This window comes from Penicillium chrysogenum (genome assembly GCF_028827035.1).
Source record: "Penicillium chrysogenum strain IBT 35668 chromosome Unknown utg000002l_segment0_segment0, whole genome shotgun sequence".
NCBI lineage: Eukaryota > Fungi > Ascomycota > Eurotiomycetes > Eurotiales > Aspergillaceae > Penicillium > Penicillium chrysogenum.
The window spans coordinates 50,660-319,622 of NW_026622750.1; the positions used below are offsets into that span (position 1 = coordinate 50,660).

The 268,963-nt window shown below is 48.7% G+C and overlaps 100 protein-coding genes across 100 annotated transcripts in view; 56 read left to right on the plus strand and 44 right to left on the minus strand.

Moving 5' to 3' along the window:
* Nucleotides 1-6,922: 6,922 nt before the first annotated feature.
* On the plus strand, nt 6,923-7,126 carry N7489_003658 (uncharacterized protein; the record flags this gene model as incomplete). The annotated part of the gene is made up of 1 exon (XM_056709410.1): nt 6,923-7,126. The coding sequence occupies one exon, from the start codon at nt 6,923-6,925 to the stop codon at nt 7,124-7,126; it is 204 nt and encodes a 67-aa protein (XP_056567831.1).
* Nucleotides 7,127-9,052: 1,926 nt separating this feature from the next.
* On the minus strand, nt 9,053-9,319 carry N7489_003659 (uncharacterized protein; the record flags this gene model as incomplete). Its single annotated transcript, XM_056709411.1, has 1 exon — nt 9,053-9,319. One exon carries the CDS (start codon nt 9,317-9,319, stop codon nt 9,053-9,055), a length of 267 nt encoding a protein of 88 aa, XP_056567832.1.
* A 5,169-nt stretch (nt 9,320-14,488) lies between these two features.
* N7489_003660 (uncharacterized protein) lies at nt 14,489-14,958 on the plus strand (the record flags this gene model as incomplete). The annotated part of the gene is made up of 2 exons (XM_056709412.1): nt 14,489-14,577; nt 14,619-14,958. 2 exons carry the CDS (start codon nt 14,489-14,491, stop codon nt 14,956-14,958), a joined length of 429 nt encoding a protein of 142 aa, XP_056567833.1.
* Nucleotides 14,959-16,857: 1,899 nt separating this feature from the next.
* Nucleotides 16,858-18,620, plus strand: N7489_003661 (cytochrome P450; the record flags this gene model as incomplete). Its single annotated transcript, XM_056709413.1, has 5 exons — nt 16,858-17,073; nt 17,134-17,353; nt 17,411-17,479; nt 17,534-18,136; nt 18,187-18,620. 5 exons carry the CDS (start codon nt 16,858-16,860, stop codon nt 18,618-18,620), a joined length of 1,542 nt encoding a protein of 513 aa, XP_056567834.1.
* Nucleotides 18,621-19,208: 588 nt separating this feature from the next.
* On the minus strand, nt 19,209-20,752 carry N7489_003662 (aromatic ring-hydroxylating oxygenase subunit alpha; the record flags this gene model as incomplete). Its single annotated transcript, XM_056709414.1, has 2 exons — nt 19,209-19,617; nt 19,674-20,752. 2 exons carry the CDS (start codon nt 20,750-20,752, stop codon nt 19,209-19,211), a joined length of 1,488 nt encoding a protein of 495 aa, XP_056567835.1.
* A 1,010-nt stretch (nt 20,753-21,762) lies between these two features.
* N7489_003663 (fungal specific transcription factor domain-containing protein) lies at nt 21,763-23,620 on the plus strand (the record flags this gene model as incomplete). The annotated part of the gene is made up of 3 exons (XM_056709415.1): nt 21,763-22,667; nt 22,718-23,365; nt 23,422-23,620. 3 exons carry the CDS (start codon nt 21,763-21,765, stop codon nt 23,618-23,620), a joined length of 1,752 nt encoding a protein of 583 aa, XP_056567836.1.
* Nucleotides 23,621-23,699: 79 nt separating this feature from the next.
* Nucleotides 23,700-25,188, minus strand: N7489_003664 (uncharacterized protein; the record flags this gene model as incomplete). The annotated part of the gene is made up of 3 exons (XM_056709416.1): nt 23,700-24,032; nt 24,088-24,951; nt 25,009-25,188. 3 exons carry the CDS (start codon nt 25,186-25,188, stop codon nt 23,700-23,702), a joined length of 1,377 nt encoding a protein of 458 aa, XP_056567837.1.
* Nucleotides 25,189-25,513: 325 nt separating this feature from the next.
* Nucleotides 25,514-26,593, plus strand: N7489_003665 (uncharacterized protein; the record flags this gene model as incomplete). Its single annotated transcript, XM_056709417.1, has 1 exon — nt 25,514-26,593. One exon carries the CDS (start codon nt 25,514-25,516, stop codon nt 26,591-26,593), a length of 1,080 nt encoding a protein of 359 aa, XP_056567838.1.
* A 502-nt stretch (nt 26,594-27,095) lies between these two features.
* On the plus strand, nt 27,096-28,954 carry N7489_003666 (sugar porter family MFS transporter; the record flags this gene model as incomplete). Its single annotated transcript, XM_056709418.1, has 6 exons — nt 27,096-27,169; nt 27,223-27,349; nt 27,407-28,215; nt 28,283-28,379; nt 28,426-28,642; nt 28,698-28,954. 6 exons carry the CDS (start codon nt 27,096-27,098, stop codon nt 28,952-28,954), a joined length of 1,581 nt encoding a protein of 526 aa, XP_056567839.1.
* A 1,593-nt stretch (nt 28,955-30,547) lies between these two features.
* Nucleotides 30,548-31,834, plus strand: N7489_003667 (putative solid-state culture specific protein; the record flags this gene model as incomplete). Its single annotated transcript, XM_056709419.1, has 1 exon — nt 30,548-31,834. One exon carries the CDS (start codon nt 30,548-30,550, stop codon nt 31,832-31,834), a length of 1,287 nt encoding a protein of 428 aa, XP_056567840.1.
* A 599-nt stretch (nt 31,835-32,433) lies between these two features.
* Nucleotides 32,434-34,108, minus strand: N7489_003668 (NAD(P)/FAD-dependent oxidoreductase; the record flags this gene model as incomplete). The annotated part of the gene is made up of 7 exons (XM_056709420.1): nt 32,434-32,515; nt 32,569-32,642; nt 32,708-33,601; nt 33,668-33,715; nt 33,771-33,815; nt 33,866-33,997; nt 34,019-34,108. 7 exons carry the CDS (start codon nt 34,106-34,108, stop codon nt 32,434-32,436), a joined length of 1,365 nt encoding a protein of 454 aa, XP_056567841.1.
* A 366-nt stretch (nt 34,109-34,474) lies between these two features.
* On the minus strand, nt 34,475-35,566 carry N7489_003669 (sialidase family protein; the record flags this gene model as incomplete). The annotated part of the gene is made up of 1 exon (XM_056709421.1): nt 34,475-35,566. One exon carries the CDS (start codon nt 35,564-35,566, stop codon nt 34,475-34,477), a length of 1,092 nt encoding a protein of 363 aa, XP_056567842.1.
* Nucleotides 35,567-36,661: 1,095 nt separating this feature from the next.
* Nucleotides 36,662-37,711, minus strand: N7489_003670 (uncharacterized protein; the record flags this gene model as incomplete). The annotated part of the gene is made up of 1 exon (XM_056709422.1): nt 36,662-37,711. The coding sequence occupies one exon, from the start codon at nt 37,709-37,711 to the stop codon at nt 36,662-36,664; it is 1,050 nt and encodes a 349-aa protein (XP_056567843.1).
* Nucleotides 37,712-38,162: 451 nt separating this feature from the next.
* Nucleotides 38,163-39,497, minus strand: N7489_003671 (NADH:flavin oxidoreductase/NADH oxidase family protein; the record flags this gene model as incomplete). The annotated part of the gene is made up of 1 exon (XM_056709423.1): nt 38,163-39,497. The coding sequence occupies one exon, from the start codon at nt 39,495-39,497 to the stop codon at nt 38,163-38,165; it is 1,335 nt and encodes a 444-aa protein (XP_056567844.1).
* A 1,057-nt stretch (nt 39,498-40,554) lies between these two features.
* Nucleotides 40,555-42,815, plus strand: N7489_003672 (fungal specific transcription factor domain-containing protein; the record flags this gene model as incomplete). The annotated part of the gene is made up of 7 exons (XM_056709424.1): nt 40,555-40,622; nt 40,671-41,444; nt 41,497-41,563; nt 41,622-41,811; nt 41,864-42,044; nt 42,105-42,263; nt 42,314-42,815. The coding sequence occupies 7 exons, from the start codon at nt 40,555-40,557 to the stop codon at nt 42,813-42,815; spliced, it is 1,941 nt and encodes a 646-aa protein (XP_056567845.1).
* Nucleotides 42,816-43,148: 333 nt separating this feature from the next.
* Nucleotides 43,149-44,426, minus strand: N7489_003673 (CaiB/BaiF CoA transferase family protein; the record flags this gene model as incomplete). The annotated part of the gene is made up of 1 exon (XM_056709425.1): nt 43,149-44,426. One exon carries the CDS (start codon nt 44,424-44,426, stop codon nt 43,149-43,151), a length of 1,278 nt encoding a protein of 425 aa, XP_056567846.1.
* A 587-nt stretch (nt 44,427-45,013) lies between these two features.
* N7489_003674 (fungal specific transcription factor domain-containing protein) lies at nt 45,014-47,632 on the minus strand (the record flags this gene model as incomplete). The annotated part of the gene is made up of 5 exons (XM_056709426.1): nt 45,014-46,010; nt 46,103-46,291; nt 46,353-46,978; nt 47,040-47,120; nt 47,171-47,632. 5 exons carry the CDS (start codon nt 47,630-47,632, stop codon nt 45,014-45,016), a joined length of 2,355 nt encoding a protein of 784 aa, XP_056567847.1.
* A 1,713-nt stretch (nt 47,633-49,345) lies between these two features.
* N7489_003675 (DUF3716 domain-containing protein) lies at nt 49,346-50,645 on the plus strand (the record flags this gene model as incomplete). The annotated part of the gene is given in 3 exon segments (XM_056709427.1): nt 49,346-49,469; nt 49,529-50,118; nt 50,133-50,645. 3 exon segments carry the CDS (start codon nt 49,346-49,348, stop codon nt 50,643-50,645), a joined length of 1,227 nt encoding a protein of 408 aa, XP_056567848.1.
* A 746-nt stretch (nt 50,646-51,391) lies between these two features.
* On the plus strand, nt 51,392-52,600 carry N7489_003676 (uncharacterized protein; the record flags this gene model as incomplete). The annotated part of the gene is made up of 1 exon (XM_056709428.1): nt 51,392-52,600. The coding sequence occupies one exon, from the start codon at nt 51,392-51,394 to the stop codon at nt 52,598-52,600; it is 1,209 nt and encodes a 402-aa protein (XP_056567849.1).
* Nucleotides 52,601-54,156: 1,556 nt separating this feature from the next.
* On the plus strand, nt 54,157-54,582 carry N7489_003677 (DUF2406 domain-containing protein; the record flags this gene model as incomplete). The annotated part of the gene is made up of 3 exons (XM_056709429.1): nt 54,157-54,274; nt 54,333-54,416; nt 54,473-54,582. The coding sequence occupies 3 exons, from the start codon at nt 54,157-54,159 to the stop codon at nt 54,580-54,582; spliced, it is 312 nt and encodes a 103-aa protein (XP_056567850.1).
* A 1,506-nt stretch (nt 54,583-56,088) lies between these two features.
* Nucleotides 56,089-57,887, plus strand: N7489_003678 (glycoside hydrolase family 72 protein; the record flags this gene model as incomplete). Its single annotated transcript, XM_056709430.1, has 5 exons — nt 56,089-56,163; nt 56,223-56,260; nt 56,310-56,335; nt 56,384-57,127; nt 57,181-57,887. 5 exons carry the CDS (start codon nt 56,089-56,091, stop codon nt 57,885-57,887), a joined length of 1,590 nt encoding a protein of 529 aa, XP_056567851.1.
* A 1,947-nt stretch (nt 57,888-59,834) lies between these two features.
* Nucleotides 59,835-60,973, plus strand: N7489_003679 (alpha/beta hydrolase; the record flags this gene model as incomplete). The annotated part of the gene is made up of 2 exons (XM_056709431.1): nt 59,835-60,554; nt 60,614-60,973. The coding sequence occupies 2 exons, from the start codon at nt 59,835-59,837 to the stop codon at nt 60,971-60,973; spliced, it is 1,080 nt and encodes a 359-aa protein (XP_056567852.1).
* A 536-nt stretch (nt 60,974-61,509) lies between these two features.
* On the minus strand, nt 61,510-62,658 carry N7489_003680 (CorA family magnesium transporter; the record flags this gene model as incomplete). The annotated part of the gene is made up of 1 exon (XM_056709432.1): nt 61,510-62,658. The coding sequence occupies one exon, from the start codon at nt 62,656-62,658 to the stop codon at nt 61,510-61,512; it is 1,149 nt and encodes a 382-aa protein (XP_056567853.1).
* Nucleotides 62,659-63,604: 946 nt separating this feature from the next.
* On the minus strand, nt 63,605-64,540 carry N7489_003681 (uncharacterized protein; the record flags this gene model as incomplete). Its single annotated transcript, XM_056709433.1, has 3 exons — nt 63,605-63,733; nt 63,907-64,207; nt 64,464-64,540. The coding sequence occupies 3 exons, from the start codon at nt 64,538-64,540 to the stop codon at nt 63,605-63,607; spliced, it is 507 nt and encodes a 168-aa protein (XP_056567854.1).
* Nucleotides 64,541-64,808: 268 nt separating this feature from the next.
* Nucleotides 64,809-66,532, minus strand: N7489_003682 (FAD-binding oxidoreductase; the record flags this gene model as incomplete). Its single annotated transcript, XM_056709434.1, has 4 exons — nt 64,809-65,086; nt 65,148-65,681; nt 65,734-65,886; nt 65,944-66,532. The coding sequence occupies 4 exons, from the start codon at nt 66,530-66,532 to the stop codon at nt 64,809-64,811; spliced, it is 1,554 nt and encodes a 517-aa protein (XP_056567855.1).
* Nucleotides 66,533-66,877: 345 nt separating this feature from the next.
* Nucleotides 66,878-67,711, plus strand: N7489_003683 (uncharacterized protein; the record flags this gene model as incomplete). The annotated part of the gene is made up of 2 exons (XM_056709435.1): nt 66,878-67,431; nt 67,489-67,711. 2 exons carry the CDS (start codon nt 66,878-66,880, stop codon nt 67,709-67,711), a joined length of 777 nt encoding a protein of 258 aa, XP_056567856.1.
* A 208-nt stretch (nt 67,712-67,919) lies between these two features.
* Nucleotides 67,920-68,755, minus strand: N7489_003684 (cupin domain-containing protein; the record flags this gene model as incomplete). The annotated part of the gene is made up of 2 exons (XM_056709436.1): nt 67,920-68,207; nt 68,306-68,755. 2 exons carry the CDS (start codon nt 68,753-68,755, stop codon nt 67,920-67,922), a joined length of 738 nt encoding a protein of 245 aa, XP_056567857.1.
* A 458-nt stretch (nt 68,756-69,213) lies between these two features.
* N7489_003685 (uncharacterized protein) lies at nt 69,214-70,272 on the plus strand (the record flags this gene model as incomplete). The annotated part of the gene is made up of 2 exons (XM_056709437.1): nt 69,214-70,094; nt 70,161-70,272. The coding sequence occupies 2 exons, from the start codon at nt 69,214-69,216 to the stop codon at nt 70,270-70,272; spliced, it is 993 nt and encodes a 330-aa protein (XP_056567858.1).
* A 179-nt stretch (nt 70,273-70,451) lies between these two features.
* Nucleotides 70,452-71,747, minus strand: N7489_003686 (wax synthase family protein; the record flags this gene model as incomplete). The annotated part of the gene is made up of 1 exon (XM_056709438.1): nt 70,452-71,747. The coding sequence occupies one exon, from the start codon at nt 71,745-71,747 to the stop codon at nt 70,452-70,454; it is 1,296 nt and encodes a 431-aa protein (XP_056567859.1).
* Nucleotides 71,748-71,954: 207 nt separating this feature from the next.
* On the plus strand, nt 71,955-73,798 carry N7489_003687 (cytochrome P450; the record flags this gene model as incomplete). The annotated part of the gene is made up of 6 exons (XM_056709439.1): nt 71,955-72,103; nt 72,156-72,568; nt 72,636-72,844; nt 72,904-73,224; nt 73,307-73,587; nt 73,639-73,798. 6 exons carry the CDS (start codon nt 71,955-71,957, stop codon nt 73,796-73,798), a joined length of 1,533 nt encoding a protein of 510 aa, XP_056567860.1.
* A 197-nt stretch (nt 73,799-73,995) lies between these two features.
* N7489_003688 (type I polyketide synthase) lies at nt 73,996-79,348 on the minus strand (the record flags this gene model as incomplete). Its single annotated transcript, XM_056709440.1, has 2 exons — nt 73,996-75,026; nt 75,052-79,348. The coding sequence occupies 2 exons, from the start codon at nt 79,346-79,348 to the stop codon at nt 73,996-73,998; spliced, it is 5,328 nt and encodes a 1,775-aa protein (XP_056567861.1).
* A 464-nt stretch (nt 79,349-79,812) lies between these two features.
* N7489_003689 (4-hydroxybenzoate octaprenyltransferase) lies at nt 79,813-80,825 on the plus strand (the record flags this gene model as incomplete). Its single annotated transcript, XM_056709441.1, has 2 exons — nt 79,813-80,042; nt 80,096-80,825. The coding sequence occupies 2 exons, from the start codon at nt 79,813-79,815 to the stop codon at nt 80,823-80,825; spliced, it is 960 nt and encodes a 319-aa protein (XP_056567862.1).
* Nucleotides 80,826-81,106: 281 nt separating this feature from the next.
* On the plus strand, nt 81,107-82,176 carry N7489_003690 (amidohydrolase family protein; the record flags this gene model as incomplete). The annotated part of the gene is made up of 2 exons (XM_056709442.1): nt 81,107-81,158; nt 81,209-82,176. 2 exons carry the CDS (start codon nt 81,107-81,109, stop codon nt 82,174-82,176), a joined length of 1,020 nt encoding a protein of 339 aa, XP_056567863.1.
* A 404-nt stretch (nt 82,177-82,580) lies between these two features.
* N7489_003691 (cytochrome P450) lies at nt 82,581-84,308 on the plus strand (the record flags this gene model as incomplete). Its single annotated transcript, XM_056709443.1, has 3 exons — nt 82,581-82,683; nt 82,745-82,808; nt 82,862-84,308. 3 exons carry the CDS (start codon nt 82,581-82,583, stop codon nt 84,306-84,308), a joined length of 1,614 nt encoding a protein of 537 aa, XP_056567864.1.
* A 491-nt stretch (nt 84,309-84,799) lies between these two features.
* On the minus strand, nt 84,800-87,618 carry N7489_003692 (Transcription factor; the record flags this gene model as incomplete). Its single annotated transcript, XM_056709444.1, has 4 exons — nt 84,800-85,583; nt 85,743-86,737; nt 86,815-86,931; nt 87,031-87,618. The coding sequence occupies 4 exons, from the start codon at nt 87,616-87,618 to the stop codon at nt 84,800-84,802; spliced, it is 2,484 nt and encodes an 827-aa protein (XP_056567865.1).
* A 1,984-nt stretch (nt 87,619-89,602) lies between these two features.
* Nucleotides 89,603-90,550, plus strand: N7489_003693 (homocysteine S-methyltransferase family protein; the record flags this gene model as incomplete). The annotated part of the gene is made up of 1 exon (XM_056709445.1): nt 89,603-90,550. One exon carries the CDS (start codon nt 89,603-89,605, stop codon nt 90,548-90,550), a length of 948 nt encoding a protein of 315 aa, XP_056567866.1.
* Nucleotides 90,551-91,759: 1,209 nt separating this feature from the next.
* Nucleotides 91,760-92,563, minus strand: N7489_003694 (uncharacterized protein; the record flags this gene model as incomplete). The annotated part of the gene is made up of 1 exon (XM_056709446.1): nt 91,760-92,563. The coding sequence occupies one exon, from the start codon at nt 92,561-92,563 to the stop codon at nt 91,760-91,762; it is 804 nt and encodes a 267-aa protein (XP_056567867.1).
* Nucleotides 92,564-93,907: 1,344 nt separating this feature from the next.
* N7489_003695 (NAD(P)-dependent alcohol dehydrogenase) lies at nt 93,908-95,056 on the minus strand (the record flags this gene model as incomplete). Its single annotated transcript, XM_056709447.1, has 3 exons — nt 93,908-94,528; nt 94,581-94,814; nt 94,880-95,056. The coding sequence occupies 3 exons, from the start codon at nt 95,054-95,056 to the stop codon at nt 93,908-93,910; spliced, it is 1,032 nt and encodes a 343-aa protein (XP_056567868.1).
* Nucleotides 95,057-97,666: 2,610 nt separating this feature from the next.
* N7489_003696 (ferritin-like domain-containing protein) lies at nt 97,667-99,032 on the plus strand (the record flags this gene model as incomplete). The annotated part of the gene is made up of 5 exons (XM_056709448.1): nt 97,667-97,751; nt 97,807-97,992; nt 98,049-98,126; nt 98,190-98,707; nt 98,799-99,032. 5 exons carry the CDS (start codon nt 97,667-97,669, stop codon nt 99,030-99,032), a joined length of 1,101 nt encoding a protein of 366 aa, XP_056567869.1.
* A 935-nt stretch (nt 99,033-99,967) lies between these two features.
* Nucleotides 99,968-100,757, minus strand: N7489_003697 (uncharacterized protein; the record flags this gene model as incomplete). The annotated part of the gene is made up of 3 exons (XM_056709449.1): nt 99,968-100,373; nt 100,446-100,579; nt 100,638-100,757. The coding sequence occupies 3 exons, from the start codon at nt 100,755-100,757 to the stop codon at nt 99,968-99,970; spliced, it is 660 nt and encodes a 219-aa protein (XP_056567870.1).
* A 680-nt stretch (nt 100,758-101,437) lies between these two features.
* N7489_003698 (uncharacterized protein) lies at nt 101,438-103,184 on the minus strand (the record flags this gene model as incomplete). The annotated part of the gene is made up of 6 exons (XM_056709450.1): nt 101,438-101,708; nt 101,759-101,911; nt 101,966-102,362; nt 102,434-102,604; nt 102,653-102,990; nt 103,054-103,184. 6 exons carry the CDS (start codon nt 103,182-103,184, stop codon nt 101,438-101,440), a joined length of 1,461 nt encoding a protein of 486 aa, XP_056567871.1.
* A 523-nt stretch (nt 103,185-103,707) lies between these two features.
* N7489_003699 (sulfatase family protein) lies at nt 103,708-105,656 on the minus strand (the record flags this gene model as incomplete). The annotated part of the gene is made up of 4 exons (XM_056709451.1): nt 103,708-104,058; nt 104,108-104,229; nt 104,290-104,776; nt 104,850-105,656. The coding sequence occupies 4 exons, from the start codon at nt 105,654-105,656 to the stop codon at nt 103,708-103,710; spliced, it is 1,767 nt and encodes a 588-aa protein (XP_056567872.1).
* Nucleotides 105,657-106,420: 764 nt separating this feature from the next.
* On the plus strand, nt 106,421-106,982 carry N7489_003700 (uncharacterized protein; the record flags this gene model as incomplete). The annotated part of the gene is made up of 3 exons (XM_056709452.1): nt 106,421-106,656; nt 106,699-106,735; nt 106,797-106,982. Coding segments are annotated over 3 exons (459 nt in total), but the record flags the coding sequence as incomplete, so codon positions are not given.
* A 785-nt stretch (nt 106,983-107,767) lies between these two features.
* N7489_003701 (uncharacterized protein) lies at nt 107,768-109,229 on the plus strand (the record flags this gene model as incomplete). Its single annotated transcript, XM_056709453.1, has 4 exons — nt 107,768-107,831; nt 107,890-108,582; nt 108,693-108,909; nt 108,968-109,229. The coding sequence occupies 4 exons, from the start codon at nt 107,768-107,770 to the stop codon at nt 109,227-109,229; spliced, it is 1,236 nt and encodes a 411-aa protein (XP_056567874.1).
* A 705-nt stretch (nt 109,230-109,934) lies between these two features.
* N7489_003702 (uncharacterized protein) lies at nt 109,935-110,950 on the plus strand (the record flags this gene model as incomplete). The annotated part of the gene is made up of 4 exons (XM_056709454.1): nt 109,935-110,154; nt 110,203-110,535; nt 110,592-110,701; nt 110,750-110,950. 4 exons carry the CDS (start codon nt 109,935-109,937, stop codon nt 110,948-110,950), a joined length of 864 nt encoding a protein of 287 aa, XP_056567875.1.
* Nucleotides 110,951-111,361: 411 nt separating this feature from the next.
* N7489_003703 (uncharacterized protein) lies at nt 111,362-112,346 on the minus strand (the record flags this gene model as incomplete). The annotated part of the gene is made up of 4 exons (XM_056709455.1): nt 111,362-111,553; nt 111,606-111,715; nt 111,783-112,106; nt 112,160-112,346. 4 exons carry the CDS (start codon nt 112,344-112,346, stop codon nt 111,362-111,364), a joined length of 813 nt encoding a protein of 270 aa, XP_056567876.1.
* A 476-nt stretch (nt 112,347-112,822) lies between these two features.
* N7489_003704 (uncharacterized protein) lies at nt 112,823-113,818 on the plus strand (the record flags this gene model as incomplete). The annotated part of the gene is made up of 4 exons (XM_056709456.1): nt 112,823-113,028; nt 113,112-113,252; nt 113,321-113,588; nt 113,648-113,818. The coding sequence occupies 4 exons, from the start codon at nt 112,823-112,825 to the stop codon at nt 113,816-113,818; spliced, it is 786 nt and encodes a 261-aa protein (XP_056567877.1).
* Nucleotides 113,819-114,348: 530 nt separating this feature from the next.
* N7489_003705 (uncharacterized protein) lies at nt 114,349-115,114 on the plus strand (the record flags this gene model as incomplete). Its single annotated transcript, XM_056709457.1, has 2 exons — nt 114,349-114,776; nt 114,838-115,114. 2 exons carry the CDS (start codon nt 114,349-114,351, stop codon nt 115,112-115,114), a joined length of 705 nt encoding a protein of 234 aa, XP_056567878.1.
* Nucleotides 115,115-115,856: 742 nt separating this feature from the next.
* N7489_003706 (uncharacterized protein) lies at nt 115,857-116,087 on the plus strand (the record flags this gene model as incomplete). Its single annotated transcript, XM_056709458.1, has 1 exon — nt 115,857-116,087. The coding sequence occupies one exon, from the start codon at nt 115,857-115,859 to the stop codon at nt 116,085-116,087; it is 231 nt and encodes a 76-aa protein (XP_056567879.1).
* Nucleotides 116,088-116,655: 568 nt separating this feature from the next.
* On the minus strand, nt 116,656-118,574 carry N7489_003707 (uncharacterized protein; the record flags this gene model as incomplete). Its single annotated transcript, XM_056709459.1, has 7 exons — nt 116,656-116,723; nt 116,775-116,880; nt 116,930-117,755; nt 117,806-118,024; nt 118,076-118,158; nt 118,212-118,348; nt 118,397-118,574. The coding sequence occupies 7 exons, from the start codon at nt 118,572-118,574 to the stop codon at nt 116,656-116,658; spliced, it is 1,617 nt and encodes a 538-aa protein (XP_056567880.1).
* Nucleotides 118,575-118,939: 365 nt separating this feature from the next.
* N7489_003708 (putative glucan 1,4-alpha-glucosidase) lies at nt 118,940-121,138 on the minus strand (the record flags this gene model as incomplete). The annotated part of the gene is given in 6 exon segments (XM_056709460.1): nt 118,940-119,401; nt 119,416-119,580; nt 119,633-120,270; nt 120,318-120,414; nt 120,461-120,747; nt 120,799-121,138. Coding segments are annotated over 6 exon segments (1,989 nt in total), but the record flags the coding sequence as incomplete, so codon positions are not given.
* A 980-nt stretch (nt 121,139-122,118) lies between these two features.
* Nucleotides 122,119-124,401, plus strand: N7489_003709 (putative alpha-amylase; the record flags this gene model as incomplete). Its single annotated transcript, XM_056709461.1, has 9 exons — nt 122,119-122,289; nt 122,344-122,382; nt 122,433-122,548; nt 122,600-122,708; nt 122,757-122,985; nt 123,030-123,192; nt 123,241-123,387; nt 123,442-123,682; nt 123,733-124,401. The coding sequence occupies 9 exons, from the start codon at nt 122,119-122,121 to the stop codon at nt 124,399-124,401; spliced, it is 1,884 nt and encodes a 627-aa protein (XP_056567882.1).
* A 225-nt stretch (nt 124,402-124,626) lies between these two features.
* N7489_003710 (putative extracellular lipase) lies at nt 124,627-126,330 on the minus strand (the record flags this gene model as incomplete). The annotated part of the gene is made up of 1 exon (XM_056709462.1): nt 124,627-126,330. The coding sequence occupies one exon, from the start codon at nt 126,328-126,330 to the stop codon at nt 124,627-124,629; it is 1,704 nt and encodes a 567-aa protein (XP_056567883.1).
* Nucleotides 126,331-130,936: 4,606 nt separating this feature from the next.
* On the plus strand, nt 130,937-133,003 carry N7489_003711 (uncharacterized protein; the record flags this gene model as incomplete). The annotated part of the gene is made up of 5 exons (XM_056709463.1): nt 130,937-131,231; nt 131,286-131,420; nt 131,477-132,068; nt 132,121-132,275; nt 132,327-133,003. The coding sequence occupies 5 exons, from the start codon at nt 130,937-130,939 to the stop codon at nt 133,001-133,003; spliced, it is 1,854 nt and encodes a 617-aa protein (XP_056567884.1).
* Nucleotides 133,004-133,565: 562 nt separating this feature from the next.
* Nucleotides 133,566-134,332, plus strand: N7489_003712 (uncharacterized protein; the record flags this gene model as incomplete). Its single annotated transcript, XM_056709464.1, has 2 exons — nt 133,566-133,581; nt 133,974-134,332. The coding sequence occupies 2 exons, from the start codon at nt 133,566-133,568 to the stop codon at nt 134,330-134,332; spliced, it is 375 nt and encodes a 124-aa protein (XP_056567885.1).
* Nucleotides 134,333-135,713: 1,381 nt separating this feature from the next.
* N7489_003713 (uncharacterized protein) lies at nt 135,714-136,247 on the plus strand (the record flags this gene model as incomplete). Its single annotated transcript, XM_056709465.1, has 1 exon — nt 135,714-136,247. The coding sequence occupies one exon, from the start codon at nt 135,714-135,716 to the stop codon at nt 136,245-136,247; it is 534 nt and encodes a 177-aa protein (XP_056567886.1).
* Nucleotides 136,248-136,614: 367 nt separating this feature from the next.
* Nucleotides 136,615-137,001, plus strand: N7489_003714 (uncharacterized protein; the record flags this gene model as incomplete). Its single annotated transcript, XM_056709466.1, has 1 exon — nt 136,615-137,001. One exon carries the CDS (start codon nt 136,615-136,617, stop codon nt 136,999-137,001), a length of 387 nt encoding a protein of 128 aa, XP_056567887.1.
* Nucleotides 137,002-139,035: 2,034 nt separating this feature from the next.
* On the plus strand, nt 139,036-140,074 carry N7489_003715 (lipase family protein; the record flags this gene model as incomplete). Its single annotated transcript, XM_056709467.1, has 3 exons — nt 139,036-139,123; nt 139,177-139,670; nt 139,733-140,074. The coding sequence occupies 3 exons, from the start codon at nt 139,036-139,038 to the stop codon at nt 140,072-140,074; spliced, it is 924 nt and encodes a 307-aa protein (XP_056567888.1).
* A 171-nt stretch (nt 140,075-140,245) lies between these two features.
* On the minus strand, nt 140,246-141,748 carry N7489_003716 (flavin-containing monooxygenase; the record flags this gene model as incomplete). The annotated part of the gene is made up of 1 exon (XM_056709468.1): nt 140,246-141,748. One exon carries the CDS (start codon nt 141,746-141,748, stop codon nt 140,246-140,248), a length of 1,503 nt encoding a protein of 500 aa, XP_056567889.1.
* Nucleotides 141,749-142,350: 602 nt separating this feature from the next.
* On the plus strand, nt 142,351-143,503 carry N7489_003717 (lipase/thioesterase family protein; the record flags this gene model as incomplete). Its single annotated transcript, XM_056709469.1, has 2 exons — nt 142,351-142,714; nt 142,779-143,503. The coding sequence occupies 2 exons, from the start codon at nt 142,351-142,353 to the stop codon at nt 143,501-143,503; spliced, it is 1,089 nt and encodes a 362-aa protein (XP_056567890.1).
* Nucleotides 143,504-143,793: 290 nt separating this feature from the next.
* Nucleotides 143,794-144,853, minus strand: N7489_003718 (uncharacterized protein; the record flags this gene model as incomplete). Its single annotated transcript, XM_056709470.1, has 2 exons — nt 143,794-144,079; nt 144,135-144,853. 2 exons carry the CDS (start codon nt 144,851-144,853, stop codon nt 143,794-143,796), a joined length of 1,005 nt encoding a protein of 334 aa, XP_056567891.1.
* A 672-nt stretch (nt 144,854-145,525) lies between these two features.
* Nucleotides 145,526-147,358, plus strand: N7489_003719 (cytochrome P450; the record flags this gene model as incomplete). The annotated part of the gene is made up of 4 exons (XM_056709471.1): nt 145,526-145,729; nt 145,781-146,220; nt 146,282-146,666; nt 146,744-147,358. The coding sequence occupies 4 exons, from the start codon at nt 145,526-145,528 to the stop codon at nt 147,356-147,358; spliced, it is 1,644 nt and encodes a 547-aa protein (XP_056567892.1).
* A 367-nt stretch (nt 147,359-147,725) lies between these two features.
* Nucleotides 147,726-149,363, minus strand: N7489_003720 (uncharacterized protein; the record flags this gene model as incomplete). The annotated part of the gene is made up of 3 exons (XM_056709472.1): nt 147,726-148,526; nt 148,589-149,083; nt 149,151-149,363. The coding sequence occupies 3 exons, from the start codon at nt 149,361-149,363 to the stop codon at nt 147,726-147,728; spliced, it is 1,509 nt and encodes a 502-aa protein (XP_056567893.1).
* A 753-nt stretch (nt 149,364-150,116) lies between these two features.
* Nucleotides 150,117-151,637, minus strand: pgxB (uncharacterized protein; the record flags this gene model as incomplete). The annotated part of the gene is made up of 6 exons (XM_056709473.1): nt 150,117-150,500; nt 150,553-150,798; nt 150,852-151,025; nt 151,081-151,248; nt 151,297-151,413; nt 151,479-151,637. 6 exons carry the CDS (start codon nt 151,635-151,637, stop codon nt 150,117-150,119), a joined length of 1,248 nt encoding a protein of 415 aa, XP_056567894.1.
* A 900-nt stretch (nt 151,638-152,537) lies between these two features.
* On the minus strand, nt 152,538-153,191 carry N7489_003722 (MAPEG family protein; the record flags this gene model as incomplete). Its single annotated transcript, XM_056709474.1, has 3 exons — nt 152,538-152,737; nt 152,834-153,123; nt 153,187-153,191. 3 exons carry the CDS (start codon nt 153,189-153,191, stop codon nt 152,538-152,540), a joined length of 495 nt encoding a protein of 164 aa, XP_056567895.1.
* Nucleotides 153,192-155,515: 2,324 nt separating this feature from the next.
* On the plus strand, nt 155,516-157,075 carry N7489_003723 (uncharacterized protein; the record flags this gene model as incomplete). The annotated part of the gene is made up of 4 exons (XM_056709475.1): nt 155,516-155,697; nt 155,752-155,779; nt 155,829-156,455; nt 156,533-157,075. The coding sequence occupies 4 exons, from the start codon at nt 155,516-155,518 to the stop codon at nt 157,073-157,075; spliced, it is 1,380 nt and encodes a 459-aa protein (XP_056567896.1).
* An 890-nt stretch (nt 157,076-157,965) lies between these two features.
* On the minus strand, nt 157,966-159,051 carry N7489_003724 (uncharacterized protein; the record flags this gene model as incomplete). Its single annotated transcript, XM_056709476.1, has 1 exon — nt 157,966-159,051. The coding sequence occupies one exon, from the start codon at nt 159,049-159,051 to the stop codon at nt 157,966-157,968; it is 1,086 nt and encodes a 361-aa protein (XP_056567897.1).
* A 746-nt stretch (nt 159,052-159,797) lies between these two features.
* On the minus strand, nt 159,798-161,047 carry N7489_003725 (uncharacterized protein; the record flags this gene model as incomplete). The annotated part of the gene is made up of 2 exons (XM_056709477.1): nt 160,775-161,047; nt 159,798-160,723 (listed from the first exon to the last, which is right to left on the minus strand). Exons 1-2 carry the CDS (start codon nt 161,010-161,012, stop codon nt 159,798-159,800), a joined length of 1,164 nt encoding a protein of 387 aa, XP_056567898.1. The 5' UTR covers nt 161,013-161,047.
* A 22,738-nt stretch (nt 161,048-183,785) lies between these two features.
* On the minus strand, nt 183,786-186,351 carry N7489_003726 (uncharacterized protein; the record flags this gene model as incomplete). The annotated part of the gene is made up of 4 exons (XM_056709478.1): nt 183,786-183,887; nt 183,939-184,031; nt 184,086-185,705; nt 185,755-186,351. The coding sequence occupies 4 exons, from the start codon at nt 186,349-186,351 to the stop codon at nt 183,786-183,788; spliced, it is 2,412 nt and encodes an 803-aa protein (XP_056567899.1).
* A 734-nt stretch (nt 186,352-187,085) lies between these two features.
* Nucleotides 187,086-191,747, minus strand: N7489_003727 (putative ABC multidrug transporter; the record flags this gene model as incomplete). The annotated part of the gene is made up of 7 exons (XM_056709479.1): nt 187,086-187,229; nt 187,289-187,631; nt 187,702-188,477; nt 188,526-189,004; nt 189,056-189,872; nt 189,924-191,246; nt 191,331-191,747. The coding sequence occupies 7 exons, from the start codon at nt 191,745-191,747 to the stop codon at nt 187,086-187,088; spliced, it is 4,299 nt and encodes a 1,432-aa protein (XP_056567900.1).
* Nucleotides 191,748-192,889: 1,142 nt separating this feature from the next.
* N7489_003728 (uncharacterized protein) lies at nt 192,890-193,309 on the plus strand (the record flags this gene model as incomplete). The annotated part of the gene is made up of 1 exon (XM_056709480.1): nt 192,890-193,309. The coding sequence occupies one exon, from the start codon at nt 192,890-192,892 to the stop codon at nt 193,307-193,309; it is 420 nt and encodes a 139-aa protein (XP_056567901.1).
* A 202-nt stretch (nt 193,310-193,511) lies between these two features.
* Nucleotides 193,512-194,781, minus strand: N7489_003729 (uncharacterized protein; the record flags this gene model as incomplete). The annotated part of the gene is made up of 3 exons (XM_056709481.1): nt 193,512-193,550; nt 193,604-194,244; nt 194,313-194,781. The coding sequence occupies 3 exons, from the start codon at nt 194,779-194,781 to the stop codon at nt 193,512-193,514; spliced, it is 1,149 nt and encodes a 382-aa protein (XP_056567902.1).
* A 1,612-nt stretch (nt 194,782-196,393) lies between these two features.
* Nucleotides 196,394-198,126, minus strand: N7489_003730 (uncharacterized protein; the record flags this gene model as incomplete). The annotated part of the gene is made up of 8 exons (XM_056709482.1): nt 196,394-196,835; nt 196,892-196,959; nt 197,014-197,228; nt 197,284-197,392; nt 197,440-197,710; nt 197,762-197,934; nt 197,993-198,018; nt 198,087-198,126. The coding sequence occupies 8 exons, from the start codon at nt 198,124-198,126 to the stop codon at nt 196,394-196,396; spliced, it is 1,344 nt and encodes a 447-aa protein (XP_056567903.1).
* A 902-nt stretch (nt 198,127-199,028) lies between these two features.
* Nucleotides 199,029-200,001, minus strand: N7489_003731 (putative O-methyltransferase; the record flags this gene model as incomplete). The annotated part of the gene is made up of 2 exons (XM_056709483.1): nt 199,029-199,815; nt 199,892-200,001. 2 exons carry the CDS (start codon nt 199,999-200,001, stop codon nt 199,029-199,031), a joined length of 897 nt encoding a protein of 298 aa, XP_056567904.1.
* A 1,162-nt stretch (nt 200,002-201,163) lies between these two features.
* Nucleotides 201,164-203,064, plus strand: N7489_003732 (putative MFS transporter; the record flags this gene model as incomplete). Its single annotated transcript, XM_056709484.1, has 9 exons — nt 201,164-201,363; nt 201,432-201,581; nt 201,644-201,813; nt 201,867-201,891; nt 201,943-202,238; nt 202,296-202,331; nt 202,381-202,485; nt 202,536-202,749; nt 202,809-203,064. 9 exons carry the CDS (start codon nt 201,164-201,166, stop codon nt 203,062-203,064), a joined length of 1,452 nt encoding a protein of 483 aa, XP_056567905.1.
* A 743-nt stretch (nt 203,065-203,807) lies between these two features.
* N7489_003733 (PAN domain-containing protein) lies at nt 203,808-205,205 on the plus strand (the record flags this gene model as incomplete). The annotated part of the gene is made up of 1 exon (XM_056709485.1): nt 203,808-205,205. The coding sequence occupies one exon, from the start codon at nt 203,808-203,810 to the stop codon at nt 205,203-205,205; it is 1,398 nt and encodes a 465-aa protein (XP_056567906.1).
* A 2,166-nt stretch (nt 205,206-207,371) lies between these two features.
* N7489_003734 (T6SS phospholipase effector Tle1-like catalytic domain-containing protein) lies at nt 207,372-208,979 on the plus strand (the record flags this gene model as incomplete). The annotated part of the gene is made up of 3 exons (XM_056709486.1): nt 207,372-207,489; nt 207,541-207,555; nt 207,604-208,979. The coding sequence occupies 3 exons, from the start codon at nt 207,372-207,374 to the stop codon at nt 208,977-208,979; spliced, it is 1,509 nt and encodes a 502-aa protein (XP_056567907.1).
* Nucleotides 208,980-209,524: 545 nt separating this feature from the next.
* N7489_003735 (uncharacterized protein) lies at nt 209,525-210,030 on the minus strand (the record flags this gene model as incomplete). Its single annotated transcript, XM_056709487.1, has 2 exons — nt 209,525-209,768; nt 209,837-210,030. The coding sequence occupies 2 exons, from the start codon at nt 210,028-210,030 to the stop codon at nt 209,525-209,527; spliced, it is 438 nt and encodes a 145-aa protein (XP_056567908.1).
* A 443-nt stretch (nt 210,031-210,473) lies between these two features.
* Nucleotides 210,474-212,777, plus strand: N7489_003736 (uncharacterized protein; the record flags this gene model as incomplete). Its single annotated transcript, XM_056709488.1, has 3 exons — nt 210,474-210,806; nt 210,858-211,079; nt 211,134-212,777. The coding sequence occupies 3 exons, from the start codon at nt 210,474-210,476 to the stop codon at nt 212,775-212,777; spliced, it is 2,199 nt and encodes a 732-aa protein (XP_056567909.1).
* A 1,581-nt stretch (nt 212,778-214,358) lies between these two features.
* Nucleotides 214,359-216,393, plus strand: N7489_003737 (uncharacterized protein; the record flags this gene model as incomplete). Its single annotated transcript, XM_056709489.1, has 5 exons — nt 214,359-214,576; nt 214,650-215,263; nt 215,330-215,579; nt 215,644-215,766; nt 215,832-216,393. 5 exons carry the CDS (start codon nt 214,359-214,361, stop codon nt 216,391-216,393), a joined length of 1,767 nt encoding a protein of 588 aa, XP_056567910.1.
* A 551-nt stretch (nt 216,394-216,944) lies between these two features.
* On the minus strand, nt 216,945-219,531 carry N7489_003738 (putative C6 transcription factor; the record flags this gene model as incomplete). The annotated part of the gene is made up of 3 exons (XM_056709490.1): nt 216,945-218,629; nt 218,683-219,385; nt 219,457-219,531. 3 exons carry the CDS (start codon nt 219,529-219,531, stop codon nt 216,945-216,947), a joined length of 2,463 nt encoding a protein of 820 aa, XP_056567911.1.
* Nucleotides 219,532-220,450: 919 nt separating this feature from the next.
* N7489_003739 (DUF500 and UBA/TS-N domain protein) lies at nt 220,451-221,524 on the minus strand (the record flags this gene model as incomplete). Its single annotated transcript, XM_056709491.1, has 1 exon — nt 220,451-221,524. One exon carries the CDS (start codon nt 221,522-221,524, stop codon nt 220,451-220,453), a length of 1,074 nt encoding a protein of 357 aa, XP_056567912.1.
* A 366-nt stretch (nt 221,525-221,890) lies between these two features.
* On the plus strand, nt 221,891-222,424 carry N7489_003740 (uncharacterized protein; the record flags this gene model as incomplete). Its single annotated transcript, XM_056709492.1, has 1 exon — nt 221,891-222,424. The coding sequence occupies one exon, from the start codon at nt 221,891-221,893 to the stop codon at nt 222,422-222,424; it is 534 nt and encodes a 177-aa protein (XP_056567913.1).
* Nucleotides 222,425-223,533: 1,109 nt separating this feature from the next.
* Nucleotides 223,534-226,110, plus strand: N7489_003741 (repressor protein; the record flags this gene model as incomplete). Its single annotated transcript, XM_056709493.1, has 2 exons — nt 223,534-225,765; nt 225,838-226,110. The coding sequence occupies 2 exons, from the start codon at nt 223,534-223,536 to the stop codon at nt 226,108-226,110; spliced, it is 2,505 nt and encodes an 834-aa protein (XP_056567914.1).
* Nucleotides 226,111-226,404: 294 nt separating this feature from the next.
* Nucleotides 226,405-227,291, plus strand: N7489_003742 (uncharacterized protein; the record flags this gene model as incomplete). The annotated part of the gene is made up of 2 exons (XM_056709494.1): nt 226,405-226,499; nt 226,556-227,291. 2 exons carry the CDS (start codon nt 226,405-226,407, stop codon nt 227,289-227,291), a joined length of 831 nt encoding a protein of 276 aa, XP_056567915.1.
* A 578-nt stretch (nt 227,292-227,869) lies between these two features.
* N7489_003743 (ditrans,polycis-polyprenyl diphosphate synthase) lies at nt 227,870-228,999 on the minus strand (the record flags this gene model as incomplete). Its single annotated transcript, XM_056709495.1, has 2 exons — nt 227,870-228,438; nt 228,495-228,999. 2 exons carry the CDS (start codon nt 228,997-228,999, stop codon nt 227,870-227,872), a joined length of 1,074 nt encoding a protein of 357 aa, XP_056567916.1.
* Nucleotides 229,000-229,389: 390 nt separating this feature from the next.
* Nucleotides 229,390-232,078, plus strand: N7489_003744 (exocyst subunit SEC10; the record flags this gene model as incomplete). Its single annotated transcript, XM_056709496.1, has 2 exons — nt 229,390-231,546; nt 231,599-232,078. The coding sequence occupies 2 exons, from the start codon at nt 229,390-229,392 to the stop codon at nt 232,076-232,078; spliced, it is 2,637 nt and encodes an 878-aa protein (XP_056567917.1).
* Nucleotides 232,079-235,980: 3,902 nt separating this feature from the next.
* N7489_003745 (uncharacterized protein) lies at nt 235,981-238,232 on the plus strand (the record flags this gene model as incomplete). The annotated part of the gene is made up of 4 exons (XM_056709497.1): nt 235,981-236,292; nt 236,330-236,712; nt 236,765-237,683; nt 237,744-238,232. The coding sequence occupies 4 exons, from the start codon at nt 235,981-235,983 to the stop codon at nt 238,230-238,232; spliced, it is 2,103 nt and encodes a 700-aa protein (XP_056567918.1).
* Nucleotides 238,233-240,057: 1,825 nt separating this feature from the next.
* On the plus strand, nt 240,058-241,923 carry N7489_003746 (uncharacterized protein; the record flags this gene model as incomplete). The annotated part of the gene is made up of 2 exons (XM_056709498.1): nt 240,058-240,102; nt 240,508-241,923. The coding sequence occupies 2 exons, from the start codon at nt 240,058-240,060 to the stop codon at nt 241,921-241,923; spliced, it is 1,461 nt and encodes a 486-aa protein (XP_056567919.1).
* Nucleotides 241,924-242,579: 656 nt separating this feature from the next.
* N7489_003747 (vacuolar protein sorting/targeting protein 10) lies at nt 242,580-247,107 on the plus strand (the record flags this gene model as incomplete). The annotated part of the gene is made up of 2 exons (XM_056709499.1): nt 242,580-246,424; nt 246,483-247,107. The coding sequence occupies 2 exons, from the start codon at nt 242,580-242,582 to the stop codon at nt 247,105-247,107; spliced, it is 4,470 nt and encodes a 1,489-aa protein (XP_056567920.1).
* Nucleotides 247,108-247,466: 359 nt separating this feature from the next.
* N7489_003748 (cytidine deaminase) lies at nt 247,467-248,256 on the minus strand (the record flags this gene model as incomplete). Its single annotated transcript, XM_056709500.1, has 5 exons — nt 247,467-247,505; nt 247,586-247,667; nt 247,745-247,830; nt 247,951-248,084; nt 248,181-248,256. 5 exons carry the CDS (start codon nt 248,254-248,256, stop codon nt 247,467-247,469), a joined length of 417 nt encoding a protein of 138 aa, XP_056567921.1.
* Nucleotides 248,257-248,810: 554 nt separating this feature from the next.
* N7489_003749 (uncharacterized protein) lies at nt 248,811-250,821 on the plus strand (the record flags this gene model as incomplete). Its single annotated transcript, XM_056709501.1, has 4 exons — nt 248,811-248,865; nt 248,918-249,565; nt 249,904-250,109; nt 250,171-250,821. 4 exons carry the CDS (start codon nt 248,811-248,813, stop codon nt 250,819-250,821), a joined length of 1,560 nt encoding a protein of 519 aa, XP_056567922.1.
* Nucleotides 250,822-250,940: 119 nt separating this feature from the next.
* amcA (putative mitochondrial ornithine carrier protein AmcA/Ort1) lies at nt 250,941-254,620 on the minus strand (the record flags this gene model as incomplete). Its single annotated transcript, XM_056709502.1, has 4 exons — nt 250,941-252,416; nt 252,473-252,652; nt 253,638-254,465; nt 254,522-254,620. 4 exons carry the CDS (start codon nt 254,618-254,620, stop codon nt 250,941-250,943), a joined length of 2,583 nt encoding a protein of 860 aa, XP_056567923.1.
* A 472-nt stretch (nt 254,621-255,092) lies between these two features.
* Nucleotides 255,093-255,688, plus strand: N7489_003751 (CGR1 family protein; the record flags this gene model as incomplete). Its single annotated transcript, XM_056709503.1, has 3 exons — nt 255,093-255,147; nt 255,232-255,377; nt 255,548-255,688. 3 exons carry the CDS (start codon nt 255,093-255,095, stop codon nt 255,686-255,688), a joined length of 342 nt encoding a protein of 113 aa, XP_056567924.1.
* Nucleotides 255,689-256,108: 420 nt separating this feature from the next.
* N7489_003752 (uncharacterized protein) lies at nt 256,109-257,549 on the plus strand (the record flags this gene model as incomplete). Its single annotated transcript, XM_056709504.1, has 2 exons — nt 256,109-256,749; nt 256,820-257,549. 2 exons carry the CDS (start codon nt 256,109-256,111, stop codon nt 257,547-257,549), a joined length of 1,371 nt encoding a protein of 456 aa, XP_056567925.1.
* Nucleotides 257,550-257,715: 166 nt separating this feature from the next.
* Nucleotides 257,716-258,696, minus strand: tma22 (putative RNA binding protein Tma22; the record flags this gene model as incomplete). Its single annotated transcript, XM_056709505.1, has 3 exons — nt 257,716-258,140; nt 258,244-258,331; nt 258,553-258,696. 3 exons carry the CDS (start codon nt 258,694-258,696, stop codon nt 257,716-257,718), a joined length of 657 nt encoding a protein of 218 aa, XP_056567926.1.
* Nucleotides 258,697-261,214: 2,518 nt separating this feature from the next.
* Nucleotides 261,215-262,858, plus strand: N7489_003754 (protein phosphatase regulator REG1; the record flags this gene model as incomplete). The annotated part of the gene is made up of 2 exons (XM_056709506.1): nt 261,215-261,804; nt 261,871-262,858. 2 exons carry the CDS (start codon nt 261,215-261,217, stop codon nt 262,856-262,858), a joined length of 1,578 nt encoding a protein of 525 aa, XP_056567927.1.
* Nucleotides 262,859-263,447: 589 nt separating this feature from the next.
* On the plus strand, nt 263,448-265,715 carry N7489_003755 (ELMO/CED-12 family protein; the record flags this gene model as incomplete). Its single annotated transcript, XM_056709507.1, has 3 exons — nt 263,448-263,714; nt 263,806-265,180; nt 265,261-265,715. 3 exons carry the CDS (start codon nt 263,448-263,450, stop codon nt 265,713-265,715), a joined length of 2,097 nt encoding a protein of 698 aa, XP_056567928.1.
* Nucleotides 265,716-266,040: 325 nt separating this feature from the next.
* N7489_003756 (uncharacterized protein) lies at nt 266,041-268,613 on the plus strand (the record flags this gene model as incomplete). The annotated part of the gene is made up of 3 exons (XM_056709508.1): nt 266,041-266,772; nt 266,839-267,433; nt 267,529-268,613. The coding sequence occupies 3 exons, from the start codon at nt 266,041-266,043 to the stop codon at nt 268,611-268,613; spliced, it is 2,412 nt and encodes an 803-aa protein (XP_056567929.1).
* A 237-nt stretch (nt 268,614-268,850) lies between these two features.
* Nucleotides 268,851-268,963, plus strand: part of N7489_003757 (uncharacterized protein) — a gene marked incomplete at both ends in the record, with an annotated part of 1,485 nt that continues 1,372 nt past the window's right edge. The window contains one exon of the mRNA XM_056709509.1: nt 268,851-268,963. This exon is cut by the window's right edge and continues 145 nt beyond it. Coding sequence (XP_056567930.1) covers nt 268,851-268,963 — 113 coding nt within the window.

Consider the following 268,963-nt stretch of genomic DNA (forward strand, 5'->3'; position numbering starts at 1 on the left):
TCCTAGCTTCTTTAATAAGAAGTAGATTTTTACTTTCCTTTATAAAAGAAAGTATCTTATAAAGATATATACTAAAAATAGTAAAATACTATAAGTAGTATATCTTTATAATAAATCTTAGCTTCTTTAAAAAGAAGTAGATTATTCTTTTTCCTTAATAGGAAAAGTGTTAGGTGGATCACGTGACATCACGTGATGCCACCACCGGTTAGATAGTCCCAGACAGCCTCTCACCTTCAGTCTCTTCTTTTCCCCTCTCCGTCCATTTCAATACATACGATACTTTCTCCATTGATTAGCATCGTAGCATTTCCATGAGGTTATGAGCACCTTACTTGTCAGCTGGACCACTGACAACTCGTTCTTTTGAAGCTTTACCTGACCTGTCGTCGATCTCGGCCCGCACCGCAGTTTGTCTCCACTTTTGTGCGGAGAAAACTCTGCACGGCCGACCATTCGACCAATCAGCATCCAGGAAGCCTTCGACCCCGCCGGATAAAGCTCCGTCAAGCTTTACACTTTCACGCCGGATTTAAAAGCTCCGTTAAGCCTTTTATATTAGGAATTCGACAGTATGGCTAATATCGACAGCGGCAATAAGGGGGACACCAACCCTCATCCCCTTGATGTGACAGCTGACCCTTTAAATCCCATCCCCATTCCTCGCATCCCCGCACCCCGCACATCGATTCCGTCCGTTAACAACCCGATTCGCTTCACCAATGACGACGATAACAGCGATAACGAAGACAAGAAACCCTCTCATCAGGGACATGGTCTCCCTGAAATTGCTATAATAAAACTGCAGAAGGTGAAGGCGCTTGAGCACAACGACGCCGACCCCCGTGTATAGAGACAGGCTATTGTTTATCAGCTGATCCCTTATGCGCTAGAGTGGCTGCTTAACAGCGATATTCCGAGACCAGATAAATCAAACCCCGTATATGAGAGATGGAAGTATTGGTCCCGCTTAGTAGCAAGCTGGATATACGGCTAGATCGACACTATTCTACAAAGTAAGATCCGCAACCTGTTGAAAACACCGAAGTATGCGGATAAGATGTATGATAAGCTTATGACAATAACTTAAGGGAGTGATATGCTTCAGACAGTATTTCTGGAGATGCGTAAATTCGATAAGATAAAGAGATCGGATTATAACTCGGCAAGCGAGTATATCGAGGAGTATCAGAAGCAGTATCATGTGCTTGCTAGATTTAAGGCAGCTCCTCACCCTACACACGCTCTGTCACAGGTTCTTGCTAACCTCGAATTAGAAGTCAAGAAGGTTCACTTTATCACGGAGGAAGCTAGCAAAGTTAAGCCGAAGAAGATGACGCTCGAGAAGGTAGAAGAATACTAGAAGGCACTATAGGCAGCAGCAGTCATGGAAGGCGTTTCAAATGCAGCTTCTAATACTAGCCATGGTGGCCGAGGTGGTGGTGGAAACCGAGGTGGTCGTGGAGGAAACCGAGGTGGCCAAAGCGGTCACAACACCGGCAACGATAGCACCTAGCCCGCCAAAGACCCCAATGCTATTAACAGCACTACAAAGAAGAAGAAGAAAGGTCTCCGGAAGCAGCCTGCTGACGACAAAGACATTCATGACTACGCTCGCGAGATGCGCAACAGCACCACCCAGAAGGACGACAGTAACATGTGCTCTTTCTGCGGATTTAGACGGCATACTGCAAAGAGATGCGCTTATCTCAGCGAGACCCCCCCCATCTTCATAGGAGCCGTCCGGTAATCTCTGGGCCTATTCAAAGGCAATCCAGAGAGCTTAGCGCCAGCAGGAAGGACAAAGCAACATGGTTATTACTACCGCAAGCTCGGTGGATAGGACCAATGACTGGTTGCTAGACACTGGTTCCAGCAAGACTCTCACATATGATCTGGAAGACTTCCACACTTACTAGATAGATCATCCTAACCTCGCTTACGTGTACAAAGACTACTCCGGTAAGAGAGTGGTTACACTAGGTCATAGAGAGATCATTATATACGCAGCTCTGCCAAATGGCAAGACTCACTCCTTCATGACAACTAGATACTACAGTCCCGGAGGACATAGGAAGCTCTTTAGTATATAGAAGCTTCTAGAAGAACAAGACATTTCTTACGACACACGCACCAGGCATCTGACAGACGACAAGGGAGACATTGTGGGATACACAGATATGACTTCTGGCGTCCCATACCTTATCAGTCCTAAAGATAAAGATCTAAACGAAGTCCTATCTGACTCTGATTCAGACTCTGATTCAGATAAAGATATTAATACTATAAATAAGGTGACAGCTTACGAAGTGCACCGACGTCTCGGTCATACCGGAAAAGCTTATATTGCTTCTACGTTACAATATGTAGAGTAGCTAGGTGACGATAAATAGTACGGTATAGAGCATTTTGACTGTGACGCCTATTTTTGTGGTAAATCGAAACAAAAGATATCTCGGGAACCCCAAGCTAGAGTGCAAGACGCAGCATAGAAATTCCACGTCGACACCCAGCCAATTAAACCTATAGGAACAAATAGGGAGAATTACTAGCTGCCAGTTGTTGACGATACTACCCATCTGATCGAGGGAATCATACTAAAGAATAAGAGCGATACTTTTCATAAGCTCACTACCTTCTATAAGAAGATCAAGCTACTTACTAGCAGATACCCTAGCATCTAGAGGATATATGGCGGTACTAAATTCAAGGAGTTTATCAAATGGGGTGAAGCGAAGGGAATGACTTTCGAAATCACACCTCTGTACATAGCAGAGCCAAGCGGTACCGTGGAACGTTTCGGCGGATATATCAATAATATACAGAGGACTATAATCATTAATACCGGTATATCAGAGGACATATAGCCATACGCAATAGAAACTACCATTTATATATACAACAGACTAGTTAATCCAAAGACCAAGGTCTCTCCGCTCACGCACTGGCGTGAAGAGCTGGAAATTAAGAATCCTGAACCCTCTCTCAAGCACCTTCGACCCTAGGGGTCCACCGCTTACGTGCACATTCCAAAGGCAAAGCGCGTGTAGGCAAGGAAAGCGGCTCCTAGAGCTTAGAAAGGAAAGCTAGTGGGATATGAGGGGGATAGAGGTCATATTTACAAAGTATAGAACCCTACCACGAAGAAGGTGACGTCTTCTCGTGATATCGGCTTCCCATAGCCAGGTGATAAGGATGACAGTGATATGGGACCAATGCCAGCTCAACCCCGTCCTGATCCTAAAGGACCAACGGATGACAGTGATGATACTATCGGCTTTATACCAATTTCGCTCACAAATGACGAGGAAGACTCTGCACCTGGGCAGTAACAGCAGATTGTACGTGCACAGCCCGTGCAGCCAGTACAGACGCCAGCTCAGCAGAGATTTATACAGACGCCTATCACACCGTCTACAATTCACCTTCCTACCATTCATGGAAGCGTCTCCACCATGCCAGAGACACCGCGTGAGAAACCGCAGTAAAAGGCTATTACCGCACCCCCCGTGCGTCAGCGCAAGCTTTTTCAAACCCGTCTACCCATTGTACAGGAAGAGCCTGTCATGTCTGGAGCAAGATTGGATTTTGCCAAAGCGCTAGAGCAAACGGTTCAGCAGGAAGCTTCACAGCAAGCTACCTCAATCCATCAGAGAAGGACTGATTTCGGAGAGAGGCTACACGCATTTTCAGCCCAAATTTCTCAGTTAACCGAGGGTATGAAGAAGGTTCATAAAGAAGCTGACAGAATTGAGAAATCTACAATTGCCGAGCAGAGCTCTGAGACAGCTACATCAGAGAGAACTACACCTTCCCCGGAGAGATAGAGAGCGGATTATCAATACCCTTTCTCTTCTCCGCAGTAAGCTCCTTAGCAGTCTGTCTCTACACAGCAAGCCAGTGTGTCACCGCGTCGTGAGATTATATAGGCTATAGAGATAGCATAGGATGCACTTTCCAGCAATGAAAACACGCCTATCATAGCGAGATTAGAGATATCACCAAGTCGTGAGATCATCTCAATTGAATCCTCGCCTGACCCAATTACATAAGACCCTACTACGCCGGTTCCCCCCCCTCCCCGACAATCGAGACGAGCGAATATCGGAATACCCCCGAGCGATACTATGACCCGAAGCAGAAGCTACTCGCCGTTAAGCATAAGAAGCGAGACCGAGACGCACAGCGAGCTACCACGAGAGTAAAAGCGAAGGACTTAGGCGGTAATAACTTGATAGAGGGAGGTGGAAAGGGGTCTGCGGGACCTAGAAGTACGGGATATGGTGCTACCGCAGCTACTATATTAGCGGAAAAGGTTGATATCAATAAGCCATTCCTTCATGATAGAAGGCTATTACATACAAAGGACGTTGATTTACCATCTACCTATAAGCAAGCCTAGAAAAGCCCTTTTTGGACTTAATAGGAAGATACTATGTAAAAACAGCTTGATGATCTAGTAGCAAAGGGGATATGGAGCTTGATCCTTAAACCGCCGAAAGCCAAAATTCTACCCGGATAGTAGAGATTTACTATGAAAACTAACACACGTGACAAGGTGTACGGCTTTAAGGCACGTTGGGTGGTATACGGCAACTTCTAGGAGAAGGATAGTGGAGAGACGTACGCCCCCGTTGTGGCGGAATGCATGATCAAGATAGTGTTTACTCTTATCGCTGTCTATAGTCTCAAATGGAGATAAGTGGACTTCACCGTAGCGTATCTAAATGCTTCATGTGAAGACGCAGAGACTGTCTATATAAGACAGCCTACCGGCTTCGAGCACGCTGATGCTGCCGGTGATAAGAACCAATGGGTGTGCACGCTGAACCAGGCGCTTTTCGGACTGAGGGACTTAGCTTACCTTTAGAATAAAGAGATAGATAGTAAGCTACGCCAGATTGGTTTTCATCCGCTTGAAGATGACCCCTATGTCTATATAAAAGGTAAAGGTATGAATTTGACTATTATGATGATCTATGTGGATGACTTCATTATTGCCGCACCGTAGGATGAAGACATATAGCAAGTTGTCGATGCACTTCGCCAGTTCTATGATATAAAAGATCTTGGTGAACCGAAGTAGTATTTGAACTACGCTTTGTATAGAGACTATGCTAAAAGGACTATCATAATATCCCAAATAGCCTATGTCTAAAAGGTTCTCCGCACTACCAATGTGTCTAGATGGAAAGACACTCCGCTGCTAGCTGTATAGAGAGAGACCCTAGCTGACGCTATAAACGTTCTCGATGACGAAGCTTTTGACTAGTATCAGTCCATTGTTGGCATGCTAAACTGGTTAGCTGTTAAGACGAGACCTAATATCCGTTTTGCTATGACCCGCCTTCAATATAGACTAGCAAAACCAACGTTTTCTGACTACGAAGTAATGCTACATATTGTCAAGTATCTCCGTAGTCACCTAGACCTCGCTATCGTCCTTAGTAGGACTGACGAACTCCGTTTCCACGCGCATACTGATGCGTCCTATGCTGATTGGGAAGATAGTAAGTCCACCGAGGGTTCGGTATGGTATCTGGCTGGTTCACCTATTATGTGGGCTACCAAGAAACAGACTATCACGGCGAATTCAACCACTGTTGCTAAGTGGTGCGCTCTTGATCAACCATACAGGGATGCCATGTGGCTAAAGAAAGTCGCTGATTCATTCTAACTTCCGCTCTGTTGTCCTGAAGTCTATACGGATAACATCAATTCACAACTTCTTCTCTCTAAGAAGGGAGGAAAGTCAGCAAATCGATGGCTGACACTTCGTTATTTCTTCGTTAAAGACGCAGTTGCATAAGGTCATGTTGACATTAAACGTGTTGATACCAAGAATAATGCAGCTGACGGCTTCACGAAAGCTCTGGGCAAAGAGCAATTTGAGACCTTTACTAACCTGCTTGGTATGGTCTAAATTTACAACTATGACAACATGGAGTTTTTTGATATCGCACGCATGAGATGGGTTTTGCATAGAGATGCAGTCAGGTCTATGAGGGGGATGTTGGGTGGATCACGTGACATCACGTGATGCCACCACCGGTTAGATAGTCCCAGACAGCCTCTCACCTTCAGTCTCTTCTTTTCCCCTCTCCGTCCATTTCAATACATACGATACTTTCTCCATTGATTAGCATCGTAGCATTTCCATGAAAAAGTATATACTATATTAAGATATAGTATATCTTATAAATTAGGCCTCCTATATAGGAAGTCTAATTTAGTATTTCCTTAATAGGAAATACTATCGTTACTTCTTTAATAAGAAGTATATACTATATTAAAATATAGTATTAAGATATATACTAGATATAGTATAATACTATAAATAGTATATATTATTTCCTTAATAGGAAATAACTTCGATACTTCTTTATTAAAGAAGTATACTATATATACTATACCATAGTATATATAGTAAATAGGTATATACTATATATAGTATAATACTATAATAGTATATCCTTTAATAATACTATATACTAATAATAGTATATAGTATATTAGCTTTTATATATACTACTTATAGTAATACTATAGTAGTATATAATAAGCTTCGATACTTCCTTAATAGGAAGTATATATATACTATACTATACCATAGTATAGTATAATCCTTTTAAGTATTACTATATACTAATAGTAGTATATAGTAATAGATATAGGGGATTGTTAACTTGACCCCCCCCATGGATAAATTGACCCCCCTGCCTGAAAAGGCAGGCATCTACACTACCGCCTTCCTAATTGGGTGCGACCCTGGATTCTGCCATACTTTTCTGCCAGTGCAGAGTTTTCTGCCATATAATTCTGCCACCACCATGGGAATTCCGGTTTATATAGTAAAAAAACATGCATTTTGATCAGAAAAAATTGCACATTCTCATTGAATTACGCATTTGTTTACACATACATGTTAAATGAGCTTCTTAACCAGGTCCCCGCGCGCGCCGTCCCCGTCCTCGACCCCGTCCTCGGCCTGCACTACCAGTTTCACCCTCCGCTGTCACAGTTGCTCCGCGTCCCCGTCCGCGTCCCCGTCCCCGCGGCCTTCCTCGTCCTCGTCCTCGTCCTCGTCCTCGGCTCTCCTCCTATGAAGAAGGATCTCGGTGTATAGAACGATCTTGGGTTAGCGGATCTGGTGAGGATGGAATAACCTGAGTGCTTTGCTGGGTGCTTCCTGCCTGGGTGCTTCCTGCCTGGGTGCTTCTTGCCTGGGTGCTTCCTGCCTGGGTGCTTGGAAGGTTCCTAGCACCTCGGGGGCGCCCGCGTCGACGTACTGGAAGGGGATCCTGTACTAGAAGTAAGGGATCGATAGGTAGAGCATTGTCAATACTGTATAAGTGCCAATGCTAGTGATACAACTCTGGTTCGAGGCATCGTTCTTCGTCTTCGTACTGCTTTAGTAAATGGATATATGGAAAACCAGCTGTTTCCCTGGAATTGTAAGTGCAAATTGGTGGAATAGCTCGTTTGTTATCCGCTGGAGGTAGATACCGTGCGTAAAGATCCTTTATAAGTTAAATTGCCCGTAATGAGATCCGGGTATAAAGGAGTCTGTAAAGCCGTAGGATGCGTGTTGGTCGACGAGTCTTCTGCTCTTCAATACCATGCTAGATATTAGCAAATTGGTAGTTCGACGTCCGGGTAAAATGGGTTAACATAGTGAGTAAATCGTTGTTCGAAACCTAGAGACCGTGCTTTAGAAGCTAATGCGCGCTCTCTATACGGGATGTAGCGATCTTATTGAGGTGGAGATACTGTGAGGTATAGTAATAAAGAAACTTCTCTAGGCAGTCATCTATCTATTCTTCTTATATGTAGTCTAGTAAAGGGGTAAATAGGGGATCTGCGTATCGTTCTTTGAAATTAGTCCATTCCCGGTCCTTTTCTTCGATTATAAGAGCATATATAACACGGTTCCACCGGCGTAGCATCTTCTTCTATCCCTTATCGGCTTTTACACGGTCTTCCTAGGCTTCGGTAGGAGTAAGGCGTGTACGGGGGTCCACTCCGAGAGCTTCTCGTTGCTCTCGACGTGCTTACGTAACTTAATCAGCGAGAAGGGGGCGCGCTTTTTTCAATATATTCATATTGATATGCCAAATATAAAGCATATTCTTTGTCTCTAGGAAAACAGTCTTAATAGTATTTATTAACGCTTTCTCTTTATCGGTAAGGATCGTACGTGGGGGTATAAGGCCAAGAGATTTATATACTTCAGTAAGATAGCTAAGCATTACCTAGTAATTCTAATAACGTATTAGTATCAGGTGTAGGTGTATTAGGATCATTAGGTGTATACTTACCTCGTAAGAATCGTCCTTCTCGTCTCGTATAAAGCAAAACCCGATATAGAATATCGACCCGGTTATAGCAAATCCCACGATATCAAGCAATAGGAGACTATATCGGTTGGTTTTATACGTGTAGTCTATAGAGATCACCTAAGGATTTATCTAAAGCATTGTAATGCTTATCTTATACATATAAAATAAGCCAGATATATAAGAGTCATCTAGTTCATACTTAAAGATCCAGTTACTATCCTTAGGAAGTTCTATTAACAACGCCTAAAGGGGCGTACGGCCAGCTAGGTATTCATCGCTTAGCTTCCGACGAGTGTTATAGATGTCCCGGGGAATAAGGATGGTATCTAGATTAGCTTCACGTAGCTTAGTCACGATCTGCTTTGTTATATAGCCTTGACGAAGCCTATTCTCTATATTGTCCCTCTTATTATTAAGATCAAGAGCCCGTTAGATAGGGTGAGTCGACGCTGGTAAGGGTGGATGGTTATGCACCGGGTTCTCGATGGTAAGATACTAAAGGTCTGTTAACAAATTCAACCTTAATGTCATCTTAAAAGGGCATCCAAGCCGAAGTGTACTACGCTGGCGTTTCTGGGGTCTAGGCTCATCCGTATTGGTCTCGGGTTCCCGCCCACGGTCGTAAATTAGCGGGACAGTCTTTTTCACACCCTTCTTAGTGAATTTCGAACGGATACTCGTAACCGTATAGCCATACGGCCGCGTAAAGGTATTTACCGCCTCTCTCCCTTCTTCATGGGTGCGGAATTGCTGGTCAAGGGGGGAATCGGAAATGTGAAGGTTTCGCTCGGTGTCTTAGTGCTTAGCAGATTGCTTGGCAGATTGCTTGGCAGCGTAGGTATGGTAGGATTGGTGCTTAGCAGCGCGGGTATAGTGGGATTGGTGCTTAGCAGCGCAGGCGGGGACTCGGGGACGATCTCACAGTCCGAAACAGGGTCCGCATCGGACGAATCAAGGTATGCCAGGCCTAAAGAGGCCATTTTGGTTGCTGGAATGACAAAAATAGGATGGAAATGATGAAAAAAAAAGGATTAAAACGGATGATTTAGTGTAAATACAGATGAAAAAATGAGTTGGGAGAAGGCAGGTTAATGTGTGTAAACCAGAATTGCATTATCAGATTATTTGCTACTCGAGTCCTACAACATACATGAGACTAAAGTGACTTGATTTTACTACATGTTTATATACAAATTGCAGGTATCTGGTATCGTCCAATAGTGTTAGGGGGAGTTTGACACGAAGGCGGTGTAAAATTTCGAAGGCGGTGAGGAGGTCGGTAGGCAGGTGTAGGTGTCGAGGTAAAAGCGGTACCCAATTAGGAAGGCGGTAGTGTAGATGCCTGCCTTTTCAGGCAGGGGGGCGGTCAATTTATCCATGGGGGGGTCAAGTTAACAATCCCCTAGATATATATAGTATATAAATATACTATATATAGTAATATACTATAGTATAGTATATCGGAGATAATCCGGATATATATCGGAGATAGTTTATCCTTCGGATAAAACTCGGAGAAAATTCGGAGTATCGAACTTTCCTAAATAGGAAATAGGTAGCACTCCGGGCTCATAACCTATCGGCAAATTTAGTAGATAGTATATTATAGTCCTAGTATAGACTATAATAGCTTAGGGGAAGGAAGGAAGGTCTCTATTTAGACTAGTTATCTATTTCTATACTTATACGATTTACTACTATCTTAGTAGTTATACTGTGATCCCACAACATGTATTAAAATATATGTTGTGGGGCGCCTATATATATATACCACTGCAACAAGTCAGTTCTCATGAACTGACTTTGTTATGACCTTTTGGTCTAATGGGTAAACGTGCGGAGCAGTGGCTGCCGGATCTCAATACTAGACTTAGGATCTCTCTATATAGTCTTTTAACTAAGTCTAAACTAGAATTCTAAATTATATTTATCTAAATTATACTTATAATCTATATCTAGATCCTTAGCTTCTAAAATCCTTTAGATAGTTAGAGCCGTTCCCTCCTTAGCCTCTCTTAGATCTAGAGATTAATCGTCTATAATTCGGTTTTAAATTAGGATTATTAATTCCTCTCTTATAATTACTCACTTAAAGTTAGGAATCCTAGAAAGCCCGTCTATAGGATTTATCTTTCTAAGCCTATACTTTATAATAAAGTTAAAAGGCGTAAGAAATATATACTAACGCGCCTATCGGCTATTAAGCTTTTACTATATTATAAATATACGTAGATTAGTATAATCTAATAGTATTTTAATAGGATACTTACTACTATCTAAATAGTGTCTCTAATATTAGAAGGAATAAACGATAGCGAATAGCTCTTAATCTAGTATTATATAGTTAAGTTCGGGCCCTAAGAACTTTTAGGACTAAAAAGCGATAGGATACTAACGCCCTTCTTTATTAGGTTAGGAAAGTACTCTTTTTTATTCCTTAGTTTAATATATCTATTTCTAATCTAATATATTTCTTTAGATTAAAATAGTATAATAGGGACGCTAACTAGAAAGCCCCTTTTAGGTTCTAAAACGCTACCGATTCGGTCTTATTTAGAATTATTTAACCTAGCTTTTTCCTATTTTTACTCCCTTTTATTATAGATATAAGCGGTAAGGAAATCTAAGAATATCCTTTAATAAATCGATAGTAGAAATTATAAAATCCTAGAAAAACCTAGACGTTATAATAGCTTTTTAGCTCTTACTATTCCTAGATTATATAGACGCGGCTTTAGTCTATCTTTACTCCTAAACTATCTATAATAAACCTTAGGAATTTAACCTCCTTTTAATAGAATATACACTTCGAAGGCTTTATATATAGCTCTACCTTCTATAGCCTTTCGAAAATCTAGCGAAGCGCTATCGAATAGGACTCGCGATCTTTAATAAAAATTAGGATATTATCTAGATATACTATATAAATAACGTTAACTAGCCCTACTAGCGCTATATAGATATAACTCTAGAAAGTAGCTAGTATATTAGATAGTCTAAATAGTATAACTATATATTCGAAATAGCTATATTAGATTTAGAAGGCTATCTTCTATTTATTACTTTCTTATAGTTAAATCCGGTAGTAAGCGTCTTTAATATTAACCTTACTAAAATATTTTACTCTAGAAAGTCGGTTAAGGATTTCCGATATAAGAGATAAAGGGTAGCGATTCTTAACTAAAATATAGTTAAGTCCCTAGTAATCTATATATAAGTATAGTCCTCTATCTTTCTTTAGGATAAATAGGATTAGCGCTCCCGCTAGACTTTTCGATAGTCTAATCCGTCCCTTTTTAATATTATCTATAAGATAAGCCTATAGTTCTTTAAGCTCTATTTATAAAAGGGGGTAAATCGGACTATAAGGTAGAGTTTTACCTTCTTTAAGTTTAATAGTATAGTTAGAAGCTTTTATTCTTAGTAGTATACCCGCTTTCTTATAGTTAAATATATCTTAGTACTCCTTTAATTCGGGCTAAATTCGATCTTAATCTTTCGCTAGTATATTAGTATCTTTATTAGATAGCTATATCTCTTCTAGTATTTTAATTAAAGCGTAAATAATAGCTATATTCTTAGATTACTTTATAAATTTATAAGGTTTCTAAAGTTTAAATCCTTTAACTCTAAACTACTATTTATCGATACTAGATTATAGGATAATATCGAATTTATTAATAAAGGTTCTTAATAAAAAGATAGGGCTTCCTTCTAGCCTTAAGTCTCTATCGATACTAATATAAGGTCGTTTTACTATCTTTTCGGTACTTTAAGAGTCTCTTATTATAAATAGTACCTAAAATATACTATAGGTATAGAGTCTATCTAAAGCGATACCTTTTAGCGTTAAGGATAAGAAAGGTATAGCTAATAATTTATTTTTAATAGTAAATTCCTTACTAACTATATTATATTCCGCACTAATATCTAGATCTATATATATTTTATAACTATCTCCTAAAGTAATCGGTATATAAAGGTATACTATAGTCCTAATTAGCGGGTATTAAACTAGAGTATCGGGAATTAATCTAGCTCCTCTACTTTTCCCTACTATCTAGTCTAATTTACTCTTAATACTTAGACTAAGGTTCCTCTTTATAGGCACTCGTTTATCTAGTAATTCTTATCTTAATAAATAAAATAGGTACCTTCTAATACCGAAGCGGTACCGTTTCCTTTCTTAGTAGTCTAAGAGTTTATATTAGAATTTATTAAGTTTTATAATCTTCTATCGGATTTATATCCTTTAGCTCTATCTCTAAATTAGCTTCTTCTATAAGGCTATCCTCTTCCGCGACCCTTTAATATTTCGGTATAAGAATAATTCGGTACCGAACTATAATAGTTTCCCTATTTACGCTTATTATATCGCTAGAGTAAGTAGTCTTTCTTTTTCTAATATATAAAGTAGATATAGTAAAAGGTAGATACTAGTTTAATATCTCGTCTTAGTTTATAGGAAGTAATCTATTACTATTTATAATTATAATATCTTAGAGGGGCTTCTATAACTTTATAAAAAGTGTCTAGGCCCTTTACTCTTTAGTCTATTTTAGTAGGTAATTCTCTAGCGATTTAAGGTAGTTTTCGAAATTCTAAGGGTCTTAGTAAGGCCTTATTATCGCTTCTTAGAATAGGATAAAGATATTAGTAATAATATTATATAAATTTCGAAATAATATTTTCGTCTATTCTTAGAAGGCCTTTTAGTTCGATATATCTTTAGGGTATTTTCGTTTATAAATCGCCTACTTACCTTTATATATAGTATAGAGGAAGTTAGTAGCTATAAGGACTTTTTAGATTCCTAAGATATACTTCTTTAGGGCTCCTTTAAAGAGTATATTAAGGTCGTTTAACTAGTCTTCTCTCTATTTAATACTAAAGTTCTCTTTAAACTTACTAATATCCCGCTTAATCTCTCCCTTCTAGCTTTACTCGCTCTCTATAAAAGAACCGCGATCGTTTTAGGGCCGTTTCGATAGTCCTATTAGTTCTTAGAGCTTTTTCTTATTTTCCGTAACTAGTTTTTAGGCTATAAGAATTCGTTATTATAAAGCCACTTTTACTTTATACTCTATAGCCTAAAGCTCGAGTCTTCGGATCGTTTCGTTAATAAGCTAGTAGTTTTCCTTAAGTGGTTTATCGCTTAGCTTAGGTAAGTTTCTTTAGGTTTAAGTCTCCCTTAGTTCCTCGCCTAGGGTAGACGTCGGTGATTCGCTACTAATCCGACTTAGATACTTAAGCGCTTTAGTATTATTCTATAAGCCGCTATAGGTAATTAGGGGAGCTATTATATCTTAGGTAGTTAAAGAAGAAGAGTTAGAATTATAAAGATATATAGTTATTAGGTATAAGGCCTATTAACCGGGTAAGATATAAATGGCGGGGAGAGGAATGAAAGTGTATTATCTCTATATATCAAGACTAACTCTTATTAGAAATCAGGGGGCCCGGGGGGCCCTAGGATTAAAGGAAAAATCCCAGTGCGCTAAGAAGCAGGGGTGATCATATGACGAACCCCGCACGTCTCGATTCCGATACATATTGCATGCACTCTGTCAGTTTCCTGTTTCATGACTGAAAGGACCTTTATCCTTTACATTCCCGGAAGTCTGGTGCTACGCTACAGCACGAATGGAGAAGAAGGATGCAAAAGATGGAAAGAAGTGATACTGGAAGTGATGAATTTGATACTGGTGCTCGATGTGATACTGGTGATGAATTTGATACTAGGAAATAGTGATTTGTTATGGGGGGGCGAGGAGAGTGTTTGTCGGTGGATGTCTAGCCTGAGGGGTGTTGGAGCCTGGGTCATGTGACCTGGCTGGCTGCCTGTTTGTTCAGGCTAGTCATGCCTGTTGTTTGTCTCCAGCTCTCTCTCTGTCTGTCTTCCTCTCTTCCTTCTTCCTCCCCTAGTCATCTGTCAGATAGCGAATACAGTCTTTCTCTGTCCCTGTTCTCGTTGCCGCCATCAGAAAAGAAGAAGAGAGAGGGGGAAGCTATCTCATGAGGAAGTCCTGGGAAGCGGGGGATCACGTGATAAGCACGTGACCACACCAACAGAAGGGAAATTACATGAGCCCATGGGCCGAGGCCAATACCATGAACCCGAGTTCATTGGCCCGGACGGTACACACATCATGGAAGGATACTCGACGGACGTCATTACAGATATGACTCTCCATTTCATTAAACGTCGAGACCAGTCCAAGCCGCGTCATGTGCCACCGTAAGACGCCGCATCGAAGCTGGGAATACCAGGAGAGACAGGGATCTGTATCAAGATCCAATCAAGCTGCCTGACACGTTTTCGGATGACTACGAAGATCGCGCGAGGGCTGCCGCAATCGCTAAAATGCGAGTTTCGGAAGACCTGTCTTACAAAGACCTTGGTCTAGCACAGCCTGATGGTGATCGGAGAAAAGTCGGGGTGAAGATGGCGGGTGGTATGCGGAAGGTTCCCTCGCCCCCCACGGACGATGAAGTTCGAATGATGACACTCACTGGCAACGAGGATGGCACCTCTTCCGCTTTGAGTCCAAAAAGGAACTGGCTGAGTTCGAGTTCCACCGTTACGTGCAACGGATCTCCGTACCGTTCAGAGCATTGACGACAATGTTGGCCGAATCTTCGAACTGCTCGATTCGGATCGGAGTTGGCAAATAACGATTGTCATCTATACATCGGATCAGAGATTCTTTCTTGGAGAACATGGATGGTTTGACAAGCGCTTCATTTACGAAGAGACTTTTCGAATGCCGTTGATGATTCGATACCCCAAAGAGATCAAGGCTGGCAGTGTTTGCAGTGACATTGTCTGAAACGTAGATTTCGCGCCCACATTCTTGGGTTTCGCCGGCGTCACCACGCCGACGTACATGCAGGGTCGAACGTTCCGGTTGATTTTGGGGGGCAATTGCCCCGCTGAATGAGATCAGCTGGCTTATCACAGGTACTGGATGCGTGATGATACAGAACACGAAGCGTACGCACACTACGAAGTGCGCAATCATCGGTACAAGTTGATCTACTGGTACAATGACGATTTGCTCGTCGGTGGAGCGCTGCCAGGAGGCGAGGATTGTCGTGAGTGGGAGTTGTTTGACTGTCAGAAGGACCGCTCGAGTTGTTCAATTGTTATGTGGATCCGAAGTATGGGGAAGTCGTGATCGAAATGACGAGATTATTGGAGAGGAAGATGATGGAGATCGGGGACGAAGCGGCCCATGAGAGATTTGCCGGTCAATAGATTACCACCTGTTGGCCTTTACTATACCTTGGAATCCCTTCGACGGAGATCTTTGTCTGCTAGGCCAGGTGTTCTCCAAAACCTTGCTCGCCTTCTTCTGCTTATCTCTTATTCTAGCGGCTTCCTTTAGGCCAATCCGTGTTCGAAATACTACCATGTCCAATTTTACTACTTCGCTCTCCTTCAATCTACAATCACCAACCTATAAAACTCTTAATTCAACATCAGCACGCGTCTCATGCTCTCTCTTCTCCAGCTTTGGATCCAACATAGTTGACGCCTTCCTGGGTTTTGCACGCCCAGGCATTAAAATGTTGAACGGTCCGTATATCTCACATGGAACCAGATACATCAGTTGATACGCGTCAAGGGTTCCTTCCAATCATTGCTATGCAGATTCAAGAACCGCCGAATATTACCGGTCGCCCAGGTGCTTCATGCAGCATTGCCACTGATGCTACGTTGTACAGAGTACGCTCGACATGCATCACCCTCCGCTATTTACGTCGGTGTGTCTGACTATCGATATTGTTCTGTGTTCTACACGGCTCATTTGCGTACGATATTCACACGGAAGAGCCCAATCCCGAATTTATGCACTGGACTCAGCTGAGCCGCTGATCAACATAGTCCAGTCAGCTAGCCACCGACTTATACACACCACTTGCACAACAAATATAAGGGAGCGGTGTGGGCTAAGAGTATTTCACCTACCAAGTTATGCATCTCCAACGCCCCACATTCCAAATCCACCGTGCCGTTACATTTCTACCATAGCATGCGTACGCAGAGTGAAGCTCCTGGAACAGCCGCAGGCGGAAAGCCACCCGTCACGGAACCATCTCAATCCTGCAGAAGGAACAGCCTTACATGGACATTTTTTTTCTAGAGAACGCTACACAGTGCAAGGTCTCAGAGGAGAGAGACTTGATGGCTTCTTGCTATCATCTCATCGATCCCTCTCTCAGCGCCCGGCGACACTGAGGTGTTAGTGCCGACTAACTCGCAATTGCCCTTGCATGAGCGCGACACGTAGATCTCTTTTTCATATTTTTTATGTTCTTATACATCACGGTATACCGTGGGTCGGAAAACGTTTGGCTTATGTGAATTGTGTCTATTATTTAACCATTCCCCAGTATTCGACAACACCCCCATTCTTTGTTGGTTCTTGCTGATTTCCTGTATACTTCCGTATATTGCGAATGGTACCCTTCATCTGGAGTTCAACAGTAACTACAGTACCTACTTGAGCTCATCATGTTGGGGTATGCGCTCAATGGCTCGCTTCCTGGGGATGTGGTAGTTGCGGTCGGTGTTATTCTCCTTGCTGGCTATGTGCTGCAGTTCGCTTTTGCAGTTGGGTCCAAATTGCCATTGATCAACCAAAACTCCATTTTGGATTTTGGAAGCATGAAGTCTCGTCGTTCCTATGTCACTGGTGCGGCGGATCTGATCAAGTCCGGGTTTGCTAAGGTATCTCCATTCATCACCCATCGGAATTGATACACAGGACTGACATCAGAATTGAAATAGTCTGCTAAGGGGTTCCGACTAGTCACAGACAATGGATGCCAGGTTGTACTCCCACCGAGATATCTCAATGAGATTCGAAATCATCCCGACATGAGCCGTGACAAGGCATCCGCCAAGGAGTTACATTCCCATCTTCCTGGTTTCGAGCCTTTTCGTGAAGGATCAAAAGATGAGCGAATCATGCACGATGTCGTGCTGACGAAACTGACACGCAAACTGGGTAATTGCTCACAAGAGAACATCTGAAAGACAAGGACTAACCGAATGTCTACAACAGGGCGTGTCACGGAGGATCTCTCAAAGGAGACTGCCGAGGTGGTTCGAAAATACTGGACTGATGAGAAGGGTGAGTTGAATCGGAAGTTTGTGTTGTCAAAATGAAACACTAACATCAAGACAGAATGGCACGCCTTATCTCTTCGATCTACCATCACTCCGATGCTGGCCCGAATGTCCTCTAGGGTATTCTTGGGTGAACTCCTGTGTCGAGACCCCAGCTGGCTCCATATCACCATCAACTATGCCGTCCATGTGATTCGTGCGACCGACGAATTGCGACAATGGCCAAAGATGCTGCGACCTTTCGTGAATCGGGTGCTCCCTTCGTGCCGAATGATTCGGTCGGATATGAAGCAGGCCCTTGGGCTGATCACACCAATCCTGAACAAGAGGAGGGCTGACAGAGAAGCTGCCGTCAAGGCAGGAACACCCCCAACGCAATACAATGATGCTATTGACTGGATGGAGGATGTTGCCAAAGGTCGCCCATACAACCCAGCCATCTCACAGCTTCTGCTTTCCATGGCTGCTATTCATACCTCGGCGGACATGCTGACACAGATTCTGTTCGACATCGCTGCCCAGCCGGATCTGGTCAAGGCTTTGCGAGAGGAGATAATAACCGTGACGCGCGAGAATGGTTGGAATAAGATCTCATTGTACAAGTTGGTGCTCATGGACAGTACAATCAAGGAAAGCCAACGACTGAAGCCCGTCGCAATCAGTAAGATTCACCGTACATTTCCCTTGCGTTCAGATATTGACTGAGTACAGCGCCAATGCGCCGTCTCACCACCGCCGATGTTGAGTTATCAGACGGAGTCTTCATCCCCAAAGACATGGTCTCCGCGAATAGCATGTGGGACGAGAAGAACTACGAAAACCCAGAAAAGTTCGATGGCTATCGTTTCCTCAAAATGCGTGATGTTCCCGGACAACAGACTGCTGCTCAACTGGTTGCGCCTTCTCCAATTCACTTAGGCTGGGGCTTCGGGCAGCATGCCTGCCCGGGAAGATTCTTTGCTGCCAACGAAATGAAAATTGCTCTGTGCCAAATCCTTCTCAAATATGACATCAAGCTTGATGAGACACGTCTACCACAAGTCAGGCGATTCGGAGTATCTATGACTGCTGATTCGACCGCAAATCTGCTCATTCGAAGACGACAAGAGGAAGTGTCCCCGGAAGAGTTAGGATGTCAAGTTTAATTTGAATTTCAACCGGCAATGCTGCTACACATTGCGGTACAGGAAGAAGCGAAGATAACAACTGTGATAAGTTTCCAAGAGAACTGTTATGTCACATGAGGGATGAGAGAAAGGTATAATGCATAGGTAGAAATCAGAAATCAAATTGCTTGTGTCTGGCAGTATCAACCCGACTCCATCCCTATCAAAAGACGTGATTGGACCCCAATATGGCTACGGAATACTGATGCAAGAATCCAACATGTTATCCATCCATCTTACGTAGCCTAGTGACGCAGTTGGCGTTGATCGGCGCTAGTGTCATTGTCATCTAACGCCCTTGCATTATTGCAGATACAACTGTAGATCTATCTCCCACCGTCCATCAAGGGCAGCATGGGACCGGATGTAATGGTCCCGTTTGTACTCCGTACTTTGTTGCTTCATGCAATAACTGCAAATCGCCAACTTCCCTACTCCTAAATTGTGTGAAAGCTTTCAAGGTATATCCCGGGTCCACACACATGTATGTATGTGGACATCGTGCATGGAAGAAAAGACGACTCTCCAAAATCCAAACTGCATTGGATCGGTCCAATTTCTCCTAAACTACCATTCAAGATCACCGTATTTCCCACTACATGTTAGTTCCGCACAAAAATTAATATCCTCGGCAGTGGCTGAGCCCGGGGAGCTCTGGCGAGCTGGCCAGAGTTCCATGTTCTGGCGCTTTTCCTCGTCTCGATGGTTCCTGAGAAGGCCCCTCACGGTGTTTTGGAAGAATAAAGGAGCGCTCTCAAGGTCTGGATGGAGTTGCCCATTGACAAATACTCCAGCATCTAGGTTCTTTTGAGCTGCATTGCAAAGATGTTTGTCTTCGTTTAAAACACGCTTGAAAAATGAATCAATGTACTCGAAGTCTTCATCAGATGCTTCCTTATTCCGATAGACCTCATATTCCATGGAGCAAGTCCCCACCGAAGTTGGAACGCATCGCATCAGATAGAAAAAGTGCGGTCTACAGTCAAAGGCGTTAGTTCGCACTGTTATGCTTCGGTATGAAGGGGAACCCACGAGACTGTCATGCAAGCATTGGGGAAATAATACGTGCTGGCATTTTTGATGTCATCTTTCACTTTGTCTTGCTTCGGACGGGAGAAATGCTGGATGTGTCCAGCTTTCGAGACGGTGTAGTAGTATGACAGGTCGGCCAGCTTTGCCACGTCCGGGTGAGCCACAGAGCAATGATAACATTCATTGTAGTTGTCTGCCAAGGTTTTCCAGTTGTAATTCCCATTCATGTGCCATGTGTGGTCGAACATATACCGGCCGAAATCAAATTCCCTGAATCTTTCTTGTGTGTCGACACCTTGGAAATCGTCTTCCCAAGGGATTGGTGTTCGGGAGGAGTCGAGATTAACCCAGACAAAACCTAGTGCGTCAACATGAATATGAACTGGGAATAGGCTCTGTTCCTCTTTCTTGAATCCTGGCACGTCGTCAAATTTGGGCGCTTTGGTCAATTTTCCATCGAGCCCATATGACCATCCGTGATACTTGCAAGAAACGACCGGGGAATTGCCCTGATCTTGGGAGACAAGGGGAAATGCACGATGCCGGCATATGTTGTGGAAGCCGCTCAAGTTCCCCTGGCGGTTTAGGCAAAGCACAAATGAAAATCCAGTCATCTCAAAGCGATAGAAGTCTCCTGGCTTTTCGAAACGCAATTTGTGAGTAATCAAAATCCATTTCTTCGAGAAGATAGCCCTCCTCTCTAACTCATATATCTCTGGCGAACGGTACCAAGAAGCCGGGAGAGCTTTGACGGGTTCTGCTGGGGCCTTTGGTGCTCCGTAGTCATCTGGTTTGTAACCAAACAGCGATGAGATTGTTGAAGTCATGGCAGGAGGTCCTTGCAGGATATTCCACGAGCGATGCGAGAGTTGGAGTTTCCATTCCGGCCCATCTTTGACAAGACGTTCTTTTATTTTAGCAATCCTGAATGTATGGTGTCCTATCACGCGCCCGCGACCATCGAGCTTAAATGCGATGACGGAGCCATGAGACGTGCTCCTCGAGCGAAGGGAACCAACGGCGAATACACCAGAAGTCCCGCAGTGTAACAAACCCCGCAGTTCACGATGCTGTTCCATTGCGGTCTTTTCGATTGGGGGGGGTTTAATGTCAAGTCATTGCTCATCCAGAATGTACAGATGACTCCATGTGAGTGGAGGGTCTGGTGCTAAACCACCCTCTTAGGTGACCTAACTTTGATGTTTTGACCTGTCATTTTCCAAGGTCCTGATTGACTTTCGCCACCTCGGAAGTATCTCGCAAACTCTCATGGTAATGGACGTTTGGCAATGGCCTTGGGCTCCAATTTCCGAGCCATTCCGATGTCAGGTGACCTCCAGGGATTCTCGACTCGAATCGTAACGGACCATCTGTTTATCCGGTCCCGGACAGTTGAACCTCCCAGAGGGGTAATCACTTCTCCCTTACACGAGTGCTTTCCAGGTTATAACTCTGGTGAATGCTTCGTTTCTCGCATTAAACTCGGGCGGATCATCCCCGTTATGTGCAAGATAGTCAAAGATATGCCAATAGTCTAAAGCAATGTTGGTACCCGGGTAAAATGAGCTATCTGTATGGAGATGGAGATATATATCTGTCCCATAACAAAAATTCTACAAAGATACTCTCGCGTACCACTCCAAACAGGACCAATGTCCACAGAAAAAGATGTGAAGCAAAATCCTAGAATACAAGCATCACGAGGTGAGGTATCTCAGCTGTCTACATGTACTCCAAGGGCCAGCCTCGGGATGCCGGGAATTGCCCAGGTGGTGATGAGTCAGTTTCTCCGACTTCCAACCTTGGAAGGTTTCCCTTGACCTGCTCATTGCCCGTGATTGTTTCACAAACAGAGATTTACGTTCTGGCTTCATGCATCGATGTCCAAAAATAATCAAGAGACGTGATTGAAACATGAGTTTCAACAGAAAGCGAGCAGCCCTGGCCTGTACCTTTTGTCGCAGTCGGTAAGTGACCTTTCCCCACTCCGATGTCTCATGCCAGTCCTAAGGGAAACTCAGGAAACGGAAATGTGATGCCCAGAAGCCATCATGTGCCCACTGCAGAGAGCTAGAGGTGGAATGTCACTATGATGATTTACCCTCCCAGAGGTCTGTGTTGGTTCACTATCCAGGGCGAATGTCCTCTCACAGGGGTAGATAGGATCGACACATCCGGTGGCACTCGAGAAATCCTCAGCCGCTTGCATGACATCGAGACAATTCTCAAGGCTCAGTCGGATCAGATCTCAAACGTTGCCAAGTCCCATATCGGTGCTTTTGCCGTCCCCGAGGCCTCGCCATCCGGACTCACAACTGCTCCCCCAAGAGAGCTTCCGAATGCTACCATGCCCTCGCCCTGGTTATTCTCCGGATTAAACATGCAACCAGATTTGCCAGAGCTACCCCCGTTGACGATTCCGGTCAAACACAAAACATCGTCTAGTTACCTCCTGAGCTTACCCCCAGTCAAATCCCTCATCGGGGAGTATCCGACCGATTTGTTTTTCCTGTTAGAGTCACGAGCTCACCTTCCCCCAGAGCTGTCATTTGAGAAATGGCCAGTGCCAAAGCCATCGGTCGAAATCGAAAGTGATGTTGCCACTAACCTGGTATCTATCTTCTTCGCGTCAGCTCATCATGACCATCCAATCTTGGACCCAGGCAAGTTCGAAGATATCTTCCGCCGGTTTCTGGAGAATGGGCCCGACTCGAGTACTGCATCGGCTTTATGCATGGTTGTCCTAGCACTTGGTGCCGTGGCTGCTTCGCCACTAGATGCTCATACATTCCTCCATTCACCTCCGGGCATGCAATACATGCAGCACGCCATGCCAACCCTCCTCAGCCAGTCGGCATGGTCACTCTCATGTAGCCTCATGCTACCACAGGCGCTTGTTCTTGCTAGTGTGTATTTCGCATATATCGTCCGCCCCCTGCAAAGCTGGCGGCTCGTCTACTCTGCCACGACAATAATCCAGCTCAAACTTTCGGGGTAAGGCCTCTGACAGCTCCAAGGAGAGCGCAGTTCTGACAATAGCGCAGGATTGACACTCAGCAGAAGGAATCTTGGTGGCGAGAGAGCCTGATCCGCCTGTTTTGGTCCTGCTTTTTGATTGAGTGCGATCGCCTCGCCGAGCTGGAACTCCCCCGAAGTGGTCTGCAACAACTGACCGACGAAATCAGTCTTCCGGAGTGCACTAACCTTGGGACGATGCAATCAACCTGCTATCTCGCAGAGATATCTATTCGAAGATTACTGAATCGCGTCCATAATTCCCTCTACCCGAACAAAAAGCATGGTTTGGCGCTATCATCCACCACATTCGCAACACCAGAGGAGTTTGCCATGGATGACATATCGGCCCTAAGTGCAGTTTGCGACGAGTTACGCTCACAACTCGAGTTATGGCATTCTTCCATACCAGACATCTTTCGTCCAGAGCTCAACTTCGAAGCTTCCATGCAGGAATCGAATGATCGCCAGGCAATACTACGGATTCGGTATTTTGCAACGCGTCATATAATATACAGGCCATTTGTTCTTTTTATTGTGACCCATGATGTCACCTCCATATCCCATGATATTATTGAGAAAGCTGGTATTTGCCTCGAGAGCTGCCGATGCTACATCCACAGCACGGCGAGGATCCTCAAAACCCCGAGTCAATACACGTGGACATTCTCGTTATCGTACGTGAGATGGACCGAAGCATTGCCGACGAGTGCTGACAAGGCAAATCTTACAGATCACTCGGTGCCATTGTGATTCTAACGCTTGCTTCACTGAATCCCGCTTTGCAACATCTAGTGACCGATATTGACGCATTGCAGAGCCTGGCTTTGAACAATATTCGACCCTGGGCTTTCTCTAGTCTTGAGGCTGTTATAACGATACTTGAAGACGTCCAGAAAAAGCAAAGGCTTTTCACGCGTATGAATTGCTGACAAGTCATAAGCTTGTGCAATGAGCCCGTAAGGGCTAACTTCCCAGGATCGACACGATCGATGCGCTGGACATGTCTATTTACAACTCTCCCCCAGTGGGCTGAGCAATGATTTCAAGTCCAATATCACTCTTCCAGAAGCTTCCTGATGGATACGTATACTTCTCCAATGCCGTGTGAGTATAGCCAGTTGAATATCCTGGATCGAGTGGTGTGACATAGTGCGCATTCTCAATCTTGGAAGGATGGCGTAGGTTTTCCCGGTGACTGTCCGCATTCTCGAGCATTGATTTGCGTCCGCTGATAGCGATGTAATCGATTGTGCTCAAGTGAGATGTCAACTCGGTGAGGCCCATTGCACCATTATGAGGCACACATGGTACATTGAATTTCAGCGCCATGAGCATGACGGCCTGGCTAGCTAGTCAGAACGAATGGTCAAGAAAGGAAATGATAGACTACACTCACAAGACATTCATTGACGCTGCCAAGTCGTACGGCATCGATTTGACACACATCGGTCGCTTCTGCTTGCAACAGCTGTTTGAAAGTGACGCGATTCTGTGCTGCCTCGCCTGTTGCGACGCCGACACCGTACGGTTTCAGAGCCCTGCGAATAGTTGCATGTCCCAAAACATCGTCCGGGTTGGTTGGCTCTTCAATAAACACCGGCTTGAACTCCACCAGCCGTTTCATGTATTCGATTGCCTGGGGAACACTCCAGACTTGATTGGCATCGATCATGATCTGGTGTCCTTGATCATACCCCAGAACCTCTCTCACTGCGGCCAGACGTTCCCGATCAGCTTCAACATTGGTTCCAACCTTGAACTTGAACGTGGTATACCCTGCCGCGATCGTCTCTTGGAGTACCTCTCGCATACGGTCTCCAGAGAAGGCCAGCCATCCGGGAGAAGTGGTGTATGCGGGAACCGCTCGATTTTCGAGCGCCTCTTGTAGGCGGGTCTCTTTGTCCTTTTGTGTTTTCTTGAGAATTTCAACGCTCTCCTCGGGTGTGATAACGTCCGTGATGTACCGAAAGTCGATACATCTCACGACTTCCTCCGGGTCCATGTCACACACAATCTTCCAGACCGGTTTGCCCAGGATTTTGCCCCAGAGATCCCAAACAGCATTCAATACTCCCGCGACAGCCAAATGAGTGACACTCTTTTCAGGGCCGATCCAGCGGTACTGCGAGTCAGATACCATGTACCTCCAGGTCTTGCCCATGTCACGAGTCAGTTCATGCATGGATTTGCCCACGACACGTCGGGCAAATATGTCGAGAGCCATGCAGATCAGTTCGCTGCCTCGACCGTTGCTAAATGCCTATGGTGAAATCGTATCAGCACGGAAATTCCACCAAGAAGTGGATCTCAGACTTACAATGCCCTCTCCGATTAGAGTTCCTTGGTTTGTTTTCAGCCGGATGTAAGGATGTGAGCCGTTGGTGCCTACATGCATAGCATCCGAGCCTACACCGTCTAGGCTCGTGGGGAATCGCAGGTCAATGACTTCGAAAGAAGTGACTGTGATATCTTGCACGTGGACTGGGGCAGCACTCATTATGGAATATATCTGAAAACAGTATCAAAGGAACGAAAACACGGATGGAAAAGAAATGGGGACATGGCTCCCACTATTTCTATTCCCCAGCCATGCAAGACCACAAAGAAGATAACAGCACATCATTGCAGTCACCATCTCGACAAGGCGCGTCTCTTCGCAATGAAAGCCGACTGCGGGGATTTCCCGGTGGAGCTGCCGCCTCCCCCCGTGGATGATCATTGGCCAGTGAGACTGACAACATATAGCCCTGGAGGTTCCAATTATTTATCCCTACCCTCTTGGCTTCTTCCAGTCGGTTCTTCATTTGGTTTCAACAGAAAAAATGGTCAAATTTATACTTGTCACGGGTGCGACCGGCTTCATCGGCGCCCATATCGTCGACGTGTTGCTCGCTCGTGGAATACGAGTGCGCGGCGCGACGCGGTCACTGGAGAAAGGCGATTCTATGATCAAGGCTCGTCCACAGCACTCAGGGAGACTGGAGTTTGTTCAAATCGATGACTTTGAAAGGCCCGGTGGCTTAGTGGAAGCCGTTCAAGGAGTGGATGGAGTGATCCATACGGCCAGTGTAAGCTATAGTGTCTTTGATTCTCGCTTGCTTCCAGTGACTAAAGACTCGTTCGCACAGCCCTTCACATACAACACAAGGAACAATGAGCGCGAGCTTGTCCGTCCCGCAATAAATGGTGTTCGAGCAGTTCTGGAAGCGGCCAGCACTAATCCGAAAATACGGCGCATCGTCATTACTTCTTCCTTCGCTTCCGTCCTTGATGCGAATCGCAAGGGCCCTCTATATTTCACTTACACTGGTGATGATTGGAACCCTCTGACCTATGAGGAGTCCGTGGACCCGGCCACGAATGCCATCATTGCGTACCGCGGGTCGAAGAAATTCGCTGAACTGGAGGCTTGGAAATATGTGCAGGAACACAGCCCGAAATTCGATATTGTCGCCCTGTGCCCTCCTATGACATTTGGACCGGTTGTGCATCCCGTTTCTCATGTGGACAAACTCAATGAGTCGAATTTGATGTTGTGGAAGATCGCTAATGGAGAAAACCCTCTACCTGTTGCACGAGTGCCGTTCTGGATTGATGTTCGCGACCTTGCCATCGCACATGTCGAGTCACTACTCCGGAACGAGGTGGGTGGGAAACGATACGTTCCGTCGTCCCCAGAGCGATTTTCCTATGGCCTGGCTGCAAAGATCATAGCGGAAGAGTTCCCTGATCTAAAGACCAAAGTCACACAAGAGGACCAAGTTATTGACGAGAGCTGTGGGTTGGATGGTCAAACTGCTGCAATGGAACTGGGATATACGTATCATTTATTTCATGATACTGTGAGGGATCTGGTATCTCAGACAATCTCGCTGAGCGAAAGATCACCCAGCTGCCGATGAAGTCGGATGTTACTTAGCGAAATAAATCAGATTCTTCAAGTGTTGGTGTCTTGAGTAGTATGTCTTGTATTCTTTATGCCTGGTGCAGAATAAACAACCGGTTCGAGGATATACTGTTGATATTCATCAGTTTCGACTTCTAGCATAGAGAATAAGGTTGTTCGTTCAGAAATGGACTTTGTTAACAGCAGTTCAACCTTTTGCCAAGATGGAGGTGGTGATCCTCCCATGCCGCTTCCCCCGTCTTACCCCATGGGGAATGCCGTTTTCCCTACTCCGTACTCCACATTTGGGACATCGTCAGGTCTCCTTTCTCCTCTTTGATTACCTCGGGTTGAATTCTACTTTTATGTGGCAACCCGTGACAGGTTCCCCCCTCCACCCAAGTCTTGGATAGCATGGCAAAGGATCCCTAGAGGAGCAAGGGGTATTTAATGAACGAAATCCACAACCCTCAGACGTGGCCCTACATGATTCCAATTCAAGCATATAAATCGATATAATGGGTCGCTTGAATCTCTCAAATCGGCTCAGTGGGAGATGGCTGATCAGTGTCATCACTGTCGCAAATGCTTGGTGAGTCTTTCAAATCTTACACAGGGAACGACGCTAATTAAAGCACGACTCAGCTCGATGGCATGGTTCGGCTATGATCAAGGTGTCTTCTCAGGAGTCTTAATCTCAGCCGACTTCAAGAAACACTTCCCCCAGACGAAAGAGTCAAACATCTCCGGCATTACGTCGAGTTGTTTCTCTGTGAGCTCATCTCCCCACTATACTGCGACTAGATGTCATTTTAATGTCGAGATCTAGCTCGGAGCCTTTTTCGGCGCTATCTTTGCATTCACCCTCGGCGACAGACTTGGCCGAAAGAAGACAATTACTCTCGGCTTGGTGTGCAACACCATTGGTGCAGTTCTCCAGATTGTCTCATGGCATTTGCCGCAGTTGATCGTTGGCCGTATTATCAATGGCTTTGGTATGGGGCTGACTTCATCAACGTGCCCGGTTTATCAAGCCGAGTGCTCCAAACCACGAGTTCGTGGAAAGCTCGTGGTAGTCGGTTCTCTCTCCAACACGGCAGCCTTTTGTCTATCCAACTGGATGAACTATGGTCTATTTTTTCAAGGCGAGGCCCTACAGTGGAGGTTCCCTTTAGGATTTCAACTCATATTCCCATGCATCGTGGTTGGTGCACTGATATTTGTTCCCGAGTCCCCGAGATGGCTTCTTCTCCAAGATCGACACGAGGAGGCGCTCGCGGTGATCGCAAGACTGGAGGGTAGAAGGAAGGATGTTCACGATCCAGATGTGACTGCTCAATTCTTATCTATCCGGTCAGCCCTCGAGGTTGAGCGTCAAAGTCAGGTACCGATGGCGGATGTCTTGATGTGCCGCGACAAGACACAAAACCTCCGGCGGTTGCTCTTGTCCTGTGGTACTCAGTTCATGCAGCAATTCAGCGGCGTGAATGCGCTTGGGTATTATCTTCCGACTCTCTTGCAGGAAAGTGTTGGACTCGCAGAAGAGGAGAGTCGCTTGCTCACTGCTGTCAATGGCACAACGTATCTATTCTCCGCATTTTGTTGTCTGGCAATTATTGATCGCTTTGGACGTCGCAAGTAAGTGAGACTCAAGAGACTTTTCAATCCCTTTTCCGAGCAAACATGTACTGACATTATCTTGGAGGCTAATGCTCTATGGCTCGGTAACTATGGGGGCATGTTATCTTATTGCTGCAATGTGCCTTAAAACTGGCGAGGGCGATCCTTCACGAAAACAACAGGTAGGTGATTCCTGGGGTTCATTTGTTCGATGACTAATTGAAGTAGATGGGACGAGTGACAACTGCCATGTTCTTTTTGTATTACTTCTTCTATGGAACAAGTTTTGCCAAAGTCCCGTGGGTTTACAACTCCGAGGTGAACTCTCTGGGCTGGCGCACTCGAGGTGCTGCCGCAGCCACAGCAACAAATTGGATGGGCGGATTTATCGTGACGCAGTTCACTAGTGTTGGTGTCAATACCTTACACTGGAGGTTCTATCTGAGTGAGTCTACATGGGATCTTTTTTTCAATGCTGGAATCTGACTTTGCATGCCTAGTCTTCGCTGTTATTGCCTGGTCCTTTTTTCCTATAATCTTCTGCCTCTATCCGGAAACTTCACGACGTACCTTGGAGGACATGGACGAGATTTTCATCCGACATCCCTCGCCGATTGTGTGTGGCAAGCAAGAGCTGACCCAACGTAAGCGGCCACAGACATTTGTCGACGCAGAAAGGGATCGTATTATGGAGAACAAAGAATTTGGAAAAGAAACGGCCAAAGGGGGAACGACAGCGCACTACGAGCACGTATAATGAAAATAGATGAAATGGAGCTACATCAACTCATCTGACTTACCGCATACGAGACCGAGTTGCATTGTCAAGGTAGGCTCCAGGGCTCTTTTGTAAAGTGTGCAGCTCATCTATCATTCCCAGTTTACGAACGGATTCCATCTTTTAGTTCATACACCGTCTTTGAACCTGACCGACCCTCAGCCTTTGAAAACCCTAATTCCAGTCTAATAGACTACGCACACCCCCATAGTCATAGTATAGGGCCACGAAGGTCGGCATAGCTCTAATTCTAGTTTCCTTGGAAGTTTCTGTTCCTCGTCAAGATTCGCCTTGTAGAATTCCAAAGAGCTCGGAGTTCCTTTTCGAATTTCCAAAAATAGGCGTTATCACTTCAGGATACCTGCACCAAGGTGGCCGAAAATCAATGATAACAGTTTTCCCGCTAAGGATAACTTCATTGAACTTCCTGAACTTGAGACAGTCCTATACGTCTTCAAATCTAGGCAGTTAAAACTTTTATGTACCCGCTGAAACCGTGACACCCATCGTGGAAAGTAAAAGAAGCTCGGTGAGCGTCGTGAGAGCGGAGGCATAATGCTGTGATGCACTAATATGTTCTTAGCTGCATGAGAGCTAACAAATCAGCGGATTAAATACTCGCGACAAGGTAACGGAAGAATGGAAGGAAGGTGCTGTAAGCCGGTGGTTATGCCCATTGAATGTGTCTGATAGCCAACTAGAGCACGTGAATCTGCACCTGAGGTCGATCTTCCATATCACTAGGGAAGCCTTTGGGGCACGCAAAAGAGCGGTATGAGGATTTTCAGCACTGCCTGGCTTGGGGGAAGTGGCAGTGACACCCGCTAGGTATTTCCTGTTCGGTTTGCTTAAATGGAAAATTGCAAGTGGTTTGCCTTTCGACCTCCAGTACCAACTCCCAAATTATGCGAGATTATGTCACTATGTGACAGCCTATAGAAATCTGCATTAGGAACGGCAAGTGCATCAGCCTGCGTGAAGGTGAACGAAAGCTACGTATATCCAGCTCAGCCACCGAGAGAGCGGATAACCTCCGCACTTTCTATCCCGTATTACACTGTCTAGCGAGAATATAGTCGGCGGGAGGCCTGGATATCCGAGCTAAATGGATTCTTCCTATTTAGTGAATTAACTAAAGGCAAATTCCCCGACTTTCGACCAGGAGTATAGCCATCCTATTATTCCCATGTTTGAACTTTGGTGCAGATGTATATAAACACGGTGGAACGGGGGTTATGTACAAGTTATGACGCAGTTATGCCGGTCTGACCGATAGTTCAACTCAGGTGAACAACTACATTAATGCATAGATGTGGTACTATGCCCCAGTGGCTGGCTGAATGACCAATCCACAATTGAGGATCGGACTTCATTGGTGTATCTGACGCATCATTGAGTTATGCAGCAAAGTAACTGTCAAATTGGACATAGATGTCGAATTTCTATTGAAACTATGAATCAGTGATCGACAAGTTCCTCGTTCCGACCGCTTCTTTCAACGTCAAAAGGTCGAGTCAAACATTCTTCATAAATACACCCTATACGTCTATTGTCTCCAGTCACATCGTTATCATGGTTGTCGAGTTGGACACTACCCTCGCGGAATTGTATGCAAACAATGGCCTTCCAGGGCCGATTGTCGTGGACCTCTATCGAACTTACACCCATATTGATCTTCATGACAACTTCCCACGGGAAAGAATGTTTGTCGAGGATGAGGATCCATCTACATACTGTTCCGAAGAAGAAGACCTACCTCGTTTCAAAAAATGGGCCTTGAATTCCAGAACAATCAGGCACTTGCCCATGGTGGGCCCCGCGGACGTGATTCTCTATCTGCCTTACAATTCAAGGGACAATATCGACCGAGCGTTGGACCAATTTCCAAAGCACCAGCGTCCGATGGTCAAATATGTTGATTTGGATAGTCCATGTATGGCAAAGGACCGGAGGATGGCGATAAAAGATAAAAAATTGGTTTATTGGCGGCCTAAATCTTGGACGGTGGGCGAGGACTGCTCAGTACCACCCGAACTCTCATACATGTTGAATGATAAGCGATTCCTCATTCACCCAGAGATCCCCACCCCATCACTGGAGATGGTTTCATTGCTACACGAAGATCAGCGAGATTACTTGGTCAAGCTTCAACTGCCTTTTGTGGTTAAATTCTGCCGGTGCAGCTCGGGTCAAGGCACATATATCGCGACTACCGAGGAAGAAAGGCGGCAAATGCTGGAAGCCGTCCGCCGATATCGTGAGAGGGGAGGAGTAGATATCCAGGTATCTGAGTTCGTTGGCTCCAGAAAACCACACTACGGGGTGAACTTCTTCGTTGGTCGCGACGAAAGTCTGCAACCATGTTTTCTGGGTGCCACGGAGCAGGTTGTCGCCAAGAATGGCGTCTGGGTTGGTGGGGTCATCGATTACCAGGCACAAGGGGACCTCGAGAGACGTCTACGGAACACGATCGCTGTTGTGGCACGCACATTGCAACAGTACTCATACGTGGGCTGGATTGGCATCGATGTTATCTTTGACAGTGATGACCGGCCTTTGGTGGTGGATCTGAATGCTCGTATAGCTGCAGGAATTGGAATTGTCCTTTTCTCGAAGCACTTTATGTCCATGGGGCTTCCTTTTGCTGGGATGGAAACGGTATCATTTACTGGACCAGCTTCAGGAATCTACGCTGCGCTATCTGCGAGTATCGAGTCTGGAAAGGTGATTGTCACTCTGTCAGCGGAAGTCACAGATACCGAGTCTGTTGCCTCGGTGGTCTTCGGCGGTCGTACCCGAGATGATTTGAATGCAGTGGCAGATTGGATTCGGGACGTGCTGCGAACTTGCCTCAACTAAAATGGATGCCAGTCAGGTGAAAATATTAGATTCAATCATCTCGAGTTGCTAGCTGTGTCGACTACAGTTCTCATTACACTATTGTGCCATTGCAATTATTGGCAAAAGTGCATTCTTAGAAAAGGGTTGGAGATTTTGATGACCGAAACTATTTACATACATACATATGTATATAGCTGTTACAGTATAGTTCGGAGAGGAACCCCAGGATTGACCAGACAATGACTATGTACGGCAGTGTCCATAGGTATAACCGCCAGTACGCCATTGGAATAGTTAGACATTCACGTACGACGGGCGGAACCTGCATCGGCCGAAATGTAAATGTTACTTTGTTGGAGATGACCAAGTTCCTGCCTCAGATAGTACGTTGCATGTCAGTTTAATAGTTTGGAAAAAGGTCAATGTTTCCCGATGTACTCGATAAAAGTGTAGATCACAGACCATTTACTGCTGGGATTCTTCACTTTCAGTGATCGTGTCGTGCTACGGTCTGGGCGACGATGACTCGAGCCTCCGTATCAAGGTGAAGGAATTCTAAATTGCCCGATGAAGATGGCGACGTGCTCTCTAAATTAATTCTCTCATTCCTAAACGGGTTACAGGTGGTATTGACGAGGATTATCAACCGAGATACCTAGCCTTTCCCACATAGCTTCCACATTCATATCCTCTCGGCCACTGGGGAAGATGTTAGCTTCTGATGGTATCATGCAAGAAGGAAAGGAACTCACTCATCCTTTGGGTTGATCCAAGGCTCTGTCTGACCCTCTGCGGTATTGGGATTGCGGAAAATCACATTGTGTTTCTGAAAAAAGAACAGTTAGCCCAGTCGTGTCTCGGGGGATCTCCACAAAGGCCTGATTGACTTACCATGCCGAGTGTCAAGTGAATGGCGCCAGGTCCTTTAGCAAACGTATCTTCAGCGGCACGGCCTTCAATCAACGCCTGTATGTTCTTCGCAACAACCGCTGCCTGTGCTGAACCTGGCCGAGCCGCCTTTTGGGCACCGGTGTCTGCAATATCACCCACAGCAAACAGGTTCGAATACTGCTCATCCAAGAACTGCATAGTGGGTCTAACGCGAATAAATCCATTATCGGGATTGACGACCGACTCGGCATCCGGGCGAGAAGACTTCAAGTCAGCCACCAATTGGTTATTTGGGGTTTGACCGGTGGCCAAGATGACGAATTGTGTGGACTCGGTGGTGCCGTTTGTGAGCTGAACATCAAAGGTGCTGCCATCGTTGGGGAAACCATTCGGTGGAATGGTGACTCGAGAACCAGTGATGAGTCTGATTCCCAGCTCATCGAATCGCCTCTTAATAAGGTCATGGAGTCCAGAGTGGAAGTTTGGCATCACCCGCGGCCTGGATTGAACCACGGTGACTTCCTTCTCTGGATAATATTCTTTCAAATCGGCCGCCATTTGGACACCGACCGCACCACCGCCGACAATCAAAATTGACTGAGATCTCTTAACTCCGGCTTGATGTTTTTGCAGATATTCGACTGATGATGCCTTATCATCATCGTCCATGGCCGCAGGCTTGGATAGACGGGTGCCGGTCGCAACAACAACATAGTCAAAGGGAACATCTTTTGAGCCCTGCCATTCGCGGTCCAGCTCAATGTGGGTGGGCTTGACCGACAAAACGCGAGCCTGGACTACTCCATGGGAGGAGGGATTGGGCGACGCATTGAATATCCCACTGTACGGAATAAACGCTTTGTGTTCCTGACCCGGAACAATTGCAAACCGAGGCTATGGACCATGTTAACTCTGGAGGTTTACTGCAATGCACGTCCACTGGTACTGAGGTCAACTTACAAAAGTGAAAAGATGGTGGAAGTGGCTATGAGGCTCAGTCAAGAGAACCTGCACAAAGGCATTAGCTTCATCTTTCAAAAGGTAGACCTAAATGGTTACTTACCCGATGTGTTGAAGGCACAATGCGTGCGAGCTCCTGAGCTGTCGTCTGTACTGACATTAGTACATTGTCTGTGTTGGGCAGCAGAGTGAACTCACACGTCCTACGAACGAGCCGCCAACGACAATGATATTCCGAAGCGAGGTTGCCATTTTCAAAGATGAAGTCTGAGGGGAAACTCCAAGGTTACCCAGAAGGACCTTTTTATAAATAGCAGCCCTTTTCGTAATCTATCAGATTATCAGATTAACTCCGGTCAATTTCCCCATTCGGCTAATCCCGAACCACCGGAGTAGTTTATAGCCGCCAAAAAACCGAACGCCACCTCCAAGTCCCGGCATCCGATGTGGAACACGCAAAATGGTCTGGGGGAAGATGTAAGTTGGAGCCGGTTCTCGGATGATGACTGCCGGGCGCGGTGCAGAGAAATTGACCAATAAGAGAGAACTCATCTACATATTATTGTGGACTGGACTACAAGGAGGCCTTTTGATAAGAGAAGGCATAATTGGTATGATATGATTCAACTATCCATGCCCTGGGAACATAATATCCATTCGAAATTTCGGAAAGAACACGGAGATCGTCCATCGAAGCATCATGTGAGGGGAAACCCACTTGGGGAAGATACAATATGACGAAGACCCTGGAACCAGTCTCAAGACTTTCGCCAGGTAGAGAATGCCTGTACCTGCGAGTTCAAATGTTTACGCAGGGTGCCAGGTGATGGTCTTCGTAAGCGGTCCACCCCGATCATAAGTGGCTAGCACGTTGTGGTGATCCAATGCCATAATTCCAGGCCAGAAGCTGGAGGCTGGGGATACAAGGGTTGGAGAGCTCCATTGAACGCGCCCTTCGACTGGTGGGCCAGCGAATACGACCTTGATCGAGGCATTCTTTACCCATTCCACGCGGTTGGAGTCTTCGTCGGTCATGAATATCGTAGCCATGGATCCATCCGCAAAAGAAGCAATCTGGGGAGAGCCTGCATTATGACCCTGTCGTGGGCGGTAAACTTCATGGCGCCAACCCCAGGTCGCGCCGTCATCGTAGGATAGAAGCGCTTCAACACTGAACGGTCCGTATCGGGTGGTCTCGAATACCATGAGAAGAGCCTCGCGACCGTTATCAAAAGTTGGTGCAATGCCGCACATTCCATCGCGAAGTGGATCTTGGTCACCATGCAGACAGGTCGGCTGAGTCCAGGTACTCCCTTGATCCCGCGAGATGACTAGCATGGTACATTGGTTGTTATGCGCGAATTCCTGCGAGAAATAAAGCTGCACTTCGCCCTGGCGTCCAACACGCATGAAGGGTTCCCAAATGCCCAAAGGAGGGCGCTTCTCGGCTGCCTGCGAAGCATACTGCCAGACCCGGCCTCCATCCGTAGACCGGCAGACAGTGATGCGGAAGTGCGTGGGGCCATTCGGACCCGTGTCGTGATTGCGGAAAGCCGCCAGTATTGTTCCCGGAGCCACCTCACACAAAAACATGTTATCCACGTCGCCAGCAGCGCGGGTTACCTCGGAGAAGTCTTCGAACGTGCGGCCGTTATCGGTGCTTTTTGCGACGCGGAGTGAGCGTTGTCCATCGGGGAATCGGGTAAAGGACGAGAGGATAGTGCCGTCGGAGAGCCTGCAGAGACGAGGGTATGTGCCATTGTTGGGAGGTGAAGATAATCCGCGTTCATCGTTGCTCAGGGCTGGTCGGCCCGGAAGTCGGACGGAGGAGCTCTGGTGATGGATATGATCGTTGAGACCTAAGGTATTGAGTATCTTTTGGCCAAAGTGTCCAGGCATTTTGATGTTGGAGATTCGACTGTGTGACAGAATTGAAAGTTGTGCAAGGCTGCAACCTTCTCTGTTAAATCCGTGGGGAGACATCGGGGTATATGACGTCATTCCAAGACCCCATCCTGCTTACTTAATTGTTATATCTGCCTCAGGCGTCAATACTCATCTCGACACGTGACAGGACATGTCAGTGGTCTGTTCATGTTTCCGAAGATGCTGGCTCACACCATCCCTGGAACTAAGCTTTTGGGCAGACGGGCCAATATTCTTTACGAACTCATTTTCCTTCCCTCTCGACCATCTGCAATCGAAATGTCTCCAAATCCGAAACCTAACGTATTGGTAACATATTCGCGGAAAAGGGATCTCAGATAGACGATAGCTAGGAAGCTGACGCTCATGTCCGAATGGAAAGTACAGTGAGTGAGTAGTCAATCATCCACCGATACTTCGGACAGGCATGTTTGCCACTTCTCCCAATTATGGAGGTGGATTCAACAATCTATGCAGGACTGGGAAGACATAGACATCACCATCCTAAGCGGATTCGCTCAACTGGGACCTCCTACAGATCATTGGTCGCATCGTCTTTCACCTTACGACTATGACGCTACATTTATATGCTCGATGGTCCGTACTGGCCTCTCTCAAAAGTTCTTCCATGTAGTTTGGCGCTTAAAGCCGAGGCCACTCCCATCCAGTGGTAGCCGGTCATAGCCAGCTACTTTGGCCTCTATCGAATTGGCCGAGACCGCGGACTGAGTCTTGCAAGAATCCACCATATTGGGTGCCCAGAGGAGCTACCACTTGACGAGGACACTATCTCACTTTCGAACGTTTACAGACGCAAAGCCGGTACCCTCGTGTGAGGAACTGCCTACTTCGTTCACGTAACATGTGATATGAAAGATGGCGACTGGATGTCGAGTCGTCACGGAGAGAGGTAATTGAGTTCAAGGTTAAAGTGCTTGATCAAATTATAAGACAAGCTATTCACGAAATCCAGCCCTCCCAAAGAAAAGAAAAATCGTTCATCATCAGCTTCGAATGTCCAGAATGGTTGTTGCGACATGTTCCCAAAATCATCAAGTCTCCCCTCTATTACTCAAACGATACCTTGACAATCTTTGCGGGCTCGATGAATGAGCCCAAAACAGGCGCAATTTGACCACCGTTGGTGCCAACATAGAGTATTTGCCGGTCTTTGCTCAATCGAACTGAGCTTGGACCTGCCAGCTGGGTAGATACTTGACCGCCTGTAACGAGTGAGATCTGGCCCGAAGGTGTGAGGCGCACAACCGAGTTCTGAGGAGCCGTCGGAATATACGCAACGCCATCCTCGGTCATCTCGACGTTATCTGGTAGGAACCCACTGGCAATAACCTCGAAATCTCCGACAGGGTTGGCCTCCTTGTCCACCTTGACCCTGCAATACACCATTTGTGTCGTGCCGGTATAGTAAACATAGTCACCAAGTACTGTCAGGGCATTGACACCCAGAGGAAGACCCTGCCCCTTCGCCGGAGCCATTGTAGTATCATTCAGCGCGACAGAATAGTCTCCTGTCTTGGTATCGACCTTCCATATCACCCCCTTGGGGCTATCGGCAATGAGAACCAAATTCGAACCCCGCGACAGAGTGGCCATGCCATTCAAGGCCCCAGCATCTGGCATTGCGACGATCTCCGAAGCCGTTGGTGATCCCAGCGCACGCGCATTCTCCTCAGAATCGCTCTTGGTGAAATCCAACTTCTGGACCGAGAACGAGGCTGGACCTGGCTGGAAGGTTTTGGCAGAGAAATTGCCCACAACAACTGCGAAGACGTCGTCGTCGATTTCACTGATTCCGAAGCAGCTGGTGACGTTCGGGAAGGAGTAGGCAAGGGTCGCGTTTCCGGTTGTGGTGTCGAAAAGCCAAACTTCGGGGGTATCCAGACGCGTCAAAAGAAGGTTGCCGTCTGATCGGATGACCATATTGTCGATCCATGAGCCATTGTTGGGAAATTGGAAGAGGGTCTCGACCTTCACATTGGGCCTCTCGTTGCGGTAGGGGGTTGCCGATAACTTTGCAGTGTGTTCGAAGAAAGGCCAGGAAGCTAGAGCCACTGGAAGGATAGCTAGGCCGCTGAGCAAGGTGCTGTGGAAGTGCATCCTGTGGGCAATTATTGGATGGTGAAATAAACAACAGTGAGGGATGTCCTGATCAGCTATATGCTATTGCAACACGAGCGCCAATAGGCCAAGGACTTGCACATGCACGGCAACTACACCTCTTATTATTATTATCACTCTGATAATGCGAGAAGACCGTGTTCGACATTCCTCGGCGGAAATGTTTCTGTTGTCCGAGTTCACCCCTACATTCCTGCGCAGCCATGAATTGTCCAGATGCAGGGATTAACAATGAGGCACAGACAGATAGATGAGTGAATGTATGCTTAATGTTCTCGGCCGTCTGGTTGACACTCCAGTGTAATCGTGGTCATAACTACGCGGTGGGTCAAAAGATACGTCGATATCAATATGTTTCAAATATAGAATGAAACGTAACTAGACATATATTCGTGACTCTCGACATCCTCTACTTCCCTTGACATTGCTTTCACAGATGGCTCTGGAATGGTTGACCCTTGGGAAGCTGAGCATAACCGTACATGTTCATTGCAGCCCCGTCTTTCTGCATCTGCTGCGCCCATTCTCCAAGACTTTTCATGAAAACTTCCATATTGGCATCACAGCTCAGATCAATCGGTTCTTCGTCTTGTGCGATCTGCAACATTTGTGCGCCAGCAGCAGGGCTTGTTTTGAAAAAGTCCTGGGGATCGATCTTCTGCTGGATTGCACCTTTCACACTCCCGGAGAGCAGCTCCCTTGGCAAGCGAGGCTCCTGGGTAATGGTGCGGCCAAGACCAACGCCATCAACTGTTTTCAGAGCCTGGACCATTCCAGACGCTGTGCAAAATCCTCCAGTCACATAGCTGCGGGTGCGCTTGAGAGCAGGAGTGATGAGGTCTGCGAATTCCAGGAAGAATGATTCCCGTTTCTGCGAAGACTCCCGCTTGTGCTGGAAGGCACCGGCTTCATATGTTCCGCCAGACAACTCAACAAAGTCAAAGTTGGTCTGGTCGAGGATCTCACACAGTTCCTTTGACTCCTCGGGGGTAAATCCATGTTCTTGGAATTCCACCGAGTTAATCTTAATTCCAATGATAAAGCCGGGATCCGACACTGCTTGGCGAATAGCCTGGGCGATTTCGACAATAATCCGGGCACGGTTGGCCAGGCTCCCACCGTATTTATCTGTCCTCTTGTTCGTCGTCTGGGACAGGAATTGCGCGAGGAGATAACCATGGGCGGAATGCAGCTGAATACCGTCGTACCCAGCCTTTTGCAGGTAGACGGCTACATGCACAAAGCGGCGGATAATATCCTGAATCTCCTCCTCGGTAGCTGCGTGGGGTTTTCCAAATGCGCCGAATTTCTCCATGACCAGCTGGACATCGCTAGCAGAAACCGGGTTTGGTTGCAGCTTCTCAAACGTCTGACGACCGGGATGGCTAACCTGACCAACGATCAAACTTCCGTGCTTCTTGGCAGCCGTGGCCAATTGTTTGAATGCTTCAAATCTTTCACCGCTGAGTGGGTTCTCGAGATCAATGATCATGTTTCCCGGAGACTCGAGCTGGTCATATGCAATCATAATGTTGCCGGTGAGGATAAGTCCAAATTGACCCTCTCCCCAGCGACGGTAAAGATTGATGAGATTCTGGCTGGGAATACCTCGAGCTGAAAGATCCGCCGGAGACCAGGAGGCCATTCGTTCTGTCAGAGCGGCCTTCAAAAAACGATTCGAAGCTTTGCGCTGACTGAATTCGAACTGCAAAGGGGCACCAAGAGGCGATACGTCGACATTTTCGCTGGGAAACCTGGGAGACATAGTGAAAAAGGGTAATATATACTAAAGATGTGTGTGTTCTGGGAGATAAGTTCACATTCAATTGAGGCACATGGCTTCTTTTATCTGCTAGACCTTCAATCTTGGTCACTGATCCAGTTCCACCCAGTCCCACCGTGGATCGGCAGTCTCTTCGGCCAAAAGTCTATGGAGGGAATGAAGTCCGAGAGTGATCCACTTCATGATATACCTATATTGTAAGCGTCCTGTTGACTGTCCAAGGTTGAAAGGGTTGGGATATCCCGGAATACCCTCTAGACGCTTGGTATTGAGCATATATGCATATCTTGATTTAAACGTGAATTCACGGGGAGTTAACTGCCCGGAAACCATTTCGTGCTTTTTTTTCTTTCTTTTTTTTTTCTTCATTCCAAGTTCTTCTAGTGGATTTGTAATCAGATATATTCCCCCCGGGCCCTAATGTTGGCGTGGCATCTCATTGGCCTGTTCTGTCCAAAATAAGGTCCTTATATGCATAAACTGCCTACATAACTATATGCATCTATATAGTGTGAGTATCTTGTACTCGGTCAAATTCTTGTACCACGGGCTTCAACAGTTACGATCTTTTCTATGGCTCAAGGATTTCTCTTGATTTCTCTTCTACCTCTTCCCTTGATATCTTTGTCCTGATGAGTCTCAAGGGGAGGTAGTCATCGGCAGCATCCGGTATTGTGCACGTCATGCTCAATGCGACGACCTCACAATCTCACGTTGTGACATCAAAGTAATAAAAGAGGATTATTGTGATTATTGGCTTCAACTATTCCAAGTGATAAAGTACAAAATAAGGAAATCAGCTACCATGATGAATACCACGATCGTCGGCAAAACACCGAGTCCATATAACCGAAGAAGCCGAGCCCCACCTTTTCCAGGACAGAAGAATGGCCTCTTGGATATTCAAATATTGTCTGGATTGAAACAGCCGATTCTTCTGTTATCTATGGAAACTGAAAGTACAGATCGGCCACGCACGCGGGCAAAGAAAGCATGCCTGTCATGTAACTCGCGTCGCGTGCGGTGCAACGTGTTAGAGATGCAGCCCTGCCAAAACTGCGTGTCGTGGAATCTCACATGTGAAGTAGGGGTTTCTCGCCGTGGAAAGTAAGCATATCATGGAGAACTGCTCGGATTTATACTCATTCGAGGCAGATATCCCCGCCGAAAGAAAAAGGGATCGGCTCGAACATCCACAACGCCGATTAACACGGCGAATGCGTCGGATTCCCGAGTCATACAGGGACAATTTCCATTACCCGGGCAGACCTCTCAGTACCCGCCGACTCGTCCCGTGACAACGGAGGATGCGATCCATAAAACCGTGTTCCTCGGCGAGTCAAGTCCTCTCACCTGCGTTGTGGACGAAGGGCGACGATCCCCAGACAAGGGGTACGCGTGCAGTATCCAAAAAGGCCGACTTCACTACTCCATTTCTGAGATTAGTGGCGCAACGGAAAGTAGCCAGGATTCACTGGGTCCCCGTCACAAGTTGATACATGAGCGTCTTACCCGTGAAGGGGCCCTTGTATTCCCGTCGCCTGCTGTCTGCGATACGTTACTTCAAGCTTATTTTGACTGGCTCCATCCATGTTTTCCAATTCTCGATCGGGCAGATCTGCAATGTGACTACCAAGATAGCACACTATCACCATTACTCTTTCAGTCAATGCTCTTCATTGGAGTGAGTCTGTGCTCGGATGCGGTTTTGATCACCACGGGGTTTGATAATCGCTACCAAGCGAAAGAAGTCTTTTATCAAAGAGCGAAGGATATCTATGACTCAGGTTGGGAGACCGATACGGTTATAAAGTTGCAATCATTATTTCTCCTAAGCTTTTGGCGTGGAGGCCCAACCGAGGAGCGCGATGTTCGATTCTGGCTTGGAGCTGCCATCAGCCTGGCCCAGAAAAAGGGCATGCATGTCATGTACGCCGTGTGCCTCTTCCTATTGAGTCCGAATATACGCTAACATGCATAGGTCAAAATTGTCCTTCCTCAATACCAAAGACCAAAAGCTCTGGAAGAGAATCTGGTGGGCTTTATATGTACGCGTCTCGTTTCTTAATATTTGCTTATGCGACCCTAAGGTTAACATTGCATCAGGTTCGCGATCAACAAACATCCGCAGCTTTGGGGCTGCCACCTCGAATACGTGATGAAGACTGCCAAGTCGCTGATCTTGAAGCAGCAGACTTTGAGGAAAGCAAGCCTATGGGACCTCCGGAAATATTCCGCACACCACCAGAAGTCCACATTCCCTACGTGATTGGAATGGCTCAACTAGCCAGATTATGTACGATACCTTGGAATAACAGAGTTGCATTTGCTGACAGCTTTATCTCCAGTGCGAGAAATAGTTTGCAGCCAGTATCTACCTGGTCGATCCAAGTTGGACAATGAAGCTAGACCAATGCTCCGCCAACGTTTAATTGATTGGGAGTCACGCCTCCCGAAAGAAATGCAATTCCAAATGCCCATGAGCAGGGAGGCCATGTTCCTAGTTGGCATGCTTCATATGGCCTATAAGTATGTAGTGCCGCGCTAGTACTATTAACCGAAGAGCCCTTTCGGCTAACATCCATACAGCAACTTGTACATTCTCCTGTACCGACCCCTTTTCTTACAACCTCCAGGCCAATCGGCGAATCCAGAAGGAAACGTCGCCCTGGATGCAGCAACACGAAGCACCCGCATTCTAGAGGACATGCTCTCAGAAAATCTGGTCCAACATGGATCAGTTCACTTGTCGGTTCTTCCCACGATCCCTAACGAGACTAAGACTAACACCAAAGCAGAATCACCCACACTTTCTCGGCTTTATGTATACACACCATTCATTTCGGACGCGTCACAGACACAGCCCGCAAGTTGGCAGAACACAGGGCGAAGTTATGCCTATTAGGCTTGAAGGAACTGCAGAAATCATGGGACTTGGAGAACTGGGTCCTGGATCTTTTCTTCCGGTGCTTGGATGATCGTACTGCTCGCGATCTCCGACTAGCCGATCCTGCCCTGCCATCGTCAACACCACAAACAGGGGGTCGGAATGTTGAAATCACACCTGCGTCTCCTGCCAGTGGTCCATATAGACCCCCTTCTCCTAACGCAGGTGACAATCTCTTGGGAACTACCAACCCAATGCCTCACCATAACCCCGGGGAGGAGGCCGCAATTAATATGGACTGGTATGAGCTGTTCAACGTGGAGGGCGATGATGTTATGGGCCTTGCTGGCTCATTATCAAACCCAGACTATCTGAACCCGCAGAACCTCGAGTTTCTGTATCGATTTCTATAGTGATCCAAATTCGGCCACAGTACTAATTTCGATATCCAACTGCGTATTGAACATGTAGATCTGTAGAATTGCTGCCGAAAATGACTCCTTTGGTGATACCGGTGTCCCTGGGAAATGTTGGCGTCTTTGAAACAGAATATGTGATTTTACCTCACAGCAAATGACCAGGTTCCAATTTAGTCTGCACATACTGGCCCTGGCCTTGAGACACTGTTTTAAACGAGCGAACGCAGACAGGTGACATTCGCGCTCAGGGAGGATATGGGGTAAACAGGAACATTAAATGATCTTGTGTGAATTCTTGGGCTCTTATAATATTGACTGTACATGGGATCAATTTGATAAACCCAGCTCCGCAAAAATGGCCTCATTGTGCTCTCCGACCCGTGGAACTGAACCCATCTGAGCGCCATGTCCATCTCTTCCCTCTGAATTGGTTGATCCAGGAGGCAAAAGAGCCGGAATAGCCCCTACAGGGGTTTGAACCTTGGTCCATCGATCTCGTGCCTGAAGCTGAGCATGGCCCCATACATCTTTCATGTCATTGACAGTAGCGTTGGCGATAGATGCTTCGTCCAACCGAGCAATTGTTTCAGTTGTCGTAAACTTCGAGAATGCATCGTGAATAATGGACTTGAGCTCATCCCGATTTTGAGTTCGTTGTGAGTTGCTGGAAAATCTAGGGTCGGTGGCCAGATCTGGTTGTGAGAGGACGCCGTTGCAGAAACTGACCCATTCGCGCTCATTTTGAATGCCCAACATAACCGACTGGCCATCACCAGCTTCGAACGGTCCATAAGGGTAGATGGCTGCATGCGAGGCACCTGCTGGGACTGGACCCGGGGCATTGTCGAATGCATAGTACATGGGGAAGCCCATCCATTCCACCATGCTTTCCAGCATAGAGATGTCAATATGACAACCTTGTCCATCTTTACCACGCTGCAGTAGTGCCGAGAGAATATTGCTGTAGGCGTACATCCCCGCAGCAATATCAGCGATAGAGATACCAACCTTTACCGGCTCTTTTCCAGTGCCCGTGACGGAGAGCATTCCAGCCTCACTTTGAATAAGAAGGTCGTAGGCCTTCTTGTCGCGATATGGACCGTCTTGCCCATATCCAGATATATCGCACACTATAAGACCAGGGTGTTCCCCTTTCAATGCCTCGTGAGAAAGGCCCAGTCGCGCACTGGCTCCTGGGGCCAAGTTCTGAACGAGAACGTCGGCCTTTTCAAGGAGCTTCATCAGGACGGCATGGTCCTTTTCGTGTTTGAGGTCCAGAGCCAAACTCTCCTTAGAACGGTTCGTCCATACGAAATGTGATGCTAGACCACCAACTCGCGTGTCATAGTGTCGTGCAAAGTCTCCAACACCTGGCCGTTCGACCTTGATGACTCGAGCTCCAAGATCGGCAAGCTGTCGCGTGCAAAAGGGCGCAGCAATAGCTTGCTCGAGACTGACCACAGTAACCCCAGCGAGAGGCAGAGGCCTGTTTTTAGCAGCTGGTGTGCTGGAGTAAAGACGCCATGTGAGATGTGATCGTCTTGCAGGTTGAACTGCGCCCGACAGGGCATGGGGCCGGGAGGCAAGTGAGGATAATAATCTCATTCTGGTGTGAGCATTGGAACCTGCCGATATTGTAGAATTGGACTTCAGAGACAGCTAGCTGCGTTATATGTATGGAATATTGCTCTGAAGGGTTGAGTTCCTGAATCCCCAAACACTCGGGGGAGAGACCTCGGCCGAAACACCGATCTACATTGAGCGCATGCCAAGCCCGACGAGTCGGCTATATGCCCAGGTGGACATGGTGTATGAGATCCAGGTGCGAGGAACTGCTGTCGGAAAAGCTAGTGAAGATGGAGAAAGACTGTGTTGCATTCCGAAATCTACGGAGAGAGAGAAGAAGAAAGAGAGAGGAAGTTAGTTAACTAAGTTATCTGGTCCTGTGATTCATGGCCTCAGAGACCAGGCACCCATTGGTGTTTGTTGGATGCCAGATTTGACAGGCAAACAAATTTATGCCTTAGGCACCATATGGGACACCCTTTGTTTATGATATGAGTCCCACAGCTTTCCTGATATGAATTCGCTAGAATAATTGTAGACCGTTGCTGCGAGTACTTGGTTGACTTCCTTTTCGGTATATCCATGCCATTATTTAGCTAAAGTCTGCCCTATCTAACAGCCCAGTTTTATTCGAATGCTTCGTAAAAGAAAGAGTCAAAAAGTGTCGAGTCAATAGCTTCAACCGGTAGGGGTAAAGTGGTACCATAGTCAAAAGCTGCTTGCTCAAACCGGCACTCGGCCTGCATGTGACCGATAAGTTCCAATGGAATACTCACGGCACAAGCGCCTGTCGTGTTGTCTGATACACGTTCGCAGTCGCCAAAGTCCATGAAATCTAGGTTCGGTGCGGTACTTTCACAAGTCGTTTGCCCCGCTACCCCGTTGATGTATTGCAGTTGTTCATCTGTCACCAAAGAAGGCGTTGTGGAATAGGGAAATGCATCTGGTGACGAGTAGTGGTTGATTTGGGCCGTTTTCGGGGTGAAGCTCTTCTCGGGCTGGCTCTCGATAGTGGTGGTTTCCAAAACATCTCGCTCTTCAACAGATGCACGCACGCTTGTGGGGTAGCTCTCTCGCTGCACTTGGTTCATTTGGCTCAAAAGTGAGGTTGTGGAGTCAGATGAAGGTATATCAGATGTCCAGGGAAGTCGAGCAATAGGAAGGTCGCGAACAATTTCAGGAAGACCACTCGCGGATGGCAGTCTCCCAATTTCTAAGCTGTAGTCCACGCAAGCCGATATCAAAAGATATGCCCTCGGGCACCGAATGAACGCGTCTTGCCAGCTCGTTGAGCGGTTCGGTTTAGGCGACATTGATTCATCGGAAGCCCTCTCCTGACGCTGGGTGCGGACTAAAGAGTCTTGTCTCGCCACGCCATCCAATGAAAGTAGTGGAGCTGTTTTCTCTCCCAAGAAGAGGTTTTGTGTCGTCATATAGGCAAGCTGCAAGATATGGTTGGTCCCGACGGCGACGAAATCAGTGACATCGTAGAGTGTCTCCGAGTGACGGATGATTTGACTCAACGAGTTCAAACGTCGTTGTCTTACCTCTATCTCCTGTCGAGAAGGGGATAGCTTGAGGTCTATAGCTGCCAGTACGAGTGGCATGCCGACGTATCCAAGCCTGCAGTTCATATTAGCAAAATAGTTTGTCCGGCAGGGAAAAAACAACAATAGGCCACCTGCGACAGAATGAGACATGAAAGGAGTACTAACACACTTAACGGAAGACTATTAGCATATCCATTCACGCTGAAGTATTCCATCACGAGACTTAACCCGTCAACTCCGTCCCTTAGGTCATTGCTAATCTCCCGAACCAGATTGTTATACATGTCTTCCGCGTAGAACAAGTTTTCTTCTACAACAAATGCCGCATATTGCGCCAGATCCACTCGCGCTGCGCTAGAAGTACACAGCCACTAGATTAGTTTTGAAGATAAAGGGGTGCAAAGGCCTCACGAACTAGTAATACATATACGTCATATAAGTCAACACTGCAACTGCGTTAGTGCCTTCTGACGTCGACGTCGTATTTGGTGAGATTAGAGGCTGCATCGGCAGTTTCCACTCGTCAAGTGATTTTTTGATGGTTTTTATTCTCGACAAGAGGCCCTGGAATTCAATCATAGATAGTAATCTTCTTGGGATCTTTCGATGGGTGAAGACTAGAGACACCAGATCTGTGAGTAGCACCGCTAGCTCACATTGACCTTGAAGGGCGCCGAATAGGCGCCTCTTGGTGTTATAGTCGTAGACTCGAGATTGATACAACTCTTCACCGAAATCCTCTATACTCAGCCAGTCACTCCATCTATAAAAGCTGGAGGTCACCTGAGGACGGCGGCGTAGGCCAATGCATAGGCTTCGGTCACGAAGAAGGATAGACCACCAAAGTCGTTTCTTGAGCGAGATAGCCACATCTTCCACCAGTAAAGATGGTTGAGCGTCGATAAGTATAGCGTGCTCGATGGCCCTTGTGACCCACAAACTTCCAGCCTGGGGGTCTTCCGCAGAGATATAGTGCGTAAGTAAAACCGCGCCTTGGGCGTTTGCATGAGGCAGCTTTTCGGTCCTCAACTCGAATAATAGCTACACTTCGCGATCAATACCCGTTTACGGTAGAGGTAACACTGAAACTGGGGATGCTTACCTTAGCTCTGTGGTACAATTGTTTCCGCGCATCCCTCCTATCATTAAATCCACATTGACGCAATGTTTCCAAAGACATAAACTAGTATGATTTAGTCTGAATGCGGTAGTCACCGGAGGGACGGCATTTACCGGACAGCTCGCGAAGATCAATGACTGTAAGACAAGGAGAGACATTTTAGCACCAGTAGGTTGGTTGTTTCGATAAATGCGCCAGAACTTAGCCTCGTCCAAGACAGGCACTAAAGGATGAATGCGCTTGAAGTACTGTCGAGCAAACTCGTCGATTGCGTCAGAAGCTGGCAAACTCAAACAGCCCTTGGATGCGAGAAATGCTACATCTTCAGAAGGGAGCGACAGCAGTTGTTGCGAATCGACAAAGGCGTATTCGGTATACGGGACATTAGGGGATTGTGGTGAGCTTGTGCTGCGATCATCCAAGCTGAGACCATGGGCGCGAAGCTGCGAAGTAAGAGCTGGATGATTGGGTGACTGATGCTGATCATTGGATTTTCGGCCAGTGGTCACGTCTGACCCTGAGCTTTGATGCGTGGGAAGCGGGTTTGCCGAGCTTGAGGTCCTAATAGAGGTCATTAAGTGGGTGCGTGAGAGCAATCCTTTCTGCAGTCTCACTGTTTAAAATTCTTAGCCCGAAGAACACATTCACTTCGACCGTCTTGTCGACACCGGGTACATGGAGAACCGAGGATTGACGCATCGCAGCGCACTTTGCGATGATGGCACCAGGAGCAAGCCGTTGATGCTCTTGTTGTGCGTCGCAACATTTTGTGATAGACAGTTTGTTTTGGTGTCGGAGTTTGGAGGAGAGAGGATGGGGTATAACAGCGCGGGGTTGAGGAGAAATCCTTCGCGACTCAGGATCTGGGGAATGATCAGCGGACCACACCAATCTCGAACCGTTCGAAGAAGCCGACTAGCTGAAAAGCTATGTGACATTATTTTATGCCCATAACTACCACAATCACAAGCGTCTACTGGATATTCTAGCTCCATCGGCTCTAAAAGCCCAAATATACCCCAAACCTCCACCATTCAGATAGGCAACTCTGACCTTTAGACCTTGACCATTTAGACCACCTCGACATGTCATTCCTAATACGATGATCATTGATGAAGCACGTCCTTACCCCGCATGAGCACATGCTTACCCGAAATTGACTGAGTGCAAATTACATGTCTACATGTTGCAAGACTCTTTTCCATGGACCCAACGGATATAGTATAACATACCAAAATGATTATAATCTATGGAATTGCACAACGGTCCTAGGGGGAAACCAAAAGGAAAACGACCTAATTTCCAGCTAGCCCTATACTTCGCCAATGCGTACCTCCACCCAATTGGGCTGTCATCATTCCGCCTCGTGTTTCTTCAATCGTTTCCGCATGTCCTTCAAGTAATACCGCATAGGATAAGTGCGGACGACTTTGGGTAGGAAAGGGTAGTTAGTCAAGCAATGCCTTATTTCTTATTGTGTGCGAGAGTTCAAGGCGAGATATATGCGGACTACGAAACGATGGTACCGAATACCGAACGTGCCAGGATTGATCGCCATTCTACCTAGTTATCGATCACTGTCTTCCACCGTTCGCACTGGGTTGAAGCAATGAGCCTGCCCGGACTTGTGTCGGAAGTGGTATGCCTAGTCTCCTTTAGGTGCGTAGTCCTTTAAGCTCTATAGACAGCTATATTGTTGAGGCTACAAAACTAGAAACTGGGAAAGTCAGGAAGAAGAGACTGATAATCAATATATCAAAAGAAGGCTCTTTATAAAGTCTGAACTAACAAAGAAATGGCAAACTAAACTAGCAAAGGCTCAATATGCACACAGAGGTCATCGGATCTATGTCTCTAACATATATGATCCATGTGAATATATAGACCAAACCCCATCCGCAATATCTGGTTTTCTACACGATGCAAGTCGCTTGATCCTGAAAAATTGCTAGATGGCCGATGAGCACTTCAGCTTCATTGGGCACGGCTTGTATTTGCACACCAATCGGCAATAATACGCAGAGAGTTCAAAAATGCTTCCTAATTAGATTTGTCAGTTATATTGAGCCCTTTTTTCTCAAAAAGCTATGTTTGCCCAGGTGCACAAAACGAAGAGCATACTGCTAGGCAATCTGCTTGTCAGACACTTCCTCAAATATAAAAACGTGATATTTCCCCACTTCCTCTTTTTCCCCAACCAGCAACCTTCTTCAATTCAACTTCGCGAGCCCCTTCTGCCACTTCACGGTGCTAAACTCATGCTGACATTCAAATCCTTCATAGCATCAATGCAAGATCCTGTCCCTGCAGCCCCCTCTCTACGTGCACCCTCTGCTGTACCTGAGGATCCTTCGGCTGACATCGAATGTATCGATTTATCGGGTGAGGACGCAACCAATCAAGATCCCGGCAGTGAGTTCACCTGTCGCTTTATAATAGGTCAGCCGCGTACTAATTTGCTGGTTCCATAGCTTCCACTGGTCTGAGGTTCGTCGATGCAAAGGGCAACGATGTAACCAACAGCATGCCTGCCGGAGTCACCCAGACCGGGCAGTTGATCCTGGACGGTGTCGAAAGAACAGGACAAGCCGCCGAAATGGCCGAAGCGATAAAGGCAAACGGTGGCTTCCTCGACTGGTCGACGACCGCCGATGGTGCCTTCATTCTTCGAAGCGTTGTCAGCGAAAAGAAGCAGCTGGCCGCGTTGGGCCAAACCCTTGGTCACAACATTCCTGGTGTTGTTTGTGATGGCTGCGCTGACGGCAGTGCCTTCTTGACGTGCCGAGTGGCCGCCTTTCGCGATAGACAGGGAGTGGGCCATATTGTACTCAAGGGATCTTGCATGAATTGTCAGTTCAAGAAGCAGGCTCCAGTCTGTTCCATTCGAACCAGCCAGCCTCCCTCGGCACTGGACCTATTCCGGTCTTATGAGCCCAATTTTCAGTGGGGTCCCACCTCTGCTGGCTCTGCTGCCCTATCTACTTCTCCTGCCCCTCCTACATCTCCTACATCTCCTACATCTCCTACCTCTCCCGCCCCTTCCGCCCCTCTTGGCCCTTCTGTCCGTTTTACGAGACAGCAACCTGGTCGTCACGGATCGCAATCTTCTATGAGCGTTGCAAAGCGCCCACGTTTACCTTCCCCTTCTCTTTCAGGAAGCGGGACGCCTACTCTTCGTCAGAAGTCGAATACTGGGAGTACAGTACATGTTACTCCTCGCTCCCCCTGGCTGGGGGTGGTCCGCAACCATCCACCCCAGCGCCTATCGTGAAGTCCAACCAGACGCAGCGCGAGGAGGCGTGCCCCCAAATTCACGAGATATTATCACAGGCGTCGCCGGATGGCCCGCACAGGTACAACTCCGTTCTCAGTCGTGAGTTGTATGAGGCAAGTCTGGAAGCCAGGGTTACTGCTGAATGTAGACTCAGGCGCCAGATTGCTCAGGCAAACATCGACGTAGAGCACATGAACCGTGATTTGGATGCTCTCGTAAAAGACCGACTCCGAATGGATGGTTATGTGTCTCAAGGTGCTGATCAGGATCCTTGCTGGTTGGGGCTCGGCTCTTCTTCTGCTCCTGGGGAATAGGTACTTTTCATTGTTGATGGGTCGGGTCCCTGTAACCGACTGTGGTGTTCCTCTCCTGACGTTCTTTTCTCTCTTCCTCTTCGAGTAGCTCCATTTCAGAATGTTCTTCCATGGATTGATTTATTCCGTTGACCTCAGAATCCAAAATCATATAGTAATGAGCTATCCTTGTCTGCAATTCCGAATCATTCAAATAGGAAGAATTCCGTGCTTTGTGAGTCTGGATGAAATATTTATGTAAGATTTTGGGGTGGAACATATCTTCCGTGAAGATCTCCTAATAAACAAAGTAGATCAGGATGGAATGTTCAGGACAACACACCAATGTCCTGCGGCTTCTCTTCAATCTCCTTTTGCCAAGCTCCGATTCTGCCAAGGACGAACGCGATGCGGGGATTTCGAAATTCGTGACCCCTGAAAGACCTCGTATTCTCGCCATGTGTCTTCTTTCGCAACATCACACAGAAAAGAAGTACTGATGGTGGGTGTTCCACGCAGTAAAGGCTGCTTGGCATGTCTCCAGCGGCGCGTTAAAGTACCGAAACCCCCTATCTTTTGTTTTTCTTTTTTTTTCAGGATAACACTCTAATACAGGGTAGTGCGACGAAACTCAGCCACGATGTCAGGCCTGCGAGAGAAGAGCGAACCCATGTCCTGGCTACACAAGGACCCGGAAGTTCTACCATTTCTCCGCGAACAGTCCACTGCCTTGGAGATCGACATCTACCCCGGCACGATCTTCAAGAATGGCGCTGGTCACTGCCAAGGAAGCCAATGAAGCGCAATACCCCACGACACCCCGCGCATCTATGGATGAGGCTCTAATGCCAGGATTGGTTTCCAAGTCACTGGACCGACAATGCAGGAAGGGATTTTGTGATTTCGTGGATGCGGTATTTCCGAACATTTATTACACTTACAGCACCCGGGTGGAACTTCCTTGGTTCGAGATCGCTCAGTACGACCGAGGCGCAGGGATTGCAATGCAATGGGCGTTTCGCAGCCTGGGGACCCTGCAGATAGGCAGAGTAAATGGTGATCAACGGCAGATTCTTGCCAGCCAGGAAATGTACGGCCGTGGACTGCGTTATCTAGTTCAGGCTGTAAAGAACCCTGCTACTGTTGGCACGGAAGACACCCTCGGAGCCGCAATCCTGCTAGGAATTTATGAAGCGATGAATGAGACTGGACAGAACTCATGGCTGCTGCATTCACGCGGAATCTCACATCTACTGCGTCTTAGGGGGGCGAAGAGTCATGCGAGTGGGTATGGCCGTACCCTGCTGTTATCCTTTCGAGGACTTTTAGTTTACGAGGCCTTCACTCGCGGGGAGGCATGTTTCCTGGAAAGCGAGGAGTGGAGGTCAACTCTTCCAGAGACCCTGGAAGACGAGGAACGGCGCGGCACAAGCTGTGGCCTGGGTCAGCTCATGGACTATGCATTCAACGAGATAGCTCAGTGCCCTGGGTTCCTTGCCAAGACCAAATCCCTAGTGGCCTCCTCGCGAACCACAGATGCGGAGAGAGAGGATTTAATAAGTGCAATCAACAGCAGCCGAGAGGTCCTGAGCGACGTGGAAATCCAAATAATGGCTGGGGTTAAAGCTGATCATGAAGGAAATAAGAAAGAGTCTCAGGCTTTCTTTGGATTGATTCCCCCTTCCATCAAAGACGCATCGGTGAAATTCACACTTGAAGGGGTTCATTCAGGGATCGCACTTCTCCGGCAGTTGTCAGTTGTGCTAATGTCCGATCGGAATCGACAAAAAGCAGTAACACCGTGGTTAAAAGTCGATCCTTGTAAGAATGAGTGGAAGCTCATTAAGAACGCTGGAGAAATTGCCCAGGCCCAAAAAGATAATCGACTGCACCCAACAGGTCCACAGCAACAGGGCAGCGCGACGATCTGGCATGACCGGATCGCCTTAGCAATGGGGATGCCAGAAATGGTTTGACCAAATCCACGCTCAGGATAGTCTGTTTAGCTGGCCTTGGTCCGAGCTGAGTTTGTGTGCCTGTAAGCCATAGCCGGAGTTTGTTTCGTCCATCACACGCATTTGCTCTTGGATCATGACTGAACCCCTGTACCCAAGTGTTGGTTACTCAAGTGGCGTTGCGAGGCCGAAGCACCGCATCTGTCGATCCTTTGTTCGTTTGACTCGCAAATGATCAAATTTATCCCGAAAGATCGAACGACTGAACGCGACCGTACTGACCTGAGAGACGGGGCTGGGCAGTCACGGGGATGCGGTCATGTGCGGCCATGAACCCTACGTAGCAACCACATCCCAGATCATGACGGGAAATGACATTATCCCAGTCCACATGGGGAGGCCGGGGTCCACTTTTGCGAAGGAATCTGAAGTGAGAAGAAAAAGAAAGTTCGACGTTGGGAATGCTGGTGTTTCAAATCCGGCGATCACCGGAATAAGAGCTGTGATAGTTATGGCAGTGAGGTAATGCAGTGTACTTTTGTGCATTGAACAGCCATATTATTTTCATTTGCCCCACTGGATCGGACTTGATTCTCCAATTATATTAATTGCGTTGCCTGGTCTCCTTGTGTCTTACTCAATCGCCGTCTGGGTAGACCATACGGTATTCGGCGTAAACTTAAAAGAACCATAGTTAACTATTGATAATGTTGTTTGAGGCAATTGATTTATCTCCATTTCATGCCCTTCATGTTGTGCAAGTCACCATAACGAGTATATGGCCCCTGAAACATTCTTTGAGACGGAATGTTAGCTAACACTGCCCTACAAAACCATGTGAAGTCCAGATTTGCACGGATCACTCGTAGGGTGTGATCGATTGTTCCTGGAGGAGGAATGCTGGGGCGCTCCTGTCACATTTTCGAAACCGGCGATCATCTCCACCAGGGGAGGCAAGTCGTCATATAATGGTACCTACATATGTACAATATACATGTGATGGATGCTTCCACCTTGGCAACGCACGTCTTCCAAGTGTATGACTGCTCGAAGACGCAATGCGACACGGGTACCTGGGAATCCTTGCGGGTGCCTGGAGCATCCCAAGATTCCAGCCACCGGTGCTTGCGTGGCCCCTGAAGTGCTCGTCCAGTCAGAGTGGCCACAACGAATGCTAAGCATTCTGCTGGACATCAACAGAAGCGTGGTTGACCATTGGGAGTGCTCCGGATGGCCCATCAACGTCATACGAAATTAGATTGTCGCGACGAGTCGCCTACGGTTGCCGATCAGGATCGGCCCAATCATCATCTCAACCGATCCACAGGTGTCGCCATGGCTTGCGTGATGTCGATTTTTTTTGATGTTTCGAGAAAGGCCGTCTATTCTTAGTCCAAAAAATCCGAACGTCACAAAAATGACAAGACCATGGGATATATATAGGATCGGATTCGCCTCCCGGTTAGGTACCACATTGTTAGACATACCATTACTAGGCTCACCACACTACTTTGATATACTTTGTACAACATTTTCAACCCAATTTCAATCAATACTCGTTTCATACGTCCCTAATAATGCCGTCCTCATTGTCCTCTAGCGAGCACTCTGGCTCGGTCGAGTCGAACCACAGCCCCAGCAATTCTCTTCAAACCAAAGCCGACCCCAACATGGCCCTCCATGAACAAGAACCCAGTATGTATCCCTGACGAACGGTCCTTTCTTATCTAGGACACCCACTGACAACAAGTAGCCGCCGTGAATCTCCAGCCGGGATCTCGGGATACATTCTCACTCCGAAGTATCCAGCACAGGGACCGGGAAGGAAAGGTCATCAGTGAGTCACCGGTTAACATTATTTTTGATGGGAACCGCATGCTAACCTAGCGATAGCCGACCCCGATCTCTCCAACCCAACACGCAGCCGATTCGAGCGCCCGTTAGACACTATCCGATCGTTTGATGCAGCCATCGACGCACATCGCAAACAGCAACGGATGTGAACGGACAACCAAGGCCAAACGGGTATACCAGAACGAAACGAAGGAACGCTTTTTAATGCCAATTTCAATTCGGACACGGGATGTTGATGTATAATTATCGTTTTATAATGGGAGTCACATGGGAGATATCAAAATTCGATCGTATTGTCTGAGTCATGTCATTTTTTATCAAGACAGCGTAGCATTTTTAGATGGTGATTGGCGAAGATCGTAGGGATTCTATCCGTGTATATGCCATTGCCATTAAACCAAGCAAGTACCTCACCAAAGCTATTTAAGGTAGTTTTAAGGTATGGGTGCCATGGTGCCATGGGGTCCCCACAAGATCCATGTCCAAAGTACCTCGAAAGAATCCCAAGTAAAATCTTTCTAGTAATTTTGGCACGCCCCAATCCACGAAAGTGCACCCAACTCTCAAGCGTAGTTTGACATTGTGGAGTTATATAGAACGGAGTTGTGGTGAGGCCTACATAAAAGTACAGATATGCCGAGATGAGCGTTGAACCGGAGAACAACCGACCTGATCTACATGTAGATCTTTTCTAAACTGAACTGGCCCGAACTATACAACATATAAAATATAATCATGAAGATACTGTATATTAGTAGTTATTTCCCATATTCGTAGAGAGCGCACTGATAAACCATTGCCGCAGTCACGCAAATGAGAGAAATACTGCACAGCCTCTCGGTGGATCACATCACCATGGAGAGAAATTATCTCCGTAATTCCAAGACCTTGGCGCACTTTCTTTAGCTGTCTTCTCAGACAAAGCAATGCCACATGAAATTACCGAGTAAAATTAGATCTGAAGGGGGAAAGAAAAAAAGAGAAGAGAGGAAAAATCGGAAAAAGAAAAAGCCACGTGCTCCCAAGAAGCCCCACCCCAGGAGATTTTCCACTTTCCCTTCACTTCGACGACTTTGGGCATTGACTCTGAGTCTATATTGTATGGCTGTAGATGGTCTACTGTGAAGGGGAAAGCCGCCGAACTGCAGGCATACAGGATACGGAGTACGTTGTCGGTCTTTGCAGATCGACGCAGAGGATGCCAAAGCCGAATCCACTTTAGTGCGTGGAGTTCGTCTCTTATTATTCGCTCGGACGACATGCACCGATTGGTTTTAGAGCCCTAATGATCCTTTTTTTGAAGAGATTATATCCGGGCAAAAATAACATGGCGCCAGTCTAAACCTATTGAACAATGGCTTCCAAGCATTTGACCCATCTTGGCCTTGTTAGCTCGGCTATACGCGTCCGTTTTGTGGTTTCAGAGGCCAAATAGAAATTGGACTAGTATCTGGCACTATTGATCTTACTATTAATGGATATGAAGCCAAGAAAACCCCCCATCTTGGACCTTAATTCCCCCGTTTCGCCGTTCACTCGTTTGAACCTCTTGATTCTCTCTCTCTCTCTCTCTATCTTCTTGAATCCAATTATCCCAACTATATACACTCGCTATAAATCTTTGCGGTATCAGATCTGCAAGCCATTTCTTCACCATGAAGTTCTCCTTGGTAGCACTGGCAACCCTGGCTGGGGTTGCTGTTGCTGATTTGGATCCCATCGTCATCAAGGTACTGTCTCTATAGGTGCATAGTAATGGTGGCGTATTCGGTACTAAGACTGTGTATAGGGTTCCAAGTTCTTCTATTCTAGCAATGACACTCAATTGTAAGTGAAGGTGTCGATATCTCTTGAATTTGATAACTGACAAGAACAGCTTCATGCGTGGAATCGCCTATCAACGTAGGTTGTCTATGCCATCACTTCGACATCTCGACTAATCCTTTGCAGAGGAAAGTACGACCAGCAGTGGCTACATTGACCCTCTCGCCGATCCCACCGCTTGTGCGCGTGATGTTCCCATGCTGGCGAAGCTGCGCACCAACGTTATCCGTACCTATGCCATCAACGCCTCTGCTGACCACTCGGAGTGTATGAAGCTCTTGGCGGACGCGGGTATTTACGTGATCTCTGATCTGTCCCAACCCAAGCTATCGATTGATCGAAGCGATCCTACGTGGGAAACCGATCTTTTTGCCCGATACACCAGTGTTGTTGATGAGCTGGCCCAGTACAACAACACCATTGGTTTCTTCGCTGGAAATGAGGTTGCCAACAGCGTCAATACTTCTGACTCCAGCGCTTTCGTCAAGGCCGCCGTTCGTGATACCAAGAAGTACATCAAGGACAAGGGCTACCGCCCTATGGGTGTTGGATATGCTACCGCCGATGTGGCAGACATCCGTGCGGACATGGCTGATTATTTCAACTGCGGAGAGGCCGACGAGTCTATTGACTTCTGGGGCTACAACATCTACTCGTGGTGCGGTGAATCGACCTACGCGAAATCGGGATACAAGGATCGCACCGAAGAGTTCGCCAACTACTCCGTCCCTGTCTTCTTCGCCGAGTACGGTTGCAACGAGGTCACGCCCCGCGAGTTCACCGATGTGAAGGCCCTTTATGGTGAACCTATGGCTGATGTCTGGTCCGGTGGTATCGTGTACATGTACTTCCAGGAGGCCAACAACTACGGTAAGAGAATCCTTTCCCTGCACATGTGTGAAGGTAACTGATCAGACTTGCAGGTCTGGTTTCTGTCGTCGATAGCACCAGTGTCAGCACTTTGGCCGACTTCAAGTACTATTCCAGCCAGATCGCCAGCGTCAACCCCACTGGTGTCAAGAAGGCCTCCTACACTCCCACCAACACTGCCCTGCGGAGCTGCCCTACTGTCGGATCCTCGTGGTCCGCCGAACCTTCCCCTCTGCCCCCTGTCGCCGACATCCAGTTGTGCGACTGCATGTACGATGCCTCCGCCTGCGTTGTGGCCGATTCCCTCTCCTCGACGAAGTACTCCAAGCTGTTCAGCACTGTCTGCGGTTACACCGACTGCAGCGGACTGACCGCCAATGCCACCACCGGCGAGTATGGTGCTTACAGCATGTGCTCGACCAAGCAGCAACTTGCCTTTGCTCTGAACAAGTACTACGTTGAGCAGAACCGTGCTGCCGATGCTTGTAGCTTCGCCGGGTCTGCAACCGTCAAGTCGGTGACCAAGGCCACTGGCACTTGCGCTACACAGATGAAGGAGGCTGGCACTGCTGGAACCGGAACTATTACCACTGAGAACACTGGCATCGCGGGCTCTGGCTCTGCTTCCTCGACGGGCTCGTCGACCACATCTAGCAGCGGCGCTATCAGCATGCACTCCAGCTCTTCGTTCGGCTCTTTCCAGGTGGCTGCCTACATCGCCACCGCACTCCTGGCGGGTGTTGGAATGATCGCCCTGTAGTTGAGTTGATCTTGGTTCGTGATTTTCTTCGCATTTAGACTGCGCGTCTCTTTTTCCTTCTTATCTCGACATTTTTGAACATAACTCTCGGGGCAACACATGATCGATATAAAGAGTAGACATCCTTACCCGCACCTTTCCTTGATTCAATGTCATTGCCTATGAAAGAAGTTGCCATCTTGTTGAATTACTCACATTGTCAAGACCGAATTTGATTTGTATACCATTTTCTCATGGCCTTTCTTTTTTTAGCGATTGACGTCGTTCCATATTCGTGTCCCCAAACATTCATTTCATGTTATGAATCGTGTTACCAGCGATCATCCGTCTCCAGCCCAGCATGGAAAAGTACACTACCGAATCCTTTTGATGATGGCAATAGCAACAGGTTCTCTTTCTTTTATTTTCGTATTCCCTGTTTAGCGAGTCAATGCAACGTATTGATCTACACATTGTGTCTTTCCATACAGGATTAATGCATGTTTTGTGCAGATGTGAGGAAATTCATCGGGCTCCAAAGGTGATCGAGATATATAGTTGCAGTAATTATTTATGTGCTGGAAGGGAATTATCCCTGCATCCATACCATGATATATCCAGCTGAACTCAGATCGAATTCAACGGAACCTCATCCTCAGAGCTATCGTGGGACACAACCAGCTGCACTTGATTCTTGTTACGTGGTTCATCGGACGGTCGTAGAGCGGAATCCTAGAACCCATAGCCTCTAGAATGGTTATTATTTGCCGTGCGTGTCTTTTGCATACCAGCCTGGTTCGAGAATTTGGATGAAATAATCACGAACAACGGACGCAGGGTTGACATGCAGGCGGAGATGATACCCGTTGAGGATTCGACGATACACCAGTTGCAGGATTTCCCGAGTGTCTAGGCAATGTCCGCCGTGCGAACTTGAAAAGGGTAGTGAAGCGATAGATGCTGGTGAAGATAACGCTGTGCGAAAGAGTCCAGTCAGTCCACTGTCGCAAACCAGTGATGTGTAGGAAAAGGGTATACGAACAACTACCGAACAGAAAAATGCCTATCACGGACAGATGGTACGTGAGGTAGCGTACAATCTCCACACCACTCGCACCGGTAGGGACAGAATGAGAATGTCGGTGACAACGTTAGGTACTGCATTCCCGATGAACGAGGCTTTGAGATGATGCAGGTGCCGGGAATGCGCGTGTCCCAGGCTCGGGCAATCGGAGTACATTGGGAGATGCTCACGAGGCCAATGGCCATGTGCCAGGCAATGGGGATCCCGCCTAGGGCCATGGAGACCATACAAATCTCTCTCGTGGGGAAGATGCGGCAGTACATGAGCAGGATAGGCACCTTGGTGACCGCTATTGTGGCAACGTAGACGCACTAGTACACCGCCAGGAGCTACAAGAACACTGGCGGACCCAACCTCATGTATAGTCGCAATCCAACCTTTGCAATCATTATGTGATTTTCCACCGGCAGGGTCTAAGAATGTACGCCCATGCCGTAATTCGTTACTATTGACGATTAGCATCCGAATCAAGATCCTCCCAGGGCACTGTATCGTACAGGCAAGGCCCAATCCCTGTGTTTCACTATTGCAACTAGTACTACTCCGTCACCGCAATAAGAAAAAGGAAAAGTGACTTGGATGGTAAAATAAGCTGCTGTTCGCTTTGGGCAAGTGGGGATGTTGTTTATCTGGTATATGATTACAATATTTAGAAGTATAAGCTGCATTCTGATAGCTTGATATGGAGAGAGGCTCTATTTGGTAGGTCATACCGGGGACTCCGGATGTTCTTCATCTGAGGCATACGATGATGTCAATCTCCCACGGCAAAATAGAAACAAGACAATAACACGTGGAACAGGATAATCAGCAAAGGGAAAAACAACAACCTTCTTTGAACATCGCAGCGGGCGACGTTCGCGTGGAATCTGATACAAATGCCAATGGGGGCTCCTTTGGTGCAATATCAGGCCGGCCTCATGGAGGTGCTAGTGACATCCGGGAGCCTATCGCAAGGCGAGGCCCAGCCGCGCTCCACCGTTGGCGCCAGATGGGTGGAATCCTTCGGGAAGAACTGGAAGAATCGATCAAAAGAGCCAATCACTCCACGCACTGACGGATTGTGGGCCCTGCCTCGTGAAAAGGAGAGGTTGGTCATTTCCCCAACGTTTGCTGATTTCCCGTTGAATGTCGATGTACGGAGTATTCGTATCCCACTTGAACTCAAACAACTGCCCGGTAACTCTAACTCCATGTCTGTGAACCCCGTATTTGTGTTTGTGCCAGGCGCGTGGCACACGGCAGACTCGTTTGACGTCGTGCGGGATCTGATGCACAACCGTGGACTTGCAACCGAAGCTATCTCCACCCCATCTGTGGGCGCATTCCCTCCAGATAAGGGGCTACACGCCGATATCGAACATACTCATGCCGTCCTCAAGGAGATGGTAGAAGCCGGATGCCAGATCGTGTTGGTGAACCATTCCTATGGTGGGATGGTCGGCGCTGGCGCTGTCAAGGGCTTGGGGTACACGGAGCGGCGCAAAGCCGGTCTTCCCGGCGGTGTAATCATGGTAGTGTGGATGGCCGCATTTGTGACGCCCAAGGGCAAGACGTTAATGGACATGCTTGGCGGAAAACACGCCCCCTGGATGGTCATCAATGTGAGTGGTTCATCCTCGTTTGGTTTCCTCCTTTTGTACGCAACTGATGGACCATGTAGAGCCCGGATGACGGATACTGCTGGTCCTCTGACCAAGAGACAATATTCTATAACGATATGTCTCCTGAAGCGCAGCAGGAGGCCATTTCCAAATTGAAGCCGCACACGTATAGGTCGTTCAACGAACCGGCCACGCATGAACCTTGGCGTGAAATGCCTAGCATGTATATGTTCTTTGACAAGGACGGAGCTATCTCGTTGGCTGTGCAAGAGAACTTTGCTCAGACCTTGGGCAACCCAGTGACTTACCATGTCGATGCATCTCACTCCGCATTCTTGAGTGTGCCAGAAAAGGTGATTGAGGGGTTGGAGATTGCGTTGAAGGAGGGCCGACAGCAGAGTGGGATTGCTGTGAATTAAGGTGGATAATGAATTATAACATCCAGTCATGTATTTATACACGAGATTGGCGTTTGAAAGATTCTGAGACCATCAGACAGGTATATGAGCTGCCATTGACCTGAGCATCAGCCAGAGTTAAGATGAGTGTTTTGCGGTCTTTGACTCACCTGGCTGTTTGTACCAGGGCTCTTGTAAGTGTTCGTTGCCGAGGCATGGTTGCAGTTCGAGTTTATCGAAGTAGAAGTTTTGATGAATAGTGTGAGAGGTGAGGAGATGAAGGAGAGGAGGAGAAAGAGGAGGAGAAAGAGGAGGAGGAACAGGTAGAGGAAGAGGAAGGACGGGACTTTTGTAGAGAGCAAATGCGGAGGATCTCAAGTTTCCATAAAGGCCTCTAGGTAATAGCGGTAATAACGATGGAGCTCTCTGTTCATCTGACATAAAGACTTCACCACCACTTGTACCTTGAAGGGGATCTCAAGGTGCATCCAGACGACTTTTTCAATTTTGATTGTTATTTTATCTTTGACCCTTTCTGATAACCATGCCAGCAAGCTTTAGAACCGCAATTTCCGGAACTTGTCGAGTTTCCACAGGCCATACTTCGCGATGGTGACCGTTCCCATCACGCACACTGCAACAAGGACCACAAATGCGGAAGTACTCTCTTCAAAGAAGTTCGCCACGTTCATCCCAAACAGCCCGGCCACGAAAGTTGGCACGGCGAATCCCAACATACAGATCTCCAGTTGAGCCTCGAAAACCATGATCTGATTTCGTCGCACATCCAAAACCGAGTGAATGGTCTCTACTGTGCGCTCCAAGTCACCCAGTAAAGCATTGGCAGACTCCGCGATCGCGTCTGCGTTCTTGTAATATGCCTCGAGGAGATATTCCACTTCTAGGTGATCCTCTACCTCATGCGGTCGACCTGCCTGCCGATCCGTCAAGAACATGGTCGCCATGTCTTCATCATTTTCAAGGATTTCCCGTAGCGCCGAGCGGAACTGGCTGGCACGCTGCTGGATGGCCACAAGCCTTTTCCGGTGATCCTGCAAGTCGCGGAGAACAGCGTAAACGACATCTTCCCTCGTTGAATCCTGCAAGCTGTCCTGGACTTCTCGGCGGATGAGAACATGCTCGGCTTCAAGAGTTGCGATAACAGAGGCAAGCGCTGCATCCACCACCCGTAGCTCAAAAGGGAGTTTTGCTAAGAGACCAGAGCCAGAACCGGGATGGAGCCTTCTCTGGAGGTCCGTCATGAAGACATCCTGCACCTTCACGTGGCAGTCCTCGATCGGGAGGAGGAACAGAAGCACTCCATGTGCGCGGACCAGGAGCCGTAAAGTGAACATGCTGATAAAGATGACCGATGGACGCACCAACAAATGCGGAATTCCCTCCGAGACAAGATCCACGTTGCGCAAATCGCGGCCATCTAACCCCCACTCTTTAGCGAGCCCATCCCTAGTTCCTCGAATGTCTGATTCTTTGACAGAGCCATCCAGACCCAAGACCATGCAGCGTAACTCCGTTGCATCATTTATGCGGCTTTTCGACAGAGCAAGAGACAAGTTGAACACATTTTGATTGAAGGAAGCTTCTTTTTTCATGTCAGGCTCCTGTATGACATGATGTGATTTATTGGGGAGGGTGACGATTCCCCGTCTGCCGCAGCTGGGGATGCTCTGCATGGGCTGTGTCATGCGGAGAGTACCGGAAAGGCGATGGAATTGGTGCTGTGCATTTGTACATATTGACAGTCTCCCTCTCGGCAAGGATAAAGTGATCTTGATAGTACGTGGATACATGATATGTATCCTTGTGCAAGGATGAACTGTTCAGGTGAGTGGGGGGGGAGCTGGACACTTGTGCACTGGATGTGGCTTGACTGCGGCTATGATTGTGGCTTCTATACTCCGTCGAAAAGTGACGCACATATTTTCCATGGCCTCACTGAAACTTGCACCTGTCTTTTTATCTGAAGGAACAAGTTACTGGGGGTACCAACTTGCAAGTCGGGCTTCCTCAATATGCGGATCAAGCTTGATGGCACTCTTTACTTAATGTGGAGATAGATAACACACCCCGATAGGTGCTATGGATGGGAGGATGTAAGGAAATTCAATTTGCCTTCAAATCTAGGGTCTGCTATACGATTCAAGGCCCGGTTATATCCACTTACGGGCCGCTCACGGCACGGAGTTCTTGAACAACACCTTTTCTGCGATCAGATACGCAGAGAAGGCCTTCCTTCCAGGTTGGTCCCTGTCGATGGCTGCAAACCCAGCGAAGCATTCTCTCAGAGGGGGATCGGTGGCGTCTTCGCTTATGGGCATCGACAAACGGAAGCAGAAATCATCTTCTCTCTTTATGAAAGCTGTGGACTTGTATGTGGAGAGAAAATAGTAACGCAGTTTGAATCTCCTCATGTAAGCGACAGCTTGGCCTATGGTATTGTTAAACATATTCTGTCTGGAAGCATGCCGGGGCAATGCAGTTCATCACGACCAGTACCAGGAGAAATTCTAGCACCGGTTCGCATAACAGGACCCCAAGAGTTTCCATTCAAGAGAAGCTGCACTTCAACGGTGAGCGACTGTCGGCAAACGGTCCCATTTAAGGGAACGGATGGTCTCCAGTGGGCGTAGGTTAGGGTGAGGCCAAGAGCGCGGCACTCATCTCGGAAGATTTCCAGGAGAGCCAGACCCCCGTATCGGCCAGCACGTTATCAATCCCGATGAAGTCGATTGCCCCGATTAGCCGCACAAAGAGGCTGAACTACACAAGGTTAATTAGCTGGGAGCGAAGCGAGATAGAAACGAAGAAAGGCTAGCCGTATGGTGATGGTACTCATTTCAATGCGGTTGATAGTCTAGCGGGGACCGTAGCCATTTTCACCTTGAACGAAAGGTTAGTAGCTCTATCTCGCATATCAGACCACGGTCACATACGTCTTCAATCCATACTCTGCCGTGCCCGAGCTCGGCTCGCCATTCAGAAATCTGCGTAGATATGGCCATCTCTTTCAAATCACAACGCGGAAAGGGCCCCAGCTTCAGTTCTCCCGCAAACCACACGGTAACCTTATCTGGGTCCACATCAAGGTGGCCGCTACGGTATGCATTGAGCACAGCGTGGTAGTTCACCCACTCTTCCTCGTCGACATCATCGCCATCACGATACATGTACTTGAGAAACTGTATTTTCCATAGTACATCCGGACGTAGGTCTTGGGGCTCCGCCGGATCGAATCTATATCGTGTTAGAGAATGAAACCTCCTAGAATAGATCAGGCTTCCATACGGGCGGGTTGGTGGCATATTTTCGAGGGCCCACTGTATGCCTTCACGGCAACTTTCCACGTTTACGCCTTGGTCGATCTGCTACTCAAACTGCCGGATTACCTCGGCCCGTCGACTACTAGATGGTTAGTTTTATAAATGTAAAATCGGAGACTGTTCCGTACCCCGGATAATCGATTCGATAAATGGCTTTTTCAACTTCATACCGTGGGTAGCGCTCAAGCATCTCGTCGATGGTGAGACGAGGGGGACCGTTCGTGGGTTCTTCGGTAGCTTTCTCCATATTGGAACCTGTGGTTGGTCGCAAGAACCAAAGGCAAACACAAGCTGAAAAAGAGAAGAGAGCACTGGGAGAGAAAGGTGAAAGAGAGGCGAGAGAGAGACGAGGGAGAGGCGAGGGAGAGGCGAGGGAGAGGTGAGGGAGAGGTGAGAGAGTATTAAAACTGGATTGATAGATTCTGGAGAGGAAAGGAGGAGAAGAAGAGGAAGAGGACCTGATTGACGACTACAAGTAACGTGACTTCGATTCATATATACAATGACGTGGTGTTTTACAACTCCTCCGAAACAAAGTATGCCTGATCCTGGAGCTTCTGCATGACTCTCTTAGGGTCATACCTTTTCGCGACCGTGTCAATATACTTGATATTCTTTTCTCCAAACGACTGCAGCGGCTTCTGCTTGGCACCCGCGTCATTGACGAAGATATAGGGGAGGAAAAGATCCTCCGACTTTGCGCTGGAGATGAGGTTGGCCAGCAATGAGTCTACAGCACCTGCCACCTCTGATTGGCTGAGTGTAGCTGGGAATTGAGCGAAGATATTCGCCCCTGTACGAGACCTTGGTTAGATACGTTTCCCGGATGGAGATGAGTAAAAGCGGATACATACAGATTTGAGGCGTGGCCTCCAAACCCAATAGGTTCCCTCCATTCTGCGACTTTCCTTGGGTGACGAGGTTCGGAATGACACCCTGAGGCACATAAGAGAGTACCGCGCCCGACGGGAGAGAGGCAGCGGCCTCGAGATAGGTTGAGTAAGTGTCCTGCAGGAAAGTGGACCCGGTCACTTTAAATGAAAAGGTACCGCTGTACGAGACACCCTCGGATGTCAGTCCGGTGGAGCCAATGGTGAGGAGAAGCTCAGTGAGCGAGCCGTTCGTCGGTGGGTATATGGTGGAGGCCACGGGTATGTCGGAGAATGAATCAAAGTCGGTAGGTGCAGATACATGACCGAGATACCCATAGAAGACCAAAGTGTAACTGGGGTTGACCTGGATCTCCACATTGCTGTTGATGTCGGCGTCCAAAAGATACGTCGCATAGGCCGCAAGCACGGCCGGTGTGTTGGCAGCGGTGTACGTTTTTATCTCATAGTAGATATCGACGCCGGGATTAGTCGTGAGGTCATATTCAGTCACGATACCTGCTCCCGTTAGGTGGCTGAGAGGTAATTTGGTAGACAATAGCAGTCTCACCGAAGTTGTTCAGACCTCCCTTCAGGCCTTTGTATAGATCGGCATGCTCAGTTGGGGTGGCATCGACAATAGTTCCATTGGGTAGGACCACCTGAAATCGGGTGACACTGTCAATGGCTAAGCCGTGGGTGTTGTAGAAGGTGCTGAGACCGCCTGAGTCTGTCAATGTCTTGGTTCACCTGGAATTCCCACAATGGATTTTTCACTCACCACCAAGAATGTATCCACCAACACCCACAACCGCTTCGCGACCGCCCAAGGCCGTGAGATTATACGGCTGGAGGTACTTGTATACAGACTCCCATCTATTACCAGGTCCGACAGTGACAGTTCCGCGATCAGCGCTTAAGGAAAGGCGATCCAACTTCTCCAGAGCGATCAACACCCCGTCACTACCGATTGAACTGAATCCCGGGTTGGTATTGTGTCCACCGGAGCGAATGGCAAATTTCGTCCGCAGAATACTGAGGATCTGCAACAGACGCGAGACCTCTTGGGCAGATTCAGGCGTCACGATGCAAGAGGCATTCAATCGGCAATTCTCCGACCAGGCTTCGTCGATCAAAACGTTGTAATAGGGCGACGTCACTGTGAATGTTTCGTTTTTCGAGAAGACCCGATTCAAGAGACTACAGGTGTAGCCGGCATTTCCGATGAGAACGTTGCCAGATGGAGGAGAAACGCCCAGCGACCTGAGAGCAGCGGCGGCAGCAACAGAGGATCCAGTTGGGATGGAGGCCGCAGTGGCTGTGGTCAGCACACCCATAAGGATCCCTACTATGGAGGTCATCTTGGCCATGTTGAGGGATGTGAGTTGATGGTAGTTGGTGCGCGTTGCCAGCCCTTTATGGATCTACGGCCTGCGATCTCGGGCGGGACATCGCATGAATCGTATGATTTCAACCTGATGGCAAGGCAGACAGGTATTTTCCCCTTCCTTCATTTTCTCACACCAGAGTTGAAGGATAGAACGGTCGATGTTGTCGTGCCTGACTAGCGATGCGGCTCTCGGACTACCGATCTGGCTCGGCCGACGGATCAGGATACCTCTCGCTTTATATGAGAGCAATGATGTATGGAGAGCCAGATACTGACAGCACCAAATTATCTCTTTCACCCTTCGCCATTCAGAAACCTGAGTAAAATGGGCTTCTTCGCGCTCGAGGAGTGGGCAGCCGCCAATCGTGACTATGAGAATACCCGGGCGCCCTACTGGCATGTGAAGTCTGTACCCGATGGCTTCACTGCCATATCAGGAATACTCTGGTCCATCTCGTATACCTTAATGGCCAAAAAGGCTTTTAAAGATCGTTCCTACGCAATGCCTCTCCATTGTCTCTGCTTGAACATTACCTGGGAAGCAGTCTACGGGTTTGTCTACGGCCCAGGGCTGTTAAACCAGGTTGTGTTCGCTCAATGGATGATCGTCGACGTGGTCCTCTTCTACGCAATTCTTCGATCGGCCCCGTATGTCTGGAAGCAGTCCCCATTAGTGGCGCAGCATCTCGCGGGTATAATCGTGGTCGGATGTGTGATCTGCCTGTGGCTGCACTTGGCGATCGCGGCCACATTTATCCCGAGCATTGGGCGACAGGTCGTGTTCATGACGGCATGGCCTATGCAGGTCCTTATCAATTTCAGTTCGATTGCGCAGCTACTCTCGCGCGGAAATACCCTTGGTCACTCTTGGGGAATTTGGTGAGTGGATAGACCTCTGGTAAAGTCATCTTGATCTGGCGCTGACACTGTGGGAAGGTGGACAAGAATGTTGGGTACTATCGCCGCTGCATGTTGCTTCTTCTGGCGTATACACTATTGGCCAGAGCGATTCGGATATGCGTGGACCCCTTATGGGCAGTTTTTGCTGCTGGGTAGTATCGGGTCTGACATGGTGTATGCTGTGGTCTACATCTATGTTCAGAGAATCGAGAAGCAGCTGGACACCCTGGTCAGCACCAAGGCGCAGAAGGCTCGTTGATATGGGTACACGGCATTCTTCGCATAGGATGGTGATGGTGAGAACATCATCTACGCGCAGAAATTGAGATAAGTACAAGTATGGAGATATCCATCTGTCCAATAGCCATGTATTCCTGTGTATACATTCTAGTCAATCTGTGGAGGAGTGTCTGTCTATCTAGCTAGATATGTAAATATATACAGGGTCCTGCTCCAAAAATATCTGTCTACACTGACTTCCCCCCTTTGGCCGATGCCTCCTGCTCCAACTGACCACGAAACCTTTCCCGTGCTCTTTCCTGTGCCTGTGGATCCGCGAATCTACGTTGAAACCAGCTCTGCTGCATTGTCTCACAGGCTGCCTCCCAGTCGGTTGTCCACTCAGGATAAAAAGGCGCATAGCCTAGCAGCCCGCCTATCCACCGGCCCACCACAATCCCGAGAAACAGGCCGACCCAGGAGCGGAAGGGGACCCACCACGGCGGGGATAGATACGTGCCTCCGGCATCAAACATCTATACCTGGTTAGTTAATCTTGGGATAAATTTATAGGAAACTACTTTGCTCACCGAAAGCACCTGTATGAAGTCCAACTTCTCCCCCGCTGAAAAACATCCTCTTGATACCCATACCAATTCTCAAAGAACGGTTGGTCCATAACCGTGGCACCCTGCTGTTCCGCAGCAGGATCACTGGCACTCACGACAAATTCGACCTCATTCATCTCCGTTCCCGGGGTTCCATAAATGACATGATGGGTAAAAGGAGGCACTGCCAGTTCACCATCACTCGCGGTCCGGTGAATGGCACGTCCATTGAAATCGATAGTAAGGTTCCCGCGAAGAACGCGGAAGAACTCCCACTGGGAGGGGTGAAAATGTGTGGGGGGTTTTTGGCCGGTGGCGATCAGCTTGGCATAGATGCCGCGACTTGGCCTCATGATACCGTGAAACAGGAACAAGCGGTCCGGGGGCCGGGGTAGATTACGGACCGAAATGGCTCCATCAAATTTTGTCAGCGGGTCTTGACCGGCTGTGAAGGTACGAGGTTTGCAGGGAGCCATTTCTAGCTAGGACTGGAAGTAGACCGGAGAGAGGAGGGAACGAAATGGATGAATTGCTTACTTTACATACTCGATGTTCATTCTCGTCTCCCGATTATCTCCCAGAATAACATACCAGAATTCCATCCCGTCTGGGTGTCATTGGAGATAGACGTCTTTGGCCGTGTTGCCGTGTTCATTCGGGCGAGGTCGTCTCGGTCTTCGTCCCTTGGAACTTCCCTTTTAGGGCTGGCGTCGGCCGAATGCTGAGTCACCCTGTCAAGGTGGAATGCGCCGTTTGTCAGCTCCGCTGAACAATCCAACAAAGGATCTCCATGGCCGATAGCAGGGTTGTGGTAGGAAAAAAGATATTGAGTATGACTACCCCGATGTCTCTTCTTCTTCTCTTCAATCATCAATTGTGCTCTTCCCGTTGGTGGCCTCAATTCTCGCATCTCAGCCCCTGATTCAACTCCATCATGGTCAACATCATCCAGCCGAAAGTCGATCCCCTACCTACGGGCATTGACCTGACGGGTAAAACTGTCGTCATTACCGGTGCCAGCGCCGGAATGGGTCTGGAAGCCACCAAACAGCTCCTGCGACTGCGCGCCTCGACCGTGATTCTTGCTGTGCGCAATGTCGCCAAGGGCGAGGCCTGCGCAACTTCCCTCCGCCAGGACCGTCGCATTCAAACTCACAATCCCAACCCAACCATCAAGGTCATGGCACTTGATGTGGATGATTATCACAGTGTACAACGGTTCACGAAGCAGCTCCGCGAAGAGATTCCGGTGGTCCATATCCTCATTCTCAATGCGGGTATCGGTCTGCTCAAGCTGGAACGCAGCGCAAGCGGCCATGACCGAACTACTCAAGTCAATTACTACTCCAATGTTTTGCTGATCGCCGAGCTCCTGCCGTATCTCCAAGCAGGCGCGGAGAAGACCGGCTTTCCGGCTCGCATTAGCTGGGTTGGAAGTCGCGCACACGAGGTCACCAGCTTGGAGAAGAAAGCTCCTATCAAGCCCGGTGAAGGTGTTCTTGCGCATATGGACAAAGAAGAAGCATTTTTCCCATTCCAGCGCTATGGGGATTCGAAGCTACTTTGCGTGATGTTCATGTACAGTCTGGCGCCGCGACTGGATCCCAAGAAAGTCATCATCAACATGATGTGTCCGGGCATGGTGAACACCAACATGAGCGATGTTCTCCCCATGCACCTGCGCTTGATTGTGAATGTTGTCAAGTCATTTCGCGCCAGGCCTGTTGAGGTGGGTGGCTGGATCATCCTGAATAGTGCGCTGGTGGTAGGCCCTGAGTCTCATGGCAAGTTCTTGAATGACAAAACCATTTCTGAGTAAGTGATACGCCTTTTCCGTAGAAAGTGGTCTATTGCAAACAGCTAACACGTTTCCCCCTATAGTAAATCGGCGTTCATCAAATCACCGGCTGGGCAGGAGATTCAGAAGAAACTGTGGGAGGAGACAATTGCCGAGATCGGCACATTGACCCCCCTTCCTGCCGAGTTCAAGTAGAGCACCCGGAGGGTGTTCTTCGTGTTCCTGTGTTATCAATGTGTACCCCAATCCATGTGGAAGCCACCGAGGCTTCCTTAATCTAGCGCAAATCAATCCTAACTAATTCAAAGCTATATATGGAAGGAATATCTCATCTACTGTCTTCCACGCTTCTCGTAGCAGCTTCGTAATAATCCTCACCAAATCAGCTCCCAGGCCGTCGCCACAAAATTGCCCGGCACCGCTGCAGCAGACAGCCGAACCAGTTCCAACGCAGCAAACAAGTCCCCCCTCTCATCTTCAATCCCCATCGCCAGAGCTACCGGCACTCCTTTCAGCTGCACGCGACTCCAGACATACCAAGATAACGTGATTGCATATCCCATCCATCTCCGCATCACCCCAGGCTGTGTTCCCCGATCGTCAATACCCAATACCCAACAACCGAAATCCTCGGCTATGATTGCCATCCCCTGTAACGTGAAATACTTCATCTCCCCGCCGTCCGACAAAGGCAGGCCAAGCGCTCGTGTCACTTGGTAGGTTCCGCACGCATGGATTAACCCTGAGATGACAAAACTCATCATGAGGAGTGAGTACCGTCTCGCTAGTCTAACAGACGTTTGTTTAGACGTCGTCACACTGTCCGGCAACAAGCTGATGAGATATGCGCCAGGCGCACCAGCCTGTCGTCGCAGCTGCTGGTGCCAAGTGTACCCCCAGAATCGGCGAATGCTGTATGCTTCGCGAACACTACCGAAATTGGGTGGCCAGGAGGCAATATCCTGCCACGAGCGAGGGCCGACTTGGAGGCCGACACAGAGAGCCGAGAGCGGGAGCATTAAAATAGCGAAATGGCTGTATATTGTGATGGCAAAGCCGCACACAATCAGGGCGTAGATGTGCAAATTACCCGGAAGCGAGGGGCTGGCGTTTGGGTTTGACGAGACGACCTGACAGGTTACGTTGACGAGATGTAGACCCGCGTACATAGCAGTCCATCTGAGGAGCTGGGCTGCAGCGAACTGAAATCTGGTGGTTGACACCGGGGATTTGGGAATGCCGGCGACGCGCCAGTTCCAGCCGATACCGCGGGTGACGCTGAAGAGTTCCAGGGCCCAGAAAAGGCGCTTAGGCGCCGAAAGCCGGACTGTATCCTCAGGAGATTGGGAGTCGATGATGCGGTGGAATGTTCTCTCCGGGACGGTCGTGTACAATCGGTCAAAGTAGCGCGCTAGCAGATTGCCCATAAGAACACCCGACGTGTAGAGGACGGCCCGGTCTGATACTGGGGGTGGCTGGACAAGGAATGCCTGTACTGCGCAAGTAATTTGGAGAAGAAGCAGTCCGTAACGAAGTAAAGTTCCATGAGGGGCCTGTGGGACGCAGACAGCGAGGACGAAGGCTAGAGCTGTATAGTGTCCGCTGTCGAGGGAGAACGGCTTCGATTCCAACGTCGTGGGTTTCCACGAGGAAGCATCCGTTTCAGCCATGGCAAGAGGATATCGGAGGAGAAGAGGGCATCTTCTATCCGGTCTTGGTCGTACCTATGTGGCTTTTCTATCTCGGCATGGTCGGTCATCCGGGCTGCGTGGTATTCGGCCGATCGCGATATAAGCAACGCAGTTAAATATAACATGACAGGAAACAGGAAATAGATATGACCAAAGTGTGGTATTCTTTCTGGTCAGTACAAACCAATGACTTTGCTTTCTGTGCTTCCTGTGAGCCTCTGGCTCATTGCGGCGGGCACCTTTGCTGTCTACCATGCCATTCGTGCTGTCTACCTGATCTTCTTCAGTCCACTGGCCGTTTTCCCAGGCTCACCATGGGCGGCTTTGGGGGAATAGTGAGTATTTCTATGTTTCTTCTGATTCTACTTCGCTAACCACATACTGCAGTTGGGAGGCTTATTGGAATATCGGTCTTAAACACGGCCGTAAAGGCCAGACGCTGTTCAAGCTCGAGGAGATGCATAAGCGACTAGGACCCGCACTGCGCATGGGTCCCAATGAGGTGCATATATATGATCCAGCCTTCTACCATGAGCTATACCGACCGGGTAGTCGGTACTACAAAGACCCATCGATGCACAAGGTCCTGGGAGCGCCGTCAAGCACGCTGGCCGAGAGTGATCCGGTGCGGCACAAGCAGCGAAAGGCGCCACTAGAGCCACTGTTTTCCAAGAAGAACATCCTCAGCTTGGAGCCAATGCTAATGGAGCATGTTGATCACTGCTCGCAACGATTTGATGAGCTTTTTGCCCAGGGAAAACCTGTCTCAATGGAGTGGGCTCTGAAGTCTCTAGCGATGGGTATGTACCTTCTTGCACTATGTCCTACTTCGTTCCATCACGTCTGTGATCTGATAGAATGATCCAGATATGGTCTCTCAGTTTGCATTCGGCCAATCCCTCAATGCACTCGCCGATCCGGAGTTCAAGTCGCTCCCTGTGCGCGTCTTCCAGCAATACCTGCCCAGCCTACATGTCATCAAGGCTTTCCCCTTTGTGAGACTGCTCAATTCACTCCCCCTGTGGATTGCGAAACGGATCTCACATTCTGTTGAGATGGGGCACGAGCTGGAGCAGGTGAGCTGGACCTATATATTTGCCCAGCGTAACAACATGTACTGACTCATCCTATCCAGTTCGCCACTCGTCGCATCGATGAGTATATGGCCGAGGCCGCAGCGGGCAAGACCCCTACCTTTCCAACTCTCATGGAGCGTTTGCTCATTCCGATTCCCGAGAAGGGCTACGCAGTCCCCGACAAGCAGGGCCTCCGTGATGAGCTTCTTACCGTGATCTCCGCAGGGGACGATACCACCGGGATCGCCAACACAGTCACCCTTTTCAATATCTTCAATAACCGTGAAATCCATGATCGCCTCCTAGCGGAGTTGAAAACTGTCATGCCAACGCCTGATTCCCATGTCTCGTATCCTCGGCTCGAGGCACTGCCATATCTGGTTCGTCGTTCCTACCTTCCTCTCTCTGAAGTGAGCACATCATGTCAAGCACAATATCTGACATTGATGTAATCCAAAACAGACCGCAGTGATCAAAGAAGGCCTTAGATACTCCTCTCCTGCGGCCTCCCGCACTCCCCGTCTCGTTCCGCCAGGTGGCGTCCGCCTTCCGGACGGCCGATTCATCCCTGCGGGGACCCGGGTGGGGATGGCAATCTACCATATCCACTACAACGAGACGCTGTTCGAAAATCCCCGCGTGTTTGATCCAGAGCGTTGGCTGCAGGGACCGGAGGTAACTGCAGAGAGAGCCAAGTTCCTGGTGCCATTTTCGCGAGGGAGTCGGTCTTGTCTGGGGATCAAGTATGTGCTCGCCTTTGAGAAAGATATTTTACTAACAGATGTGTAATGTAGTCTGGCGTATATGGAGATGTATATGGCCATTGCCTATATTGTGCGACGATTCGACTTGGACCTCGTAGGGACAACCGAGGAAGACATGAAATGGGATGATATGGTCGTACCCCAGTTTCATGGAGAGTTTATGGCATTGACAAAGCGGCGGGAGGATTAGCTGTTCGAGAAGTTTCCTGTAAGGTGTGTTTCTGTTGATAGAGGTATTATTTCCTACGGCTGTAGACATGCTTGGTGTACACGTCTTCATGAATCCACCTGTCTTTAGATATACTTGATGAAACATACTAATCGATGGTTCGATCATGCAAGAAAATAAATACAATATATCATATATTCGACTGTACAATTTCCGATCTATTTATCCAACACCTGGCAGAAGTGCTCTACCAGATGATGCACTGTAGGGTATTTCCACACCAACGTTGGTCCAACACTCACCGTCAGCGTCTGCTGTAGGCTCATGCGGAAATTCACCGTCATGACAGAGTCCATGCCCATTTCCGGCAATGCCACTGTCTCGTCTACCTCATCCTCGGGGATAGATAATGTCGTCGAGACACACTTTTTCACAACGATACGCAAATACTCCGCCAATTCTTTGCCACTCAATTTCTTCCTCTGCTCTCCATTCTCCCCATTGCCTTCATCGACAGCTCTCTCTTTCCTTGGTGCGATATCCATTAGGATCGCATGTGGCAGCGGCTCCCCAGATTCAAGCGGTCGAGCACGAAGTACGACACCATGGTCAGCACCCTCAGTGCCAGAGATAGAACTCCAAGCCAGGAAAGCTTCGTCAGGAGTCACATCCGTAATTCCACGAGCATACAGTTCCGCCTCCAGGGCTCCATTGGAACTAGCCCCCATACCCATGCCACGCCAAGACGTCCAAAGGAGGGAGATGGCATTATCCCCCTCCTTTCTGCGTGATCGTGCCAAAGCGTCCAAAAATGAATTCCCACTCGCGTACGACGCCTGACCTGGGAACCCTAGGAGCTGGCCGCAAGAAGAGAAGAGGACGAAGAAGTCTAGGTCAGGCGAGCTGGGAGGGAAGACGGTATGCAGTGCCAAGGCACCTGCAATCTTTGGTGCGAGGACGGCTTCAAAGGAATCTGGGGTGATCTGCTCGATGAGTTGGTCACGGAGGATGCCAGCGGCGTGAACTACGCCGGCGACGGGTGGGAGGCTGAGTGTGGTGAGGGCCGAACGAAGGTTGGTCACCGCGGATGGGTGGGAAATGTCGATGGCTACGGGGTGGATAGTGGCGCCAAGGCGTTCAAGAGACAGGATATTATCGATGATGGACCGGGTCCCGGGTTCATGCGAGGCGGTCCAGGTGGAGCGCGGCGGTAGAGAGCGACGAGAGAGCAGTAGGATGCGTCTGGCACCTTGAGTGACCATCCATTGGGCCACAGAGAGTCCGAGAGAGCCGAGTCCGCCGGTGATTAGGTAAGTGGATGCCGGAGAAAACGTGAGAGTGGGGGGGTCCAATGGTCGAGTGGGGCGGGGCGGAGCGGAGCGGGCGGAGACGAGCAGTGCGCGGAACCCCATCCTCGATCTTGATGACATCAGCGTTACGCACGTAGCGCATTGCCATGAGCGGGAAAACTGAGGGGTCTTCGAGGTCGATGAGACTACCCCAGATGTCGGGGTGTTCAGTGTGCAGAATCCGACCGAGGCCTGTGAGGGCACTGTGGCCTAGATTGCATTCAGACGTGAGGACGAAGAGGCGCATGGTGGGCTTATCCGAGAACGATAGGATAACCTGGGCTGCTGTCACAAGGTCATTGCAGCTCCTGGTCGCGGTGTCAAATATCTGATCGGTGACTTGAGGGAGGTAAACGACCGCCATAGACAAATGGGTTGTCAACGGCAAGTCGGAGGCACGCTCATGGATAGAGGTGGAGATGCCTCTTCCCTTAAGCAGTCTCTGGTATGTTTCCAGGTGAGTCTTGGTGGCATCCGCTGTCAGGAACGCAATGTGAGCGAATTCCAGCGGCTCCTCGGCCAGCGCCGCGGGCGGCCAGCTGATTTGGTGTACTAGGCCAGAGGTAGTTTTGCGTGACAGCGACTCGCCCTCAACACCGGCGAATGCCATACCCTGGATCTCCATCAGCACTGTGCCCTCCTCGCTGCTAATGATCACATCGGCTACGTCGACAGAGGATTGTGCCTTAGTGCAGTGGATGTACACGACTTTCGGAGTGGCCACGTCAACGGCCACGACACGACGGACGGCTGTGGGCATACGGAGTCGGGGCTCAGAGTGCCAGAGGGTTGACGCGATGGAAGTTGCAGCGTCCATGACAGACGTCAAAAGATCGTCCATGCCGGGCAGGCTGTCTGGATTGGCGTCTACCCTGGCCAGCATCTCATTCTCGCTGGCCACGTGGTGAGCTACCCGCCATGGGAATCCCATGGCAGACACGCCCACAGAGGCAAGGTAGTCCACCGAGAAACTATCTGACTGCTTCTGTGGCAGTCTTTTTCTGATTTCCGCTATGTCGATATGGCTGATGGATGGTGTTGCATCAGCTCCCACAGTCGCCGTGGTATTGACAAGCCACGAGTTGTCCTCATTGCTTGTCGACTCCTCCAGACGAGATGTGATAGTGATGTTACGTGTGTTATGCCGGACCTGAATCTCTCGGGCCGGAGACACCACTACAGGAACCTGGAGCGACACTTCCTCCACACTCCTCGGGGACAGCGCACGCAGGAATGTGCGCAAGAGAACCGCAGCAGGCACAATCTCTGACCCATGCAGTGGGTGACGGCCGGGGAAAGGTCGGTTGTCTTCTTCAAGACGGGTCTGGTAAAGTACCTCGTCCGTTCCCCACAGAGCGGTCCGAGTACCGAGCAGGTCATTGGCGGGAGGCTTGTGGGTTGATGCCAGTTGTGCAGCCGTCATCCCACTCACAGCGCGATAGAATGACTGGTGATGCCAAATGGTACCCGGTACTGATGAACTCCATGGCGCAGTCGGGTCAAGGTCTGTGGATTTCACAGCGCAGCCGAAGCAATGCAGGCGGCCCACAGCGGCCAAGATGCTCTTTAGTGCTGGCTGCTTGCGCACCATAGTGGGTGTCGCGATGAAACGGTCCTTCGTCTGCTCGCTGATAGTTTCAGCAATCGAGTGCGTTATGATGGGATGACTCGCCACCTCCACAAATGCGCGGAATCCATCGTCCACGAGCGCCGCCATTGTTGACTGCAATAAGACCGGTTGGACCATATTCATCACCCAGTATTCCGCATCGCGCAATACTTCTGACCGTGGATCTGATAGCGAAGTCGAATAGAGAGCCCGATGCGGCACTTGAGGATGGAGCTCGTTCTTCAGCGCTCCGCGGAGGGGACCAGCCAGCTTCTCCAGCAGTGGTGTATGGAAGGGTACATCTGTGGCCACAGCACGCACATCAACACCTTCCTCACGCCATTGCTCAGTTAATCTCTGGACCGCGTCAACAGTGCCGGATACCACACACGCGGTCGGCGACGCCTCAATTGCGACGGACGCGCCGGGGTGCGTGGCAATACTGGCACGGGCCTCCGATGCCGACAGCCGAACCAGGGCCATGGCACCTTCTCCCATGAACTCGCGGTAAAGACGCGCTCGTCGACATACTACCAAGGCTGCTTCATGCCAGGTCAGAGCCCCAGAGACGACTGCCGCAGCGGCCTCGCCCAAGGAATGGCCCACGACAGCGGTTGGAGGACCGGACTCCGCCTCGAGCACGGCGGCAATGCCCAGATGCATGAGGTATGTCATCGCCTGGATAACATCGGTACGATCCGGACAACCGGCGTGCAGGGTTTCAATCGCGGAAAATCCTAACTCGGCTTGAATGATTGGTTCCAGGTTTCGCACCACTTCTCCGAAGGCCGGGCTAGAATGGAATAATTCGCGACCCATGTCGGGCCACTGCGCACCATGGCCTGAAAACACCCAAACCGCGCCCTTCCCGGCCTCTGATCCGATCCGGTCACTGATCGCCCACCGACTTGGCACATCTTTGGCCAGATCATCGAGGGTAGCGATGGCGTTTGCGACGGAATCAGCGACAATGGCGTGACGGAAGCGATGATGCATGCGGCGTTGTGATAGCGTGGAGGCGACTGTCGCCAGGGATACTGCTCCATCCACATCGCGCAGCCACTGGTTTAGACCAGCAGCTGTTGCGGAGATTCGGTTTGCTTGAGGCACGGACAACAGAAGGAGGACCGGCACAGCACCCTTGTCCGGGATTTGGGCCAGTCGCTCGGCAAACAAGGATTGTCCTGCAAATGCTTCGACGATCGCATGTGACACTGTGCCGCTGTATCCGTACGATGCTATAGCTGCCCGTAACGGTCGTGATATGGTGCCACGGGGTAGCGTCACCAGCTCGTGGGCCGGGCGCAGTAAGTTCTCCTTCCATGCGATTTTGCTATTCAACGTCTGCAGATTCGCCTGTGGAGGCACCTCCCCATGGCGAAGCACGAGTACCGCCTTGATAAGACCCATCACACCAGCACCAGCTTCCAGATGGCCGATGTTCGGTTTGATGGAACCAATATAGCACGGGTCAGATGGATGCCGTCCAGATCCCACACCGTATACCTCAGCTAGGGCATTCATTTCTGTGGGATCGCCCAGTGATGTGGAGGTGGCATGGGCCTCGATATAACTGATGGAGTCAGACGTCACTTTTGCCTCTTTCAGCGCCTTTTGGGCAACGAGAAGCTGTGCCTGCGCATTGGGGGCCATGATCCCAAGTGTCTTGCCGTCTGAGGCCACGGCACTGCCCTTGAGTACGGCTAGCACTTGGTCACCGTCCGCCAAGGCCTTATCCAGACGCTTTAAGATGACCACACCCGCTCCTTCGCCTCTACCGTACCCGTTAGCGGAGTCATCGAAGGAACGGCACTTTCCATCCGCGGAGATAGCCCCAGCTTCGTCCAGCACCCGGGTCAAACCTGGTCCCAGGAGTGCGTTGACACCACCTGCGATAGCTAGGTCAGTCTCGCCAGCACGGATAGCCTGACGGGCATGGTGTACAGCGACCAGGGATGATGCACACGCCGCATCCAGTGCAACGCTAGGACCCATCAAATCCAGCAGATAGGATATACGGCTGGGAATGCCGCAGTAGGCTGTGCCCACGCCCATATGGGCACCGACATTGGGAAGGTCTTCCAAGACCAGTTTGGCATAGTCATCGGAGTTGACACCCATGTATACGGACGTGTTTGAACCCGCAAGACGGGAAGGAGAGATTCCAGCATCTTCCAAGGCCTCCCAGGCAACTTCGAGGGCAATTCGCTGCTGGGGATCCATCTGCTCCGCCTCGCGTGGAGAGACGGCGAAGAATGCAGCATCGAACTGGTCGATCTCATTGAGGAAGTAGCCCTTGGCGGTGGTTTCAGCCAATACGGCCGCATTACGAGGATGGCGCTGTCGATAGGGATCCCAACGCCAGGAGGGCATATCCCCTGAAGCGTCACCTTTCTCAAGGAGGAATTGCCACAGTGCGGAGGGGGAATTCACGTCCCCCGGGACGCGACATGCCATGCCGATTATAGCAACGTCGTCGTGGGTATCATTTCGGAGTAGGTCCTCATGCATTTCAGGGTCCCCGGAGCTGGTTGCTGGAGTTGTTGTGCCTTTGCTATCGTTGGAGCCATTGGCGGGGGTGAGAACCTCTGTGCTGCTCGTTGAAGTAATCATTATGATGTGTAATGTAGACTCTATCACGAAGGATAATTAAACAAGTTTGAAGATTTTAATCCCTCGCGCAGTGAATCCGAACAAATAGAGCTCGCTCTCTATATATTAAGGTGTCGATTCTACGACCTCGCGATTTCGATACTTCGATACTTCGCCTGACAACGATAGAAGTCTATTTCAGTTTCCCATCCAATTCACTGGGCCACTATCGGCCGGTCTGATTCTCTAGCGATATAGCATAGACTCGGATGGTCAGCGATCGGCCGAGATGGAATTTCTCTGCCCTAACGCGAGGCCTGACACGACTCGGCCCAACAAGACCGACCCCGAGAGCCGTGGCTGATACAGGGAGGTATGCATTGAAATGTAATCCTTTTACAGGGACTCTTTTCATCTTAATCTATCTTCTATAAGGATCTTTCGATTTACTGCTTTCATCGAGCACTCCGAATAGCATCATCAATATGACTGTCTCTATTACCCCCAAACCCCAGCGCAATGTGGCTCGCGGTGTGTGGGAACTCGCCCGGTTACACACCCGTGAAGCCTGGCTATGCTGGTATCCCGCCATCTGGGGGGCATGTGTGGCCGCGGGCATGCGAGATGTGTCGCTGGAACTCGCACCATTCCTTCGTTTACTCTTCGGCATCTGGGCCAGCGTGACAGCTACACATTGTGCATTCTGTACATTCAAGTAAGTGCGGAAGATAAATGAGTATGTATATCTCCGACTGAAGTGTGCATTAGCGATATCTGTGACCAAAAGCTCGACAAACATGTCGAGCGATGCAAAGTTCGCCCTCTACCATCTGGGATGATCAGCACGTCTGAGGCCGTCGTGGCCTTTATCTGCTGGTTGCCTGTCACACTCGCCATTACTTGGGGAACGCTCGGCCCGGCCGTCACGGCCGGCTTCATTCCTGTATGGGTGCTGAGCACCATCTACCCATTCATGAAGCGCATTATGCCATTCCCCCAAGTCGTTCTAGGGGCGATCATCGGTGGCGCGGTGTTCCCCGGATGGGTGGGAATTACTGGAGATCTGAAGGATCTGGATCAGGCACTCCCTCTATTCTTCGCTACAGCCTCATGGGTTGTCTACTTTGACGTCTTCTATGCGACGCAGGATCGTCCAGATGACGAAAAGATTGGGGTAAAATCACTCGCCGTGCTGTTGGGGAAGAACGTCCAGATCCTACTGGCTGTGCTAGGGGCCCTACAGGTATTGCTATTTGCTGTCACCGCACTGCGGGCAGATATGTCGCTCATTTTCTGGGTGCTGGGACTCGGTGTGTGGATGGTGAACGTGCCGTGGCATATCCTGTCGTTGGATCTAAAAGATCGACACTCAGGAGGCCGGATTTTCAAGTCGAACATCAAGCTGGGATTGTATCTGACGGGTGTCTCTTTGCTGGAACTGTTTGTGGTGCGGGTATATGATATTTCCCTGGCCAATATGAAGATGGAGCTGCATTAGAGGATGGAGCTCCAGACCAGGAGAGTATAAAATTGAGCCCCAGAGTGTGAAGTGCTAGTCACACTTGCCAGATAGGTATTCTGCGCTAAACTGTCTAGCCTTGCTCTACCTGTATGTCCTCCGGCCGAGTATGATCGGTCCTGTTCTTACTCGGCCGCCTGGATGCATTGTTTATACCTTATGACCTTATGATCAATATATATGTTACCAGTGATTCCCATTCATTCGCCTATAAAAATACACAAACTTCCAGTAGTAGACTCATCTATCTACTCATCACCATGAACCGCATCGACGTGCACCACCACTTCATCCCCCCTGCCTATGTCAAGGGTATGTTGATACCTGACTTCTCTCCAGAAAAATAATTAATTAAGGAGTAGCTTTCAACTCGACTCCTGGTGACCCCTCCGGCTGGCACCTCCCCAAATGGACCCCCGAGTCGACCCTCTCCCTCATGGCCTCCCACTCCACCCGTACGGCCATTCTATCCCTAACTGCACCGGGCACCTCTATCTTGTGCAATTTCCCAGTGGAATCAGCCAACCTCGCCCGGCAAATCAACCTCTATGGCTCCCAACTTCACCAGGAAAGCCCCACTCGGTTCGGTTTCTTCGCCAGTCTCCCACATCTCACACCTGAAACCATCCCCTCGGCTATCGAGGAACTCGCCTATGCTCTGGACACCCTCCAGGCGGACGGTATTACTCTCTATACTCGGTATAGTGGAACTGGATACCTCGGTCATGCGGCCTTTGCACCGCTCTGGGAGGAACTCAACCGCCGTAAAGCAGTAGTCTTCATTCATCCGACAAACACGGCTGCGGACGCACAGAACAAGCCGGAGATGGTCAATTTAAAACTGCCACAGCCAATCATTGATTATCCACATGAGACATGTCGAACGGCGGTCGATCTGATCACCTCAGGGACGATCTCGAAGAACCCCGATGTGAAGATTATTCTGTCCCACGGAGGCGGTACACTGCCTATTCTCGCTACTCGCGCGGCGAACCTACTTTATGATGCGGGTCTGACCGATATAACCCCAGAGGTGTTCCTGGAGCAGGCCAGGAGCTTTTATCTCGACCTCGCCCTTTCCGGGAACAGGGGGAATTTGGAGTTACTGGTGGGCAACAATGGGTTTGCAAAGCCAGGTCATGTGCTATATGGCAGTGACTTCCCATATGCGCCCGTGGAGACAATCAACAAGTACGTTGGGATGATGGAGGAGTTCTTTGCCCAAGGAGGGGATAAAGAGGAGGAGGTCGCCCGGGGTGCAGCGGTGGAGTTATTCCCGCGATTCCGGATTGAGGATAACAAGGAGATGATTCCTCAGAATGGGCTATAGGTTAGATACGTATATACGGAGGTATGCAGAGAGAAATGAATCATCATTCCAGGATGCTATACGAGAAAAGACCCATACGAGTTCGGGGCTAGGGCTAGCTAATTGGATCCCAAGAGTAAGGCGGCGCAAAGTCACACTTGTAGAATCCATCGATATTCCCTGCAAAGTATAACCAGCTTGCTAGTGTATCATCTCGGTCAATTCAGTCAGTCTCTTATTCGGACATCCGAGTATACTACGTCGGCCGACTTGATGTCCTGTAGTGGTTGTATCAAACTCCCAAAGTATTTATTCTCGTATTCCTGCCATCTCTATACATCAGTATAGTGTCGCTTCACAGACCTTTGGCCTTATCCTATCTGAAAAATCTCCATGGGTTAGATTGGAAGTGCTGAGCAACTACCATGGCACTCTTGTATATATCCACCGTGGCAGCGCTAGCCCTAGTGTTACTCTTCCTCCGAGCTGTCTTGAATAGTTGGAGAATACAGCGCAAACTACCTCCCGGTACTTATTCAATTCATCTCTCTATTCCTGTCCAAGAAAATACCAAGTTAACGAATTCCAGGTCCACCTGGCCTGCCTCTCATTGGCAACATCCACCAGATCCCCGCAGTACGCGCGCATCAAAAGTTGGTCTCTCCTCATGTACCCAATTAACTACAACTCCATCTAACATCAACAGATTCACCGAATGGGCCAAAGTATATGGCGGTCTCTACAGCTTCCGAATTGGTCCAGCCACCGCTGCCGTCATCACCGATCGGGGTCTGGTCAAGGAACTGCTCGACAAACGCAGCGCCCTATACAGCTCACGCCCAGTATCCTACGTGGGACAGAATCTCATAACCGGCGGCGACCATCTCCTCGTTATGGATAACAATGAAATGTGGCGGCTATTCCGCAAGACAGTGCACCAGCACTTCAAGGCGAGTATGTGTGAGAAGGAGCACGTCAAGCTTCTCGAAGCCGAGCACACGCAGATGATGCGCGATTTCCTCCTGTATCCAGAGAAACATATGCTGCATACGAAGCGCACCACAAACAGTATCATCATGAGTCTGTTGTACGGGATTCGTACCCCGTCGTGGGATACACCACATATGCAAGAGTTATACGAGATCATGGAGCAATGGTCCAAGGTCATGGAGACGGGCGCCACACCACCCGTCGATATCTTCCCGTGGCTGAAATGGATCCCACAGCGATGGCTGGGAAACTGGGTTGATCGGTCGGTAGAGGTGGGCAGCGGCATGAAAGCATTGTATGGGTCCTTCCGGCGACGGGCAATCGAGGCCCGGCGACAGGCTGAGCAGAGCTCGCAAAGTAGAGCTCGGACCTTCATTGATCACGTCCTGGACCTACAGGAGAAGGCAAGCCTCACTGACAATCAAGTGGACTTCCTGGGTGGCGTCATGATGGAGGGTGGGTCGGATACCGGGTCCACGATGCTCCTGGTAATGATCCAGGCGCTGGTGCAGCATCCGGAAGTACAGGAGCGGGCGCGCGCCGAGCTCGATGCCGTCTGTGGCGAAGATCGATCGCCGACATGGGCAGATTTTAGCCGTTTGCCGTACATCAACATGGTCGTCAAAGAGACGATGCGCTGGCGGCCAGTGACGCCACTATCGTTTCCGCACGCGCTCAACCAAGACGACTGGGTGAATGGGTATCTCCTACCGAAGGGGACGACAGTGTTTCTGAATGTATGGGGCCTCCATCACGACGAAAGCGTATTCCCCAATCCCGAGCGGTTCGACCCGAGTCACTACGAAGGCCGACATAATCTGGCTTCGGACTACGCCGCCTCGCCGGACTACATGCAGCGGGACCACTTCATCTACGGGGCTGGACGACGACTGTGCCCGGGTATCCATCTGTCGGAGCGCAGCATGTTCATCGGAGCAGCCAAGCTCCTATGGGGTTTCCAGTTCGAGTCGGAAATGGACGAGTCCGGAAGGCCGGTCGCAATCGACACCGACCCGATCACTGGATACACCGAGGGATTCCTTGTGTGTCCGCGGGCGTACAAATGTAAAGTCTCCCCTCGTTCCGCTGCGAGGGCCGAGACGATTATGCGCGAGTTTGCCCAGGCCGAGTCCGAGGTCCTTTGTCAGTATGCGACGCCATAAGCTGCGAGGCCGAGAGGGCGAGTCCGAGGACTGCTGTGATAAGGCAGACTATGGATTATTCGGCCGATGCTGGGATATATAATATACTTTGGCTCACATCGATACGGAGGGTGGACCGTGTAAGCGATGGGGTGCATACTACACGTTTCCGAATGATGCAAATTCATGCGATGTGATTGGAAGCTGGCTGCGAGGAAATGGCCGTATCGGGATTGCGTATATGCACATGTATGCAGGTAAGATCTCGCTAAATGTCCGCAGAGGTCCGTGTTGGTGCAGTAGCGTAGTCCGTAACAGGAGCATGTCGGATCTTGCAATGCAGGCTCGTGAGGGGTGCCATGGAGTCACTGATATTTTGGAATCAGGTCAAATTGTGTAATTAATGAAGAAGCCGCTGTAGCCGTGTAAAAATTGCTCATATACTCTATACATTTATTTTTGCTTACGATAGGGACAACAAAAGCAAAAAGAAGAGCATAGAAAATAGCCTGTTACACTGGAAAATCGAGTCCGTCGGGAAGGCCACGGCGACCAGTCGCGGTACTTTGTGAGCCTAACCCTGTGATTACAGCATGATCAGGCGTCATATTATCAGGACGTGCGAGGAGATTGTCGGATTCCAGAATCAATGACGAGGACCAGGCCTCAAGATCCGAAATCGTAGCAAGGAAATCCATATCCAAGCCTGAGTCACTCCCGGCCACAAAGACGCTGTTCGGTGGGATTGGTTTGTTACCAGCAGCAACTGGAGGAGCCCCGGTGGTTATGGGAGGCGTCTCGCAATTGTGGTGGGTGCGAGTGGTAGACGATACATCAGAAGAAGGCTGGTCAGACGTCGCGCGCAAGTTGGACGCCTTGGTAGCAAGGTGAGACATAGAAAATCGGGCCTGACACTCGATTAGGTCTAGTGGCGGAGCCTTGTCTTCAGGTCCGAGAGACGAGTCGAGCCGTTCGTGAAGGTCAACGAGAACCTGAATGGCCAATGGCATTGGCATTTTGCCCCCACTGGAATCAGTACCATCAAGGCTAGTCCTTGTCGAGGAAGGTCCTGGAGCTTGATACTGGGCGACGCAGTGATGTATAACCTCATCAACACAATATCGGGCCAGCGTGGTCTCTCCAGAGTGCTGGAAGTAATGGAGGTACATTAGGGTGATGAATACGCATTGGAGAGGCCCATAGTGGCTGCAGCAGAACCACGCGTATGGGGAGAAAGCAGGGGCCTGATACAGCTGCAGGTAAATACGCAAGTAATTCACGCAGAGCTGCGCCATACTGGATGGTCAAATCGCGTGTTAATAAGTCTTCCATGGGAGTATGATGGACCAATGTAAATGGATAATCATTTAAGCTTGACAGGATTCGCTGTGCGGAGAGCGGGAGATGCACCATAGCATGCGGGATAGGGATGAAATGTAGAGAAATGATCCATACCTGGTCCATGACTTGCGCGATTGCGGGTTCGCACTGTCCGGGGGTGGAAGAAATGGTTTCTGCAATAAGATAGCCATTTCTGATTTCAGCAATGTTAGCATGATTCGCGTCCATGCTGCAAAGACGGTTGGCTGGCTTGAATCGTCCTTGTACAACAAGGGCTGGGTGGACGGAGACGCATTCGCCAGGCGGGATGGTATGTATCCCATTTCGGGGATCCCCTGTGTTGGAACGCGTGCGATAAGCGAGTCAATCTTCTGCAGAAGCTCCTTGGCATCTGTGATCAGCTCGCCAAATCCATGCTGGCTTGGACCATGCGCACTCTGCAGGTGCGCCACGGTCCTCGCCTGTAAGCGAGCAGCCTGGAAGCGCCCGATAGCATATAGCATGGCTACCGACTGTCTGTTAGTCACCAGTTCGTTGGGTGGGGAAATTCCAGCGGGGATATCGCTCGGCTCTGCATTGTCAGTGCCAACCATGCCCACCGCATCCAAGGCCTCGTTCCCGCAACAGGGGGTTAGCCCCGTGGAGATGCTCGACTGCACATCAAGCCAAATAATGTGCCACCAGACCCGGCGCCGCATTTCCCGATCAACGGAACTCAGCGCAGATCCTACCCCCTCCCGATGCAACCCCATAGTCTGGGCAATGCGCACCGTGGTGCTCACGTTAACCAGGCTACGCATGGGCTCGAACGGCCGATCCAGAAACGGTCCCGTCAGCAAATTCGAAACCAGCGTATTTAAAGTTGGATGTTCCTGATATTGACATAGAGAAAGACTCGTTGTATATGCCGACTTGAGATGGCTCACTGTCGTCTCCTTCTGTAGACCCTGCAGGTTGGTGTTCACCCAGCTGGCTGCCGGCGCGGCAGATGCGCCACAGTATAGGACTGCAAAGAGCAGGCATATCAAGGTTGGGTCATCGCGGAGTTTATCCGAAGGTAAAGAATTCTCGCTATTCCGACACCATTCCCAAAACTCGTCGTAGTCTGCCTGCAGGGAAGGCGGATGTAGGAGGGGAACAAGTGGCCATACGGCAAGGAAAAAGTCTCGAGCAGGGTATCACTAACGGGTTTGGTCGGCAGCGACCGCAGGAGATTGAACATCCCCATCGAGGAAATATGTGGAAGGGGGAGATCGGGGTGGGCATGACGGTTTTCGTCGAAGAAATCATCGCTCAGACTTTCCTACAGGATGAGCAATTGAGGTCAGTCGCGGTCCCGCCGAGCGACACATCCCGTCGCAGATTGCATTTCCGTCCTCTTTGTTCCACGAGCCAGACTCACCTTCCCAGCAACGAACCCCCAGAAAGTCTGACCAACGTATCGCACGCGACCACCTCGTCGTATACTCAAATAATCGCGGCAGGGAGGCTCACTCGGGGCCCGGAATAATCTTGTTGATGGCGCAGGGGAGGGATCGCGGGTAGTTGTCGAGCTACCATTAATTTGAGGAGCATTCGCATCGCGATAACTTGGGAGTTGTATAGCCTCTTCCCATGAAGGGACTGTTGGGTATGGCTCTTGTCGTTGCGGCGATGGACTGGCATTGGCGGATACTTGAGGACGAGAAGGAGGCCTAGACGGCTTATCGGGGTATGGGGCATTGGTGTCTCGGCCCCAATGCGGCCAAGAGAGGTCTGGACGGGCATCCGATGTAGAGTCCCTGGAGTCTTTGTCCTGCGGTGATACTGGTCGTAAACGGCCGGTGGACTCGTCACGGACCATGGCCCGGTAGACACAATTCTCTTTCATGCGCACACAGTTGGCACATTCTGGCTGTTCGCGACCGCAGCGAACCTTGCGTCGTCGGCAGACGATGCAACTGAGCGATAACCGGGGTTTCTTGATTTGGCGGGGCTCGGATAAAGGCATGTTTCATAAAGGGAGTAGATGAATGTTCCACTCCTCCTCTGAGGGGAGGTGGGTTTTTATCGTGACCATATTGGGAGTTCGCATGCAGAGAAGAGGACAAGTGCAGGGTTGGGATAGCAGGGCGTTTAGCCCCCAATTACCTCCCGGGCGAGATAACCGACTGACCAATCATTTCACCATTCCACCAGTCCTGAACGATGTTTGAGAAGTTGGTGTTGGAGGAATAGAATAATTAATTAATCAAATGAATTTACTCTCTGTGTAATAGGCAGGAAAGATTCGGGGCCATGTCATCTTCGTGTTATAGCTCATCATAGTACATCTGTAGTGCTTACCTCGGGTATACTTCAAAACATACTAGTATAAGCCCCCCCGTATCGTGAAAAATCCAGGTTCAGCTGTTTCTAAGCGCAGAGCCAAGAGATCTGTGAGGTTTATAGCTTGATATTAGAGATGAAAAGCCCCAAACTGCTAAGGGAGGACAGAATACGGAGTATATCTGAATCCCTTGGCCTTCAACTGCTGTATTGTTCACACCACGAAACGGATGGCGTCTGGACAGGTTGGGGCCGTATTAAATTAATATTAAATTAGTACGAACGATCGCGAATGATGCAATATGATGGATTCCTCATTTCCACGGAGTAATACGAGGGACTTTGCTGACAAGGTCTCATTTTAGCCCTTCGCTCTCTTAGACTGGACTATAAAAATAGACTGGTCCGCGGAAATTCGGTCAAGGACTTGAGTCAATATCACAGAAGGGTAAACAGAAAGACGGACAACCTTTACGAATACCTTCAAGTTAGGCATTATCTAGGTCTAAAACAACTTACAGGATAAAATGCAAAACCATGATTATCGGACTCCCACATCTAGGCGTCTCGGGGTGAGATACAAGATAAGCATTGCCATGAGAACCTTGGAAGAGCTGAATGTGGGAGCTGGTTATAACGCCTTCCAAAAGCGAATACCGAAGAAAGCCAGCTGCAAAATGGCCGAGGTGGCTAGCCAATCCGTGGGCTGATGAAGAACAGTCGTCTCTGATTAAGTTTGGTACGGCCTCTTAAGGCTACATTACCCTGTGTATCAGGGCTGTAATCTTGGCCTAGAAGCTTGATCGAGAGTCTTAATGTGGTGGGGAGGGGGTCTGTGGACGGCTTAGCTCAGACTCGGAGATACTCGGTTCACATATCTATTTCCGTCGACATCTGGCGGATCAGTAAAAGTCCCACCTCCAGAAGAAGCTTGGCCACTTATAGTTCGGTTGGTTAATGTTGGCTTCCTGGACACGGGCAGATGGCCGATTGGTCCTTTTCCACCATTGAAGACTTATTGGCATATCCCTTCATCTCTCACATTCCTTGTCTGCTTCTCATGAGCAATATCACCATAATATACTGCTCAAGACCCTTCTTCGGGTGTTCAATGCATTCGGTGAGATTTATGATTTCAGCGATCCGTGGAAAGACACGGCCCGAGCCGTTTCCCCCGCATTTCTCGAATTCAACCGATAGGTAATATCATATCTTTTGATCTTCACGCCTTTGCGACGTCAATGTTCAGACAGAGAAGTAAACATCTGAAGCGGAGACCAACTCAGAGACACCTGACGTTTCTGTCAACATCGCGACTAGTCCGCAATAGGGCAGGGACGCTTGTAACTTCCGGAACGCTACAGTGGACCACCGCCGATCACAGAGGTCCTGTTGAAACGCTCCACCGCACCCAACCTCAGCCTTGCAATTAACATCTAAAGGCACCCTTCAACTTCATAGGATATCTACTGGGCTTACAACGTGGGGATTTGTCAAGAAATCAAGGATCAACAGGGAGACTTGGGTGGTAGTCTTCTGACTGTTTGCCACTAGTGTGGAGTTCACCCCCCGGGGCCCTAATGCCCCGGCAGCCTCGTTCAATACATATTTATATCCGTGGATATGTCGCCATCCATCGCGAACATTTGCAATAACCAGTCTAGAAAATGGCCTCGCAATCGAAGCTCCCCCAGTTGACTTCCTCCAACCTTTTCGTCACCGAAGGCGGAATCGAAACAACTCTCATCTACAGAAACAATCTCGATCTCCCTAGCTTCTCCACTCTCCCACTTCTCAATACGGAAGATGGTAGACAGACTATCTCGTCCATCTACCAAGAATATGTGAATATTGCCCTCGCCCACTCAACCGGCGTCGTCCTCGAAACTCGAACGTGGCGCGGCTCCCCTTTATGGTCTTCCGAAATTGGACTCTCCATCCCACAGATCCTGGACCTGAACCGCACAGCAGTCAAGATCCTCCATGACATTCGGAACAAGACTCCATCTACTTCTGTGGTCATTAGTGGGGCCCTTGGACCTCTTCAAGATGCCTACCAGGATTCCACGGGCACGGTCTCCTTCGGTCAGGCACGGGAATATTATGGTCCCCAGATTCACGCTTTCGCTGAAGAAGGCGTGGACATGTTATGTATCATGACTGTAACAAATCTCGATGAGGCCACTGCGGCAGTCAGTCTAGCGCGGGAGTATAATCTCCCTATTCACGTCTCATTTAGCGTCGAGACAGACGGACAGCTACGAGGGGGAAGAACACTCGAGAGTGCCATTCGAGCAGTCGACCGTCTAACAGAGAATTATACAACGTACTTTGGGGTGAATTGTGCCCATCCGCGTTATATTATAAAAGCGGTACGAGGTATGCATACAGATGTGAGGTCGAGGATCGGGTCGATTAGAGGGAATTCAAGTCTTAAGAGTCACGACGAGCTTGATAACTCTCTGGTTCTAGATCGGGGCGATATTTCGGTTTGGGTTCGAGAGTTCAATGAGCTTTTGAATATGTTGCCGGGACTGAAAGTGGTAGGGGGTTGCTGTGGCACGGATGAAGAGCATATTGATGCTATTGCGAGCAGGATTAATTCTGTTGGGTAAACGGCCGTGCGCACTTCATCATTGTGCTTTTGTATTTATTTCGGTATTTATTTCTGTTCATATTCTGTCAAATTCGGGAACTTTGATGCGCATGTTGTAGCTTCTTCAAGTCAAGACTAGGTCGCTAGTAAGTGACGTCTCAGCAGCAACACCTTGCAGGTTTGGTTATATATTTTCGAAGATGGAAGCCCTCACTTATAAACCTTTTCTACCATGGAATGGCATGTCTCATGGACTTTACTAGGCCACATTTCCTTTGCCATATATTCCTTTGCCATATGATTGACCCCTGGTTACCAATCCTACCCCTTACGAGTATATATTCCCCCAGAAAGGAAAGAGTGTAAATGGAAGACACACGAAGGGAGACGACTATGAAACAATCCAATCGACCCGATATGGTAATCCTGACGGCACAAAAGCGACGGGGCGCTCACCATCTATCTACGCAATGTTTTGGAGGGGCTTGCAGGCAACACACTATTCAAATGAATGATATCGGGCTATGCTGTCGAACTTGCACTCTCTATATGTACCACATCTTTAAAGTGACAGTCTATCTTAGCATGAGAGAACACCGGCTATACCTAGAATGTTTCTCATGATGACCTGATTATGACCGAAATGTTTATAAATCCCGAATTCGTTTCTCGTCGGTGCACAATATTGGCGGTTTATTTTATCCCACAACGTGAAAGGAGTGTTGTCATTCAAGTGTCTCGCACCCCAGCCACCTAAGGCTTGCCATGTTTTGGACTCTGGTTGAGCATGTGGGGTGACTAGACTGATATGCTAAGTTACTTATCTCACAAGAAGAGGGCTTGTTGGAGACTCGGTGTATATGCCTACCCATGAAGACCTTTCCGGGATGTGTTGAACCTGAGGTGATGAGCGGGTGAACGTGACAGAAAATGTGTTTCGAAGAGGTGAGCAAATTAGAAGGAATTGACATAGGATGATCGAATGTGATTCCCAGTAGGATCTCAGGGATACGGTCTACCAGGAGGAAACAATCCAGATCCCGATGTTAAGAAGGACGCAATTGAACTCGCCTCCTTGTCAAATATTGAGCTGACGGATTAATTCTCCACAGCAAAGTCATCGTCGGCAAAGCCTTGAGCACACCTATATTGAGTGGTGGTAGCTATGTCGAGTTTGCTTGTGTAGATTGCAGAAAGGTTCGAAGCAAAGCTGAATCGAAGATATATCTTAACGGCGGCGGCGCGGAGCCTTCACTTTATCCAGCTTGGCCAGAATTCCCGCCGCACCTGCAGCCCCATATCCACCTTCCCTCCAGCAGGTCTCAATGATATCCCGGGCCCAGAGTCGCTTGCTCAGGGCAGGGAGCATATCCCGCGATGGAAAGCTGGCGACAGAGTTGTCACTGCCACCGTTGTCATATAGACTGATGCCTGTGGTTCTCCCAGTCGCAATATCGTAGAACACGAGGCCCAGCTGGCAAAGATCTGTCCAGATAGAGCAGTTGTAGGCATCCACCGCGTCCGCCATGACAGTGTCCATAGGCATGAGGCTCGATGCACCGAGGTCACAAATTGCAACATTCAACGAGCCGTCCATCAGTATGTTGCGACTAAGAATATCACCGTGGATGACACGATGTTGATGAAGGTTGTGGAGACCGATGGCAAGCTGGCGAAACCACCGCTTCTGGAGCTGGATGCTGGGTCGCGCTCGGTGCTGCAGCCACTTTAAAAGCGTACCTCCGGGCATGTATCTCATCTCGATGGTATCTCCGCGAAGTCCAAGACATTGGATGATGCCTTGCACCGGGGTATTAAAGTCGGGCTGAATGCGCCGCCAGACTTCCTGCTCTCGTCGGATGATGCCGCGGTTCTCCTCCGCTTGCTCCAATGTGTAATGCCTGTACACAATTGCCATTTTGATTGCCATATCTTCCCGGTGGACCACAAGTGCTGCATCGCCACTCGCAACGATTGTATCAACCTGGATGTAATTCCCGTCATCGTCGACGGGGCAATATTCAGCATCCATGTTGGGTAGAGGAATAAGTAAGTGCGGTTGAGTGCTGTTGATTAACCTTTTCGACAGGAATACAGAATCCCCAGCAACAGTTCTTCTTTTGCTGAGGACGTGCAAGCTGGCACATGGAGTGGTTAGCTTGAATAGACCGGTCGGAGGGAGATCCCATACCTGAAGAGATGGTGTGTTTGTGTTCGAGAAGACGGACACAGTTTGAAGACAGGCTCTTTCACGGCTGTGGACTATGCTCTCTGAAAAGATTAGAAGCGATGTGCTGACCGAACAGGAGTTTGGCGGTGTTAGATTGGTTAGATTGGGATCATGAGTTCCCAGAGATAGTTGAAGGAAATGTACGTGATATAAAGTCTGGAGACCTCCGAAGGCTGTTTGGTTGCAACTGGAAAACAAGCGTCTTTCTGACGGTTTGAGGGGATAGTGACAAAGAAAGGGAGGTGGATGAAAGAGTGATGGATGAAAGGAAGATCAATGAGAGTGAGACGGATGCCTTCGACAAGACGAAGTCCAAGTCATTTTCCCTTCATCACCGCCTGGAACCTCCATGTCCTCCTCTTTTCCCTTCTCTTGGATCAGATGTCCAACACTGAATACCTTCCCTTCTGAGCCATAGTTGAAGATCAGTTGATAAATCATGCTTCAATTCCACGTTGGACCGAGGTCGAGCATGATGTCGTTCTCCCCTGGCAACATACCGGACGGTATATAATGCACGGGAGAACGGTGTTGGGCCGTCATAACACAAACTCTCAAAATGGAACTTTGGTTTGGAGACTTTCGCGATATCATATTATTCCAATGTCTTTTCTTTTACATGACCTTCGAAGCAGTAGATGGTGTGAGAATGCCGGAACCCATCGCAATGTGATCAACAGTATTCAAGTTGAACCATGCTCATTTGATTCCAAGGTTGTCTAGAGACTCAGTTAGTCAAAAAGTAATACATATTTCGTTTAGCACGAGTGCCTAGCTACAACCTGTAACCAGTATCTATACCCAGTAGTTGTATGCCCTTGGTGGACAGTGTGACCAGGGCTTCATCGAGAATATTAGGGACGACGTAAGAGAGCTTAATCTCAGCAACTGATTCCGAAAAGAGTGAGATATGAAGCAAAAGTAAATTGGTAATCAAACAGATCAAACAGATTGGTAAGCGATGACATCGCTGATGAATGAGGCCCCGGGGACCCTGGCGGCAAACGGACACTTATAAACACGGTAAGAATATGTATGCATATACAAATCATTGATTTGGTTCTCTAATTTCTTTCTAAATTCAACTGCTTCTAACATCGCCTCAAACGCCCACACATATTCATCACTCATTCATAATTGACCGACTTACTGCTCATTCGTGAGAACATAGCGGTAACGGGCATCACCCTTATCCATATCCACAATGGCCTGGTTGGCATCCTTCATTGGGCGCTCCTGGATCCAAGGCTTGACACCCTTAGCAGCAGCCAGTTCCAACATCTCCCGGATCTCATCGGGGCTACCAATCAACGAGCCACCAAGCTTGAGACCCTTGATGATGAGCACGAACGCCGGGATCTCAAGAGCACCATCCTCGGGGGCACCGAGCTGAATGAAAGTACCGTGAACACGCAGAAGACCACAGTACTGGACAATAGGCATCTTGGACGAAGAGGCAGTGGAGATGATCAAGTCGAGAGAGCTAGCGTGGCGGGTAGCCCAGTCCTCGTCCTCACCGGTAGCGATGAAGTCATCCGCACCAAGCTTGAGTGCATCCTCCTTCTTGTCAGACTTGCGGGAGATGGCGACGACGCGATCCGCACCGAGCGCCTTGGCGAACAAGATAGCAAAGTGACCAAGACCACCGACGCCAACAATACCGACAGTCTTTCCGGGGCCACAGCCATTCCGCTTGAGAGGCGAGTAGGTAGTAATACCACCGCAGAGCATAGGCGCGGCATCGGCAGAGGAGATAGCATCCGGGATCTTAATCACGAAGTGCGAAGGAGAGCGGTTGTATGTGGAGTAACCACCGTACGACTTGCCCCCCGTTGGCATAGGTACCGTTGTATGTGCCGACCATCTTACTGCAGTGTTGTTCCAGACCAGACGCGCAGGATTCACAGTCGCCATCCTTGTTCTCACACGAGCCGCTCTGCGCGCCGACACCGACACGATCACCGACCTTGATATCTCCCTTGACCTGGGTGCCGACGCGGACAGCGATTCCGACAACCTCGTGGCCGACGCAGCAAGGGTAGTTGGTGGGGCCCTGTGGAAGACCGGTATTAGCAACGTGATTCAATGCCGAACATGTCCAAGAGGGATGCGCCATACCCATCCACTGCGCAGGGTGTGCAAATCCGAGCCACAGATACCACAGTGAGTGACCTTGATATCGACATCGGTCTCCTCCCATGGCTTAGGCTCGAATTCCTGCCAGACCATCTTGCCCTGGGCGGCTTCGGGGCCGAGGCCTACCCATCCTTCGAACTTGTAATCGGTAGAAGACATAATAAAGATGTATAAAATAGTATTATTTTGTGATTTAATGGATTGAACTGATATGATCGACGAGCCATTCCTGCAGGGTCCCCCATTCCTTTAAACCACCCACGCGGAGAGATCGAGCTCCGTCTCGGAGGGCTCTTCGAATCTCTGTGGCGACGTGATCATCGTGAAGAAAAAGGCCCACTTGACCCGTGGAGTGGATTGTCATCAAGTGGGTTGTCATCTCGGCCTTAATTGTTATATCCGGCGAAGGAATTCCATTTGGAGGCGAATATATTGCAAACCACCAGCAAAAATCGGTGATAAAACGGTAAGCAATAGCGGTGATATCACATACATGTTTTCAAGAAGTAACTATGACTTGGATATCTACTTACCCTGGGGATTTAAGATGGTTAGTGCTTACTTGCTGCATCGGAGTTAAAGGAATGCCAAGCCCGTGGTTTATGCCGGCTTATGCCCGACAGGGGAAAGGCGGTTCCAGAAAGTTATGGAAACGGCTCTGATTGGACAAGAAACAAACTTTGATGGGGCATCTCCATAACTGTTTGTTATTATTCATCAATCTTATCAACCGAGCAGTTTTCTATTCATATCATGCTTCTTAATTCAAAGACGAAGAAAAAGACCTCAGGAAACACCTCGTTCGGAGTTGATAGATGCTCGGTGAACCGGTATATCAATTCTCTTCTAGGGCGAAGACATCCATTCGTCAATAGACCCTTGCCTTCTGTCCAATGTATCCAAATGTCTACTTGGAGACTACGAGTTTATACATTATAACAGTTGGAATATTGATGGGTTTCGGTTTCCTCAAGGAAGAAAACAGCCGGACCGGGTGGATGATCTGAGTCAGGTTGAAGAATTTCTTGAAAGGACATGGTGGAGGCTGAGAGAAGATGAAGAGAATAGAATGTGACACTGGGGGAATGTATCAGGAGGAAGAAGCTTGCCCAGCTGGTCAGGTGGAACAAGCTTATTAGTGAACCTTGGGAGGCTTGCGGATAGCTCCCGATTAGGCTTAGTATGTTTGCATATGAGTTCAATCAATTTTAGAGATGGTATGTTGACGTCCTCGGTCTTTCAAGGCACCAAGCACACAAAACCAAACTTAAAAATGTAATCTTCGTTTACAACCTGAACGAAACCTTGACGCAGGTCACCTATTGCGCGGGCCGCACTAAATTCATAGGCGTCTTAACAGGCGTTCGCATGGTACTGTATCTTGATACGCAAATTATAAAGCTCTACAAGAATTGGATGAAGTTCCCTACCTAGGAATTTGTCGTGGGCCCTTGCAGATTGTCTGTAGGTCGCCTAGCACTGGTTCCTGGAGGATCTGCTGAGTGGCTTCCACTTTCCCTCTCAACCTGCACAGCATGCATTCTCAATGGAGTCATCACTCCTACGAGGTCTCTCTTTGATTTCGAGAATATCGAACATGGTCAACAGTCTCGACAGGTGTTCTCCGCGAGAATCATCACCCTTTCGGCAGCTTATGGCGTAGGCCTCGATACAACGTCGCTCACAATAGTTCTGTCGTTATAGTAGAGCCACGAACATGAGGCCTAGTCCTCTGGTCAGCAATCATGGTAAACTAACCGAATGTATCGGCTATACATCCCTAGCCTGTCCATTCTGAATGACTTTGCCAGACTAGGCAGCTATCTTCTATTTATTTGCGTATGCGAACCTCCACAAACAATGTACTAGCTGCGCCTCGTTTAGCCCAGACGGTCTTGGTATAAAGTCGAATAATCTTGTGGCAAAGCCATATGCAATCCATATGTCATTAGAAGTAATATTGAGAGTACTGAGTGGTGTTGAAGTCAGTAACATTCGCTCGCATTAAAACACATATAATGACGTGTATGCTAAATGCCGTCATTTGTCGTGCTTCTAGCATAACTCCTCAATGCCCAAGAACGGGCACTTTCATGCGCAAATAGTTACCCCGGCATAGTTAGCTTCCCTCCGGGTTCATGTTGAGGCTTGGCTTGATTTCGCTCTCGCATTCGTTTTCGTTATCTGTCCCGGTCTCGCTGTTCCCCCTACCGTTCCTCCCTACAGTCTCGCTTTCGCTCTCGCTCACGACCAGAACCCAGCACCATTACTGCAGCTAAAAGTCCGAGAACTTAATAAAGTTCTCCGCCATGCAAAGCTAGGCCATTTGTATCCCTTGGCATGACCAACCTGGGAATAGTTCTCTAGCTAGGCAGGCTTGATCCCCACGGGTCCCTGCAGATGATATCGCGTGGAGGTCGGGTCTTCCTCTCTTCTCCATTAAAGTTATTGTTGACATCCATCCAACTCTTCCGTTAACCCTTCCTGTCTCGATCAGGTATTCTCTACGGCCGATCTTAGAACTTGCCCCCAAGAACGGTAACTATATCGCGTACAAACCTACAAAAGAAGGAAAATGATGACTAGTCTCTGTTTAGCCAGGCAATTTTAATACCCGAATCCAAAATAAGCGTTCATGCATCAGGTTACCTATTTCCTGACAGAATAACTATAAAAGGCATGTCCCTGTCACTGGAAAGTAGATTTGCCATCATTGTTTAAAAACAAAAAAGACTTCCAATCTAAAATCAAAGCTCTACTACTCCGATAATGAAGTTGACCAACATTGCCCTCACCAGTGCTGCCATCGGTCTTGCCAACGCCGGCCTTGTCTCAAAGCGCGCTGTCAGCGACGGTACACAACTTCCAAAGCAATTGATTGTTCTTGCTCTAACGTTTGTCTTCGATAGCCGATATCCTTAACTATGCTCTTACTCTTGAGCATCTCGAGGCCTCTTTCTATGAGGAGGGTCTTAAGAACTTCACCCAGGAGGATTTCGTCAAGGCTGGCATGAAGGATCCTTTCTATGCCAACCTAAAGGAAGTTGCTTCCGATGAGAAGGAACACGTGGATTTCCTGACCTCCGCGCTCAAGGGCATGTCCCTGTCATTCAAACTGCGGAATAAAGAACAATATTCTGACTTTTTTCAGCTGCCGGCGCCTCTCCCGTTGCCCGCTGCACCTACAACTTCCCATCTGCCGACGTCAACGGCTTCCTGGCCCTCGCCAGTGTCCTTGAGGGGTAAGGAATCGTCCAACCCCACCAACAATTCTCACTATTAACCTCTCTAGGTGTCGGAGTCAGCGCCTACCTCGGAGCCGCAGCCTCTATCATGAGCGAGAACTACCTGACAGCGGCTGGCAGCATCCTCACCACAGAAGCCCGACACAGCGCGTACCTGCGCGCCGCGGTCGGCGAAGTCCCCTTCGCCCAGGCCTTCGACAACCCTCTCGGGCTCAACGAAGTATACACCGTTGCATCCCCCTTTATCGCCTCCTGTCCCTCCAGCAACGGTGCACTGCCAGTGAAGGCCTTCCCCGCACTCACGATGAGTTCGATGGACGCCGTCATGACAGGCTCGGAGGTGCAACTGGTAGCCGGTAGCGGGTTCGACACAAGCGTTAGCGGTATTCACGCCGCCTTTATTACCGTCACCGGCCCAGTCTGGACTCCCCTCAAGTCTATGGGTGGTGGAAAGTTCACCGTCACTATCCCCGAGGGCATTTCCGGGCAGAGCTACGTCGTCCTGACCCAGGGCAACAAGCAGGCGACTGATGACAATATTGTTGCTGGTCCTGCTATCGTCGAGGTAAATTAGATAATTTTTTTGCGTTTCATTCTTTTTGTTGGGTGCTTCTTCGCCCCTTTTTTCACAGGGCTGATGCTGCTTGTATTGATAGGTTGGAAAGAAGACTGCTATGGGTACCCCGAGCGGTATCGCTGCTATCGGTATGGGTGACAAGAAGAACATAACTATGCCTACTAAGTCTACGGCCGGCTCCTGGAGTCGCTCTTCTGCTACCGCGTCTGCTTCTGCTTCTGCTTCTCCTATTTATACTGGCGCTGCTCAGAAAATGTCTGGTAACATAGCTTGTGTGGTTGCTGGACTTTGTGCTGCTGCGGCTCTTCTTTAAATAGGGTGCGGTTGACTTGTTGAATTTCTAGAAAGATCATTTGGGCGGTGATGTCGATGGTTTGGCTATAGGGTCTATTCTAATAACATTTGTCAAATTTAAACAACTCAAGTGCCTGGCTTAATCCAATAAGGAACGCTCATCCCTACTAAGCCGAATATTGCTACTGTCTTTCCGGCCTGCATATTGAGGGTATTCAGAATGGCTCCTGCCGCAGTCTGTAGTCCGTATCCTAGTGGCGGAAACAAAGCAAGATCGGTGTCAGATCGCACTTTGACCAGACTTGATCTGTGTACAACTGTTTGACGTGCTAAAGAACTTTGCCCAAAAAATCGGCTGAATAGGGCTCTTTTGTAAGTACGCCCGCGGGGCTGTGGTGTTGTTATCCGCAATGAGAGCGAACCAATTATAGAAGTAACAGAAGTTACCTTTTGCATAAGTAATCTTGGAGTTGGCAGAAAAAGAATATGTTGGAATTAGTTCAAATATATTACCAACGTTTAATTGCGCCTTATTCGACTTGGAGGCGCATATACACAAAGTACCTAAACCTACTAGCTTTTCTACATTACTTATACATATCACGAGGTTATTCGTGTCTGCACTATTTATAGTGCTGTAGCACTCCCGCCGTAGCACTGCAGTACCGAACCAAGGGCCTAGTGCTGTGACAGCACCGGTGCTGCGGGACTTGTCAAGGCCTAGTGTACATATTTCGAGATCCCACATTGTGTGACATAAATACGAGGTACATATTCGATTGCTAAGAATATAGATTCGGATTAGGTTGATAAGACCCAAATTAAAGAAAAAGTATCACGCTTCGTATATTGCATAGGATACATGTGGAAGTACATATTTCTTGTCAAGTGAGAGGCTTCAACCGAGCCACGTCTATACACCTCCAATCTCATTCCAAACCAACGTCCAGATGATCAAAGCGCGGCAAGAGCCAATGCAGCTGCAACACCACCGGCAGCCCAGCGCGCGTTTCCAGTAATCATAGGCATAGCAGCGTTACCAGATTCAGTCTGGCTGGTGGCAGCAGCACTGCTGCTATCGGAGGACTCGATAGTGCTAGCACCACCGGTAGTTGAAGCGGAGGTTGTCAAAGTAGCGCCGCCAGTCGAGGCAGCGGTAGAAGCCGATACGGAGGCACCAGTAGTGGGGGCAGCCTTCTCCGTTCCAGTTCCGGTGATAGTGACAGGCATCAAAGCGCCACCACCGGGGATTTCAGTGAGGGCGACGGCGGAGGCGAAGGTGGTGGTTAGGCCTTCCTCGTCGAGGCTTACCGCGCAGGTCACGCTTACGGAATCATAATTGCAGTTCTCGGCGATAGACCTGTTTCAGGAAATGATCAGCTATGACTTGTGGGGGGAGACGTGGATTCCTTGTAGGGCTGGATATACTCACATACGTCCCGTGCTGTATGCCATGCTGACGGTTGAAGAGCCTTGGGCCACGGTTATGCCATTAGAGGGAAGGCCGCATTCGGTGGAGTCAACGCCAGCAGCACACTTGATAAGATATTTGGTCATAGAATCGGTCTGGGATAATATTGGTTAGGTTGTTGTGGTAGATTGATAGAGGGATGGTTGTGCTTACAGTGCCAATGACCTTGCCCTCAAGCGGCTGCTCATCGATGCCAATTAGGAAAAGAGAGACTGTCTCGGCAGCGATAGCGGCAGTGGCACCAGCCAAAAGGGCGAAAGATTGGATACGCATATTGTATTGATTTAAAGAATGTCGGGGTATATAGTCAAACGAGCGACAGGAATGGAAATAGTGAAAAGAGGGATAAAAGATGGATAAGAGGCCCAGATGGAGCGGCCAGCGCCTTCATATACAAGAATTTATTTTCAGGGTCTGGGCAGTTTTGGGCCAGAGTGCAGTCCAAAGCCATTTCGGATAATTGCATGCATCGCGTGGAAACGGAAGCATCCTATTGGCCTTTTCTTCCAAGGTTTGTATTTTGAAGGACTAAGCGATACTCTCTAGCCTGTTTAGGCGCTAGCGTGGTGCTAGTGTCACCCAAAGTTATACCGCTATACCTAATTAGGCCATTTGAACCCCTTAGTGGCTGCCAAAATAACTCTTTTGCCCCTAAAAAGTTCGGATCGATCAAACTTCCCGGTTTTCGACCAATTTTACATCGCAGGATAAGGTTTCTGGGGGATCTGGATTTTGTTCTTTTGGCCATATTTGACTTACCTAGGTATGTACTGATGGGGCTATGTTCCGGTAGTATTGTAGTATCTGTCTGAAAGTAGCTCGAAGGAATTACTACCGGACATTCTGCTGGGCAGACAACCGTTTTGCATCGAATAATATCTTCCTTCTTGCATGGAATCAAAATCAGAGATTAATAATTGCAGGCGTTGAAACTCGAAGCCCTCGGAATCTTATTAAGGTTTCGCCTCTGCAGTATCCGAAGAAACAGCCTTTTGTCGGCGGAAATAATACTGAACACAAAGAACGAAAGTGAGGATCCACGAGGCACCAGCTATCGAGCAGATTGCAGTGAGACCATGTAAGTACTTTGGGGCATCGGAAGTGCGGAAAATCTGCGACCCAGCGATACCAGCACAGTTAGCAGCCATGACCACCAACGCCATGGCAACACTTCGTTCCTGGGGTGTTCGGCAGTAGAATGACAACCAGCCGACATTCAAGATACTAATATCTGGTCAGAGCGGATTATAGACATGGGAGGGCAGAGAACTTACTGCATGCTGCAGTACGAGATGTTAGCGACGGCAATGACGCCGTACCGGTGCCATTGGGAATCGTGAGGGTTACTCGTTCGAAGACAAGCGTACGAAACCACATTCCAAGTGATAGCCAGGAGCACAAAGGGTCCGCGGTGTCTCGTTTTGTCTCTGTCAATGGTTAGAATCCGGTTCACTAAGATGATGGTCATAGCAAGTACTCACGCAGCAAAAGACAGACCAATCAGCCAGATCATACTACAGTATACAGGAACAGAAGCCAATGCATTTTCCCTGACGGCACCGAAGCCCAGCGATTTGATCATGCTGGGAGTGTATTGGGTTAGACCCGAGAAGCCAGACATGGCCACCAAGGTCACAAAAACGTGTTGCAGGATGCGTGGCTGCTTGATGGTCTGCCAAATATCAGAGCCGGAAATCTGGATATGCCCTTTGGCCTTGAGGGGGTCATCTAGCAGAACGCGGTTGCGGATGATGTGCGACTCGCGCTCGGTGAAGTAACTCCAGCGCCCGAAAGCGATCAATGGACGCCCGTCTCCAGCCGATGGAGGCACAAGGAGAGTGAAAACGATTGCAATGAAGAGGGTTATCAAGCCCTCGACTAGAGTGTCCATTAGACGAGCTCGGGTTGGCAGGATCTATAGTTCCGATATAGTTCCGATCTGCACTTACCCAGGAAGATCCATCTCCATCCCTCCATACCATGGGTGCCGTTCAGCTGCAGAAGACCAGCTGATATCAAGCTGGATGTAGCCGATGCAAACATCTGCCCATAAAAGAAAAGACTGGTGCGAAGACTAGTCTCATCCTTCTTATACCAGGTGGAAAGGTAGTATAGAGCGCCTGCGGGTTGTCAGTTGGTTATCCAAGCGCAAATAGCAATTTCCATACCAGGAATAAACCCGCCCTCGCAGAATCCTAGCAGAACTCTCGTAACCAGGTACCCAGGATATGACTGAACAAAGGCCTGGAAGGTAGCAACCAAGCCCCAGGCGAACAACTGCCCCGACAACCAGACCCGGGGTCCAATTCGCTGCATAATAATATTCGATGGGATTTCAGAGAGAACAATGCCCGCTGACAGCAGCTGTGATCCGATATTAATTTGATTTGTTGTGATATTGAGGTCTTTAGTGATGGTCGATGTTAAGACGGCGCTAATATTCCCGCGATCCATCTGCAAGGCGAAAAAGGCGACTGCTAGAATAGGGATGAGGATAAAGTCGACCCTGGCAGGAGCTTATTAGCAGGATGCATATAGTCGATGTGTAATAACCGTAAACTACACGTACTTCCTCCGAACGGCCGATTCTTCCACATCCCAGTCTTTGACGATATGGTCAAGCTCACTCTCACTCGGAGGTGAGTCGTTGACCTGCTCGCCTATTTTGTGTTTCTCATCGAAGATGTCTTGGTCCGCCATATTGCGAATTGGGGAAGCTTGCCAAAAAGATAAATGAACAAATGAACAAAACAGCCAGTATGTCGTATATGGGGGCGATCAACTTCTAGATTGGCGAATGTATAGGAACTCCCCCGGCGGGTTGGTTACTACTCTTATAGAAAAGAGGAAGCAGCTAAGATAAAGGATTGCGTAGGTCAATTAACTAGAAATGGGCTAAAAAAAACAACTAAAATGCGTGCCAATGCGACTTTTTGATGTCGCGACACGGGGAGATATGGCGCAATCACTATCTGAGGGGATTTTCCGAGGGCGCATTTGGCTATTGGCCTTGGGATATGGAGACGATGTTTTGATTTCTATTTGATGGGAGCTCTCCTTCTTGACTTTGGTTAATCCGGAAGTCTATGGCGTTGATTCGGATGCTCATACTTGCCGTCAACATTCAACCCCTCGTAGTAAATACTACACCTAAATTCTGAAATAGTCCTCAAAGGTATTCAATTTAGATCAATATTTAAATCCCTAGAGTAATTAAATTTCATTACACCCACACATCCCAAGACACGCCGTGTCGACTGGTCAACGGCACCTGTGCACCCTCCGCTTCCAAGATGTATCCCGAATCACACCAGTCAAACGAGACCTGAGGCTGTGCGCCATAGAAACTATCATACTCCTTGTTCAAAGCATGTTGGAGAGTACTAACTGGGTCTACCGGTTGGAGGACATCCCAAGGCTGGATGCAAGTCACACCCTGGCAAGACTTCAGGACCATCAAAAGAGCATCAAGTCGGTTGATGGCCTGGTTCAAGCTGCGACCGAGAATACGGGTCTCATTGATACCTGCATGGGAGGTGGTCGGGTACAGATTATTCAGCTGGTACGGATCAGTCTGCAAAGGTCAGTCGTTGTGATGAAGAATCAAGGTACTATTTACTGACCAACAGATCATACAGTTCGTGCTCGTTATTACACCAGACAGAGTAGTACAGATCGTAGCCCTCTCCAAGTAAACGGACAGATTTGTAGGTGTTGTTCGGGATCATGGTTGAGCCTCCGGGGCCTGTCAGGGGATTAGTATCGCATCTTTCACAGAGACCATGAAAATATTGCCTGGACTTACCAATGCCGCTATAAGCACCTTCCACGACAGCAGACCCCCAATACTCCACCGTAACATGTTCATGGCGCTCCCCCTCAAACTCTGGCGTCACAGGAATGGCCGTACCATCGAAATCATCCCTCGCTGGAATACCCGCAAGGTGGAACAATGTCGGCGCTAAATCGACATGAGTAGTCACTGCATCCTGCACATATCCCTTGGTAACGCCAGGTCCACGAATGAACAAGGGAACGCGAATATCCTCCTCAAACCCACAGGTCTTCCCGGGCGGCAGTCTATGTTGACCAATATGAAATCCATTATCCGAGGTATAGATAATATAAGTATTCTCCAATTGGCCACTCTCCTCTAGTCGGGTAACAAGCCCATCAACCAATTCATCAACACCCTGCAAGGCGCGCAGACGCGAGCGATAAAAGTGATCATGATAGTCGACAACCGATTGGTTCTGCAGGGGGAGATCGTGAACCCAGCTGACTCCACTTGGCTGCGCAACAAAAATAAGATCAGTCAGAATTGCCGAACGCGAACACGTTATATCAAATCAAAGCCTCGCTCACCTGGTCCGAATTGAAATTGGCCGTGCGGGGTATCCTCACATCCTGGAACAGATGTTCGTGTCGTTCGAGGGGGATCGGCGCGGACATGTAAAAGTTCTCCGATGTAATATTGCCCGGATCGACATTCGAATGTGGTGCGACAGGAGACACGGCCAGGAAGAAGGGCCTCTCGCCAGCTAATGCATCATCGAGGAAACCCAGTGCTTTTCCCGTGATCACGTCGATGGTATGTTCACCCTCGTGGCTGAAAGGTGGTTCATGGTTCCGCTGGTAAGTCGAATTCCGATAAGAATAAGTATATGGATCGAGAAGGAAATCAGATGCATTGAATCCATTGATGTGTGGGCTGTGGTAGTTGTCCACCGTATGTGCGTTGAACATTTTTCCCGTGTAATATGTATCATACCCCGCCCCTTGCAGCCAAAGCGGGAGGAAATGATCGTTGAAGCCGCGCTCGACGAATTTGGGATATCCACCGTAGGGCGGATGGACATCGGTCACATTTGTGTTATGTGCCTGGCGACCGGTCCATAGACTCACGCGTGATGGACAGCATAGGGCTGTTGTGACAAAATGGTTGCGGAAGAAGGTGCCCTGGTCGCGGATGTGCTTTGTGATTAGGGGAGTATATGATATGGAGTCGAGTTGGAGGTCTTGGTCATCGGTTATTATGAAGAGAATATTTGGTTTGGGTGGTTCTGCTTCGCTATGTTTTAATACGGATTGAAGGGCTGATTGCATGGATTGGAGATTGAGGGCAATAACGCCTTCGGCGATGAGGCCGACCAGGGCAGTGTTTAATTTCATGAGGTGAAGGGGAGAGGGATGAAGGTAAGAGTCTATAACTACGTACTCCCTCGCACTCCCTAGTGCGTAGTTATATAAATCCAATGTGGAGAGTGGAAATGTGGAGCGGATGATGCCATCCATGACCCTGATGGCGGGAGATGAAGTTGTACACTTCTACTGAACATAGATATTATACAACATAGATATTATAGGTATCATATTATAGATGTTATAGATACTATAGACAATCTAATGTTAATGCAGTACAACGGAGAATTAATTCTCACTCTTTCGTATACCTCTACAGAGTAGATGCAAGAGAAAGAAGTATAAAAGTGGATTGCGTGCTTTACGGCGACGAGCACAACTTATCTTTCACTAACTATTTATCCGGAATAGATGAAATACACACATATATTAAATATAAATAGCTCTGAAGCACAGGGAGTTGCCGATATATGCCAGATCTGCAACCCATGATTAGCTCCCCATCTACTTCTTCACGTACATATATATCGAACATATATATCGAACTCACTCGAGATTTTTGAGATGGGGATTTTATCAAAGCTTGAAGTCATCAAAAAGGATATAAAAAAAGATAGTTCTAGGACGTAATGCTGAACAGTTGACCACATCACTTTGATCCCCAAAATTTGCGGGACAAACTTGTTCGTCCCAAATCCCAAATCCCATCCTACCTATCTCTCCATTCACCTCCATCTCCCGCATTTCGAACAATATTGGAAGCGGTCCGGATTTTTTTAAACGTTGAACAAGCTCCAATAACACCCACCTCTTCCCCGCCCCCCAAGATAAAGGATGTTGTGGTCAATATCCTGAATACGTTGGAGGTGATCGACCACGCAAATCTCACAGAATCTGAGATTCTAGACCTAGGAGTCTCCGCTGAGGGTTTCGACCCGAGCAACGAAGATCCCGAGACCCCATGGCTTTTCATGCCGATTTCTAAGGAGGACATCAAACCCGGAAGATCTCGGCCTCTGAGGCCAACTCGGTGAGAGCCCGCCTGTACGAGAGGTGTTCTAATGACGTATAGTTTCGAAGAGTTCGCTGGCGGCAATGAGGGATTCCTTGTCTCTACGAGTGGATAATGTCGAGGCGTTCATACCCCAGGCTGGAGAACTTGTTTGTTAGAAGAATGGTGGGATGGTGAAGACCTCGCTGGACCTTCCGTCCGTCTCATCATCTGCACAGAGGGGAACGGTAAGGAAGGCAGTCTACTACAACATACAGAGTGAGCTCGGATCAACCGCTCAGGTCGTCGCGTTCCGCCGAACTCAGCCGGGGTTCGAGACCTATCGTTTATTCCTAGTGAGATAAACTATATCACCCAGTACTCCCTATCCTAACAATCTCTTTCTATATAGGTACTCTTACTCTCTCTCTTCTGGCCTCGACATGGGCGGATCATCCAAGCCTGTTACGACCGGCCCAATGATAATCTCGAACTTCGGATTTCTCGAGTTTTCTGCTTTGCCATCAAAGGTGATGCGGCATTTGATACGTACCTTCGATTCACAGCCAGCTATCCACCTGAGATAGCAAATCCTCACTTTGGCACATCTCTTTACGATAGGGAAGCACTCGTACATGATGCTCTCCCTATTAGACCGAAATCTAATTTGAATAGTCTTTTTTGAGCCTTCTGTGGGAAGTCTTTTAATATTTCATCTTCGACTTCTCAATTATAAACTACAACAATACAAGGCTACACTACGATCAATGGTATATGTTATATATTTGCATAGTCAGGTGACAACCTCGGCGGCTCCCAAAAGGGAAACCCCCAAACCTCCTCCCCACCGGGCCACTCTCGGACCCTTTGCGACCTGTTGGCCTCATCTCCCGACACGTTCGCCAAGACCTCGGGCGCAGTTCACCCCCTCCACCCCACCAGCCCTACCCCAATCAAATCTCCCAGGGCCCGATATTATGGGTTATTCCTTGTGCACTATTGGATTGGCTGGGCTAGTGCACCTGGGCAGTCTGGGCAGTCTGGGGCGTCCATATTTTTCTTTCCAGGGGGTGAAGTTCATTTCTACATATGGAAGTGCCCCAGCCGTTTTGAACTGTGATCTACGGTTTCCGGGTCTAATATCACCAATATGCTCGGGCTCTCCCGTGCATCGCTGATTGCACCACTGCTAACCGTATGGATATGCTGCTCAAGTGAGTAAAGTGTCTGTTTGGTTGTGGTGAACTCAGTGCCTGGAACTTACCTTGCCAGATGCCTTCGCTGCCAATTGCAGCTCAACCTGGATCAAGTCCGTGGCTGATGCTGATAAACTTCGTCAGAACTGTCGAATCGTCTACGGACACGTCGGAATCGGTCCATTTGCTGACAATGGCACGGTCCATATCAACCTCGACGGTGTTGAAATGATTGCAGGCACCCTCGGGGAATCTCCTCTTATGCAGAGTGACGATGTCACCCAACCCTATTACACGCTCTCCAGTTCATCTTTGGAGGTAGTCGATGCAGTCGAAATTGGATACTACGGAACCAAAGTGGTCAACCTCTCGCTTCCGAGTCTCAAATCCGCGAGGGACTACTTTGAGGTAGGGAAACGGGCCTACAATCTGACCTACCTTGATATCTCGAGTCTGAACTTTGCGCCAAGCATTACGCTTAGCCCCCCGAATCTCACGACTCTCCACCACACAGGGTTGCGCAATGTGACAGCCATGAGTATTGACGCGATGAAAATCGACTCGCTCGATAGCTTGACTGATAATCAACTCAACATGAGTCAGGTTTTCATCCAAGGCCCCTTCCCGAATGTCAACGAAATTGCTATTGGTTTCATCTCTGCCAAACACCTCCACATCAATGACAATTCATCTCTCACTCTAGGAGGCTCCTCAACAACGGCAATGACCATCAAAGAACTTTCCCTCCATGGTATTACGGATCTTAAGCGTAGCGCACAGCTTCAGACACTCAAGGTTGATACTCTGAAGTTATCAAGCTCCATTTCTATCACTGACCTTGAAATCCCCTTTGATGATCTCCGCTCTCTTAACATCCAGCAACGATGGGAGACCCATCCCATGAAATCTATCACTCTTCCCCCAAAGCCGTGGATTGGACAGGTGGCTTTGACCTCGACATTGTCGGCGCACCCGATCTGAATTTGACCTCGATTTACGGTGTCAACGACAAAGGCAATCGCGTTCAGACTTGGTACTGGCCAAAGAATGTCTCGCGTATTCGGATTTCCGACGTTACTGTAGGAAATGCATTCTTGTATGTGTTGCTCCCTCGCAGCTATAGAGTGGTCATGAAAGCTTACCCAAACAAACAGTGATCCTTTTGTCGCGCAGCAGAAGGGCCCTTGGGACAGTCAATTTCCTCCATCGGCCGTACGTTCATTTGGAGTTAGTCCATCAGTCAACTCTAGTTTTAACTGCACGCCATTCGTTGAGCTCCAGAGCATGGGTCGGTTGCCGGACGTTCCATTCATGTGCGACAATTCCAAGCCGCCTACCAGTGGCGTTCCTGTTCATCTACCAATTCCGCTCAGCCTTGTCAGTGCCGTGCTTGGGGTCTGCATCTTGATGCTATAAAGGAATTCCCCAACTACAAGGGCCGTGCAGTATTGTGTCATACATTGAGTAGCGAAGCCCGTTTACTTTTCTCAGCAGGAATGATATTCTTGTAAATTTTCAACTTTCTTATCAACAACAATAAAACACGGTTTATATTGCTGAAGGTCGTAGGTATTTAAATAAATCACAGTTCTTTTTTAACTTCTTTCATATCATCACACACTCCAATGTTGTCTTTGTTTCCCTGAACTTCCCGCTTGACCATATCACAGGATAGTGGCTATAAGATCTTTTGGATTTCTGTCAGGTGGGGATGATATCAAAGCTTCAAGTCATCAAAAAGGACATCAAAAAACACATCCAAAACGACATCAGAAAAGACATCAGAAAGGATACGAAGAGTACATACGCAGCTCCGACGGACTTATGAAGATGTCATGGACATTCTTGATGCTCCCAGTATCTCGAATACTCAAATATTACGTAGAGTAATATCCTCATAACTATACTTACCTAGGTAGTATAACGTATTCTGTCCGTGACAAGATGGGGTTTACCTTAGCGGAAACCTTATAACTAGAAAGGGACGCGGTCTACTCGATCATCAGGTCTTCTCAGTAAACAACCTGAACTCACCGCTCGCCCTCTGCAGCTATTTATTTCGCGTCCATTACCCTTCTCTTAACCATCTGCAGCCTTCTGTTCGTTCCCCACATTTACACAATGTCCACTGTTTCCGCTCTCCGGCGTATTCTTCGCCGCTTTCTTGATCATGAGATTGATCCTAAAGACGTGGAAAGAATCCTAGAGGCTCCTAAGAAACCCGAGCCTCTCGCAGTGACCTCGTTAAGTCTACCAGACGTTCAGAAGGTCCTTGGTCTCACTCTGGTTGTGGATGATGAGTTCGACTTTGTTACGCCTATCCCTGTCCCGGAAGATCTCAGTATGTTAGCTCGAGGATTGTACAAAGAAATCGGCTAACCTCAGCTAGAACTCTGGTTGGAAAAGTCAGACCGCGCTCATGGCGCCAGCTCCGGAAACGAAGCCAGCATCCGCTGCAAGCTCAATCTCCTCCTTGTCTCCGCTCACGATCTAGTATCGTCGTCTTTAAACAAATCCGCGAGACCCTTAAACATTCAGATGGAACGTACATGGGCGTATAGCCCCGTGAAATGGAAGGGGAAGACACGGATGCTGTCGGGGCGCCCCGACTATGGCATCTGGTATGGAGAGGAGGAAGACCTCGACTTGAACGTTGTCATCATGGAGGCCAAGAGACCGAACAGTGGTAGTGAAGGGGTTCCGCAGGCGCTGGCATATATGGGTAAGTACCTCACGATATCGTCGTCATAACGCAGTCTTAGGCTGACCTACCAAAAGGGTGCGTCCACAAGCACCGTAAAGACCTTGGCAAAGCAGACACCACAGTCTACGGCATCTCTACCGATGTCATGAATTTCACGTTCATGAAGCTGGACAATAAGTCTCAGGTAAGTGTATCTAAATCGTGTTAGTAACCCTGATTCTAATGTTTACAGTGGTCTTTCAAGCTAGTCGGTGTCGTTGGGAATGGGTTTGAACAAGTGCTTGGTCTACTGGTGTACCTGATGACGAAAGCAGCCTTGATGTCACCCGCCTCCTCCAGACACGCACCTCGTCGGGCACAACAAGGATCAGGGGAGTCTGAGTTAAGCTTCGACCATGACCCCGAGAACTATGATCAGATGGATATTGCCTGATTTCGTCGCTCCATCCAGCCTCTGGCCACCTTTCTTGCAGGTAGTTAACCTCGACACTTTTCATTTGTTCTCTTTATCTCTTATACATACTTATATTCCTATATCAATCTCGACATATCAAACGGTGTTCCACTTCAAGTTTACTGCTATAGGCTTGGCCGCTACGACTCTGGTCTTAGGCTAGACGTTCAGCAACTGTAATCCACTTATTTCATTCCAGCTGATACGCTTTACTTGGCAAAGAAGGGCATAGAATTCAAGACACACGAGCAGGAGAGGGAAGACAGCGAAGGCAGGGGACATGGCGAGGGAAGGGGACCTGACCGAGCATAACAGATGTTTGGGCAATCGGCTGCTGGTATCCCACGAAGGGACACTCCACGCGCGGGGAGCCTGCGGACGGTTACGGACCTAGCCCGTCATCTCAACGTCTTCTTTCACAGAAAGCGTGGTCGCTGCAGACTCGCCCGAGGATTGCTGCTGTCGGGATGGCTGGTTGGAGTGAGTAGAAGACATCACTGCGGCCTTGGTGAACATATGCACCAGTACTCCAAGGACCTCGTCATAGTTGCCGTCGCGGGTGGTGATCTTACGGTCAGACCACTAGTAGAGGTTAAAACAAGTTACTTGGGTCAAGTTCGCCAAATAGGCTCACCTTAGAATCGTTGTCGATTTTGAGGAAAACGAAGTCATACCCGTTCGAGGCTATGCCATAGATCGTGCAGTCCTTCTTCTTTAGTTCCTTTCGTTGACGGTGTATGCAGCCTGTTGAACGAGTCAGCTTTAAGATGTATTATATAATGGGAGGCGCCAGTGTTGGATAGGTATTTACCCATATAACCTAGTGCTTGTTCCGTTCCGCCTGGCTCTCTCTTGGCTTCCACAACAACCACGTTCAATGAGACCGCTTCCTCTTCGCCGTACCAGACTCCATAGTCAGGCCGACCGGTCAAGAAATACTTCCTGCGATGCCACTTTACCGGACCATACTTCCAACCCCTCTCTGCCTGAATGTTAAGGGGCTGGGCGGCGTGGGGGCAGATGACCGTGGCGATTTCGTACGCTTCGAGGAGTAGAGAGTTGAGGATCCAACGGCCGTTTTCTTCACTTGGATGACTCCGACCGAGGGCGCGAGTGATCTTGTCGATCTGGTGCACTGCGAGAGGTTAGCTAGACACATCCTTCGGATCATGTTTTCGGCTTGTTTACCTAGCACCGGGGGGCACTCCATCGGACGAAGATCACCCAGCTCAGTGTCCTTACGAGTCCATTTCAACTTGAGGATCTTCTCAATATCGTTTATAAAAAGGGAAGAAATTGCGAGTGTGTGATAGTTTTTATCAAGAGCTTTCTCGATCTCATCAGCGGTGCTTTGAAGTTGCTCCTGGTCAATCATCCGGCCGGTGAAGTCGTAAATGGCCACTAAAATTCTGTGACGCAAAGATCTGCTGTCTGATGATCTCTTAGTTACTTTCTTGCTGGACGGCATCTTCAGATGAAGACAAGTTGCAGGGAAAATGAATAAGAGTGATGGCAAAGTGAGACGAAAGTGAAGGAAATTAGAGAGCAAAGTAAATCTCTACATCTTCGCACCTTCTTTTCGACGGCACTGTTCCTTTAAAATATTGGAAATCTTCCATTGGAACAGCCTTAAGTCAGAAAGTATATACTCTGTTTGATGCTATGCTGCTATGCTGCTATGCCGTAAATGGTACATCATGAAACTATAGTATGTGTGTATTTAGGGCCTATACAACTCACCTCTTGCATAACCCAGGTCGTCACCTCAGTTCTTTCCCTTTTCACCAACTTGATCCTTTTCTCACTTCACAAAACCCAAACCCTCTGCTGTTCACCTTTACCCTCCTCACCATGTCAGACAATACCCGTCCTCCTCCTCAGCCATCCTCGTTGATCACACAGCGATCATGTGCAGACTTCCAAGATCTCGAGTCTTTCAAAGATTGTCTCGCTTCCATTGCCCAAGTGAAGGAACATCACGAATTTGTCTTGCTGGACATCCCTCGTGATTGGGCAGACATTGTGTTCGAGGTCCTGGACGAGGTTGTTTCTGCGCGGTAAGTCCTAGAAACCATACCTACCTCTATGTATCGTGTCACTGAAATTGGCACTACTAGAAAGATGTACAACAGCAGGACAGACGTGCTAAGAGTGCTCACTATGCCTACAGCAATACAGAACTGCATCCAACCGTGGCTTTACAATCAATTGTTCAACTGGGGTATAACTGGAGCTATCACGCCATCCGAAGAGAACATGATCCATGGAGAAGCTGGAACGAGTGAGTAGTACGGTTTGCCCCTTTAGTGAGCACTTGAGGCTAATAAACACAGCTCTTCACTTCCCTAGTGGTCCGTATCATACGTCGAGAAAAGAGCCAGACTTCCTTTTTATGATCCGTGGCCGCTTGCTGCCAACTGTTGCTGTTGAATCCGGGTGGAGTGACCCGATGCCACGATTACAGGATGACCTCAACATGTTGCTGGTTGGAGGTGATGGCAGCATCAAAGTCGTCATTATCATCAAGTGGTCGCGACACGCCCCAAATCGTGTTTCCGGTGTTGCAGAACTATACAAGTGCGACAGGAACGGAATACCAGTGCGCGACCAACGTGAGGTACGTTAAAAGATATTCGGTTCCTATCTCACTTACTAATTGTCTGAAATTTAACATAGGTCATTTTCCCCCATAATCCTACGACAGGCAACCAACAACTCGTCATTAAACGACGTGACCTGCTTGGCTCAGGGCATGGCAATCCCGCCGGTTCCCTCTTCTTCGATCTCGATCTTTTACGAGACTTTGCGAGTCGTGCTCTTGGGCGTATGAACCTTGTACCCGCTTAAAGGGGTTTTGGTCGCTGGGTAGGGATAAATCCCGAAAATAGTGATTCTAATACTCCAATGAACTTGTTCTGAACATATGCTATCTGCATATGTAGTAGGGTAATATCCTCATAGTATAGTGTATTCCGTTCCATGCCTCGGAAAAGGATTCGACATGATGCTTAAAAATCCCAAGAACCAGATATCGTATTTAGTGAGCAGTTCCTGTTTGCGGATGTATAGGAGAATAGGAATAGGTCAATACATAGATATATAAAATCTCTTTCAGGGGACTGTATAGAGTTCTTGTAACGTTTGAAATGGATGCTTTGCCACGTAATCGTGAACAAGCTCACCACCTCACCACCTCACCACCTCACTTCATCCCCCAAATCCCAAGTCCAAATTGCAGATCCCACACCCTTAACTAGAAAGGTATTCTATCGCATGTTCCATGCTACCCCATCCCACCTATTCACCTTCATCTCCTGTGATTTCGAACAACATTGGAAGTGATCTGGATTTCTAAACGTCTACACAGACTCCACACAATGACACCCACCTCTTCCCCGTCCCCCAAGATAAAGGATGTTGTTGTCAACATCCTGCATACGTTGAAGTCGATCGACCACGCACATCTCACTAAATCCGAGATTCAGCGTTTAGGAGTCTCCGTTGATATTTTTGACCCGAACGATGAAGACTCCTCCGACGAAGATTCCTTGGACCCCGAGACGCAATGGCTTTTCAAGCCGATTTCTAAGGAGGACATCAAACCGTGGAAGATCTCGCCCTCTGAGGCGAAGGCGGTGCAAAGCAGCCTGGACATCCCCGATTTGGTTCGTGCGTCGCAGCATCGGCCTGACTGGGACGTTACAGGCGCCACGCAAGAGGTGCTCCACTTTATCACGACGCAGTTCGACTTTCGCCGCAAATCGAAGACTCCCCTAAGGGATACATTCGGGTGGAATGACATCGAGTGAGTATACTACCGCATATTTATGATTCTCTATATGAGATAGTTAGCTAATGGCGTATAGTTTTGACGAGTTCGCTGGCGGCCATGTGGGACTCCTTTTCTCCGTAGGTGGAAAGTTTCGAGGCGTTGACACCCCGGGCTGGAGAACTGGCTTGATAGAAGAGTGGTGGGATGGTGAAGACCTCGCTGGACCTTCCGTCCGTCTTATCATCTGCACGGACTCGAATGGCAAGGAAGGCAATCTACTACTAAGTGAGCTCGGATCAATCGCTCAGGTCGTTGCGTTCCGCCGAAACCAGCCGGGGTTCGAGACTTATCGTCTATTCCCAGTGAGATAAACTCCGTCAACCAGTACTCCCTAGCTATACTAACGAATATAGGTACTCCTGATTTCGCTCTTCGGGCCTCGACACGGGCGGATCATTCAGGCCTGCTACGACCGGCGCAGTAATAAGTTTGAACTTCGAATTTCTCGAGTTTTCTGCTTCGTTACCAAGGAGGACGCTGTATTTGATACATTCCTTCGATTCACAGCGAGCTATCCTCCCGAGATAGCAAATCCCCAATTTTCACGTCTCGCTCGTGCGACGCTCTCTCAGAGACCCTTAGCGCATCGCCCTGCACGTCGGGGGGTAAGAGCGCCTGCTATCGGCTCCCCGACCGCTTCCTTTTCCGAGTTGCTTTCTGAAGGCGCACTTTATGTACATAATTCTTTAGCTTAGCACGTCCCCATACCCCACGGGAGGTTCTGGAGTCGAGGGCTTCGCCCTCGTTTCCCTGGACGTTAAATACAACAACAACAACAACAACAACATCTCTCAGAGACCCGGAAATCTCCCCCCTAACACGCCAGAGTTCCAATGAAAGAATGCTCATCTCCTACAGCAGCCGACCGCAACAACTGGCTACCAAAGACTGAATCAATTTCCCAGCTGCAGTACGCCCCGCCGAAAACAGATTTTCCAATGCCCATGCCCCCCCGGTAATCAGCGGCGGTTCCAGCAGCAGCCACGGAACCCACAAGGAATCATTCGGGACACCCGGTAGCCTTGGAATCGCACGACCGTGGCTCAACGGGGCATGGCTTATCTTGGAGAACGTGGAACCGATTTGGCAAACCAAGTCCTTGCTGTCGATTCTCGCAGCCGTGACGACAACCCCATGGAGCCCGAAGCACCGCTAAGCGAAGCGTACCAGGACACTGGATACTATGACGATATGGGACCTGCATACGGCGACTACGACCCCGGTGTGCGCGACGGAGCCTTCGATGACGGTGGCGGATACTACGACGACGACGATCGGGTATAGAAGTTTACTTTGCCCAGCCTCCGTTTTAGAGGCTTCTACTCGCTTGACGGACAAGCGGGCTACCACACCCTATAGATCAATCATCACGTGTGCGCAGTGAGGAGCAGGCTTTTCGAATCCAAGAACAAGCTCTTCCGACACCTGCCCAACTGCGACACCGCAGCTCAACCAGCTGGGGACCAGGCAGGCCACTGTCGGTGAGGGCAGTAAGCCAGAATTGGATGAAAGTCACAACCTACGATCCTTATAGTATCTGACTAGGACTTCTAGTAGATAGCTGCCATGGTTTCTCTCTTTTCCTCTCCAGAGTCTATAGTGAATACAACCGTATTCCATCATTTCCTTTCATTTTCTAGCCTTTTTTTTCTCGCCTTCAAGTTCTGGCCAGAGCACTTGACCGCGCCCTACCGTCGGCGTGGAACTTGGAGTGGTACAGGGAGGTGACAAGCAAGCCCTAGATGTTGGCACATTTCGCCGAAGGTTTACCGCAACAACAAATGTCGTTTTCAGATTTATTTTCTGTCCTATGTATTGCCTCTAATAGAGTGATGTAGTCCCGGTTGGCAGTCTAGATTTGATGGCGCGCAATGAACAAACCGCTGAATGACGCTAAAATCGAACAACCGAGGGAAACAACTGTAGCACGTCAGTGGGAGGTACTCGATATAACACAGTCCATCAACTCACGATATGTATGCTTAAGTCCCGAAACATAACACGTCACCACAGTCTCCCGCAGATGGCCGCTTAGATGTGCGATGTAATTCGTATCCGCCATGGCACGTTGAATAACCTGAAGCAGTTAGCACCCCCGTCAAATATGCTCGTCAGAAGCTACTTACCTTCTCAGAGCCTGGCCCATGGAGATTCAACCTCAACTGACGCTGGAACTCCATCCCCAGAACGGAATTGGACGTAGTCACACCAGCCGTCATGGAGAATCCGACAATAAGCATATATCCCGCTGTCGCCATGGCGATTTCCTCGGCCGGTATCATAGCAGACATGGCAATAAAAGATGATGCTGATGCAATTCCCGTGCCAATCCCACCAGGAAGAATAAACAGCGACTCCCAGAAGCCACTGTGTCCATCCCAGCGGAGGTAAAGAAGGAGGTAGGAAATACCAGCCACCAGGCCGGCGATAACCAGGAGAACTTTGAATTGTCCTGTGCGCCGGATAAATATGCCCGCTAGTAATCCGCCCAGAGTGTTTCCTACCACTGCTGGAATGAGATGCATGCCCGCTGCTGTCGTCGATGCGCGTTGTGTTACTTGGAAATACAACGGGACGGAGAACATCATTCCCAGCTGTGCGGCGATCTGGAGTGCACCGATGATGTATGCCATTGACACGTTTGTGCGCCGGAGAATGCGGAGGTTGAAGATGGGTTCGCGGGCAACGTATGCTTCCACGAGCACGAAAGCGACCAGGAGTGATACGCCATTGCTTGCTAGGAGGACGGTCCACCATGAGCTCCATGGGAAGGACTTCCCACCTTGATCGAGGAGAGTGGTCATTGCGACAATGGATGAGACTAGCAGTGCTGTTCCGAGGAAATCGACTTTGGCGAGTTTGTTTTCCTTGGAGTGTGGTCTCTCGACGTTCAACTTCGCAATCACGAGAACTGCAGCCAGAGCGAGGAACGGCGCCTGTAGGATGAACAGCCTGTAACCTGGTTAGAGTGTGGATGCAGCTGTCAGATAATTGGAAATTACCATCTCCATCCGATGGTATCGCTCAACCAACCACCTAGCGGGCCTCCAAGACTGCGTCCAAGTGTCATGGCGATATTCACATACGCTCTCCAGGTAGCAACCTCGCGCTTAGGTACGATATCTGTGATGATAATGGAGCTGATGGCCATAATTCCCGCGCCGCCCATACCGCTGATCGCACGACCGAGAATTACCACCCACATATGGGTTCCGAGGCCACTAGATGAGGTCAAAATTGTATCTCAACTGCTGGATCAGGTACCTGCCTACCTCAATATACATCCCACGGCGAATAGCAAATACGAGAGCAGCAACATTGGCTTGCGACCGTAGATATCACTTAGTTTCCCATACTGGATGGATATTAGACCGTTGGATGTCTACGACACGGGTTGTGCTCACTCACCATTGGTTGCGCAGCACAAAGACCTAAGGTATAACCCGTTGAGAGCCAACTAGCATCGCGTAACCTGTTGAATTCGGAGGAGATGCGGCCTGCCGCGGCCATGACAAGTGTCGCGTCGGCATTGGAAATGAATTCGCCTATATTCGATTAGAACTCCAGTCTTGGTTTATTGCCATTTCTCGTACCGAGCAGAAGCACCGCGATAATTGTCCCAACACCTGTCAAAGCCTTGTTTTTACGCTCTGTGTCAGATTGCGGGAGTAATGGACTCTCTTCGTCTTGGGTGTGGCTATTCGCATTGGTACTCGGGGTCCCAGTGGTACCTGGAGGCACCGGCTCAACGTCGCTTCCAATATGGGCCATGTTGTAAATTGGGGAGTGTCAAACTAGAGAAAGGCCTTGAGAGGGGAATTCAATAATAAATATCATCCAAGTCCTTCCAAATTGTGTGCTCATTCAAGTTGTAAAGCACGCAATGATATAGTTCCAAATTGGGTTTAGCCTTCGGAAGTCCGGCCCGTTCCTCTCCGGGGCTCTATACCGATGCGTATACTCTTGTATGTCTCTAGATAAGTTGAAAACCATTGGGAATACCTGTAAAAGAGTACTCAATAGATACTCGAAATGGGAAAACAACCAAGATACATTCAATCTGCACGGTTATAGTCGTAAAGCTAATACTCAAATAACCCTCCCTTGCCATGTTGATATTCCATCTAGGTACGCTACTACCTCCATGTATCACTGACGGTGACAGCAGTAGTACCACACGTGGCGGGAACGGTATACGACTGGTTTGGGTCACTTTCCCACTTGATAGTGCCATCGCTCGCCACCTGGATGTACTTGTAGCTGAAGCTAGTGCCTACTGGAAGTGTCACGGTCACAAACCACAGGTGGTTGCTCGTGGTGTATTTGGAAGCGCTCAATGCGACAGCACTGCTTGGCGACCATGAGCCAAGTTGAGAGATAGATCCAGCGAGTTTGATGTTCTGGCCATATTCAGTAGTAGCAATCACATTGAACGTCACTGCAACAGTGGTCGGAGTAGTGCATGATGTTGTTGTCGGCTTCGAGGTAGTGGTAGTCGTCTTGGTGGTAGTTACACTGCCCAATCCACTAGTCAAAGTGGTAGGCCAGGCGGTGTTTGTTGCGCTGCTGTAAGTACCAATGGCCGAAGTATATTGACACTGCCCAGGGACACTGCTAGCAGATGTCTCCCCCATGGTGCAGGGACTATGGCGTTTCGACGCTCATTGGCAGTAAGTAGGGCTGCGTAGGACCAAGTCAGGTCACGAGCTGACAGCTGCGAGCCATCTGACTTGGAGAATTGCTCGGACAAGGAGCCACTTGATGCAGCGTATTTTTCCTATATAGTTGTTAGACGGGGTATTCCGTAATTGACAGCAAGTGCAACATACCACGATGCTAACATATCCATCTGCATATTCCTTTACAGCGGCCACGATCGAGGAGTATGTATCACTGGATGAGGAGTAGGTGCCGGTCGCAGCAGAGCTGTATAGGTCTTTGAAGAAGCTCAAAGAGACAGAGGTAATGGTCAAAGAACCAATACGGTTCCATGTGTAGATAGCATCATACAACTGCTCAGCTGCAGCCAAAGTGCACAGGTACCAAGGGTTACCATTGTAGTATGAGTCCTCTGGGTATCGACCAACAGAAACAGCCTTACCCGCAGCGATACCAGAGTTGACAGAGTAGATCGATCGGAACGAGTCAGTTACAACTTTGTGGTTTGCGAGTGCTCGTGCTGAGCAAGGCTGGAACGTCGTGTCATCGCATCCTGCCTCTGGGTCGAATGTGTGAATGCTGCCGAGCAGTGTATTGGCGTCCTTCCCAGAGCGGCCACCACCAAAGTTGGCCAGAATGTAAGATCCAGTCCAGAAGGACTGTAGGAAGCACAGAACCTGCGGAGCCTGGGAGTCACAGTACAAACATGAAGAACCGACCTGACTTGCGAATGTGCTTCCCTCCACCAAAGCGCGGTGCTGAGCCGCGACGGTGAAGAATGATGAGCCAGAAACTTCTTCCCAGAGATCTATAGGGTATCAGCAACATGTACAACCAAATCCGAGGTATACTAACCAAATCCAGTCTGATTCCAGTACTGGGAAACATAGGAGAGATCATTGCGCACGACAGGCCAGACAATGTCGGTCGCGTAGGTGGTGTACCCATTGTCCTAGATGAGTTAGTAATGGAAAAGGAAACAGGTTCAAAATTCATACAATAAGCCATTGGCCAAATGAGATCAAGGCAGTGGCTCGCAAGGCTGGTCCATCACGCTGAGGGCGTCCCCAAGAGCCAGTGAAAGCTGTCTCATCGGCGTTGAACTTGGGCTCTCCCAATCCACCGCCGCCGGAAAGACCTCCAGATGGATTTGACACCGTCTGGATATAGGCCTGCGAGCTGATGTATTCTTCGATAACCTCCAACAAAGCGCTGTCGCCGCTCCTGAACATGTCGACCAGATTTTTGAACACTAGGGCCGAGTCACGAGTCCAAGTATAATAATCTGTAGGTTCAGTTAGTTCGCACTTCAATAAACAACCGTAAAATAGCTTACAATCAGGGTCGGAGGTACTCGGGCTGGCGAGTACAACGCCCGGCTTTGCATTGGCAGCATGGGCACCAGCCGATCCGATGTTGTCCAAGATACCCTGTCTTGCCACCACAGTCTCAGACGCCAACCAGGTATCCAAACTGCCAGTCGCACGAGGAGCCAATATCTGTGGCGTGGCCACAACGGCATGGCCAAGCGTAAGCGCCCAAAGCGCAGTCCAAAAACGAGGAGCCATCACAGAGTCAGAAGGTGAGTTGGGGTTGGTGTCATCGTGGGGGAAGAACTTGGCTTTTATATGGGTGCAGGTGAGGGGACTTAAGCCACGTGAAAGTTCATTCGAGAGAGCTAAGGCATATTAATGCACATGTGTGGGAGTTGCATGGAACTTGCATGAAAGGTGCATGAAAGGTGCATGGTATTGCAGAATGAGCTCGGGGGGTCTGCGGAGAAATCCGTTAGGAAAAGATCGTCATCCTTCTGCTGCATCACCGTTAGCTTGATATTTAGTTCCAGCGCTAGTCAAGGGCTTCAGTTCAGATTCTGCAAGTATCAGGTCCATCATTACTCTCTTCAGCAGGCGGATCGAATATCCCCCGAGGCACATGGGAGGTCTTATTATCCGATCGTTGATCACCATGCCAATCGCTTCGACCGACCACAAGTTGCATCAAGCACTAACTGCCTCAAGCAGATGCCGAGTCTTCATCTCCGATATTTAATCCCGTTGAATCTCCGCCCCCTGTCATCTCCACCGTTTAATCTGGGGTGGTGGCGGATGTCCACCAATTAGCCGGCTAAATTATCCCCATCGTCAGCACGCTAGACCTGCCTTGGAACTAGCGCTTTGGTGAGAAATCTCTTGGTTGTGAGTCTGATACCACATTCCTTGACTTCCATGTTGTTCTGGAGGTGTGAAAGTATAAACAATGCCACAGATGGACTAATCTCCGGAGAGATGACCCTCTTCAAGACTGGTGCAGTGCCTAGGATCGCTAGTATCCCAAAACTTCGGGGCTGCCTTCATTTCCAGAGAGTTATCCGCTTTCTCCTCGGTGTTTTGACTTCAAAGCGCGGTCTAGCGGAGCAGACTTCAAGAAATTGGGGAATTTCTCGTCTGGTTCATTTCACCGATTGGATTAGGAGTACGCAAAGCTGATATGGGTGTATATTGCCGTTAGCAGAACTCCAGCTTGTGCTGGCATGATCGCATGACAGTAGTTCGTGACATGGAAGTCGCAGGTATAAATTGGGTTCAGCTGCTGCCCCCGGTGATGTCTCTCTAAGAACGAAAACCTCACCAACGCATCAAGTTCCGATTTATTCATGGCTGCAAACATGAAGAAGGTTATATTCACAGCAACCATACTGCTATGGCAGATGGTTATGGGCCTGACTCCTGCGGAATGGCGCAGCCAGTCAATCTATTTCCTGTTGACGGATCGCTTCGGACGCACCGACAACTCGGTCACTGCCAACTGTAATGTTGATGACAGAGTATGTGCCATTGTCCGTCCTGAAATCTCAGTTTATACATAATAACCGTGTTAGGCCTATTGTGGTGGCACTTGGCAGGGTATTATCAATCAAGTATGCATCAGATCCTCCATTCAGGATCCATATACTGACTTGGCTACCAGCTGGACTATATCCAGGGAATGGGCTTTACAGCCATTTGGATTACTCCAGTGACAAAGCAGCTCCCACAAGACACCGGTTATGGGATGGCCTACCATGGGTACTGGCAGCAAGACATGTAAGGTCATTGGACGGTTGATGTTGGGATTCCGCTCACCAACATCACTAGATACGATGTTAATGATCACCATGGCACGTCCGATGACCTCTTGGCACTTTCAAAGGCACTGCACGCTCGAGGCATGTATCTCATGGTTGATGTTGTGGCAAACCATATGGTATGTTATCTCGAATAACGGGATAGAGCCTTACTAACACATCAACAGGGCTACGCTGGGGCTGGAAATACGGTGGATTACAGTGTTTTCACTCCCTTCAGCTCATCATCCTACTTCCACCCCTATTGTCTGATAAGTAACTACAATGACCAGTCCAATGTCGAGAATTGCTGGCTTGGTGACACCACTGTGTCGCTGCCAGATCTGGACACAACCCAGAACTCGGTGCAGACCATCTGGAACGATTGGATTGCTGATTTGGTCACTAAATACTCCAGTAAGTCTAATGGTTTACCATAGGATCTGATCTAACATTGTCAGTTGATGGATTGCGCATCGATACCGTGAAGCATGTCCAGAAGTCTTTCTGGCCTGGCTTTAATGACGCAGCAGGTGTTTATGCTGTCGGGGAGATCTTTGACGGAAATCCAGCTTACACCTGCGACTACCAAAACTATATGGACGGTGTCTTGAATTATCCCATGTGAGAATAGCTGCCACCCTGTTTCCCAGAGAGAAACTAACTGTCTAGCTATTACCCACTCCTACGTGCATTCCAATCCTCCAGCGGCAGCATCAGCGACTTGTATAACATGATCGGTACTGTGGCCTCTTCATGCGCCGATTCAACCCTCCTGGGCAATTTCATCGAGAATCATGACAATCCACGTTTCCCAAGGTAAGTCATTCGAACTTTTCCGAGCTACCCAACACTAACGACGCTTTGTTATAGCTACACAAGCGACTACTCACAGGCCAAGAATGTGATATCCTTCCTCTTCTTGTCGGATGGGATACCCATTGTATATGCCGGTCAAGAGCAACATTATAGTGGTGGGCACGACCCAGCCAACCGCGAAGCCATCTGGCTGTCAGGGTACCCCACAACGGCAGAGTTATACCAACACATTGCGACTACAAACAAGATCCGGAAAGCGGCAGTCGCAGCAGACTCCAGCTACATCACGTCCAAAGTAGGTATTTTCAGATCTGTGCTGGTGGAAAAGGCTAACAAGTTAAAAAGAATGTCCCCTTCTATCAAGACAGCCACACATTAGCTATGAAGAAGGGATCCGGAAGCTCGCCAGTCATTACCGTGCTTTCCAACGCCGGGTCATCTGGGTCCTCGTATACATTGTATTTGGGTGGGAGCGGATATTCATCCGGCACCAAGCTGATGGAGATGCACACCTGCACATCTATCACCGTGGATTCCAGCGGTAAAATTGCCGTGGCAATGGTATCTGGATTGCCACGAGTGCTTATTCCCGCGTCATCCGTGAGCAACAGCGGACTGTGCGGCTCATCTGTCCCCAGTGCCACAGCGACTCAGACCACTACAGCAACCACCACTGGGGCAGGCTGCACACAAGCCACTGCTCTGCCTGTTCTATTCAAGGAGCTTGTGACTACTGTCTATGGTCAAGATATCTATATCTCGGGATCAATCAGCCAACTTGGGAACTGGGACACGAGTCAAGCCATCGCACTGTCTTCAAGCAGCTACACTTCTTCCAATCCCTTGTGGCAGACGACTATCACACTCCCCGTCGGAACAACTTTCCAGTATAAGTTCCTCAAGAAGACGAGTGGATCTTCAACTGTGACCTGGGAAAGTGATCCTAATCGATCTTATACGGTGCCGACTGGGTGTACTGGGGCTACAGCCACTGTGGCGGCAAGCTGGAAATGATCTGGGAGTTAGTGCTGATACCAGATCCAGCTTGGAGATGGGTTCGACTATGCCTGGGATTTGCGAATGACACTGACAACTACCTACATTTTCATGAGCGCAACTCCGCAGATTGAATCCAGACCAAATACAAGATCATAGTGCTGTCTAAGCTATATATCGTGACACTTAATTTACATAAACGTAAGTCGTGAAGCTGCTAATCATGAGCATCTGCATCCCCACTCAGATATAGAATGCAGGAGGATCCGCCATGATCTGGTTATAGCTATCCTGACGAAAGTTATCCGGCAAGAGGCCACCACGGTCGATGGAAAATTCCATCAGCGACTGGTTATTAGCCCATTGTGGCCAATCCATATAATCACAAGCCCTTGTATTGGGGTCTTGGTCATACACAAATGACAAGTAGTATGAGTGTATGGCTTTGGATCCATAGTTTTGAAGGATACCATGGAACACCTGCAAAACATCGGACCCATGAAAGGTTCCTAGGAAAGGAAGGCCATGGTCGTAGGTTGAGAGGTAAGACCAGGAAGGAACATCTGGCCTCACTTTCTTGGCGTAGTTCAGGAAGACCCGGCGTGTGAGGGTGAAAGATAGATCACCCAGGATGGCCGCCAGTCGTTTATATTGCGGGTACCAGTTGTTAAGGGATCCCGTGCGGAAGGGTGAGCCATCTTCTTTGATATCTTGGTAAGTGGCGACGAGACTTTCAAGCTGCTGTCGCGAGGCGTCGAAGAAATATAGATTCTGGAGATAGTCGACGATGTCATCGGTGGTGGTCAAATTGCTTTGGTATAAAGCAAAGATAGTGCCCTCATCCTCTTGGTCCCCAATGATGAATGGCACGGAGGCATATTTGCCTTGGATGACTAGTTGGTCCGGTGATTGAGTTAAGATCGTGCCATCCGGACGAGGGAGATATGACTCGGCGACCGAATTGTAACCCAAAATGCCCGGGACTGAGTTGGCAGCGTTCAGGAACTTGGTATAATCCAGGTGGCGTAGACATGCGAGGGTGTCACTGACACCACTGCAGCCAGCGTTCCTCACAACAGTATCATATACAGTCTGGCCTTTCGTGCCATCGACGGGATTTGCAGGCACAATGCTACCGGAGTTCATGATGGCACTGCGAAAAAGCGGTACACCGTTGTATATATTGTCACCGTCATACATGGCCATCTGGTCAAACACCGAGATAGCGCCAGCAGACTCACCCCAAATGGTGACCTTAGATGGATCGCCTCCAAATGCAGCGATGTTGTCAGCGACCCATTGCAAAGCAAGACGCTGGTCCCTAAGCCCGAGATTCGCGGAGCCATCTTTCCGAATCTCTGCGCCCGGCATAAAACCAAACCCCCCGAGACGATAGTTCATAGCCACAAAAATGACGGGCATACCCAGTTTCACAGAGCTTGTCACAATGTGTGATCCATCGTAGCTTGTGGTAGCACCTTGTTCAAAGCCACCACCGAAGATCCAGACCAGCACCGGTAGCTTCGCGTCTGCCTGGGTTCCGGAAGGACGTCGTACATCGAGAGTCAAACAGTCCTCGCCAGCATTGGTGATCTCCTGGAAAAGTGGGATATTGATGAGCTTCGCAATGATAGAGCTAGGCAAGTCTTTTTCGTCTGTGCTAAAACTGAATTGCGGGCAAGACCTCGCAGCGGAAGTAGCCTGGATGGTTCCGAGGGATGTCTGGATTGGTTGAGGTGGTTTCAATCGGAGGGAGCCAGTCGGAGGCAGTGCGAACGGGATGCCATTGAATTGATCGATCTTGTTGAGACCCGTGGAGCCAACCACCGTGGTCTCAGGTTTGGAGATGATAACAGTTGGGTTGGCTGAAGGTGCTCTCCTTTGCGCCGGAACGGCCCAGACTAGAGGCAAAGCAAACAACAAGATCAGTTTCAAGATAGAAGGCATTATGCGCCTTTCTTTGGACTCGGCAGGAGACAATCTAACGCACCAGTAATCGTATTTCAGTGAACCCTCGGCCCGCAATCCTCTTGTCGAGCGGGCAATCAAGGGATAAATATAGAATGTCAGTTTCCCCATTGCTGATCCCCTTGGCGAATTTGGATGGACAGGTTTCATAACTCCATACCTCAAGCAAGACGAGCATCTGTCCGTCCTATTGAATTCCGCTATGGTCCTATTGAATTCCGCTATCCTTTCGGCTTTGGTACTCGTTATGTCCTGCCGACAAATGAGGTGCAGTGAAGAAAGCATAGCCGCAACTCAAAGGAGCAAATCAGCAGGTGCGCCGCTTATGGGGTAATAATCAGCACGTAGCTAGCTTTCCCATGTATACCATGTATGGTATCTTGCATAGGGGCGTGGTCACGAAGATGCCACTGTGTTGGATATGGCAATCCACCGAGAAGGTTCGCGAGTTGCCGAGAGGAATGCACGTCGGACAAAGAATGCTCCGGCAAGCTGAGTCGATTTGGCTGACGCAAGGGGCGGATAGTATATCTAATCATTTCCCTCGATGACAGGAGTCAAGGGTGCTTTGCGAGGAATAACTCTGCTTTTCTCGGCAAATGGGCAACGTGACATAGAGTCAGATGTCACTGAGCGAACTCCATGGTTGGGTTTCGCCCTCTTGAGTGGTTTTATATCAGCGAATCTTCTTCGTATGAAACTTAAGCAAGCAGTCGCGGTCCATAGAGAGTAAAGCCGTTTATCTGTATCGCTCTCACTGTCAACAGGTAAGATGACTCGACATGCAGACAGGCTTACATATGGTAAACGTTAAATGGTATGACATCTCACTCAAATTCACCGTAAACACTCGCATGCCAGATACTAAACTCACCAGGCTTCTGCGTAATATGAAAGTGTAACCCTGCTCACATGAAAGTTTCCATTCTATCACTCGCGCCATGGCGGCGACGATGTGTCTGCGTGATTGTTGTTTCTGGGATCACATTACATTGTTGACCAACATATCTTGCGTATAGAAATATACTGTACAGATCAGTGTTAATGATTCATGTAAACGATTCCGCTTGCTAGGCAAGCCGTTGTTGTTTTTCACTTTTTCTTTTTTCAAAGACTTTTGCAATGGTGCCAAGTCATCTGAAGAATTGGCAAGACACAGCAGCCTTTAGCGCCGATGACAATGGAATTACCTTGGAATCCATCGAATCCATCGAATCCATCGTTGTCATGCAATCTCCCTTCGACCGTTACCAATCTTCTTTGCTTGCCACAACGTTTGAAAGGGTTCTCACAGCTAAGGCGAGCTGATCACATCTTCGCACGCGGACTAACCAGAAGTGACATTCGTGATTCAATCGAGGCACTGATGCAATCGAAATGTGTGCGGCGAAAGGCACCCGGTGAGCTGCTCGAAATTTTTCGTCTCCTCCCAGTCAAGGTAGACGAACTGGATATGGGCATTATCAAAGCAAATGATCACTACGTTGACGACGTCGAACTGCTGATTGATTCCCCATATCTGGCTCCCAGTACCCATCCAAGAAATTCTCATTGTGTAGATCCGTCGTGGACGCGGGGTGAATGATCAAGATCGGACGGTCGGATTGACCTACACTTCAAAGAGGATGCCCATGGCTGGGCCGACCGGTGCAATAATAAGTGTGATCGATCAGGATTTCTTTCACGGCCTGCAAATATCGGCGCCGCCAGGTTGGAATCGGGTTAGGGACAATGATCGGATTGATTTAGCTCCCTTCTATCAAGACTCGATACTAGCGTCGGCGGCGGCTTGATCTGGGATAAGAGCCCCTGGCCTAGTCGTTCCTCGGATTGACCAGAACACTTCTGAGAAACCCAACCGGCCGGTCAGCACGATCTGGCCAGAATCAGGGTTAGGACGTTGGCCTCGCCGATAGGGGCTCCCTCTTAAGGTTCTGATCAGTCATTTCGGTGCGCTCGGGGTGACAAACAAGATCGGGCTTTCCAATAATGTATTTATGACAAAACTATCGGCATGGTTGGGCGGAAATGGACTCAATATCTTCGTCAAGCTAGGCCGAGATGACCAAGATCGCGCGGTCTAGCGGTCTAGATCCGATCACGACCGGGCTGTTAGGCCAGTGTAAAACTTTTCGGAAGGAACTTGGATGGATATAGCCAGATACCTGTCAGGTCTCACAGCCAAGCCTGAGCAAGAAAAGCTTCTCAAGAGGAAAATCAACCAAAGTCCCTAGCCCAGTCCCACCTGGGCATCTCAGGGCACCTCAGGGCACAATGACAGACCTGCACTCCATGAAAGGGAACCGATCTTTCACGAAGACTTTGTCCAAGACCGCACGGACAGGGTGTCAGTCCATTTTAGAAGGAAGTCAGGCCGATCTGCAAGAAAATTTGGAAGGGATCCTCGGGGTCTGGGAGGGGACGATTATGATGATCTTGGCAAGGTCAATCCATATTCGTGAGAGGGCTATCGGGGCGAACTGGTATTAAATGGGGGCGTGGATCAAGATCCGATCGATCTGGCTTCCTTCTGAAGACTCCAGGAGGGGAGCTTCCTCGCTCGTTTCGCAGACATGGTTGGTTGTCGCACCTTCAAGTTTAGCATCGAAGAAAGATTGAAAACAGAGACTCTGGAGATATTGAGATGGATTACACCAAAGATAATAAGAATCATCTGTAAATCCTGATAAATTCAAATACGTCGCAATTAAAGGATAGCGTCTATGGAGTTGCCTTCTTTCGCACCGGCAACTTGGCTTGATCTACTCCGTACTCCATACCGGCCCCTGCAATATTGAGATCCATATGACTCGACAATTTCGAAATGCCCTCTGTTCCGTTCGTCCAATGCCCCAAGGCTCGAGTTTGTGAAGGAGTGTGGGGTGGAGGTATTGCGCAATGGTCACTTCAACAACATACGGCCCTTTTGTATTTGGGTGTGATTGTGATTTCGCGCACTATATGTATCGTGTCGGATAAATCTTGGTCGGCAATGGGGAGAGTCGGAAAGACGCGATAAAGATGGATTAGCAGTCAAAAGAAGATTGGCAGATGCTTTTCAGGCATTACTAAATGCAGACTTGCTCGCGCTCCCTGCAATCTTGATATGTGGAGCCTGCGTAGATTGACATATAATCTGACAATGCAAGAATGCAGACGTGCATGGTCACGCGATGGGATGGATATCGACCCAAAACAAGGCTAAGCCAATTCGGCTAGTCGCAGCTCAGCAGTTATCGTCCAATTAAATGGTCAATTGGACGTGCAAGGATATGGAGGTCAATGCAGAGCAAGTGGGCAAGGTTGTCTGGGAATGTGGAGTCATGCGAAGCGGTGAACATCTGCCAAATCTGGGGTTAATGAGTTTTGACCACGCCAAAGTGAAAGTGAGCAAGTCGACGAGATTGATGCATCTCGGTTGGGGCATGAATCACCCGTGAAGGTCGAGCGCATCACTCCTGCCAGCCCATCGAGGGACGCAGTGGACGAGGTGAGATCGGGTGGTCGTTCACATCAAAACACGTGGGTTCCCACAGACGATAAGCTGGGTATCCACCAAGACTCGAGCGATAGATACAATCAGTACGCGGTAAAAGAGACATGCGGTTTGTACTGTGGAATATCGATATATTGTAATTGGAAGGAAGAGCAATGGGGAGGCTGAATGAGACCAACAGAGGCCAATAGCCTCCAACAAGGACACTCAGCTTGATAGTCACGAGGTTCAAAGGATTCCCGGGACACCGACGGTCCAAGAAGTCCGGAAACAGTTTTGTAAAAAAACGAGTCGGGTAATTTTGAATGGCAACATCACATGGGGCCAATCACACCATCGATGGATGTCTCATTTCCACAAGTGGCAATTTCACCTTGAGCCTAATCAGAAAGCCCCGCATCTTTGACCAGGTGCAGTTGCCTGTGATTGGGTCCCAGGCCATGTGTGAGATATCAAAGTCCAGCTATCTCACCTCGGTTATCAGTCATTCTTCAATGTGATAGGCTGGATGAGATGGCCAAGAGACAGGGTTACAATGGAAGTTACCAGCCAAGCCTCCCGACGCGGGGAGAAACTCGGCCAAACCGTGGGCCAAGATATACCAAGACGCACTAACCCGACACTAAGTAACACCAAGTGGATATCAATCCCAGGGGTCTCAGCCCACAGTAGCTCATTGATTGGTTGATCCAAATTCAGACATCCATTAGCCTCTCGGGATAGTTATCTTTTACTTTTCCAACAAAGCGCGACTTCCAAGGTTTTGCTTATCGACGGGGAAAGTGGTCACGGCCGGATGAGGCCGAAGCTCACTTCCAAGGTTAATCTCGTAAAAGCACTAAGACGCAGGGTCTTCGCCGGCTATTGACGGTTTTTGCCAAGTCCGCCGTCCGCCACGTCCCAATCCAGACATTGCCCCGGGATTCTGGAATGAGAGAAGCGAGACTCCTGGAGGCACTAAACAGGTACGCTAAATCACGCCATGGACCATATAATTGCTTCACCTCGCCCTCCCACAAGTTTTCTTTTGCTTTTGCTTTCCTGCTGTGTGTTTCATCTCTCACATCTCTGGATTCCAGAACCGCCACTATGAATGCCAGTGATCCTGCCGAAGTGGCTGAGATTGCCAAATCCAAGGCAATCTCCCACAACATCAGTGCCGATGAGAAAGTCCCAGTAGTCGATGACCTGACCATCGACAATGCCCCTCCCGTGAGAGCAGGGTCAATCGAAGGAGACGACTATGCTCTGGAAAAGACCGCTCCTACAGATGAGGAACTGGCCACTTTGCGCCGTGTTGCGGGCAAGCTGCCCGCGGCAGCATACAGTGTTGCCTTTGTGGAACTGTGCGAGCGTTTTTCGTACTACGGTACCACTGCTGTTTGTATGAAATATCAATCTTTTGGGGAAGGGAGCATAGATGGTTAACCTGACTTAGTCGTCAACTTCATTCAACGACCCTTACCCGATCAATCCACCACCGGTGCCCTTGTCCCAGGCGTCTCTGATTGGAGCAACGAATCACCTGGAGCTCTGGGTATGGGCCAACAGGCCTCTACGGGATTGACATTGTGTAAGTGACCAGCTCTCGAAGGGTCGACTCACGGCTAACATGTCCAACTTGCTCAGTTAACTCTTTCTGGTCCTACATCATGCCCCTCTTTGGTGCCATAGTTGCTGATCAATATTGGGGTCGTTACCGCACCATCATGTCCGCGATTGCCTGTGCACTCGTTGGACACGTCATTCTCATCGTTTCCGCCATTCCCCAGGTTATTGAAAATCAAAAAGGAGCCGCTGCATGCTTCTCTATCGGTCTTGTTATTATGGGTGTAGGGACTGGTGGTTTCAAGTCCAACATCTCGCCCCTCATTGCTGAACAATATACCGACGACAGGCCCTATGTCACAACACTTGCTAGCGGTGAGCGTGTCATCGTTGACCCAGCTGCCACCGTTGCTCGTATCTACCTGTACTTCTACATGATGATCAACATTGGTTCCTTTGTGGGTCAGGTTGCAATGGTCTACGCCGAGCGATACGTTGGTTTCTGGCTCTCTTATCTTCTGCCCACCGCCATGTTCTGTCTCTGCCCGGCGGTATTGCTCTTGTTCAAGAAAAACTACGTCCTCACTCCCCCTAGTGGATCGATCTACGGCAAGGCTTTGAAGGTGTGGGGTTTGGCGCTAAAGGGCAACTGGAGTCTGAACCCCGTGCGATGGTAAGCTACATCCTGTCAACGAGTGTTGCACCTACTAACCTTTGACTTGTAGGTTCCAGAAATCTGATAAGGATATTTGGGCCGCCGCCAAGCCCAGCCACTTTGGGGACAACAAGCCCGCCTGGATGGACTTCGACGATGCCTGGGTGGATGAAGTTCGACGAGGACTGATGGCCTGCAGAGTGTTCTTGTGGTACCCCCTTTATTGTATGTGGACAATTCCCCTCTGCTGCCTTCGCACTAGCTGACCATCTCTAGGGCTCGCCTACAACCAGATGTTGAACAACCTGACGTCTCAAGCGGCCACCATGAAACTTGGAGGTGTTCCCAACGACATCATCAACAACCTCAACCCCATTTCACTGATCGTCTTCATCCCCATCTTCGATCACATCATTTACCCAGGTATTCGCAAGATGGGTTTCCACTTCACCCCTTTGAAGCGTATCACGGCCGGTTTCATTATGGCCGCCCTCAGTATGGTCGTTGCTGCGGTCACCCAACACTACATCTATAAGTTGGGACCCTGCGGTAGCAATGCCAACCACTGCATAGAGGTGGAGAAGCAATACACCAATATCTCCGTTTGGGTTCAAGCCTTAACCTACATCATGGGTGGTATTTCCGAGATCCTTGCATCTGTGACTTCCCTTGAGTATGCCTACACCAAGGCCCCGAAGAACATGCGTTCCCTCGTGCAGGCTGTGGCGCTGCTGATGAACGCCTTCTCGTCTGCCATTGGTCAGGCTTTCATTGGTCTGGCTAAAGACCCTCTGTTGGTTTGGAACTACACGGTGGTTGCTATCCTTGCCTTCGTGGGCGGTGTTGGATTCTGGGCCACCAATTACAAGTTGGACGCAGAGGAGGATGCCATGAACATGTTGCCAGACAGCAGCTTCACTCCCCATGCGGCTGAGGATGAGGAGCGGAAGTGAAAAGATGATCTAGTCTTTTTTCGTATCGAACGAGATATGCCAGGATGAAGTAATGGTACATATGGATGGTTTGGGGTTAATATCCCGGCATGATTTGCTAAAGCTAAACATACCCAAGTAACTGTAAGACCATGGATACCCATTGAAATGATATTTCATTTAATCAATTGTCTTCTTTTGTATGCAGCCCAGGAGCTGAGGCCTTGATTGTCAGATTCCCAGTCCGGGTTCTTCACAACTCCTAGTTGTAAAATAGTACTAGTCGCCAGGCTAGTCTCAGGGAGAAACGTATGGTATTATTCGAGTAGAGAATAATTCTTGCTAAGTTCAAGTCCAAAGGGAAACACTTTCATACTGCATCATTCCCGGGTCGTGTATGTAACGCAGCTAGTCCCCGACTTTTCGGCATATGTAGTGCTCATGTCACCTCCTCATTGGGAAGCTATACCTGAAGGTCTTTTAGTATGTTCAAGGACTCTTACCCTTCATGGTTATCTCCCCTTTCATGCACGTTGTCCTTAGCCTATTTTCGATACCAATTTGGCTTTAGTGTGAAAAAGCAATGGAGGTTATCTCTGGTATGTGCGTTTTTCTCAATGAGAATAGAGGGGGTCATGTGATGCAGTTGCTTTCTTTGTTTATCCCACAAGGATATATTTCCTAACCTCTGTCTTTCTTCAGCATCTTGTATTTGCATTTCTGCATATATATCCTTGTACATTCCTATCCTTCTACCAGTGGTATTGTCCTCCCTGTTTCTCAGTATTTATTATTATTAACTTGGTTCGTTCTACTGCAGTCATCCACGATGCCGCCGGCAAGATTTTCGCTAATGGAGCGAGGCAGCCAGTCTTTCGGGCAACAAGGAGCACCTAAATAACCATAACCGCCATACGACGATAAACTCAACCCCAGCTCCATAAGAACACTACGCTTGGCTAAGCCAATCAAAAGACATCTAAATGGCTAGAAGGTTTCCTCCCTTTCGATGCCTACATCCAACAAGTGGCCAATCAGAACGGAGTCTGGAAGTACGACCCGAAGGCCGTCGATCAGGACCCATGGGGCAATGGAATCTTCGAGACTCCAGAAAAGGAGCAACACCGTCTACTATATGCGGCCGGCTCAAACAGAAATTGCTCGAAGGAAGAGTTGAAGAGGCTCTTTGACGAGCAGTCTGTCAACCTGGGTCTACTGGCATTTCTTGCGTCTCTTGGAGCAAAGTACCCGTCGATCAAAGCCCGATGCCGCATCAAGAGCCGGCTTTCAGTTTCCTATACAGCTTTCGATGCTACTGGCCACGACCTTGCAGAAGAGGAATTGCTTTGAAATCCTGCTCGGAATTCTCTCATTTTCCACTCATTGGAGTATGAATGTTGCCAGAATGATAGATGACCGGTATTGCAAGCGCCCGGATCCCACCCAGAATCCCGACGACCTAATGGCGTATGTCTCTAGGCTCTCTTAGCCTACCACAATACGACAATATGAGCCCCCGAGAAGCATCCTCCGTCAGTCCAATATGAAGAGATCAAAGCTCCAGCAGGAGGTTAGCCGCAGGGTAGCCATGCTCATGTTAGTCTCACTTGCCAGATTCAAGAAGGCATCTGTTATGGCAGTCAGGCTGATGCTGGTTTTCCAGGTGTCAGGCCTCCATTGTTTGCTAGCTGGTTAGTATATTAGCTAGCCTCAGCCAGTCAGAGAATCAATCTCTCTTCCTTCTCTCTCTCCCCCCCCTCTGGCTTCTGCCAGATCAGCATCATCGACCCCAGGTTCTCTCACATATTCGGTACCCAGACCCTCGCCTACTGGGCTAAAGACACTGTCGAAACCAATTATGCCACTCTTCTTGGCCAACAGCAATTTCTCCGAAGCCATGCAAACCGGCGCATGGCTCGCAAAAAACACAAGAGGCCCAGACATGAGCCCAGCCGACCCGAACAAGGCCCATCCCAGGAGCAATCTGTGGCAGCGACGATCAATATGACACCTCGAGATTTCAAAGTCGGGACGTATATATAATGGTGCTGATATCCTCACCGAACACATTTCTTTGTATAAGGGCAAGGCACGTCTTGAATTGAGGCAACCTGGTGACGTCCTTGAGAGTGACGGAAGCGTCAATTTGAGCGCACTTTCACCTCATCATAATCCCACCCCTATCTGTACGACAACGAGGAGGTTAACCCACAACCTATCATACACACAGATGCCGAGCAAGAAGACCCCGTCTCGATAACCAGGTTTCAGAGAGGGTCTGCCAGATTCGGAGCATTTCGACGCCCTCAAGGTATATATGAGTCGCGTGTCGGAACATCACGAAACCCCGGCCACCACAGGGACCTAGCCGCATTCCAACTGGTACGGGATACTCAGCTTCAGATGTTCAATATTTAAGAAGTAAAGTATCAGTACGGAAAAGTCGTTGTACTTTGGAGTTTGCTTTAAAGGCGCTCCCACTGAAAAGTCCGTCCACGTGTTCACACGATTCCGCAGTTCGCAGACCCGAACAAAGAAATCTCTTTGACAAATTCACAAGTCAGACCCGAATCTTCCAGCAACTTGAACCTCTTCAGCCAAAAATGGGGAAGAATAAAAGCAAAACGAGCAAGCCCGGTGCCAACCGCGGTTCCAAGGAAAACCAGCGGACCCAAAGAAGAACCCCCGAGCCAAGACGACGGCGGCCCCGACCCCAAAAGGGGATACCCAAATGACGGATTCCCAGGTCACAAAGGAAGCCACCGCCCCCAAAAAGTCGGTGACCATGACACGATTCTCTGCACATGAAAAGGAGCAGATGAAGTCTGGCAACCGGACGGCATACGTAGCACTGCCCAAGAACGTGAAGGCTAAACGGGCTACGAAAAATGATGCGCTTAACAAGCACTCCGTCCCGACGGAGAGGGGAAGCCCCAGCCGTGTAGGGCCGAGCCCTACTACACTAGGGGCCCTACGAGGTTCGTCACGGAGAAGACGGAAGCCATCCCGAATGAAGTACTCGCCCACAAGATCGAACCTGGTCCCGAGGAAGCGATTTTTGATCGAGGAGCAGATGTTCGGGAACACAATCGGCCCCCGAAAAAGGATTGTGTTCGAGAAGCCCCCGGGCTTCACGAAGATGGATGTGCTATTTCGGGAATTTTATCATCAAGTTCTGGCCAGAGGACTTGTCGGCCCCGTGCCACTTCTGCCAGTCCCAGCACACAGTGGGTTGCCCCCTGTGCCACGTCGTGGATGTGACTAGCTGGGAGCTGGAGTCATACTGGCCCCCAATGAAAACTGATGTATTTAATGTCCAAAAAGTGTTGGAGGCGTCACGTTATCTGTCATGTGACACTCCATATCCCAGGACTTCCTTTATGTGGTGTAGATAGCTTCACTTCTCTCTTTCCTTTCTCCAGTGTGACGATCTAGAAGTTCACGTGATAGTGCTTGTTTCTTTGTTCGGAAGTTGGAGGATTTCACCGTACTTCCAACAGAAGAATCAAGACCGTCCAGATACCCTGTGACCGACCCTTCACCGAACTTCCCACAGAATCATACGACATCCGCACGAGATTTTCCCCCAACTTCTGCTGTCACATGATTCGTCAGGGTATAAGTCACTGACCATGACCCGTTTCTCGGCGAACGAGAAGGAGCAAATGAAGGCCGGGAACAGAACGGCCTATGTGGCACTACCAAAGAATCTGAAAGCTAGGCGTGCAAGCAAGAACGATGCGCTCAACAAGCACATCTGGCGCACCTATAAGAAGCTGGAGCTGGAAGCGGTGCTTCAATCTGGGGACTCATACTTTGCGGTAGTTCTTAAGACGCCGGAGAACAGAGATCGGGCCCTAGAAACACTGCGTGCCAAAAAGGTTCGCCTGGATTCGGAGGTGGTGTCCTTGCAGGTGATGCCGTTCGGTGTCCCGGACGAGGCCGCGAACACTGTTTGGACGGTCCGAGGTTGGTATGGTGACACCGCTGAAAAGATCGCCGGTGCGATCCGAACCTAGTTCGGCAATGAAAAGGATGCCGAAGCGTTTCATGGCAGGATGGCAGTCAAACGGGTGTTACAGAATGATATTCCCAATGGGCAGTTTAGCGAGCTGTACAGGTGGATGAAGAGGGCAAAGATGTCCGCCTGGACAGATGACACCAAAGAATGGGGAACATACTAAGATTCCTGGTGAAAAGGAGAGAGGGGAAGCGTATGTGTCCTTGGTCTCAGATGTGAAGTCATTCTGCCATGAATTCATTCAGCCCATAGAAAAATGTTCGGCTGGATAGATTCCGGATATCTTCAACTAGATAATCCAAGAATCTACAAGGGCAATTCTAGGATATTTCACTCTTAACGCCAAAACACATAATGGCCTTACCAAGCGTTTATTACTCGGTGTCTGATCCAAGCGTCCAAGCGCATCTGACATCCAAGAATTATCCATTGTTCTGGTTATGATGATTACGATATTGATGGGCGGGCATCTGTACATTTCCAGAGGATTACGAGATGCAGGTGTGCCAACCTTGGAACCTTGGAAGGTTGTTCATTTTAACATGGTCGCATATTGTGACAACAGCTAGTCTTGATTGCAATATAGTTTGTTAACAAAGGTCTGGATGAAGAGATTAGCCGTTGCTTGTCTCTTTCCAAATCGTATCCACGTAAGGATCCCGCAGTCCGAGAAGCCAGGTGGAGGATATGGGTTTGCGACAGTTGTGTAGAAGAGGAGAGGGTCAAGCAATGGCTAGTTACCTAGAAAGTCTCAAGAATTCCGTGTCTCCGTTCCAATGTTACTAGAGATAATAGAGGGACTTGATGGCCTTCCCCTCAGCTGAAAAGAGCAGAAAAAGCAATGACCGGCGATCATGCTACCTTACCATTAGAATAAAAAATATACCGGGAGGATCATAGGATACTATATGCACGGAGATGTAACACTATGCAGGCATGATTCAGGAAAATCACCAATCGTCTTCAATGGGGAAGGCGTTGACTAGTGAAAGGCAGATCTAAACAGTATTCGCTTCGCCATACAACGCCAAGACAAGGCTGCATGTCCTTGAGATGGATTTACAAGATCTACGCCAAGCGATCTATCGTAGTAACCACAACGTGCTAACATCGTTCAGCCGGACCAAGGGAGAAGATCGCAAGCGAGAAGGGGCTGTGAAAGTTGCATGAACTAGTAAGACTGTAGGCTGTTGCATAATTAAAGGCTCAGCTCAAGGCTCGGCTCGGCCCGGGTATGTAAATCTTCACTACATCCATGGATTAATAGAGGACGTCCATACGAGAAGGAGAAGAATTTGTCTTTGCCATGGCGGAGACCGTCGGGGTGGATCAAAATTATATCGTACATCCATGGATGACTCCACCTGGTGAATATATCTGTAACATTGAGATCTAAGGTGGATGTTCAGCTAAAATATTCGATCTATCAGTTATATACGGAGTACACATTAGCGTACAATCTGCAGGCCATATCACGGTGAGACATATGATCTTGGCCATATGATGATCGCTAAAGGAGTCTTGCATGTAAATCTTAACCCATCGGGGCATAATCCCTTGCCAGGGCTCAGCCTTGACCAATCCACTCTAAACCCACCTGTAGGACTCCAACGAATATGCAACCCGTCAGCTGAGGAACATTTACCACTTGAGACCATGCATTTTACCCAAGATGGTATCAGTCGAAAGCAAGAAATGAGTAGTAGAAAGGAAAGGAAAGAGGGGTATGCACGTATAATATTGGATTGCGGTCTTTTCATTAGCCCTAATTGATTTGCTCCGCTAAACTCGAGTTATCCTCCGGATGCGAGGTTAGCGCCGATATACTCAGCTGGCTATACAGTCACCACGGTGCATCGTACCTACCTGGGATTAAGCCCTGCAGCTATTACCCCTCCTGCCTTGGACAAAATTCCATAGGTGGGTTATCATTATGGCAGAGACTATAAATATAGGCTAGGCGCCTTTGCAATTCTTTATACAGAGTATCATTAGTATCATTCAACACTATATATCATTAGCCTCACCCAATATGACCGGGCCAATGATTTGTCGAGTGCTTGCGGTACTATCACTCGGCATGATAGTCAATGCATCTCCAGTCCAACTAGCTCGCCGGGGTGAGTTTCACATACAACAAAGCACAATACCCAATCTAACAGGAATATATCAGCAATCTCAAGTGAACTATTGGAACGATTCACCCTATTCTCCCAATTCGCCGCCTTATCCGCCTGCGATCAAAACATCAACCACACGGGCCAAAGTCTGACCTGCGACTACGGCACCTGCCCGCTCGTAGCAGCCGACAACACGACAGTAATCAATGCATTCCACAGCGATCACGGCCCAACAGGCTACATCGCCTTGGACCACACGCGGGAACTGATCGTCCTAGCATTCCGCGGAACGGTATCCAAAAGCGACGGCGACACAGATCTCGATATCGCCCTCACCCCGATTGACGAGGTGTGCACCGGATGCAGGGCCCATCATGGGTTCTGGGTTTACTGGAGCGCCGTAGCGAGCCAGGCAACATCTCGGCTTCGCGATGCAACCAGCGCGTATCCGGGATATACGTTGAGCGTTGTAGGACACAGTCTGGGCGGGGGTATTTCGGCGCTAGCAGGGACGGTCCTTCGAACACAGGGGTTCAACCTGGATATTGTGAGTAAATGTCCAAATCAGGAAATCAGTGTAGATTCACGCTAACGTTTGAAAATCACTAGTGGACATTTGGAGGCCCCAAACCTGGAAACATGAAACTGGCCGAATTCATCACTAACCAGCAAGCGCCCAACAGCATCTACCGAGCCACGCATACGACAGACCCCATCCCGAAAGTGCCGATCAATCTGCCATTCTTAGATTGGAGTCAGCCTTCGCCTGAATACTGGATTACTCAGGCGACTGGAGTCCAGGTCACCCCTGATGGGGTGCAGTATGTTGAAGGGATCAATAGCAAGGAGGGGAATGCTGGTTCGGATAGGGATTTGAGGTGGCCGAATCCTGAACATGGGTGGTATTTTGGGAATATGAGTGCGTGCGCGACTCCGATAGATGCATCATAGGCATTATGCGAGAGTATTGAGGCCATGGGAGATAGTCTTGATGTTGTTTACCTGGGTGACAATGCACAGTTGAAGAATAGAAATGAATATATTGTTACTGAGTCGCAAACGTCATATTTACATTGAGTCGGACCCCAAACCATGAGGTGGTATATCATAAACATGCATCCATCAGGACATCTTGGGACGCAGACGCAGATTCGGCCCTTGCACGAATTCTAGTCCGGTGTCAATATCACCGCTCTGAGCAAACTTCAAGTCCTTTATGTAGTGATCACGCGGCTGCCAGGGACCACGATCAGCAGCCTTGGGTAACGTGCGCTGGGCAACCGACACATAAGTGGACTGAAGGTTCAAGAGAGGACGATCCTGGAGTGTAGCAGCATCCTTCTCCTTTAGACGGGGAATAGCGGCGACCGACTTCTGCAACTCGAGCTTCTTGAGCAAACGGCAGATAAACTGCGCCGTCGCATCCGAACCGAGAGTCCACGAGGCGTTGGTATACCCGATAACGAAAGAGGCATTAGGCAGATCCTGGAGCATGACTCCATTCCATAGATACTTATCGCCTATGTCAAGTTTGGTCCCGTCCACAGAGAGAGCAGAGCCACCTGCGATCTGCAAGCGCAAGCCAGTAGCGGTAATAATAATATCTGCGTCAAGCTCCTCGCCCGAATTCAAGAGAATACCATTCTTCGTAACCTCGCGGATCGTATCGGTCTTGACATCCGCCTTGCCCTGTCGGAGACTGCGGAACAGGTCCCCATCGGGACAGACACACAATCGCTGGTCCCAGGGGTTATACCTGGGCTTGAAATGTGGGTCGTAGGGGATATGGTTGGGCAATTGCTTGCGCACATTCAACTTGAGCAGCCAGCGGGAGAAATTCGGGAAGCGCTGGCAGAAGAGGAAGAAGATGCGGGTGGTGTAGATCCAGATCATGCGCTGCAACTTGCAATACACTGAATTGGGGAGGAGGTAGGAGAGCCAGCGACTGGCTGAGCGGTTCGGAACGGAGAGGATGTAGGTTGGGCTGCGCTGGAGCATTGTGACACGGGCGGCATGGTCGGCGAGATTGGGGAGGAGAGTGATGGCGGTCGCACCGGATCCGATGATCACGATCTTCTTGTCCTTGTATTGGAGGTTCTCGGGCCAGAACTGAGGGTGGACGATCTGGCCCTGGAAGGCGTCCAGGCCGGGGATGTCGGCCTTCAGGGGATCTTTGTAATTGTAGTAGCCCGTGCCGAAGATGACGTAGCGGGCGGTGTAGGTCTGTTCGGAGTCATTGTGGTTGACGGAGAGCGACCAGGTATTTTCATCGGAGGACCAATCTGCGGATGACAGACGATGGTTGTAGCGAATGTGTTGGTCGATGCCGTATTTGGCCGCAGTATCGCGCACGTACTGCTTGATAGCAGAGCCTTCGGCAATGGGGTTATCGCGGGACCAGGGGTTGAATTGGAAACCAAAAGTGAAAAGATCAGAATCGGAACGGATGCCAGGGTATTTGAAGAGATCCCAGGTGCCACCTAGATCAGCGCGCGCTTCTAAGATGGTGTAGGTGTAGCCGGGGAGTTGGTCTTGGACACGGTAAGCGGCGTTGATACCGGAGATACCTGCACCGACGATAATGACATCGAAGTGGTTTTCGTTTATTCCATTGAGTCCGTTCATGATGGATACAACAAGTGTAGAAACATTCAACAATTAAACGAACGGAGGTTTATTTAGTTTATTTAAAAAACTTCACATGCCTCGGTTTCACGACATTTTTGATCGGCAGATCGACATTTGGGGTAAACAGCAGAACCTTATAAAATCTGCACGGGGAGATCGGGGAGATGCAGATGCAGGGGATTATTAGTAGAGTGTAGTATACTCCGTAGTATATAGTATATCATAGATGTATTTATAGTCAGTGTATATAAAGACCTTGCAAGTTACACCGATCTCCGATCAATCCGGTTGGTTTAATCTCAGATCTATAGAGATATAGCGATGGAGATAGAGATCTATAGTCCTATAACCCCAAATATAAAGAGATAGACATGTAAAATGCAGTATTAGCGATCTAACCTACAGAGGACTTAGTACTCATACAATGTCAAAGACATGGCCGAGGAATTCCCCAGCCTCGGCACCTTCCTAATCGGGATAGCCATGCGAAGGATCGTCGCTTTCACACTTCGACGGGCTACAATATACTATATTGTACGGAGTACATACAATATACAACATACTTGTCATGGCCTCAGTGAAATCATGAAAGCCCAATCATGTCTATCACCAAAATAACCAAAGTAACCAAAGTGAAGCTCTCCTTAAAGGAGAAACTGGACTTCTTCCCGGCTGTGGTCTCCATCGTCATCGCCTACATCTATGCCCTCCTCACTGGCCTTCGACGCAGCGAACGCCAAGCCAAGTCTTTGTCCCTTCATTTGGGATATGCAGTGTTCCGCAAGGCGACCGCGCGGTTGACCACGACTCAGATGCAGTACATTCTACCGCCATCCCACAAGATCTATGAGCAACACTCCAAGAAGACCGGCAGACTCCCCGAGTCCGTGGAATTGGGTGACGGGGCATTGGGCCACTGGGTAGGCGATCGAAATGCCGACAACGTGTTGGTCTGGTTCCACGGTATGTATGCAACAAAGAAAGAAACCCCCTATTCCTATTCAATCGGATACTAACCATCATTCAGGGGGTGGCTTCGGACTACCGGCTAACATGGGCTATTTCAAATTCTACGCTCAGCTGCTACGTGACCTCAAAGGATCCGGTAAAAGTGTCGCGGTCTTCAGTCTGACCTACACCCTGGCGCCAATTGCAGTCTACCCGACTCAACTCCGCCAGGCCGTGAATTGTCTGCGATATATCCTCTCGCAGCCGAACCGCGACCCAGCCACGGTTTTCCTGGGTGGCGACTCTGCAGGCGGGAATCTGGTTGGTGGAGTACTCTCTCACCTGGCCCACCCACACGCAGAGATCGATTCCCTGCAACTGCACAGCAACCTGGGCGGAGCAGTGATGATCGCACCATGGACACTACTTGAGAAAGACTTCCCCGAAATAGAGATCTACCACGGTGGCGATATCATCACGACGGCAGTTGCGGGACCCTGGTCGGCAGCCTATATTGGTGCGGGCAAGCGGGACTATTACACTGATCTATCGACTGCACCGGCGGATTGGTTTACGAGGTTCCCAGTGAACTCGGTGTTGATTACCGCGGGCGGGAATGAGATCATGTTGCCTCTGATCCAGGACTTTGCAGCGAAGTTCAAGGAGGGCTTTGAGAATGTGGAGTTGTTTGTTGGGCATCGTGAGTGTCATGTGGCGCCGATTTATCATTTGGAGTTGGGAAATGCCACGAAGACTGAGCAGGGGAAGAAGGTTGAGGCTGTGTTGGCCGAATTGATGGTGTGATTCTATATAACATTGTACATACATGGATTGAGTATATATTTTACAGTGGCAAAACAATCCATGGCGCGTTAGCTTTAGCAGAAATATCCAAGCCATAGAGGTCCGATATCATACGAACTATGTTATTACACAAAAAAAGAGATACACATCGGTTATTCCTATAAATATTACAAGTCCATGGACCAGCCTGTGATATTTCAACCCTTAATAGTATGTACATTCATCCGTTTACCAAATCCAAAATGCGTACAACATAAGTCAAATTTCAATCATTGCCAAAATCATATCCACTACGCTTGAGCCTCCTTCTCCGCCTGCTGCGCAATACGCATCCTTCTCAACGCACCCGATGCAAAAGTGCGCACACCCTCCTGCATCCAGGTCGGCATAGCCCGCACCAACCTAGCCACCGACTGACTGGCAGGCAGAATAACCTGACCACTAGTCTGCGTCAAGATCTGCTTGCAGATAGCATCGGACACGACCTGGGGCGTCATGATGGGCTGCTTCAAATGGGCCTCGTGGTCTGTGAGCATCTTGATCATAGGCGTACGTACCCAGAAGGGGTGAACAACACTAAAAGCAAGAATCAGCAAAAGTTCCCCTGACAGTAAATCTGAGAATAACTCACCTAGTGCGCACATTAGGCGCATTGTACCAATACTTCAACTCCTGACGCAGGCCCTCGTGGAAAGCAAGCGCACTAGCCTTGGAGCAACAATAATCCACGATCTCGCCGAGAGCCACGAAGCTCGCCATACTAGCAATAGTGACGACATGACCATGGTTCGCCTTCACCATGGCCGGCAGGAACTCCTTCACCATAAGGAAATGGGAGAGGGTATTGACCTCGAAAGTCTGACGAATCTTCTCTTCAGGCTCATCGAGAATGGTCCCCTCGTGTCCAACGCCCGCATTGTTGACCAAGACTGTAGGATCGCCGTGATTTTCGCGAATGGTATTCGCGACTTGGGCGATATCAGCCGAGGAAGTGATATTCGCCTTGTAGAAGGTGACGTTGGCAGGTAGTGAGAAAGTCGGCTCATTAATATCAAGGATGATGACGCGCACTCCTGTGCGCGCTAGGTCTTCCATGACCTGCTTGCCAATTCCGCTGCACCCGCCCGTTAGCAAGATGAGCTCGCGGGCTGGAATCCATGGTTGGTTGGAGGTCCAGTTTTGCAAGGTGCGTTTTGAAAGGAAACGGTTTGTGATGCGGAGGAGGGTGAGGGCGGCGAGAACTCCGATCGCCTTTTGGGCTGTTGGATGGTGGAGGAGATCTTGCGCAGGCTCTGGGAGGTGTGATAGAGCCGTTTGAGTATATTGGGTGATGAGGTTGAGGGCAGACATTGTTACTACTGGTATGGATGAAGTGAGGTGAGGTTTATCGGAGGATAAAGAATGACCGGGTTATATTAAGGATAATAAGTACGTTAAAGGCTATTAAGGTCTTTAGGACATGGCTGATATTTAGGGCATATATTCAACCGAGGCTTCACATTTTAGGGATATCCCACTAATGAGGAAATCTATGCGAGAGAATATTCCCCACAGGGATCGACAAGAGATCGACAGTCATGACATCTTCATTTAGACTGAATTCAGATCGAGCTTTCTTTGAATATGTTCGTCTGTTGTCTTTCATGTCTTTCATGTCTTGCATGTCTCTTCACATGTCTCTTGGCATCCCCGCATTGTGGCGGTCATCCCCCCTTCCAGCCCTAACTTGTCCAATATGAACTCCTCTACTCGGCCTAAGCCTCCACGGGAAATACTTGAACATCACAAGCTAACATAGTGCAATACTGATTAGATCTCTACCTCTTGATGACATACAACAACATGCAGATCCAAATAATGGCAATTCACAGAGCCGAGGTCTCGCACGGGTCACCCCAACAGGACTGCCGATCCCTGTGGGGCATATGGAGGCATATGGAGGCATATCCGATACAAAATTGAGATATGAGCTTCAACTCCTGAATCCGAGGCTTTTTTTCTTTCAACTCGATTCAAAGAAATATGGCCCTTGGTGACAGTGTACTGGCAGTGGGCGCATTCACCCTTGCCGAGGCGTATTTCCTCCAACGCACTATCTTGACAGACACAACCTTTCAGAGAATCTGTCTCAGCGCACTGGGAGTAAACATCCTCCTAAAGGCCTTCTACAACATAATAATATGGCCATTGTTACTAAGCCCAACGCGGCATCTACCGAAAGTCAAGGTAGGAGACAAAGCACAGCCAAAGTATACACAAACCACTAACCTCCTACAGGGCTCACATGTAGAACTCGTCTTCGACTCGCCACGGGGAACAAAACCCCTCCAGTGGATGAAAACCGTCCCAAACGAAGGGCTCATCCACATGCGCGACACGTTCAATCGAAGCTACGTGATCCCAACCAACCACCAAGCCCTGCTAGATGTCATGAGCACGAACACATACGACTTTGAGAAGCCATGGCGAATGCGCAATTTCCTCGCACGGATCATCGGCTTCGGGATGATTACCTCTGAAGGCGCAGCGCACAAGAAGCAACGCAAAGCACTCACGCCCGCGTTCAACATTAAGAATATCCGTTCGATGTATTCGCTCATGTGGAGCAAGACGGGACAGTTACTGGATGAGCTCGAGAAAGAAATCAAGGTCCAACCGATGGATGGAACGGGTCCAGAGGACCAAGAGGGTAAGATTGAGATGTCCGAGTGGGCGAGGTACGTGTTATAAACATCGCATGATCCCCGGATTGTTCATGGTATACTAACAATCATGCAGCCGCCTCACCCTTGACATAATCGGGCCTATAGCAATGGGACGTGACTTTGGCTCGCTTCAGAACAAGCGAAACAAGGTGGCAGATAGCTTCGCGAAGATCCTCGAGCCGACCAAGGAGAAGATGGCGTTTCTGATGATGAACTTTGCGTTGCCGCAGTGGATGGCGAGGCGTGTGCCCTGGCGACAGAATGACGTACTGAATGCGGAGACGGCGTATCTACGCAGTACCTGCGATGAGATTGTGCGCGAAAAGCGAGCCAGTCTTGCTGGATCCAAGGTTTCCGCTCAGGATCCCGAGGCTGATATTCTGGGAACGATGATGCTTGGCGGGGATTTCTCGGATACGGAGTTGGTTGATCAGATGTTGACATTTTTGGCCGCTGGAGTGAGTATCCCACCACAGCTGCATCGCTATAATGAACCAGTATATCAGCAGTTGAGCAACTAGCTAACTCCGCACAGCACGAAACCACCGCCAGCGCCTTAACCTGGGCCTGCTATCTCCTCCACCTGCACCCAGAATACCAAACCCGCCTCCGAGATGAAATCCGCTCCAAGATCCCATCAGGCAACAGCCCAATAACCTACCAGGATCTCGAATCGCTCCCTTTACTAAACGGCGTCTGTCAAGAAGTCCTCCGTCTGTACCCAACGGTTCCAACCACAATCCGCGAATCAGTCCGCAACACCGTCATAGCAGGGAAGTACATCCCGAAAGGGACACGAGTGGTGTTGTGTCCGTGGGCGATCAACCGGAGCCCGCTCTTCTGGGGCGAAAACGGGGAGGAGTTCGTACCGGAGCGCTGGATCGACACGGACAAGAACGGACACTGTATCCCGAACAATAATGGCGGGGCGTCGACGAATTTCGCGCAGATTACGTTCCTGCATGGGCAGAGATCTTGTATTGGGAAGGACTTTGCGCGCGCGGAGTTGCGGTGTGCGGTTGCTGGTGTTGTTGGCCGGTTTTTATTTGAAATGCAGGATCCGAAGCAGGAGATCCATGTTGCTGGGGCTGTTACTATTAAGCCGGTTGAGGGGATGCATTTGAGGATGCGGAGGATTGACGAGTGGTAAATTCAAATATGTAGTTGATGATTTACGATCTGTTTTATGTATGTTGGCTTCATGTTGGTAGCTTCTAACTGTTTGTGGATTAGTTTGGATAATAAGGACAGATTGAACATATAAGGTATCCCCGACTTAGCCCCGAGCAAACTAGATTATACGTATAGTATACTAGGCTTAAGAAGAAGGATTGAGTCGATATGATATTGCACAGTAGTGTGAAGTGGGTTCACTGCTGCATACATACAGAGTACATACTCCATATTCCGATACTATTGAGTAGGTTGCAACGTGGACAGCATCGTCTAAGTGTTGGCTTCTACATTCTCTCATTTAGCTCATAAAAAGAGCACTTATATGTCCACAACCATGTCAATCAACGCCAGCCTGCTCCTCGCCACTGCACCAAGATAGTCGGAATGACACTGACACCAACGATGAGAGCAACGGCAATGCCAGCACCACCAGCCCATCCAACAATCTCGAACATCTCAGGGAACCAGAAAGGACCAATGAATCCCCAAGTCTGCCGAACAAAGGTAATAAAAACACCAACACTGGCAGCATCTTCGCGGTAACAATCAACCGCATAAGTAATGTCAACAGTAGTAACGATCTGATTACCACAAGCGCCAATAGCGGTGCCAATAACGGGAGCGATAGTCCATGCACTGCCAGAATCCCGGATCTCGATAGCAAAAACCACAATACCACAGATCGTCAAAGCATGGCCGATATAACTCAACCAAAGGCGGTATTCCGGCGAAGATGGTTCTCCAGTCCGCTTCTGACGTATAAGCATCCAACGATCGGAAATAAACCCGCCGATCTGTTCACCAACGACAGACCCGATAATAATACCCAGAAATTGCAGACCGACCTGCTGAGTGTTGAGGCCGAACTTGGCAGGGTAGACCTGGGAGATCTCGATCGTGAGTACGATACCGCCCCAGAGAAAGATCATTGCGTAGGCGACGGCTGGGATGATCACGCATGGTTTCATCACGTAGATCAAGGGCTGGAAGAAGTCCCAAAGTTTCAACGGTGTAGGGTCGATGCGGCGGAATCTGAAAAGACTCCGCTTGGCTGCTATGACGTTGTCAGGGGGGACATTGCTGCGGACATAGAGGGATTCCGATCCGAAGAAGAAGTAGAGGACAAACTGGACTGCGTTGACCTGTTCGAAGCCAATGGTTAGACGGATCTGTCTCCGGGGGGTGAATATTAAAAAAAACTCACGATTGCAAGAATATAATAAATCCAACGATAGCCCACACGCAAAGCCACGAACCCAAAGATAAACGGAGCAGCAGGAACACCCAGGGTGACCATTACGGTCCACGCGCCCATGCATCGAGCACGATCTTTCCGGAAGAAAGTCTCCGCAACAACGGCGCTACCGATAGCAGCCGCAGGGCTGATAAAGAAGGCAGTAATAGCACGGCAGAGACCCATAGTTGCATAGGAAGGGCTCTTCGCACAGCCAACATTTCCAACCAAGCTGCAGATCAACGAGATGAGGAAGATGGGCCGTCGGCCATACCGATTACACAGCGGGCGCCAGAAGAGAGGCGCGCCGCCTAGCACGGCAATGAAGAGAGAGACGAGATAGCTGGTCCGCTGCATACTGACGTCGAGGTCTTCGGAGATATTTTCGAATACAGATTGGATTGACGAGGCAGTGAATGTGCCCATCATGGCGTGGAAGGCGACTAGGGTCAAGTTCAGGTTTTTCTACCATGGTACCTTATTAGAAACAAGTGTGAATTGATGATTGATGATAGGGGTTGTGGTCCCTCACCCTCCATTGCGGCCAATTGTATGGATCGGTATCGGTCATGTCAGGGATTGGCTCTAGATCGAGCGTTCCATGCTTCGCAAGAATATATTGACGGTGTCCCTCGGATAGATGGGTTATTCGGTCTTCGACGTAGAAGTCACATTGCTTTCCAGACTCCACTTGATTAGAATTTGCACTTTCAATGTGCTGGTGTTGGCTATCTGCCTTCTCCATGTTGAATATAAAGGCTAGGCTCTGCGGAAAGATAATAGCACAGACGAAGAGAAGAAAGAAATAAGCAGAAGCACCTTACGCCATTCTTATAGCAAAGACCCCGTCAAATCTGGATCCCTCCCTTTCCCCATACTCCGCGTTTCCGGGGGATCTGAGGGGTGGGGGAAAGGAGACTGGATTCATCTCCCCGGATTGGAAAGATTTGCAAGTGCCGTACGGAGTAAGCATCTACAGGATACTAGGCTCCCGAATCCTGGACCATACCCAGCAAGGCACGATACCAAAGCCAAAGGGCGGGTATAGTTTCAGCCGGTCCCCCATTCAGATAGAGGGAGAGTGTGGGGTGTGGGGAGAGAACAGTCTAGTAGGAGGACAACTGTATTCATCATGACGAGATGGTATCCAGGATGACGGCTTGGTTTTGAATCTCCTCTGTTGCTGCTGTTAGGGACGTCGTCCGGATCGGATATTAGCATCTATTTCTCTTGGGGAAGAGACTTGACGATGCTGAAATCACTCCTAGTAATCGGTTGGACTATTTCCCGCGGTGTGGAGAGCTGCCGGTTGCCATCAGCGGGTTAACTCGGACATGACTACTCCGTTGATTTCGGACGTACATCCCTCGGACTACACTTCCTATTTAAGTCAACATCTTGTGCTACTAAGTAGTTTTTCCTTCAGAACAATTCACTTTGGAGTTTTGATTTATGGCTATTTCCATAGACTATTCTTCTCGGCGCTATACTGAACCATCTAAGCTGAGCTTGACTGGCACTCCACACCAACATCTCCGTCAATTCCATCGCAGGTCACGATGGGAGGACCGCCAGCCGGGCTAGTAATATCGATATCGGAGAGATGGATATCCGTGCACACAGAATTGGGCGAGCAAGTCAAGTCAGCGACAACCTTGCCATTCTTGCCTGACGAGGTGCCATAGATGTTCTCGAAGTTAATGTTGGTGAAGTTGACTGACGACGGGTATTCGGCACAGGTGGCGGCGTCGATGTTGAAGTAGCACTGATCCAACACGATAGGGGAGTCGGTGTTTTCGACGCGAACATCCTTGTATGTGATGTTGTTGATGCGACCAAAGCCGACGTCCGGTCCAGCCCAGGCCTTGAGACGAACGCCGTTCTTGAATTCAAATTAGGATCGGTCATGATTCACCTTGGGAGAGTTGTCTTACCTGGCCGTTCACCAGGGTCACGTTCTCAATCCAGGCATGCTCGATGATATCTTCGACTCCCGGGTACTGTCCGATACTTCCCATGCTGACACCGTGGGTGTTGTTGCACCACAAGTTCTGCACGAAAATGTTGGTGGTGTTGGGCTTGGGGGCGAAGCAGTCATCGCCGACATCGACGCGGGTGTTGGTCACACGGAGACCGTCCACGTTGAAGGAGTCAAATCCGTCGGTGTTCTTGGGCAAAGCCTGCGGAAGGGTGATTAGACTTGATTGATAATGGCACCAGATGTACGACTCACAGATGCGTTGGTGGAAAAGGAGTTGATGTAGACATCATCGAAAGAGACATCCTTGGTACGGACGAAGAAGTTGGTCCAGCAGGGGGAGTTGAGTTGGGTGATACCCTCGACAGACACGCGGGTAGCGTTGTCAGTCACGAACAGAACGGGACGGTAGAAGACGTTATCCGGGTCCTAAATTATCCATTAGCACATGCCATTCCGAACTCTCTTGGAATGCTATGCTCACCAGAATTTCCATGCCAGCAAAGGCATTGTACCACTCCTGACCATTGCCATTGAGAGTACCCTTTCCGAAGATCTTGATGTCCTGACCACCCCACACCCAGAAAGTGATAGATCTCTGGAAAGAGTAGTAGAAGTGGTTTGCTTGCCAGTAGTCGATATCGTCGGTGAACTGCTCATGTCAGGGCAGTTCAACCAATCACAGTCTTGGGCTATATACCTTCACTTCACCCTCCAGCTGTACCTCGATATCATCCAAGAAGCTGAGATCGAGCTTCTTGCCAATGACATAGGTCTTCCCCTTTTGCAAGAGAAGTCTGCCGCCGTGGTTGGCGGCCTTGATTCCCAAAGGAAGTCATCCGAAATATCATCGGTGTCGCTCTTCGATGACCGGATTGTCACTGTCCGACGGTCGTGGTGCTTGTGATGCCCATGAGCGCCGATCTTCTTCAGACCTGCTTTATCGCTGGCCGGGATGATCTGGGCACCTTTGATAATATGCTCTGTCGCAAGAGCACTAACTGTGCTGAGCAGGAGCGCACCGATAGCGAGGAACTTCATTATAGCGGGTCAATGAAACCAATTGGTACTCTGTCGGCTTGATCCGTAGGAGAGTTAAGCAGGCGACCCTGCTAATTTATAAGAATATCCCGGGATATCGGTCCTAGCAAATGGCGCCCACGCTTTTCCCCAGATTACCAATGTCCGGGGAACGGCACGGGCAGGGGGAAGAGATTTCTCCGCCTGTAAAAAAGCAATTCCATCGCACGCTAGTGTGATCGGCAGGAGATGTGGAATGCGGCGATAGGGTGAGTTAGCGGTGTTGGGTATAGACAGGCAATGGAGTCATTTCTCCGCATTTCGCCAAGGGTATCGGATAAGCGGGAGGATGCGGAGAGACAGGATGAGCCTAACGAGCTCAGGCGTTGGGTTATTCAGATTCCAAATTGTTATGGCCGAGTGTTATGGCCGGGATTCATATTCCCCCGTCTGGGGCTGATTTCTGCCTGGAGGGTTGGGTTCTTCCACCAATCAGCGGCACAGTTCGTCATTCAACGTTCTCGTCGTGGTCTCGCAGTTTTTCCAGGCTGAGGGGACTGTCGAGGCCTCCTTTCTTCCGGTTTTCAGTTTTCGTTGGATATTGTGTTTGTCGTGGCTGGCGCCCAGTCTTGGATGGAGTGAGTTGTCCCGTGGCAATTCGTCGTCACTGTTGAAGACATTTCTTGACGGACAGCCCCCTCGTGTCTTACCTTCATCTGATATCCTCAATATATTCTTCAACCAGTCGTGGTAGACTTCGATGGCCGAGGGCGTCTATAACGCCTAGTCACGCCATCTTCCAGAGTTTATCTGGACTGCCACCTTAACCCAGTGGCCGGATAATACATGCAATTGTATGGTATTGTTCAGCTCATCTATAATCGGAGATAGGGGGACAATGAAAAATTGCCTCTATCTATTTTACAACTCCTTGCTGGCCTGCACCAGCGCATAAAGACAGCTGATGTTCCCAGACCACCAAGCCGCTGAGCGCAGAAAGCTCAAAGAATGAGATTCGACGTTGCAGTAGAGCAGGTGATATGCGACACGGGAAACCGAATACCAAACACCGACAGTGTTGATAGTCTCATTGGGGAGACCGGCGTACAAGGAGACAAGAACTAGACAAGGTCAGTACAGTGCAGCAATTTCACCACAAACCCGAGAGAAAAGGATAAGGAAGTAGGTTGGGGGGGTAGAAATTCAACTCCACATACTCGCTGCAACAAACAAAGTATACCCCTCCTGCGCATTGGCGTGCGCCGACGTCTGCCGCTTGAGCTTGCCAAGGGTGCGACGGGTAATCTTCCCCGACTGCACGGCCGCCTCACCGTATGTAGTCAAGTCCTCACGGGGGTTGGCATTGTGATCGAGACCCATACGGATCTTTGCACCGCGGGGGCTCGACAAAATATACGCGAAGAACCAATTGACCATCAGTAAGGCTGACGCGTGGTTCGCGGGTGGCTGGTCAGGGGCGCGGAGGCCGAGAGTTGTGAAAAGGGCACTGTGAAGGTGAAGGTTAGTTTCGAGTTTCATTCTCTCTTGGTGAGTGTATATGGGCACTTACGACATTATTGAATATGAGAGATTGTTGAATTGTGTTAGTTCTGTCCTTTTCAATGAGACCGACGTTGGAACTTTCAAAGAGCCGAGGCAAATCATCTGACACACGAAGGGGTCCACTTCCACCTTCGATTCCCTCTACTCCGTACACCATTCTATTCTTTCCCTATCTTTGAGTGGAAATACCCTCTATGGATTCGATGTTTTCATACAACTTCGCAATTTTAATTGGATATGATCGAAAATCTGAGAGTATGATGGTTGTTACTATCTTCTCCAGGGACGAAGGTGTATTCCAGATGTAGCGTCTTGTCCGTTGTAGGTACGGGAATAGGTGCGAGGAACTGGCCGAAGTGGAATCCTTGAGCCAGACTGTCGTGCTGGACCTTACGATCGACCCCAGCTAATTGGCTGGGAGCCCGTGGGCACGTAATAGTCGGCGTATACGGCAAGGAAAGGCAAGCCAAAGGCCCACAACACCACTGGATCGCCCATGGGCCATCTATTTGGCTTCAAGTCGCCGTCTGAATTAAATCAGATGGCCAGAGCGCATGTTCCTTGCGACCTACCCCGGTTGCACACAGCATATCTCACTGCATATCTCGTACAGGGAGTTGGGCAGTCTCTCTCCCTGGGATAAAGATCATCGTCGTGTTCCTCCAACCATTTCAGGCAATCGGACCACGTTCTCTGAAACGCCATCCGCACTTCTAGGACCCAGATTGCCTTGGTATCCCTTGCGTTCACTTCAAGGTTCATCTTCTTTTGTCGAGAGGACCGAGTTCACTTGTATCTTCCACGGTTGCGTTCCAGAGAGGCGCTCTGTAAGTCAGTTTCGTTCAGTCTGCCGGGTTTAGTCGAAATCGAAGTTCGTCTGAAAGGCCCTTTTTGATAGCTGTGACCCCCGTGATTGGTATGATACATCGCTCGTTCGGGTAGTAAGTGATGCTACCTAAAAATCCCGGTCTAATGTCAGAACAAATGATTACAAGGAGAGATGACAAGCATAATTAATTCAAAGGCAGTATCTCAACATTACCCTTCTTGGTCGCGTCGTGGATCTTGATCATTGCCACAGATGTCGAGCATCATGCCGGCCACCTAAGGTCAAGTATAGGGACTGGGACTGGGACTGGTTTCGAAATATTGCGAGATGAAGCTGACGGCTAAACATTTCATGGGGGTGGCTGGTATTGAGCGTAACACCCGTGGACACCGAAGGATGCCGGTCGATGGGGACATGCAGGTTATGATATACATCGGTAGCCTCTATATAAAAGCTTGTCTTGCTTCCTTGATGGAAGTGTCTTTTGGGGTCCAGGCTACCAAGGGAGATAAAGGTGCAAAGGTGAGGGAAAGGGAAGGTTGGTTTCGAGCAAATATATATCTACAAATAGTTATACGGAGTATAACTACCTAGTCATCTTCAGTATGAGTCCGTCAGCCTTATATACAAGGCTATATAATTTATCATCCGCTGTTAGGAAGACAGGGTTATTTTCGGACGAGTAATACTTTATACTGGTCTCAGATCGTAGGGACTTTGAACCCTTATAGTAATCACGAAAAATAGGTGATAACATGACATAGTTGCGAACTTACGGAGTAGCTACCCAATGAGAGTTATAGTAAAATGAATTTATCATACTCGTGCTATAGCCCTGTCTCGTTCCATATCTTGCTGCCTGACTACGTGTAAGTAACTATTCCATATAATTGTATGTTGTACATATTATCGTGTGCTGCGCCACATCCTCGGCCTTTCGGATCGGCGACCCCGAGAAAGTGGGAATGTTTCCAAGTCAGGGGCTAATTGCTTCGCCTCGTTTATAGATGTGGCAAGTAGTTAAGTCGCATTGGTATTTGCATTACCCAGTAGCAGCCCTGTCCGCAATCCAGGGCTAAAATGTTCCCGATTCAAGAGCAAGGGATGGGATCATTCCCAACACCGATTTGTAATACGGAGTTGCGATTATATTATATCATGACCTATGCTAATGTTTCTAGAAGGTCTTGGCTTGTCTCAGATGGAGAACTCCGATCTAGATTTGCATATAGCATCAGATACATTCTAACTAGACATGATGTTCATCACGTTGTCATATTCGTATATACCTCAAGTTGAGAAGAACCCAACTTGAAACGGTGCCCAAACCCCCTTTTTCTTTACTATGCTGATCATGATATCTTGTGTTACCTCAAAACTCTATCATGCGATCTATGAGATATTTTTTCCAGCATGCAACCATCGACACGTTAGACCAAGAATATAAATTGAAGGCTGTATTGCTAGTTGAAGTATCCCAATTTGATTATACACACCTCGTTGCATAATGGGTTCTATAGAGGAACTACCCAAGCTTTCTGGCCAGAGCAAATGCTCTTACGTCTATGGCTCCCGCTTCGCTGCCAGGCCTCTGCCATCGCATCAACTTCCGGATGGAGGGATGCCGAAAGATGTGGCGTACCAGTTGATCAAAGATGACCTGACCCTGGATGGTCAGCCAATATTGAAGTGAATATGTTTCTCAAGTGTCCAAAAACCAAACTGACTTATTATTCGATATAGCCTCGCCAGTTTTGTGACCACCTACATGGTATTTCAACTTTTCACCTTATCTTTGACCGGCACTAACACTACAACAGGAAGACGAAGCCCTCAAGCTACTCGCCGAATCAGCAAACAAGAACATCATCGACCACGAAGAATACCCAAAATCCGTCGAGATCGAGCACCGCTGTCTGAACATCCTCGCCGACCTATTCCACTCCCCGGTTTCCGACGGAGCCCCAACCGCCTTTGGCACATCATGTATAGGGTCTTCCGAAGCCATCATGATAGCAACCCTAGCAATGAAGAAACGTTGGGAAATCAACCGCAAAGCCCAGGGGAAAGATGCCTCCAACCCAAACCTCATCATGAGCAGCGGCGTCCAAGTCTGCTGGGAAAAGGCAGCCAGGTACTTCGATATCGCCGAGAAGCTAGTCCCATGTACGGAGACGCGATACGTGATTGACCCAGTGCAAGCAGTCGACATGGTCGACGAGAACACCATCGGCATCTGCGCGATTCTCGGCACAACATACACGGGCCAGTACGAAGACGTACAAGCTATCAGTGAACTTCTCATTAAGAAAGGACTGGACACACCCATCCACGTAGATGCCGCCAGCGGTGGATTCGTGGCCCCGTTCGTGAACCCGGATTTAGTGTGGGACTTCAAATTACCCAATGTCGTCTCGATCAATGTCTCTGGACATAAATACGGACTAGTAAGTACAGTCATTAATCACCTTAACCTTGGAACTCCAACTGCCCAATTACAGCCCAATATACTGATCTCCCATAGGTCTACCCCGGCATCGGCTGGGCCCTCTGGCGGTCCCCAGAGTACCTCCCCGAAGAGCTAGTCTTCAACATCGACTACCTAGGCGCCGAGCAACTAAACTTCACAATGAACTTCTCCAAACCAGCATCCCACATCATAGCACAGTACTACCAGCTCATCCGACTGGGCCGAAGCGGGTACACAAGCATTATGAAGAACCTCACGAGAACAGCCGATTACCTCACCAGCCAGCTACGAGAAATGGGCTTCGTAATCATGAGTGAAGGGGGTGGTCGGGGCCTACCAGTCGTGGCGTTCAGGTTGGGTTCGACGCAGAAGGCCTTCTTGGATGAATGGGCGCTTGCGCGGAAACTGCGTGAGAGGGGGTGGATTGTGCCTGCTTATACTATGGCTGCTGATTGTGAGACGATGGGGATGATGAGGGTGGTTGTCAGGACGGATTTCAGTATGGGACGATGTATGAGTTTGGTGCAGGATGTGCGGGATTCATTGGGGGCTTTGGCGGGTTTGGAGATTCAGAATATTCAGCGGTATCAGGCGTGAGTATACTCTTTTTCTTGTTTGGAGGCTGATCTATCAAAGGATTTCTGCTAATCTTTGTTGGATAGATTGGTTCAGAGTTACGTTGCGATTTCGAGGAAGAACTGTGTTGATCCGGCGTGTTCGCGGGTTGTCAGTCAGGAAACGGGGAAAGAGATCGAGAGGATTTGAGGTTTGAATTGGTTTTATAGAGTGATATACGTTGTACAGTCTAGATTTTATTAAAAGTTACCTATTTTTACTGGGGATCCCGTGTGTGTGTGTGTGTGTGCGTGTGGTAATTGATGAGTCTCAGGACTGCCAGGTCTTATTTTTTAGGGGATTGGTATAGGGACCCCCCCCCAACCCCCCTTCTGTAATAGGACCCCCCTTTCCCCCCTGCCTGAAATTTCAGTACCGCCTTCCTAATCAGGTACCGCTTTTACCTCGACACACATTATCTTCCTACCGCTCTCTCACCGCCCTCGAAGTTTTACACCGCCTTCGTGTCAAACTGCCCCCTAACACTATGGGACGACAGTAGATACCTATAATTTGTATGCAAACATATAGGAAAAATAAGTCACTTTTGTCAGCACATAGACCCCTATACAGACCCAGCACCATACCCAGCACCCAGTCCCAGCATCATACTCAGCACCGAGTCGTAAGACGTGAATGTAGACGTGAAAGGGGCCAAAAACACGCGCGTCGAGGATGAAAAGGATAAATATCAACATATCGAGTACACCAATGCTTGGTTCGACAGAAATGTACGTTTTTTTCTGATCAAAATGCATGTTTTTTTACTATGTAAACTGGAATCCCTATAGTGGTGGCAGAAATTATGGCAGAATTCGGCGTCGCACCTGATTAGGAAGGCGGTACTGGAATTTCAGGCAGGGGGGGTCCCATTACTGCCTACGCCAATCCTCATTTTTAATATACTGTACACTCAAATCACCCTCCTCCGCTAGGCTAAACCATACGTAGGCTACAATGCCATGGGACCATTCGGTTCGTTCGGACCCTCCGCCAACCAAGTTGCCCCGTGGTGAAAGCACACTGCGAGATTGGCCCACGAGTTTCATTTGGTACAATCGCCACCTGTCCCAAAGAGGGATACCAAGTCGTCGAAATGCTTTGAAATTCGCTGTCCAGAGAGCGTGATGACTACGGCCTTCTTCAGTGACACGAAGGACATTGAAATAACGAAGCATGGGGTTTCTGCAGTTCCGAAATTTCGGACTCCGACGCCATTTCTCATCAACTCGTGTATTTTGAATATTTGGCAGAGGCCAGCATGCCTGTACCGTCAAATCGGTGGGCGACGGAATGGCAACTAAATATGAAGCCAAATGGCTGAGAATTGTTGGTTTGGAGGAACATAGATCGACCACACACTCCGAAATCGTCGGGAGCTCTTCTATTCCCTCTCGACACTGACACCATTTCAGATATTGTTTAGTGAAGTTGTTCAGGTCACACGTTGACCATAGCCAACGGTTTGTTGCAGCGTTATGGATCTGGTGGAAGAGCTCAAGTTTCCAGAGGGCTCGATGCGTCCGATAAGTCTCGATCCATGATGGTGGATCAACGTCGAATTGGATGAGCTCGCCACCTTTTGGTGGTGGAAGTCCTCCATTCACCCAATCCACAACATTGACACCGGAAGCCATAGGACGGCGGGGCTCTGCGGACTCGAGACGACTCATAAAATGTTGAAGACAAGCACAGGCAGTGACATGTATTTTCGCTGCTATATTTACAGTCTGTTGGACCGCGGCTAGTGAGTGGGTGGTGGAAAGGCAAATAATACGTCGCCGTGGCCTATGATCCCAGCTAGCGAGCTCTTCTAGCAGGGCTTGTGGAGTGAATGATCTCGATAGAATAGACGCTAGGAACGTGAAATAGCGATGAAGCCCGGGTGAGGTGAGGGAGCAATTTCTCAGGACGGTTTCGGTGATGTTTTTGAACCAGCCGCTGAAAGCTTCCTTCATTCGGGGAGATATTTGTTGAAGACCCTCCAAGCTGGTGAAGTCGCAGCAAGAATCGAGAATATGACAAATAATTTCGGTTGGCAATTTTGCAAAGGGATCCATCTCCGTGATAAATTGGATATTGTGAACATCTGTAGGGCGGAAAGGGAATGAAACGGAAGAGGTTGAGCTAGTTAATGCCAAGGAATTAATTCCCAGTCTCGCTTCAAGTCCTTGAAACACTAGAAAGACACTAGAAGCTCCCGAAGGGTCTACTGTTCCGACTAGGTAGATAGAAAAGGGCCAAAGAAAAGCTCGATGTCACGGCCCTATAACGAGAGCGAGATCACCTGACTTCGGTGTCTCTATCCTCCGAGGCCCTCCGAGTCCTACGAACCGCGTAGTATACTACCTACAATATTGTAGGTAACAGTTCAGTCTAAACATATTAGTATTAGTTATAAAAGCATAGTAGTAGTATTATAGGACCCGCAGTTGCTAGGATAAAATCATATCTATAAATATCGTCTATTAAGATATTCGAGGAATTGATGATTGTATAGGCGGCACGCGGTTCAGAACATCCATCTTTAGAAGTTAAGAATTGGGGAAATGCATATCCCAAGAGTGCTGCAGACAATACCCAACCACGACCAGTCGCAACTCCGTCTCTGTGCACATCTTCGTTTTACTTTGCTAATCTTCATGATGATATGCTTTACCACGTTTTGGATATCTCCCTGGTAGAAATCTGCTGAACTTTTACTTCAACTTGTGGAATGTCTATACCACTCGACAGTGAATCCAAGTTGCTCTGGTTCTCCCAAAGAAAGCATATGAAGAAGTCCGCGCTTCTCCAGGTTCTGGCAGAATATACTTTTAAGAGAGAAATCCACTGTTGAGTCGTGTTGTCCGATGCCACCGCTATAGCCATCCGGTTCTCCATCATTAGCTTCTTCAGGCTTGGTTGGCTCTCTGGTGCGACAGAGCACGAAAGCCCACCAAGATCTGAAACTTTTCAATAACCCATGAATAATGCGGCCTATGACCGTACGCCATTGCGGGGTGGATATTTTTTCGGCTTCGGCGTTTCTCCAGTTGTTTCTCCCAGGGAGGAGCGTCTCTGTGTATGCGGCCAATTCCGCAATCGTGACATATTTGTTATGCCAACATTTGATGATGATGTCGTCAATTAACGGATCACTATCTAACTTCGGAAATTCCATGTTCTGCAGTAACTCCACGACTTTGCGTCCATGCTCTTTAGGATCCTCGGTGAGATATCGATCTCCATAAACCTCAAAGCCGTAGTTTATAAGGTAGAACAGGGAGCCCAAGGCGAATTGTTCGGTTCGAGGACCTAGGAAACCGGAACTCCCACGTTCCCCTTGATCCTGCTCGTCGCTGTTGAGTATCCTTCCATACGGGGCGATGTAAGCTTCAAAATCTGACCTAATTTCAGCCGTACAATCGAAATCTGATAGTTTTAATCGGTTGCGATCAAGTAAAATATTTTCGGGTCGTAGGTCGCTATGTGCGAGATTAAGCGATTCTAAAAAAGCAACGGCTTGAGCGAGGTCGTTCATCCATTCCTTTCGTAGGGATAGAGGTTCTAGTTTCTCTATGTTAGTAACCAAAGCTGTTTGCTGGTCGCGAGTGTTGTTATTTTGTATTCTCGAACAGAGGGTTATATCTAATGAGGCGGTTAGTAGACACAATTGTTAAACACTAATAAGGGTCGCACCTCGCATGTACTCGAGGAAGATGCCGTTTTCCGCGTAGAGGAAACACTGGATTATGGAAGGGCAGGGCGGATGTTGAGAAAAGATCTTATAGATCTTGAGTTCTCTCTGAAATTGCTCTCTCTCAAAGTCGCCAGATTTCGGGACCTTGACCACGATGCGAGGATGGACCTCATAGACAAAGGAGATGCCTCCTCTCCAGATCCAGTGCACATTAGGGAACTGCTGCCGGATATCCATAATAGAAATAATATGTAACAGGTTGGAAGAGGACGTGCAGAAAAAAGTGCTGTTTAGTTTATGAGAGAGGTTAGCAGAGAGAAGAAAGGGGGGCCAAGGGAGGTAATGTCACGACCCTCTCTGTAGAGATAGAGACACCGAAGTCAGGTGATCTCGCGTATAGTATACTGAGATTCTGTAAGGATCGTATGGTTTCTTATTGGATAATACTGGCTAGTCTATAAAGATAGCTGTAGTTATATAATCTCCTAGGCTTCGCTTCCTAGCCAATAGAAACTCCACTTCGTCTGTGCGCTCGCGGGCTTCCTAAGCCGTAGTGGCCTTAGGCTCCCACTTCCTATAGAGTGCCTAAGGCGACTAAGGGAATATAAACCCTATAAACCCTTCGGGACGATATCCCTCCCCACTTACTATAAGCTACCGCCCTCGGTAGCGCTATATATAAAGCTATATACACTTCCGGATTAGGAAATAGTCCTACCTTTCTACTAATAAAGCTTTTTCTCCGCGCTTTTTCTATCTGTGGAGTCGTCCTCTATTTATAGAGGCGTAGATAAGTTACTTCTTAGAAAGAAGTGGTTATTTACCTAGATAGTGAGTTATAGAGAGGTAAATAAGCGGTCCTAGTCTATATAAGTAGTCCACTTTCCCTTTATAAAAACTCCTTTCCTCTTCTTCTCTAGGTGCCCGCTAGAGTCCTAACCCCTATTATATCTATTTTCCCTTCTATATATTATCCACTTTTACTTCCGCGGCCCCTTCTCTTAACTTTAGATATAGGATCCGCTTCTTACTGTGACGATCTGGAGGTTCTTGCGGTCACGTGATGATGTTTGTTTCCAGGCATGTGACAGACTAGAGTCCGGGACGAGGGTCGACAGAGATTTCTGCCTGAAGTCCCCGACTAGAGGTCTCGACGCACAAAAGGATCTTGTAGTGTCGATCCTTTCCCCTTTTTCTCTTTCCCCCTTGTACTTAGTATTTTGAAATCAAATGCACTCTTTTCTCGTGAAGAACTGGCAGGTCACATAATACTAAGTACCATCTCAATTTCTTTATGACAGTACGGCTGTACAAACCATCAATTTGATTGGTTTCGGCCCCGTCACATCCCCACTTTCGTTCCTTGGCACCGTACAGCCAAGACCTTGACCCACGTTGATCCCGGACCCGTACCGAGAACCACCGACCAATCAAGATGGTCGGTCCGAGACGAAACCCACCCACGAATCGGGACAGACAGCCTGTCCCCGTGCCTGATGAAGAGACTGAGCAAGAAACTGTCGCTGCTCATGAACCGCATACCCCGACCCCCGATCCGCAGAGACCAGTTGATACTGGTGAACGTGATGAAGAAGAAGAACCGATCAGCGCACGGTTGCGCCAGACACCGAGAAGTGAAAGATTTGTTGAGCTTGCTCGTGATCACCAGAGACTGCGAAATCTGGTCCAGGAACTCGAAGATGAGATCATTGTACTGAGAGCAGAGAGAACTGAACCTGACAATGCTATGGAAGCACTCCGCATCGAGCGAGACGAGGCCATCGCCCATAGAGACATCGCTATCCGCGAACGTGGTGAACTTGCCTTCCGTCTCCTGAATCTCCAAGGTCAGAATCAGCATAGTACCGGCGCACCGATTGTGGAGGCCGCTACCGCTCGGAAGTCCACCAAAATGCCTGATGCACCCATGCTGAACGACGGAAAGGAAGTCCGATTTGAGACTTGGGAAACTGTGATTCGCCAGAAACTCGAGGCAAACGCTGACCATTACCCTTTGCCTGTTCACCGCAAGCTCTATGTCCAGAGTCGTTGCGAAGGTAAAGCTCAGCTACACATTGCTCCCCGGATGAGCTCCGATGCTAGCATCCCGTACGCAGACGCTGAGGATATTATCCTTCACCTGAAGACTGTCTTCGCGAACCCAAACCGACGTGCAGAAGCTTACACCGCATACCATAAGCTCAAGATGAAACCGAAGGATAGTTTCACTGATTTCCTTGCGGAGTTCATGCAGCTCGCCGAAGAAGCTGTCGTTGTTGCCGAAAACCGCAAGCGTGATCTGTATTCGAAACTCCCGTACCTACTTCAGAGTCAAGTCATGTGGGCAGTCAACCAAGATACTGTCTCATTCGATGCATTCACGCAGAGCTGTCAGAGCATGGCGCACGAGATCAGTCTCCAGCAGGAAGCAAAGACCTCCTCACGTACCCGATCTACGATCCCCGCTGCCGGTGCCGGAGGTGCATCCGCCGCGAACCAGTCAAGCACTCCCCGCGTGAAGCGCGAGTACACTCCGAGTCTGTCTGCCTCCGAAAGAGAGACCTTGATGAGAGAAGGACGATGCTTTAACTGCAAGGAACATGGACATATGACCCGTGATTGTCCGAAGAAGAAACCGACCCTCGCTGTCGCGACGACTACTCCCACTATGAACCCTCCCCGTGTGGACGAGATCGTGGAGCTTGAAGCTGATACCGATTCGGGAAAAGTTCCTGCCTAGGCGAAGTCTCCCTCCTAGGCGGACGGAAGGTGTCACTGTTTTCGCTAGATTTACAGAAGTTGATTGGCGGTCCCAGAGATAGCTTAGTTTTCAATACACAGCTAATGCACAATGGACGCTCATTTTCTATTTCAGCACTCGGTGACACTGGAGCAGATGGTTACGTTTTTATCAATTCGTCAATGGTTATAATATTGGGCAAGCGTTTCGGACTCAGGGTAGAAAGACTAGACCGTGAATGCCTAGTGCGAGGTTTCAACGGTAAACTAGCAGAACCTATACGACATGTGGCTTTCCTTACGATTTGTATCGATGGAAGGATTCAACGACAGATCCCTATGTTGATTGCAGACTTGGGAAAATACGATATCATCCTCGGGCGGATGTGGTTTGCCGAGCATGATGTCCTTCTCGACTGTCGACGACACCGGATGATTTGGCCAGATGAAAGGACTCTCTTCGATGAAGTGGCGAGTAAGATCTCTGTCCCAACCCCGAAGACTATCCTACAGAGATCTCCGCAAGACGACATTCACCAGAAGGACGCAGACCGGAGAGATCGTCTCTTCGAGTTGATGGAGACAACTACGGAAGTACAGAAACCGAAGAAGGATATCTATCTTCACGCCCGTGAGCGCCAGTACGGACACTGGCAGATACAAGAGCAGAGAAAGATGGTACGGAACATCAAGGATGAGATACCAAATGTTCCACTCTCCAATGAGAAAGAAGACAAACCTCCCCTTCCTGCAATCGATATCAGTGCAATTGGAAGAGTCGGATTCGATAGATGGGAAGCACGGAAAAAGAGAGACCCTACAGAAGGAATCGAGATCTTTGCTACCTCACTCTGTGAGATAGACCGAATTCTTACTGTAAAGTCGTCTGTCGAGGAGGATCCTGAACTTCAAGAGATCAAGAGGACATTGCCGCTAGAGTATCACGACCTAGCCGAAGTGTTTTCAAAGAAGAAGTCGGATGAATTGCCCCCATACAGACCCGGTGTGGATCACGATATTGTTCTTGAAGCTGAAGCACAACCGGGTTACTGTCCCCTTTATAAGCTGTCTCTTGACGAGCTGAAGGCGGCGAAACAGTACATTGTTGAGAATCTGGATAAGGGCTTCATTGTGCCAAGCGCGTCCCCTTACGCATCTCCAATCTTGATGGCAAAGAAGCCTGGTGGTGGACTCCGATTCTGTGTGGACTTCCGAAAGTTGAATGCAATTACCAAAAAAGACTGTTACCCACTCCCTCTGATCGACGAAGTGCTTCAACGAACTAGCAAAGCGAAGTACTTTACCAAGCTTGATATCAGACAGGGTTTCCACCGGATTCGTTTAACCCCAGGAGCGGAGGACTTGACGACCTTCAGGACACGGTACGGATCCTTCAAGTATAAGGTGACACCATTCGGGTTGACTAACGGACCGGCTACGTTTCAGCGGTTCATGAATAACATCTTACGAGAATGCATGGATGAATACGTAGTTGCCTTTGTAGATGACATCCTTATCTACAGTGAGACTCTTGAAGAACATCACAGACAGGTGAGAGAAGTGCTCTCCCGACTGCAGAAGGCTGGTTTGCAAGTTGCTCTCTCAAAGTGTGAATTTGCTGTCACGAAGACCAAGTTCCTTGGGTTTATCGTGAGTACAGATGGTATCGCGGTTGATCCTGAGAAGATCCGGGTGATCCAGTCATGGAAGACCCCATCGACAGTGAAAGGCGTGCAATCCTTCCTCGGATTCTGCAACTTCTATCGACGATTCATCCAGGGATATAGTTTGATTTCGAAGCCTCTGCATCATCTGACTCGACAGGGCGTCCCGTACGAATGGTCTGCCCATTGTGAAGCAGCCTTCACGCTCCTGAAGGAGAAGCTGGTCACCGCACCGATACTCCGTCATTACGACCCAACACGAAAAACAAGAGTGGAAACTGATGCTTCAGACGGTGTGTTAGGAGCAGTATTGTCTCAGTACTATGAAGATGACGATTTCTGGCATCCGGTGGCTTTCTATTCAAAAACTATGCAAGCTGCAGAGTTGAACTATGAAGTGCGGGATAAGGAACTCCTTGCTATCATCCGTGCATTGCAGGAATGGAGACCAGAGCTCGAAGGTCTCGCACGACAAGATCGTTTCGAGATTCTCACGGACCATCAATCTCTAGAATATTTCATGACCACCCGACAAATGAACCAACGACAAGCGAGGTGGAGCGAGTTCCTCTCGCAATTCCATTTCTTGATCAAATACCGACCGGGGAAGAAAAACATCGTCGCAGACGTGTTATCGAGAAAGGAGTCACCTTGTGTCGATAATGGTAGGCAGTTGACGCTCTTACCAGCGGACTGTTTGGAGAAGGGCGTTTATCCACTGGATCTAAACCCAATCCAACCAGAGGACGCGCAAGAAGTTGTTGATAGGGTGAAACAGGCAAACCGCGAGAGTTCGGAGCTCGACGAATTCCGTCGGATTGCGGTAGAAGGAAACAACCCGAAATGGACCCTCCGAGATGGACTCCTCCTCTACGAAGAACGCCTGGAAGTTCCGGATGAAGATGATCTACGTGCTAGATTGCTAGATGAGGTGCACCGACAACCGATGACTTCACATCCTGGTATAGAAAAGCTGAAGAAGCTTATTTCTACAAGATATCATTGGCCCGGGTGGATAGCAGATATCAAACGATATGTGGATAACTGCTTGGTCTGCAAACGAACTAAAGCATGGAGGGATCGAGTTCCTGGACTGCTGCACCCCCTCCCTATCCCAGAAAGGCCTTGGCAACACATTTCTATGGATTTCCGCTCATTCCCGAGGGACCGACACGGGTACGACACTGTCTTTGTGGTAGTTGACCGCTTTAGTAAGAGACCAATTTCTATTCCCTGCTACAAAGATACGAATGCGAAGCAGATGGCTCGGTTGTTTATCGACAACGTGATACGAACCACCGGCATCCCAGAGACTATCGTCTCTGACCGTGGAGGACAGTTCGTTTCCGAGTTCTGGACTGAGTTCTGTCGAATCCTTGGAATCAAGAGGAAGTTATCAACTGCATACCATCCCCAGACCGATGGTCAGAGTGAGATTGCGAATCAGTACATGGCCCAGAGATTACGACCCTACGTTGAGCAGAACCAGGATAATTGGTCAGAAATACTACCCATGGTAGATTTCGCAGCTTCTATCCTTCCCCAAGATACCACGAAGAAGTCCCCATTCTTCATCGAGAGAGGATATGAACCGGCTATGTCTTTCGACTGGAAAGATCAGGAAACCGTGACACCAAATGAGCAGGACGCCGTGCAGATGCTTTCAAATCTACAAGAGATCTGGACTCAGACAAAGGAACAGATTGCGAAGTCACAGCAGTTACAGATCCGGCAGGCGAATCGACATCGGAGAGAGGAAGATTTCGGTGTTGGCGACCACGTTTTCGTGACAACGAAAGACTGGCAGCTTGCCCAGCCTGGTCGGAAACTCGCCCACTTAGCGAGTGGTCCGTACAAGATTATCAATAAGATCGGCAATTCTTACGAACTTGATCTACCGGATTCGATCCAAGTACACCCAGTTTTCCATGCTAGCAAGCTACGAAGAGCAGCGACTACTGAGCCCTTAACGGGACAACATGTTGATCCCCCTCCGCCAATCAAGATCAATGAAGAAGATGAATGGGAAGTTGACAAATTGCTGGATGCAAGAACGTATTACCGAAAACTGCAGTATCGAGTGCAGTGGTTAGGACATGATCTTGATCTACAATGGTATCCCGCTGGGAACTTCAAGCATGCACCGCAAAAGGTTCAAGAGTTCCATGATCAATATCCTTCCAAACCAGGTCCCCCAATGCGTTTACAAGACTGGATTGATGCTTCAAAAAGAGATATCATCCTCGATGAACATCCTGATGACGACAAGCCAGCATTCAGAGGCTGAATGCAGTTTTAGCCGGGGGTTATGTGACGATCTGGAGGTTCTTGCGGTCACGTGATGATGTTTGTTTCCAGGCATGTGACAGACTAGAGTCCGGGACGAGGGTCGACAGAGATTTCTGCCTGAAGTCCCCGACTAGAGGTCTCGACGCACAAAAGGATCTTGTAGTGTCGATCCTTTCCCCTTTTTCTCTTTCCCCCTTGTACTTAGTATTTTGAAATCAAATGCACTCTTTTCTCGTGAAGAACTGGCAGGTCACACTTACTCTATATATTAGGTAGGGCTCGGTACTAATCTCACTTCTTATAGGTTTAGGATAGCTTTCCCTATCGTAAATCCCGGTTCCTAGGCTCCCTAGGAAGCCCTAGTAGCTACTATAGGGCTCTTTAGTAGTAGTAAAATAGGTAATCTTACCCCCCTTTTATCGAGTAAGTCTATCTCTTCTAAGGGTAAGGGCTTAGCTAACGTTAATAAGGAGACTAGTAAGTCCCCTACCCTATACCTTTACTTTCTAGCCGATACTAACTTATTTACTAATCTAGTAGAGTTTATTAATATTAATAGGTCTAATCTAGCTCACTTCCCTCTTAGTCTCGATAAGGACTTTAACGTCCTCCTTAAGGGCCTCCTATCCGGTCTTAGCCGGCGCCTTATAGCTACACTCCTTAAGAAGGATACCTAGATTCTTAACTAGCCTATAGTAGATAGTAGGCTATAAATACGCGATATAGGATTAGAGAATTCTATCCGCGTTATAGAAGCGCTCGGCTAAGTACTAGGGTACGCTCTCTTAACGGAGGATTCTTACTTACGCTACCACTCCTCCCCTTCTTTAGTTTCCTTTTCTACTTATCGGGTCTCTATATTTACTCTTAAGGGTAAGGGAGAGGTTATCTATTTAGGCTTATATATAAACTACTTATTTTTAGGGGTGGCTTCCTATTATTCTCTATATATTAATTAACCTACTACTACTTCCTAGTTCCTTTAGAGTTATATTCTAGGCTTCTATTACCCCCTTTCTATTACTATTAGCTTGTTAAGGCCTATTATACCCTAGTAGAGTGCTCGCTATAAGCGTCCCTATCTTATCTAGTTAGAGTCTCTAGTAGTAGAGGAAGCTAAAGAAATTAAAGAGTAGATCGGGGGTAGTATAGAGTAGGTTATTATACCTAGGGAGGTAGTTATACCGGAGGAAGCTATTATTCGGGAAGAAGCCTCTATAGAGGATCCCTTCTCTTATAACTCCGTTCTTACTCCTACTCTCTTTAATACTCCCCCTTCTAAACTTACTACCCTTTCCTAATATCTCCTTATTCGTTATACTTATATATTAGATATAGTAGAAGTAATAGATATAGACCTTCGGGCTCTTACCTATCGGTTAGAGTAGCTTATTAGGGAGTCGGTTCGCTAAGATACCTATTCTCCTACCCTTTAGAACCCCTAATTATTCTTTATTTTATAGTCCTTTTATAATACCTACTAATATAGATAGTTCTTACTATACTTTCCTTTATAGGTTATAGACTATAGAGTGTAGAGAGTGACCCATAGTAACTATTATTATAGTATATAGTAATCCTAATACTTTCTATATCGAATCCCTCTATTACTTATTAGTCTAGGAACTTAGTAGGTATCTCCGTACTCTATAGAAGAAGTATAGGGTTTCCTTTAGTACTCTTAGAGCGTCCTCTATATATATATCCCTATCTCCGCCTTCCTCTATAAGTGCGCTATTCTTTAGTAAGTCGATATCCTCGACTTCTCCTACCGCTTACTAGGTAGGCTATACTATAAGGGGGGTCCTTATTAGATCCTCTCTCGCTAATAATAACTCTTCCGTTTCCTAGAGCTCTTATTATTCGTCCTACTCTAGTTCTTCTATTATTTCTAGGTCTCTATAGACCTCTATTACCTCTTTAGTAATACCGCCTAGGCTCTCCTCCCGAGCCCTAGCTTCCTACGTATCCCGCGCTTATTATTTTTACTTATTAGTTATAACTTTCTATATAATATACTTAATCGCTTCTTCCCTCCTTACTAAGTGAGAACGTACCCCTAAACGTTCTATCTCCCGCTATTCCGCCTATAAGATTATAGAGAGTTCCTAGTAGGAAGGCGGCTCGTTAGAGTCTACGTCTACTAGCTCCTTACTATCGAATAGGTAGCGTATATTAAGCTCCGCTCGCTATAAATAATACTTCCCGCCGGAGGATATCTATAGCTAGTTAGGGTTATTAACCTATACTTTTACTAGCCGCTAGCTATTAATAAGGTTATAGAGTACTTAGCTACCTAGCTTTATAAGTATATAGGTCTCTAAAGGGTAGCTCTTTAGTATTTTATAGGGCCTAAACTACTATAGTTTAAACTTCTACTTTACTTTATTCTTAATAAGTATCTAGGTTCTAACCTCTAATAGTAGTAAGGTTATTACTAATTTGTCCCTAATCCGCTCTGCGTAAACTACTTTCTAGAGTAGCCGCTTATTAGCTTCTATCTAGGCGTAGTTTACTACTTAGATCCGGGTATCTAAGTCGGCGATATTATAACCTAGTAGGATCGGCGTAGAATCGCCTAGTAGGTAAGGGTAGGTCCTATAAACTAGGAAGAAAGGACTTTTCCTACTAGTTATATATTTATAAACCCTTACTATAAATAGCGCTTACGCTAAATATAGATCCTATACTCTTATTAGCTTCCCTATATAGTACTTTATAAGTATATAGCTAAGTAGTCTATTAAGGTTTTCTACTTTCCTATTAGTATAGGGGTAGTATAGGGTTATTAGCCGATACTTAGTATTAACTAACTTAATATAATACTCGATAGATATAGCTAGTAAGTTAGCGCTATTATCTATTAAGAATTCTAATAGCGCTCTATATACTATAAACACTTCTTTATATAGGAAGCTTATAATAGCCTCCTCTATAGCCTTAGGGAGCGCTCTTACTAGCGGCTAACTAGTAGTATAGTCGATTATAGTAACTATCTATCTATTACCGTTCGGTATAGTAGATAGTAAGCCTATTAGATCTAGGCCCTATCGCTCGAATAGCCTTATTCTAGTGCTTACTATATATTTAATCGATTCTCTCTTAAAATTCTTATTTCTTAACCTCGATATTTAGTAGTTTAGGTAAGTCCGAACTACTTCTTTTATATCTTATTAGATACCCGGCTACTAAGCCCTAGTATATAACACTCCCTATAAGCCTAGGTGTCTTAGGTAGCTATATTCTATCTATATCTTCTTTAAAAAGTCCTTCCTAAATAGCGGCTCTAAATATAGGGTAGCTATACTATCTCTATTTTAGAACGTAAGTTTTATATTTTCTTCTTAGGAAGTAGCCTTAGGGAGTAGGGACTCTTATATCGCTAGCCTTCCTATATACCTTAATATCTCCTTCCGGAGTAACTTATCCTTAAATAAGGTGCCTTCTAATAAGTACTATACTATTACTCTATACTAGTCGACTTCCTCGAATCCTTTAATAGTAGTTATAAAGGTAAGCTACCCCTAGGGGGTTGATTCTAAGCTATATTAGCCGGTCCCTCCCCTAGGAAGTCGGGTCGCTAGCTAATAGTATCTAGAATAACTATTTCCTCGCCCTTTCGATACTATAAGATAAGGTTATATAATTAAAACTTATTTACCTACTATACTAAGCGCTTACTATACTTACGTATAGTAGTTAAGTACTATAAGCCCTTATAATCTATAATAATAGTAGTAGTAGTCCCGTTTTTTAAATACTTATTCTAAATACGAAGTGCCTCTTTAATTACTAATAACTTTTTCTTATAGACTAGGTAGTTTAACTTAGCGGCTTTTAGCTTCCTACTATCGAATACTACTAGGTATACCTTCCTATCCTCTACTTCTTATCCTAGGATAAAACTAATAGCCTATTCTAAAGTATCTATTTCTATTATAAAGGGTTTCGCTTAGTCTAGTTAGATAAGTATAGGGGCACTAATAAGTACTTCCTTTAATTATCGGAAAGTAACTTTATATTACTCTATCTAGTTAATAGGTCGGAATCTCTTTTTATAGAGTTCCTTATTAACTTCTTTAGTTAGATTATATAGCGGGGCGGTAATTTCTAAGAAGCTACGTATAAAGCGCTAATAATATAATATAAGTCTAATAAAGCGCCTCACTTCGTTTATATTTATTAGCCTTAGCCACTCTATAATAGCTTTAAGCTTCTCTAGGAGTGGCTATACTTCCCTATTACTAATAATATAACTATAGAATTCTAACTCTATAGTCACTAAGATACACTTCTTCGGTTTAGCGTATAACTTCTACTTCCTTAAACACTTTAGCACTTCCTTTAAGTGCTTATAGTGTTTATCCTCTATATCTAAGAAGACTAGTATATCGTCGAGGTATACGACGACTATCCTATCTAGGAATAGCCGGAGCGTTTTATTTATTAGTATCTAGAAAGTGGCTAGTATATTATATAGCCTAAAAGGTATAGCGAGCTATTTATACTTCCTTTAGATAGTATTAAACGCTATCTTCTAGATCTATCTATCGGCTATATATACTTACTAGTACCTAAAAGCTAAATCTATCTTCGATAGGTACTTAGCTTAGCTAACGACCTCTAGTAAGTCCTAGATTCTTAGTAGGGGATATCTATTTTTAGCTATAAGTTTATTAAGTATATAGTAGTCGATATATATACACTAGGCGCCTTCCGATTTCTTTATAAAGACTACTAGGAAGCCCTATAGGCTTACTAATATCCTAATAAGTCCCTTATCGAGGAGGTTTTTCACTTACCGCCTTAGTTCCTAGAGCTTCTTATATAATAGGGGGTAGGTATTAACGTTAATAGGTACCGCGTTCCCTATATCTATAGAGTGTGAGAAAGCTCGTTTAGGAGGGAGCTCCTTCTATAGTTCTTCTAGGAAGACGTCTATATACTTAGCGAGTAATCTTACTAGGCGACCTTTAGCCGGCCGCTTTTCCTCTCTAACTTCCTATATATAGAATAGTAAGCACTTAGTCTTCTTATCTCTTATTAGCCTTCTTACCTCCTTTTTAGAGAGTAAGTTTAGTAAGCCTTCTACTTCGGTGCCTACTACTCTATTATTTATAGCCTATACTTAATACTTACCCTTACCGTTTATTAATAGTATCTCTCTTAAAGAGAAGCTAATTAGTAGATTATATTAACTAAGAAAGTCGTTACTAAGTACGATATTATATCCTTTTAACTTAACGGCCTATACTACTTACTTTCCCGACTAGCTACCTAGTGATATAACTATTTCTATTCTTCCTTATATATATATTCTCTCTCTATTAGGTAGTAATACTAGGAACGGTCGGTATTTATTCTAATTTCTACCTACTCGCTTAGCTACCTCTAATAATATAAAGGTATAGCTTACTCTATAGTCTAATAGTATATAGGTAGTAAGAGGGTTCCTTTTAGCGGTAGGCTAAAAGAGGTACCTATCGAAGAAGATAAGGTCTTCTCTAAGTATATTAAGTCGTAGGATAGTAAGCGGGGGTTTAGCTTCCCTAGATTCTTCTTACTTCTTAGGGCGGAGGGGCTTAGAGAGCGGGTTAATAAGCTTACTAGGGCTTATTAACCCCCCTCTTTCCCTCCTTCTTAACCTTATAGTCTCTCTTTTAGTAGCCTTACTTCCTATAATTCTAATAGGCGCCTTTTATTAGTATCGCGGTAAGTTCTATTATATCCGGGTTATTATAGCTCCTCTATAGGAAGCGGTTAAAGCGGGTATTAGTCACTTCCTAGCCGCTTCGTTCGAGTTCTAATAGGAGGTTAACTACGCCTATTACTATATTAGGGCGATTCTATTACTTATACCACTCGGCCTAGAGCGTTAGGTTTAATCCTAAGATTAACTAAAGGATAAAGTTATACTCTATAGCTAGCTCTTAGAGGTTATTAGATAGCTTAAAGAGTGCCGAGTAATACTTTATAATACTATCTCCCTTCTATCGTTTATCGATATAGCTATAGTAATAGTCCGCTTCCGCTATCTTTAGCTCGAAGCGCTCTTTAATCTAGATCTTAAAGCTTTCCTATATAGCGATAGGGGCTTCCTAGCCTATTCCGACCCTTATTTAGTAAGTCCGCTACTTACTTCCTACGTCGCTAGTTAGTAGCCCCGAAGCGAATATAGTTTTATATATATCCTCCTCTAGATAACCTAATAGTGAGATTCGGAAAGGATCGCATGGTTTGTATTGAGTTGGCTTTGCCAACGACTAAGTACTGCGGAATACGGTAACGATAGTGTACATAAGTGCAGAAACGGATCCATATAGATCCGGCCACTAAGGCATAAGACATATTTACATAAGGAAATGGGCTTCTAGGATCACATCCTCCCCCACCGAATGGGAAAAGGTCCTCCGTTTCCCGAAGGTCACGTGAGTGAGTTCAAAAACTCCCCTAAGATCCCAGAAAGACACTATCAATAAGCGTGCGTACAAAATCAGATCCGTTAAAGACAGTACAGGTGTGCAGGGGTATAAACAAAGGAAATATCTTAGTAAGTCTCTAAGAATAGTATTAACAAAGGTCTTTAAGCCTTTATAAGACTCGGGGTCTCTAATAGGGGCCTAAAACAGGTAGCGAGGGTGTAAAATTAGCTTATTATCGGTTATTAAAGGGAGATCTAAGAGGCGTTTAGACAAAGGAGGGCGCTTTTAAGGTGTAGACTCCACCTATTAGTGTCCGTGGGTTGCCCAAAGGACTCTCACTTCCAACTTCATAAATAAGAAAACCCTCCCACTTCGAGATAGTGTAGTATTTTCCATATAGCTTCACTTCTACTCTCTTCCCTTCTTCACCACCCTACTTTCACCCCTTTTTATCCCTCTTTCTTATCAATTTTCATCGATTCTTACCCGTATAAACGCTTTTATATCGAAGATACTTCGTCGAAGTCCTCGTAAGCGCCCTAGCGAGTCCTCGGGGACTACTAGGAGTTTCACTACTACCGCGCGGGATTCTATTAAGCCCGTGGATACTAAGCCTAGACGTGTATCACTTATTTTTCGTAAGTACTACGACGCGGAGCCGGGACCCTAGGACGTAGAGCTAACCGAGGCCGCGCGTATCGAGCGGTAGGCGAGAGAGTTATACGTAACCCTAGGGAACACTAAGGTGACTAGGTCCGGTGAGGTCGATATTAGTGAGGTGAGCCTCGTTCTTATAAACCTCCTAGAGGAAGGGCACCGAGGCGACGACTTCCGTTAAGCTAGTTAGATAGCCGCCTAGAAGCAATTAGGCGTTTTCGACAAGTTTCCCCCTCCTCTAAGCTCTCCTAAAGCTCTCGGAGGCACGGGCGGCGATAGTGATAGTGACGGTGATAGTGATAGTGATAGCAATAGTAGCGCGGCCGGTAGTGATAGTAGTATAGGAGGTGATAACGGTAGCGTAGGAGTGGGTGCGGTTACAGCCGGACCCGCGGGTGTAGGTAGAGGTGTAGGAGGTGTAGTTACTACTCCGGTTGTTATTGACTATAGCGGCGACAGGAGTTAGTCATATATTCTACTTCCTATCCCGGCCGCCACTACTCGTTCGTAGGCCTAAACCGACGCTAGTAAGTTTTCCCTACTCTAACTATACCCGTTTAGAGGCTAACTACTTCGTTCTAGGCAAAGGAGTGGACGCTACTAGGATACCTCTCTTTATACTTCTCTCGAAGAGTTCGTAGGACCAATTATAGTACCGTATAGACCCTAAGCGCACTAGAGTTGATTAGCGCGCTACTAAGGACTACACGGTATCCTCGGTTATAAACGTGCGTATAGCCCTAAGCTAAATGATTAGCTATAAAGCCCCTCTAGGTAAAGCTTACGCGTCTTATAAGAAAGGTAACGGTCCGTTTTCCTCCTACCGGATCGTTTTCCTCGCCGGGTTAGGTTTCTAATAGTCGTTATCGTATGCTTACTACTAATAGTCTAGTGCGGCTAATAAATATACCCTTCGTAAGTACCTTTTCGGATGGTTTTATCTTCGCTTCTTTTCTAACGTCTTCTAGGCCCGATCGGCGATCTTACTAATAATCCCGATAATAACTATAAGACTCTATTCTAGATATATAACCTCGTTCGCCGCTTCTAGCCTAATAGTATCTTACTTAAGGCCCCGAATATACTCGTTTATACCGATAGACCTCCTCGTATAGGTAAGAAGAAGGCTAGTAAGGAGAAGGGACGAGCTATTAGTCCTAGTAAGGTTCCTATTAATCCTATTGCTACACCTCCCGCTAAGGATAAGGGTAAGGGTAAAGCTATCCCGGCTTCCGCTAGTCCAGCTAAAGCCGGTAGTGCTATTACCACTCCCTCTAAGTCTACAAAGAAACGTATAGCTAGTGACGCCCCTAGCGGTAAGGATAAGGGTGGTTAGAAGAAAAAGCGCACTAAGGATATACCTAATCCTCCTAATACTATATACGCTACGCCCCGCTCCGGTCCGGCTTTCGATAGCGTGATATACGCGACTCCTTTAGACTAGCCTAATATCTACCGGGCGGAGGATAAGTTATAGTTCTATAACGTTTACGAACGTCTCTAGGAAGTGCGTAAGCGCGTCCGGTATAATTATACCACTATATAGGATCTAGGGCTTAAGAAGGGTTAGCTAAAGGAGGGTGATATCACTAAGGCGGAAGGTGATAGGTCCGAGGACGGTAGTTCGGACTCCGGTAATATTCTAAACCGTTAAGGATAAGGTGAACGGATCTTTATAGTTAGTTTTCGGGCCTTTTACCCTCTTTTCTACTTATATTAGTTCTCGTTAAGGTCTTACACCTCTATTTATACGTTTAAGCGTGCGTTTCGAGGCCTTATACCTCCGTTTATATAGTAACGCGATTCGTTTTTCTTCGAGTCTAGTCCTCTATAGGCGACTCCTTCGGTATTATTACCGGAAATGCAATTAATCTTCTAATACCTAGCTTCTTATAGCCGTAAGCTCTTAGATTTCTCTAGACGGGGGTAGAATAACAACTATAAAGGGGTGTAAGGTTCGGCTCGAGCCTTATTTAGGCTTATAATAAGCGTCTTTAGCCGATTTATACCTATCGGATTCATCTTATTTAAAATCCTTAGATTCGTAGTCGTTTACTTCCGAGTCCCACTTATTAGCACCTAGCGGGCCCTACTCTAGTGCTTTATCGATAGTTTTCTTCTATCTCTTACGCGCGGCTACTCGTGTCTTTATAATAACACGTTTAGCTATAACTTCCTCCCCTAGGAATTCCGTGCGGGCTCCTAAGCGCCTAAATTCCTACTATTCCTCTCTCGTGAATGTAGAGAGATCTACGTAAGTTAGCGGAGGGGGTTCTACCTTATCGAGGATTTTACGGAGTTCTTCCGGGCGGCCGATCTTTTAGCCGGCTCGTTATAGAGCCGACCGGCCGGCCGGCGATACCTATAAGCTAGGATTATCGCCGACGTTTACGTCCGTTAGTCTCGCACCGTTAATAAGGTTCCGGAGAATACGTCCGTTTAGTTCGGCGAGGGCGTAAGTCCCTAATAGATAGGCTTATATAACCTTATATAGCCCGAACCACGTGCTCTCAAACTTCTATTTTACTTCATTCCTCACTAGGACCTAATCGTCGATCTTAAAGCTAGTCTTAGTAACTACAGAGTCCCGGACCTTTTATTTCCGGATAGTATAGACGAGTAAGAGCTCGTTTACCTTAAAGCGGGTATCCGTAAGTTATTAGATTTATTCGTCTCGGTCAGTTCCTTCCTAGGCGTTAGGTTATTCACCTCCGTTAGCGACGATACGGGGGTGTATACTATAGACTAGGAAGTAGGGACTCTTTCTTATAATAGCGTGTTCCCGAATATAGGCGGCGAATAGCGCTTTTATAAGGTATTTATCCTAGAGTCTCGTGGGCTTACCTATAAGGTATTTCGTGAGTATACGGCTAATAAGACCGTTAAAGTTTTCTACCTTACCGTTAGTGCGGGGGTAGTAGGGGGTTATCGTCCTATAACGGGCTCTTAGTAGACTCACGAAGTGTTTCACGGCTCTAGATAAGAGGTTTACGCTATTATCTAAGAGCAGTTCGTTAAATACGCCGTAGTGCGTATATAAATCGCGGAATAAGAATTCCGCGAGGGTTTCTTCGGTTATATCAGGGACCGCCTAGGCGACCGGCTAGCTAGTTATATAGTCGATTGCTATAATAATCTATCGATTTCTATTTAGTATAGCTAGAAGTAGGCCGATAAGGTCGATACCCTATCGTTCGAATAGGCGGATACCGCTTATCACTATATATTATACTACCTCTCGTTTAAGGCCTTTATAGGAACCTTATAAGACTTAGTAGTTCGGGCAATTCCTTACAGACTCTTCTATATCGGCTCGGATCGATAGCCACTAACCCTAGGGGCGGATTATACCGTTAAGGCCTAGGAACCCGAGATAGCCGAACTCGTGATAAGCCTTCTAGAGGAGCTTGGCGCGGAATAGAGGATCTAGATATAGGGAGATAACTCCGTCTTTATACGTAAAGATAAGTTATCGGTTATCTTCCGCGGGGGCTCGAGAGAATATCTTAGTGGTTTAGAAACTAAGGCGGTCGGTATATTTCTTTATAGCTCTCCTAAGAGCTAGGTCTTCCGGTTCCGTACTATCTTATAGGAACTAGATCGTGGCTATAAGCTATTCTTCTTCCGGGATACTATATACTATCGTTATAAGCGTAAGGTATCTATCACTAATAGGCCTTTCGAGGCTTATATTAGCTTAGGTAGTTCCTACTAAGTCTAGGTGTCGGCTAATAGCGTCCGCTATAACGTTCTTAGAGCCCTTCCGGTATCAAATAGATAGCCGATACTACTAGAATTCCGCGATCTACCGGGCGAGGCGCTTACTATATTCTCTCGTGGTATTTAGGTACTATAGGGATACGTTATCTATAATAATAATAGTCTTAAACCGGTCCCCGTCGATATACCTATCCTATATACGGATGGCTTCCTTAATAGCTAGCAACTCTTTCTCGTGTACGGGATAATTCAGCTCTACACTATACAGTTTACGGCTATCGTATACCACTAGGTGGAGTTTCCTATCGTCGTCCTCCTATATAAGGACTATACCGAGGGCCTATTCGGAGGTATCTATCTCGATAACGTATAGTCGGTCCCGATCTAGCTATTTAAGGACCGGGGCGGAGGCGAGGAGGTCTTTCACTTTCCGAAAGGCGCTCTTATAGGCCTCCGTCTAGGTGATAGGGCGGAAACGTTATTTACGAAGTATACTATCACTTTCCTTTAGGAGCTTATAGAGTGGTACGTATACCTTTAAAAAGTTATAAATAAATCGGCGGTAATAGGTGGCTAAACCGAGAAATTAGCGGATATTATAGACGGTTTAGGGTCGCGGCTATACTTATATAGCCTCAATTTTAGCCGGGAGGGGTCGTATCGTCCCGTTTCCGACGATATAGCCATAGAATTCTAATTCACGAGTTATAAACGTGTATTTAGTTAGTGATACGTAAAGCTACTATTTCTTTAGGAGCGTAAGGACTTCCTCGACATATTTTTCCGGTACTCCTCGAGTGTAGCTAAGAAGATAAGGATATCGTCGAGATATACCACCACGTTACGGCTAAGAAAGGGTCGTAGCGTGTTATTCACGATAGATTAGAAGGTAGTAGGTATATTATATAGTCCGAACGGTATAGCGAGCTATTTATATTTCCCCTAAATAGTATTAAATACGGTTTTTTCGATAGAACCCTCCCCTATACGGATCTACTAATATCCGGCTATTAGGTCGATCTTAGAGAGGATCTGTATATTTCCTACGATATCTAAAAGCTCTTAGATTTGTAGGAGGGGGTATCCGTTTTTAGCCGTTATATTATTTAAGGCCCTATAATTAATACACATTCGCTATTTCCTATATAGTTTATAGGCGAATACCACCGGGAATCCCTATACGCTATTAGACTCGCGGATTAAGCCTTTCTTAATAAGATCTTCGACTTATTTAGCTTATTCGTTAAGCTTCTTAGCGGAGAGTCTATACGTATTAATATTAACGGGAGTATATACTCCCGTATCGATCTTATACGCCACGTTACGTTCCGGGGGAAGTGCTACCGGTAGTTCCGCTCGGAAGAGATCCTTATATTTCGTAAGGATCTATTAAATCCCGGGGTCGTCGCTCTTAGATAGCCCCGGGTCTTCACTCTTATATCCGCGATTAGTCGGGCGGACTATAAAGAGGTAGGCTTCGCTCTTCGATTTCTAGAGAAGTCGGCGTGTTTATTTAGCCGATATTAAGTTAAGGTATACGCTTCCTCTTATAACCACGCGAGAGTTATTTATAGGGTGGATAGCGTATATATAGTGATTGTGATCCGTTAAGGTTATAATAGACGTGCGCTAATCGATATATAGGTTCTTAGTCTAGAGGAAATCTCGGCCGAGGATTATATCGTAACCGGTTAGGAGAATCTAGGCCTTAATCCGTCCTATCTAACTACCGATTTTAACTAGGAGGATAGTGTAACCACCCGTTTCTAGCCGCTCGCCGTTTACGATAGTGACTAGTAACGGGGTCTTAGGTTTTCGTACCCGGATCTATCTATCTAACTTCCTAAGGACCCGTAGAGAGACGAATATATCACTTACTCCGCTATTAAGGAGTATACGAATAGATATTAGGTCGGCGTCTCCTATATAGATCTTTCCCCGATAAAACGTTAGAGAGTTATTAAGGACGTTTAGGGAAGCGGATAGATAGAGGGATTCTTTCCTCCGCTTTTATCGAGGGTGCGGAGGAGGCTCCGTTTAGGCTAGTGTGTGAGAGTTTATAATATAATAAGGGTTAAGAATATTATCCGCGTTAAATAGCGGTAGCTTGGGAGCCTATATAAGGCGGCCGACGAGGGCTTCCACGTTATATAGCCGTACTAGTTTTTCGACTAGCGGTAGGGACGCCCGGAGGTAGCCTTTTACTTTTATTTTATCTCCTCCGTCTTTAGTTTCCGGTAAGCGCGGGCTAGATATCCCCGTTTTCTGTAATTATAACACTTATAAGTTTCTTTAAACGCTAGGGGGACCTCTCGCGGGGCGAGATTTAATAGAGTTAACGGCGGTGTTAATATCTATAGCGTCTAAGTGTCTTACTAATAACCCTTTATATCTCCGAGCGATAGCTCGCCCCTATTCGTATTAGGCGAAACGGAAGATAACGTCTTTAATTGTCTTAGGCTAGTCCCGTTCTTCGGCCTATTTAGCACGGTACGTAGCTTTCGTGCTAGTGACGAATCGCTAGATTAGTATAGGGTCCGGGATATCCTAATTAAGGTCAGATAGGACCTATTAGAGGTTCGCGGTATACTCTTATATAGATTAGTTTCCCTACTTAAGAGTTTCGTAACGCTTATAGAGTTTTTCCGTAGATAGGTGTTCTATAAACTCCTATTTAAGCTATTCCTTAAATAAAGTCTATATCGGGAAATTATCGGTGCCGAGTAGGTTATATTATCGCTCGCGTTATTCTAGGCGTTACCGAGCGACCTTTATAAGTTTTCCTAAGGTATATAGTATCTTTGCCTTATTAGGGGAATCGTGACTAGTAAGCTTTACTAGCTCCGAGAAGTACCGATTATAGTCGCGGGTCTACTTATAGGCGGCGTTATTAAGGATAGCGCTATCGTAATTAGCGATTGCCCGTAAGTCGTTAAGGAATCTTTTATAGGTGTCTTTATCTATAGTTTAGAAGGCTATAGCTATAGACGAGAGAGGTTTCTCGGTAGGGTTTAGTAGCGGCGGTTCTCCCCTAGGAGGGAGATCTAACCTACGGGACGGGTTTACTACTATATTAAGGGCGGCCGTGAGCCGCTCGGTTTCGGATCGCTCCGCTTAAAGGGCCTAAGCCCTACGCGTAGCCCGTTCGACTAAGGGGTTAACCTATTAGGGGTCAATAGTGGAATATATATATAAGAAGATATTCCGTTCTTCTACTTCTAAGAGGTTAAGGGCCGTATAGACCTCTACCGGGAGGTTAGCTATAAATTCGGCCTCGGTGTTTCCTTAGGCGGGTTACGCGGATATAATTATTTCCTAGCGGAGACGATAGGGGGTTTCTTTTCTTAGAGTAAGTAGGAAAATAGTAATTCCGTGTTCCTCTTATTAGGTCAGGAGGCCGTTTTTTTCTTTTAACGGCGCCTAGATGCGGATCTTACTAAGTGGTGAGATATCTATTTCCTCGTAGATCGACGTTTTCTTCCGGCCGGACGCTTATAGATCCGGGAGTTCTCCTTGGAGTGATATGCCCCCTATATTTCATTAGGGGGAAGGGTGTCGTCCGGCCGGGCGGGTCTGTTATAAATCCACATTACTTCGTAATTGCGCGATTTTTGTCAATAGACCCGCTCCGTGTTTCGGAGGGGAGACCTTATCTCCGTATCTCTCCGTTTTTCCTCCGTTCTCGGTCTCTATCATACCGAGAGAGCCGGGGGGAAAGGAGAGAGGAAAAGAGGGCAAAAATGGGGGTTTGTGAGCTTTCCTACCTGGCATCCTAGGTCCGTAGGATCGTTGTCGGGATGGGACGAGAGGGTGTTAGCACCGTTCCGTCTTTGGGGGACGTCTACGGTGCCGTCTCGTGCCTCCCTAGGCCAACCGTAGAAGGTGGCTTATACCGACATACTACCAGATGAGATTCGGAAAGGATCGCATGGTTTGTATTGAGTTGGCTTTGCCAACGACTAAGTACTGCGGAATACGGTAACGATAGTGTACATAAGTGCAGAAACGGATCCATATGGATCCGGCCACTAAGGCATAAGACATGTTTACATAAGGAAATGGGCTTCTGGGATCACAATAGTAAGCGGCGTCTTTTAAAGTACTCTTAGTAGTTATAGAGCTAGTTATTAGCTACGTTTCCCTACTAGCTTCTTAAGTACTTTTTAGGCTACGCTAAGTCTTATAACTTACTAGCTACTTCTAAGCGATACTAGCTAGGCCCTTACTCGGTCTAGGGGAGGATATCTTTTAACCCTAGGGAGATATTAAAAATATACTCTAGTTATATTATCCGCTCTTCGTTATTAAGCGGTGCCTAACTAAATACCTCGCTCCTCTTTAGGAAGTCTAAGAAGCGGTCGAATACCCGCCGTATCCCTAGAGGAAGGTACTTGCGGAATTCGTCCGGTATTAAGAGAGGCCCCGGCTAGGCGTCCCCTCTTTAGAGGTCCGCTAGGTAGTGTTATCTACCTCCCTCGCTAGAGAAGGTAGTGTCTATAGTTACTTAGTATACTCCTTTTATATTAGGGGGTACTTAGTGAGATACTTTAGGGGAGAGATCGTTCACTCCCTCGCTCTTTTATATACCCCCCCTTTCCTATTTCTTAGGACGCTCTACTTACTTCCTAAGGATACTAATCCTAACTAGTTAGAAGATTCTTTTATATAGCTAGTAAGCGAGGTTGGTACCCAATTTTTCCCGCTACTCGCCACACTCTCCTCCTTAGCCCTTTAGATCGAATTCTTATAGTAAGAGGCTCTCTATAAGAGGCCCTCCCTACCTAGCTTCCTAGGGAGTGTTATTACGTGCCCCTAGGATCTAGCGGAGCTAGTGCTTACTGTATAGCACACGCACTCGCTAGCTCTATTAGCTCGCTATAGTAGGCGAGGCCGTTAACCTAACATACTACCAGATGAGATTCTATAAGGATCGTATGGTTTCTTATTAGATAATACTAGCTAGTCTATAAAGATAGCTATAGTTATATAATCTCCTAGGCTTCGCTTCCTAGCTAATAGAAACTCCACTTCGTCTGTGCGCTCGCGGGCTTCCTGAGCTGTAGTGGCCTCAGGCTCCCACTTCCTATGGAGTGCCTAAGGCGACCAAGGGAATGCAAACCCTGCAAACCCTTCGGGACGACAATACTACCTAGGTAGTAAGAACTCGGATCCAACACTAAAGGATTGAAGGTCAGTCTAAATATATATAACTAGTATTAGTTATAAAAGCATTCGCAGTAGTATTGTAGCCCCCCTGTCACTCTGATCATACACCCAAGACCCCTTCTCAATAGGGTCGTTACACTTGATTTATAAAGGGAGCTTTTCTATATGACCTTACATATCTCAAAATTCCTATAGTGTCAATCTCTATCTATTTCTATTTCTATAGTCAATAAAACACGCGAATACTAGTTTCATGAAATGTTCTCCTAGCAAATTACGATATGGCACACTGGCGGCTATACACTGTCGTAATCACAGGGCATCAAGCGCATCAAGATTAACGAATACATAATTCATGAAAATGTCGGCAGGTTGCCAGACAAGTCGGCATCCCAATCCCACAACTCCGGGCCAGTGTAATCCAATCCATCGAACCAGCCTCCTAAATCCATTGGCTGTGAAAGGTCAGCATAGTCTCAAACGGCATCCGAGGAACAATAACCTACCGTAAAATCACTGAAGTCAGTCGATAGAAGCGATGCAGGATCAATATCACTCGGTGTTTTCGAGGCCGGAGTTGTCCCTGAAGGAACGGAAGTCTGAACAGGAACGTTAGGTATGACGGACACATATCTACAAACAGAGGTACCAACCTGGAAGGGGCGATTATCAACACTAATCTTAGCCTCCTGGTATGTAAGACCATTTAAGATCGCCCTGCAAATGCGAATGGACCTCTTCGAGGCCGTATCAACATTACACAATGGGTCCTCACCCTTGACGCGCGATTTGACCGAAGCAAGGATAATATTCAAAAAGAAGAACGGCTTGCACCCCTTCCCATCGGGACCAATGCGTCTCCCAAAATTATCAGCGGTGCGCTCGACAGCCTGCATCATCACGCCTTGCTGGGACTGGATCATGCTCATGAGCACGCTCGAGTTGACACCGTCCATTCCAGATGTAGCAGATGCACTCATCTCATTGGCTTGGAGGGAGAGCTCCACGCACGCGGTGATTGCGGCGTGGAAGGTTTCATCGCAGAACATACCGCTGCCCAGCTGGGTGATGTGCGGGTAGAGGACGTCCTCTGTCGAAAGGGGAAGTTCCATCTGGGAGAGAATACCAAGGGATTCTTCGAGACAGATTTTGCGGGAGTAGGAGCATTTGGGTAGGCGGACGACACTGAGGGAGAAAGGGCGGTGGAGAGCAAGAAGAAATTTGCGCATTATGAAGAGATGAATGGATTGGGCGAATCGGTGACGTCCTGATTCTCCCGGAGCAATACTTGGGGCGTTGTCTTCGAATAGGGAGGATGCACGCTGTATAGAGCGGGAGAGTTCATCACCCATTCTCAGGGCGTCGTCGTAAGATAGATTAAATCGGAGACTGTTTATTTTCTTGGCGATTCGATAGCGTAGTGGGAGGGTCTTAATGAGGAGAGTTTGGTAGAAGTTTTGGGTGTAGAGAGCAGTACTGAGTGGAGAAGGATCATTCTCCATGTCCGGTATCAAGTCTGAGTCGTCCCAATTGGACGGGGGATCGCAGTCGCATTCGTCTAGATCAACGGACGGCGGGACGCCGCGGTCGAGAGAGATCTTGAGGTCCAGCTCGACGACAGTTGCCCAAAGGCGACGGCGCAGTTCAGAGTAGAATGGTCGGGCCTTGCGGAAACGAGTCGGATCACGATGTAGACCCATTGTCATCGCAGACCGAATCAGCGATCCGGCTGAAGCCCAGGCAACATCCCCGTCACTGGCGACTCCCAACCGAGCTACCAGAAGAAGAGTTTGGGTCTGGAGCATTCGGAAGTCGATATCCGGGCTCACAAATGTGCACGAAATATATGACTGGACAGCCATGATCCACTTCATGGCCGGTTTCTGGAATATGTCTCGATCATCTTGGCCTGGGCGTGGGACATAGAAGCAACTGCCAGCAGCCATCACGGCGAGTAACTGAGCGACAAATGCCATGTCGGTTGGCTGGGTATTGGCCCAGTAATCAGCATACTGTCTTAAGAACGTCGGCGTGTGCAAGATTCTATATGTCGTCTCGAAAGTGTCGAGATACAGCTGAAGCAGATGGTCTGCAACATTCCGCTGGGGAACCATTTCATTAAGCTTAAAGGCCTGCTCGCGAAACGCGCGCTGATGATCTTGTGTCTCGCGCGACCAAAGCTCCGTCTTGAACTTTTTCATTTCAGTATATTCTTTATCTTTTCCCTCTCCGCGGCAACGATCACGGCGCATAAAGGCACCAATATCTTTGAACTACACCCGGTTAGCAAATCAATTACAAAATACAATGAACCATACTCACAAAAGAAACAGTAGTGGTATAATGGCTGCGACCGAAATAACGAGTCTTAGCCTTCTTCCCGCGGAAACTCGAATCTGGCAAGTATCGGACGCGGTCATCAACACCAACATTCTCAGAACTATTGGCCGTATCGACTTCAGAAAAGACATCACAGACCGAAGTCTCAGGCGTCTGAAGATGAGACGGCTTTCCGAACGAGGTTTCCAGAACACGCAGCCGACTCCGGAGTTCACTCAGCTCATCGGAACGACCACGCTTCGAAACACGATTTGAAGTCGGATTCGGCCCCAATTTCGAGTCGAAGACGAACATCCCGCTTTTCCGCCCGGGCTGTTCTTCTCCGCCACCATAGGGTAATTGCGGGGGGGACATGCGTTGAGAAGAGTCAGATACAATACCAGGCTGAGTTCCGACAAAGACGCATTGGGCTGTTGTCTTTGAGTGCACACATTGTCCGCAGGGCAGAGAGCGGTCACACTTTAACTTGCGCTTGCGACAGACTGTACAAGACAGAGGCGGGCGGCGGCGACGCTGTGTAGTGCGAGATTGACTTTCTATCTCTTCACGGTCTAGGGAGGAGTGGTCGTTGTTTTCCATTTTCAGGGCTGTCAAGTGATTTTGATTTCAGATTGATTTTCCTTTAGTCGCAGGAAGTCCTTGCGACGGCGCTAGACATGGGTGAGACCTTCCTTGTCGGAGATGGGGGCGCTTTTCCGGATTCCCTGGCTATCCCTGGCTATCCGACGTCTCAGAAAATACTTTGTTATGTGTATCTGTAACAGTTAATTGACAGATGATCTTTGAAACGGTGACACAAGGGCTTATTTGCCGTATATGTAAGTCCCTGGCTGCTTACTCGACGCAGAATGTCCGGGTTTCGGAGATACTCTGTTGAGTAATTGGGGTAGTTATCTCCGAGGAGATGCTGGTTGATAAGTCAAGCCTTGCCAATGTGACATCATTACGTATTCGGCTGGGATCTTCATGGCTCATCAAATCATTAATTTCATTCGAACAAATCACCGTCTCTGTCGGAGTACGGCAAAATGGCCTAGAATTCCAGACTCACATTAAGTCACGTGGTCTGGTCTTGGAACCTTGAAAATTAGGCATCTAATTGCTTATGTAAGATTAAGATTTCCAAGGTTCCAAGGTTCCTCATTTCTTGGCACTTCCCTGGCTTTCCACTTTGTTAATGCAGACTAGTTTATGTAGACCTTCCTTCCAGATCACGGTAGTCAAATTCCAAGCTTCACTTTTGATATCCACGCAACGCTATGCCAAATGTACATCCAAATCAATGAAAATGCCGAAAGTCATCCAACAAATCCCTACTTCGACCTCCAAAACGGCTTCATGACAGACCGCACATAAACCAGCAAGTAAACCATCAAGTAGTTCGTAATGGTAAAAGCAAGGAAGATACCGAAATACGGCCAAATCTTCGAAGAATCCAGTCCAAGTCCAGTCAAGTACTGCCAACACAGATTAGTCTCAATTCAAAATAAAAGCATGTTCCAGGCAGCAAACTCACGTCGTCACCAAAGCTATATTCACAATATCCACACTCGCCCATGCCATCCGGGTTGGAGAGATACCCAACACCCTTGGCGTTAAGCCACGCGCCCGCGTACTCACTGCAAGTAGTATTGGGCGGACTCTCAAGGATAGTCAACTCAGACTGAGAGCAAACGACAGGGGTACCACGGAGGACAGAGGTGAGCACCCCGCCAATCCAGTACGTAAACGGCGTGGCGTAGTACATCGTATACTTCCAAAAGGCAGGCATCTGGGATTGTGGACGGAGGATACCGTTGAAGAGCTCGCACATGATAATGAAGAAGGGCATGAGGGTAGCAGCAATCATCGAGTCAGAGCTATACATTGAAAGGACATGTTAGTTGATCAGATCACAGCGGGAATGAAATGGTTGGTTATACTACTCACCTCAGAGCGGCGATCCATTGACCCCACGAGGTCGCGAATAGGAAGAAAAGGAAGAACATCAGGAAACAATAACCGGCTGCAAAGCCGAGCGGGAGTCCCACCATGAAATAGTATAGGACGAAGAAGACCACACCGCCGATGACAGAATAGGGGATCTCGGAGATGATCTGGGCTGTGCAGAATGCTACCCAGCCGTATACACCACTCGGGCCTTCTCTTGCTAACCAGATATCGCGGTTCAAGATGAAACGCATGGATATAGCGTTGATGAACTCGGGGACAAGCATCAGGACAAGGAAACAGGAGAATGCCTTTGACTGGAGGTCCGTGGTACTGTTGCCGATCTGGAGGTAGGTGAGGCCGTTGATGAGAGCATGGAGGAAGGAAGAGTAAAGACGCGAGTATGGGTACTCAGCAGTGCGCCAGAACTGGCGACAGGTCCGTTGGGTGAGGAGTTTGATCTGCTGGCTGAGAGGGGGTGGGGTTGGGGCCAGGGAAGGGGAACGAGTATTCTTGTCAGAACGGATTGAGGCGATTTCGTTCTTGACTTCGGCGAATTCTTCTGAGTTGCGCCAGATAGCTGGCCAGTTCGTTTGGTTTCCCGTGGCTTTCATGCCGCCGACCACTACCTCGATGAGGAAGTCGGCTGCGTTGGTGACGTTTTCTGGGACGTTGCCGTGTCTTGCGAAATACTCGAAGATTGCATGGCCGGATTCGCCGACTGGACCGAAGTAGTATGTGCTTCCACCAGGGCTTAGGGCTAGGACGCGGTCGAACTGGGATCCTGTTAATATTGATTCCTGGTCAGAATGGGTGGCGCTTACCTCTTCGAATTGCTGCTGGTTGGCTTGGTGAATGGTGCAGAGGACCGCCAGTCCCTGGTTAGCCAGACGGCGTAGCAGAGCGACGATACTAGTTGCACCCTGGCTGTCCAATCCACTTGTCGGTTCATCCAGGAAAAGAAGCAGTTTTGGCCGAGCGCACAGCTCCACTCCGATAGTAACACGCTTTTTCTTTTCGATATCCAAAGAACCGATCACTGCATCTTGCAACTCAACCAAGTCCAATGTGTGAATCACCGTTTCTACGTATGCCAGTTTTTCGGCCGTTGGGACTTCGCGGCTTTGTCGGAGAAGTGCAGAGAACTGGAGTGCTTCCTTGATCGTGCTGCTTTCATCGTGAATGTCCATTTGCTGGCAATATCCGATCTGTCGGTTGAAGGACTGGTCAATTGACCGGTTATCCACGAATAGAGACCCGGATAAGGTGCCGGGGCTCTCTCTTTGGGTGAGTGCAGTCAACACTAAAATTTGTCAGAAATCAAGCGATGAATTCATCTCATTGGGGATCTTACATGTAGACTTGCCTGCTCCCGAGGCCCCAACAAGAGCAGTCAAAGACCCTGGCTTGCAGTATCCACAAACGCCATCCAAGAGCTTCCTGGTCTCCTTGCCAATCTGGACGTTGAGCTCTAAGTCGGACCAGGAAAAGGTAGACTCGGTAGCTGTAAGTGTCTGGTCATGCTTTGTTTCATGCCCAGCAGGCGGTGCAGAAGAGTCAACAGAGACCGGCGATTTCTCTTCATCGGACTGAACCTTCTTCTCCCGCTTGAACAGCTTCCGCGATCCCTTGTACTGGATAGGGCCAGCACTGTCCAGCTCCCACTCAAGCACTTCACTCAGCCAGCAGGTTATTCCGATAAAGGCAACTGTGAAGAGACACAGAATCCCGAAATTGCGCCAGACGTTGCTGTAGTAGAATCCATACTTCACAGCCAGATAGTCGTCGCCGTTCACGACAGTGCTGCCAATCTGACTACCAGCATAGGCACAAGTCTGGTATGCGAGGTCTGTATATTCCGAACCGGATGGTATGATGGATGCGGCCGCGCAGGTGAAGTTAACGTTGTGAAATTCGGCCGCCATGACTGCCTCGTATGTATACAGAGCAGGAGTTGTATATGCGAGCCATCCAACCCAGGGAACATCTTGAATCATCTTGTCGACAGAGAGAACGTAGCCACCGAACACGATGCAAAACATCACAGAAACTCCGCAGTAGCGGAGGGCAACTTCAAAGTTCTGCGACAGAGCGGCGAAGACACGGAATTGCGCCGTGAGGCAGACCGTGCACGCGTAAATGAAGAGGGCGTCGATAAAGAAGGGACCAGCCTAGCAGAGTTAGCGCGACTATACTTCCTGCAAGATCCTGAAGTTACTCACATCAGACCGTAGACCAGAGAGGAAGTACATGACGATCAAATACAAGAATGTCAAAACCGCAGTGATCACCATATCTGAGAGCACCCGGGCCAAACACACAGCGCTAGGCCTCACAAAAGCAAATTTCTTCTGTCGGCTCAGGATATCGCGACCCTGCATCGCTTCTTCCAACTCGGACATCTGCAGCCAGGCAAGCAAAATGGAAGAGTAGAAAAGCACACCTCCGCGGGAGTACATGCCCTCGGTTGTCTGGGGCTGATCGTAGAACATAGATCCAATCAACAACCCATAGACCACACAAGAAATCAACTTGACGTACAGCGGGCCCAGATGCCCTTTCAGCTGCCACATCTGACGCTTCGCGCAAAGGACGACCTGCCGGAAGAGGGAGATTGTGTATGGCGACTTGGACGAGACGAAGCGCGACTTATCGCTATGCACAGTGTTCTTGAATACCTCCACGCTGTCGCACTCCGAATCCGCTGGGTACGCGGAAGACCTACCAGTGAGCTTCTGATCTTCGTAGCTTTCGACATCCGTCTCGATCTTAGAGAACGCAGCACTCTGACGGAAAGCGGCTTCGAGTTCGATGGGGCCCTTGGGGGCGCGGTGTTCCCATCCAGCACGGAACCGCCGTCTTTCAGGCAGGGTGATGCTAGTCAGGAAATCCGAAGTAGTCTGCATATCAGCGCACTCGTAGCCCAGGTCTTCGAAGTAGCGCTTCGCCTCGTTGGCAGGCCCTTGGTATAGCATACGGCCCTCGTCAATGAGCAGCACCTTATCCACCAGCTCGTAGATGGCATCCGATGCTTGGTACAAAGTGAGCAAGGTTGCTTTGCCACAGGTATCGGTCATGATACGCAGACTGCGTGCATAGTCGAGTGCAGAGGACGCATCCAGTCCTCTCGTGGAATTATCCCAACATGCTACCGATGAATCGGTAGCGAGAGATTCAATGATGGAGATACGTTTGCGCTCTCCTCCGGACACACCGCGGATATACTCGTTCCCCACTAATGTGTTCATAGTATGCGACATACCAAACACCCGCCCATAGATCTCCAGGTACCGGGGAATCCTCTCCCGGTAGCGCTTGGGGGTCTTACTCTGTAGTGCAAACTCGAGCGTTTGGCGCACAGTCAGGGTCGGGAAATGCACGTCGTCCTCTGGGACGTAGGCCACGGCGCCACGGTAGTGCTTCCTGACTTCATCTGGGCTGAGACCGGAGTAATCGATTGAACCCGTGACACCCAAAAAGAAGAGTGGTGGCCAGCGATGGTTCGGAGAAAGGTCGAGCAGCCAGCACCAGGACGGCCCAGAACGCTATATAATTTCAATTAGGCTGAATTCGGTAAGGATGATTTGGGGTTGGTTTCTTGCTTACAGCATTATCTCCCCACTCTGCACAACGCCGGAAAAGTCCCGGATCAGCGGACGGCCCTCCTCGGGCTTCTTCTTTGCGATCCATGGCTGGATCGTCCACTCGTAGATATCCTGCAGGGTGAGGGTACGCCACAGGGCTGTGGAGAAGGTCTTTACATCGGCGTGGGAGTCCCCATCGCCCCAGGTTGAGAGGGACTGGAAGCAGACGCCGAGGTTGGCCGGTTTCTTGCCCTGGACTTGTTCCTCGAGGAACTTGTCAAAGGAGGAATGCGGCTCCGGATACTTGGGATCCGGTTGAGTTTGGGCGGTTAATGTTTGATGGATATCGGCGAGGGCATCCTCGTCCTCGTGCGAGACCTGCACTCTCGGGGGTTCATTGTTGTGTTTTTCTGTGGCAAAGGAAGAGGTATGCTTGAGGTGGGGGTGAAGAGGAGCGGGCATAATGAGCCTTTAGGTAGTTCAAGAAAATTCCGAGCTCATTGTACTATATATGAAGAAATTGCGCGAACTTGATTTATACTTATAGAGAATACGAGTAAGAATTCAAGCAAGAAAAAAAAAAGTATGACCGAATGTCCGAAAGAGCAGCCAAGTCTCACTATGATGACCGTGGAAATGACCAACCAATCCGGTGGGCGACGAAAAAGCAGAATGGTCAAGATATTCCTGTTGGCCCCGAGATGGATATCCAATGACAGGGGGAAAAAGTGGGTGCGATGAAAGGCCTTCGTGACTTTCACCAATTTTGGCAGCTCTCTCGAGAAAGGCTTGAATATAAAAAGATTCGAGAAAAATCCACTGCGGCGCCCGCGGCCACCGCGCGATTGTTTTGCAGAAAAAGGAAGCCAAGGCGAGAAAGGGTCCACTGGAACCACTGGGAATCCACTGGGGAACCATGGAAAGGGTCATTCTTAAGCTAACCCGTATAATTTACGGAGTACCTAGGCATATACATAACTATAGTATCTACGGAGTAGCTAGGTAGGTACTAGCCAAGCTAAGTCTATATGGTCTAGAGTTTTTCGACCTTTCTACACAATCCTATACTCCTACATACAATCTAGATATACTACATTCTACCCTAATACGGCCATGGCATATACGTATACCTGTATATCTGTCATATTATAGGTCCTATGACATGGTCATACACCGCCAGTTCAATGCAGCTCAATGCAGTTCGATGCAATTCGATGTATCGTCCCCGCACTTTGGCTGAAAATAACACCCGGGGACTTTTGGGGGACTTTCAAGGTTTTGCGCCGGAGATTTTCTCACGTGGCATTATTAATACGTACATTGATGCCTCAGGTGTCTATGATATGACAATAAAATATCAGTCTTCTTCTCCTCCGTACAGATGATACAGAGTAGTTCTAATGAAGTAGAAAATCGCAAAAATTGCAAGAATTACAATATCAGCCTTAATAACAACCAGTAACAAGCCCAATACCAAGCTCTCTCATCTCCAAGATTATATCCCAACTCAATTTCCCAATCCAGTTTAGCGCCCCAAGCTCCAAGCTCCGAGTTTCAGCCTCAAATTTCCCTTCTTCTCCCTCTCCCCTTTCTTCCTCGGCAAAATGCAAACCCTCTATAACACTCTAATTCGCACTCACCACATCACCTCCCGCAAAAAAGTAGCCGCCCTCAAACGTGCTGCAGACACACACCAATGCGCCGTCCTCCTGCGCTCCGGTGGATGTCCAGGGATCATGTACGTGGAGGGCGGGAAGGACCCGGTGGAGAGCTGGGTAGATGTTGTGCGTCGACTACGGTATAAGGATTTTCAGTTGGTTACCAGGCCGGCGGTTGTGGAGGAGGAGGAGGAGGATGGACGTGGGAAACAGGGGACTGGGAACCGGAATGGAGAGAAGAAAGACGGGAAAGAGTTGGGTCTCGCAGTGGGACTGGATGAGGTGGAGAGTGTCAAGGAGTTTGGGGCCATTATGGCGAAAAGAGGGGTGTGGAATTGGTGGAGGAGGGGGATGGGGTATGCTTGATGTCTTCATGATGTTGCATTTGTGGTGTTTTGGTGTAGTGTGTACATGTATTACTTTCAGAGATATCCAGGGGAATTTTGTTTTCGTGTACTAAAGTCTTAAAGTCCATCATTAACTCATTCATACCATCTCTTTACAGAGCTTATATCCTGAACGCCATAATCTACCTATGCTAATATGTATACAATCGAACTATTTCCACTCAAACCGGCGCCGGATAGCTGAGCAGCTTGCAGACATCCTACAACAGTTAGCAACCAGCCAATTCATCCCTATCCTCGTAACCAGACCTACCTTTCTTTGTCTCCGATATTTATCATATAACATCTTCCAAATCTCCCGATCCCGACATCCACTCTCTTGCGGCGTGCCAGGGTTATTATCGCACTTCGGCTGCTCCTCCGCTAACATTTCCTGCGGCCACATAATCCACGGCTTCGGCAACGGCCAATCCGAAAAGTGCACAAACTTAGCCTGCGCCAGTACATGATCGGGATCCCAGACCTCGTCATCATTCCCCAGGAAATTGCGATGATCCTTCTTCCGGAACTCGCCGCTCAACAGACCATACTGCCGATGGGGGAGGACCATCGCCGAGTCCCCGTAACGTCTATTCAACAGCTCCATGTCATACCGGTGGTCCGTCAGGTTCATATCGACTTGACCATTCTGGGCGAGTGTAGTAGCGTCGGTCAAGGCAAGGTATTCCCGGAGGGAGGGCTCAATGACGACTAACAGTGATGAGAGCAGTTTTTCCGGGAGAAGCCAGTAGGCACGTGGCATGGCGGCAGTGGTAGGCGGGAGAAAGAAGAGCTCATCCATCGTCTGGAGGAGGATAACATCCGAGTCGAGGTGAATGACGCGGTCGTATTCGTGCTCGCCGAAGGCCATGAGCTTGGCGGTGCTAGTATCCCACGAAGCCCTAGAACCGGCAGCTATCAAGAGAATGTAAGTAGGTGTTCAAGAGGCTGGGTCAGTTCCCAACAGCGACAGCCCAACTCACTCGATGGATCCTGAACTCCCTCAATCTTAATCGGGATCAGCATCACATTGTACTTGAGTTTAGCCTCAAGCAGCAACTGGCTGACGCGATCATAATCATCCTCAACAATGAGGTCCCACTCCTCCGGATAAAATAGCACACGGTCCGCCTTACTGCCGAGTCTGTGCAGAGCCTCGAAGACCATCAGGCAGTTGCACATGTAGACTTCATTGGTGGCATACTGGGTATAGGCAAAGCGCGACCAGTCGACCTCGTCGTAGTGGATATGTGGTAGGGGCGGCGGCGGGGGACGTTCACGGCGTTGCCACAGGATAAACAGTATGATAAGGGCGACTGCGATCCATGTTCGGACGTGTCGTAGCTGTCGCTTGACTATGGAGAGACAGGGCTCGTCGGGGATGTCAAAGAAGTCATCTTCCGAAGCATTGGAGCTCCGTCGGTAAGGGAAGGTGGGTTTATTAGGCGGCATTGTTGGAGAGTGAAGCTATTGACGGCGCGATAGGGATTGGGATAAATGCACGTGATGGTTATGTCATCGGTCCATTCTCCTTACCTAGGTAGGTAGGTTGGATGCTAAATGGAACACTTGAAAGTTGGTATTTAAAGAACAAGCACAGGCTTAGGGTTTGTATATTCAAAATGAACCCACGTGTGTGGACGGTCGATTTGTGACTCTTCAAGGCGATATGTAGTAACTAGGTTGAAAGTACCTTTTGTATGTGTCACCTGTAGAAAAGGTACCTAAAGACATTTAGTGTTGCATCCAACCCGTTCCCGCATTCAACTTATGCATCTCCCCGTGCATTGGGCCAAGTAGCTGCAGCTCCATCTATCAGTTTTTCTCTCTTGCACTGTAACATCTCTAACAGTTTCCTGGTCTAGCGGTTATGATTTTCCGTTAACAATTGCTTCAAGCAAGTGTTCCGGAAAGGTTCTGGGTTCGATTCCCAGGGAAACTATTTTTGTACTTTTGCTATGTAAATGTTAGTGGAGGTACTTCGTTTTTGCCCTCGATATCACAAACGAAATTTCCTTACTTTCTAGGCCCGGTGTTAATACAGTTAATATGGGGAGCTTAATCGACTTCATACTACCTAAAACGCTTTTATTATTATCTGGAAATCGAAAATTGATAACCCATATTACTTTACTATAGGCACAAAGTTCTTCCAAAAGATTCCTCCTTGCCATACTTGGTTTATTTCGACACGATTTCTACTGGTGTACTATGCGAGCTGTATTCTAACACTATGCCTAGTTAATACAAAAATAGTTGTCTGATCGAGATATATAGTAGGCTTAAATGGCACTGCTTTTGAAGTCCTTTGTATGTGTTTCCACGCATAGAAAAAGCACCTAAAAACTTGCATCCCGGTCTTCCATTCATCTATCAGTTAAACTCGCACTGGCTGGGATATGTGTCCTTTCAATCGGTAAAGGACTTATATAGAAGAGACAAAAAAATAGTTTCCCTGGGAATCGAACCCAGAACCTTTCCGGAACATCTGCTAATCGCATTTGTTAACGGAAAATCATAACCGCTAGACCAGGAAACTGCTCGACCACTTGGGCCAATTGATGAATGGACAGGCAGATAATGGCATTATGTTCGGAACCTCGGTGTGGTACATCCATTTTTGAGCTGTAGATATTTCCTCCAAATCCATGTATACAAGTAGCGTTCCCTTTTACTCACTCTATCACGCCTTTTGCCCATAGGCTTGAACTACTCAGTAGCCTGGCTTGATCGGAAATTATCATATACACCGAGTTAGCTGCCTGTTGAGTATCATTTACAGGTGCTCGGTACTGCATATATATAGAGAGTATGAAAGCAGCATCCGCAACATTTCAACTTCCCCTTATAGTACCTGTCACCCTGCCACCACCAAGGTAGGACAGTGATCACTACATATCTGCTCCTTTGACGCCAGATATTGATACACCTACCACAGAAGATGGATAAATCCGCCAGCGGGAGTGACCAAGTATCGAATTCAATATATCATAACATTATATCGCTTTGTTCGTAATATCATACCTCCTAAAGTGTTATTCATATCCTTACTATATACCACAAATCAATGAAACCCTACAGAATGAGACTCACCCCCATCAGGTAACAACCTCGTCCCACCCGAGGAAATCGACCTCCCATCATCAATCTGGACAACAATATCCGTTTTAACAGTAACGCGCCCATCGTCAATATGCTCCGGCATCTCCGCCTTCGAAACTTGACTTATCGAGCGCTCATGCCCATGTTCACTCCACCCAGTCGGCGGATTTTCCTCATCGTGAGCACAAGTAATGGTCATGTTAGTCGCCGTAGCCGAATCCAGCCACTGCTCCTTCGCATTGGCACGGCGTTTTAGCTCTGTTTCTGGCTCTTTATGGTCCGTTGACCGGGAGCGAGACCAGTAGCCGTGGGTGCGACCTTCGCGTCTGTGATCGACGAAGGAGCGGAGGAAGAGGCGGGCTACTGGGGCGCAGGAGGCGAGAAGAATGCTGTAGTTCTCAATTCTGGGGCTGTCAGCTGATCATTCGATGCTGGGACTGGGGGCGGCGGTTGTGCTTACTTTACCCAGAGGACAAAGGTCACGATGTTATAGGTGAAGTCATGCCTGTCACCGAGGGACTTGAGTTTCTGGTTAACAATATTAGCGCTGCTGTATAAGTTGGGGAACAACAGTCTACTCACATAGGTCTTTACAATAGAAGCACAGCCGGAGAGGATCAGTGGTCCACTGAGAGTGATGGTCTGCCAGATCCGGCGGGATCGGACGGTGGCACTAATCTTGCAGAATTGGGACCAGAATGAGGTTTCTGGATTACGGTGGAGGGTCCGCAAGAAGAACTGCCACAGCTCGACAGCAGCGAGGACGGCAAGGAAGTAATCGATGACGGTGTTGAACCCTGGCAGGATTGCAATTAGCTTTGGGCTGCATCGAGGTATGACCATTCCACATACCTCCTTGCACAAACCCAACCGTCGTCTGGACAGTCGGTGATTGGCACTTGACGGAGCCATCTTCAGGGAGTGGTGTCCACATATAGTGGAAGTATTGCACTCGATTAGTCTGCGACGAGGTTAGAATGGGTCGAGAACTACGAGGAGGATACCAACCGTCTGATACGGGTTTGGTCCACACTGAACAATAATCTGGACGATTGTAACCATGTTGACTACAACCTGCACAACAGCACAGATAATGATAGATAGGCGAATTTTCTTGTCGCTCGCGGCAAAGCAGGTTAAAAGAAACCACATCATGCCGGCGCGTGAGACCATCGCCGAGGCGACAGCCAGTGGCTGTGAAAGGAAGTCCCATTTCATAGAATTAAGACGCTCTTCAGCAGTCAGATAGAAGAAATGCCTCCCAAGGCCCCAATTAGCACTAGACAGAGTTAGTAGCTGGCATAGGAGTGATGACAACAGTCAATCCCACCTCATTTGAATAAATACCATATGGGTAATATCAAAACCCCACGCCACAAGGAATAACAAATCCTCTGTGCCCCAGATTCGGCCGGGTGCAGTGACTTCAGGTAAAGCCCAGCGCACCCAGATCTTGATGGCATATCGGAACAACAATGCCACGCCTACGATGGCTGTGAGGATCTGCTCGAGGATTAGTATACACATATGCAGAGGACGTCTATAGCCGAGGGTAGCTTACCCAGCAAGCTTGGAATGTGCTAGTTCCTATTGAACATGTCAATTCACAATCTTCTATGTCGGGTTTCCTGGTCTTTGTTCCGAGGCAAACATACCAATATTGACATCGCCCTCACCTGGGTTCGGAATATCCATAATGAAGATAAAACACAAGGACCATATGTGTCAAGCAGTCAAGTGTTCTCCAGATTTTCGATTATACCGCGGGGAGCCAATTCAAATAGTTACGACATGGATACAAGACAAGGACGATGGGCGGGGTCAGTAAGATGAATCAGAATTCAAATCTAATCCAGGACCAAGGACAGTAGAGCAAAGTTTCCAAGTTGCCCTTGAAGGTTCTCAAAGATGGAGCTCACGCTGAAATCACTTGCATGAACCGATTTACAGGTCAGAAACTTGCCTGGACTCGGTTTTATCGAGTGGAAGGGCGTGTATACGCAGTCAAACTAAATTGGGAGGAAACAAGGGATGTAATGTAATCAAGGGATTTGCACAGAAAACTTAACCTGCTCAAGCGAAGCAAGTTGTCGATGTATTGAGTATATGACGGAGTAGCCAACCTTAGATATTAGATATGGGGTCAGGTACGTCAACTTCTGACGGGAGTCAGCCTCGCGTGGCCAATCCGCCCGTTGGGAAATGCGAACTTTTGATCGTGAAAATGGACAGGTTCGCATTGCCAGGACCATGTGGAGTAAACATAGACATTCCCGGTGGAGGGGGATAGAAACCATGCGTGGCCATGCGACCTGTAAGCAAGGGATGTGACAAGGAATGAGAAACAGGGAATACATCAAATTACATACATATCCATGTGGAATTGATCGGTTCTAGCAGAAACAGTTAGATCGGATCTGCAGAGATCTGCCTATGGGTTCGAGAGATAAAAACTATAAGCTTCGGGGGAAGTGAAGCTATTGAAAGGGATGTGATGAGTATATCCATCAGAACATGATATATCATATATTAACAGTGAACCATGAACAAATTAAACGAATCAATTAATTCTGTCTTGTTCACCTCAGTCTATTTCCCTATTTTCTCCTCATCTCCACCAATGACTCGCCAGCCCTAACATAAACCTCAAATGTCACTTGCAGCCCACACAGACCCGCCATCTGCCTCCACTCCACCGAACTCCTCTCTCGGCCCCCAAACAATGCTATCATACTCGCATGAAGCGAAGTATAATTTAAATTCTTGGCGTATTCTATAATCAGCACACGCGAACCAGGCGCCATAGCACGCGAAATCTTCTGTAGTAACGCCACAGCATCCAAATCAGGCAAGTTATGTAGGATATGCTGCAGCGCGTAAACACAGGCTCCACGAACGGGCTGCTCATCCTGCTCCTTGTAATTCCACTCCATGAGCCGAACACCAGGCACACTGTCGATGTCAGCATTGAACTCCTGCACAATTAGATCTTCCGCGCCGAGATGCGGGTACATAGCCTGGACTTCGAGGAGGAGTTCGCCGCGGCCGCCTCCGATATCAACCATTGTAGCGGAGCCAGTGCGAGTGCCAGTGCCAGTGCTATTGTCACCTGCCAACGCAGCGTCTAAATCATAACCCATCGATTTGACACGTTCGGGGAATGTTCCAAACTTTAGGAACTTGCCGACCATGAAATGGTTGAAACTATCCATGCGCCCCTGGGTCTCCATAATCGAGTACGTATGCTGTTCCGCCAGCTCGGATTGACCCATTAGCCGATAGGCATATTGCAAGGGGCCATCTGCATCAGCGAAGGGATATGCAAAGCGGGTGTCCTGGAGCTTTTTCATCAAGAATGCGCCAGCCATTAGCCCTTCCGTGGTGCTGGATGGGGTTAGTGCGCGCTTGGAAGATTTTGTAGTTTCTGTTACAAAAACGGGCATGCATGGGAGAAACTGACAAGTGCAGTGCGCCATGCTGGGCAGACGGCATGGCAACCATGTGGTTCGTGATGGCGTTTGCTGTGAAGCAATCCTCGGCCACGCGTTCAACTAGGCCGAGTCCAGCCATGATGTAGAGTGTGTCCGCTGCAAAAAGGTATTAGTATTGGAATACCGCTTGTATCGGTATACCTGTACACGGGTGCGCCTACAAGCTAATCTGGTACCTATATTAATTGTCAGCATAACAGCCATCAGCCATAAAAACTTAGTAACATACTCAATTCCGGCTCATTCTCCCCTCGGGCTTTGATACGAGCATTGCAGGTCGCCGAGATTTCATCAGCCGTCGCAGGTCCGCCATGACTCACGAGGATATTGAAGAGATCAAAGTGAATGGCGACCGGAACAAATCCCAACGATGCAGGATGTGAATGAATTAGATAGGAGACTTTCCTGACGGGCTCGTCATACTCACTACGGTGACGGTTGCTGCTAGGGCAGCGCCTGGAGGTACAGCGGGGGCGGGGGATGACAGGCCCAGGAGGCTGGCTAGGCGGGTTAGAAGAGGCATTAAGATTAGAGAAGGCGTTGGAGTATTGGAATTAGGGAGGTATCCTCTGCATTATACTCTCTAAATATATACGGCATGTACAACAGACGGTGGGATCCGCCACGAATTCCGGTACAAGTGTGAGAATACGATGTAGATATGTAACTCACACTGTCTGAAATACTAGCAGATTACAATACAATCCCAGAACTATTATTGGTATGGGATTATTGTGCTCCGTGGAAGATCATTGGTCCAATATCGCTAGGTAGATATGCGCAAGGGATATCATATCACACCAAGACAAGGCAATTCCACGGCAATGCAGAAAGAAGGACGGAGTAAAGCCGAGAAGAATAAACCAGCAAATAGAAGAGCCCAATAACGAATTACCTGAAGGCGAAAGATCTACAACATACGCTGTTGTAGGCCCGATCTACCTTTGTGATACATCCACTCTACATTCCGGAGACTTTCCAACAGATCCAAATCGGAATTTTGCTAATCTGATCTCTCTTATTCCCTAAGAACTGGTTTCTAGAATTTCCCTGCGCAACAAAAGCCACGCGAGAATGAATCTCCCATGTGTATTCGAGAAACCCTGCATAAAACCTACAGTGTCCCGTCACAGGAAAGGACCTTGATTTACCTCCTTACCTGACCAAAGTCCGTTGTTTCGGGGGGTTGCCTACTATTTACATACAAAGCACAGGCACGAGAAAGGTAAAACATACCTACCATGGAGAAACCCTCCCCGGTCTACTTTACACACGAGATGGCGGCCAGCGCATCGTCGTCGCTTGGGACACACGAGCTTAAGGAATGCGATAACAACTCGGACGTTGAGGCCAGGGATCCCTTGAACCCGAGAAACTGGTCCTCGGCGCGAAAGACGATGCTCTTCGTATCGTTGATGACGAGCTCGTTGTTGGCAGATGGGTATGTATGGCAGATGGTGAAACGCATCGCGGTAGCATAGATAGTTTATCTGACTGAATCTCTTGCAGGGCCATGGTCTGGGGTGGAACACTGGTTACGGACCAGGCTATGGAGTGGGATATTTCCATCGCTCATTCGGCCACGAGTATGAATTATGGTATTCTGCTGCAGGGGTTTGGGGGGATTTTTGCTGTTCCGCTTATTGAAGCGTATGGTCGGTGAGTTGGTGGTTGGTTCTCTTTTCGCTCGCGTTAGGTATCCCACTAACAGATACATGCAGTTTGCCGATCTGGCTGTGGCCTCAGGTGATCACCATGTTCATGGTGCTGGGTGCTACCCTCTCCAATGATTGGTCTACCTTCACGACGTTCCGCTCTTTGCAGGGTCTTTTTGGGACAGTGCCTCAGGTAATTGGGCTTCCGATCATTCATGACATGTATACCTCGGCTGGTACGTTCTTTTTCTGAGATTGTCTCGAGTACTTTATGCTGATCCGACAACAGAATGGCCGCGGATGATCAATATTTGGTAAGAGACTTGCCACTCAAGTCTAACCAGAGTAGCGCTGACTGAGCATAGGGGCACCACCTTCCTCGTCGGACCATTCCTAGGTCCCGCCATAGCAGGATACATCGGCGCCGGGTCAGACTGGCGCACCTCTTTCGGAGTCCTGACAGCCATCTATGGCGTGTCCACGGTCATGGTGATCCTTTTCGGCTATGAAACATACCATACACCTGGACGAACGACCAATCAGTCGCGCATCGCGTCTTATTTTGGCATTGGCAATACCCTGCTTCCCAAGGGAACGACGTTGAGATATTGGAGCCGAACCGTCGCGGTCTATGTATTCAAGTTTCCGTTGTTGATGACTGGTGGGTATGGCCGATTTAGCTTGCAATGACTTTCACTGATCAGGATTCTGTCAACAGGCATCGCTATTTTGGTAACATTCACCTGGCCAATTGGTAAGTAACCATCATATTCACATCGTTTTTGCACCCGCTGACTCTCCAGGAATCACAACCACCATCGATACCTTCTTGCATAGCCCTCCATACTTGTTTGACACAATCGGGGCATCATCGATGCGATTCGCCGGTGTGATTGGAGCTTTATGTGGTATGTATTCTCGCACCCCCGCTATCTCCGGATTCTCACCATCTTTCCAGGCTGGGCATTTGGTCACTTCTTCAACGGCTGGATCTTCAAGCGCCATAGCTCAACCTGGCGAACTGAACTCCGCCTTCATGGTGTCTGGTTCCCGATAGGTAGTTTGGCGAGCGGTCTTCTCACCTATGGATTAACCATGCACTTCGGTAAGCACTGGATCGGGATAGCCATTGGGTGGATCATGGTGAATATCGGCATGGTAGCTACAATTGTGTAAGTTTCAACTTTGCTCTGTTGAATATTCTGTCGTATCTCTAACATCATTTGCACAGTGCCATCTCGGCCTACGCGTTGGAGAAATACCCGGAGAAGGCAACCTGTGTCTCAGCCATCCTGAATATGTGGCGCACCTGTGGCGGGTTCGCGGTGGGATACTTCCAGCCTGCGTGGATTCAGCGCAATGGGCTTGGACTGGTTTTTGGTATCCAGGCTGCTATTGTGTGTGTGGCTGTTGTTTTGACTATCACTCCTGTGTTCTTGTGGGAGCAGAAAAGGCGGTTGAGAGTTGGAGATGAAGCTGAAGCCTGAATTATGTATATAACTGTATGTTGTATGTTGTACCCAGGCAATATGAGTTGGTCGACAAGGTCCTCCTCATCCCAATTTGGTCTGTGCTCAAACACTGAAACACACGTGATTCATGCCTCACCCCTCAGGCCACAATCAGGCCACAATCCGGTTGCCGATCCGAACACGTCCGTGTCCGTTGTTCCCCCCCTGTTTCATGCTTAAATTGGTCTAACATGTCTGACTTGTCTACTCCGTATGTTGTACGGAATAGTATAGATTAACTAACATCAATCTCAAACTTGATCAAATACCCCTGATCTTCACCTCCTGAACCTTCCCCCACTAACCAACACTCTACGCAGCCGATCATTGCCTCGCTATGCAAAGTCCCGCAAGCGATGACGCTTCCCGTGGGGCAGCTGTCTGAAAGACGCCACAGCCTAGTTGGCTCATGTGCCGCGTGGTTGCAGATCAGTCCCTGAACTTGTCGCTTGGCCTATCAAGTCTACCCCCGTTTGTCCCGTTCAGAGGTTCGACCGAATCATTTCTGCTGGATGGATTGTCCACTATTAACGCCGAGGCAGTGTCGAACTGGTTTGGCTCAGGGACAGCGATCACTGACCCTTTTTTGGCTTTATTGCGTGCCATGAAGCATTTGTTTCAATATTTTCAGTCTCCTCTCACCCTCCTACTTTCGTTAGCTAAATGGCCTCGATTCCTGTTTGATCTCTTTTAGATTGTCTCCGAGCGCCAACCCGACTATGTCTAGTTCTCCGCGACGATGGCTCTTCGTGGGCTTTCCGATCCTTACATTTTGCTTCATATACTATCTCTTTCGACTGCCTGAATCCAACCCGTCAATCCTGAACAACTCAGAAGAACTTTCTCAAGCTGGAGGGGAACCAATTTTGGTAGGGGGACAGAAGCAGGAAAGACCTCCGCCTCCCCCTCCCAAAGAGGAGACATTGGAGGAAAAATGCGGCCACCTACTACACGCACTTGACGATGTCATGGTCGTAATCAGAACTGGCGCGACTGAATCCCTTGAAAAAATCCCCGTCCACCTCCGCACCACCCTGCAATGCGTCCCGCACTTTGCCATCTTCTCCGACTATGAAGAAACAATCAACGGCGTCCGCACGTATGACGTCCTCCGCAACATCAGCGAGACAACGATGAACCACGAGCCCGAATTCGACATCTACCGCCGTCTACAAGAGGTTGGACGCGAAGGCCTAACAGAAGCAGAGTGGGGCGACGACACAAACGGACCACTAGGGAAAGTCAACAACCCGAGTTGGAAGCTCGACAAATGGAAATTCCTCCCAATGATCGACGAAGCACTTGAAGTCATGCCCGACGCCAAGTGGTACGTCTTCCTCGAAGCCGACACCTACATGGTATGGCCGAACCTGATTAACTGGTTGGCGCACCTCAACCCAGATCGGCAATACTACTTGGGCAGCCCCATGCAGATCGGTGAAACACTCTTTGGCTACGGCGGGGCGGGCATCGTCCTTTCAAGCTGGACGATGAACCTTCTGCACGAGTACCAGATAGAGGCAAAGGAAGATCTCGAAGCGATGACCGCACACGAATGGGCAGGCGACTGCGCGCTGGCGCGAGCGCTGCAGGGTGTGAAAGTGGATCTGACCTGGGCCTGGCCGATGATGATGACATCACGGCCGTGGGAAATCGACCATTTCTCCGAGGGATACGGGCGACAGCCGTGGTGTTACCCTGTTATCTCGTACCACCACATGGCGCCGAAGGATATTGAAGAGATGTGGGAGTTTGACCGAGCATTCTTTGCTAGTGGGAAGAACGCGCTCATGCTGCATGCGGACGTTTACCAGAAACTCATCTACGACGGGACTTTCTCGGCGCGCGACGACTGGGATAATCTCTCTGGGATCCAGATTGATTTTGCCGCTGGCACGATCCCTACGGTTGAGGTTTGTGCGGAGGTCTGCGCACGCAATGATGAGTGCTTGCAGTATTCGTTCAACCACGCCGACGGTGTTTGTAAACATGCTTCTACTACCTTCGCGGGTGTTGCTACCAATGGCACGCAGTCTGGTTGGATTACATCTCGGGTGAACAAGCTTCTCAGGGCATTCCAGTCTTCATGCCATGAGGTTCAATATATCTTTGATTGATTTTTCTTTCGCTCTTCAGCAATTTTCCTTCCGCTTGGAATGTTCTCTTGTACATATATCAATTTTCCCTTCCTTTTTCCTCTTCTTACTCGATCAGTGCATCCATTGTCACATCTGACTACAAGATGATTCCATGCTTTCGAAGGAGTCATTGGCGAGGCGTTTTTTCTATGGCGCTGTGTTGGCATCGTCTGCGGGGCAGACGAAACACATTTCTGGTCGCTGGACCGCTCTCACTTTCGTTTCCCATTTACATTACACCTACTGATCATTTCTAGTGATACCAATCTTTCAATTAGACCAAATCAATATAAAGCTTTTTCATATAGAGGTGCGGATTTGGAGATGTCTGTAATTTGGATGAAGCTCCGATTCACTGCATGGTACCTGGCCTATATTACCATCCTCGATAGATGAGACAGGGCCGTTCAAAAGAAACAACGACCGTATTGGTTCGGAAATATGACCTAGCCAAGCTTGTGGAGGTCTCAAGAAACGGCCATCGGCCGGTGCTCACGATCGCACGGGGGCTCGCAAATAACAGAAGAAGAGTAAAGCCCATCAATTTCCTAGAATATTCTTCTGGAGACCATTTCGGACGCCATTTGAATGATTCGTAGCTAGGTTCCTTCGGCTGAGGTGGTCTCCTAGCCGGGACTTGACACGGGAAATAAGCGGGCCATGAGTTCGCCATTTCGCACCTCGTTCTTTAGTACCGGCTTCACTATCATCTTGGAGAAAGATACATCGGCGTCTTTAGCCACTTGGAAATGGCTTTTAGTGCCCAGGGACCTCTCGTGACTTTATATCCCGCCCGTTCCTTTGGGGTTTCCATGCGCATACTCGACGCAAGGGTTTCTGGACGTTTGCAGATTATCCACCAATGGAGGTTCCAAGGTTGGATGAAGGAACTGTTAAAGTTAGCCATCGAATATGAAAAGCATAAAGCAAGAGCCTTGAAGTGAAAATATGAGATGCCACTCGGTCCGCCAGGTCTTCACAATCAGTGGTCAAGAAAGCCACGACTACGACGCTAGTCTAGACTATAAGGGCCACGATGAGGAGCACCACATCGGCTAGGTCTTGGTTGATGTCGTTGCCTCATCATGTATTGAAACGGCTAGGAGATTTTGACGCGCAGGGTGGTTCAGGAGGCTTGGTGAGTTTTTGTTGACATGCATGGTATGACATGCATGGTCATGTCTTTATGCCTTTGTCCCTTTGTGCAGACTGAGCCTTTGCTTTGTCAGTTTGCTATGTCTTTGTTAGTACAGGCTTCATATACAGCCTGTTTTTCCATAGATTCATAGTATGCATCTTCTTCCCGATTTTCCCTCCATGCTAGTTCTTCTCACTAGCAGTCCTCCTTCGTAGCCTCAACAGTTTTGTTTGAGGGTTGGCAGAAGAACAAAAGGAAGTCTGAGAATGCCGATGAAGTACAACATACAAGATGTATGTGCAGGTGACACATCATAACCGGAGTAACAGTCACATGATATCCTTGCCCTATTTCTCTTCGATCTCAAAGGCTCTAGCACTTGTCTCTCGGCTTGGGTGGGTTTTATTAAGAGATTAAGAGTGTATATGTATTTCTCACCATGGCCAATGACCAAGACAAAGGGTGAAACAGAGATGACAAGTGAAATGTGGACATCCAATACCAAATTCAAACCGACACTGTTGTATGTTGTGAGCGTGGTTATATTAACGGCAGTATAAAACAAATTTTAGAGTTAGGACGAACCCAGCCTTGATTAATTTGGTCCATTTAATGTATTGGCGTCATTCTGCATAAAAGGGGTGACCTCGGGACTGCTTCTCGAAGTGTCATATATATTGTACCTACAATATTGTATAACTTTAAGACTAGTCACACATCAGGTAGCCACCAACCGAAGCTCAAAACTCGACAAGCAATGACCGTGTAGATCAACTGCACACCACCCGATTCGGCAAACTAGTATCCACTAACCCTCACTTGGCGTTTCTCGCGACTCGATAGTTCCTCAATTGATGAAGATCGCCATGATCGCCGTCGTACTATGCCGATAAGTGGAGAAATATAAGGCAGATCGAACGCTGAACAGTGCCTCGAGCACATATAAACGCAAGTTCCCCCAAACTTACCCAAGAATCCCCTTCCGGGCTCTGGGAGTCGACCGCACAATGTCAGCCCGACAGATTGTCCTGTGCTTCGATGGCACAGGAAACACCTTTCGCACAGATGGCACGGACACCAACGTCTTGAAAATCTGTCGGATGTTGGAAAAGTCCGACGAACAACGTAAGCTCTACTTCTGTTGACACCGTAATAGGTCTTCTAACCGCAAGATAGTATGTTACTACCAGCGTATGAGCGTATCCACCAGATAATTACAAGGATACTAACCCCAAGCAGCGGGAATCGGCACCGACATAACCCCAGGCTCCCTGGCCAGCACGACAATCCAAAAGAAGGGCAAACTGGGCAATAGCAAAGCGCTCAATCTTGCACTGGGTCGTTCCTTCGATCGGCATGTTCTGGGTGGGTACCGCTTCCTCATGCGGCACTACCAAGCAGGCGCCAAAGTGTATATTTTCGGCTTCTCGCGTGGAGCATACACGGCACGGTTCTTGAATGAAATGCTCGATTATGTCGGGCTGCTTGGCCCGGATAATGAAGAAGTGGTGCCATTTATCTGGGATGCATTTGTGTCGTGGAAGCTTGGCCGAACGGTTAACAACCGAGAAGAGAAGAAGAGGGCTTTCGTAACCATGAAAATCAGTCGGGAGACACTGTCGCGGCCTATGGCTCGTGTGCACTTCTTGGGCATGTTCGATGCAGTCAACAGTATTGCGGATTTTGAGGTTAATGTTGACGGGATGCCCTCGAGCAAGGTAGTTCGACATGCGGTTAGCATTGATGAACGACGAATCAAGTTCCGGCCGGTGTTGCTGCGGTCACATAAAGACGAGTGGGTTCGCAAGTCTTCCTTGCACGAAAAGAAGCACGCGAAAAAGGCCTGGACCAACGATAACGAACACAATTCTGGACCTCCCGTTCTACCGGAAATCCCAAACGTCAGCCCACCAAGCAAAGATCAAGGGATCAAAGTGGAAGATGGTGACGATGATGACATGCAGGACATCGAAGAAATGTGGTTCCCCGGCGGACACGCAGATATTGGCGGAGGATGGAGTCTCGGAGCTAAGGAGGAATGGCCATTAACGCATACACCTCTCGTATGGATGGTACAAGAAGCGCGGCGGGTGGGCCTGCGGCTGGATTTGGACAAGATGAAACAGTACGAGTGCGTTGAGGAACACCATGGTGGTTCTGGATTGGAAGACACTTCGAACTTGGAGAGGGACATCTCAGGTTTAGGATTACCGGCGGATCAAGGTTACTCACGGGCGCTTCACTTGGCCGGCACTGAAGGGCATATCCATGATCTCCTTGCGTATGGTAACGGTCTCCCGCTGGTTTCTGTCCTCTCGTGGCGTCTGATGGAGTATCTTCCCATGCGACGAATGGAAGTGCAGCCCGATGGAGCGATGAAGGCTGTACGGTGGCCGCCGCCGCGTGGTCGGTCTCGCGATATCCCTGTTAATGCCCGAATTCATGTTTCTGCTATCCAGCGTATGAAGTCAGACCCGTCTTACCGTCCTGACAATTTGCTTTCTGGGGGGCAGGAGGGGGATACGGGTGACCCCGTTGGCATCGAGAATTGGGTTGTCCACTCCCATGAAGGTGATCCAGTGCGGGAGAGGTATGTTCGTAGGTCATGTGAGTGATGAGATGATATTGGATCCTTTGTAGCTGTCACCCCGTATCGTACTAATCCATGGATGGGTTCCCAAATTCACATAGTCTTATTTTCCTATAAAATAGAGCAAGTCAAGACCTGTGTGTAGTACTGTTCTATATTTTAACAAGGCCTTGTCGGCAGAAAAATCCAGCTTTTAGCCTTCTATCATTCTTTACTTGGGGTTGATATTTACACCTGCAACTCCGAATTCAAGCCTATTAAGAAAGAATGAAACAGATACAGACACACACACAGAGAGAGAGAGGGGGGGACGTTATTTATATTTCCCCAGTGGCTGAAGGACAGGACGGAACTGGGGTCGGCGACGAGCGACCCTTCCTCTGTCTGGTAAAGTCACCTGACACCCTCTATACAGGAACTACTACAATCCACCAGATTGCCTAGAGACACACGGCTATGTAATCCCGAAAATGAAGCTATTCAAATCCCACATGCATCTACCAATATAGAATATAGACAGGCTTCGATTGAAATAGTACAGACTTAGCTGCTACTTGACATCTCATATCCTCACACGGGCATGCTAAGAACACCGTCATAAGAGCAGCTCAGATGAACGCCACTTTCCGGATTGTCCACACAAGACCACTGCGTACCTGACCTCAGCAAGACCTGACCGTTCTCAGCAATCGGACCCGAGACTCTCTCAAGTTCAAGTGTAAACCGGTTAAAGTCCACGGCACCTTCGGGGAAGCGGATATAGTATTGACTGTTGTTGCACCGGGCACTTTCCTTGGGCGAGGATCCGTATGTCCTGATACCAAACCGTATTTGTTAGCGTCTGCCATTGTGAAAGGGTCCTGTTCAACAAATTCAGCTCACCATATTAGATTGCAGTCAGTAGGGGTGTCGTCGGGGTAGTTTGGATCAGTCACGACGAAATGCATCGTAGCGGAGGAGGCAGCCCTAGCTCTGGCCCAGAAATCACTGATCTGAATAGAGCTGTCTCGTTCGACGACCGGGGCGGCGAGGGCTGCACTGGCAGACAGAAGAAGGGAGAAGACAGTGAACTTCATATTGGCTTGATAGAAAGATGTCTAATATACCCTGAGATGTGGATATTGACGGAAGATTCTGAGCGGGAGAACGTACTTCTTATATGTTTCCAGGATCACACATATCTCTCTACATCCATCCATAGATGGCCTAAAGTATAACAATCTGACTGAAACACTGCAGCATACATGAAGCCCAGTCAAGTCACTGGTTGGTCAAGTTGTAGACCGCCACCGTTAATACTTGCGGCTGAGCAAGACAAATAAAACACGATGCAGCCTCAATATGAATGGGAAGACTCCATTGGATGTATCCTATGTAGATGATCTATAATAAGAGTAAGGCCCCCAGGTCACTTGGGGACTATAATCATATGTCAGGTGACTTGGAGGGGTGTTTAGGCGACTTGTCAGACATAGCGGGGGAAAATACCCACGCGTGAACTGCTGACAGGAAAGTCCAAATGGCGCAAATCCCAGATCTCATTCGAGATTCCAAGCTAGAGACATATTTTCTTCCGGACTGTACAGTGGAGACAGTCCACAGGTTCCAGGAGTCAGACTCAGCTTCTGGACAGCGTCTTGTGACCAGACTGGAGCATTGGCGGCGGCAAAGAAGAGTCGGAAATGGTGGGTTTGGTACCGTCTGGCTGGAGGAGTGCATTAAAGCTGGACGACCGGGTGGCACGCAAGATGGTACAGTCCGAGCAGTCAAGCAGATTGACATGGATACGCGATTCGGATCGATCGACTACAATCGTGAATTGGAGGCAATTGCTAAGTTCTCGCATTCTCGCGTTAGTCTCTACAGGAAGATCGAATAGATGGAGATGTGCTGATAAAAGTAGTATGAGAGATGCTTTGTCAAATCATTCGGATGGTACGAAGGACCCGGTCAGCTCTTCATAGCAATGGAATATCTCGAAACCGGCGACCTTTTTGCATATCTATATCAAAAACCGCTACCACCACTGCCAGAGGCTGAGGCGAAGGAAATCGCATACCAGATTCTCGACGGTATGTGTATGATGCATGAAAATGGATTTGCTCACCGAGACTTAAAACCAAACGTGGGTTTACTTTTCGAGTGCGGACGAGGAGAATTCACTAAAGCGAATGTATAGAATATCCTTATTAAAGCACACCCTCCAGACAAGTGGTGGATCAAACTCGCAGACTTCGGTATCACCAAACGAATCGAAGAAAGCCATGGTCAGTCCACGACGATAAAGGGTACTCCGAGATATTTTGCCCCCGAAATTTGGGGTTTTGTTGAGCGAGGGAGTGCATATGCCATTGATATCTGGGCTGTCGGAGAGATCGTATTTGAGATCCTAACCAAGAAACCTGCGTTTGCGACTCCAGGATTGCTTGCAGGTTACAAAGCCAAACAGGACTTCCCAGTCATCATGCTTACTGATGCTGGCGTCAGTCAACCAGGCGTCGACTTTGTGCTTTCACTCATGTGTCCTAGACCTAATGATCGAATGACGGCTACATCTGCCATTTCAGACGCGTGGATCCAATCGCCAATGCTCCAACCTCTTGGGTCCACGAAAGCTATTGAAGGCGAGCCACGGGTTTCCTCTCCAGCTACAATCATGACTGAAGTGTCTACATCATGGACTACGAGAACTTATTCAAAAGCACCTGGGGATGTCTCTCATGACATGCCTGGTTCAACTACCACAGTGGAACTGGTAAACGCTGCCCAAGATAAGACCATTGCGCCGCAGGGAAAGAGCAAGATACATTCTTCCCTAGGGACTAGGGTACCAGTCATTATGCAAGGTCAAGGCCAAGTCAAGACCCCTGAGTTCCGCCCTGTAGAATTCCGAAGCCAGCATCAGACTGGTCTCTCGCTCTATTACCAAAAACGGTACAAAGAGGCAGAAACCATGTTTCGAGAAGCTCTTCAGGGGCGAGAGAAGACGCTAGGCCCCAATCATGAAGACACACTCAACTCTACGCACAGGCTTGGTCTCACGCTCTATTACCAAAAACGGTATAAAGAGGCAGAAATCGAATTCCGACGAGCTCTCCAGGGAAGAGAGAAGTTGCTAGGCCCTTATCATGGAGACACACTCTACTCTGCACACTCGCTTGGCCTCTCGCTCTATCGTCAGGAATGTTATGAAGAGGCAGAAACCGTATTCCGACAAGCTCTCCAGGGGCGAGATAGGGTGCTAGGCCATAACCATGAAGAAACACTCAGCTCTACACACTGGCTCGGTCTCTCGCTCTATTACCAAAAACGGTATAAAGAGGCAGAAATCGAATTCCGACGAGCTCTCCAGGGACGAGAGGAGACGCTAGGTTACGATCACAAAGACACACTCTACTCTGCAAACCAGCTTGCTATGTCGCTTTATGATCAGGATCAATACAAAGAAGCCGAAACCATGTCCCGACGAGCTCTTGAGGGCCGAGAGAAGTTGCTAGGCCATGATAATGAAGAAACGCTCAACTCTGCGCACAGGCTTGGTCTCACGCTCTATTACCAAAAACAGTATAAAGTGGCAGCACCAATGTTTCGACGGGCTCTTCTGGGGAGAGAGAAGACATTAGGCTATGATCATAGACATACGCTCTACTCTGCGTACTGGCTTGGTCTCTCGCTCTACTACCAAAAACGGTATAAAGAGGCCGAAACCATGCTCCGACGGACTCTACAGGGACGAGAGAAGACACTAGGCCATGATCATGAAGAAACAGTCAATGCCCGAGAGTGCATGGATAAAGCCCATGCGCGAGCCCTTGGTCTATAATAATCTAATAATCCTACATAGCCTCCAGGGCTTGGAGGCAGGCGTGTGAGGAAGGCCGGTTGCCATGGATGATGGAGGGATGAAGTGGAAGATGGCTTTGAAGGGAGGGCATAGAGGTGTCTATGGAATTGGGTTTAGAAGCGTCTGCTTCGAAAACTATGTATGTCGGTAAGTCGCACCGGTTTCGGGACGTACTGATATAATCATATGTGGTCCTTCAAGATACCTCTACGTAATAGTTTCCATACAACATAGTTGTAGGCTGCTTCTTCGGAGATTCTCTCGATGATAATCAGCATTCTGGCCCAAGTAAGTAACCTACACGAAGAAATAACTCTGCTGGGATTCAAGGAAAACCTAAATTGAAAAAGCAAATACACCACAGCAGTTCACAAATTTCTATTTCCGGTCTTTTGATAACCTCGCCTTTAAGGTCTCCTAATCAATCTCTTGGCGACGATCATTGCTCTGTACAGGGTTAGTCTTGAAACCCAAATGAAATACTCCGTAGGTTCAGATGACATGGACATGGACATGGTGAATTTGAATTCGGCAATTCCATCAGTTTGTTGCTCAGAATTCGGTTCATATTCATGAAAAAAGTAGGGTAGTCGGGAAAAGTGACCCGATATCAAAACCATATTGAATCCATCAAGGCTTCTATATTTCCTAGGGACTTCCTAGGAACATCAGAAAACCAGGCAAGGTACACCAATGATTCAAGCAAAACCAAGCAAAAGCAATGGCCATGACAGAGACTTACAGAGACTTCACGATCTTCGATGAGCATATTCAAAGATTTACCGCACGAACCGCCCTCGCCTGGAAGATCCACTCACGCCAAGTCCAAATTCCAAAACACACTGCAGATCTCTCTCCTGCTTGTGCGTCTGTCTTGGCTGCATCATCATGGAAGCTACGAATGAATTGGCACATTTGGCATCAAAGAGAGGAAGCCGATATCAGTGAACGTGCAAAATCTGATTTATATGGGACAGATAGCATGATTTCCAGGGAAGACAGGCGCACATCAGTGAATTGCCGACGAGCGCACCGTCCTCCAAGGCCAAGACCAAGACCAAAACTTTGATTACCTCCGATATTCGCGCAATTTCCGAGGGCAACAGGCCAGGTCCTTTATTTTCGCCGATCCAGAGGGGTTTTTCATATGGGATTAATGCCTGGCATGTAACAGAAGCACCTGGAAACCCACACCTTGCAAATGCAATTGCCGATAAAACCTCACAAATCTCAAAAGAGAGGAAGTTGAGACCATCCGATATTCGATATTCGATATTCCTTAAGGTTCAACGACTCCAACCACGCGAGGTCCGAATGAAGAAACCTTGGAACCTTCGACGCTAAAGAACCTTGAAAAATCCGATTTTTGCTGATTGGCTGCAGATTGAATGCGGATTTTTATCAGATGATCTGATAGGAGTTGAGTGATTGATTAATTTTACCCTGGGCAATCTTCCCAGGTTGGGGCTTTTCCCTATATAATACTGCCTCCCACCTGGACCCTTTCTAACATTTTTACTCAACTGTCTTTCCCAATTGTCTCTCTCCTACTAAGGTATAATGGAAAAGACAAACGTGTCCGATCAGGTCACGCCGGCCACTACCAGCCGCGATGCTGAGAAAATGGGGGAATTCGACGTTCATCAGGGCGTGGACAAACCATCTGATGAGGCGAGCATGTCCGATCGGGACTCGCGTGACTTCCAAGGTGGTGTGCAGCGAGTGCGAGCCATTACATCGGCATGGTCAACCAAGACGCTCGTTCTGATGTTCATTCTGTAAGTCTGTGGATGTCGATTGGCAACTCCCTTCCAGGATAACAGAGTAAAAACTGACATGCCACCAATGCAGGCTCTATCTCGTGTCCTTCGTTGACGCACTCCTGAGCACAGTCGAAACCTCACTAAACCCCTACATTACCTCCTCATTCGGCAAGCACGGCCTCTTGACGGTCGTCAGCGTCCTCTCAACCATCCTGGGCGGCTCATCGAAGCTCACACTAGCCAAGATCATCGATGTCTGGGGCCGTGTGGAGGGATTCCTGATTATGCTTGTTCTTGTCGCGATCGGTCTGATCATGAAAGCCACTTGCAAAAATATAGAGATGTACACTGCAGCACACACTTTATACTGGGTGGGCCACATCGGTCTGACCTATGTCGTGGACATCATGCTGGCAGATATGACCTCCCTCAGGAACCGAATGATCATGCTGGGTCTGAATGGTACACCCGGTATCGCTAGTACCTTCGCAGGCCCGAAAATTGCCGCACTCTTCTACGCCAACCTCGACTTCCATTGGGCATTCGGTGCGTTTGCTATTATGCAGGTCGGAGTTTGTATTCCCGTCGCTGTGGTGATGCTGTTTATGCAACGTCGGGCGGAGAAGAGCGGTGCTCTTGAGAAGACTTACTCTGGACGTAACTGGTGGCAGTCGATCGCTCACTATGTCATCGAATTCGATGGTTCGTATTTCCTCATATACATCTTCTTGCATTTGACATGTGACTAACACGAGTTATTTTACCTAGTTGTCGGAATCATCCTGGTCACTGCCGTATTCACCCTAATCCTGCTCCCGTTCAGCATCGCCCCCTACGGACCCAAGGGATGGGCGACCGGATACATCATCGCGATGGAAGTCCTCGGCGTAGCATGCATTCCCGCATTCTATATCTGGGAGCGATACGCACCGGTGCAATTCCTTCCGTGGAAGTATTTGAAACAGCCAACAATGATCGGCTCATGCATGCTGTACGGCGTGATGTTCATCTCCGTCTTGTGAGTACCAGTCTCTTCCAGCCGCTACCATCAAAGGTAGCAAAAGCTAACATGCGCAATCTAGTGCCTGGAACAGCTACTTCAGCTCGTACCTGCAAGTCGTAAACAGACTCGACATCACCTCAGCCAACTACGTGCTCAACGCTTTCTCCCTGACCTCTTACATCTTCAGCCCTATCTTTGGCCTGTAAGCGCATCCCGCACCCCCCTCCTTCCTCGTATCCAAAATCTAACAAACCTTTCCCCCACCAGAGTAATCCGATGGACCGGTGACTTCAGATGGACCGCCATGGCTGGCATCCCAATCTTCCTTCTCGGAACTGCTCTTCTCATCCCGTTCCGTGCGCCAGACACCCACGTAGGCCTGCTAACAATGGTCCAAATTCTCGTGGGTCTCGGCAGCTGCATGTTCACTGTGTGTGGACAGATCGCTGTGATGGCGATCGTAACGCACCAGGAGATCGCCGTTGTGCTCGCGATCTGGGGATTGTTCGGGTCGATTGGAGCCGGCGTGGGATCTGCTATTGCTGGTGGCATGTGGAATAATATGTTCCTAAAGGAGCTAACTGAACGGCTGCCGCTGGAGAGTAAGCATCTTGCGGCCACTATCTATTCCAATATTGTGACGCAGATGAAGTACGCCGATGGCACCCCGGAGCGGGAAGCTATCGTTGGGGCTTATGCTGATATCCAGAGGAAGATGGTGATCGTTGGTGTTTGTTTCGTACCGCTGTGCATTGTGTGCACTTGGTTCTGGAGGAACGTTAATGTTAAGAAGTTGCAGAAGGAGCAGACGAGTGGAAACGTTTGGTAGAGGAATGTGGGTTGTGGGGGTTAAATTTGGATCTTTTGGATAGAGATAGAATGGCGATACGTCAATGAGTTATATATAGAAAAGAATTCTGCTTTACGAACGTGCGTCTTTTGATATTTTCGCTGAAATCTCTCGTTTGTAGTGTTGCTTCAGCTACTATACTCGTACAGATGCGCTGGAATTCGAATCCTCCTATAGTGTGGGTATATATACATAGTTTGAAAGGTGTTCAGTCTCCCATGAGGCGAAACGAAACTCTTCTTCCCTGCATCGAGGGGGTGACATTTGAGGTATGAGCCGCCGAGACGAATCTCACAGGTAATTTGACACCAAGAATCGGACGTGATAGTGAGGGTGGCTATTATGTGGCCAAGCAGACCACCGTGTCCCATTAGACAAAGACTGTGCCTGAAAGTACAGGAAAGGCTATCAACAGCCCAGAAGGTCAATGGGATATGTATCCCGAACGGGCGACGGCCTTTCATGAATGATGGGTAGACCAAAGTAACATGGTCTTTAAAAGATAGCTGGCGAGACCATACCGCGATCTCTCAGCCGCCCATAGACTCCTCGGGGACCTCCTGGAAAGTCTCCGGGAAGAACCCAGGCGGCGGCCATATATCTGCTATAGAAGGCGGATGAACCAGTGGCTGTGATGCGCCCAAACGATCCGGGTCATGACAGAAAGCCTGGAATGTACTATCATCCAAGAAGCCAAAATCCTTCAGACCGGCCTCGCGGTTCGTGGACCATTCAGTTGTATCCAGGTATGCGAGGTCTTTGAAGATGGCATCAATGTCACCGGCGGAAGTGATGTTTCCAGGTATCATTGGGTTTGAAGCTCCCGAGTCGGGAGTTTGAGGTTGTGGTTGCTGGTGTTGTGCGCTGGCTGCGGCATACATGGAATCTGCTCTGCTGCGCGGAGTGATCTTGTCTAGTAGGACAGACCGTCCTTCCCTTGGGTGGTGTGGTGATACGTCCATCATACCTAAATCCGTGTTTTCCATTACTGTGTCTTTTGGGGTCAAAGACTGCCCATCGACTGGCATACTGATGCCAAGGATGGAAGAAGTGTAATCTCCTTCGCCGTTTTGGGGTAGGCTGCGGGCTCCGCCTGGATATTGCATGGAGTCGGCCATGGTTGCACCGGAAAATGGACGGCCGACTGCCCCCGGAAAAGTGGATAGCCCCCCAACGACATCTTTGGAGTGCTGCCACCTTTCCACGGCGGAAACTAAAGATCCATAGGCTGGCCATACGGAAACGAAAGCTGCGGTTTTCTGTCGGAACTCGTCTGTCCACCTGGCAAAGGGAAAGGTGTCCGATGAGTCGGCGATACTCCGAAGTCTGAACGCTTGCTCCGCCATTGTGCGAAGGCTTAGCTCGAAAAGCGGTGGAAAACCGCACATGGAGAAATTCTCCAAGTGTTGGGTGAGCATAGAGAGTCCTCGGTAGAGGAGCTTCTTGGCCCCCTCTGTGGCTGGGCGCTGGGAACGGTGCAATCCCTGCTCACCCGAGATCAATTGCAGATAGAGCCAAAGCAGAGTAGCCACATAGGTCAACCCCAGGTAACTCTGATGGGGAAGCAAGGCTGAATGCCGTTCTGGATAGATGCTTTCCGGTCCAATCAGGCGGCATCCCAGAGGTAGGCAGTCGTCCCACTGCTTAAGCTCCATGACCAATTGCTGCGCAAAGGTGGCCATATTATATCCCGAAGACACATGACGGGAGATCTTGTTGAGAACACTCGCCAACTCAACCAAGCGGTTGAAGCAGCTCAGGGCCAAGAGTGGTCCTCGGCGTGGTGGGTTCTTGCTGCCCTGTGGAGCACCGGTGGGTGGTAAAACGTCCACCCAGGAGTTCCACTCCTCTAATCCGTCCTCTTCCAAAAGGCCCACCGCAGTAATGTCGCTTGGAGGCATGGCTGGACTCCGTGAAAGACGGAAAGAGAGCAATGAATCAACTACAAAGCATCCCAAGAAGACCGCTTTGCCTTGTCTGAGTTCATCAGACCGACGACTGTCGGACACACTTCCAAGACCCATGGCAATCGCCATGCGCACTGCCTGGCCGCTCAACAACCAAGCCGCGGTCCAATCTTCAAGGCCCATATTCACCAAGGTCAGCAGCAGCAATGCCTGGATATGGCCAGGTTCATAACGCTCTTTCTCCGTGGGAATGAGATTCCGCGAGACGGCATAGTATTCCTTTGCCAGGGCGACCGTTCCAGCGGGACCTGCCCGTGAATGCGTTCGCGACTGAGTAATGGTATAACTCAAGATTGCCCACAGGGCGGCATGATCTCCGGACCCAGGGGAGGCCGTGGCAATAGAGAGGGGGTGTTGGCGTAAAGGTAGGAAGCGCGAAGAATGTTATGCTTGGCCACCACGGGAAACCATGAATGCGTGACTGCAAAGTATATATCGAGCAGCTGCGAAGTCTGAGGTGGCAACTGCAGGGTATGTGGACTGGCAGCGGTCCCCCGGCCATCCGACTCTTTCGACAATCGAGCCCGCTTAACACCCGGCGATGCGGCAAAGGGCTCAACCACACGCGGAGCACCCGGATCGAGCGGGGTGGAAGTGCGAGCTACTCGGAACCCCCATTGACCGTCGGACCCATCATCTTGCGGGTTACGCGATCGCTTCCCGGTCGCCAGGCCTGGCGTATCTGAATTAGAGAGCATTTTCTCCAGCGCGCCGAAGAGCCGACTCGTTTTCCAAGACTCGTGTAGACTCTCGGAGGCACTATCGTCCGACCACACGGACATCAGCTTCTCGCGACGACCGGTGGACTCGGCGGTGTTTCCTAGCATGGCCAACATGGTATCCTCGAAGCCGTCGATGTTGCAGATCGACAGCGCCCACAGCTTTTCCAAACCACGGACGTAGCCCTCGGGGAGACCGCGTTTCTTCGCATGGGGGTCGTAGGAGCAGGACTGGCCCGATGCCTGACAGGCGGAACAAGTGGGACGAATGCCATCGCATTTATCCTAAGACCGGCGAGATATTAGATTGGGCGAATGAGATGTACGAGGAATGAACATGGCCGGGCGCGACTCACTTTCTTACTGCGACAGCGATCGCAAGCTCGGGAGACCCTCTTGCGCCGAGGGGCCTTATCCGATCCCTCATCCATGGAGAGGGGTTATTAGCGCGGGCAATACGCCATGTAGAGGAAATAAGGGGACCAGCAGTTCTCTCTCAAATTCCGAGTGCACTCGCGGAATTAGGAAAGTAATGCAAGGTCGGGTATAAGAAACAGGCCGAGACTCGGGAACAGTCGAAGAGTAAGACCAGAAATAGAAAAGTGGAGGAGCGGACTCTGACCCATTACCATGTTGCCTCGACGGCTGAGGTTACAGGCCGAGGAAGGGTCTCGGGCGTAAAGTTCGGGATGTGAAGGCACTCGGAATTATCGGGGGGATCTCCACGTCCCCATGGAGTCTCCCAATTGGAACATTTAGTGTATCATAGTAGATATTTTATATATTTAGATATTCATATGTTCTTGTATATGAACGAGATCATTTCTATAGCAATTCTATAATTATATGTCTCTTTTACCCTAATATTTCATGAGCAACTATATAACTAGGTAAGTAGATTAGAGACTGATCAGGCAAGGCATCAAGGCATCAAGGCATTCCCGACGTATACCCGGAAACCCGACGCTTAACCCGATTGGGACTCTATATAACAGCTGTAGAACTACCTACAAGACTGGGAGTATAGAATTAGGTCAAGCCTACATATAATCCATCCTGTCTCTATTGGATATTTCGGAGAATACCCCATAGCCAGGATACATGCAACTTTGACGTAAACGACTGGACTGAGCTTGGTGTGTACAATCGACCATATCACGCATCCAGACACCAAGGTCATTCAAGGACACTGGCCTTTCTCAACAAGCATCGACAAGTCCCGCTCAATGGCGCTAAACTGCCCTTGGAGTGGATACTCGGATACTCAAATTCATCAGTCATTCATCCGACTGGACTCGAAAACAAATGTCTAACCGTACGCACGCTGTCTTTCCAAGCGTATCTCAGCAATCAATCCTGTTTTCCCGACCCAGGACCATAATTCATCCCATTGGGTGCCCAGTGGGTATCCGCATAAGGCGCATTATTTGGGACTGCATACGGCCCATGCGGGGCCGCGTTGACCCCAGACATCATAGGCGGTTGGGCGGAGTACTCAGGAAGATCGCCAGGGGCAAAGTCACTAGGAGTCGGCCCCGTCGGCGCCTGCACTCCAGTAGGCACTCGATCGAAATGTGCGTCTCCCTGTGCCGAGTGCACAGTGTGCGTCAACATTCTCGCGCCCGGAGCGTCTGTCCGAACTTGCCCCGACATGATATCCTTGACAGGCACCTTTCGGCCATAGAACCGCTCATTCTCATCGTTACGCTCGATAATAATGCTTCCGTCGACTTGCATACCGGCATAGAATCCCCGGCTCTTGACGTAGGTCCAAATCGGAGCCCGACGCTTATGCACCTCTGACTCCAACACACCTCCGATTCCAATCGGGCCAGCGGCGACGGTGACTTCGCTGCCTAGGGTCACGCGCACGTTGTAGAAGGCCTCCAGTGCTTCGTAGGTGTTGATCACCATAACACAGTCGTAGATATCCGCACCAACAAGGAACCCAACGCCCGCAGTATGCATCAGGATCCCAGACGGGGCACTCCACTCCCCCGTCTCAGGTATGCGTGCAATAAGCACTCCGCTCCCAGAAGCACCACTAACCCACAGCCCCGTCCGCATCGCCGTAAAGATAACCAATCCCTTCGCGTCGCGGATGACCTCCTTTGGGATCTTCTTCAACACCTTCTGCTTCCCGCGGGGTCTATCAATCTGGTTCTCTGTTCTGTTCCCAGGCGGAAGCGCCACTGGCGGCGAATCCTCGACATAGACACCGTCTTTGCAGAAGCTCCGGAGGATGCGGGCGACTTTCTCGCTTTCCTTGTCGAGGGTCATAGGCCAGAAGGCCTCGGAGCCGAGTTTGTTGCTGAGGCGGTTGACGGGGGCACCGAGTTTGTCGAGGGCATCCCAGCCTTTGTCGAAGCCTTTTTTGCCGTAGGTTTTTGTTTTGCTCCACATGCTTTGGTTTGGTTGGGACATTTTCTGTATCTGTAGCGAGGGGTACTCTGGCTTGGAGGATGCACTCGAAACACAAACTACCTAGATATAAGCCGCCCCTATGAAGATAAGACCTAGGTCGTGCATACCTAGGTAGTATGACCTAGCGCATTATTAATGGCTGCCTGTTAAGCAGTCCCTCGATTTGGCTGCCAACCGCTTCGGTGTCCAGGTGCTATAAATAGTACCCGCTTCGTATTCGTGTTCATCGATGTGTTGTACATTCCACAATCAACCTGGGTATACATAACAATCAGTATTCCCAAAGACTCAGTCCAAAGACGCAGTACATAGCCTTAGTCGACTTCGTCTACTTTCTCGGCTGAATTGCCTCTAGCATACTCCATCATGAGAAATAAGCGTCAGGTCTTTCTTTCGCTGCACCATCGCAATTCTCTCTCTCTCGGAGGAAACAGACAGCGATTTGGCTACGCGGCCTACCACTGGGGGATTTTCATTTCTCCTAAAGGTCCCAGTAGGCCGGACTGCTATGCTTTTGACGTCAGCAATGGAGTTGTCCTCGATCCGGTGCATCGAGTCAATCTTAACGAAGAGGGCAATTGGCACTTTCGAGAGAAAGTAAACGATCCAGACCAGGACAGCCTACTTGGAAGGGTCATGATTGGAAAGGTGCCTCATGAGGTTACCTATGCGCAAATCCGCGACCTTCTTGAATCGATTCCACTTCCGCAAAGGGATGCTCTACCGGAACAAAACTGCGTCACTTGGACGAGAGCTGCGATTCGTAAGCTTCAGGAGAACGGTCTTGCAGAGCAATTCGATCTCGACCGGTTTATGGACAAGTCGCTCGCATTCGCAGATCAACGCTTGCATACCAGATCTACACCCACTAGCATCAATTACACTACCCGGCCTATGTGACTGGCGAAAGGCATTAGATTTGAAGTAGAATAACCGGTTGTATTGCAGTTCTATAGACAAGGACTTTCACCATAAAGGCTACTCATTCTGAACACCACGTAAAGGTGCAAGTCTTGTTCAGGTGTTGCACACAAAACGCGTGCAACTGGGTTCCAAGAGAGGTGACAACATTGGCCTTGCGCTCTCTAGGGGATGTATAGAAATGACCTGGAGAGAAAGTGATGAAGTTACAGAAATAGCGGACGAGCTAGAGAGAGAGAGGAGCGAGGAAGAGAATGGATCGTGTTCTATAACTGCATGCCGTGGACATTACAATAAGATCTTATAACCTCGATACGTTGATGGGCTTCGGACTATATGGAATCTTGAAGATATTGTCATACTTGTATACTAGACTAATAGGCAAGTAGATATCCTATAGCTCCTTATTAAAATGACTAAATCCAGCTTTTACTTAGTTCCATCTACCTCTCTTCGCTATTCTCTCTTCTACAATCCTAGCGGGTCCTACGTGTAGGTCTGTAATTGGCAATTTGGAAGAGCAGCGAGAGAGAGGGAACTATCGAGCTGGAATAGACTAGGCGAGGGGATTATTCGATCACTTGATGCAATTTCATGTAGTTTGAAGACTTCGATGTTGGTGAAAAGCGCTATAAGCCAACATCTACCTTGTAGATGTCCGTAAAAACAGTCCATAGAATCTCACATTGACCCTTTCAGATAGATTCCGGTATGGAAGTGATCAAGAGATATAGAATCGCCATGAGAGGGTGTGCAGTCAACTCCATTGCCGAGTTGCATAGATCTGGTGGAAAAGCCTTTTGCCGGAGACAATCCGGCAACCTCCCAGTTCCTCATTCCGAACATTCACCAACTTGGAATATCTGGGGTATCGAAGGTTGTGGGATTGTTATACTGACATCCTTAAATTTCACCCTACATTATCCTATCTATTTATCTATTATTCACAGCAGTCCCAGCAGTCCTGCTCATCCCTTCTCAACCTCAAAATCTCCCCGCATTACACCTCTGCGATTCTATGCCTTGAGTGCATCTGATCATGGCGCTCGTTCACTCGACATAGACCAATTGATCCATCACCTCTCACCATGCTCGATCCTAAACCCACTATTCCTCCCACGGCCGACGCCAAGTCCGACATCCCCGCATGTGCCACCAAGGAATCTTCCTCTCCCATGCTCCGCCCCGAGGCTGCCCCTCGCACATTTGCTCCCGATGCATCCCTCGTTCTGATCGGCATCCGCGGATGCGGCAAGCGCTCCCTAGGCTTTGTCGCCGCGACCGCGTTGAAGCGACGCTTCATTACCGAAGACCACTACTTCCGGGAGGTCACGGGCATCACGCGACAGGAATACCTCAAGCAGTATGGCAGCCAGGAGTTCCAGCGCCGCGACATTGAAGTCTTGAAGATGATGCTGGATAACCACCGCACAGGATGTGTCGTGGAGTGTGGGCTGGCCAGTCTGACGCGGCCTGTGCAGGATCACCTGCGTCGCTATGCCCGGTCCAACCCAGTGGTTCATTTGCTGCGCGATATCGATCGCATTCAGCAATTGCTCGGCTTAGAGGACCAGGCGGTGCGGTTGTTCCGGGAGGGGGACCCGATGCATCGGATGTGTTCTAATTTCGAATTCTATAATCTTGAAGATCGGACGCGTACGTCGGACGATGGGAGCCCAGATCGCCGGTCTGCGGATTACTCCTTCAAGTTGCAAGAGGTCAAAGAGGATTTTACACGGTTTGTGCAGTTTATTACTGGACTCGATGTGAATTATTCGAGCTATGACTCGCCGTTCGTTCTCTTAGAGACGCCGCCAGAACTGCGCTCTTTTACCCATGCTATCTTCGTGCGGTCTTCAGATCTGATCGCCGACAATGTCAACCTGACTGAGCTTGAGTCTGGTGGAGATGCCATCGAGCTGTGCGTTGATCGCTGGAGCCCAGACATGCCAGCCACCATCAGCAAACAGGTCTCTGTCCTGCGTCGAAATGCGCGGACGCCTGTGATTCTCTCCGTTGACGTCTCCTGTATCGGCACCGGCTCCCCGGAACCGGCCACCTCTTCTTCTCGGCTTTACTTTGATATTCTCGAGCACGGTTTGCGCCTGGGTGTGGAATATCTTGTTGTGGATCTGACTCAAGACCGATCCCGGCTGGCTGGGACCATCAGAAGTCGTGGGAATACCAAAATCGTTGGGCAGCAGGTCTTTGAGCCATCTTCCCCCACTACATGGGACAGTGCGGGTTGCATAGCCGTCTACGATGAAGCTGAAAAGCTCGGTTGTCAGCTCGTGCGCCTCCTCCGAGTCGCAACAAAGCGCGAGGAGAATGCCGCTGTGATCGAGTTCTCCAATAAAATCCGATCCCTCCCGGGAGATCACCCACCGCTCATCGCCTACAACATCGGTGCTCTGGGCCGTACATCACAAGTGTTCAACTCGATCCTCACTGCAGTAACACATCCAGCGATCACTCAATCCGCAGAGAATAAGCACGACCCGCAAATAACCTCTCGCGATGCCGTCCGCGCGCTCTTCCAAAGTTACGTGCTCGACCCACTCAAGTTCTACATCTACGGAGAGAACGTCGCCTACAGTCTATCCCCAGCAATGCACAATGCCGCACACCAACACTGCGGCATGGGCCACACCTACAGCATCCCAGATTCGCCCTCTCTCGCAGTCTTAGACCGACTTGGCCGGGATCCACACTTTGGAGGATCCAGTGTCGTGCAGCCATGGCGTGTACAGGTATATCAAAAGCTCGCCTCGAAAAGCCGACATGCTGAAGCCATCGGGGCAATCAACACAATTATGCCGCTCCGCGGGCACGAAGACGGAACGATGTTCCCACTCCAAGAACAAGCCAGCCGACGCAACCAGGCTGGGCGTGTGCTGGGGTGGTACGGCGAGAACACTGACTGGGTCGGGATAATGACGTGCATCAGGCGACATCTCTCGCCGCGCAACGCAATCAGCGCAAAAACTACAGGCCTCGTCATCGGCGCGGGCGGCATGGCGCGGGCCGCCATCTACGCCATGCTTCGACTTGGATGTCGGAAGATCTTCATCTACAACCGCACGCAGTCGCGTGCCGAGGAAGTCGCGCGCCACTTCAATTCCTGGGCATCTTCGCAGGTGGACTCGACTGAGGTGGTTTGCGTCTTGCAGTCACTTCAGGAAGACTGGCCTGCGGGCGTTGCTCAGCCTAGTCTCATTGCCTCTTGTGTGCCGGCTGATCCAGACCGAGATGAACCACCAGCGAACTTTGAGATGCCGGTGCAGTGGCTTGGGAGTCCTACAGGGGGTGTGATACTCGAGGTGAGCTTTTCCCCGTCCCCCGACATCTGTGTATTTCTTGTCACACGTACTAATCGAATTAATCGAATATAGTTGGCCTATAAACCCCTCGATACACCACTGCTACGACAAATGCGCCGAGTCCGGAGCGAGACTGGACGGCCTTGGGTCTTGTCTGACGGATTGGAGAATGTTACTGAACAGGGTATTGCTCAGTTTGAGTTGATGACAGGCCGCAAAGCACCTCGGCGGCTTATGACCTATGAGGTCTTACGCAATTATGTAGGTGACAATGGGCGTTTTGACGAGAAGACTATTCAGGCTCGTCTAGATGGTGTTGGGTCTCCGATGACTGGAAAGGAATAGAGGGTTCCAAGGTTGGAATGAGTATGATTATGATCTTTTCTTCCTGACTCTTTTTTTTTTTTGTCAGTCATGTATATATAAAACAATCTCAAACAGTTCATATCATCATATCGCGGACTAGTGTAATCTCAATGGAACGTGCGCTGATAACACACTCCTATCGGCACACCGCCCGGGCTTTCTTTTGTTTGGGTCTCCTTGTCAGCTTCATTTCACTCGACTTCCCCTAAAGTTTCTTGTTCATAGCCATCTATAATATATTCAGATTGGCTTGAAAACGGCCTACCATCACCAATGCCAGGGTTTTCGCCCGAGCAGCCCGACTCGATAACGGCAACATGGAAGAAACGCAAGTGGGACCATGAGGAGTCTAGGACTCTAGCACGTCCGTAAGTCTGACGATGTTTCTCTCAGTGGGGTGACAGATAGACTAATACGATACTAGACCAACATATGTCCCATCCTACCGAGTCGATCGGCCCGAGTACGATGGTAGCTGCTCATTGCCTCTATCACGACACCCAGACGGAACAGACATTTCCTTCCGACCACGCTGCCTCCCTCGCAAGCGCCGACATGTTCAAGGCCCTTACCTTACACTGCCATCCCATCAGCACCAGCATCAACATCAACTGCAGCAGCCACATGGACTCCAACACCAACAATCCCCAACCCACCTCTCCCCAAACATCTACGGCACCCCAAACCAAGACCCATACTCACCCCCGGTCTCCCCGAAAACCCTCGTCCCCTTGCACTACCCAACCCAGCAATCCGCCTCCCCTTCTGCCCTCCGGCCTTGTCACATATGCCACCGCCGCCCAACAACCCGCCAAGTCCTCGACGCCTACGCAGATTGTGATCTCTGCCACGAGCGAGCATGCTTCATCTGTCTCCGACAATGCGATAGCGCATCCTGCGGCGGAGCTTTCGGTCTGTCGAAAGATTCAAGCATACATATGCACATGCACTCGGGCTCAACCGACGACGCCAGCTACGATGCCAGCGAGGCGGCCAGGAGGAAAATTTGCTCCGGCTGTGCTGTGGAAGAAGTCACCGACACCGGGGCGGAGATTGTCCGCTGCCTTGACTGCGTGCGTGGTGCAGGCTCGTGGGCTGCGGCGACTATACCGTCTAATTGGGCTTTGGACGATATGCAGCATGAGGATATGACTGGGTGAGGGCTATATGGGGTTGATTTCACCTCTATGGGGGTTGAAGATGGATATGACAGAATGACACATGAAACTACGGTATAACATTCTTTACAACCTCAAGGGTTGTTTTTGCTGCTCCTTGGGGAGTGGTATTTTTCTCGGAGTTTGATATTGGGACTGCACTGGACTGGAGGAACTGGGATTGAGGTGGATATTTTTTTTCTTTTGGCATTTATATTGTACATGCAGCATGGCGAATTAACGATCTTTGGTTCTTTTATATCTAGCATATAGCATAATGATATCTGCCTATTTGTATACTCCTATCCTATGCGTATATAGACTACATAGACTACTCTCGGTTTCCATGTAGATGCGCATCTCGTCAATATTTGTTCTATAATATCTACAGTCGAGATATTACCGTGTGAAACAATCAATCACTGATTAAATGCCATTAATGCGATGCCAGAAATGAAAAATATAAGACGCATGAATAGAGTAAGGGTATAGCCAAAATGAAACCCCCATGCTCATCAACATTCAAAATCCCCATATCCCCAATATCAATATCAATATCATCAACCCTCAACCCCTCTACCCTACCTACCAAACCTCATCTGCGCCCCAGCAAAGTGCCAAAGACCACGCATATACCCTTGGTACTCAACCGCCTCCCCATCCCCACTAAGTCCATGACTGCGTCCACCAGTACAATACATCTCTGTCAACCTCAGCTGCCACGGCGGATACCCATCGAGCTTAAGGAATGGGCCAAAAACAAGCAACAGGTCCGGCTCTGGTTTGAGCACCGTATCCGGTAGGCTGGGATCCATAGACAACGGCTGTGTGGTGATCTCGCTGATCTCCGCATCGACCAAATCCGGCGTGATATCTTCCGGGGAAAGCTTGCCGTTCTGGCTCATCTCCGCCAGGGTCTTGGTTAGGTCGACGAGGGTCTCACGGCCGTCCGTTGAGGAGAGAAGAAGGATTGTCAGGGTTTGATGCTGGGCTGTGTTGTCGGTGGTATTTGAGATGGGTGCGCTGCGGTGGACTGGGTGGTGAGGGGCGAAGACTTGGAGGATTGGTTGATGGCTGGGGGTGCCATAGTAGGAGGCGAGTTTGGTGGTGATTATTTGGTGCAGAGTTGGGATGCAGGATTTCAGGACGCCTTGATAGAGGTTAGTATTACTGTACAGCCTGAATATTAGAGGAGACCATTCATACCGGACTTCTCGTATACACTGAGCTGGGAAATCCCCGAGCACGAACTCCAGGCTGCCAATTCAGCAACCTCATCCATCAATACCGCAAGAGCGTCATCTTCCTTCCTAAGTGTGAGGATTGTACTCAGATGCTGCGGCAAGCGCTTGAGATTCTTCACATCTTTCCGGATCAGCTCGGGGGTGCGGTGGTGGTGATAGACGATTGCGAAAATGCGGTCGACGACGGCATGGTACGCTTGCAGGAGACGGACGACGATGCCGAAGATGATATGCGTAAAGGCATAGGCGAGGTAGTGGGTTTGCGACTTGAGGAATGTGCGAATGGGCGTTTTGCGTTGTGCCTTGCGGCGCTCGCTGGCAGTCGGTTGTGGTGCTGGCTTCGTACCTAGCTCGGCGGGGTCGGGGAGGTAGCCCTTGAGGAGGGATTCGCGTTCCGCTGCACTGAGTTTTGTGCCTCGAGCGCGTAAGTCGTCGCGCAGGATCTCGCGATCTCGTTGGGAGACCATTGTGGTGGGTGAAGGAGGGAAGTGGAGGTGTGTGGATGTTCTGCTTGTACGGAATAGCTGAACAGCTAGATGACTGTATACAACTGGATACTAACGATTAGAGGTTCTTGTTGTTATGGCTATTTTCGAGGTATCTCAAAGTATTTAAAGTATTCTTTCATTTCTATTTCTATTAATATACCAAGTTCAGCTTCAACTGAATATCTCTGCCTAGTATATAGAAATAGAATATGTGCGTGGCAGTAAATCTCCCCCGAACCAAATCCGTCACCCCTCAGCCCTCAGCTTTCCCCGGATTCCTTCTCTTCCAATTATTTCCCCAACGGTCTAAGGGAGAGGAGACACGGTTGTCCAGCTCTGCAGGCAGCTCATGCCTGTCCACTATTAATCATGATGGACAATGCATCCATAAATACAAGCTCCGCCCGCACCGTCTTCCCTCAAGGCCCCAGTTTCACCCTCGAGGACTTCTCCAGTCGGGACTTCATTGTCAAGGAGTTCATTGAATCCCTCTCCGATGCTGCGATATCCAGCCGTCGCTCGCTGGCCGGTCTCGCGGGCGCTGCCAACCAACCCTTCGATCCCAAACCCCTCATCCGCACCTTTGAAAGCGCTCAACGTCGCCTGAGCGAGCTTTCCGGAGACCTCGAGCTCCGCGAGAATGAACTTTCAGCAGCTGTCCGACGGGCAGAAGCGCAACACGGCCAGAACCTCAACACTCTCGGCCAGAAGCTCCGCCACACCATCGAAAACTTTCAACAGCTTGACACGTCGCTAAATGCCCCCGGCCGCGAGAATCCAGCAGGGACGGGGAATATGGCAGTGGAGACAGGGAAGCGCTTAGAGGAGCTAGACCGACAACGGCGACGAGCTCTGGATGCCCATTTTCTCATCCAATGCTGGGACGGTGTGTGCAACCGGGGCGAGATCTCGCTATTAGAGAGCCTGCGGCGATCTGGCACGGGAGAGGCCAAGGTGCGCTCCGCACATATTGCGCGCCAGCTGCTGCGTATTAGTCAACGACTAGATCCGCAGAGCTGGCAAGAACATAGAGTTCGCCCCAATGGTGGATACGGAAATAGCTCCTCGTCTGAGGATCTCAGCGAGAGCAGCACGCCGCGGCGGAACACGCGAGAGATTATTGAGAAGTTCTCCGAGACATTAGAGAAGGATTTGCTGAAGCAGTTTGACGATTTCTACCGCAAGGCTAACTTCGATGGTATGAGGGATTGCGCGACGGTGTTGCAAGACTTCAATGGCGGTGCCAGTGTTATTGCCTTGTTCGTCAACCAGCATCAGTTCTTTATCGAGCGCAGCCAGCTGGTAACGGAGGAAGTCGGAGGCGATCCGGAATCGTGGGAAAAACTGGCTGATCCGGACGCGGAGCTTCCTGGTGTTGAATCCAGTCTCCAGTCGTTGATCGATGAAGTCAAGGTTGTGGTTCAGGACGAGTCTGCCATTATTCGGCGGGCCTTCCCCTACTACGAGCAAGTCCTGGGCAAGTTCTTACAGCGGGTCTTCCAGCAGTCTATCCAGCAGCGCCTGGAAATGGTACTGGAGAAAGCAGCCGGTGTATCATCACTAGCGTTCCTCCGTTGTCTTCAAAGCTCACGTGGCTATATCGGTGCCTTGATCGAGGATCTGAAGTCGCACGGGTTGACCGAGCATCCGGAACCTGTTTCTTCGCAGACGGCTATATTGCTAGATCAGCAGCTGGAGGAGCTTTTTGTTCCTTATTTCGTTGGATCGTCTTACATCGAACGCGAGAAGCGGACGTTAGAAGAACTTTTCAATGCGGTCTTGTTCAAATTCACCTCTTACCATGCCCGCCGCAAGAAGGCGGCAACAACCTTCATGGCCTCGTTATCCCGGGCTGGGTCAGAACTCCTGTCGACTACACGCGATGCATTTATCAGCCGGTTAGACTCACCAGAGGTCTCACCTATCCAGCGAAAAGTCCTGCTCAGCGTAGCCAAGGTAGGCGATACGCTGGAGACTACTCGGTTGACCGAAATCAAGCTCACAGAAGAAGATGGACAACCCAATCTCGGCGACGCTAAGCGGATGCTCAAGTGGCTGGCTGAAGCTGTGGGCCGAGGACTCGAGCTCAGTGTCAACAGCGACACCCCCAAGGATGTCTCCGCCTTGCTCAACCTGCTTCTCCTCGCGATGGGAGAGGGATACGTGGATGTCTGTCTAGACGCCGCTCTGGAAGCGGCTACGTCACAAGAATCCAGCAAGGCCGAGCCCGACTTTTCCTACCTCTTCTCAGCTCGCACTACGATTAGTATTACCACATTGATGGTGATGTGCATCCATGCGGTCCTTCTCCCTCTATCAGCCGCGAGCATCACCACTCGCCGGGATATGGAAAAGCGCACCAGCCAAACCACCTCGCGCATCGAGGACAAAATCAACACTATCGAGCAGAAAACCATTGACGCCACATTCGCCTGGGTCAGCAGATTGCTATCTGGCCAGAAGAAGAACGACTTCCGGCCTAGAGAGAGTGATAACACCGCATGGTTAGAGATGCTACACACTCCCGTACGTTCCATCCAACATTCAACCCTTAAAAAGCCCTGCTAATTCCCAACAGACCTGCGCATCAATCACCTCATTCCTAACACGTCTCCACAACATCGCACGCACCTCCCTCCCATCCAGCGGCGCCAACGTGCGCCAAGTGCTGACCGAGATAGCACTCGGAATCCGCGGTCTCCTCCTCGAGCACTTCAAGCGGTTCTCCGTCAGTGGACCTGGCGGGCTAATGGTAACCAAAGACATGACGCAATATGCAGACCTCTTCAGATCCTGGGACATTGACGAGGAAACCAAAGGCCCCGGTGGCGCGCTGGACGTGCTACTGGAAGTTGGTAGTCTATTCGTGATTGGCCCCGAGGCTCTCCGCGAAAGAATCCGCGGTGGTGCTGCCAGTGGCACGACTGGCGGATCTGGGGGCCCGGGACGCAATCCTACCCAGGAGGGTAAATTGAGTGTGCAGGAGGTGCGGGCTTATGTCTCGCGTCGCGAGGACTCCAATACTTTTGCTATGCAGCAGGTCCTTAATGCATTGTAAGGGGGAGACTTTGTTCAGGGATGTTTATACCCTAGTTTTTGATTTGGTGGGATCGTGTTGCTTCTACTGGGGGGCGGATACATAGACCGGCGTAATGATAATGCATGCATTGGTATTGGGTTCTCTTGATATTGCACCTCTATTCTTCTGTGATTCTTTGACCAACACGAAGAGATTCATGCACCTAGAAATTCCTGTATATCATGTAGGCACACAGGCCCTGCGCGTGTTGCACGGCGTCTTCTGGAAGGGCCTGTATGAAACATCCGGAACATGCAATCCCCCTTTCAGGGGCTATAAATCCCTTCCTCTTCTCAAACTCCCTTGTTGTCACTCCTCTGTCATAATTCTTTCTGTACCTTTCCACGAGAACTACACGTGTTGGTTTTCTGTCGGCATATCCCGATGCAACTCCCCAATACAGAATCCTGCTGATGGCGGGTGTCTGCGCATGATTCTGCATACTCCAGCGCTGGCTATCTGCGTGGTTCTTATTTATGACAGCCTGGTAAAATGGAATCAAGCCTGGCTGTCTGCTGGCTGGCTGTCCCGGTAACGCAAAAGCCGGGTGTTGACATGGCATCCTGATATCAACCAGCCCGCAAGGGAAAGCCTACTGCTAGTTGGTGGTATTATAATGTGTTGGATATACATGTTCCAACCGACAGTCATTCGCATAATGGGTTCATTTGCGACAGGGTCCCAGCAGAGCCGTATGAGTTCAACGGAGTTGATCTTTGTGGTCAAGGGTCGTATTCGAACTTTGCCAAAAGTATGGTCTTGATAGTCTTGACCTGTCCCCAGTCCTCTTCTAAGTGATCGTCGCTAACGCTTCTTCTCTATTAAGGACAACCGAAATGAAAAACATAAGGCAGAGATCACATTATCTTGATCGACTGAAAACCCACGCATACATTCCCTTCCCTACCTGAGAATGTCTATATATTGGTCACTTCTTACCACTATATATATTTATTCAAATACATAAGCCACAATAATGGACTCTTATTGCCGTCTGTGTCCCCTCTTATCACTACATTGGTGTGAGCCTGCTGATGGTTTAATGAATCTAGCCCTACGGAGGATGACTACTAGACAGTGGATGAGAGAGGGTTCCTGGTTTCTAGGCATTGAAAATTCCCATTCTTGTCTTGAATCATGCCGGTAGCAGCTCGTTGGCGTTGAGTGGAAGAATGTGTTGCAACATGGAGATGTCCTCTCATCTACTTATAACCGAAACGGTGCAAAGGAAAAGCGAGGGGCAATAATCCAAGACCGCCAACGTGTTGAGCTGTGAGTATTCCCAATATTCTCAAGTCTAGACCAGAGACCAGACTAACAAGCCGTAAGAATGGCCGTTTGATCACGCAATTATTGTATGTTATCGGATATACTAGTTATACTTGATACTAACCAGTCATTACTAGGACGTCCCAAAATGTGCTAGAACTTGCCCGTACTGTGACCACACATAGTCTATTCCAATATAGACTATAATTCTCAGAGCTTACCGGTTCACTTCTAGTAAGACGGGAGGGGGCTACCCTCCGGAAGCACATAAAACATCATGTGGTAAGTACCACTACTATTATTCCTACCATTACTTACCAGTGCTGACTATTATATACGCTAAAGATAGCGGGAACCAGGCTAGTCCATTCCATCGCTATCGCTCTGGCCATAGCTGTCGATTCCCTCTTTGGAATCCGTTCATTCTCTAGTGTCCGGACCTTCTGCTCCAACTATCCGAGACTTGAACGTGTGCGGTTTGTTGTCCCGAGTCCTCGGGCAATTCGGATTCACTGATCCTGTGTCTCTGGCGTTTTGGGGTTGAGCGAGATCTCTCGCAAATTCAGCCTATCCTTTGCATTTCCTTTTGCTTTGATGTTTTCCTGTTTTATTGTCTCTCCTTGCTTTTTGTGATAACCCTATATAAAGCGCTTCTCCATGTTGTTTTTCCATATTGTATATTCGTTGATGAGATAGCTTCACGATCTACTAGTTCTATGGTAAATGTGCTTGTTTACAAAATACTCTGCTTCTTGGCTATATATCCAAGATTCTATGTGTCTAGATGGTCTCTGTAGATCCACCCATATCCACACTTTAAATAATAATAATAATAATAATAAAAGTAACCATAGAACAAGCCAGTGAAAGCCCAACCTTGGACCAGGAACAGGCTAACTACCTAGCAGAATACTACCTACCTACCTCGGTAAGTGCCAACAGTGCCTACTCCGGGACATACCTAGGTAACTAGTTACTACCATAGGTAAGTAGCTATAAGTGGAGCCACGTGTTTCATGCCCTAAAATTGAGATAAATTTGAGATTCGTACGGAGTATTCCGTATATGGAACAGTATCGGAGGTAATCTGGGAATCTTCCCAGGTTATATTCTGTTCCAGTTCCTGTTTTGGCAAGGCAGATTTACATTTTATACCAATTCCATTGGCAAAGTTGATCATCCCTGATCAGCGTCTTTGAAGTGTCAATCCGGCTTCTAACCGAGAGGGCTAGAACTTTGGAGAATTCGGAATTCTCTTCCTATAACCATTTAAGAGTTGTTTACAATGTGAATGTTAAATACAGAGTAGCATTCGGCCAACTATCCTAACCTGGATATACCCTTTTTTTTTTTTTTCTTCTTCTTTTTTCTTCTTTTTTCTTCTTTTTTTCCCCTTTCAAGGTCTGCGGCTGAGTTGTGGCTGAAAAAAAAAAAAAAAAAAAAAAAAAAAAAAGGGCGGGCCGACACTCTCCCGGTGAACTGCCAATCTTGGAAGGTTCGAAGATTCCATCTTGGCTTTTAGCACTTTTCATCTTCTCTCCCGATTTTTCTTTTCACTACTTCGTTATACAAATTGCAACCTTGGAAGCCCTTTATGTATATGTCCAGTTCGTGACTTAAGAGGACTAAAGGGGGCCTCACCGTATAACATACTCCGCTTCGTACGGCACTTCGTCTTTCGGCACAGATTCCCATCCCCACTATAATTACGAGATCGAGTACCATCAACCTACCAGAGACAAGCAATTGGAGGTGAGATGCAGCTAACTTTAGTTCACCTGGCTAGGAAGGAACCATGGCGATCACTACGCTAGATTTCTGTGGTTCGTACGGCTCTTCATCTGCATGAGGCTATAAAATCTCTGAGTACTCCACTGCGCAACTTGTCCGAGCACCCGAAGATGAAACAATTGGAGGCTTGGGCATTGAAATGCTCTGTTATTGTAGTCTTTGGTAATTTCCAGTCGAACATGCTCGGAACAATAGCTACCTAGATGTTCTATGAGAACTATATGGGCATTTTATGTAAAAGCATTGGGCCCAAACATGAAGCGGGTCTGTGGTAGGCCTGTTCGAGAACTCGACTCACGACCCGTATTGGTTTATTCTTAGCCATCTCCATATTTATATGGTTCTTCTCGCAGATGGTTCCTGCAGTTCCTGCATCTCCGGAAAGATTTTGCAGTGCGCCGTAGTATATCGTAGACAAAGACAAGACCATGGAAAAGGATGTCATGCTACTACACCATACTTCTAATATCTCAGCCCTGATTCGAGAATAACGAAAATAATTTGCCAACTATCAACATCCTCATTCCCTTTTCCAAGTCCTCAAGTCCGAGTTGTACTAGTCTGGCTGTACTAGTATGCCCCATCAGATCTAGTCTCACAGACGAAGACGCCACCCAACCTTGGCCCACTGTCTCAGGCAAGAGATTTACTCCATAGAGATCGTGAGTAGAAAGGCTATTTCAATAAATAAATGAACACCCTCGGGTCTCCTTTCGTAGCGAGATATTCACACTTCCACTGGTGACCTTGGGTTGCCGTCCTTTCATTCTGACTACTATACCCTTGTTTATGGTTGTGAATTGAGTATATATATATCTACAATGGCTGAAGAAAACCCTAGAAAGTCTATCGTGGAAGATGTCTTCATCCCCAAGGAACTACTTACGACTGCCAAATTCAACTCGCCATGGGAATTGGCTCGATGGGAACAGTCTCTCCCCGACAACGACCGTATAATATCACTTCCAGAGCCTCGCACCTCTTCCAATCGTCCTCTGAGTCTTTCTGCTCTGCGATCAGTGGCAAGACCGAAGTCTGCGATTCGATCTCGTGGACGCAGTGATCCTCCTGCTTTTCAGGGTATGGAATTGATATCCACATCTATGGCAAAAACATATCAAATCGGTGCCAAAGTCTTATATACATCAGCTAATCCCATCCATTCTTTAGGTACATTCGACTACTTTGAAAAGCCCGCCACATTCGAGCCCCCCCTCTCCAATCCCCGAGAAAGGACAAGTAACACCGGTTCAGAATGCATTGCTCAGTCCTCAACCGCTCAGTAAAACCAGCTCTCAGACAATCAGCAGCGAGCAGAGCCACCTGCAAGAAGTCTACGAAAAAGCTAAACTGAGAGGCGTGGCTATCCAACGAAAGCATTGGGTGCGGTTATTATTTGAATACAGCATCTATGCGCTCCTCGTGCTGTTTGTCTACTTCGTCCTCGTCGGTATGCCATTATGGAAAGGTGCCGTCTGGTGGCTGTATTGGGTTGTTCGGACCAAGTTCGTTATCACAGGAGGATACGCAATTATCATTGGTCTGGCTGCATTGTAAGTGTCTCTCCGGAAACCCCGGTTGCCTTTCTTGCCCTAACCAAACCAGATATGCCTTCTGTCCTCTGTTGATCCTCTTCGAGAAAGATCCTCCAGCCCCGGACTCTGAATCTGAATCTGAATCTCCAGACCTGGAAAACAATATCTCCAAGGTAAAATCAACTGCTCTCCTCATCCCCTGTTATAAATCGGCATCAATCGTCGGCGCAACCCTCGAAGCCGCCTTGAAAATCTTCCCCAAAGAAAACATCTTCGTCATAGCAAATGGCAACTCCAAAACCCCCCTCGACAACACAGAAGAAGTCTGCAAACCCTACGGTGTAAACCACCTTTGGGTACCCATCGGCTCGAAGATCGTGGCGCAGTTCGTCGGCTGCTACGCAGCCAAAGACTTCGAAAATGCCGTTCTAATCGATGATGACTGTCTCCTGCCTCCGAACTTCCCAATTGTCAGCGACAGACTCAAAAAGAACGTCAAATGCATCGGGTACACAATTAAAAGTGTCGGCCCCAATTCCTCAAAGGGGACATTCTGCCAACAGGCCCAGGACCTCGAGTACAAAATGTCCGGTCTCCAGCGTGATTTCTTCGGGAAATTCGGAAGCGCTACCTTCCCCCACGGAGCTATCTCGCTCTGGAATATCGAGTTCCTAAAACAGACATTCCATGAACATCCCGGTTTCTCCGTGTCGGAGGATTGGTTCTTCGGTGATGCATGCCGACGTCTGGGTGGACGCATTACTATGTGCTCGCAGGTCTTTGTCGAAACCGAGACCCCGGCTTCGGTGTTCTGGAGTGGTTCTGGTGGTAGCCGTGGTGGGTTCGGCGAAATGACCATCTTCCAACAGCGGTTTAAGCGGTGGAATTTCTTCTTCGTTGTTGGCGTGTACTACGACTTGAAGTATATCTTGACTAGCTGGAAGCTGGGTTGGTGGGAGTTTGGTGCGAAGTTGTGTGTTTTTCAAGAGGTATATGACAGGCACATCGACCATCTTCGGCAATTGATCTATAGCTAACATCGCCCGCAGGTCTACGAAACTCTCATCTACCTTTTCGCCCCCTTCATCCTCCCAATCTCATTCATAGTCCGCCCCTCGTTCTGTGGAATGCTACTCGGCGTCACTATCGCGATGTACATCCTCAACGTGATCATCTTCAACGAGATCCACCTCCGATTAAAGAAAGAGCGCGTCGACTGGAAAGTCCTGTTGTTCTACTACACTTTCTACAAGATCGCACTGACGGTCGTCAACGTGTTCAGCTGCTACTGGTCGCTGTATAAGTATGCGCGGTACTTTGCGCAGCGGCATCCAAAGGTCATCGAGGACCGGGATGCAGTTGAGGTGATCCTCAGTCTTGAAAAGGAGTCGATTTCGAGGAGGACATCAGTTGAGGATGATGTTATTCCGCTTGATGGTGCTCTGGGGAGAGGCGTTGGAAGGAAGTTGACGCTTACAAAGGTTCAGACTGGCAAGAGGAAGATGACAGAGGAGTCTGAGAAGGGTGGCTGGGTTTGAATATAGGTAGATTTGGATATAATAATAATATATTATAGATTGTACATGGATAGAGTGGTGCATACACACTTGCAACATCATTTGATATGAGACTTCCACTAGTTTCTCCGTGTACAATTGACATCCCCACTTGAAACCCTCTTTAATATTGATTGGCGCTGTCTCCCGTTATGCGACGAAAGCGATGACGATCTATCAACTATTTAGTCTTTTCCGAGGGTCGCTAGACCGGTAATTATCATCCAACGGCGGAAAATACCCCGGCCTTCTTACACATCTTCTGTGGTCTTATCTAGTTCAGTCTAGTTATCATCCACGGACAGTCTACCCCGTACTCCTGGTACGATTAACATTAATCCTCCTGACATGGGCCTGAAGTAGACAGCATGGCCGTGGACTGCATCGTCAACACGGGCACTTGCATCAGATGTCTACCCTCCTTGAATCTCACAGGAACCACTCCCTCCTTCTACTTCGTACTCTGTACTCTGTACAGTATCAGCGGTGAACATCCCACGCGTTTGCATCCGATCGTAAAATGGCACTTGCAGATGATAGATCATACCTGAAACCCCGATTTTGCACGCCTCGGCGAGCCACGAGTCCGGAAGGGATGGGCTCCTCGTTTGTCTAATGCGATTGAAGTTGTATGCATTAGCCCGATGCAAGGAGGAAAGGGATTGAAGTCCTTGATATGGGGATACTCCGTGCTTGAAGTGGTTTTATTATATGTTGTACAATGGTTAAAGGCTTTTGTATTTTATTATTTCTATTGAATTCCGACGATGTCGATCATTATGCGAGTGCTATCGGAGTATAGCCGATCAAGTATATTCTATATTCTTCACCTCAAAACGAATCATTGGTAATCTCCGGATTAGAGTCTCGACTAGTTATATTTAATTTAGTTGAGTTTGCTATAGATGGAATAGATGGAATGTATATGAGCTGTCAGGTACAAAGTAGTGTAACATCTTACTCCGGAGTATGTCCATTAATAGTGTTAATAGCGTTAATACACAGAATATACAGAATATACCAAATTGGGCATAAACTGACGTTTCAATGTTCTTTGTTCAGTGGACCCAAGTCGTCCTGTGTTCTCATTGGATATGAAGTTATTTGATACATCACTTTTTCTTCCCCCAGGGATATTATTCTCGTATCTTCTCGATTTTCCCCTCATGGCGAAGTATTGAGTCGACCGATAGACAGGGAACAGGGAAGAGCACAAAGGAACCGTTTCCAATTTCCCAGTCTTCCCATTTCTAAATTTGCTCCCGGTCTAGGATATGTTTCAGACTGGAAATCAGCGATCTAAGTGGAGCTGAACATGATCTCCTTACTGGGGCCACGTCAAAGCGAGGCGCGTAGTGACTTGGCTCAAGGCTTGGTGACTTGAATGACAATAGGGATGGATCGATTCATACAGATTGGAATGCGATCGATCAAGAGTTCGTTTGACATGTTCGCATGAGATAATAGAGGGGTTCGTGATAGATCATATAGAGGGGTATTGAAGAATATACTATGTATGGATGTATGTATGTATGTAGGGAAATCGAAGTATCACAATCACAAGGCGCTAATGTACAGCATATCCTGTCACAGATCAAAGAAGTTTAAAAGATATCATCGGTGTGTATATATATACTTGAGTAGATCTCCTCTTTTCTTATTTTACTTCTATTTGGGTTGTTCTGTTAAATTGTTGTATACTACTTGGTATACTACTCGGTATCCTTATACTTGAACTTCTTATTCTATTCTTCTATTAATCCTCCCTATACTCTCGATATCCCCTATATCCCTTATATTCTACACAATGTCGGAGGACTTTGAATCATTGCCTCCAGCAGTGAGAAGAAAGGTAAGGGCTCATTGCTGATTTCCTCCCTTCATCACTCCAGTCTTCCTCACACCGTCAAACGCTCGGACTTCTCATTTCCCTCCCCAATAGCTCCCTCCACAGAGGATCATCTTGACCCCATTGGGCCTGATTCGCCCGTTTTTCTCCATTTTTTCTTTTCCTTTGTCTACCCTTGCTCAATGATTGTCTGTGATTGACTATGATTTACCCCTGAACCCCCTCGGTGGAGGCTGACAACCCGCACTATCGTCCGTGGCGCCCACTCACTGTCTCGTAACATTGGCTAGCTGGCCAATGCTAGCCAATGCTAGCCAATGTTAGCGCATGGGACGTTATCCGCTCCACTTCATTCCCCCCCGTATTGCCTATCCATTGCTGTTCAATGTCCACAGCTGACTCAAACAGTTCTTCTCGAATGTCGAGCGTTTGCGCATCCGGCTAGCTCAGAGCGATCACGGTTCCCCTACCTGCTCCACGTCAAACTATCAGACCGATAATCGGGTCTATCGAGCCCCTCGTCTTGGGGACTATCACTCGCGTGGTTTACGGACCGGATCAAGGAAGCGAGGGCTCGAGAAACGTTCTTCTCCTTCCAAGAAATTACGCAAACCCGGCTCTCTTCAATTGGCCTACCTGGCCGCCCAGGCGGACTCTCAATGCTTCCATTCTCTCCCCGCTAAGATCCAACAAAAGCTTTTCTCCCCCGAAGAACGTAGACGTTTGAGGAACGCTTATCGACAAAGTCTCATCTACGACGCTGCCGACGAAGCTTACTGTCGAGATTCCGGTCGAGACTCAAGGAAATCTCGCCCTTCCATTGACCCTCATCCCTCTCAAACAATTGTGCCTGTTGTTCAGCCCTCGACCGCCTTCTATTCAGACTCCGACTCAGACGACGAAGACCCGAACATGGATCAAACATTCCATGACAGCTTCCGTTGGCTCGATGAGGATGGCGATCTTGACTTGTCTCTCGATGAATACCACGCTCATGTGGCGGACGCTGCCACGAAAAAGAGAACCCGCCCCTCTTTCCGCCGCTCCTTATCCTTTTCCAACCACCTTCGCAAAACATTAGAAATTACACCCACTTCAACTCGAGGACTCCCGCCTGTCAGTCAATCGCAACCTCTAACCCCTCTCTCCAACCGGACTTCTGAATCGCGCCCATCATCCAACCACCGATTCCAACATGGCCCCAAATCTTCCACCTCGAGCATCGACCCCTGCGCACAATACTACCAAGACCCCGACGCTCGATTGAAATTGCGCGTGTACCTGGCATCCCCACAAAAATTCGACGAAGCAATTGAATTCGGATTTCCCTCGCTGGATCAAAACAATAAGGAGAATATCGGCCCAGAACCCACCACACCAAAACCAAGCTCGCCAAAATCCACCCTGGTCGACTGGGACTTTGGCACATTCTTCGAAGATGACGATGGCACCATGATGGGGAGCCCAGGAGGATCGGTGGAAAATGAACCAATCCGTTCGCCCGTGCTCACACAGCGGGACGCGCCCCGACCCTCCATGGAATCATCAGCTCTTTTCCAGCGACGCCAATCCTGGTTGCCTGGGGCCAAGGGAGTCCCACAACGGCTTCCGGGAAACCGCGAGATGACTCTCAAAATGACCCTTACTCGGCCTGATCTCCGCACCGACTCTCCCACACCTCCAGCTTCTTCCAAAGAAAAGGAAGATCCCTTGCGATTGGCTGAACTTCCACCCGCGGACCGCAGCCAGTCGATCTGGGACTCGGACTTGGATGAGCGAGGTGTGGTGAGGAAGATGTGGCGCAAGCTCCGACGCCGAGTTTGATTTAAATGTCTCGACTTTGATTGACTTCCGTTCATTTTATTTTTAATATTCCTTGATTTATTCCCAACACTAAAGTGTTGTTGTTCGTCTGGCGCGAACTCATCTTTCGTTCTATACCATTCTGAACGTCCTTTCAGGATATCCGATCCTTGCATTTTGAGCGATGTCTTCTTTTTACACGGGGGTCCTCGACATTTTTATGTACCTATTTAGCAGTGTTTTTGTACATATAACCGGCTGCTTCATGTCAATTGATTCAAGAGACCACATTTTCCACATTTTCCACCTTCACCATCTTCAGGGGGTTGTTTTGTAGACCAACAGACTAGTCCCAATTGCGTACTGTCATCCATGGTTCGCTGCCAGTAGACTTGTTTTGCAACCATGGTTCAGTCGATAGGGCCATAGGACCGATAAGCAATTCACGTGACAGAGAGCTTCATCCCAAGGCAGAGGCCACGCAGCTCCGTCATCAGCATCACTATCTTAACTCACGACATTTCTACCTACCTGTTCATTCGTTGCTGGCCTCTAACAATACTCTCTTTTCCAGCGACTTTACTTTCCCTCCCTCCATCGATTGACCCCGTATTCCCGGTCCGGTCCGCTCAAACTCCTACCCGCACACCCTATCAGATGCCTACGCAGCACCGGTCATGATCCCACGGTGGCTGCTGCTCACACTGAGCCTGCTGCTGGTATGGGCCTCACATCCAGCAGCGGCAAAGGGAAACGAGCCGAACATCGTGACCCATAAACTCGACGCTCCGCCCGCAGACCTGTTCTACTTTCACGGCACAAACACCATCCTCTACCGTGACAGGAGATCCCTTACCGCGCATGTCTCCTTCGATGGTGGTGAGGAATGGGAGACTGTCAAGGGCAACGATGGAACCATAGAAGGCACCGTTGACTTGATCTGGAGACATCCGTTCGACGACAACCGCGCGTACATCCTCGGTGAGAATGGCAAGCACTGGATCACGACCGACCAGGCCAAGTCGTGGAGACCATTCCAGGTGGACGTGTTGCCGTTCGCATCCATGCGCTCGTTCCCATTGGAGTTCAATGGCTGGGATCCGAAGAAGGTCATCTTCATGGGTCTCGATTGCACCATTCTTGGCTGCCTACCCCAGACGTTCTATACCACCGACGACTTCGAGACTGTTAAGCCATTGCGCGAGATGACGCTCCAGTGTATGTGGGCCGCGAGCCGTCCGCAGTTCGCGTTGGACATAGACATGCCGAAGTCGACAGGAGACCGGATCCTCTGCGTGGTCCCTGGGTTGAAGGGGCCATTTGAGCATACCCGCACAGAGCGATTGATATATTCAGACAGCTTTTTCAAAGATGATGCCGAGGGCACCGAGGCGAAATTGGACCATGGAAAACCGCTGAGCGGTGTCAGTCTTCAGATCCGTTCTGTCTCCAAGTACATCGTGGCGCGCCTTCAGTCGCGTGGTACGCAGGAGCAGGCTTTGTACGTCAGTGATGACTCGAATGTGTGGCACCGGGCGGAGTTTGGCAAGCACCGCATTGAAGAGGATGCCTATACTATTTTGGAAAGCACCAACTATAGCATCCAGATCGACGTGCAAACTACTTGGCAGGATAACCGGATGGGCAGTCTCTTCTCGTCCAACTCCAATGGCACCTACTTTACGCAAAATATCGAGCATACGAACGAGGACCTGAATGGCTTGGTCGATTTTGAGAGAGTCACGGGGATTCATGGTATCACGATCGTCAACACGGTCAAGAACTGGGAAGAAGCTAAGAAGTCGGACTCAAATAAAAAGAAGCTTATTAGCAGTATCAGTTTTGACGATGGGAGAACATTCCAACCTCTCAAGGCTGATAAAGACGAGCTACATCTCCATTCGATGACCACCTACGCCGCGCTGCACGAGATGCCCTTGCCGGATCACCGGATGTTCTCAAGCCCGGCTCCGGGCTTGGTCATGGGTGTTGGTAACACCGGAGGTCATCTCGAGGACTATTCCAAGGGTGATCTCTATGTTTCAGACAACGCGGGTCTTACCTGGCGGCGCGCGCTCAAGGGCCCCCACCGGTACGAGTTTGGCGACCAAGGAGGTGTGATCACTGCTGTTTTGGATAGCAGCCAGACGGACAAGGTCCAATTTTCTATCGACCACGGGAAAGAGTGGGAGTCGATTTCTCTGGGGCAAAAGATCAGGCCTCTGTTCCTGGTCTCAACGCCAGATTCGACTAGCCTCAAGTTCCTGCTCGTTGGCACTTCCAGCGATGACACCACCAAAACCCTCATGTTTTTCATCGACTTCGATGGCCTGCACGAGCGCGAGTGTGGCTCTGGAGACCTTGAAGAGTGGACTGCCCGTTTGAATGAAAAGGGCGAGCCGGATTGCCTGATGGGCCAGAAACAGTTCTTCCAACGCCGCAAGGCAAACGCAGATTGCTTCATCAAGAAGGAGTTTGCCATCAGCGGCCCGGAATTCCAACCCTGCAAGTGTTCCGCTGAAGATTTCGAATGCGACTACAACTTTGTTCGCAGCGAGGACCGCAAGGAATGTGTACCGGCTGTCCCGCTGACACCCCCAGCTGGCAAGTGCAAGGATCCCAGTGATAAGTACATGGGCCCCTCGGGATGGCGACTCATCCCCGGCAACGCATGCATCCGTGAAGGTGGAGAGGATCTCGAGCGCGAGATTGAGCGCTCCTGCTCGAATGTCACGGGGCCTCCCCTCATCACCGATGGCAAGCCTCGTGCGGGAAAGCCACAGACCATCTCGGCCAAGTGGACAAATTATTTCTATCTCGAACGACAGGCCAGTAACAACGGCGTTGATGAGACTATCATGATGCTCACTGACAAATACGAACTGCATGTCTCGCGTGACCATGGCCGGAACTGGAAGCAAATCCACCCGGATGAGAAGTTTATCGAAATGGTTCAGCATCCTTACTTCAGTGATACGGCTTTCTTCCTCACCGACAGCAAGAGGGTGTACTACACTATCAACCACGGTGATTCCTTCCACTTCTTTGACGCTCCCAGTGTGCCGAACAAGGAGTACATCCGCAAGCTCGCTTTCCATGAGAAGTTCCAGGACTCCCTTATTTGGATTGGTCACAAGGACTGTGAGGGGAAGAATTGTCGCTCGCAGGCGTACGTCACCGACAAGCGAGGCGCTAGTTGGGAGCCGATGCTTATTGGAATCGCCGACGGCGGTTGTAACTTCGGGTATCAGGAGGGCCGCAACAACAGCGAAAAGCTGGTGATTTGCGAGCAGTATAAAGATGAGGAAAAGAACAATAACCGGCAGTTGGTTATCAGTGATGATTATTTCTCTACCATGGAGGTCAAATTCGAAAACATCGCCCGTTCCGCTACCAAGAACGGTTTCGAGGTCGTCGCCTGGTACGAAGGGGACCAGAAGGAATACCTGAACGCCAGCGTTAGCGTCGACGGCCGCACTTACGCCAACGCACATTTCCCTTTCAACATTAAGGTCCCTCAGTATACCGTCCTACCTAGCTCCCCGCACGCATTGTTCCTCCTTGTGATGGTGAACGGGGGAGGCGAACGTAGCTTCGGCTCCCTTGTCAAGAGTAACAGTAACGGCACCTACTTCGTCCAGAGTCTCGAGGGACTCAATGTCAACGACCGCGGCTACACGGACTACGATGAGTTGCAAGGCCTGGAGGGTGTGGCCATTGCCAATGTGGTTTCGAATCGGGAAGAAGTGCTGAACAAGGGTGCGGCCAAGAAGCTTCGGACTATGATCACCCACAACGACGGTGGTCAGTGGATGCTTCTGGCTCCACCGAGTAAAGATGTCGATGGCAAGAACTTCGACTGCTCCGTTACGGAGGGCAAGGGCACCGAGAAATGCGCTCTCCATTTCCACGGCTACACCGAGCGCCGCGATTACCGCGATACCCTCTACTCGGGCTCTGCCATCGGCCTGATGCTCGCGCTCGGCAACGTCGGTGAGCATCTCACCAGTGCATCTGAAGCTGATACATACCTCACCAGGGATGGCGGCATCTCATGGACGCAAGTCAAGAAGGGACAGTACATGTGGGAATTCGGCGCGGCAGGCTCGGTAATTGTGCTTGTTAGCGACCGGAAGGCAACCAAGGTTGTACACTACACGCTCGACGAAGGTATGAGCTGGCACGAGTTCCAGTTCGCCGAAAAGGAACTGGTCATCGACGATATCTCCACCGTGCCATCCGATACATCGAAGAACTTCCTGCTCTGGGGTATAGACGGCGGCAAGCGTGTCATTGTCACGCTCGACTTCAGCGGTATCTGGAGCCGCGACTGTAACGACGATGAGAGCGATTACTATAACTGGGCCCCCACTCATCCCTTCCAGGAAGAGAACTGTATCTTCGGCCATGTTGAAGAGTACCACCGCAAGAAACCTGCTGCTGAGTGCTGGAATGCCTGGCGCGAGCCACACATCCACAGCATCGGGCGGAATTGCACCTGTACCCGTGCTGATTTCGAATGGTAAGCAAGAACAAGTAACCACCTATCCCAATCTAAATAGCCAACTAACACGAACCAGTGACTACAACTATGAAATTCAAACCGACGGCAGCTGTGGCCTCGTCCCGGGTCTCCAACCTCAAGACCACGTCGCACAATGCAGTCAGGATCCTGACAAGGTTGAGTACTGGGAACCAACCGGCTACCGCCGAATCCCGCAGACAACCTGCGAAGGCGGCCTCCTCCTAGACCAAGATGTGTCAAAGCCATGCCCTAACAAAGAAGAAGAATACCAAAAGAAGCACGGTATCAGCGGAACAGGCCTCTTCTTCGCGATCGTGACTCCCATCGCCGTTGCCGTCGCCGTCGGCTGGTACGCGTACACGCACTGGGACGGCAAATTCGGCCAGATCCGACTGGGCGATAGCGGGGGCTCGCAGAGCTGGTTGTCCAGGGACTCGATGCTGGTCGCGGTGCCTGTGGCGATTATCGCGGGTATTGTTGCGGTTGCGCAGTCCCTGCCCTTACTTGTTAAGAGTCTGGCGCGGAGCTCGTCTGGGTTGTTCGGGAGACGGGGGATGCAGAGACCTTATGCTACGCGGGGCTCGTTTGCGGCGAGGAGGGGAGATTATTCTTCTGTGGTTGATGATGAGGATGAGTTGCTTGGAGCTGATGATTTTGACGATGAAGAGGACCAGGCTTAGGCTTGGTTTTGGAGGTTATGGTTATGGTTTTTAAGTATTGGGATTTTGATATAGCTGCCTTTTGGGGGTTTCCAGTTGGAAATGATCTTTTTGGTTTGACTCTTGCGACATTACGAGCGTGCCATGGACCTTTTTTTGCTTTTTTCTTGCTGGTATTCGGTTTGTGTACGTTGTGGTAGGGCTCTCCAGGGCTATATATCTCCCATTGAACAAAGCAGGATACATTCCAATATATTGCCTTAGGTAAACACCTTGTAAATGAATTCAATTCCACTAGATATCAAACTCCAATTCATACCTTCAACCCCCTCGCTCTCTTTTCTTTGATATCCATGAACTCCGTAAACACATACCTCTCCCTATTTAAGATGGCTGGGGCCGAAAGAGTCGGGGAGCAACTGGGCTTATCAGCAGAGAATCCACGAGATATAGAACAGATATATCCAAATAGAAAGGAGAAAAAAGATAAGAAACCCACCTCCTCCATAGTCATGACTTTATGATTTCCCTCCCCGTCGTACATGTACACCGGGAAAGAAGGCGAGGTGAACTCGCGAATACTGTATCCAAATAAGTCAATCAGAAGAAGAAGAAGAAGAAGAAGAAGAAGAAGAAGAAGAAGGAGAAGAAAACCCACAATTGTCTACACATCCCACAAGGCGACGCAGCGGGCTTGATATCCGTCGCGACAGCCAGAGCCTTGAAATCTCTGTGGCCGGCGACCTGCGGAAGTTAGCAAGAGTCCAGACATGAGGCTGATGTGCATGATAATGACAATGATAGAGAACAACCAAAGTAATAGACCAGAAAACGAGAACATGGAACATGGAACATGGAACATACAATAGCAGCGCCAATGGTCACACGCTCAGCACACGTTCCGACTGGATAGGAGGCATTTTCGACGTTAGCGCCGGTGATGAACTCGCCCGATGATGTGAGGATGCATGCTCCGACACGGAATTTGGAGTATGGGCCTGAGAGGGTGTTAGTTTGAGGTTATTCTTTTCTGTGAACCAGGATCTGGGTATCTGGTGATTGTGCTGCTTTAAAGAGGGGGGAAAGGGTCATACAGTAGGCAGTCGCTTTGGCGTCAATGGCCTTGGTGGACAAAGTTGTCAGTTCCTGAGCTGTAATTGTGTGAGCCATGATAGTTGAGATGGGAGATGTTTTGAGGGAGATGAGGGAGATGAGGGGGAGGAGGGGAAGCTTTTATCTGATAGACGATAGGCGATTTTATGCAGAGATGTGGTTATGGGATATTGGTATTGGCTATTGGATATTGGCTATTTATAGCTACTATAAATCCATTTAATTCATAAGTTTAGATTTGAGATACTTGGATATTTGGATATTTGGATATTTGGATATTTGGATATTTGGATATTTGGATATTTGGATATTTGCATATTCGAATATTGACTTTGATATAGAAGCCCGAAATGGTAGTTATATGTACGTGCTACAAGGAGAATATCAGAATATCACTATAATACATCCGATCCCACTTGATCTAGCATGCCATATACACTGAATCTCCGAATTAAACTGATATTCCCCTGATATTCTCCTGGTATTCCACAGCTATTCCGATATCCTGAGATGCCTAGATGGGAATGACTAAGCACCGTCCCCCGCTTATACCGAACATACGATATGTGTAAACATTCGCATAGCTTCAAAAAAGACACTCATCTCCAAACATGTTTAATTTAGGCGTCCAGGTCATCAACGGCCAAAAGACCTTTATACCACTAGGTAAGTCTATCCAGTTTTGTACCAGCACCACCCCATCTTACCAATGCAACAGAGAACAATCCAGAGGTCCATACGCATCTATGTAAGAACCTCGGAGTATCCCCGAGCCTCACATTCCATGATATCCTCTCCACTACCCCAGAAATGCTCTCCTGGATCCCACGACCTGTAAACGCCCTCATCCTCCTCTGCGATAAACCCATCTACCTCGCCGCCCGGTCTCGTGTCGAACACAGTATACCCGAGTATCTCGGCAGCGGGGCCGACGAGCCCGTGCTGTGGATGAAGCAGACGATCGGACATGCGTGTGGGCTGATGGCATTACTGCATGTGGTGACCAATTTGGAGAATGGGAAATATGTCCTGGCGGGATCAGAGCTGGAGAAGATTGTGAAGCGGGCGGTTGGGCTGGGGCCGGTGGAGAGGGCGCGGCTCTTGTATGATTCGAGGTTTCTGGAAGAGGCGCATATGGATGCGGCGTCGGAGGGGTCCTCGATTGTACCTTTGCCGCAGGAGGAATGTGGATTTCATTTTATTGCTTTTGTTAAGAAAGATGGGAAGGTCTGGGAATTGAATGGAGGGATGAACGGTCCATTATTGCGAGGTGAATTGGAGGGGGACTTGTTGGGAGAGGAAGGGCTGGATATGACGGTAAGGGAGTTTTTAAGTGCTGCCGACACGGAAGTTCATAGGGGAATGAGTATTATTGCCGTGAATAATACGATGTGACTTATTCCAGGGTCTTCTTGTCTTGATTGTCCTGATTGTCTCTGTTGTCTCTGTTGTTCTGCTGTGGGGATGATATTGATATATGTGACGTCATATCTATATCAAATCCGGGGTTGAGGTCAATCCCGAAGCCCTCGAGATCTTAGAAATCTTAAGAAATCTTAGAAATCATGCCATATCGCACTTCAATGCCTCGGAATTGACTACTTAAAGGACGCTGTACCTAGCACTAACCATTAATCACAAGTCTATCATCTATACTCCCAGACTAACCTGCAATGACTTCAATTCTCGTCACCGGAGCCACAGGGAAACAAGGAGGCTCCCTAATCAACAACCTTCTGAAGAAAAATGCTTCTTTCAAGATCCTCGCCGTGACCCGCGACATCAATTCCGCTTCGGCGAAGAAACTTGCCCAGAAGTCTTCCAGTATCACATTGATCCAAGGCGACCTCGACGACCCAGCGGCCATCTTCAAGAATGCAAAGCGAGTTTGGGGTGTGTTCAGCGTGCAAGTAAGTCCCCGAAATAAACAATATCCCAAATACATAAACCCGATTCTGACCAATGAAACAGACCACCAATCCTAGAAACGACGATGAGAGACGCCAGGGAACCGCTCTGATAGACGAGTCTATCAAACATGGCGTCAAGCACTTTGTGTACAGCTCTGTCGACCGCGGTGGCGAGAAGTCAGACCGAAACCCAACCGCCATCCCGCATTTCATTTTCAAACATGAGATCGAGAAGCATCTCATAGAGAAAGCAAAAGGGACCGATATGCAATGGACGATTCTCCGTCCCGTTGCCTTCTTCGAGAACTTCACGCCGGATTACTTCGGGAAGGTGTTTACAACGGCATGGCAGATGACACTGAAGGGCAAACCTCTGCAACTGATAGCGACGAGTGACATTGGGTTCTTCGCTGCCAGGGCATTTATGAATACCGAGGAGTCGAAGAATCGTGCCTTCTCGCTTGCTGGGGATGAATTGACGTTTGAACAAATGTCGGGGATTTTCAAGGATCTGACTGGCAAGGATGTGCCGACTACTTTCAGGATTCCAGTTTGGTTGATGATGGCTGCCGTCAAGGATTTGGGTGTCATGTTCAGATGGTTTCGCGATGAGGGATATGGTGCAGATGTTCCGGCTGTGAAAAGGTTGAATCCCAGCTTGAAGACATTCGGGGATTGGTTGAAGGAGGATAGCCAATTCGAGACACTATAGGGTTGAAGGTCGTGTGTGATATTGTAGAGTACTAGTTATTGTGGAATTAATGTGTTGACAAAGAGACCTCTCTGTATACTTGCCCTGTTAGGAAAAAAGACAGAAAAAAAGACAATGGCCTAAAATAAGGACACAGAAAGCCAGTCCAGACCAGAGAAAAGCAAATCAGAATCGGTGTCACCCAATCCAAGAAACTCATCGGACAAAGCCTCTTGGCTGAATGGTGCCTGGCCATCCTGCTCTTGCCTGCTAGCCCGTGATGCGGCCGTGCGTGCCATGAGCCGATCCAAGGGCTTCTGAAGCATAGCATCAGTCCGCGGCATATCATGCTGCCACGACCTATATATTTTGGTCACGACATCCCAAGCATGGTCAGTCTCGGGGCTAAGTGGACGCAAGCATAGCTCCGAAAGTATAAAAGCGACCACATGCCATTCCTTGAAGCTTGTACATAACCAGCTCCACTGCGGTGTTCCTTCGTTGGTGTGCAGGAGATAGGAGAATTGTGCAAGCTCGAGGGCGGTCTCGAATACACGGTCGTCGTGGCGGAAGGACTTCACGTCCGAGGCTCCGGACTGGAACTGGGTCGCCAGCCACGCCTTGGAGAGTTGGAGTCGCACCACAGTTGCAACCACCCAATGGATCGGGATATCCAGGTTGAAATGATCGATATACTGTTCATGAAGCCTTTTCCCTAAAGCCGTGACGAGATTCCCGCGGTCGTGCGTAGACATATCCGAGTATCCACACTGACGCGGCCAGAGTATTCCCGTCATGATCTGACAGGTCATGATGCAGATGGTGATATTTGTGAAGCCAGTCTTTGGCAGTGGCCAATCCGTCATACACAAGGCAATGTCATCATCATCAATATTACTGGGAAACTGGGTGTCGAACATTTCAGGTCTAATCTGAGTATCGACACCTTGGTCTCCCGAAGACAACATGTCAAGCATGCAGATATGCCACCATAACCGACGGCGCATCTCTGTTTCGAAGGGTGGCAATGCAAAATTCCGCCCATCGCGATGGACTCCTTGTGCTTGTGCAACCCGTATCACGACGGCAGATTCGGCCCATACAAGTCGTGTATCACCGCCGACTCGATAACATAACAAGAACAGAACGGCCGCTTGAAGAGCAGACAAGCTCTGAGAACTGATGAAGTTGGCTCGGCGAAGCCCCTGGCTCACTGCTCGCCTGCAGTCCTGGATGGCTGTATCCCGGTCGACGTCCAGTACTGAAGGGCATATGTGCGCTTTCATGCTAGCCACAGCGGCATAACACACGGAGAATAGTAATGCCTCATCTGAGGGCGATAAGTCACTGCCAGCACAGGCGTCTTGGACTATCCTTGCCATGGTGGCTTGGTGGAGTATGACAATCAATGGTGCCACGTTTTCTTGGTATGTTCTCCATAGTGCGTCCATTCTTGCTGGTTGAAAATAATGGAGGCGAAAATAGTCGAGAGACCAGGTGAAGTCGTGATCTCCAAGAATTCCACCCTCTACGAGGATAGTGGGGTTATAAGTTGCATCGAGTGAATATGGCTCATCATCTGAAGGGCTTTCAATAATATCACGGAGTTCAGAGATCTGCACAGTAAATCAGTTTTGACAACTATACAATACTAGTAGTAACCATGGCCCACCTTTTGTCCCAGTGCAACAGAAGCCTCATCACTGACGTACCGACTCTTTCCCTCTTTGAGAACCAGCAACTCTGCCTTTTTGACTGTCTTTTGCAGATTCGGATCGTCGTCCAAGTCCGTATGGTCGGTATCCGGGTGGCAGCGCGTTGAACGGAGTTGCTCAACCTCTTCTTCAAGATGCTTTAGGCGAGTGAGTAACTCACTGACTGGAGGTCTATTTAATGTCTGCCTTGTTCTCTTTGGACCTGGAAAGGTGCACTGCACTTCGGCTTTCACACATATGCTGCAGGGATGTACTTTATCGCACCGCACTTTTCTTTGGCTGCAACGCAAGCAGCTACGTTTATTCAACTGGCCAGATGATGAGGCTGATATATTGCGCTCGACATCGGACATGTTTACTGATAGTAGGTGTAGGTAGAGAGAACCCTCCAGGGCTCCAGGGCTGTCCGGGAGGGATCTTACGTAACCTCCGAATTCCTCCAGGGCTCCAGGGCTACAAGGCTGTAAAGAATACCATCTCCAGTCCTTGGGGCTGGCTTTGGGGTCTTTCTTCGGGATTTATATAATGGGAGAATCGAGTCCGAAAGGTTCGAAGTGGTAAGCATTGGACCGGAAGTTATATTTGCAACATCCGAATTCTATATTGTATACAAAGAAAAGAAAAACAGACAAATCAAGATGACCGAAAAAAAGCTCAGATTAAATATCGTTCACCATATCCGTATACCGAATGGTTAACGCCTTTAACCTCAATTGACGTGTGAAGGATCCTGGGAGTGGCATAGCTGAAGATGCTTGGTCGTACATCAAGCCAAGCCCGCACGATTCGATGCCTCAGAAATTGAGCATGGAAAACCTTGCCGGATATTTGAACGGCTGATTTTGGAAATAGGAGACTGGTGGTTTGGGCGTTGGAGTCGTCGAGAAGGGGAGGTAAAAGTGAAAGTGAAGAAGAGTGAAGAACCGCGTTTGAATGTATTCGGGGTATAGCGCACGCCAAAATCCAAAGAGTCAGGTATTGAAAAATCCAAAAGGAAAATGGGGGCCAACATGGTCGTCCAACCTCAGTTAGACCCGATAGAATGACAAATTTCTATATGCAGACTGTAGCAGCCTTTCTTTTTGCTTTTCATCCAAAATATTGCCGTAATCCTTCATAAACAGTGAAAATAAAAGCCGAGCTGGGCGCCGAGCGCGCGCAGGTGATCCCGCACCCGCGGTACATGCCCTTGAGCCCTTGCTGCTTCCAGAGAGCCTTGGTCTCGCCCCAGAATGTCTGTTGCTGAGCATGGACCGGCAGTTGTGAGATGTCCACAGTCTGCATGCGGGACTTGATTGTATCGGCCGGGTAAAACAGGAAGTTATAGCTGATTCCAGCCGTTGCTCCTGCGATCATTTGTTGGTGGATAGGGAGCGAGTCGGAGGTAAATTGCGGGTCCGACTTGTTATACTTGCGGAAGAGCGATGATACGCCCTCGTATCCGCCGAACCACGCTGCGCTCCCGCCAGTTTCCCGGATCAAGGTTCCCATCTGACCCCGCCAGAATCCTGCCAGCCCTTCATGTCGGAAAATGCCTGCGACGATGGCCACCGGGCCGGGTTTGAGGCCTGCTGATTCCGCGGGGACCTGCATCCTGCACTTCACCAGTTCAATTGGTGTAAGTACCAGCGAGGTGACCGAGCCGGATAGAGCTCCACTAGCAATGAGAGCGACGAATGGTAGGTGTTCAACGCCTGGGTAGACCGTCGCGCGCAGAGCATCCTGGATGAGACGATAACTGAAGAAGAGACAGCTGGTCTCCACGGCAGCTCCGGTCATGGGGGCACTGATGCCTCTGTATAGTCCCCGGAGGCCATCGGCTCGGAAGGACTGGCGGAAACAATCCAGTGGTCCCGTATATCGGAGAGGAAGGTGTTCAGGTTGTGACTGTAGTCGGACCTTGACGGTATCAAAGGGGTACTCGATGAGTTTGCCTGCCATTCCTGCCGACTTTTGGAAGGTGTCAGTCTAAATCCCCCACGTGCATGTGCCAAGGACTTCCTTACCGATCCAAATATGATATCCTTCATCGCCTCAAGGCCCTGATTGGGCGGGAGCGATGGCAGCTCCATCGGTTCACTGATGATCGCATGCTCTGCCGCCATCAAGAAAGGGGGAAATGACAAAGTAAGAGAGTGTTATCGAGGGATCATGGTAAGATGGGGGAATCAAAGGTATAAGTAGTGAGTGAAATGCACTTGGACTGGTGGGGGGGGCGGTGTAACGAGGGATTTGATGGGCCTACAGGGTGCCAAGCCACCGTGCAGAAGCTAACGAAGAGAAAGGAAACGAAGCCAGACCAAAATCAGGAGAAAAGAGTAAAAATAATAATAATAAACAGCCTGTAAGAGGGAGTTAAGAGTGGGAAATGGGAAAAAAAAAGGTGGAGTCAGGAAATTTGTGCCGAAGCATTTTCTCTCATGGACGCCAAGACATTTTATCAGATCGAGATAATCAATGAGGGAAAAACTCGGTCTCCGTTTTTGTCTCTCTTCCTTGGCTTCACGTTTCCTTCACCCCATCCCACTTTCTTGAATCTTCTTGGAATTCCTTTTTTTCCAAGTCACATATCCTATCATGTCTACCTCAACGGCTACTCCTGTCGCGCCTGCGACCGGCATGCGGAAAAATGGTAAGTGAGAGGGAAAAAAAAAATCAATGCCTAGTCCCCACTTGCTGTCCCTCATCTCCCCGACTAACCCCATCGGACTTTCAGGTAAAAACTGGCATGGTACCAAGAAAGCTTTCCGCCCTACTGCGGGTTTGACCTCATACGCTAAGCGTCAAGAGCTCAAGAAGCATAACGATGCTGTCAAGGAACTTGAACGTGAGATGAAGGAGGAGCAGGAGGCTGAACGAAAGGTATGTCGATCCGAATCCTTTTCTCTCTTGATCTGTCTCACTTCTTTGTCATTTTGTGTCCTTGTCTGGTCTCCATCTCTTGTCCACCTGTCTTCCCCATAATGATGATATTATCTCCGACAACACATCACTTCCCAAGATGGTATCACTGACCGATGAAACCCCTCCAGGCCCGTATCCAGCGCATCAAGGACCGCCGAGAAGCCAAGGAGGAGAAGCTACGTTACGAGAAGATGGCCGAGAAGATGCACCACAAGAGACTTGACCGTCTCAAGCGCAGAGAGAAGCGCAACAAGCTGCTCAGCTCTTGAGGCTGATCACGGTCTTCTCTATATCTCCGCCATAACATCTCTCCATCTCCTCCAGGACTGCATTGTGTGTATATACGTCGGCTTGTTGAGGCTTCTTCCTTCTTCCTTGTCCCTGGCGGGAAAGACTGGGCACTCATTCCGGCGTGGGCTATTCGATTACAGGCGTTTTTTCTGAGGTTAGGTCATAGGTCACTACTAGCGAGCAAGACAAATGTTTTTATATAGTCACAATCTATTCTTTAGCGTAATCATTTGTCTGGCACAGTATGGGCAGTAGGGAGGACGAATATCAGCTGCAGAGTCGCTCATCGGTCCTCGGCCTTGGCGTCATCGATCCCCCCAAACTCCACACTCCAACCGCAACACCAAGCCTCCAAGCTTCTCTCGCTTCCCCAAGCTTTCTTCCCAGAATGCACCGCCATGGAACCTCCATATAAATACGCACCATTCTCAACATCCCGAGCAGCCTCCGCCACATTCCCATCCACCCAAACCCCCACCCGGAGCCAGGACCAAAACCAGCAAGCCAGCGGCCTCCAATCCAAATCCGAGGACTTCTCCAGATTCAGCAGTCAAGAAAGCCGCCAAACAGACCGAAGAAAGTCCCGCCGCTCGCGCCAGCATGGCTCTGATGACCGCCAAATCTCCCCAAAAGGAGAGCATCGAATTGGCCCATCCCCATCCCCTCGGTCGCAGGAGCCATCCACGTTCGATAGCTTGAGGTCCAACCGTCACAAATACAGCAAGTCGCGGGACTTGCGCTTCCCTAACCCCATGAGCCACCTGACTTCCTCGGCGAGCGCGAGGGGATTGCTCCCTACATGGTCGGGAGGGAAGGATAAGGACCGCGAGGGCGATGATGGGTTGTTGAGGCCGATTACGAGAGAGACGACCCGGAGTCGCTGGGGGTCTGAATCGACTACTGCTATGTCGGATGGTCGAAAGGGGAATATGCTCGATACGCCTGGGCAGCATGAGCAATTGGCGCCTATCTGCCGGCATGAGATTCTGTCTATGGATGACCTGGAGAAGGTTAAAAAGCGGAGGAAGCTAGGCGAGGAGTATGTTTTTTTACCCGCTTTTCCTTTTGGCTTCTTTGGGCACATAGAATTGACTAGCGACCGTTTCAAGGTATCTACGGTCCGCGTTGACTTCAATTGGGACGTTAGCGACAGACGTCACCCGTCGGCTGGACTACACCTATTACAATCTGCTTGAGAAAATCACAGCGCTCAACTCGACTATCTCGTCGTTCCAGGATCTGTCCGACTCGGCATCGACACTGCTCAACGACTTCGAACATGAAACGGCTGACTTGGACCAGGATATCCGCAAACAGCTCAATGACCTCAAAGGCTTCGAACCACAGATACAAAAGGCCGATGCGTTAGAACAACGCATGAAAGCGGGCCGACAGCGCGTCGAGGAACTAGGCAAACGACTCGAGACCGTACGACACGAGATCGATAACTGGGAGCAGCGGGAAACGGAATGGCAAACCCGGACTAGTCGTCGACTACGCATCTTCTGGGGCATTGTCATAAGTGCGCTACTGGTGCTCGTACTCGCTCTAGTCCTCCAGAACTGGCCACAATTCTGGTCTCCCCACCCTGAGGCGTCACGTTTGACAGCGTCGAACCACTCTTCGCCCTCTGTGCCACCTCAGTCCGAGGCGTGGGACGAGGTCCTTGGTCTCGCAGGAAGAGGTTCAGGGTCTGATGCAGGGCCTGCTCGATATCCGACCAACCTTGCAGATCGTCGCGAGGGCCTGGACAAGGCTGGTCCCACTTCGACGGTCCGATCAGGGCATGATGCAGCAGCAGCGAAACATGATGCTCTGAGTGTGCTGGATGAATTATGAAATTTCTCTTTGTGCTCTGGGCCCTTGACCTAGACCAATTCCCTAATCCGACCTAGCTTGTGCTTCCATGGGTTTCTGGGTTTTGGGTTGTCCTTGAATTGTCTTCAATTTGTACTTTTATTTTAGATTTATGTCATGATACCCAGTCCGCAATTCGTGTTCGTCATTATACCATGGGGGCCTCGCTCTTCTTTTTCTTCTTGTCTTCGATCAATTCGATATTGGACGCCGGGATCTGCTTGCCGTGGATCTCAAGGAGCCATTCACGCAGGTCGTCACTGACATCACCCTGGACGGTGATTTCCTCAATACCTGCAGGCGAGCGAGTCACCGAAGAACCTGTAGCAAACTTCTTGCCCAGGTCCTTTGCAACCTTCTTGTTCTCCAGTCCGAAGACCTCCAGTCCAATCACGACCGTCACAAACTTGCGCTTGTTCCGCTCAACGCGTTTGATCAAGATCTTGGAGGCGGCCTTCCGCTCGCTATCGCGTGCTTCATTGGCGGCAGCTTTGGCCTCCTTTTTGGCGGCGTCTTTGGCGGCGCGTTCTTGCGCTGAGACGGAGAGTGTGGAGAGGTTGGCATTCAGAGCATCTGATGGAAACCCAGTGTTAGATTATCGGTATTTCTCGGTTTCCGGGCCTGTGAATTCCCAGATTCAGGTGATAGCGAGTCAAGCCGCATGGGAGCTTCATACCTTCAGAATATAGTTTGTCCCACAGATCCGACTCGTTCTCCTTGAGCCATTCTTCGCATTTCTTAGCGGTACCTCCAAACTCGCAGTACTAGACAAGAACCCCGCACGTCAGAAACATATTGGGATCGCCAATGGAAGTATAATTCAGATAGCAAATTATGCAGGCTCTGCGGGCGCTTTCTAGTGGCTAGTGGCTATGCCACGCACGAAGCCGGGGCCCCGATGATGAGAAGCAAGAGCGGGGAAAGGGCCCTTCACTTCTGGGGGAACTGAGAACTGGGACCGTGGGGGAAAACTCGAAGGTCATACCTCGGGGGGTAATGTGCAGACTATCCGGATCAGCGCTATATTCTCAAACGAATTGGAGTTGTGGTTTGCGCCACGGGGGTCCTCACCTCCACAGTAAACAACATGTCTTGCCTGTACAACTGGGGCAGTTTCTACCTCAGCCATGATGTATGAAAATAATACCTTGGTAAATTGTATTGGTCTAGACTGTGTTCTTCTCAGAAGCATATGGCGGGGGGCGGAGGGGCAGTTCTGCCAGCTAAGCCGGTTTGGGATATCACGTGCAATGACGGTTGTCTCCTGAGATCTACAACATACCTAGCTATACCCTCCATGGCTGCTGTTTCAAGTGGCAGACTAAGCCAAAGTGGTATGTGGTGCTTAATTGCTCATTATGGGACCATGTTACATGCTCAGCTAGGAATGGCTTTTTTAATCTCACGCCAAGTCCAGATTTTTGGACCAACGTCACTCATCACGACATTGCATATCATTGCCAATCTCTCCTTTGTCCAACCTCCCCAGAATGGAGGGGGCCACGTCCCTTATCCCCCGGTTGACTGAAACTGGGAAGTTGGTGGGGGGGGGGCGTCCGATGCAGAAAAACCCCTCGATACGAGCCGTTTAATGTGCAGCTGCCATTACGATAGAGGGCCAGGACGGGGCGCCCCAATTGGTGCCTCGGTTGACGATAGATCCGCAGATGGCTGATAAGAGAGTCAATTGCAATCTTGCAACCCCTGTCTTGTCTTGCGTTTTATATTTGGGGATGTCAAGACCGGTTTCCGCCAGCTAGCCTGCGTTATCAAGACCCTCGGAAGCGAAGCAGGCGAAGACAGAGTGGTTAAGTTACCCCTGTAGATGTGAGTGTTGATGACATGCGTCCAAAGCCATTGCAGAGACCTTCTCGGATATGATTGACTGATACCGTCGGGGGCCAATGATGATCGAATATGGACAAACGTTAAAAGAGGCCCGTGAGGAGAGAGCACATCGCACTAGCGCTACAGATCCTCCACCGAGAGGGAGTTGATGGGCCAGAACATACAATGTTATCGGATTAGACTATACCTAGGTAGACAGAGTTTCAGGTTTCCAGTTCCAGTTCCAGATACAAAGGGTCTGAACACAAGTACTTAGCACGAGCGGTTATCACTGGCTTGCGATTTGCATCGACGGCGTCTCCCAAGAACCAAGAGGGTTTTAGCCAATGACACTACTGAATTGCCCAGATGTTATGCAAGCGCACAGACAAAGGCAATTCTGTGTATGTTGTAGGTTTCTTTTTCTTTTTCTTTCTTTTTTTTTTTTTTTCCTGTGTCATGTTTGGCGCTGTCGAGCACTATCTTGCATATTCTCGAGCTGTCCGTGCATGTGTACAACATTTGAAGTTAAGTTGGAAACTGAAACTGAAACTGAAATTGAAATTGGACGGGACCTCGGGAGAATCTCAAAAGTCGAAGATGTCAATGGCTGAAGCCAAATTCTGTCACCACTCTATCTATTATAACCCTCTTAAAAGGGCGTTCCCATCTGTGCTTTTAGCTTCGGCTCGTATCTCCGGTCGATCATGGCTAACTTTTCCTTCTTTTCTTTTTTTTCCTTTTGGTATCTGGTTTGACAATGGTCTCTGATTCTGTGTCTAAAGTACAAGGATTCTAAAAAAAGTGCCTCGGTTTGCCTCGGTTCTGCCTGTGACCGATCCCTGGTCAAAATATCCCAATATCCCAATATCCCAATCTATTCAAAAGTCCAAACTGTTGTGGATCAAAAGGGGTCCGACTCTCTCTCGAAAACTAAAGTGCTCAGGCCCTGATGCATAGGCTCTAGGCCGGGCTCCCGTGATACTCCGATGATTCCGTAGACAATACCTAGTTACATATGTAGGTAGTTTATAGTATCCATCTTTAAAGCTCTATAGGTACATAACTATATAGGCATAGGTATTATAGGTATTTCTATTTGAACTACTCTGTGTATACTCTATGCCCACCTAGACGCATACGTACATTCCAACTAAAAAACCACTTGCATATCCTGTGGAGAAGAAACGGTTGATCGTGCGGTCTAGATGATCTGGTATTTTATTATTTTATTATTTTATTGTATAAGATACATACCTAGGTATAATACTATGTATGTAATAGTAATAATAGCTAACTACTTAGGTAACTAGTCTACTTTCTAGTCTAACCTTCCTAGTTATACTAGCTAGTTAACTATGTTGTAGTTAATAGACCTAGACCCAAGACCTAACTAGAACTAGAAATAGATTGAATTGTGGCAACTTCTATTGAAATATATAAATATATAAGTATATAAACATATATCCTTTATTCTTAACATTCTTTATAACTTGATCTTCTTTGAATCCAAACTTGTTATTTGCTTTTTTCCCTTTAACCTCTCCAATTCCCCCAATTCCCCAGAATCCCCCCAGAAAACCGGGAACGGTCATTATCTCCACCAGATTTTGGTTCTCTTTCGACTTCTTCCTCTCTTCTCTCCCCCCTCTCCCTCCTCTCTCTCCTCTTCTTCCTCTCATTTTATATTCTCCTTCTTTCTCCCCTTCTTCGTTCTTGGGATCTTATCCCTGAATCACCTGGATATGCCATATCTTTGAATGACCATTGCCTCGGACTTATCCTCTTGTCATTAATTACATCATCGAAAGAAAAAGGAAATGACGACGTTGTTGACTCCCCGCGAAACCCATTCGCCCTTCTCGGATCCTCTACGGTGTCCCACTGGTCCCACTGCGCAGCGTTATTTCCTCGAAGATCACGCCATCCCCAGAAAATCGCCCATGAAAGATGACTATCGCGCGAGGGACTCCTCCCCAGTCGCATCAAATCTACCTTCTGCGCTCCCTTCTCCGGGCTTCGCTCCTATCCCCGAGCAACTCGCCTACGCGTCCACTCTAAATAGCCTGTCACCGGAAAACGAACTCGTCCTACCTTCCTACGACACAGAATCCCTTCACAACCCCAAAGGACCAGAGGACGTGAGTGACGCGTCGACAGATTCACACCCACCTTCGTGGACATTACAGGCTCCATCGGCAGATGACACCTTAATTGAGGATGAGCCATCCAGGCACGTGGACTACCTTTCACATGACTGGAAGGAGGAGGATATTTGGTCCTCCTGGCGTTATGTGACGAGTCGGAGGAACGATTATAGTAATGGAGTGAGATTGGAGAATGCCTCTTGGAGGACATGGGCCAAGGCCAAGCATAATCTGAAGACGGTATCACCGGAAAGCCTCAATTGGTAGGTTATTGGTCTTACTGATATTTTGATATTTTGTTCGGCCCTAACTTTCTTTTCTTTTACCAGGCTGAAGGACTGCGATGTCACCTGGCTCTATGGGCCATTAAAAAGCTCCGTCGAACGTGCAACCTCTCTATCTCCCCCTCCAAGTCGCTTAGAGACACCGAACTCTTATCTAGACCGAAAGCCGATCCTGAAGAAGAAGACCGCGTCCGAGGCCATCCTCCAGCGGTCACTATCTCAACATACGTTACTTCAACATGCCGGGGCCATTCTCAAGGCTCAAGAAGCCGAGAACAACTGGGCTCGACCCCCTTTCCCAAGGTCCAACACAGACCTGGATCATTTGCATCACCGGACTGGAAGTTCGACCTACTCTCTCGGTGGCACACTCACTGCCTCCTCATCATCTGGAATGACGTCTCCAAGCGAACGGCGCCATATCCACTTCAACAATGAAGTCGTGCAATGCATTGCAGTTGAGGCCAAGGGCTACGAGGACGATTGGCCGGCCACCTTTGAAGATGAGCCATCTTCGGACGACGGCGTAGTCTTGATGAGACAGATCTCCAGCCGGTCCTCCCTGAGCAACTGCACCACCCCACGCAACAGCTTCAACGATGGGAAAACCATCGCCCCTCTCCCCCTCAACCACGCTCAAGTATCGCGGGGATCCCCCGGTGCTCAGACGATCCTCGACCGATGGTCCACCCCCACCCGAACACTATCACCAACTCCCTCTGTGGAGACCATACGTCCGTCAGAGCCATCAGGCCAATCAGAGCCATCAGAGCCTTCGGCAAACTTCCTTTTGGATGAGTGTGAAGATCCTAGCCTGGACTTCACGGGCAACTACCCCGATCGTGATCGCGCATGGTTCATCGAAGATGATCCAGCATCAGGTCGCCCGCTCCGACTGACTGCTTCGGGCATGATCATGCCGGAAGGCGAGTCCGAGTCCCCCAGCAGTAGTATTTTGGACCGTGTTGTGGACACCGTGAACACAGCCCGGGACATTGCCCATGTAATTTGGAATGTGGGCTGGCGCCGCTAATCTTGATCACCACACTCTGCAATATTCACGACTGACGATGATGGCTAGGCCGTACATAATGGGAAGAAAAAGCAAATAGGGTTACACTCTGTGGCGTTTTGGGAGGGAAGATGATGGATTTGATGGGACTTTTTGTATAGAATCACCTATTGATTGTTAGGGATCATGTAATGACGATAATGCATAAAAATAACAGATATTGAAACAGTCACATTGGCATCTCAGCTATATAGATAGCCCTTATGATGTATGGATCCGCATTGGGGAAATTGCGAGGTTGGGTGTGTGGTGTGTGTATATAAATGTGTAAATGTAGGGGGTTGACCTCGGGATAATGAGACTATTTCACGTTCTTTTTTCATTTCCTGCCAATCCACAACTTCCTTACTCTTTATATATGTTGGAATATCGAGAAATTAATCTATTCAGATGCTTGAAATCACTCCGTAAAAGGATCGAGATCACCGAGATCACCGTTTGAATTCCAATTGCCCCACAGTTCCCACAGTTCCCACAGTTCCCACAGCTCCCCCTGATCTCTTGATCTCTTTCTCTCCTTGAACTTCTCTTTCTTACTGGCTTCAAAGACATGGAAACCGTCAATGTCGCCGAATTGGTCGAGCGCCTGGGTAGCGATGAAGATGCCGTGCGCAAAATGGCTGTCTTCAAGCTCCAGGGCAACATCGGAGACCCGTCCTTCGCCGACATCTTCATCGCAGAGGGCGGGCTGGTTCGATTACGCTACTTAACTCTCCATGCAAGCGGGAACACATTGGCATATAGTTTGGCCAGTTTCTCGAGACTGCTCGATGTCGATAAGGGGTGGGAGTGTGTTGACCAGGAGTTGGTTGAGCGCGTGAGTTATCCTTGAAAACCAATTGCAGTGCCCTCTACCTGTGTCTTGTCTTCTCGTAGCCATGTCAGATGCTAACGCGCCTGCCCTCTAGATTGTCGAGCTTATCGTCACCCATCCCCTAGTAAACATCCTCCGCGGCGCCATGTCCATTCTCGTCTCGATTGTTTCCCACCCGTACACGGGGAACCGCACCTCCCAGGTCAACAACTTTGGTTTCCGCGCCCTGAAGCCTGCAATCGCCATATACCCCCAATTCCTCGAGATGCTCGTCAGTCGATTATCCTCCGCGGACCATGCGCTGTGTGCCAATGCGCTCCAATTGATCAACTCGCTCATGCGCGACTCGATCACCCACGACCCCGAGACGGAGTGGCCCAAGTTCATTCAAAAATTACAGGACCTGGGTGTTATCAGAGCGGTGTATGTGCTTATGCAGGATTCCGCCCTTCAGGACCTGGCGCATCCGCTGCTGGAATTCCAATCGCTCACCAAGGTCCTGCTACGCAAGTGGCGAGATATCCCCGTCAACCAGGAGAAGCCTGAGCATCGCCGCGCGCTGAAGGGAATCTATTTGGCCAGTAACCCGGAGAAGAATTCCGACGAGGCTACCGAGAATGGCGATAGTGCACGGCCCTCTAGACGACACCATCCAGAAAAGTGGAGGCGGCTTGGATTTGAGACGGAGAGTCCGGCGGGAGAATTCTATGAGGTCGGTTTCCTGGGTATGATGGACCTGGCGGACTATGTTCGCAGTCATGGGGATGAGTTTCAAAATATGCTCTTGGAGCACTCTACAAAGCCATCACGACAACGTTGTCCGATTGCTCGGGCATCATTGGCCGTCACATCCATCTTATACGAGCATTTCGAGGTGGAAAAGTCCGACATGGATGACACCAAAACATATCTCATTTCAGAGTCCCGTACGGGCTTTGATAAACTGTTCCAGCCATTGCTGTTACATTGGACCCGATTACATGTTGCCGGCTTACAGGCCTTCTTCCGCCTGTGGAAGGCGACCGCTGCCGAGGAAGAGGACTTGGACAAGCTTATCGAGCTCGTGCGCATCCTCATCGAGTCAGTGGTTGGCGGAGCTGCTCGGATTAAGGATGTTCAGGACGTCGAAGAGGAACTGGCCGATTTCGAATACCACCGATTGCGCGGGCTGCAAATGGAACTTCTTGAACTTACGTACGAGGATGCATGGGGCCAGCACTTGCGACAGGTGCGCGAGGAACTTCACCATGAGGCTCTCCAGTTCGTAAAGGAGCAACGAATCCGATCTTTGCTCCAAGGTAGCTGGTTCGCTCTGGACTCTCACTCCAAATCGGAGTCTGGCCCGGTGCAGAAGTCTACTGCTACGTACCAATACGCCCAGCTCTCTCATAACCGACGATATTTGCATTTCGGTCAATTTGACCTAATGGGCGACCGACCTCCGGAGTTGGACACCCTACCAGAGAAAAGTGAGTGTCCCTGAGTGCACACCTATACCCACGCCCATCATCTTGTATTTGCTGCTAACACCGGGTCGTACCCTCAACAGTCGATCTCTCGATCGTATCATCTGTAGTCTCCAACGTCTCTACTAACCCAGATCATTCCTCTACAGCCACCGTGAAGACCGCACCCCGTCAACCCACAACCAAGATCACCATCCACGGCTACGTGCCCTCCACAGCCACCGGACACGGAAAGGGCCACAGCCACGCCCGGTCCGGCAGCAGGACCACCCAAAAGGAGGTGGTGCTGCTCACACTGCGGCCTTCCTCGCACAGCATTGCGTCCGAATGGCTGGATGGTCTGCTGATGCTCCTCAACCAGCAACCCATCACTGCAGAGACAAGCAAGCTGATTGACCTGGTCAGCGACTATGGGTTGAAAATCCGCCTGCTTAATGTGCGGTTTGACGATGCCACATTCGCCGGTGAGGCTCCCCAGGTCCCTGCGAGGGATGGTTTGGATGAAGATTATTACTATGATGTATTCGGAGGCGTATAGGGAGTACTTTCTTCTATATAGATGTCTCTGTCTCTTTTTCTTTTATCTTTCCTGGTTGTTTGGGGATTTCTTTTGGTTTCTTTGGCTCTGCCGACTCAGATTCTGGTCAATATACCCGTTGTGCGATTCTTTATGTGTGTAATTATTCCAACAGGATATAGCTTAATATTTATCATGTACATCTACGTCTGTATCTATATTCTATCATCTATACGTCTCAACCACCTGTATGTTGTACTATAAATCCGGCAAAAGGCCCACCGCTTGGCGTCATAAGCTTATCGCACGCATATCTCAACTTCTCCAGGTCTTTGACCAACTCATCATGGACGGTCGTCCTCCTAAAAGACAACGCAGATCCAAGGATTCAAAGGATGAGCCGGAAATAAAATCAAAACGAAAACCCGTCATTTCAGATAGCTCCAGTCCTATCGAACCAACAGAACCCTTCGCGCTCTCCTCACGCCCAAAACCCTCCTACTCGCGCGGCACAACACCATCAACCAGGCCCCCCTCATACTCGCCCTCTCCAAACAAAAAGACCGAAGCGTCACCAAATCAAGGCCCAAAATCCAAGTCCCTCCACAGCTTCTTCCAGCCCGCAACAGAGGGACAACGATGGGCACCACAAAAGACCGAGAAGCAGTCCCTCCCGCCGGTCAGGGGGACTGTCGACGTGGACCTGATTGAAGATGACTACGACTCCTACGATGAAATCTTTACACAACATCTAGCTAACGAGCGAGCGGGAATGGGTCTGACGGCCATGAGCTCGAGCCAGATACGTCAGTCAGCGCCGAAGCCAGCACCAAAACCAAAGGCAAAGGCCCAGGTCAAACCGCCGCGGAAGACGACGAAACGATTTCTTCTGTCTACGGACCCTGGGGATGGCACTGCCAAGGAGCCATTGGCTGCGCAACCGGCTAATGAACCGGACCGCCGACCGTGGGCTCAGCGGTTCGCTCCGGCCAACCTAGGCGAATTGGCCGTTCATAAGAGAAAGGTCTCGGATGTGCAGCATTGGCTGGAAGATGCTTTTGCTGGGAGGCGTTCTGAGGTGAGTTTTTGAACAGCCGAGGATAACTCGGGTTTTGAGTTTGAGTGTAGTTCTGATAATCCGCAGAGGTTACTCGTCCTACGAGGTCCGGCAGGCAGTGGGAAGACGACCACTGTGTCTTTGCTCTCCGAGTCACTTGGCTACGACATTGTTGAATGGAAGAATCCCCCGGTTTCGGAATTTGGAGCTCGTGATTATCAGTCTGTGAGTGCACACTTCGAGGAGTTTCTTGGACGTGGGAACAAGTTTGGAGGACTGGACCTCGAAGATGCCAGCGAGCTCGATTCCCAGAAAGAAGAGAAACCCCGGGACCAGCGGATACTTCTTATAGAGGAGTTTCCAACAATGCTTGGCCGGGCGTCCTCCGCCCTCACAGCGTTTAGGACGTCTCTTCAGCGATATTTGGCTGCCTCTGCGAATGACCATGCCCGGGGCAGTTCTGGATCGAATCATCCACCCATCGTGATCATCGTGTCGGAGACTTTGCTGGGGTCCGCGTCCGCGTCCTCGATCTCGGATAACATGACAGTTCACCGGTTACTGGGGCCCACGATCTACAACCACCCCGGGACAACGATATTGGATTTCAATAGCATTGCACCCACTTTTATGCACAGGGCTTTGCGGTCTATTTTGGACAGAGAGGCGCGGACTTCCAGGCGTATGCAGATACCTGGGCCGGGTGTTATAGACAGTATCTCTGAAATCGGCGATATCCGCAGTGCAATCTCTTCTCTCGAATTCCTCTGTCTCAAGGGGGACGATACAGGGAGATGGGGGGCAACGTGGCCAAAACAAAGAAAGCTCGAGGTGAGGTTGCTTTGACAGCGATGGAGAAAGAGTCTCTCAAGATGATAACCCAGAGAGAGGCGAGCTTGGGCATGTTTCACGCCGTTGGGAAGATCGTGTACAACAAACGCATGGACCCTAGTCTGATCGAGGGCGATGTCGAGATCCTTCCACCGCCACCGGACTATCTGCGCCACTATGCCCGACCAAAAGCTTCGCAGGTCTTGGTCAATGATCTGGCCGACGAGACCGGGACTGACGTGTCGACGTTCATCAGTGCCCTCCATGAAAACTACATCCCATCCTGTGATGGGGATCATTTCACCGACTGTTTCAACGACTGCATCGACGCCCTCTCCGATAGCGATATCCTCAGCGCCGATCACCGACCAGGGCCAGGGGCACGAGCCGGGATAGGAACTGGAATCACCTCTTTCGGTAGCGGCGTCGACGTGCTCCGGCAGGAAGAAATGAGTTTCCAAGTTGCCGCGCGTGGTCTCCTTTTCGCCCTTCCATACCCGGTCAAGAGACGGGTTGGACCTGGAGCCGGACGAAGCCGCGCGGGCGATGCCTACAAGATGTTTTACCCAGCATCTCTGCGATTGTGGAGAGAGGCTGAAGAAATTGATGGACTGATCGACTCGTGGATGAACCGATCACTCGATCCTTTTGGACAGCAGCAGCACCTCTCTCAGAATGGCTCCGACCTCTCAGGGGTCAGTTCTTGGAAAAGTCTCCAGGTTGGAAGGTCGGCATCAGCCTATTCAAAGGATAAAGGTAACACTCCAAGTGTGGTCACGATGATGCCCCGGCATGATCTACTGCTTCATCAACTACCATATATGGCTGCAATCCGACGTCAGGACCCGGATTGTTGGCAGTTGGATAAGATCACCAGCATTCGTGTCAACCAGAACCTTCGTGATGGAATTGACGACATGGAGGAGTCTCCAGTGCCAGGATCGCGGATGAAATCATCCAGCAGTAATGGTGTTGGTCCCCGACTGGCTGAAGAGAAATTGATTCTCAGTGACGATGATATTGTCGATTGAGTGTGTTACAACATATGTGTACCATAGTGAATGAAATATTTGAAGAACAGAAACATATATACCCGGGACCCCGGGGATATATGATACTTAGGTAATACCCCGTAGTAGATTTACTTATCTCGTGATCCACTCTCTTATCTTCAGCCCCATCTTCCTTTTAACACCTTTCACCCTTTGAAAACCCAGAGGTAAGCCAATTCACATCCCTCCGTATATCATCACTCACACTCCATTAGGATGTTAAATGATCATGAACCCTCAAAACGTGGATATGATGACTCTTACCTGATCAATCGCACTCGAGTCTCTGTGAACCCATCTGGAAATACGAACTTCGCTTCGAAGTCTCG